Source organism: Sturnira hondurensis, unplaced genomic scaffold (genome assembly GCF_014824575.4).
Source record: "Sturnira hondurensis isolate 20B ecotype Veracruz unplaced genomic scaffold, ASM1482457v3 Scaffold0022566, whole genome shotgun sequence".
Classification (NCBI taxonomy): domain Eukaryota; kingdom Metazoa; phylum Chordata; class Mammalia; order Chiroptera; family Phyllostomidae; genus Sturnira; species Sturnira hondurensis.
In genome coordinates, this window is record NW_028095197.1 from 16,086,665 (window position 1) to 16,375,022 (window position 288,358).

Consider the following 288,358-nt stretch of genomic DNA (forward strand, 5'->3'; position numbering starts at 1 on the left):
CTGTTGCAGTGTAGTAGACAGAGCACCAGACATGAACTGGAAAGTCTCAAGTCTAAATCCCAACTCTGTCATAAGGTGACACTGGAAAAAGTATTCTGTCCTTGTTATGCCCCATTTCTCCTCTGTGAAATGCCTGCATTGGAGATGTTTAGATACTCAAATAGTGCATGTGAAAATAACTAGATACCTTTGCAGGTAATCAAAAAATGATTATTGTTGTGATCCAGTCTACTGCCTTCCAACTTCTCCATCCATTTGATGTTGAGAGAAAAATTGTCTGCTATACATCTGAAGAGATGGTAGTCCTGGAGAGACCTTCTGAATAGATTGGACAGTTGGTGGCTGAAGAGGTTAACCAAGAAAGAGATTTGAGTGGGAAGGGTACAGTGGAAGATAGTGTCAGATAGGTTTACAGTGAAAGATAGTATCAGAAAAGATCTCATTGGCAATCCAGACCTCCTAGAAACAATTTTCTAGCTAAGCATGATTCTCACTCATAGAACCAGGGCTGTGCTGTGTCCACGTGACCAAAGCAAACACTATGGACAAAACACAGAATGTTAAAGATTGACTCTAGAATAAAGACCTTGGCTCTTGCCTGTTTCCATTTCCCATGCTCTGTTTCCAAACTCAACAACTGAGTCCTGAGCTCCCTTTAGATAAGGGGGATGGAGCCCATAGAGAAACTATATTTGAAGGAAAGCAGTGATTACCTCTCCTATCTTTCACAGTCAAATAAATATTTACTAAGTAAGGACACACAGCATACATTAAAATTAATGCTTCACACAGCTTTGGAAATGTCTGTCATATCTGTCAATGTTTCAATAGCTCCACGACTGTGAATGGCTCTGCTGTCTCTCAGTGAGAGCTGCCATTTTCCTGACGGTGCTCAGCAGGAGATCCGGGCTGATTACACACTCTGAGTCGGAGGAGGGGCAGCTGAGCAGAGGAAAGCCCAAGGGAGGGAGAAAGAGCTTATAAAGTTTCTGTTCCGTGAGGTCTGAGGCCTTCCTGCACTATTTTGGGAGAGTAATTTAATGGTGATTGCAAATAAAGAAACGGAGTTGCACCTAATCGGGGACATCCGTGTTTATAGACTATCAACAAAAGAATGCTGGAGAAAACTGACAATCATCTTTTCTTGGTTAAATAGCCTATGCAGAGCTACGTCTTTTGTATGTCAAGCTGTCACTAGCCCAAGGGTTTAAGAAGGGACAGTTTGCACTTAAAAGATATTGATGCACATGTTTTCCAAAGTGTCATTCACCTAACGCCTGTGCAGTGCGGAAATATTTGGACTTGAGTGATTTTATTTTAGTGCTTTCCCCTCCACGAGGAATGGTGTCAACTCCTGACACTAATCTGGCTGCTGAAATGATGGCTTCCAGTTTCATTAATGCTATATTTATGGTCCCTTTAAAATGCCAGTGATCTACTCTTCTTGGAAAATATATACAACCATTAGAAAATCCCATTTTTCACTCATTGCTCTTTCCACTGGCACCTTGGTTCTGACTGTGGCTACAGTCACCAGAAGGTGAAAGGAAATTTGACCAGCTATTTTGGGACAGTGGGAAAAACAGGTCTGGAGAGCTTTAGAAATGGAGAAAGCAAGAGGTGAAATGGGAAATAGCAAGCAGAGAGGTATGTGTTACTCAGTTGACTATATTTTCCCAAGTATTCAGAAATGAATTAGTGGCATTCCTGAATGTGCTGGAATGCCTTGCTTCATTCCAGCTGTGTTTTCTCTGTGACTCATGCATTAGGGTCCCATCTTTTCAGCTCCAACACGTGAATGGTCCAATTTTACATCAGGGCTGGCTTCCGTGTTTGTTTGTTTTTTTTCAACCAAACAAATATATTTCCTGATAAATATATTTATCAGTGAGTATGCTTCCCCATAAAAGGTATGGGATTGGAAAATCATTACAGGAGCTCTATCTCTAATACTTGCTGAAGTTACCTGGTGTTTGAAACATTTTTATTATTTCAGCATAAATCAAAAAGGAAACTTCCATGTACAATTCCAACATTCTGAATCAACATAGCTTTTAGTTTGGGTTTCCCAGAAGCAAAACTCTTGCGAAAGAAATTTCTTGAGGAAATGTTCTCAGGAGATTGGTAAGGGTGTACCCTGCCGATTGGTAAGGGTGGAGAAATCAGGACAGCCAAGGGAAAGAAGCTAAGCATGGTGTCAGCCCAGGTGAAGTTCTAACCTCAGTCTGAACCTGTGGGAGCTCTGGAGGATAAATAATCCTGCAGAGTGTGTTCCACTTTGAGGCATGGGAGCTGGAATTTCATACTCTTGAACCAGTAAACAACTCGCTCCAGAATGCCCCTGAGGAATGTAAACTACCAAGCACTTTTTGTTCTTGGATGGTCTGGGCAAAGAGTGCCCAGTGGCCCAAAGGTAGCTCTCTCAAGAAGGTTGATGGTTTGAACTGTTAAGAGGAAAATATCCAGGAGCCAAGGGATGGTATCTGAAAAGATCTGTGTGGAACACCAACAGTACCCACAATGATCATATGATTATTTATTCACTAAGTAATCATTTCATGCCTACTATGTGCCAGGTACTGGGCCAAGTGCTAGACTTATAAAAATGAACCAGAAATGAATGCCTGGAAAAGTTCAACAACTAGAGCAAGAGACAGATATACGAAGAAGTCACAAAATACAATGTGTTTGGTCCTTACAAGGATAAAAGTGCTATGGAATCACAATGAGTAAGTGCACAATAGCTAGGAGTAGATGTCCCGCAAAACTTCAGAAATGACATAATCTTAAACATCAGACACTTTGGAACAAAAACTTAAAATCATTGTGAAAGGATGAAGTTCTACATACTAAGCTCAGCTTAGCTGAGCTCTCTTCACACCCTCAATGATTGTTATTGCTTTTTTCTGAGACCTTCATTGACTATTCACCCAAAGAACTTTTACCAACAGCCTGGTATGTTCCAGGAACAACAATGGACACAAGGGAGATAAAGAAAAAGCACATCTCCAACCCCAAGAGGAACTCACATTCGGAGCTCATCATTTCCCCTTGTGAAATTCAGATTTTTCCATTTGGAAAATAAAGGTTTATAAATTCTTGACACCTGCCTGTATCCAAGAATAATACATTAAAAATATAAGCTCAATGGAAGTGCTTCAAATAATTAAGATCTCAGAAGCCCTCAGGGGGGAAAATCAAGCAATTTTTCTTTTCTCATCTTTGTGGAAGATGTTGGCACAGTTCACCATAGGACAGACTCAGATCTTAGAATGAATGACTATCAGCCCCAATGAAATATCTAAAATTTCTTAATACAGGGCAAAAAAAAAAGTAAATGAAACTTAAGCTCCTTAAGTAGTGATAGTCACTACCGCAGGCAGTGAAGCAAAACCACAAATAAGAGTCAGAATGAAGGATGGTAGCACCCAGGGCCCAGTTGGAGACATGACTGTCAATAGAAAATGAAGGAGAGCAAACAAAATGAAGAAAAAGTAAGTTCTAAGTGATTCTTACTTCATGCTGTCTGCCCCAGTCCACCACCTGTGATGCCTTCCCCTGGCCCATCCAACTCTTTCCCTAAGTTCCCCAGAAATACCCTACACTCTTCTCTTAACTCTAATAGGTCTTGTGTCTACAGCATTCACTGAGCTCTTTGCAAATTATCTGGTCTCATTTCTTAACTGCCTCTTCTGTGCCCAACAAATGTGTAAACTCCTTGAAGGTTAAAATTTCTTATTCTTATATCCAGGCTCTTCAAGCTGTATGCAATGTCACTGGAAGAAGTCAAATCTCATGCTTGCTAACAGAGGGACGGGCAGAGTGCCCTCGAATTCTGAAGGACAAAACAAAATGTGGGTTTGGGAAGAGATGAGATATTGGCAACAATGCAAATGAGTCATCAGACTTAGCAAGAGTAGCGTGGAAATGAAACAAAGAACAAGCTGAGGTCAGGATCTTACTCCAGGGAAAAAGTTGACAACCTTAGTCAAAGGGCTGACAAAAAGCAAAGGACAAGAATCAATTTGAAGAACAAGTCACAATCAAAGCTGTCAGAGGCTGAAAGGCAAGAAGGTAGGGAAATAAAATATGAAAGTTAGATCTGAGCCACATTGTGCCAATAACTCTCTGCTGAGATCAGCCTTTAAAATTTTTTTTGACATACACAAAGCTGTACCTAACTAACATATACAACTTGATGTGTTTGTAGGTAAGTTTGTTTAGATAAAACCATTACCACAATTTATGGCATAAACTGATTCTTCACCTCCACTGTCTCTTTCTGCCCTATTATTATTATTGTTGCTGCTGCTGTTGTTGTTGTTAGAACACCTAACATAAAATCTACACTATGAGCAACTTTTCACGTGTATAACACAGTATTGTTAATAATACGCTGTACAATAGATCTCTAGGACTAACTCATTTTATATAAGCAAATTTTGTACCCTTTGACTAACACCTCCTTGTTTCCTCCCAAGCCCCTGGCAATCATATTTCACTCTGTTTCTATAAGTTTGAATTTCATATTTATCCCATAATTGGTATCATGTAGTATTTATTATTCTGTGTCTGCTTTATTTTACTTAGTATGATATCTTACAGTTTCATCCATTTTATTGTAAATGACAGGATTTCCTTCTTCTCTAAGGCTGCACAATGTTCCATTGTGTGTGTGAGTGTGTGTCACATTTTCTTTGTTCATTCATCCATTGATGGACATTTAAGATGTTTCCATGTCTTGGACATTGTGAATAATGCTATAATGAAGACGGAAATGCTGATATCTTTTTGGGATCCTAATTTCAATTCTTCTGAACATATACTCAAAGGTGGGATTGCTGGTTCATATGATAGCTACATTTATAGTTTTTAGAAATTCCATACTGTTTCCTATATTGCCTGCACAAATTTAGATCCACTCCAACAATGTACAAGGGTACCCCTTTCTCCACATTCTTGCCAACACTTGTCACATTTGGGGGGTTTTTGTTATAAAAGTTGTCCAATAGGTATAAAGAAAGTGATCAGCCCCTTTCGATGACAAAGTCTTCACTCAGTAATCACTGTTGAATTGCATTGATGGCCCCCTCGAAGAATGGGGAATGACATGTCTTCATAGCTTATGTAAAATTCCATTTTTGAGAATAACAATTTTAAAGAATTCTCTGTTCTTTAACTTAATCTGCTGAAAAGATTACAGAAACTATGAAATGGCTGTGCCCAAGGAAAAGAACATATGCTCCAAGTATGTGAACAATTTAAGACATTTCTTTGTTTCAAGTGAGTATCTTTGACATTTTTACAGGAATAAGTATAAAAATTTGGTAGAAATTAGCTGAAAGGGGGAAAGCACTTGAAATCATATAAAAATTGAATACCTAGGTCAGCACTGTCTCTAGGACTCTTTGTGATGTTGGAAATCTTCTATGTCTGCACTACCCAATCAACATGGTGGCCACCAGCCACAGGCAATCAGTAAATGCTTGAAATGTGGCCGATGCAACTGATGAGTCACTGAACCGTTTTTATTTTCTTTAATTCTAATTAATTTTAATTAAAATAAACACATTTAGCTAATGGCTTTCACGTAGGACAAGGCTAAACTAAGTTACCATCTTAGAAAAATGAAGAGAAAAAAATCATGAGGTGGAAGGAAGAGAAAAGAATAATGACTAAGACTGAGAAACTAATGAGAATGGGTAACAAAATTGGTCAGTAGAAGGAAAGAGTGAATAAGACCATCTGGGAGATCTGTTTTTATTTAGGAGATGTGTCGCTAGGAGATATATCAGCCTAAGACCAGAGTTAAAATAGCTTACATAGGAAAGGTTAGATTGGCAAGAGGCCTCGTCAGGAAATATCGACCAGTTTTGACAATTTGGAAGAATGTTGAGCTAAGAACTTCTATGTTCAACTTCCAAGCTCCCAAATAAAGCCACATGCAGGATCTGTTGTTAGTTTTTGATTAAGCCAAAGAATATCCCTAAAAGTCACTTTATTTGATGCTGAGTTCCAAGAAATGGTAGTTATCATTCTTTGAAAGATAATTCTGACTGGTTGAGTCTTAAACCCCAGAACACTGTAGGAAATGACACTCATCCTTGAGTGCATTTCATCAATTTACCAAATATGTAGGTGCTTGCAGCACTTTGTCCATCATCCCACAGAAAAACAGGTGGCTTCACTTTTCATCGGTGAAATGGGGGGCTCTTCATGCAGATGCACATACCAAACAAACCAGTCCACCTTGTTCCTCTTTAACCAGGCACTTTCTGAACATTGAGACTCTACTGAAGTCACTAGAAATTTCAAGGGTAAGAAGTTCCTGCAGAGGAGAACAGAAGAAACATGCTCTCTTTTGCTTTAAACACAGAAAATTCCTCCCAAATCAAGCCATTTGCTTTGCTTGTTCTGCACCTTCCTGTTGAGTAGCCTATGCCCATCTGAGTATCATGTTTATAGGTTATTAAAAAACCTACCCATCAGAGGAAAAATGAATAGTATCTTCATCGAGCTAAACTGTTTAGGAAGCTTTCTAACCCCTATCTCTTTGGTCACCAGAAGAAACAATGGAGACCCACAAAACAGGGTAGTTTTGCACAAGATTACCCAGTGGTGAATAGGTGAAAGAGGGTAATCCAGATTTTCTTCAGCCAAGTCCAGTATGAAAGCACCTAACCTAGGGCCTAACTCTCGGTCCTGGGAATTACTTCCTTCCTTCTTCAAAACCACAGAGATAACAAAATCCATACTCCTTGAGCCAAAAGAGATATCCCATACCACAATACCTAAAAATCACTGGCAGGTAAGCAAAGAGGCATCGACACATTAAGATACTGTTAGGTCCCACTGTATGTGAAACACAACCTGGCAAATCTTGACCAGAAGTGAGAGGAAGGATTCAGGCCCAAAAAAATATATACTTTTTTAGCAAAAGAAAGAAGAAAGGCACAACAAATTTAAGTTGGACATTTTAAGTCTGAATTAGTGGCTGATTGATAAAAAGAGCTACCCTCTACTTACCATGTTTCAAACAATGTGCTAGGCTGTGGTTGACTTGCCAGCATGAGTTCATCCTGAGAGAGTTGGTCTGTGCCAGTCATACTGATTTCATCTTTGTGAAATCATTGCTTTGGGAATAAGCCACTCATCCTGTGGTCTTCAGGTAAAATGTGGTCTCACCCTTAACAAGGGAAACAGGAACGTTTGACCTCTATTTTCCCTCTGAGAGTAGTGAACCCTGATGATGGTAGTGTTAAAAGACAGAAAGAACATCACTGAATCATTGATTCTCACAACCCTGGAGACTATTGACTTTGAACTTTTTGCAATGTGATAGAACCAATTATTTTATTGTCAGGATGTCTGTTACTTGGAGGCAAAATTACCCCAATTGGTACATTTTATTAACCTCATTTAAAGATACACACACAAAAATGATGCTTGGGGACATTAAGCACCCAAACTACACAGAGAGTAAGTAGCAAAGCTATGATTTGAGCACAGATTCATCTGATTTCAATGCCCAAGATCTTGAGCACATAATGGACTAGACCATTTTGTTCAATTTCCAAAAACTTTTGGCCACTGACAATCACTTTATCAAAAATCTTTTTACCTTACATTAGAAAAATGCCAAAGTTGATGGTTACCAAAAAGAAATTACTTGACCAATTACCTTTTTGATCTACCAGCATTAGTGCTTATATATTACCCTTTGCCACTCAAGTACAGAGGCACACCCTCAAGGGACTCAAATATTGAATACAATAGTTCTCGATTAATTTTGTGTTTGTGATACACTTTTTTAATACTAGAAATTTGGGTGTGGTTTTGAATAAATTAAGTTTCCTCCATCAGTCACAAAGCACTGTCTTACTGTTGGATTAGAACTGTAAACTGGCTTGACATAAGTTTCTGATCTTTATTCATTTCTAGTCTGCTGTTGACAAATCTTACCTTTCCTTGCAGCAAATAACACCTTGCTTTATACCACACTGCACAACTTGCTCACCTCATCGTACCTTCTGACAGAAGTCACTGTAATAACTGTGTGTACTCAGTTGTAGCAAAAACAAAACTTACAGTTGAATCAAATGTTGGTAGTACACCAGGGAAATTTCATGATATATCTGTCAATCTTGACACAAAAGTCAAGAAACACAGCTCGGTTAAAGAGACAGATTTGTAAACAACTAATTACAATATAGTCTAAGAGAATTCTAGAAAGGAAGATCAGCAGAGAATGAAACAATTAATTCTTCATAAGGGCTTACCACAGAAGGCTTTTCAGAGGTGGGGATTTTTGAGCTGGACCTTGAAAGATGAGTAGAGTTATGTCTATATGAGAAGGCCAGTTGGGAGGAATGTGGGGGAGAGGATGCCAGGAGGAGGGAATAACATGGATAAAGTCATGGTGACTTAACGTTTCCTTTTGTAGTCACAGAAGAGAGGACTAACCAGAGAAGTTGGGCATTGCTGGTAGTAGGAGAGTTTCAGACAGTCCATCCCAAACAATAAGAAAAAGAGAGCTTTATAAGGATATCTGTGAACTTTAAGATAGAAATAATAATTATTATTCCTAAACATATAAAACACCCTACACTCTAAAAGAAATATTACATGTATAACCTAAGTTGGCATTTACAACTATTATTACATTTACACTATGCTGATGAGAAAACCAAATTTCAGAAAGGCTGATGACATGCACAAGAACTATTTAGCTTAACCTGAACAACAGTGTATAAGACATGGTGGGTGGAGTGACCCTCAGTCAACCAGCTGGAGGGAAGGACGCACCAAAGAATGACCCAACAACAATCAAAACCCAATTACATCCAGAGACTCAACATAGAATGGCATAAAAAGGCATCTCAAGACCATCAAGTTCAGGAGATCAAAGAGACTGCACCATTGAATCTCATAGGTCTCTTACCATAGAAGTTCACACCAAAACTTCAGTGAGTCCAAACAGATCGAATTAAAAAGCAGAGGTAAATAAGAAAAGTCTCACAAACAATGGGAAAACAAAGAAATGACCTCCAAATGAAAGGAAAGGGGGAATCCTCAGAAAGAACGCTAAATGAAATAGAGGCAAGTCAACTATTGATAATGAGTTCAAAGCAATGGTTATAAGGAAGCTCAATGAGCTCAGTGAGAATTACCAAAAACTACAGGGAAGCTACAAAGAACTTACTGCAAATTACACCAGCATGAAAAAAGACATAGAAACTATCAACAAAAGCTAAGAGGAAATGAAGAATACAATTTCTGAATTGAAGAACACAGTAGAAGGAATAAATATCAGGCTAGATGAAGAGAGAATCCAATCAGTGAACTGGAGGACAAGCTAAGAAAAAACACCCAGAAAGAGCAAGAAAAGGAAAAGAGACTCAGAAAAAAATAAAGAGGGGCTAAGGGAAATGCAGGACAACATGAAACAGAATAATATCCATTTAATAAGAATACCAGGAGGAAAAGAAGAGGGGCAAGGATGGAAAACCTGTTTGAAAAAGTAATGATGGAAAACTTCTCTAATTCGATGAGAGAAGAAGCCACACAAGTCCAGGAAGCAGAGAGGGACCCAATCAAAAGGAACCCAAAGAGGCCCACTCCAAGACACATCACAATTAAAATAGCAAAATTCAAAGACAGAGAATCTTAAAGACAGCATGGGAAAAACAAGAAATAACATACAAGGGAGCTCTAATAAGACTAGTAGCTGACTTTTCAATGGGAATGCTCCAAACGAGAAGGAAATGACAAGAAATGTCCCAAGTAATGAAAACCAGAGGCCTGCAACTAAGACTACTTTATTCAGCAAGGCGCTCAATTAAAATGGAAGGCAAAATCAGGAGTTTCCCAGACAAAAGAAGGCTGAAAAAATACACCTCCAATAAACCAGCACTGCAAGAGATGCTAAAGAGTCTGCTTTAAGAAAAAGAAGAAAAAAAGTGAGAGAGAGAGAAACACGGGTATGAAGGGAGAAAAATGGCAATGAATAAGTACATGTCAATAATAACCTGAAATGTAAATTAATTAAATGCTACAATTAAAAGACAAAAGGTACCTGGATAAGAAAACATGACACACACATATGCTGCCTATAAGAGACCCGCTGCTGAACAAAAGACCTATACAGACTGAAAGTAAAGAGCTGGAAACAAATATTCCAAGCAAATGGACAGGGAAAAAAAGCCGTTGTAACAATACTTGTATCAAACAAAATAAACTTCAAAACAAAGGCCATAAAAAGAGACACAGAAGGACACTACATAATACTCAAAGGAGGAATCCATCAAGAAGACATAAACATTATAAACATATATGCACTCAACATAGGAGCACCCAAATACATAAGGAAAATCTTGGAAAACTTCAAGAAAGATATAGATAGCAACACACTTATACTAGGGGACTTTAATACCCCACTGTCAAAAATGGGTAGATCTTCCAAACAAAATATTAACAAGGATATTGTAGCATTGAACATTGCCCTAGATCAAATAACTTAACTGATATACACAGAAACTTTCATTCCAAAGAAGCAAAAATACACATTCTTTTCAAACAAACATGGAACATTTTCAAAGATACACCACATGATAGGGCACAAAACAAGTCTTAACAAATTCAAGAAAATAGAAATCATTATCAAGCATTTTCTTGGACAACAACGGCCTGAAACTAGAGACCAACTCAAAGGAACAAAACTCAAAAACACTCAAATTCATAGAGATTGAATAGCATGCTATTAAACAATGGATGAGTTAAGAATGAGATCAAGAAAGAAATCAAAAAGTTTCTGGAAATAAATGAAAATGAACTCACAACAGTCCAAAACTTATGGGACACAGTGAAGGCAGTCCTGAGAGGGAAGTTCATAGCAATACGGGCCTATCTAAAAAAGCTAGAAACATTTCAAACAAATAACCTAACCCTACGCCTACAAGAACTCGAGGAACAGCAACAAACAAAACCCAGAGTGAGTAGATGGAAGGAAATAACCAAGATCAAAGCAGAATTAAATGATGTAGAGGCTAAAAGAACAATTCTAAGGATCAATAAGTCCATGAGCTGGTTCTTTGAAAAAATAAACAAAATTGACAAGTTTCTAAGCAGACCCATCAAGAAAAAATAAGAGGACCCAAATAAACAAAATCATAAATGAAGAGGAGAGATTACAACTGATGCCACAGAAATACAAAGGATTGTAGAAAATTACTACAAACAACTATATGCCAAAAAATTTGAAGACCTGGGTGAAATGGGCAAATTTCTAGAAACCTATAATCTTCCAAAATTGAATGAAGAAGAATCAGAAAGCCTGAACAGACTGATAACAGCTGGCAAAATCAAAGCAGTAATCAAAAACTCCAGCCAGACAAAAGCCCCAGACCAGACAGTTTTACAGGAGAGTTTTACAAAACATTTGAGGAAGAGCTAACCCCTCTCCTTCACAGACTATTCCCAAAAATCCAAGAATAAGGAAGATTCCCAGACTCTTTTTATAAAGCCATCATTATCTTAATCCCAAAACAACATAAAGACACAACAAAGAAAGAAAACTAGAAGCCAATTATCACTCATAAATATAGACACTAAAATACTCAACAAAATACTGGCAAATTACACCTAGCAATACATTAAAAAGACCATACAGCATAATCAACTGGGATTCATCCCAGGAATACAAGGATGGTACAATATTCTTGAATCAATAAATGTAATACATCGCATAAACAAAAGAAAAGACAAAAAATCACATGATCATATCAATAAGTATGGAAAAAGTATTTGATAAGGTACAGCACCCACTTATGATATAAACACTAAGCAAAATGAAAGTAGAGGAAGCATACCTAAGCATAATAAAGACCATATAGGAGCAACCTACAGTCAACATCATACTCAGCAGACAAAAACTAAAAGCTTTCCCACTAAGATCAGGAACAATACAAGAAGTTTGCTTTTAACACTTCTATTCAACACAGTATTGGAAGTCCTAGCCACAGTGCATACAAGAAAAAGAATAAAAGGCATCCAAACTGGAAAGGAAGGAGCAAAACTGTCACTATTTACAGATGACATGATAGTGTACATACAAAATCCTAGAGACTCATACATAAAAACTCTAGAGACTCCATCAAAAAACTACTCTTCCATTTAAGTGAATTTGGCAAAATGGCAGGATTCAGAGTCAATATTCAGAAATCAAAAGGAATTTTTGTACACCAACAATGAAATAGCAGAAACAGAAATCAGGGAGGAAAATCCCTTCTGATGTAGCAACAAGAAAAATAAAGTACCTAGGAATAAACCTAACCAAGGAGGTAAAAACCTGCACCCAGAAAACTACACAACCACAGAAAGAAATTAAGGAAGACACAAATAAGTGGAAGTATATACGTGTTCATGGATTGGAAGAGTTAACATCATCAAAATGTCCATACTATCCAAAGCAATTGATAGATTCAACACAATCTCTACTAAAATACCAATGACATATTTCACAGATACAGAGCAAACACTCCAAAAATTTATATGAAACCATAAATGGCCACAAATAGCTGCAGCGATTTTGAGAAAGAACGAAGTAGGAGAGATCACAATACCTGATATCAAACTACATTACAAGGTCACTCTAATCGAAACAGTATGGTACTGGCATAAGAACAGATATATAGATCAATGGAATAGAATGGAGAGCCCAGAAATAAACACATCTCTATGGTCTATTAATATTTGACAAAGGGGGCAGAAGCATTAAATAGCCTCTTCAACAAATGGCATTGGGAAATCTGGGAAGCTACACGCAGAAAAAAAAGTGAAATTTGACCACCAAATTACACAATATATAAAAATAAACTCAAGACGGATAAAAGACTTAAACACAAGTTGCAACACCATAAAAGTCCTAGAGGAGAACATAGGCAGGAAAATCTCAGATACTCCACATAGCAATATTTTCACTGATATGTCCCCTAGAACAAGGGACATGAAGGAAAGGAAAGAATGAACAAATGGGACTACATCAAAATAAAAGACTTTTGCATGGCTAAAGAAAACATCAGCAAAATGAAAAGAGAACCAACTGTATAGGAAAATTTATTGCAAATGATACCTTGGACAAGGGTTTGATCTCCAAAATACATAAAGAACACACATGACTCCACTCCAGGAAGACAAACAACCCAGTTAAAAAATGAGCAAAGAACCTGGACACTTCTCCAAGGAGGACATAGAGAGGGCTCAGAGACATATGAAAAGATGCTCAGCATCACTAGCCATCAGAGAGATGCAAATCAAAACCACAAAGAGATACCACTTCATACCAGTCACAATGGCCATCATAAACAAATCAACAAAAAACATGTGCTGGTGAGGTTGTGGAGAAAAGGGAACCTTAGTGCACTGTTGATGGGAATGCAGACTGGTGCAGCCACTGTAGAAAATAGTATGGAACTTACTCAAAAAACTAAAAATGGAACTGCCTATTGACCTGGCAATTCCACTGCTGGGAGTACACCATAATAACCCTGAAACACCAATTCAAAAGAACCTATGCACCCTAGTGTTCATAGCAGCACAATTTAAAATAGCCAAGTGCTAGAAGCAATCTAAGTACCCATCAGTAAATGAGTGGATCAAAAAACTATGGTACATTTACACGATGGAATACTACGCAACAGAAAGGAAGAAGGAGCTCCTATCATTTGCAACAGCATGGATGGAACTGGAGAGCATTATGCTAAGTGAAACAAACCAGGTGGTAAAAGACAAATACCATATGATCTCACCTATAAGTGAAACCTAATCAACAAAACAAACAAGCAAGCAAAATATAAGCAAAGACCTTGAAATAAAGAACAAACTGACAGCAATCAGATGGGAGGTGGAAGGAGATAACAGAGAGAAAAGGGAGAGAGGTTGTCAAGGAACATGTATAAAGGACACATGAAGAAAGACAAAGAGGGGTAAGAGCAGGATGGAAGGTAAGGATGGCTGGGGTGGGCTAGTGGTGGTGGTAAAATGGAGACAGCTGTGCTTGAACAACAATAAAAAATAAGAAGTAAAGAAATACTTAGCTTAAACTTTAGATAAAATGCCCTTTCTATCAGAGATCTAGCATCTCCTCTTGGGAATCTCATAAACTAAAGGTCACAGGGAAATTAATGTGCATATTTACATTGATGTCAATGAGCACAGGACAATTACTGACTAAATCAAGGAATTGGGAAAGATAGCACATTTTTTTCTTTCTGGCTTATTTCTCCAAAACAAGATTCTTCTAATCTAAAAACAAAAATAAGAAATATTGTGAGCGAATTTAAGATGTAAATGATGTTATTCCTCTAAATTTCAAAATAGTTCATTGTTTCATTGTTAAAAGTATTGCTTTCTTGACTATAAAGTGACTTATACTCATTTTATAAAATTTGAGGGTGAAAAAGCTCACTTTAATACAGTCATCTGAATATTCTGATGCATTTTTCTATGCATCTATATGAAAGTATATATGTATGTATGGATGGATGGATGGATGGGTGGATGGATGGATGGATGTACTTTATGGGCCACCAATTTCTTTCTCAGATTATTCCACCACAGAGGTAGAAGAAAAACAAGGAAACTATTTGAATTATCTGAAACATTTCATTCTAAAGCAGCCAACTCTTACTATTAGAGCAAATAGGGTATAGCAAGGAGACTTTAATCCAGTTCAACTGAAGATATCTGACCACTGAGAGTATATCTAAGTTACTGGTCCTTCTCAAATCTGGGAATCCTAACTAGACTTATCAGAGGGAATGGTAAGAAAGCCATTTTAATACATGGTCTGATAGGAAATCCAAACTTTGTGGTCCCATTAAGCCTGGACTTATTTCATGAAGCTAAGACCCAAAGGCATAACTACCACTTGCTGGTCCCCATGATATAAATCTGAATGTTATGTCTACATTGCCAAAAGTATGACATAATGTATTAAGATACAAGTGTGAACAATGAAATATGGGACCATGAAGATGATTGTCAGCACAAAGATGGTGGTCAGTAGGGAATTCAGAAATCAGGAGGACATTCTTAGGGTCAAAAAAATTCTAAGAATGGGACCACGCAAGATGTTTTACTGAAAAGCACATGGTCACCACTTGAAATAAACAAGTTAATTCATGAATCATCTTACCTATCCCAATTAAAAATAGCACACCCGCCATCCCAACTGGATGGAAATAACTGCTACCTTGCTGTGTTTGTGCTATCATTAAGCTTCATCTAATTTCCACAGTTACTGAAGCTTCTGGCCTCAAGATGTGGTTCCCACTCATACTGAGTAGAGGGTAGAATCCCTATACTTCACAGCTAAAATTCCCAGGCGCCACAGGTTGTAAGACAAAACTATTTTCATGAAAGTTGTCTGCATTGAGAATGTTCTTCATCTTCTGTACATGTCAGCTCTGGAAACCTCTGAGGTTCTCCATTCATTCCTGCATGATATTTTCAATCATTTAAAAAATATACAGAAATACATTGATCACTTACATGCCAAGCTGTGTGTGAAGTGCTGGGAGGAACTACTAATTTTTTTTTTTAAGTTTATTCTTTCTGTTCTCAACAAGCTTACAGCCTGTCAAAATAAACATGACTGAAACAAAGATACAATTAAATACTGCATGGTAAGGGCATTCTGCTTTACTAGAGGAGGATAAGACCTGTGGGCTATAGGCAGAGTAGTCCAGAGTTGTCCAGTGGAGCTTAGTCAAAACCTAAGCTCAAATCCTGGAAGCTAGCTTTCTAGTTGAGTGACACTGGGTAACCTCTTTGAGTTTTTTAACCAGATGGCATTGTCCTCTTCCTGCCATAAAAGTCTATAACACTCCATGACTCATCTTCAGGTACAATGAATGTGGAATAAAATTTGTGTAAGTAGAGGTGAACAAAAGGGCATTCAAGATATGAACAATGTTAATCAGGAAAGTAATGAATTGTGTATGGCCAGGAAGCCCCTAAGGCAGTGACAGTAATGCCTTCTGGATTGAGATGTAACAAAAATAAACTATTGTTGAGTCCAAAGCTCCCATTTGCTCTCTTCTCCCAACCCAGGGCTCTGCCTTACTTAATACTATCAGATCCAGCTACCAGATTCCTTACCCAGCCACATCTAGACAGTCATCCAGTTGTCTAAAAAGCAGAGTTCAGAAGGACTCTGGTCAGAGAACTTTAACTTTGCCAGGAATCATTCTGTTATTTATAGTAGAAACCCATTCAAGCTCATTTAAGCAGAGAAAAGTTTAATAGGAAGATCCTATTAGATCCAATTATAGAGTATAACAACCAGGCTTCCCATGATCTGGAAGGTCACCAGACACCCACTCATTCCATCTTCCTATCTGAGCCACGTGGGTTCTTTCTCTGTGATGCATCTACATCATTCGCTTCTTCCCAAGTATCAGCTTGGTCATTTTTGCCCCATCCATAATGTGGCCATTGAATGAGTTCTGTCTGTAATTCTTCATGAGTACAGCCTCTCAGTGTCCAACCCTCCTACAGCTTTTGTGGCTCATTTCAAATTCTAGGGAGAGCATCCAATTGACTACTGCCCGCTGATAGATTTATAAGTTCTTTAAAGTTCCTCAAATTATTAGAGGCCAAAAGAACTTGTGGTTCTTTCAGATTTTGGCTCCTCCAGGACTTTGAGTGAAATAGATTAAGCTAGAAGGAGAATTTAGCAATGGCCTTCTAGCATGGCTTAGAACTCTTGTGAGTCAGAAAACATAGTGTGAATTAACCTAACAATGTATCTATTGTATACAGCATAATTCCAGAATAAAAAAGTGTTTCAAGTTCCAAATTGCCGCACACTTTGAGAACCAAATCTATTTTTGAGTCAGGAGTTATCTCCAATACAATGTTGGTGAACCGAACATGACGTGCAATAAAGGCATTGGTCAGATTTTGTCTCAACTCAATTCCACAAGAACATTCCTCCATACCACACAATTTCTAACACTCTCTAACTGTGCCTTCATGCAGAGAGCAAAGGCCAATCACTTAGAACAGAATTTACTTTTATAATGGTAGATGAGTGCCTGAGAAAAAGGTAAAATGGCCAGGCTTCCTTCATGACATTAGGGAGAACTTCCAAAGAAGGAAACAAACTGAATATCAGTCACATGCCAGAAACATTAATAAGAGCTAGACATGCATTTTCTTATTTGATTCTCTTAAATCCTTAGGAGAGGCTATTATTAACCTCACTGTCCAGACAAAGGAACGGATGAGACAGACACAATGAGGACAACTAACTTGTACAAAGTTACAAGAGTTGTGAGCTAATACTCAAAACAGGGTCCATCTGACTCCAAAGCACAGGCTCACAGGTTTCCCTCACTCACTGTAATCAGCATAGTGGTTGTGGACGTGGGCTCTGATACCAGATTACTGGATTCCTACTGAGCCCCATCTTACAAAAGGGGGCCAGTGAGACTGTGTCTCAGGAAAATGAAAGTTATTTAGAACCTATCCCCGAAAGAGGTTAGAAGGATTAAGTGAGTTTAAATACGGGAAGATCTTAGAAGAATTTCTGATATGTCTCAAACTCCTCACCACTCACTTTGGCACATCCAATTGGAATTCCTGGGGTTGAAGAGTACCAATGACTTGAATACGTTCTCAAGGTCCAGATATCTTCAGTGAATTGAATCAAGGTCCCTTGCATAGCCTGTTTGCTCCAAGAATGAGATCTGGAGCAACCCTATTTTGTGGCTCATTCAGCGTGCAAAGTTTTACAATAACTCAGATGATCTGCTTGTCTTTTCTTCAGCCTCCGTTGATGAACAGTCTGAGAAACAAGTCAGTGGGCAATGAGATACACACATACATACATACATACATACAAGCAAAAAACACATCAAAGCTGTTGTTACTACCCCCACACTGTTTTGAGGCTATGATCCATGAGCAGATGATTAATGCTATGAATGGGGATGGGGGAGAGGGAGGGGGGAGACCTCATTTACCTAGATCTGATTATAAGCACACCATAGTATTTGCAAGCTAGAAAAATGTATCTAAATGTTGAGGAAACGTAAGGAAACCCTAGAGAACATACTGACCCAAGGAAACAAGCTGAAAGCCCATCAGCACAGATATTTTAGAACGTGGCGTGGGCGGACCAAATACTGAAGAAGTAGAAGAAGGAATAAAATATGCCATGAGAGTAATCTTCATTGCTGGCTCTAGAGGGATAGACTGAGTAACCTAATAGGTGTTTTCCATCTTTGAATTCTATGACTAGAATAGCAATGAAGGTTTTAGCTCAGAATTGGAATGCCACAGACAACTTAGGAGGTCTGCCGAAATAAGCTTTTATATTACCTAGCCCAACTATGTCTGACTTAAACGGGTGCTGACTGATTTCTATTTTCCTAAGTGCTCACCCACCATAACAACATTTCCCCACACTATGTGCAATCATCGTGCACACATGCACGCAATTATGGCTCGAGCTACACGAGCATTTGTGTATAGATAGATTTTGAAAGGTAATGTTCATCCCTGATGCATTGGTTCTCTGATTTACATTCAATACGTGGAGAATGAAAGCATATTTCTCGTAGAAGGGAAAGAAAAAAAGACAGTAGCTGATGTACTTTGGAATTTATGAGTCAAATATTAATTCTCTGAATATTTCAGTAAATGAGTATTATACTTGTAACTTACAGTGTTTATCAAAAATGATAGTGTGTTGGGAGAAAGAAGCAGTGGGGAGAGAAAGCTACAACTTCCTTCAGACTTCATTACCAACATCAATTGGCCTGAGAAAATAAAAATACGATTATATTTTAAAGGTAAAAATATGCTCAGACAGATCACATTAATTTCCTTCTGGTGGTATGAGTTTGAATTACAATGCAAAAATACTGAAACTAAATAACCATGAATGCTTTTCAAAGATTATGAAGAACAGAAGATTTCTCCAGATATTCTAGAAATGATGCCAGTAAAGTAATAGTTAAATAATATATGGGTCAAATTCCATGATCTTAAATTCAATGAAAGTATATTTTTGTTGTTACTTTCTTATGATATTACATGAGCAGACGAACATAATGTCAAATAAACAGACCTGATTATGAAAATGAAGAGATTATTACCTAAGGCTTTTTTTATCTTTTGCAAACAGGTATGTGTTGAATTGGAGTCTCACTCACACAAACAAATTTATCTTTCTGGATGTGAATCTGATGCGGCAGAAACCCTTTCAAATTTCTGTGCCACATGTTCTTTCCATTACCAACCACTTTCAAGGATATGTTCTAACTGCATGTAAAAGTTATTTCCATTGAATGAGGCATTAAATTCTCTATGAATCTCAAAATGTAGTAAATTATTATAAAATAATAACTCAAACTGTTCTGTTTAAACACCTCATTGCAGAATAAGTGGGTGCATGGAAAATCACCTGAACAACTATGTTAACATTTAATTCCCCCAGACTGGAACCCTTCATTTACAGATGCTTCTTGCATATTCAGCCTTTTCACATTTTCCCCCCATGTAGTCCAGTGACATTAAAAATAACTTTATTGCTTAGAGTCCCTCACCCTGGATTTCCCCCAAAGTGCCTGAATGTTTGAAAAAAAGTCCAAGGTTGCTTATGACGTGCAGGCTATCATTGCACACTTTATTACCAGATAGCATAGTCTTCTGTAGGCACCAGCTGGATGCTGAGTTTAGAGTTTGTGCAAGCTTCATTCATTCATCCGTTCTTTTTTCAACTAATTGTTATTCACCATGCCAGACATAGATCTGACTGTTTCATGTGGCTAAAGACAGAATAACAGTCAAATAAGGAGGCGAGAAGAAATCTTACATTCTTGAAGCAAGGCTCTGATTATACAGTACTTCCTTTGTTAACAATAATTGCTTGTTACCTTATGACATTATCCTTTAATTAGAAATGCCAATACAGGAAAATGTTAACTAGTTCTCACACCTATTATCAAATGTAAGAATATGTCAAAATTATAAGCAGTTTGTAGAAATGCACACTCATAATAATAATGATAATAGTAATATAATAATAACAGTAACATCTACCACTTATTAGTGTGCAGCGTATGTTTGACACCATGACAAACACCACATTTAACCACCAGCCTATCAATTCTCAGAGCAGAAACCATGTACATCTTCATGGCTACATCTCCAGTGTCAGGCAAATTGTAAATGTTCAAAAACTATTTATACCTTTGTCAAATAAACAAGTAGATGGATAAACAAATCTATTGTCTCATTCGATACCTAAGAGATAGATATTATTACCTGTCTTTACAGGTGAGTAAACTAAGGTGCCAAAAGGTGAAGTAGTCACGGCAAAACCAGGTTTGAAACTCGGTTCTGATGGACTCCAAAGTCTGTGGTCATAACTACTCTGCAGCAATGTCTCCTGGGACCGTGGGTCCCAAGTCTCACTGCCCCATGAAGTTAAGCATATTTCTGATTAAAAGAAGCATATGATTTTCTTTTGGTTGATGAATAGTTTTGGTCACCTGCGATGTTTCTTATTTTTCATGCCATCCCCCTACGAACCCTAATTCAGACTTTACTTGGAACACCTATAAATTCACTTTCAGAAGAAATGTGTCTGAAAACAAAGTCTTTTCTGCCGCTCCCCCCAAACTCAGTGCTTGCCTCACTAAAGGAAGAGAGTCACAGGGATGCACAGACGGTGTCATTGACCCAAACCACTCCTCCCTGCACTGAAGCCTGGGGCAGTGAAAGCAACACCCACTCGGGTAAAGTGAACCTGGGCCTATGTCCTCACTCCGCTACTTTACCTGTTGTGTGACTTCCATAGTTTACTGTGAGCCTCAGTTCTTCAAATGTAAATGAGAACAATTGGAAGACATAACAGTTTGATTTCTGCCAAGTTCCTAGAACAGGGTGGCACATGAGAAGCTCAATGAATATCAGGCTAGAAGGATGTAAACAGCCACATCACCCAGAAGCAGAGAGAAAACATCCGTGTGTGGTGGTTACACCACTGTTGGAGAACAATGCCAAAGAGACAGGCAAGAGGGTCAACCTGGGGGGCTCTGGAAGGGGGCCTGCTGCTGGCCCGGGTTTACGGGGGAGTCAAAGGTATGCCCTTGTCCAGGAAAGGTGCTGAGAGGGATGGCCTCTCAGGAGAAAGTGTGGAAAGGGAGAATTGCCTCCCGACACTAGGCCTGGGTTTTACATGTTTGAAAGGTCCAATGTCATTTCAAGTAGGGAAGCCTCTGGAGCAGCAGCTACTATGGGGTCTCAAGCCTGGGACTAGGTGACCTCTGAGGTTCGATCCAGCAATTGCATGTTACAATTCTAACTTCTACCAACATGCTAAAGTAATTTAAGTGATCTCAGATGGTCTGTAAGAGCAACACTGCAGTGTTGAGGGAAAGAGGGGGAGAAAGAGAAACTTCACACCGCCCAGAGTGGAAAACCTCTAAATGCTGGTGAAATTATTTTATGTGGAACTAGGAAGCGTAGCTAAGCTGACTGCAGAGAAGGGGCGGCTCTCTCCCTCTTCCCAGCACCCCAAGAAGAATTCAGTCTGTGCTCATTGAATCTTTCTAAACATACATGAGTGCAGCCTCAGATAGAATATGTTAAAAGCATTTAGGAAAAATAAGCTATCACATTTCAAATTGGAAAGAGAAGGCTCTGCTCTCTAGCTTGGCAAAAAAACATCAACAATATACTAAATATCTGATCTGTGCCTTTTACTGGAGAGAGATACAAAAACAAATATGAAAAGATTTCTACCCCCAGATATCAGGTAATTAAGTGGAGAAGAGAACACTCAACATGGCACAGTAAACTGGTCACTAAATAGAGGTACAAATAATGTGCTGTGGAAAAACCAAGACTCAAACTAAAAAACTAAAGGAACGGTCTATGGAGAAAGTGTGTTTTAGGTTGATCTTTGAAGAATAAGCAGAATTTATAATAAAGCGGAATAACACAGAAAAAACAACCTCCCTAATTTAAAATAAAAAGAACATTGCCTAAGGACAAGCAATTCCTCCAAAATGCAATATAAATGACCAATAAACATGAAAAAAGGATTAATATTACTAATATTCAAAAATGAAAATAAAATAATGCAAAGTTCTTTATTTTTTATCCATCAAAGTCGCAAACATTTTGTAAATGCTAGTCTTCAATATTGACACAAATAGGGACATTTTATATAGCTTTGATGAAAGATCTCACAAAATATATCAAGACCCTTAAAAATGTTAATACAATTTTATTCAATAAATCTAAATCTAATATTCTGGTCTAAGGGGAAAATATCAGAAAGACTCATAAAGATTTATATCAAGTCATTATTTATAAAAATAAAGTATGAGAAACTATTTAAATGTTTAACAATATCTATATAATAAAATATGAGGCATTTGTTACATGTAATTTGGAATATTTAATTATATTAGAAACTTTTCATTATATGTTAAGTAAAAAAGGATTCTAAATCATATATTTTGTATATGTGAATATGTGCTTTGAAGTAAATACTAGAAAATATATAGAAAAATATAATACTATTTCTGGATTATGGATTTATGTGATTTTATTTTACACTTCAGAATTAGAATATTATAGTAACTTCTGTAATATTCTAATCTTTTTAATCAGAAAAATAATGTTGTTTCAAAACAATGTTTTAATGAATTGCATTTAAATAAATGACAAGTGAAAATGACATTTTAGACCAAAGAACAATATGAGTAAAGACAAAAAGACAAATGTGAAAGGCATTTTGGAAAAGGTAGAGCAGACCAATACGAAGGAATGTAGCACCGAAGAGTTGAAATCAGATTACTAAAGACATTGAATGTCACGCGCATGAATTAGTCCTATAAACAGCAGCAGAGGCCCTTAACAAGGTGATTGTGCGATCACACTGGTTTGTAGGAAAAACACTGAAATGACACTTTGGGGGATGGAGGGTGGATCAAAGAGAGAAAACTAGAATCAGAGAGACTGTTGTCTCCACAACCACACCACAACCTAGCAGTGGCTTCCAAACTTTTTAGACCGTGCTGCACAGTAAGAAAATACGTTTTACACTGCAACCCAACACACACACACACACACACACACACACACACACACACACTTACCCCTGCATATAACTGAAACAAAGGTTTCATGAGAAAGTCACACCCTTACTTTAGGAAATCCATTCTTACACTTTCCATTCTGTTGTGTCCTATTCCTTTCTACACTATAACATCATATTTTATTTTTTCAATGCTGGTCACAACCCACAAAAATGATTCCATGACTCATAATGTGACAACACTGCTCTGGAGAAAATCCAGGCCTCCCTCTCTTCACCCCCACTGCTGAGAGGCAGGCTGAGCTCCAGGAGTGGGTTAAGCCCAAGAACGTGGAGCCGGACCATGATACTAGGAATTGGAACTTTCTGGAGAAGAAGAAATATCTGGGAGGGGGCGTGCAGGAGATCTTGCTCCTTTGGCCTCCCTTTCTTCTTGGAATATTTCTCCATCCTGTAAATCACCCCTCATATAGCCTGTGAGAGAAATACCTCGGGCCTTGTTCTCATCCTCTGCCAACCTACCCCACCCACAGAAAGCCCACAGAAAACAAAGGTTAGCCCAGAAGGAAGGAGCCTGAAGCAGATGAGCAGCTACCCCAGACATAAGCAATCCTTTCAGCAGGCATGTCGTCCAAACTAATTCCTAATATAGGCATTTGGAACAAAAGCCCAAGCCAACAGAAAAATATGGTAAATTGGCAGGCTGCTCTTGGTATAACTTTCCTTTGGATGCAAATTTGTAGGCAGTGACTGTGGGTAGAACTTGTACTTCCATCTATCCTGATAGAAAAGGATTCAGCAGTCCTAATAAGAGATGAGTCAGTGGATGGCAAGTGGGAAATATTTTAATAAACAGATCTCTGATGGAATCAGCTGGATTTGAAGCCTCATTGGGTTGGGTAAGGGGAGAAATGACAGAAAGAGAAGGGGAGAAGGTGGAAGACAACAGCTCCAAGATTTTCAGTTTGGGAGACTGGGATTGAAACTCAGTGTATTGTGAAATCATTAACAAGGACAGAAATGCAGAAAGAGGAACAGGTTGTAGGGAGAAAATAATGAGCTGTATCTGGGTAGAGAGGTTCATATCAGAGAAAATTCAAAGCAAAGGGACAAAGGTATTATACTCTTCTCAAAGTGTTCCTTTTTCTTATGGAAGAAGGCAGAATAAAAAGGGTGGATGAACCAAATTATAAATCTATTGATTACACATTTCTGGGTTTAGAGTGAGCTAAGGTATATTTCACATGGCAAGTGCAAACTGCAACACCTATACATGTGCCCACGTTCTCTTGTGGGCCTTTTCATTCATCTTCTCATAACAAACCTCACGACAACTGGGAGATACAGGAGTCATTACTTCCAGGTTGCAGACCAAGCCTAGACAAAAAGATTTTAAGCAGCTTGCCTGAAATCACATTTTAGTTCTGGTACTTCTTACCACTGCCTGGTCTACCCTGCGGCCCCCTCTTATGAAACAGTGAGCCTATACATTTGATCCTACAAGAGCGGAAAGTGCCAGCTGAAGAGGCTCAAGTGGAAGAATCATCTCTAAAAGGAATGTGGAATATTCCAGAAGCCAGGAGTAAAAGACATGACTTACTCAGCTTAGAAGATAGAATAAAATTATTGAACATAAAAATCAAGGCCATTAGAAAACATTTCCATAATTTGAGGTGAGTTATGTTATGAAATACAACCCCAATGAAATCAATCTTACGCGCCTTTGCAACCACTCAGAAAAATCACTTCAGGAAAGGATAGTTAGAGAATTAAAATGTTCTCTGCTTTGACTACTCTGTTATATTCCCTAAGCCAGAAAAAAAAAGGGTTTCAACCATTTTTAAAATGTGTTCATTTTAAATCAGATACAGTTAATCATATGTGTTCATTTTAAATCATATACAGTTTCAGTAAGGTTAGTACATATAAATTATGTTTTTACTAAGGATTATTTTAATCCTTTTGACATAGAACAATTAAGTCACCTTTTCCCTAGTAGATCAGTGCAGCAGAGAAAGAACTTCGGACTTAGAGAGGCCAGAATTTTAATTCTGGTTCTACCACCTTCCGGTTTGCTGATTGCAACTGAACAAGTTGGAGGAGAATTCATCTGCCCCTCAGTTGCATCATCTGGTAAATAAAAATAGCAATAACCACCTCCCATAATGAATGTAAGTATTAAAAAGAAGAAAAAATAACATTATCTGCCAGCTTTGGGAAGATGATGTAAATTTTTAGGTTACTAGGGAAAAAATATTTCTTAAAGTTTCAATCTTTTAATAAAACACAATACATATACTTGCAAAATATAGGTTTGGTTCTAACACTCATATTTTGGCTAACCCTGGAAAAGACACCTCGTCGTCTTTGGCTTGGATTTTGCAAAACACCTCTGACCTTTCCAGAAACATAATGAATACCTGCTTTTCAAAGATCGGACCTGGTTAGAAGTTCTTTATATCGGAAGTCTGCTTGGCTCTTGTCTTCAGACAAACATATAATCACACTTATTATCATGCCTACAAAACCCAACCATTACAGGCAGGTAAGAGGTGAGCCTTTTGGTCTAGGTTTTCAGAAAGAAAACGTGGCCGTCTTTCTAGGGAAGCCCACAAGGTATTTAGGTATTTCCACAGATGGGAAATTCTTCCTTAAAAATAAGCAGAATGTCTGTTTCCAGTGTATTCCTATGCTCTCATCTTAGCAGAGTTGTAGTACAATTGGTTGCCACCCTCTGAATAATACCTCTTTAAATACTGAAGGATTTATTATAGCTTCCTCTCACTCTTCTCTTCTCCAGGACAAATCACCCTAGTGCCTTTCACCTCCACAGAGCATGCTGGAATACCCTCATTCTATTAAAGTGCTTGGCACCCCATGAACCTTAATAAAATACACTAGACAAACTGGCTAATGGGTTGACTTTTGCCATAGATCTTATTTCCCAAACTTCTAAACCTGCCTGGAGCTTTCCTGTCCAAGTTCAAATATAGTATAACACATCACAAGTGCTGAGAAGCAGGAAGTCCATCACCAAATCTGGCACGACAGTCCTGAGTGGAAAATACCACTTGTTTCCTTGACAATCTATCCTTGGTAACTGGACAGAATGTGGAGCAAAGGGTTAATGCTGCTGTGGACGAGCCTCTACACCCTACCAGTTCTCGTAGTGACTGGAAACAGGTTACATTCCTGGTGCCCTTCAACAGGAAGTTGGAGAAAAAGTCTAAAGGTCTAGTGGCCTTATAATTAAGGGCTTCTTCTGCTCCTCAAGTTTATAATCAGGAGTTGTCCTGCAGGAAGAAAAGGAAAGGACAGCACATAGGAAAGTCACTTTTGCATTGAGAATTGGCCAGCATAGAGGATGGAAGGCAGAAGACCTTTCCAACTTGTTGGAAGCCAAAAGAGTACCTTTTAGTGTTTGTTTTGATTATATTTGCCTGTAACCCAGCAACTGGGCCCAGATGCCAGGAGCCCAAAGAGAACACCGCTGATGACTGGCGTATGGAAAGAAAAAGAATTCCTTTTATTTTCTTACTTTTATGGTTCTTCTCAAGGTGAGTGAAAAAGGCTGGTCAGGACCTTTTTGAAAGTGTTTCTAACCCTCACTCATTTTTCTAACAACAGTCAGGATGATTTATAATACCACGTGTTCTCATTGGTGGTTTCCTCTTTTTTATTTTTGAAGACAAGACACAAGTGGGAAATGTGAATCTTCAGCCAGAGTTCAGCTGATCTTTTAAAGCAACCGAATGAATTTTCCAGTCACTATCCATCTCTCCCCCCTCACCTCTTGAGGATTTGCCCCCTGGATCACCAAGTTCTCCTCCTTGCAAGGACAGTCATTCATAAGCTCAGTGTCACTTTACACTTCTGAACTTCAAGTCCATGTTGCTCATTATTTTCAGTTGTTTTTGCTTAATACATTCTCCTTCTTTGTACTGAAACACAAGAATGGTGTCTTTAGTGTATGAAGTTCATTAGATCTGTAAAATAATAACAAAATAATCTCAGAAAGAACTCTATTACTTTGATAGATGTACAGGAAAAGGAAGTTATACAACTAAGTCAACCAGGTAAATTTTCTTTCTTCAAGCAGACTCCTGACTCTCTTAGTGTCTGTTTTCTCCTCTTACTAACTGTGGAAATAGGGAAGAGATAGAGAAAGAGAGAGATGGTGGTGGTAGTGGTGGTTTTATTCTAATTGAACCCTCAACACTTATACATTTGGAGGTCATTGTCAACACGACCCTTAGCCTCTTCTTTTCTGGATGAATTACACCAAGCTCGTGATTCTCCTTCCCCCTGCCTTGCCATTGATTTTATCTGGTATATTAGAAAATAACTTTGAATTGAACTATTTTGTAATCTTAGTTAATTCAAAGATTAGAATGTTTCACAATGTGCTGATTTACATAAAAAATTGCAAGTAAATTTAATTTGGCTGACAAATATGGTAACTGGGGTTTTCTGATTATCACACATTCTGTATTTATTAACATTAAGAAAAATTTGAAATACATCTAATAATAAAAATGTGTGCTACAAAACTTAACCACTCTGATGATTGAGATGGCATGTTAGAATCCTGCATTGCTTCAATTCCATTTTTCAAGAATCTGTTATGGAACTTCATACTGGTAGTTTGAAATCAGCCATAATAAGAATATTTATACAACAGAAAGCAGTAAATTCTACAAGAAACGCAGTTGTTAAGCATTTACCAGCACAGCACTGGCTTCTAGATTATTATTGCAAATACGATCTTCAATTACTTATAAACTCTAATTCTAGAATAAGTACTGCAAAAGTAAATAACCAAAGCCTGCAAGTTGCATGCATGTCTGAAGTTGCAAAAATGCAACCTGATTTTAATAATCTTTAGTAATTATTTTCTTTTTTTTTTAGAATGTTTTTTAAGATTTTTATTTCTTTATCTTTAGAGGGGAAGGGAAGGAGAGAGGGAGAGAAATATCAGTGTATGGTTGCCTCTTGTGCGTCCTGTGCTGGGAACTGGCCTGCAACCCAGGCATGTGCCCTGACTGGGAATCGAACCATGATCCTTTGGTTCGCAGGCCCGCACTCAGTCCACCGAGCTACACCAGCCAGGGTTTTAGTAATTATTTTCTAAATTTTTAGAACGAAATTTTTTCCATTAAGCTAAAAGTGAGCAAATCAGTAATACAGCCAAATTGATAGGATGTTTTAAATCCCATTAAACAGGCTAAATGAGCTTTAGTATGTAAAGAATCCTTAAAAATTGATAAATAAAAGAGATGTGCTTCAAAAGAAAATTTGGCAAAAAAAAATACAAACAGTTACTATTTTTTTAAAAATACCTATCATTATAGAAAAATTAAAATTGAAATAATAACAAGAATCTACAATATTGACAAAACTTGATTTCTTAATAAAAACATTCACTGTTGATGCAAGTATGGAGAAACAAATATTCCTACACAGCAAGGGAGGATGCAAGATTGTTTTACTTCCCTTTCCTCTTTTTCTCTTGATTTTCTAAAAGTACAATATGGGTGAATAGAAATGCTTAAGAAGAAGGGTCTGTTCACGATTGAAAGGGGAATTCTGAGGCCCTTTTGTTACTAAATTCAAAACCTACTGGGAATACAACGTACCTGGGGAAAGTTGGAATGCTCACAGAAAAAAAGGTAGGTAGAAGATAATGGGGGAAAACCCCACTGTGTTGTCCTGAATGGCTGTTAGAGGCATATGCAAACTTACAAAATCAATTTAACAGAAACATTCTAATAGATACCACGCCAAGGAAAGAACTGTGTGTTGACAGGCAGCTTTTGGAGATTAATAATGATAATGAAAAACAAATCTTTTGTCTGATCAAACAAGTTACAGCACAGATTTTATACTTTCACAGTCAACTAGGATCATTTAGTATTTGTGTAAAAGGGAGATTAGAGATCTTGTCAACCAGCCTCTTCTGATGTACAGCTGATTTATAACATCGTTCACCATATTTCGTTTGTTGGGTGTTTGATGTATGCCCAAAACAGGTGCTAGGGAGACAGCAGGGAACCCTCCCAAATCCTTGATCTCAAAGAACTCAGATTCTATTTGGGAAAGAAGGATAATATGCAAATAAAGAAATGCGTAATATATCAGATGGCGCTAAGCGATAAACAGTATATGTATGTGTGCCTTCACATGTACATGTGTGTATTTGTGTGTGATATGCATAGAGGAGAGTGGTGAGGGAAACCATCACAATAAGGCAACATTAGAGTAGAGATCTTGCTGAAGAGAGTGCGACCCTGAAGAAGATTCTAGGAACAGGAAAGGGCAAATGCAAAGAGTCAAAAAAAAAAAGGAAGCCAGGGTGGCTGAAGTGGCCTGAGCAAAAAGAAGGAGAGTAGTAAGACAAAGGAAAATAGGACGACAAAATGACAGACCAAAAGGAAGTGGAGACTAAGCCTATCAGGTCTAAAATAATCCAATATACTTTGGATTTTATTCTGTGTGAGATTGGAATACCATAACAGTCAGTCACTTGATCTGATTGCTTTAAAAAGGCCTCTCAGAATAAACATTAAAGGGTCAACAGTAAAGGCCGAGAGGTCAGTCAGAAGACTATTGAAATCATCCAGGCAAGAGACGATGGTGATTTGAACCAAATTAGCAGTAGGAGATAAGGACTGGCTTCCACGGGATATGTTTTAAAGTGGAAGGGTAGGATTTGATGATGGATTGAATACTGGATTTGAGACAGTGATGACTTAAAAAAGACCCAGGGGTTTTGGGGAAAAACGGAACTGCCGTTTGCTAGCAGAGAAAACTGGGGAAAGTGGAAATTAAGGGTTCAGCTCTGGATGTGGTAAGTTTAGTGCCTATTAGATATCCAAACAGAGGTATTGAGTATGTACTTGGACATAGGGTTCTGAAGGGCAGGCGAGAGAACCAGGCTGAAGATGTAGATTCTGGGGCCTGTATATGGTGCTTAAACATGTGACTAGATGAAATCCCGTTGGGAGTGGGTTTGGATAGCCAAGGGAGGGCGTCTGGGGACTGAGTTTTGATCTCTCCAACAAGCAGAGGTAGAAACATAAGGAGGGTCCAGCAAAGGAGACTGAAAGTATATGGCTTGTGAGATTGGAGACAAATCAAGAAAGCAGGCTCAGAGGTCAAGTGAAGAGCCTGTTCAAGGAGAAAGCAATCTACTAAGACCAAGACCAAAGTCTAATGAAAACTGGGATTTGACTAGATGACATAAATAAGATTTCCTGCTTCTAACTTCCACGCTTTTCCCATAACACTGTCTTCCCTCTCCTCCCTCATGACCTTGCCTGAGCTGCAGGTAAGACTCCTCTTCTCACTCTGGGGAGCTGGTGATGTATAATTGAGGTCACAGCAGTTTCCACAGAAATGGCGAAGGAGGACATTATGGTTTGTTTTCCCAAAAGTAGACCCTGAGACAAAGAATCAAAAGAGGCCACTAGACTAGAAGGTGTATTAATGACCATGTTACTGCAATGGGCAAGCGGAAAACACTACCCATTAGTAAACACGAATCGGATACTAATTTAGCTAGGTGAAGTCATCCCTGATCAGACAATGATAGCAAAGGAGGATTGACAAATGGACCTATTCCACACTGGAAGAGGTGATTTGCAATACAACTCAAAATTCCATCTTTTGCCTGAATCCTTCAAAGAGATCTCAAAACCAGTGTAGGCTTTGAGGATTGAGAATTTTGTGAAGCTAGGAGAGTTAGCTAATAATATGGAAAACAGTATCAACACTAAAAACTAGTTTGGCAGTCTGAACTGATAGACTCAAAATTTTTTTAAAGAAAATATTGTATTTAACAGGTATAGTAATGAAGTGTTGATTTAAGAATTAAAAATACTATTTCACAAGTTCAAAGTGAAGAATAAAACCAAGACCTGGATAGACCAAAATTTGTTAAAAGAAAAAAAAAGTTGTGGGATTGGGTTGGGGGGTGGGTGCTGAATGGTATTAAGTTGACTTAATATAAGTAGGTAACATTGTTGCTATCAACAGCTAGAACCATGATTGCAAATATTATTTGAAGTTGAATTCAAATGAAAGTCAGTTAAACTTCCTCTGTACTACCATAGCATTACACTGTTTTGATTCAAAACCCTGTAAGAACAGTATCAGGCACACATCTGGAGAAAGAACATTGAGCTGGAGAGGCTCTGGAAATCTAGAGAGTTAATGTGAAAAAACAATCAAAAATTCAATCAGAAGTAGAGTGTTTTTTATTTGGAAGGGGTGGGGGATGTGCTTATTTTCAGACCTTTGGAGGGTTCTCCAGTAGAAGAGGTAGAAGAAAGCAGACATTCTGTAATCCTCCAAACATCCAAACAGAAAAGGCAAGATTATAAAAAAGTAAGATTATGAACTGTCTGAGGGTAGAAACCATGTCTGAATCATTTTTATATTCCTGGCAAGTCCAAGTACAATGGAGGTATTATTCGATACTCCGGAAGGTGTAGAATTGATGCTATAAGAAGACAGATTCCAGCACTGTATAGAGAAAAACTATTAATGAAGCAAAAACAATAGCCTTTCAATATATTGAGTTTCTTATCATTGGAAATGTCCCAGCTGTGCAAAGAATAGGCTATATTAATGTGGTGACAGGAGACTTAACTTTGGGTAGGTAACACACAAATGCAATGTATTAAAGAACTGTACACTTGAAACCTATATAATTTTATTAAACAATGCTATCCCCAATAAATTTAATAAAAAATTTTTTTGAAGACTAGGGCATAGTGGATTAGATTGAGAACTTGGACTCTGGGATGAGGCTGACCTGGATTCAAACTAAGTTTTGGAATTAGCTGTGTGACCTCAGGCAAATTACTTAACCTCTCTGGATCTCAGTTACTGTCTGTATATTATGGATGATGGCAATGAGCTTTTAGTTTTGTTGTAGTGTTTAAGTTGAGACGATGCTTGTGAAGAGTAAGAACAGCGTCCAGGACAATAGTAAATGTTCAATAATTCATCATTATTTTTCTGGGAGGAACTATTTTACATTCTTCCAAGAATGTCATGGAAGAGGTTCTTGCATTGGATGGAAAATTAAATAAATAATCTCTTGGTCTTTTTCAATTTCAAGATTCTCTGATTCTGTGATTTCTCAGCACTATTCCTTTCTATATCCTTAGAAGTATGTAAATGTCTCTAGAATTGTATTTTTCTTACAAAACTGAGAGCATGAATTAAAGCAACCCTTGAGTTTTTCAAAAGAAAAGACTGGCTTTTGTCCAACTTTACACCTCCAAGTGCGTAGCACACTGGCTGATATAAGCAAATAATACTCTATTCACTAATTAATAAATGATCAAATGATAAAATATTTAATTTCAAAATGTAGGCCATATCTATCACTTTTCTTTTTTAGTTTTCTTTTTTAATTACAGTTTAGATTCAGTATTATTTTGTTTTGGTTTCAGGCATATATACACAGATTGAAGCTCAATATAGTGGTTAGACAATCATACTTAGAAAGTGTTCCCCGATAGCTATTACAGTGTTATCTTCTATATTCCCTGTGCTGCCTATCTACCATCTTCCAATAAGAATCTCAAGTATAAATGCTGGACCAAGTTTCCTTGATCAAATCATACTTCCTTTAAGCCCAAATAAGAAAAGCAAATCATAAAGTTTGTAATTTACTTATCTCTCACCTCAGCCACTTAAAAATCCAACATTTATTTATTAAGCACCTACTATGGGCCAGGAATTTTACAGACAAATTCTTATCTGATCTGTTAACGCATCTATGAGGTAAGCATGCTTTTCCTATTTTGTAGATAAAGGAATTGAGTCTCTGAGACTCAAAAATATTCAAATCACACAGTTAGGCGTAATATATATTAGGTGATACCTACAGGATTTGAGCTTCAATCTGTTTAATCCAGTTACTAAGCTGTCCTTTTTTCATAATTTATAATGGCAAAACCCAGATAATACATGTTTATTTTGAGAAAATTGAAGAGTTAGAAACACACAGACTAAAATATTAAAGCCCCTTATAGCCGTTTTCTCCCCCACCCTCTGCATCAACATCCTCGAGTCTAAGTCATGTGTAAAATCATCTTTTTAGATACTGTTCTATGTATTTATATATTTATATGACGCAATACATAAATATAACATGTACAATGTAAACATATAATGTAATATAAAATACACTTTAAAATACATGTCTTTTTTATTTAATGACATATCTTCACAAACTTGCCATGTCAATACCAATAGATCTATGTTAACTCTAATGACAACATAAACATTTGTAAGAGTATAAATTTATATGCCGTGATTTATCGTGTAATTCCACCGTTGTTGGGCATTTAAGTAGCTTAAGATTTTCCCCTGTTAGAAACGATGCTCAGATCAACATCACTGTGCATACATGCAAATGATTCTACAGGATGTATGCTCAGAAGTATAATTTTGGGATTAGAAACCTGTGACTATTTCAACTTTTGATAGATATCACTCCGCCAAACCACGGTACAGACTTATATGTCCACAAACTCAGTACTTTACATCTACATCAACACTGGAGTATCAATTTAAAAAAAATATTTGACAATCTGATGAATAAAATTATTTTATCATTATTGTCATTTTTATTTCCACGATTGTTAGAGGTATGAGGTCTTTTTAATATATTTTTCCCATTTTGTATGCATTCCATGAATTGCTTGGTGATATCCTGTATCCATTTAAAAAAATACGGATTGCCCGTTTCTTATTGAGTCATTGGAATGCTTTGCAAATAATATTTAGCCTTTGTTATATGTGTTGCAAATATCTTCTCCAGGTCTTTCATTTATCTTTTATCTTTTTTTTTTACCTATAGAATTTATTATTTTTTTCCAAAGATTTTATTTATTTATCCTTAGAGGGGGAAGGAAGGAGAGAGGGAGAGAAATATCAATGTATGGTTGCCTCTCATGAGTCCCCTGCTGGGAACTGGCCTGCAACCCAGGCATGTACCCTGACTGGGTATTGAACCTCGATCCTGTGGTTCGCAGGCCCGCACTCAATCCACTGAGCTACACCAGCCAGGGCAGAATTTATTATGTTGATTAGCTGACCAATCTATGTCACTTTAGAAAATCTTTTCACACCAAAGATAATAAAAATAGTCCCCCGTGACTACCTTATGTTAGAGTTTTATCTTTCCATATATGTAATTTTAATCCATTTAGAATTGATTTTTGTACCTGTGTGAAAAAGGAATATAACTATTTCTTCCCCAGAGGAAAGATTTTTTTAAAAATTAAATTAAATAGAAAATAATCAATTCTTCTCAACTGATTTGAAATCTGTATATGTTATGTACTGAGCCTCACGTGTACATGGCTACTTTCGGACTCTGTATTCTTCACTATACTCCATTCTGTCTTCTGTTATTCATATTCTACTTTTGTGCCAACACCACACTTCTTGTCACTGTACCTGGATAATGAATGTTGTGATCTGTGATGAGGAGCTAGGTTTCATACCAGTCTTATTTTTGTAAATTATAATGTCCTCTTATGGATAAACTTTAGAGTCAGCTATCAAGAAAAAAAAGAAAAGGCCATTTTGATGAGACTGCTGTGAATTTATGGGTTATTCTTATAGAGAGAATCAACATTTTACAGTGTGGAGGCTTTTCACAGAATAATTTGATGTGTCTCTCCATTTTTTCACCTTACAGAGTATTTCAGTGAAATTTCTAAATATCATCATATAGGTTATGCACATTTCATTGTTTATTTATTCTTAATGGATTTTAAAAATACCAATGAATGATTGGGGTCTTCTGTTCCCATCGTAGTTTCTAATTGGTACTGTGACATTCACTGTGAGTCATCTGCCACATAACCTTGTGACCACTTCTCCCTTCCTAATAGAATCCTACTTTTTTTAGGGGACAGCCATGTGCCCACTCCCAGAAGACGGATCCTGGTTGGTCCAAGCCATTCATGGGGATCCAGATGACTTTTCCTTGTGCTACAGGCTCACCTTCCTTGGCTGCCTTGCCACCTAGGCTGGCCACATTACCTAATAATGTCACAATTTGCGATAAGGGAAATCGTGATAAATTTTACTCCTTGAAGTAAAGTGCCTTTGCTCCTGTCCCCAAGCTCTTTTCCAGCTTTCAGTGTTGATGAGCAGGCCTGAAGCCTGGTTGGGAGAGCTGTCATGGGGCCCTGAGGCCACAGATGTGAAGACAAACGGCCAACAAATGGAGATAATAGGACGAAAAGGTAAAAAGTACCTAGGTCCTCAAAGACGTCTTTGAGCCACTGAACATACAAACGATCTACCTTCCCCCAGATTCCCTTCTCAGCAAACAAGGCTTAGACCTTGATCAAGTCAGCGTTCTCTAGCTGAGGGGGAATGCTGCCAAACCTCTGTGGATATTACAGGCATGTGGGGAAATTATTGACTTCTGTATGTTTCTCTTGTCCTCAGTTCCCTCATTGAACTCTGAGCTCTACTAACTTGTGAGGATTGTTTGAGAAAATCTAATTTGCATTCACAAATAATGACAGTTTGGCCTGAATTTTTTAAATATTAATTCTATCTCTTGAATTATCTAAAAGGCTGAGACTGCAGTGAAATATTGAATTGTATCAATGGATTTCAGATATTTATCTTTAAATGACTGGCCTTAAAGGGCAGCTTCTAACAATTTAGTAGTAAGATTTCGCTATAATTTTCTGGTAGATATCTCGTTAATGATCCTTCTGGTTGTGAATTACCGAAGCTTGAATTTTGCTTTATTCTGTTTTGTTTTAATCAGAAATGGATAGCAAATTGCATAGCTACTCATTTGCTAACTATCAAGATGATCACTTGGAAATTCTGCATTCAGTTAAAGTAACGAGCTACCTGAATAGATTTCCTGGTTTTGAATATCCTTGCTTTTATGAGATAACTTATTTATTTACAGTGAAACATTTTTTCAGACACTGTTAAATTTTATATGAAATATCTTAGATGGAAGTTTTGCATATATATTTATAATAAATGTTGATATAAAGTTTTATTTATGCATTTGTTTTTTTGTTGGATTGTGGGATGACTAGACAGAAAGAATAACTATAAAATATTTAAGTAGCATAAAACTTTTACTTTTATGTCTAAAACCTTAGTTTAAGTCTTTCCATAAACACTTATTGCTTTATAATAAGTTCAAAAATGAATACATACATACATTTTATAAAGAGGAATTATTGGTTTCTATTAGTCATACCAGAATTTACCTAATTCTTCTGGTGTGAAAGCTTAGGGATTTAGCTGTCTTTTCTCTTTTCCTACAGTAATTGGTTTATTTTTGTTTTCTTCTTCCTCTTGAGTCAATTTTTGTTATTACATAGATTTATGGAAAATTATCTTTTTCACCGAAGAATTTAAATTTTATTAGTATAATATTTTCATAGCTTTTTAGTCCCCTATGTCTATCATTATGCCCCTTTTTTATCTTACTGCTATCTGTAGGGTGGGGCAAAAGGAGTCTACAGTTGTATGTGAAACAGAGTTTATTCTGGTAATGTTATTTATTAGTTATTGTATTCTTTTCCCTGTGAATGGCTATACACATACTTTTGCCCCACCCCTGTATTTGTGTTTTCTTTTTTAAATCAAACTTAGCTGATTTTTTCTGTTGATAGCTAAATTAATAACATTTACATATTAATTTTCATAGAATTCTGTTTTTAACAATCAATACTTTCTACTTAAAAAAACCTTTTAACTCCTTCGGTTGAAAGTGTTTGTGTATTTTAAATAATTTCTGTTTTCTAACTCAGACATTTAAGGATATTAACCTGACTGCAACTGGATCACATCACACGAGTTTTGATACATAGTATTCTCGCTGTTGCTTATAATATTTCAATGCTTTGTAATTTCAGCTTTGTTTTCTTTTCAACCAAAGGTCATTATAAATGGTTTTTTAAAGTTTTTTAGCACATAATTGTGTGTGTGTGTGTTTCTGTCCTTTAGCAGTTAATTTATAGTTTTACCACACTGATCTGTATTCTGCTTTCAGTATTTATTTAGAGTTCATAGCACTTTTATTATTGTAGGTGAATGGCCAATTTTTACAAATGTTCAATGGGTATTAGAAAGAATATTAGGCACACAGTTCTGTACATACCTCTATATTCAAGTTTAATGAATGTTATTAAATTTTTCTGTATCCTTTTGTATTTGAGGACCATCTAATTTGTTGGGTTTTTTGTTGTTTGTGGTTTTTTGCTGAGGCATGTCAAAAATCTACAATTATCATGACAGTTTTATGAGCTTCTTATAGATAAAACAGATCCCACTTCACATATTCAAAAATTACACTATTAAGTACAAAAATGATTAATTATTTCTTTCATCAAGTAAATTGGTTTTTACTTTAGTGTTTTTCACCTTGAAGTTTATTTTGTCTATTATTACTATATTTCTCTGCTTTCTTTTCAACAATACTTACCTGAAATCTGGTTACTTCCTTTTATTTCCAAAATCTTCTGGTTGTTTACTTTTAAAAAAGATTTTATTTATCCATTTTTGAAGAGAAGGGAAGGGAGAGAGAAAGAGAGAGAGAGAAATATTGATATGAGAGAGAAACAGTGATCGTTTGCCTCTCACATACATGTAGGCACACATACATGCCCTGACTGGGAACCAAACCCACAACCCAGTCTCGTATCCCGATGGGGAATCAAACCAACGACTCTTTGCTTTGTGGAATGGTGCCCAACCAACTGAGCCACACTGGTGAAAGCTGCTCATTTACTTTTATTTATGACCTATTTAAAAAGCTGTTGGCATTTTCTGTTTCTTAGACTCTGGTGTTGTTTAACATCTCATTCTAGAAACCGACAGATTCTAGTACCCTCAGACAAAGAAAGAATATTGAGAATTGTACAACCAATTTCATAAACTTGATTAAAGTTTATGGCTATTTATTTGGTTCAACTGTATGAGTTTCTATATCTCAGTAGATTAATAATTTCATCTATTAACATTTATTCTGAAAATTGACATGCACATATTAACCAGTTTTACTTCTGATATCTTATTCTTATTTTTAATACTGTTTTCTATGACCACACTCTCTTGTGTGTGTATATCATTTTTCTTTCCTTTTCTTTTACTGCATTAATTGAATTTTCTTGTTCCTGTTTTCCTTTATGAATTCTGAAGTCACTGCTCAATTTATCACCTTAACTGTTTTCTTGGCAAATGAAACAAAGTTGAATAGTGAACAGAAGTGTGAAATATTAAATTCAGAATCCTGAATCTAACTATATTAAGGAAAAAGCTGATGCAAAGATTTGAATGGATTTGTAACCCACTAATATGTCTATAATTTTCTAAAATAACAAAGCCACCATTTGGAAACATGTGCTAAACAATAAACTGTGTACTTGAGGGAATATCAACTCAGTTAATTTACATGAAATACATACTTATTTTATACACATGAAAATTTTGATAAAATATTTAATACAATCTAAACAATATTGCTATATTTTTTAGTTTAAAGGAATAAATTTGATAATGAAAGAGTAAATAAGAACCAAGATTAAAATCAACACCCATGCTTACTAAAGTAGACAGATAAATGGAAGCAAATGGATAATTTAGAAACTTATCTTACTACATATAAAATTGTAGTGTGTAGTAAAGGTGGCATTTCAATTAAGTGGTTTTAATTAAGTAGTTAAGAAGGATGCTTTAAAAAAAACAACGCTATAACAATTAGTTAATGATTTGGAAAACAATTACATTTAATTTCTACCTCATGTCACATATTAAAATAAATTCTACTCAAATGGTAGAGTTATATGCAAAAGCAAAAATCTTCCAATTAATTTTAAAAGCATTTCAATCAATAGTTGTCCTATTAGGGGTTTTGAAGACCTTTCTGATATTTCTACCAATGGCAGAGAGAAAGTGTAAAGAAAGTGATTGATAAGTGTAAAGAAAAACTTTTAACTTCTGTATATCAAAAAGGATTATTATTAAAGTTAAAAGCAAATAAACAACTAAGAAAATATTTTAATCTATATTATAAGGGATCAATATCCTTAATCTCTAAAGTGACATCATAAAATCAATGTAGGCACACATACAATCATACCAACAGAAAAGAAAGCAACAAAGGCCATAAGCTACCAAAGCACAAAGGGAGGAATACAGAGAATAATAGTAGCTCTCTGTGTGTTTTGGGACTAGGTATTATTTTTCTCTTTTAAGCTTTTATGTATTTGATAATTTGCTACAATACATATTATTTTTGTAATCAGGGAATATAGGGAAAAATAAATAAATATACATACATTGTATAAAGAGAGATGAACAAAACATATTACTGTTTTATATCAGGAGTTTAACACTTGACAATAAAGAAAATTGATACTTTTTGGAATCAGAAGTCCTGAGTTCAAGTCCCATGTTGAATGATCTTGGGCAAGTCACTAATCTACTTTAAGCCTTGTTTTCTTCAAACATAAAATTAGAAAATGCAATCTTCCCATCATAAATTGTTGTGAAGACTGGATTTTTAAAATGAATGTGGGAAGAACTTTATAAGATAATTACAGATGTCAGGGATCCCCATTGCTGATCCAGAGTGTTAGTGCTTTTCCCAGCCTCCAGACAAAATCTGTGCATCTTCTCTTACACACACGGTATTACTTTGCCTGATGAGGACTTCTCTTCCTAAGTTATTTTTTGGGGTGGCAGCTGGAGATGTCTTGGACTTTGCAATCTCCTCAGTGAATCTGCTAGACCTTGGCTATAGGCTATAGTTAAATAAAACTGTAATAATAACCACTATTGCCTTTCCTTTTCTATGTTATGTGTTTTAGCATTCAGTTCCAATATCCCTGGAGTTAAGTTGATTACCAAGTTGATACTATAATTTCATGTTCATGACATTTAAAAAGTCCCTACTAATTTCAAATTCAGAGCTCCATCATAAGTCAAATGAGAGCACTGGCCAATCTCTGTTTTCAATAAGAATAATTATGAATGCTCCATGAAATACAGGGAACACAAAAGGACAAGAACAATCAACTTTGCATATGATCCCTGATATGCAGAATATGCTGTGTGTCTCCATGTATATCCGTATATGAAATAAGAGCAGAGTTATAATTTTCCAGGTGAAAAGCCTTATGCTCTCTTTGTCCTTGTGTGTGTGTGTGTGTGTGTGTGTGTGATCTAAGCTTATAAAAAAAAACATTTGAAATTGAAAAATAGGAAAACAAGGTGGAGGAACACCCTGAACATTCCCTAGGAAGATGCTGATATATGGAGAACACAATGAGCTCCTCAGCTAATCCTCTGAGGTTCAAAAAAAGATGAAACAAACTGACAGTCATCAACACAATTTGGAGAAAAACATAAAATTACTTACTGGTTGACTAAGCGGTTCATTACTGTTGGTTGTGTAAAGTACAGGATCTCATTTCCGGGAAACCTTAGGAAGGAAGGGAGAGAGCAAGAGAAAGAGGTAGAAAGAAAAGAAGATAACTGAGTTTTTGGTTCAATACCAGTTCAAGGAACACTCTTTTGCTAAAAAAAAGAAAAGAAAAGAAAAGAAAAAAGTAAATTGGATGCAGTGGGCATTGCTATACAGAGGGGTTGATGGAATAGGCTCTGAATCTTCAATAACTTCCTGGGCAAATCACTTTTCCTTGAGACCATTTCCTCATCTGGAATACATCAGTGGTTTTCAGACTGAGCTTCCACAGAACACTACTGCTCCTGAAGCTAGATAACTGAACAATGGTGGTCTCTATGCAATTCACAAAAAAATGAAGCAAAGTAAAATGTTCCCCTTTTACTATAGTTCGGTTATTTATACTTATTATAACAAATCCTGCACCAGATAGATTTTTGTGAGCATATATCATTGTTTCTTCAATTTAAGATATCAACAAACCAACATTTTCCTGACTTTCAGGTTTTCTCCTCCACTTTTATTTTTTTTAAATATTTTATTTATTTATTTATCTTTAGAGGGGAAGGAGAGAGGGAGAGAAACATCAGTGTATGGTTGCCTCTCGTGCATCCTCTGCTGGGAGTTGGCCTGCAGGGAACTGGCCTGCAACCCAGGCATATGCCCTGACTGGGAATTGAACCGCGATCCTCTGGTTCACAGGCCTGTGCTCAATCCACTGAGCTATGCCAGCCAGGGCTCTCCTCCACTTTTAAAAGACCTTTGGCCCAGCTGTCACATGTCTGGTAGCTGAGCTCTAGCACTGGGCCAAGAGGACCGACAAGCAGCAAATAAATAATAGTAAGAGAATTTAGATACAGTCAATCATGCCCAGAGATCTCATTTTTGAAATTATTGTTGCTGATTTTTAAAAAATGTTTAAATAGTAATAGATAGTGTTCTGTCATGGGTACATATTTTAGTTTTGATTTTCTGACCTAGATATCTGTCTTGACTCCAGATTTAGAGCTTGCCCTTCATCTATGCCTCCTCACAGTTAACCTTACAGTTACAGACTCTCGTGTTCTCTATATGCATTTTTTAAAGCCTCATAACAATCCTGGAAGTATTTAATTATTCTTTCATAAATTTAGAAACTGATGCACGAAGCCCACTGAGCCACTAATAAGAGGGAGCTGCAAACTAGTAAGTAAATGTTGATTGCTATATTTGGTTTTGTCTGTATGCTACACATTAAATCAATAAATACTCAGCATTTCCTCCTTGGAATGGGCAGATTTCCAAAATAAACATCAAAAAGATACTAAAGATTTCTTGCAAAGATGGAGGCATAAGTAAATGCACTTTGCCTCTTCACACAACTGAAAGAAGGACAACAACTAATTTTTTAAAAAATCAGAACTGCCAGAAAATCAAACTGTGTGGAACTCTGACAACCAAGGAGTTAAAGAAGAAACATTCATTCAGACTAGTAGGAGGAGTGGAGATGAGCAGCAGGGGAGGACCGGATGTGCAGCAAGGCAGGGGATCTAGGACCAGGTGGGCTAGGCCGTGGCTAGCAGACCAGGATGGGCAAGGCAGTGGCTGGACAAGGCAGTGGATGGAACAGGTGGCCCCGCTTTTGCACACAGATAAACCAGGGGAACAACTGGGGAGCAAAACAGACCATGCAACCCAGGGTTCCAGCACAGGAAAAGAAAGCCTCAAAACCTCTGGCTATAAAAAAACCTGTGGGGGTTGCAGCGGCTGGAGAAACTCCTGGCCTCACAGGAGAGTTCACTGGAGAGATCCACAGAGTCCTAGATTATACACAACCCACTCACCCAGGTATCAGCACCAGAAGAGCCCAATTTGCTTGTGGGTAGCAGAGGAAGTGACTGAAAGCCAGGGGAGAGCAGAGTAAACAGCACTGTTCCCTCTTGGACCCCTCCCCTACCTACACAATAAAACAGTGATGTAGGTTGCCCCACCCTGGCAAATACCTAAGGCTCTGCCCCTCACAACTTAACAGGTGCACCAAGACAAAGAAATATGGCCCAACTGGAAAGACAGATCAAAACTCCAAAAACAGATGAAGAGATAACCATCCTATCAGATGCAGAGTTTAAAACAGTGGTAATCCGGATGCTCACAGAAATGGTTGCAAAATAGAGGAAAAAGGGAAGGTTATGCAAAGTGAAATAAAGAAAAATATACATGAAACCAACAGTGAAGGCAAGGAAACTGGGACTCAAATCAATTATTTGAAGCAGAAGGAAGAAATAAGCATTCAACCAGAGCAGAATAAAGAAACGAAAATTCAAAAAAAAAATGAGGAGAGGCTTAGGAAACTCCAAGACAACTTTAAACATTCCAACATTCAAATTAGGGACGTGCCATAAGGAGAAGAAGAGCAAGAAATTGAAAAACCTATTTGAAAAAGTAATAAAGGAGAGCTTTTTTAATCTGGCAAAGGAAATAAACTTCCAGGAAGTCCAAGAAGCTTAGAGAGTCCCAAAGAAGTTGGACCCAAGGAAGCACACACCAAGGCACATCATAATTACATTAACCAAGACTAAAGATGAAGAGAGAATTTTAAAAGCAGCAAAAGAAAAGGAGACAATTACCTACAAAGGAGTTCCCATAAGACTATCAGCTGATTTCTCAAAAGAAACCTTGCAGGTAAGAAGGGGCTGGAAAGAAGTATTCCAAGTCATGAAAGGCAAGGACCTACATCCAAGATTACTCTATCCAGCAAAGCTATCGTTTAGAATGGAAGGGCAAATAAAGTGCTTCCCAGATAAGATCAAGTTAAGGGAGTTCGTCATCACCAAGCCCTTATTATATGAAAGGTTAAAGGGACTTATCTGAGAAAAAGAAGACGATCAAATCTATGAAGAGTAAAATGACAAACCAACAACTCAACAACTACCAACAACTGAACCTAAAACAAAAACAAACTAAGCAAACAGCTAAAACAGGAACAGAATCACAGAAATAGAGTTCACATGTAGGGTTATCAGTGGGGAGGTGAAGTGGGGAGGATGGGGGAAAATCTACAGGGTATAAAAAGCATAAATGGTAGGTAAAACATAGACAGAGGGAGATTAAGAATAGTATACAAAATGGAGAAGCCAAAAAAAATGATCTGTATGACCTATGGACATGAACTAAGCAGAGGAAATGCTGGTAGGAGGGCCGGTGCAGGGTGCAAGGGAATAAAGGGGAGGAAAAAATGGAACAACTGTAATAGCATAATCAATAAGATACCGTTTAAAAATAGATACTCAATGATAAACTTGTTGTGCTTTCTAAACACTTAAAAAACATGTAACCAATGAATAACTTTTGTGAAGCACTGTTCTTAGCAACTTGCTGGGAGACCAAACCCTAACCTAGGAGACAGGAGGGAGCATGTGTAGATTCCAGGTTACGGTGAAAGGGGAACTAACATGAAGTCTCCATGGAGTCAGTCACGGGCTGAATATTAGTGAACGCAAAGCCAAGTCAACTTGGTGCTGGCAGTTATTACTCAAAATCTCTACTGGGTGAACTGAACTCTGAGTAAAGGCTTGTTTTGGAAATCAGATGAATATATGCAAGGAACAAGGTGTATGTGCCTTAAAATAATATTTAATACGTTTGTTTTATAAACTGGGCAAACATTTGGTTTGGTCAGGCTTTATGATATAAAAGAAACTTTGTGCTGGCAAAATATATTTGCAAAATTTAAGATTTTCTAATGGCCAAAGAGATATATTTGTTGTAGAAATGTTTTAAAATTTGAGAAGCACAGTGGAAACAATGTAGAAATGCAGTGAAAGAAATATTACATACCTATAATTAAATCGCCTAGGAAAAATTAAATCACCTGGAAAAAACTATTAACACTTTGATTATGCTTCTCTAATCAATTTTTCAATGGCTAGATAAAATCACACATATTTAAAAATATGAGATAATGCTATATATACAGTTTTAAAATTTCTTTCCCTTAAGTCATGAGAGTGACTTAATAGTAATATCGTTTAACATTTCCTTTAGAATTTGATAGCTATATAGCTTTCTATTAGATTGATGAACATAAGTTCTTTAATCACTTGTTGTTGGGCATTGATGAAGCTCCTTATACATTAATTTTTGATGACAGTCATGAATATTTCCTTCATAGAATTTCTAAAAGCTTATTTCCTGGATTAAAGGAGTATATCTTACTACATCTAGAATAATGAAACTTTTCATATTCCTCCCAACAGAGAACTAGATGTCCTGTTTTTCCCATATCTTCATCAACTGGGAATCATATCCTCTCAACAACTGGAAAATATAAGCGTATATATGTATATACACACATTCTCTCTCTCTCTCTCTCTATATATATATATATGTATATATATATATACACATATATATATACAATACTATATTATTAGCAGTATTAATAAGGTCTTTGTAACATTTATAACTACCAAACGCAAAAATGGAGGGTCTACCATTTAACTTTAAATGCCTTTAAATAATTACACAGATAACTGACAATTTAGTTCAAACAAAGCAGCAGACTTCATAGTGTGTGTATGTATGTGTATGTATGTATATATGGTATATACAGGATGGGGCAAAAGTAGGTTTACAGTTACTCATATGTAAAATATGTAATAGTTAATAAATAATACAAAAATAAACTTTTATATACTCTCAACTATAAACCTATTTTTGCCCCACACTGTATAAAATTATATATTGTATAGATTACATATAAATTCCACATTTTCTAAATTTTTTCTAAGTCAAAGTATTCTTCTTTCAAGACAATTTTTCTATGTATTATAAAAAATAACCAGTGATTATAATTTTGCATCTAGGTCTTTTACCTAGCATGAGGCCATTTTTCTACTTTATTATAAAATCTCATAAACAATTTTAAACTGCCTGATGTGTCATCGTGGGGAGATATTACTGTTTACTTAACCATTCCTCTTATCTTAATCACATTATTTTCAATTATCTGTATCATTTTTTGTGTGTGTGAATCTTTTCTTCATTTGTTTCCTTAGGGTAGATTCTAAGAGAAACAATTAAGGGGACAAAAAGTGAGAACATTTTAAGACTTTATATACATATTATTAAATTGTGCTAAAAAGACTGTATTAATTTTTAATTTCTATTAAAACATATGAGAGGATTTAATTTGGGGTTATAAAAGCCATCACTGGAACACATTATCTATCTATCTAACCTTCAACTGAGAACTTATTGGTTTTAGGGAGAGAGAGAAACAGTGATTGGTTGCCTCTCCTACGCACCTCAACCAGGATGGAACCCTTGGGACCAAACCTACAATCCAGGCATGTAACCTGACGAGGAATCGAACCAGTGGCCTTTGGGTTTACAGATGATGATTCAATGAACCGAGCCACATCAGCCAGGACATTTCTTATTTAAAAAAATTATAAAAGTGATTTGTGTTTGTACACACAATAATTTAGGAACACTTTTTTTGCCCTTCATCTCTCACTCCTTACTGTCAGTTTGGGATGTCTACTAGACATTTTTTAATCCAAAATATTTTTATTATTTTAATTTTAACAAAAATATATTTATTTTGATGTATATTAGAAATGTATATGTGAATAGCCCATCAGACCTTTGACTTTATGAGTATTATTGCTTCTAATGAAGCTAAAAAGCTTTTAAATTGATTTAAAAATAATATATGTAAGTGGGCTCTGTGGCACAATAGAAAGCACATTGGACTTCTAGTAATAAAAATAATATGTATTAAGTAAATAAAAGTACAAATGGTATGGAAATATGTAAACCAAAAAATATGAAAGGGAATATGAGAATGACAACTTTAGGAAATGGCCGTGGAGGCATAGCTTCCAGGGCTGACTGCCTCCACCCCTTCTGTGTTCTTGACCAAGTCACATCCCCTCTCTGGGCTCCATTTGAGTACAAGCACTAGGCATCTGGAAATACCAGTCTTTCTATTGCAAGGGATGCCTCAACAATGGGTGATCTTTCAGTTGCCATTGTTTTCTTCTGAATTTTTGGTTAATCTAATAATCATAGTTGACTCGAGCTTACTTTCTTTCCTAAAAAACAAGCAAACAAAATAACTTCTCCAATATGAATTAATGTAAATTATTAGTTAAGGAAAGACATTTGCTTTAAGATGAAGTCCCAAAATTTTATCTTAAAATACTACCTCTCCATAACTCCATAGGAGAAACAAATTTTCAAATCGATCAGTCTCCTTGTGGCCAAGCTCCTGTATTGCTTTTGACTAAGTCAGAAATCTAAAGTTCTATAACCAAGTGACGCGATTTTAAAGCTAGTGGCTCATCTTTGTATTCCTAGTATTCCTGGTATTCAGTGAGTAGGGCACACTGTCTGTGCTAGACAAATATTCAGTGGTTGGATGATATTCCACATGAATGAATGTTTCATACCACAGTAACTAGTTTAATAGAACTGTAAATTTAACTCCTACCTATGGGAGACATTTTAAACTTTTTTAGAACATTGCTATTGAAAGATCTTCTTCAGTATCCAAAGGTATATATATATGAAGATTCATACAGAGTAAGTTTAGTATGTTATTGCAATTTCTCTTCCTGTGAGAGCTGTTCAGAACTGTGACTCGTCCACCTTTGTCTTCTTTTAGTCACTTCTCCCTAAGCATGGACACTAGTCCATCAGTTACATGTGTGTGAATACAGGTTTATGAGAACATAACGGATCAGGTTTTTTCCATAAGAGGTCAGAATTTTTTTCCATAAGGGATCAGATTTTTTTCTCCATAAAGGATCAGAAAGAAGGTGTGCTAGTGACTTTCTTTCTATTTGGAGGGCTCATATTATCCAACTTGGAATTTTCAGAAAAAACATTTAAAGGCTGAGTAATTTCTATCAAGAGTAAAGGAGCTCAAAATTTTTAGAAAACAGAATAACAAACACTTAAATTATAAAAGTACTGTTTACAATTGAGAAGTTTTATATATGCAGGAAAAGAACAGGTTCGAGAGGTGTGTCCTAACACGGTTTAAGGATGAAATAACCAAGAATTCTGAAAAAGCCATATTCTCTACTCATCTTTGTTTTGCTAAAACCATCAGCTTGAATAGTTTCCCAGCTGGAATTTAGAAAGTGGGGTTATAAACTGGATTTTCCCTTCTTCTTCTTTCTTCTTCTTCTTTTTTTCTTCTTCTCCTTCTCCTTCTTCTTTTGGTATAGTTTTCAGGAAGCAGGGGGACTTTTCCTTTTTTATATGACAGAAAGTAAAATATGAAACAATGACATTGGAACACCAATACGCTCTTGTTTCAGCTGAAATTCTACCTTTTTTATTGTAGCCTCTGGACCAACTCTTCCTTCTTCCCATAATTCCTTCCTGCAGGTGATAGAAGCTCCCTTCCCCCACCCCCAAGCACTTTTAAGCAATGTGGATGCCTTCCTTTCCTAAACCTCTAAAAATTAAAATGATTTAGAGACCATCCCTGTCCTTGCTGGAGTTGGGCGAGTAAGCGGATCATATTTGCATGGGTCACTCTGATTATAGGACTACACTCCTTCTTGAACCAAAATGGCAAGATTTATTATTCGATTAATGCTCATAAAGTCACTCTTTTGATGAGCCATAATTTCCCTTTATGAGGAATCTGTATGCCAGTCACCCATGATAAGGGAGAAGAGAGTCCAGACTTCCAACAGATTCATTTTTCCTGGAACATTAATAAAGTCTTGAAATCCCATATGACTCCAGGGGATAATGGCATAGGGTACAGTAACAAAAGGCAAATTGTCACGGGGTCAACTTGTCCCCATGAGACTTCCCTCACGTTGTTGGCTGTGTACAAAACCTAAGCTTTTCTGTTTTAATTTAAAAATGTAGAAATTAGCCCTCCTGGTGGAGAAGACAACCCACCAACTAGGCTCATGTTATCTTTGTGAATATTCTTAAGGAATGAAATAGCAGGAGGTGTGAACTTTCTCCTGTTTATCTTAATGGTCTGCTAATGGCAAAGCATAATTACAGTTACTTAAGTGCCAAGTTTATCAAGATTTTCACTAAGACCCTCGGCCACAGCGCTTTCCTTGACTATCCCAGCTTTTAGTTATCCAATTGCTTTGCTATCATCGGAAAGAAAACTACCCCCCAATAAAAACAAGCAAAAACAAACAAAAAGCCCACTCCCCAACCTTCTTTCATTTGTTTCAATTATTTTAGTTGGACAGTTAAGACACTTGTGACTCAAAAAAAAAAAAAAGTCGAAAAATACATGTATGGGATCAGTAATTGAGATTTTAGCCTTCCCACATTAAAAAAAAATCAGGGCTATGCGGGAGCTTTGCAGTAGTTTGCTTCATGGCTTTGGGAAATGAATTTGCTTCTGAACCAGAAAGTGGTCTTTCTGAAGCCCATCCTGTATTGGGGATGGACACTTAGCCCTCGTACCTCCCTCCCGACACACACGGGAGGAGCCCGAAAGCCACCTCTCTCTCCACCGGTCTTCGGATCTCCTCACCGCCTTTGTCCCTTCTAGACTCGGAGGCTTGGAAAGGAGGTTTGGTTTCGAAGGATTGGAGCGTTTGAAGGGCGGGGCCATCTCCAAGTCCATCTCCCCTTTTTGTCCTCTCCTCCTGGGACAGGAGGGAGGAGCCAGGTCCCCCCGCGGCCGGTTCGGGAGTTCTCTATCTCGGTCGCTCGAGGTGAGTGTGAAAGGGCGACAGCCCGTTTAATTGTAGCGCAGGCTAATTTCTGGAGTTCACCGCAATCGGTCCGCCAACCGCTTCCCGGGTCTTTGCCAAGAGGGTTTATGAGGTCTGAGGCATGTTGGGGCGCGCTCACGTTTTCGCGAAAGGCTCCTCCCCAGGGCTCATTCCCCGACTGCGGGAAGCCCTACCGTGCCCCGAGAGCCTCGGGTTTCCTCTGACCTCGTCGCTCCTTCCTCCTCCCCACGGCCCGGTTCCCCACGCCCCTGCCCCCGGGGAAGGGCGGCCCCTATCTTAGGATTTCCGACCCGAGCCAACCCAGAAGGTACCTCCACGTCGATGAAGATTTTATCACAGCCTCCAAAACCCGGCAGTAATAGGAGCTTTCAACCTGAAATACGATTGTTATTTTCCCGGTGCAGAGCTTGACATAAGAAGTCAGCTTTTTATTAAAGACAAAGAGGTAAATTATCAGCCGGGGCACTGAAAGGGGCGGCGGAGACCTGGCGCGTTTCCTCTCTTTGCCACGAGGAATTTATGGGGGAGCGGCGGCCAGCGCTCAGACACCCTTGGGGTCCCGTGGGGGAGGAGCTCGGGGCAGAAGGACTTCCCCAAGTCCCTCCAGGCACCTGGGAGAGTCCTTGCAGTTCTGCACAAAGCCAGGATCGTGTCAGTTCTGAACACTGAACAGCCAGAGCGTCCTCCACTCTCCTTTCTTTCTCTTCTCTTTCTTTCGACTCCCGTGTCCCTCTCGCCTCTGCGCTTTCTTCTCCTTGTTCTCCTCTCCCTACTTTTTCTCTCCCCTTTCCTGGCCTTTCCTCTCCCCCATCCTTTCTTCTCCACCGCACGCGTAGAGTGTCATTTATTTATTTATTTACCACCCCCGCCATCAACACCCTTTTAGGGCTCCCAAGCTTTTCAGTGTGAGTGGGAGGAGAAAAGGGCAGGAAGTGTTGACTCGGAGGGGGGTGACATCGTGCCTCTGGGTGAGAGATTCTACCCCAGAATAAACGACTGGGGAATATCTTGGGAAAAGAGGATTCAGATCTGTTTGTGAAACCCCGCTATGCGATGGAAACCAACTCGGCGCGCGTCTCCTTCCCCTTTACTGTATGGGTTTACGGGTCTATCTTCCCGGATTGTTGTTTGGAAGGGGAAGGGAGTATTAAAGAGGGCAATCTTGCTTTGGATCCTCAACACCGCGCCTTCTCCACCGGATGCGCGCTCCCCGATGCAAAGGAATCCAGCAACATCCCCCAATTCAGACGCGGACAAAAGAAACTTTAATTAAGGTCTCCAAAATACGCGCTGCGCGTTTCTCTCTCCGGAGGCTGTTGATGTTCAGCTCGAGGATGCGAGAAATAGAAATGGTACCACCAGCCCATGCCCTTGAACTTCAATTGCTCCTGACTGGCTGTATTGATTTTTATACTATAGGCAACCCCTGACTCCCCCCCTCCCCGCCCCGCCCCAATCAAATTAAAGCCTTAGGAAATGTTCGAACTGGTGTGAGTGGAGGCATCCCCACACCTTGGCAAAACGGACAGGTAAGAACGATTTGGGGGAAATTACACTAAATAAAAATTCAAGGTGTGAAAGCTTCATCTTGGCTCTCTTGTCTTCAACACCATGACACCTTATCATTAGGAGCGTTGATTGTTACTTTCCGAACCTTTAGATGATCGGCCAGAACGTGCAAACAACGCCGGGCTGGAGGGTGCAAAGTTATTTAAGTAGGCTTTTTTTTTTTCCTTTTGGTGCGCCGTCAAAACATTTCGCAAGTTAGGAAAAGAAAGTGGTGGTTCCGAGGCTCGGAATGATGGGTGGTTCTCTCCCTCCCCACACCTCTTTCCATATCAGAAAAGAAAGAAAATGCACAATGAGCCTTTATTTCGGGGGAGAAAACTTCAAAATACGTGCCAGTAAAGGACAATTTGAGCTTTTCACTGGAGATACTCACACCGCAAGCTGGAAAGGGATTAAAAAGCCCCACGTGGTTGATCTGGATTTAGACTTGCAACCTCTAGTTCCCCATATCTGTTCTCTGCTGCAAAGATTGGCCTCTAGATGGATGAGTGTGAGGGACGGGCTGGGGCTCGGCGCCTGGGGCAGAGCTGATGGTGGGAGCGCTATGCGCTGCGGGTCAGGGTCCTCACTGGGGGCTTCCTCTGCCGGCCAGGGCGGCCGGGCGCCTCCGGGACGCGAGCGCGCACGTCTCTGCCCGGCCGCTGCGCTCCACGCACCGCCTTCTCCGCAGGTCTTTATTCATCTCATCTCCCTCTACCCCTTCTCCTCCTCCTTTGCCTCCTTCTCCTCCTCTTCCTCCTCCTCCTCTACTGCCGCCACCTCCTCCTCTTGCATCTCACTGGCCTGGCTCTGTGTTGCTCTGAGTGACAAAGACAATGTCCCAGCCTTAACTTCGCAACCACCTTGCCTGCTTCTGGGGTTCAGTGGGGAGGGGGGACAGCAACCGCAGCCTCAGCATCTCCTCCAGCTTCTGCTCTTCTCCAGCTCTTGGATAATTCTTCCCTTCTATCCCCCCAGCCCTTTCCTCGTTTCTTTCTTTCTTTTTTCTTCCTTTCTCTTGCACGTTGTTGTTGTTATTAGAAAGGCTTCGCGCACCCCCTGGTGCTCCGGCGTTTTGTGTGGCAGGAGAAGATTGTCTTCCTTCTCTCTTTCTGTCTTGCTTTCTCTCTCCCTCTGGTTTCTCATTATTCAGAGAGAGACACAGAGGGAGGGAGAGAGAGAGCGCGCGCAAGGGAGAGGGAGGAGAGGAGAGAGAAGAGGAGAGAGAGGGGAGAGAGTGAGAGGGAGGGAGGGAGAGAGAGGGAGAGGGAGAGAGAGACGGATATCTCAGGTCATCTGCAGCTGCAGCGAGTCTGAGGAGCCGAGGAAGGCAGGGAAGATGGCGATCCTCCATTGCTGAGACCCGGCAGAAGCACATGAGACTCCCAAACAACTTCCACAACAATAACCCGAGCAGGAAGAGGAGAAAGAGAAAGAGGATAAGGAGGCGGTGGGGCTGGAGCACCCGAAACACCTCCCGGCGCCGGGACGCTTCTTCCGTAAGTTACTGCAATTAACAGTCACCTCGGGGTGGTCCGAGTGCCCCGAGCAGGAGAGCGCGGGGTGGTGGACGCACAAACGCGCTCATTCATTCGGCCGAGGAGGGTTGGTGGAGCCGGAGGAGAGGAAGTCCCCTGCCTGGACTGGCTGTTGGAAGAGAAGAAGCCAGCGAGCAGAGGAGGAGGAGGGGGAGGAGGGAGAGCGGGAGGGGGAGGAGGAAGAGGAGGAGGAGAAGCGAGGGAGGAAGAGGAGGAGGAAGAGGTGGAGAAGGTGGTGGTGGTAGCAGGGGCAGTGAGGTGGCTGTGCTTTTTCTGCTGGCTGCTCCTTCGGCTGGGGGGAGTGGAGCGCTGTGGCTTAATTAATTTCGTGTAGTTCTATGGAGAGAAGAGAAAATGAAAGATGAGTGAGAAGAGAGCTAGAGGCTTAGGACCAATGCTTCAAGCTTGGGGACAGGAGTAGGGACAGAGAGGGGGGCGGAGGGCGGGAGGCGAGGAGACCTTAGCAGAGAGCCAGAGGGAGCGAGCGAGGGGCCGAGGAGGGAGCGCTCTGAGCCGCCCCGACCTGAGCCGGTTGACCTCTTTCTTTCTCTGTCCCTCTCCTTCCTTTCCCCCTCTCTGTCTGCCTGTCCCCAGCCCGATGGCAAAGCCGTGCGGATTGGCACCCCCCTCTTCCTCAGGTATTTGGCTCTCTCCCTCTCTCTCTGTCTCCGAAGTTGGGATGCGGGGTCGGGATGTGTCGGGGGTGGCGGCTGCTGCTGCTGCTGCTGCTGCTGCTGCTGGTGGTGCTGCTGGTGAGGACAGAGGCGAGGAGCGGGGGGCGCGGGCCGGGTGGGGGGAGCGCAGGTCCAGGAGCAGCTGAGGAGCTGTCTCCAGGCTGGGGGTTCAGAAGCGTCTGGTGGAAGAGGACAACGGTTTCTGGAGAGGAGAAGCCATTACACACGCTTGGCTCTCTTCTGAGGAAGGGAGGAAAGAAGGCAAGGGTCCTAGGGGTCGTCTCCTGGTGCAGTTCCCAGGGGTCTGCCCTCCTTCCAGGCACAAGGAGAAGCCGCAGCCGCCCCCCATTGGAGCAGCCCCTCTCTTTCCCTTTCTTTATCTCCCTGTCCTCCATTTGCAAGCTGTCTGCTTTGGTTCCAGTCCAGACTCCAAAACACAAAGCTCCTTCTCACGTTCATTCTCCAGGCTTTTCACCATTCCTGAAGGAACCCTCGTTTTCTTTTCATTGTAGCTTCTAACCTACAGAGAGGGAGGGAGGCTGCCTGGAGTTCCTTTTATATTCCTCCCCTACCAAAAAAAAAAAAGTTTCATTTTTAAGCACGCGCCTGGGATGGGAAAAGACCAACCAGTTGGGGCTTCCTCCCAGGGTTCTGGGGGGCTGTGTCTGAGTGTCTGTGTTGGCTGTTTGGTTTGCTTTGGTTTTGTTTCTGGAGGTGGCTTGCAGGTTTTGGAGGAAGTGACTAGTTTGGTTGGGAGCTGGGAACTGAGTCAGGTAAGCCTGTGTCATGTTGTAACTCCACCAGAAAATGGAGGAGAGCGGGTTTCCAGGAGACAAAGCTGAGATGAGAAGTGTTTATAAAATTATGGATGTCTCCATTTTGAAGCTCTGTTGGTGATGGCTGGAGGAGGAGGCTTGCCTGCCTACTCCTTCTGCCTTTCCTGGGGGAAATCTTGTGGTTCCTCACTGTCTATTCATTATGCAAAGAAATGAGGGGCTTTTAAGGGCTGCTCAGATTTTTCTCCCACCAAAGGAGTGCTTTCACAAGTTATTGAGATGTTTGTTTCCATTTTAAAGTAAACTTTTGGGGGTTTTTTTCCCCCTTGTGAGTGGACCTGAAGGGTTTTGACCTCCTTCAGGAAAAGGCAAGGCAAAACCTTAAACAATTTCCACTGAGGTCTTCACACAACTTTAAGCTGCTCCAGGTCTCCTGAAAGTCACGAGGAAATGCTATTTCCTCCTTGTGAAGCTGGTGGTGGTCCTAAGCTGAGATTCTGGAGTCCTGGGGCTTGGTTATCATCATGTTTTGATGCATTGCAAGACTTTATTGTCTGGTTTGGGTTGATCTCTGGGAAAGAAAACAAAAACCAACCACAAACCCTCCAAGATCTCAGAGGAACTCTGACCGACACCAGTTTCTCCAGGGTCTCCATTTCTCTTCAGGTTGTTCCATTTGTGTATTTGGCCTTCTTTTAGTTCCTTTGTTTTCCCCTTCCTTTTCCATTCTGCTATTTTTTTCCTGTGCTCTAAAGTACTGCAAGTCTTCACAAATATCAAATATCTTCTTGAGAATGTCACTATGGAAACACATTTTTAAGAAATCTTATGCCAGTTGAGAAAAACCTACGTCCAGGTATCTTCACCTTTTTAATTGGGAGGAATTTATTAGTCTTACAGGAAGACATTTTGTGAGGGTGACTGGAAGAAAGAACCCAATCCTAGCTCAGTCCACACAACATTGATTGGAATTCTTCACAGATTAGTTCTAGAGAATGTATGTAATCAATCCAAGAACTGAATCCTGAAATGCTTGAGGATTTTATAAAAGCCAATCATGAAGATGTTGCTTTTCCATTAGGTAAGGTAGCCATCTTGAGGATGAGGGAAGATGTTGGAAGAATTTTAGATGGACTGTTGAAGATAGGTGAGGAGGGCTCCATGGTGGGATGAAAACTTGAAGGACATTCAGAACCAATTAATATATTGTAAGAAGGCTGATTAGACCTTGTTTTCAACTAAGGAGAAACACAGAGAGGTACCAGCTTCAACAGAAACAAGGAACACATTGGTGAGCGACTTGTACCAGCTTTTTTCTTGCTTTGCTTTCTCATTATGTGTCAGATTTTTGTGTGTGTCAGATTTTTCGTAAACTTCCTTATGTCTACAGTATTTTTGTGCATATTGAAGTGGTTTTAGATTCCAGATGCAATTATATTCTGTTGAGTAGCTGGTAGCAGTGTCATTCAGCAAATGCACAATGCTGTCTATGACAACATCACATTTTTCAAACCAAACTGTTGTGTCATTAATTGAGGGTTATTGTTCTTCTGAGGGGTGTGAAAGGAGAGGGGGAGACACATGGTTCTTTAGCTGGTAATTGTCCCTGGTCAATGAAATAAAACCCTGTTTTTGCAGATGAAGATGTATGGTTTTCAAGATTTTCACTTGATGTGTGTGCTCATTTAAAAATACTTCTCTTCAGATCTCTGCTTCTTTATTCAAAACCTAGGCCTTTCCAAGAGCACTTTAAAATCTGACTTGGAATCATACCGTTTATTATTAATTTTTGAATGTTATCTTTTGATGCCCGTTACTCCTAAGTGGAATGTCCTCAATGTTTTATTTAAATTGGCTAATGCATGGGAGGATGCTACATGTTCAAACTCAGAAGTTCAAATGCAAGGGGATGAGGAGTTATTTGGGAAAGTAATTACCAGAAAATTTTGCATCTAATTAGCAGATGTGTTTATGTAAATTTAAATATGTTGTACACTGATCTTGAAGCAAACTTCCATAATGTCTTTTTTGTTGTTGATACCAGGATGAAGGCTACTGACTGACTTCATTGTGGGGTGGAGGGTGGGAACCTGATAAACCAATTGTCAGTCCAGCAGTTTGACTCACCACATTGTTTGCCTGTGCAACCAAATGTTTCCGTGTCTTTATAGACAAATTTCAAAGAGGTGAGCTTTCCGGAGGGAAAGAAGTAAGTGTCTAAGAGGCATTTCAGAGTTTAAGAATATGTTCTAACTTGTTACCTAACAGACCCGTCCCATCTCTTGTCCCCTTATCAATATGGGAAGTACCGTAACACCAAAGACATGGTTTCTTGTGTTTTTCTAGACATATGTATTTGAAATAGGGCGAATCTCTTGGATAAGCCATTATGATAGAAATAAAAAGTGTCAAATTGAACATTCTCATGTGATGTCAAAGCTCAGAGATCCTTTTTGTTTTTGAGGCATCAAGTTGATGAGGCTTGTCAGGCGATTTTTTGCCATTGCTCTAATATATCACCAAGAAAAATCACTCTGGAGAAACGTATGTGAGCTATGACATACACTTTCATTAAAACAAAGATTCTTGTTGGAACTTTGTGGTTCATAATATCTCTCATGTTAGATTTATGTCCATCTAATTCATTGGTCACATTCCCTGAGGACTTGTTTTTCCCTCTTTGGAGTTAGAGACAACTTTTAGATGCAAAGTAAATAAACTTTTTATATGTAAATATATAAAATCTTCCTAATGAGTCTCCCAGAAGACAATAGGGTTTGAAAAGAAATCCAGCTCTACTAATGACTTATGAGTACTTGTAGTCAGTTTTCCTGAAAGAAAAGAATGGTACAGTTGCCTTGGGAAAGAGTTGCGTCTTCTGTGTGATAAAGTTTGATAGGGTCTAGTCTATCTTGAACTCATTCCTGGTGTTGAGGGTTGTTTTGGTTAAGGTAACCTTGTTTATCTTCTTTGTGGTGTGCGCCTTTATCAGACCTGTAGTTCACTGTCTCATGGAACAGCATTGCTAGAGCTGCATTGAATGTTTCAAGTCAATGACTGAAGAACAGAGGTGCTGTCTCACAAAGCCACACTCACAGATTAGGAAATATATAAATAAGGAACTCAGATGGCAAAGGATCTGACAGGAGTGTCTAACTGGATGATTCGTACAGAGGAAGTAAGGAAATTCAAAAGAGGTGGGGGGGCGGGTGGGAAATATTTCCAGAGTCTATGGCTAAAAATCTAGAGGGGGTTGGTGGATGGGGAGATAAGCATCTGTCAGTGTGTGTGTGTGTGTGTGTGTGTGTGTGTGTGTAAGCAGGTATCTTTGGTGAGGGTCACGTGCTTATGAAGCTGGTGGCTTTCAGAGAAACATTAGCTGGTGACCTATTAATTGATTATGAGAAAATGGAGAGGAGAGGAGATAGTGCTCGAAGAAAATTCCTCTTCTTGTGTGATATGCCAAGACATCTGGCAGATGTTATGTTGGGCCCTAAGGAATGGACAGTTTAATTTTAGCCCAAGCAAGGAAATGGGAAGTTCTAAGCTCTTTTAATAGCACCAGTCACAACTCTTAGTTTGGGGAAGGTTGCTTTAAAAAAAAGTAAGAAAAGAAAAGAGGCATTTATTATAATATGAAAGAACTCTGGGGAGCACCAAGATGAAGCTGAGATTTTGGGGGTGATGGATAAAGATCTTATTTCCGAAGCAGAAATTAACATTAAAAAGTCATTAAAAGTGGACAGAGAGGTACACTGTAAAGGGTGGGTATTCAGTATTTAGTTTTTACCAGTCAGAACTTCTAACTGAGAAGCTGGTTGTTTTGTGCCTTAAAGAGATCATCGACTTCAAATCTCCCCTTCCTCCTGCATTTTGCTGAAGAGGAAACTGGCACCAAGACTTGAAGTGACTTGCCCAAGATCAGAAAGTGCAGCTGTAACAAAGCAAGGCCCAGAACCCAGGTCAGCTGACTCCCAGCCCAATACCCTTTCTGTTGCCCCAGTGCATGTGATTTGTGAAATATCAGCTCAAGACACTCTGATCATACGTTAGTGGGACAGTTGAATTAGTGTTAGTTGAGTTTAACACATCGGGCAACCCTGGGCTGAGCATGGTTTCATTTAGAGAAGTGACACTCCAGAGACCAATTTTGTTCATGTCGCTTGCAGTCAGGTTTTAGCTATTGAGTTTGTAGCTATGCTTTTCACTGTCTCCCTCGCCTCTGTAGTTCTGTCACCCAGGGCTTGGGAGTCCTTTTCAAATGCCCTTCTTTGGAAGTTTGTCTAGGTCAACTGCAACTTCTAAAAGTGCCCACAATTGGATTCTGAGGATCTGTTTTGCAACATGGTACAGACCTAAATTGGCTTCTTTCAGAGATGCCATTTTGTAATACTGATGAATGTTCAAGAGAGTGGAATCCAGTCAAAACCAATTCCTGCTGATTTTCCAGTGTTCTGAACTCATCTGAAAATGTGCCTTCCATGTATCTTCTAGGAGCCCCATTCTTTCTTGCAGACCAATGGCTAGCTGTTTCCCATTCCCCATGATACAGGAAGTCACCCTTAAAATGACATTTTAACAACATAAGCAATAGTTAACTATGAGGGAGAAATGGGTCAGGACTTTAAGAAGGGTAAAATGGGTTTCCATTTCTGAATTTTCTTGGACAAGTGAAAGTAATTTTGTAAAGAAGAGTGATGTGTGGAAGTTTCCACATTTTCTAAGCTTCTTCCACATTAAAGCATAAATTCCTCAACCAGGAGGCATTCTGGAGAAGATAGTGCTGGATGTGGACTTCTGGCAGAAACACAGTTTAACGCTATAAACAGTTGAACCTCAGTGTGGCACTCCTCCAAATGAGTTGACTGTCGAAAATAAAATGTTCCAGAAGAACTGGGAGAACAGGAAAGAAGTTAAAACAGCATGGTTTTCATGCCAGTACTGAAGGGGGGAAAAAGTATGTGGGGGGGGTGGTCATTGGAGAGAAGATAATCCTAAATGGAACTGTCTCCTGGATTTATAAGGCCCTGGAGGAGAAGTTTCCAAGTGAGGGAAAATGGACTTTTATGAATTTAGATCGCATGTGCAGTTGACTGGGAGGCTCTCGTGAATCTTTTGTCCCCTTGAACTCAGTGTCTTGAGAACTGCACACACTGATAAATGGAAAGTCAATTGGAAGTGCTTTGAATTTATACTTTCTGTTTGGGAATACTGTCATAAAATGTATCTACTTTCTAAGGACTCCTGTCCTCAGCAGTTGAAGAATACATGAGATTTTTTACCCTTTGGATGTGTGACTGCAGCACAAAGTTGGTTTTTTCAGGGTTTGGAAAGACGAGGGGTAGGTAGATTGGGTGTGTTGCCAGAGGGTACCAGCTTGGTCCCCTGCAAATGCATTGTCTTTTAATTCTGGTGAGCAGATTACTTGGTGTCTTCAAAGCATTCTTGCCTAATTCCTAGCTAGAGACATTTTTTTCTTGAGTTATTCTTGGATGGAAGGTTTCTTTTTGTGCCAGGTCATGGGTATTTAGGTATTGATTTTCTTGCTTTCATGTGTTTGCTTGTTCAGTCCATCACATGTTGCTTCTGGATATTAATAAAATACTTGTGCTGTGCCTGTGCACATCTTAACCCTCAACTTCATTCAAAGAGCAGAGCCTGCTCTTGGGGGAGAAAGGAAGGTTGGTAGATACTTGTTTGTTCAAAAAATAAATTCTGGAGATGAAGATTGCTTAATTCAGAAAGTTATTTTGCTAGGCTTTCGAGTAGACTTTTAACAAAGACCATGTAAGGAAAGATTCTATTAGGAAAATTCTATTAGGAATCAATGGATCCTGATTTAAATGTTTTAGGATCACTTAGTAGGAAATTAAGCATTTGACCAAGATGAGTAAGCAGGGACTTACCTTTGAATTCAAATTGGTTCGCGCACAAAAGAAGCTGGGAAGCCCAGGCGAGACAACTGTGTCAGAAGTAATTAAGCCCAGGATTTGTGGAGAGGCTTAGCTGCCACAGAGCCCAGCTGGGGAAGGCCAAACTCAGCCCCTAAGCCCTCGCCTGGCCAGTTGAACCAGAACATAAGCTAAGGCCTTCAAATTTTGGAATTATTTTTTTACCTGTTCAGATTTAAGAGAGTCAAGTCATTATTCAGTTTTGCTCTTGTCAGCCAAGTGCTTCTCTTGTGCTGGGAAATGCCAGAGGCAGGGGTTGGAGGTGGGGGGTGGGGGGAGCAGGGCGGTAGAGGTGGGGCTGAAGCCGATTCCCTCTGAGGGAACATTCTCCCTTTAGCACTACAAATGTACCTATAACATTGTACTTATTACTCAGAAAATAATTGGGCAGTGGCACAATATGGGATACTTGAAAGATGTTTGCTGCACAAAGGCCCCAGTACTCACCTGCAGACTAAGAAATGGGCTTATAAACCATCTCATTTCTATTGCTAATGAAAAGCTTTGGAAGGCACCTGTGAATTAGAGCTCCAGCTGCTATCATGGTAGGGGAAGTTAGGCCTTGAAAGGATACACGGATTAGCCCGTCAGAAAAGCAAACAGTAGCATCAGCACAAGTAGAAAATAGACAGGGTTGTTAAGCTAACAGAAAAGTAGGCTAAAGCATTTCCGTAATTACGTGGGGGAAATTTGCTGGGAAAGAGAGACTGCTTGGATGGGAGAAGGAGAAAGAAGAGAGGCAGGGGAATGATTGACGAGCTAAAACAGAAGAGGTCTGTCCACTGGGAAGAGCCTCCAGGAAGAAGAAGAGGCATTGCTTTTAAGAAAACAATAAAGCCAGTGGAAAAAGACCTTGTAATTTGGTACCTATTGCATGTGAAATATGAAGACCAGTGCTCAGACCCACATTCTCTGGTCAGTTCTTATGGTGAAAAATAGAATTGGGTTTGGAAGACAATTTATGTGGTAGGGGTTACAAATAACGGCCTTGCTGATAAAGGACAGATGGAAACTTGCAGGGACTGGGTAAGTAGGCCTAGGTGGAGATTTTCCTGGAAAATGAGCAGAGTAGAGACCAGAGGACTGCAGTCGATAGCTGCATTATTAATGGGCAGAAAATGTGATAGTCCTCTCTGAAGTCATCCATAGAGCTGCTCCACCTACGCGCTCTGGGTGCCAGAAGAAGGGAAGAACCAAGGCTTATTACCAGGTGTCCAGCTCGGAATTAAGCCATTTGCCTCAGCCAGGCGTCACAGGCTGGTCTGTCCATCCAGCCCTGGCATTTTAGTATCCAAAGTAAGGCCACTGTGGTCCAGAATGTTTAGCTATTCTAATCCCTAATTACATCATCCCTCTGTGTTGTGACCAGTTAGCTAGCAATTGAACATCAATCACTCCACCCCGATTGGACCTGATCTGGGGGGGGGGGACTTTGTGTGGGGTAAGCATTTTTGAACACTGAATTAAAGACACAGAGACGATCTATAGAAACCAGCTATAGATTGTGTAAATATTTCAATACCAATTACTGATCCCCCAGCAACTTTTCTTCAGTGGTTTCCATCTTAAGTGATCTTCTCAGAAGACTTGTTGATGACTATTTAGTAATGATCATTGGGAAGAGGATCTGTATGGAAAAGAGCATTTTCATTTGAACGTCACAGCTCAGCTGCAAGAGCCTCTCTCCTTTCTGCTGTCAGTTGAATATTGTCTGTTTTAATATTGGGTAAGAATACCATCTGTAAGGAGAATGAATATTGCTTCATCACAAAATTCTCCCAACTCCTCTTCAGAGTGGGAGTACCACGTAGACCTTCGACAAAATGCTGTTTCCCTCCTGGAGTGACTCATGGGTCATGTGAATACTAGGTAATGTTTGTTTAACATTTAATATGAATCAAGGACTGTTCATATGGTGGAGAAAAACTGAGGTTTGGGGAGGTAATTTACCCAAGGTCATGGAGCAATGACACGGGGAAGCCACGATTCACGGGAAGGGAGAATGAGAGGGTTACCTCCTGCCTCTCGGCTGGTAGGAACTGGCCTTGGTTATTACTTAGTATGCTAATAGCTTATGTTCTTGATGGTTTATCATCCAGTTACTTATGCCAGGAATATATCCTGGTGTTCTGGGAGGAAATCTGAGCATAATGGAAAATTAATAGTAATATATTAGTTAATATGAGAGATACAACTTACTGTAATAGCTTGACAAACTGTGTTTAACTGAAGAGTACCCTCTTTGTGTTCTTCTAAGTCACAGAGGATATGGTGGGGGGTGAGGGGAGGCAAGAGACCATGTAGGAGGAAATTAAGAGAATAAATGTTTTCAATTGTACTGTGTCAAGCTCAGTAGGGCAAAATACAGTAGTTATACACATTGGTATTTAAAACAAGCGCCTGTCTGTTACGGCAGAAGGATATGCAATATGACTTTTGTTTTTAAGTAGAGAAGTGTCTTACTTTTTGCCTTCTTAGGGCCCCGTTTCAAACTCTCAGTACCCTGTACCGGCTGTGGTGACCGTAAGCACGAGAAGGCTTTTCAAAAGCCACACAGACATACTTGAAAATTAGTTCCACTGTCTAATGGTCATTGGGGGAATATAGTGCAGATACTCTTCAAAGGCTGGGTTCTAGTGTCCCCCACGCTCTTCAGTGATCACCATGTGCTCTATTTAGATCATGGAGACATGATGAATGCTTTCGTTCTATTTGCCTCTCCCTGAAATATCACAGTACAGTCAGGAAGCTGCTGTTCATGGATGACCACAAATGCCCTTAATAGAGTAACAAGCTGTTCTAAGGGAGATGGAACGGGTCCAAATATCCCTGCGATATTCAGGACAGTAGCTTTTCTGTAAGGCAGGGAATTGGGCATTAATTACTGACTAGACTTCTAACCTGGAAGCAACTAGTGGTGGTTTTATAAAGTCTTAATTTTGTTATGGAGCTGTTCAGGTGATCTGTCCCCAGACAGCCTCATACCCCAGTCACTGCAGGAGGAGAAGCATGTGTCCCATGTGTAAAGTGCACATGGGACCACCCTTGTGGTCCCAGAATCACTCATTTATATCTGTCATTCATATTAGCTATCAAATCTATCAAAGCCATTGTTTTCTTTGGTATGGGGAAAAGGATCGGGGAAAAATAATTCCATAGTTGGAGAGAGTAAAATTGAACTACATGGAAGCATGCAGTTCTCCAGATGGGATTTCTAATACAAGAGCAATGGGAACTCCACTCAGTCTGAGGTGACATTATCTGAGACCCTAGTCAGCGGTGCTTAGCCATCTAAGATACTCTCCCTCTGACCAGCCCATCTCAAAAAGCAGTCCTTGGAAGAGAAATCTACCCGAGCTACCCTCAGGGGCTTTGCAAAAAGTGAAGGCAAATTGGGTGTTGTATCTTTGTGTGCCTGCAGTGATATTCAATTGGGAATAAGACATTGAATTTGAGAATACACTCAATTCCAGAGGTGGAGCAGGAAGGGAAAACTCAGAGCATGTCTGAGAGGTAAATGTATAAAGTTTATGTTCATAGGTCCGGTGGAGGAATCCTCTATTCCACTGAAAAGAAAGGAAAATCACCCTTTCAAAGAGATCCATTGTGATGTAGAAAAGCACAGGTATAGATCACGGAAAGAAAGCAGTGTTAAGAAAGCAGAATTGTATCAGAAGCTTGTGTGGAAGTTCTCTTCATTCTTCTCCCATGACTTTGCCTCTAATTAGAAATTCCGAGCTGTGGCGAAGTGCAGTGGTGTTGAAGAACAGATGTCAGCTGGCCCTGAAATTCCTCCCTACCCCCTTGGTGGACTCCACTGTGAGCACCTCACCCATTTGTTTTCTGACCAGTGGCTGTAGCTTGTTAATATGAATGAATATCACCCATAGGTCCTGAAATTAGCAAGTGTTAAATGTTATGTGATTATTAAGGGGAAAACAAGATAATCTAGTCAGGGGGTTTAATTAGGTTGTGATTGCCCAGTTGCTGCTTCCTGGTAATTATATTCATAACCCTGTTTCTAGACGTCAACTACAATTACCAAAATTGACCCCAGCACAGGTATGTGTTAGTGATCTTGTCTGAAGCAGCTTCTGAACTGTGGTGAATTGCCAAGGTTCCCAGTGTGTCCCTACTGTCCCTTGCTGTCCCCTTTCTCTTCTTGACACCTCCATTATCTTTACCCCACTTTAGAGTAATGGAGGGTGGCTGTATGATTTGTCTATGATCATACACATATTAACATAGCTTGTTCTCTGCAGGAAAAGTTCTTCCGAGAGTCAAATATGACTGAAAAAAATATTAATAAGCCAGCAAATGGGAATCTTCAACCATAAAAATCCAAAATTGGCTAGATTGTGTTTTTCCCTCAGCACATGAAATCTGCTCAGTAGATTTAATGTGATTCATTTGAATAGATCTTTTACTTTATAAGGCATAGTCTTAAACCGAAAAAGAGAGTCATCTGTGTTTAAGATACTGCCTTATCACATGATCACCAAGGTCTGAGGAACTCAGAGCAAGAGCTTTTCACGCTATATTATCCCCGTCTCCTCGAATTCATGCCATTTGCCACCAGTGTATTCTCGCACAAAAAGAACATGTCATTGCTGGGGGTGCTCGTTACTGTTGATCTCCCCCAAACAGCTAATGATTTCTAGGAAATACAAACAACAACCTGTATCAGAAGAGGGCCTGTTAATGTGACACAGTGACTCACTGGGCCAGATTGGCACTTGGCAGACTTCCCTTCCTGACAAGCACGTTATATGGGGAAAATAATGGGCTTAAAATTTGCATACCATGGCTAAACCTAAATGCAGTTGAACTGTCTGAAGAACAACTAGGAACTTGGCTACTGTGTATATGGGGGCATATGTGTGTCAATATATAGATAATATGTATGTAAATATGTTAATATATGTTTATATATTTTTTCATCCATGGTTGGGAATCCTAAGCCGAGGATTGGCTTAAGTTAATGCAGATTTTCAACTGTGAAGGAAGCCGCTCCCCTACCCCCACCTTTCAAGGGTCAACTGGATACTTATATTCTCTCTGGGAGACGAGCTTTGTTTTTTGTTGTTGTTGTTGTTGAAACATCGGGGCTGCGAAGGTCTTGGTGTTTCTGGGTGAACAGGCAGGTCTGGGTGCAGAGGTCTTCATTCAGAATGTAGTGTTTAGTGGGTGGAGCACAGTCTTTGGCACTACACAAGCACGGGGTCAAGTTTGGCTCTTTCCCTTCCTGGCTGTGGGACCTTGAATAAGTCACTTCTCTGCTCCCATGATTTTTTTACCCAATAAAATAGGGTTTCGAATCACCTAAAATATACAGGTACTCTCGCATAACGGCTACTTGAAAAATGATCGTTTCTTCCTCACGGTCAGAGAAAGAAACTGAGGTCAAGATCTTTTCCCAAGGCTTTGTCCTATGTGAGTGATTTCATCCTTGGTCTTAAACTCGGTGTTTTGAATCCTGCCCGATTAATATTGTTCTGGGTCTGCCTTCACTGGTGAGCGGTGCTCATGGCTGTTGCCCATTCACAGGTAGGCCCATTCCAGATTGCCCACCTGAGTGTAGATCCCCCAGCACTCCACGTCTGGTGTGTGTGTGTGTGTGTATGTGTAGGGATTTGTGAACAACCTGAGGGTGATGCCATGCCCTCTCCGACAAGTACATTTACATGGTAACAAAGCCTATACCAACCTTGCAGAATGATTCCCTGGTGTCTTCTTGTGTGTGTGTGTGTGGGGGGGGGGGGGCAATGGGACAGTTTTTTAATCAATGTGAATTTCTATATGAGCTTTTTGTTAGATGTTATTACTGTTCTTATTGTCTGACATTCTGGCAAAAACGACTTGTCTAAGAAAATTGTACTTAACTGCAATGAAAATACTGGCCATGCTGTCTTATAAAAAGGTTGGGTGCCTCTTTGTGGCTTCCCTCATTTAGATAGCTTTGAGCCCGTTTGAGGACTGCCCTGTGGCTTTGCTTAGCATTGCTTTGGTTTTTCTCTGTGCAAATATTTATTTTAATAGTGCATGTCCACTTGGTCTTACTAATGCACTGTAATATCAGATGCTTTGAGATCTCACGGGTAAGTAAGGAGGCTAATTTTAGAGCGCCTTCAGGGTAGATGATATTTCAAAATATGGAGTGGTGTTGATAGGGCCTAACAGGATTTACAAATCTGGTCTTCCCCAAGTCAGAAGACCACTGGTGGCCTCCCTGGTGGTGATAATGTTAGCGGCAAAGAGAAGGGGCAGACAAGTGATTCTTTTGTAAAACAGTGTAGTGATTTTTTTTTCACCTTTTAAAGCAGATTACCCAAGAAGAGTTATGCACTTGCGGATTTTTACATTTTGAAAATTTCCAGAGACAAAGGTGTCGGTGGGATTTTCTTTTTAATTGTAAGAAACTTTATAGTCGCCACTTTAAAACTGTGTCTAGAGGTATTTGAGGGGGAGAGACAAAGAGACCATGTATTTATTTACTGGAGTTTAGATCTTTAGGATGATTTCAAACGAGAGACTTTGGGTCTCAAAGGGTGGACCCCAGAACTAAAGGAGTGGCGGAGTAACTTTGGGTGTGGTATGGTTATAATAATATAGAGTGCCCTCAGCTGGCAAAGAAATGCAGGGAGATATCATAGGAATTGAAAGTAAGACTTCCTAGACTGTCTGGAAAGCTCTGGAAGTGGGAAGGGGTGTTTGTTTTCCAATTTCCTTGAGATGTATTTGGAGACTTAGAGATGTATTTGGGAGTGTCACCTTCACAAGTATTCGGTTCCTTACAAATGGTAGGATCCTTACTTGTGACTACAAAGTAGTAGAAAAAGCGATTGGCTTAATTTGAGTCTAGATCCTGATTTGCGCGTAGCCTCTACTTTATCTTTGAAATGGCGTTCTGTCTGGTGAAGGCGAAGGGGCACCACGGATGTAAGGCACCCAGCACGCTGCCACCTCTGCACTTCATTTGTTGGGATCAATTAGTGGTCATCCAGGCCTCTGGTGCAGATGGCTTGCTCCTTGCCATTCGTCTGCTGCCTGGCTTTGCACGCCTAGTTAGCAGGTGTGGGATGGGAATAGAGTGGCAAAGAACATGTCATAGAGGATTGTTGTACTTAAGAAACATGTGCCCCCCTTATAAATTCATGCAAACAATTATTGAGCCCCTTTTGAGTACCTAGCAGGCTTGCAGTGTGCCTAGGCGGTCGAAGCCAGGGGCTGTGGGATCTCCCCGTCAGTTGTGTTAGGCTCTTTGTTTTGTTAATTGCAGTGATTATGATGGAGATGGTGTCTTTAGCAACATTTAAATAGCTTAGGGCCAGGAGATGGTGAACTGGCTTAAGGCAGTGGGAAATGGATCCCTCTTTAGAGGCTAGCATTTCTGTGCCTTTGTTTTTATATAGCTGCAATATAATTTGCTAACCGTGTAGTCCATGCCGCTGGGGTACGTAATCTGGCAGATCATTCATTTAAATATTTACTCTGAAATATCTTGTTCTCTGTTGGTGTGAAGTAGTAGAGTTTCCAGTTATTTTTAGGTCATTTTCATCCTAGCAACCCTGTTGGACATGAACCAGACACACTGCTGTAAACTGTCCCCACATTTTCATAGAGTTTAATAAAATAAAGTTTAATGGTTTGGTCCCAAGAGGCAGACCAACCATCTGGTTAGCAGAAGGTTAGGTCGAGTATTGCTTGGCTGCTGAGAGGGCCACAGACCAGCCCCAACACACTGGTAATATGTCCAGTTGCTGAGTGCATTAAGGGTTGAAATGGTGCTCCCAGGTCTGCCGAGCCAGCAGTTCTGTTACCACCGCTGTGACGCAGGAGATAATTCAGCTGGGCAAGCAGCAGCATGGGGGTGGATCTCCAGGACAGGATGTGTAATGTCAACATGAAGGATTGGAGCTGGCAGAAGGAAGGGAAGCACTCGCTTCATGCCAGTGCAGGAAGCCTAGAGAGATGCTTCCTGCCCGCCTTGCATCTTGTCCTCTTCTGGAGCTTCCATGATATTTGTTAAATGATTACCTTGTGCACGGTCCATGGCAAAACTTCAGCTGGTTTTTCTGCTTCTTTTGGAACCTGTTTGCATAAACGGAATGAACCACACTCCGCACAACAATGGAGGGTGGGCAAAGGCAGGAGTTAGCTGCACAGACCAAGAGGAGGAGAAAGGACTTCGTGAGGCAGGCGCATCTTTGTGCTTGAGATGGAATCCCATTGTACACCCGTTTGTGCTCAGATTTGAGACCAGCCGTCTGTTCAAAAGCTGCAGTCATCCCAGAACATTGTGCTGCCACTGTAAGTCAGAAGAAGGCTGCAGAGTGGTTCCAGTGATTCTGCGGAAGCTTAGCAATTACATAATTGCTGTGTAACTGGAGAGAGCCACCAGGATTGTCTAGTTCTCCAGCAAAGAAAGCTTCTCCAATTTAAGGGGGAGATTGTTTTCCCTTGTGAAACCTGAAAACTGATGAGCAAGTATATCAAGCCACCAGGCTGGAACTGGGTCCTCTCTTTGGCATGAGAGGGGAGGAAATTCACAAGTACACTTGGCTGGACATTCCGTGGACTTCACAGCTGTGTTAAAGGGATTGCAAAAGAGCAAGTCACTGACTCTTGGAAAAGTGGATTCTTGTATCTGTTGAACATGGTATCTGACTTGCTTCTAATATCTGAGACTGGGTTCTGTATGCATTCAAGGTGTGGAGTATTCCAGACCTTTCCCAGGAATGGGACCATCGGGGTGGCACTTGATCACCAAGAGCCCTCTCAGTTTCTGCTGCCTGCTTGGGAAGCATTTCACAGCCTCTCTTGAATGAATACTCTCAGATTCTGATCAGCAGAGACACGGTGAGACCTGGCGAGCATCAGATGTTCCTAAAAGCTGAATTCCTCTCAGCGTCAACTGGACAGTTTGTGAAGACCTCACAGCATAGGAATGAATTCCTTCTTTCATCTGCTTTACCGCTTGTTTTCCATAGTTGAGAAAAATCTGAGGTGGAGTTGGTTAAACGTAGGCGCGAGGTTTGCATAAAACCGGTGAGGACTCCAAGCTCCATTTCATCAGATATGAAACACTCTTCTAAAATTAGCCACATCTCCTAACCCAAGTGTGGCCTTTATGTTTGTTTATGTTAAGTAGCTCCATATTGCAGCAATCCTGCCTTTCTGAGGTTGGTCTGCTTTAGCTGCGAAGTAGAAAGAGTGATTGTCAGGGTACATTTTTGTTCATGGCCCAAGTTGGGCCTTTCATAACCATGATATTCATCTCTATTTCTCTATTTAAATGTGTTTGTAGTCAGATCTTCAGGAAAAGGGAAAATAAAGTATTTTGGCTCCTTTGTGGATTTCAAATGAATGGCCAGCCAGAAATGTGAGGACTTTAACTTCCAAGATGGATTGGGTTTACAGATTGCTAGACCTTTTTTACCTTTAGGCTCTGCTTTACTTCCATCTGATCTCCTGGGTTTTAACATGGAGATTGACAGATGCAAATGGTCTCTTTAAGAAGTTTGATTCCTGTGAAACAATGGTGGTGGGTTTTCAAGGAGCCAGGCTGTCTCCCTACGGAGCTTTTATTTTGTAGCAACCTGGAGGGGTATAGGATCACCCATGGTGACCCTTGCCTGCGTCATTCCAGGCAGGCCTTGGCATGCTCCTGTAGATGAGTAAGAAGAAGGGCAATTGGCAGGAGGACCCGCTGAGTTCATCTTGCTTTGTATCTTAGGAACTGGCCTGACCTTGTTCCATCATCAGTGTTTGGGCACTTTGAGAAACACAGGACCACCTCTGCAGGGGCCTGGAGATTGTGTTGGGAGCATCGTGCTCTTCTGCTGGGAAGGAACACTTGACTCTGGAAGAGACCACATATGAGGGAACTCTTTGCTATCAGTGCTGGGAGGCCCATGAAGACCTTGGCAGTGAGGGACATGGTATGTAGGGGAAAGAACATTGACCTCAGAGCTGGAGAGTTGCTGTGTGACTTTGAATGAATAATCTCCAATCCTCACTTTGCTTGTCCGGGAGGAAAAAATCGACTTTGTAAGCTTCTTATGGGGAGTAAATGAATGTAAATTTTTGGTATAGAACCTGACGTAATGTGCTCACATAAAAATACTAATTCCCTTCTCTCCCATCCTTAAGTTTTTATAAAACACTTAATATAGACAGGGCACTGTTAAACAGTGACTCTCTGATTACAAGTCAGAACACACTGGAGTCCACGTGTGAAAACCCTGTGTAGAGGCTTGAAACTTGTACTGGCGGGATTGGTAAACATTTAACTTCTCATCTTTAGGGGCTGAGCAATATCTTTTATTGAGTGGTGACTTTTAAAGGCCTGTTTGCTCCTCTATGAAACATGACTCCAAAATCCAGTAAAAGGGAAGAAAAGTGCCTTAACCTCTGTTTGCTCTGTCTTGGACATTTTGTAATAGATTATTTATTAAATTCCTTAGATGATGTTTTGGGGTTTTGTTTTGTTGTGTTGTGTTTTGACTATGGTTCTACGACTAAGTCCTTTAAAAGAAAACTGTGACAGTTCCCAAAAATAGTGTGGATGGGAGATGTTTGGGTGCCCAGAATCCCAAAGGCCGTGCAGTGTTAATGACTCTTACAGACCTCTTTCACTTGACCCCTAGTCCAGGGTGTCATTCCTTATATTGGTGCTCGATGAAGCCTTGTTGACTATTTTCAGGGAAAAAGGCCTTAGTTAAAATTTAGCCAAATCAGCTCCAAAGGCCAACCCCTGGTTTGTCTTTGATTAATTACTGAAAGGGACTAGACTAGAAGCTACAGAAAGGCAGGCCCAGGGTTCCCCTCGTTCACCTGTATCTTCACCTGTATCGTCAGTACGTCGCACAGTGCCTGGGGCAGCTGTACGTAGTTAATCAGCATGTGTTGAGTTGGTAACCATATCCAGCTCTTTCTAAAAGGTCCTATTGCCCTGGCTGGTGTGGCTCAGTGGACTGGGTGCTGGCCTGCAAGCCAAAAGGTTGCTGGTTCAATTCCTAGTCAGGGCACATGGCCGGGTTGCAGGCCAGGTCCCCAGTAGGGAGCCCTTGAGAAGCAACCACACACTGCCTTTCTCCCTGCCTTCCTCTCTCTCTAAAAATAAATAAATAAAATTTTTAAAAAAAGCTCATATTGCTCCTAAATATCTTCCCTAGATACATGTGGATTTCTGAAGTCAAACATCTCTTACTGTCTTCTAAACAATGATTGCTATTCCAAATACCACTAGACATTCAGCATTCAACTTCAGTAAGTGGAGGTTTGGCACTGACATCTTAATTTAAAAAGGAGAGTTAAGATAAGTTCTTCATTAAGGGAAATTGCTCAACTCTACAATCCATATGAAATATTTTGGAAGTAAGAATGTCAGATCTGTAATCTAGGTTAAAGAAGCCAAGGAGAGTGTTATTGTTGGTAGTTTACTAGTAGGATCTTGAATGACTCTTCAGGGCATTGTAAAGTTAGATTTTGTAGAACTGAGTCTGAAACTTGGGAGAGGAAAAATTCAAACTCAGGAATACTCGGCAATGCAAGGCCAGTGGCTCTGGAGGAAACTCATTTGTAGTTTTATGTGGGAAGACAGATCCTTTTCCAATACTCTGTTTGGCCTATTAAGTCTAAATGGATTGTGGCATGTATTTTATGGGGTAAATTGGTGTCATGGAAGCCTCAGGGAATATAGGGGGAAAACATTAGAAGGGGAAAAAAAGGATGAGTGTATAGTGTTTCCTATCAATTTAACAGAATGGAAAGAATGAAGCAGTGGAAATGGGACCATAGTCAGATTTTTTGAAGATAGTCAAGCAGGTTCAGAAACCTTTGACTTGAGTTCCTGAATGTTTCAGTGGAATGATTTAGACCATTGAAAGTCTAGTATGTGCAGAAGCCTTCTAGGTATAAGGTGACCTTGCAGAATTAAAGAAGCCCGTAGTTCCTGCTAGTGCCAGCTTCACTGAAGGACATACTCTGAAGAGCCAGCTCAATAAGCAAGCTTTTGAAGGGTGTGCACTACAGAGCAGTTTCCTGTTATTTGGTTAATGGTTGACCTAGTTCTATTGCCATATGCTTCCTGGAACGCATTCTAATGTAAAAGTATGTGTTAAAGCAAGACTAGGATACTAGCAGGAAAGTCGAAAGCTTTCTGAAGCTGAGACCATATTAATGTAGGCCTGGTGAGGGCAGAATAGTATGTGGACAGAAAGTGAAAAGACTTTTCTCTTCATGGTCCTGTTTGCTAATTCTGATTTGAATCCTCACATTTCGTCCCAGCACATTCCAAAGAGTTGCATTTCTCCACAGTACCTTTGCACATGAGGCCCACATCGTTAGTTTGTGTCTTGTGCATGCGAGGCCAAGTTTGAGGTGCAAGTGCCCTGAGTAAAAGTATTAGTGCAAGGAATGATTAGATTAAATTTGACTAATGACAGGTGATTTTGGTTTTTTGTATTATTAATTTTGTATTGCCGACAAGAGATTAGTAAACCTCTTGGTCTGAAGTTTGGATGGAGTCCAGAGTTGAAGACTGAGACTTCTTTGACTTATTTGTCATTTTACCTGGAATTGGCAGCCTTGGCTTGTTCATTTGGATGGCTGGGGGAGCCCACACAATCATGGGGGCTGCTGAGCAAACTTCGCACCAGACACACAGTGTTTGTTTTAAGAGCTTCAGAATGTGAAGAATCTGTGGGTCTAGTCTGCTAATTACTGGATATTTGGGTGTAGTGGAGGAAGCTGTTCTGTTCTCTTCATCACTTATAAAGAAAATGTTGAAGGAACCGCAACCGTGTGTGGGATCGGGTGGGCAGTTGCTTTTAAATTTTTTTTATTTAAAAAAAAAAATCATTGTAATTGTGGTATGGAACAGTGATTTCTAAACCAGGCTGATCTTCAGAATCATTCTGAGGACTTGAAAATGGACAGATTATTAAACACAGATTTTTAGGTTCTCCCACAGGAGAAGGATTCAGTAGGTCTAGGGTGAGACCCTCGAAGACAGATTTAGGAACCACAGTTCTTGGGAATCCAGTATCGTTAGGCAGGCAAGGGAGGAAGCAGCCCCTGTGCTCTGATGTCTCCTCACATACAGGAAGCAGGAAAAGGAAGAGAGATGCTGTCAGAACTGGGGATTTGTAGCTGCTAATAATTTGAACTGTGGAGTAGGCTTTCGTCTTCTCTACCCCAGGAAGTCAGTACCTCCAGGGCACCTTAAGGGTACTGTATACCAAGTGATTTAGGTTTGGGAAATGTCATCTTAGTGGCAGGTACTTACTATGCTCTACCGTCCCCACCATCCCCCACTGCTCCATCACCCCCCTCCCACCGAGGAGACAGTGTTAGCAGAATACCTGTCATTCATCAATTAAATTGGATGCAGTTTTTCATATTAATACCTTTGACAGAAACAAAGGCAAGTTATAGTATGTTGATTTCTATATACAGAATAATTGCTACTGATCCATCCAACCAGCTCCTGGGTGGTTTTCTTTTCTTTTCTTTTTTTTCCTATTAACAATAAGGAGATGCATTTGTTGAGCAGGGAACTTTCTCCACATGGCTCTCTGCCTGGCCTGGTTTGAAGCTGTTGTGTCTGATATTGGGCCACAGCGAGCTGACCCATTTGTGAATCAGACTGACCTTGGGTACAGAATCACCCTGATCTGGGGTCTAGTAGTGTTCTTGATAAGTAGTTTATTATCTTCAGTGTGTGATTAGTGGATGAGTGAATGGCTGAACCAGCTAAGTAAACATTGCCTCAAAAGATACAAGTAACTTGGAATGAAGATGCTGCTTCAAAACAATGTGTGTGGTCAACATAACCTTTTTAGGATGCTTTCTGCGTTAACCACAACAACAAAAAAGAAAACAATAGGATTTCAAAACTTGACATATCAGACACTTTGGCTTCCTAAAAAAAATGCAGGGAAGTTATCTCTCTTCTTTACGCATTGTCTGTCCCTCAGACGACTGTCACCACCAGCTCCACACACACACAAATCCTGCATACCCTAAAGGGAGCGGCTGCAGAACTAACATTGTTAAGGACATTCGACATTCTTTCTCTGTTCTTCCTTTGAACTTTAAAGGTGTCAGGGGGTCAGAAGAAAGTAGACGAGAAGAAACGATTAAGTAGAAAGCAGAAAGTTGGGCAAATTTCTCCAATTGCAGGAATTTGTTAGGGACAGAAAAGAGTGGTCATGGCCTAAGAACTCATGGTCATGTCCTTGGCATGCTTGGAAGCTCCAAGAATGGAAGACAATCTCTTCAAGTTATTTTGAGGAGTTGGACATGACCTACTAGACTTCTAATGCTTACCCAAGTTAAGAGGTTGAAGTGCCTCCAAGGCTTTAAGTAGCAGCTGAACATGTGATCTTGTTTTAACCCCGAGATGTTCCTGAGAAGTGACTCAGATCACTGTGGCAAACGATCCAGGCCCGTTCCAGTCCTGTTCCAGCTGCTCCAGCAGCAATAGCATTAGGTCACCTTTTAGGCATACGGTACAGAGTGCACGCTAGCATCAAGACTTGAGAACGACAACTTGGCTATCCTGCACATGGGGCTGGTGTTGAGGACGGCTGGGTGTTTTGGACCCATCTGATTCATAAGTGTCTCCAGCTCCTACCTCCACCCCTACCCCCCTACTCTCACAAAAACCACTTGAAAAGAAGGGGAGGATGCCAGAGAGAGTCATGAGTTCTCATGATGATGACTTGCTCTTTGGATGTTTCCTCATCTAGGTAGACAGAGGCTTTTGTTTCCCCCAGGAACAGGTAACGTATGCTCAAGGTAGCGAAAAAGATGTGTATGTTAAACAAAGTAACAGACTTGAATAGTTTAGTTTGTGTTTTACTAAATCATTATCAAGAGGTCCCTCACATCCAAGAAGCTGGTTTGCTGGCCTCAGCGTGAAAGGAGGAGGTAACTGCATGATGAGTCATTGAATATGACTGATTTGGTACAAAAGAGAAATAGGAGTGGGGTTTGAGATTGTTACCTCCCCAGACCACCCTTTAAGCTTTCTCTGCCTTTTCATGACCCCAGTATGTTTATCTAAATCCAAAATTATGTTAAAGCTTGAAATGCCTTTCTGTTTAGTTGAGTGAATGTGCTACTACCTTGTTTCAAAAGTTGATAATGACTGAAGGGTATCCAGCTCTCAGAATTCACACCACTGCATGTTGGCAATAATATTGGATCCCAGTTTTATACGTAAAATGTCAGGGTGCTGCCTGGAGGATTCACACGTTGTCAGCAAGCGCATTCTAAAGCCTGATGCATGGGTACCCAGCAGTGGCAACTACCAAGAACTGAAGGAGAAAGAGTCCCAAGGGAGGGAATGTTAAGTCATTAGCTATCGTCAAAGAAATGAAATCCCAGGCCAGAAGGGACCCATGAAATTGTCCTGCCCAACCTCTTCATTTTGCAGCCCCGGAGAGGCGAATGTGGTACGTCCAAAGTCCACAATGTAAGAAGTTAGTTAGGGAGGCCTGAAAAGGAATTTCAGTTTCCTGTCTTGGCCACGTCTGCTTATTCCACTACTATAGTGTTGGCAAATAGCTTCTACTTCTTGTGCCAATTTTGATTGATTGGTGGAGACTGCCTGGAGCTCCACTTTGAGGACTCTGTGCCTTGTCTGGGCTTGTTGGAAAGGAGTGTGGAGATCAAGCAGAGACGGCTGCAGTAGGCGGGAGAGGGTGAGTGATCGGCGGTGGCACTTCCCCATAGTTGCCGACCCTTACAATTACGAGTTTTAACATCACAGCCTTACTCCCCACCAGAACACTTTCTCACTTGGTGGTCCTGAAGACTTCCTATTTGCCTGTGTTTTAAACCAAAGAAGAGGAGATTTAGTCAGCAGGAAACTCCTTCAGAACAGCCGTCCGAGGGACTTAACCAAGGTAACTAAGTTGTGAAGCAGCCATTTCAACCAATTGGGTTTTCACCATGATTTTTTTTAAATCAGCTAGCCTGAAGGGCTCTCTTTCTGCATGGTTCATAGAGTCTAACCCTGATATCGGTTAAGTGGGTCACTCAGCTCCCTGTGTTATTGTCACCTTCTTACCTGTTCCACACGTTGTCCATAGTTTGCCTTTTGTCGCCCATATGCTTTGTGGGACCTCATGACCATCTACCTACTAAATCCCTTCCTTTTGCAGATGGTATGGAAAGGTCCTAAATTTGCCCAGGGTCACAAGCTGAAGTTGTAGAAGAGAGCCATGCTAGCTAGGCCTCTAGTACCCTGACCATCACTGCTCCAAGATACTTCCTTAAAGGTTTTCTACCTGTTACGACACATGTGACTTTGAAACTAGAAGGAACCATAGAGGTTGTTTAATCTTATTTTTTGGCCGGAGAAACTGAATCCAAGAACATCTAAAGGACTTGCCCAAGGAAACTATGTTGTTAAGTAGCACAAAAGTTTCGAGATCTTGAGGAACAAAACCAAAGCCACAGTGTCTTTTTTTTTCCCCTGCACTTTTTAAAAAAATTATATTGAACAAAATCAACATGGAGCATGAGTGCCATGTAAACTATTAGGATCTATAAATGCTGTGTAGTTAGAATGATGAAACTGATTAAAGGGGACTCTTTGGAATATTCTTACATAGTTTATATAATAAATTTAGGAGAAAATTTTTGGTTGTTAATTTTCTTGGAATATGACTCTCACAAGGTTTTAGGTATAATTTTGGAACTCCTTCTGGTTCCAGAAAGTAGCTGTTGTGAGGACCTTTGTGGGGTACAAATGCGCCTGGCAATCTGAAGAGTGCTGTGAATTTGTGATTGTCTAGCAAGGTGCTAGGCACGGGAGAGCTCTTGTGTAAACGCCACTTCTATCTGCAGGACATGGGGCACCTACCGCCAGAGCGAGCGCTGCCCTGGATCCAACCTAAAGACAAAGTATGTATGACGATACTTTGCTTGAATAGGGTCAGTGTCTGGCAGGGAGGGAGCTGTGTTGCACAGGGAGAGCAATCTGTTCACGTCACATTGAAGGTGAACGCCGTCAACATAGAAAGGCCCTGTCCTTCCCACTGCAGGTGCATTCGCTTGCCCCCTTTGGCTGGTCTGGAAAACAGTGTAGTCCCTCCTGTTTTTTAGCATTTCTTCAGCGGCAGACAGCTCTTCTTGAGCAATGCCACTGCCATCTGGTCCCAGTAGCCACTCCACAGCTACTCCTGCCCCATATTAGCCAGTGTGGAGAGAAAGTTGTCTAGATTTCTAAGAGATCTTGGAGTTCAAGAGTGTCCACTTGGGGACCTCTAGCCAGTCGGTGAGGCAGTCCACCTAGGAGCTTTTGCCCTCTGCTACACCAGTTCCTTTTTAAGTGCCTTCACGTACAGAATAGAATCATCAATAAAAATAGTTCCCATGCTCTTGGAAACTCAATCTAACCTTGAGCCTTTGTTTTGGAAGATAATGGTGTAATCGCTACATAAAACTGGGGACAAACCACTCTTAATTTCTTTTCCTCCCAGTCAGTTGTTTCAGCAAAATGATCTCCTTTCACTTTAACAAAAAGATCCTCTTTCTCGCTTAAAATATTCCGGATGTGCTTTAACTTGCCTTGGGGTCATAGCACATGTCTTCCAGGACTGATGAGTCTTGTCAGTTGCCCCAGGGTGAGAACTTTAATAAGCAAATTGCACACACCTGGTTTTGCAAAATATTGGCCTAATGGGGTACCTAGGTGGAAGTGAGTACTTCCACTCCCCCGTGAACACACCCTTCCTCCCCACCCCTCTTAAAAGGGAGGCATCAGAAATTGCTGCCTCTCCATTTATCTTGTAAAACTTTCCTGTCTTTTAGCTCCCCTGTTGTGATCCTTAACGAGCTCAGGTTGTTGCTGTCGCTGCTGCTGTCTTTTGGATTTGAAAGTAATGCCAGCAATGGGATGTGGTATATGTAGGGGGGAGTGTGGTTAAAAGGGAACAGGGCTGGCGAACTCTTTGTCAGACTGTGCGTCCCCTGCCCTTCTCTTTGATTTGCTGCTGCCGCTGGTGTGGCACAGCCTTGCCCCGCTCAGACTCTTCTTGGTAACATGGAAAAAGCCAACCTGTTTCCCTGCTTTGAATTCTGGACACCGGGCTTACTTGTCTTTCACCGTTTTTCCTTCATTTGACTATTCATTCAAACGTTTATTGAGCATTTGACTACTTGGTAGGCTTTGTGCTAAACAGTTGGCGAAGACAAATGAAAGACTCAGACCCTGCCTTCTAGAAGCTTATAATGCAGTGTTTACATCTCCGTCAAGTCAGCAGGTATAACTTGTTGCCACACTTCAAGTGGTGCATTGTAATGCATTTTATTTGGCTTCTGTGCTCTCTCTAATTGGCAGATACCAGCTCCCCTGAATGGAGTTGTTTGGATGTCTTTCTTGTCATCCATCCTTTCAGACCTGTTAGGGTACCCAGGTGATCAGGATGTGGGATTACTCCTCACAAAGCTGCAAGTAGCATTGACGCATATGTATCTATCTCCAGAGCAACTAATGGTCATGACTGCATCTCTGCCTGCTCAGTGCTCTAGACTGGATGCCACATTGATCTCATTCCAGCTGCCATCCTTTCAAAATACCTATGGGATTCTTAGATTAGGTTTTTTTCAAAAGCACTGTTCAACCTTTGAGACATTAGTAATCATGCTCCTAAAAGTTTATAAAATCTGGTGATACATTTAGCTCTTTAGGGATAACCACTGTGTACTGTAGGGCTTTCTTGGCTTTGAATAGGTTGTGGATGTCTTTACTTTTCACGTCTGTTGCCAGCCTGTGTTCCCCCATTATTTGCATGTATGTGCTTCAGAAATTGCAATTATCAATCCAGCAACACCTAAAGTACCTCTTCCAGGAACACTGCTTATCTTCTAGTCGCTTGGTTCAGAAGTTCCCCACACATTTTTAGGGAGATTCTCTCATCCATTTCTAGAGCCCCTTTTTAGGCATATATAAAAAAAAGCTAGCGCACTACATAGCACATGAAGCCACTCAACCAAGGATCATAACTACCTTATGCAATTCTTTCTCAGTGTCCGTAACCATGGCTATACATTTGCTTTATTATGCAGTTAGGCCAAATACCATTCGTGATGAGAAATATTTGAGACTTGTCCCCACTCACCAGTGTGGGAGAGTGTCTCCAGCTAGCCAAATATGTCTAGGTCAGAGGGCATGCCCTTTGATACGGAATTCCAGAGGTCATTCCCTATCCTTATCCTCTGTTCCAAAGCTTATGTCGCTTGCATCATGCTGTGACATGAAACAGTATTGCATCATAGGGAGTGCATAATGGAGCGTTTTGTCCAATTATCATGAGATTACCAAATATTTGCTTGGAAACTTGCCAGCAATCATGAACAAAGAGATGCCCCAAGCCACTTTCTCACCTGTATTCTTGAAGAGTAAATAGCAGTCTTCATATCTGATACCCGTCTGGCTGAGCAAAGGATTAGGCAAGCTTTTAAAAAAAAAAATATGGCTAGTAGAGGAAATCAAGATTTTGAGCTAATTTGATAAGAATTCATAAAAAAATAAGTCAAAGGGGGAACAGAGACTACACCAGCTGCAAAAAGGAGATGATCAATTTCTAGGAAATGGGAGACTGATATTTTTACAGTAATGAAGAAAAGGTCTTCCTGGAACGAAAATACTGAAAAAATAACAAAAAAAAGCAAAAAGAAAAACCCACCCCAACGAAAACCCCAAAACACCATTATACATTTCCCTATCACACAAGTGAAACCTGGGCTTTTTGTTACTGGGAGTTCTGACATTTCTTGAATCTCTGACTTTGTTGATTTTTAAACTCTAACATTTAATTCCGAGGTAATCTTTATTCATTTCTGTGTTTTCACCCTTTCCGAGTTATCTGTGTCCTCTCAAAATTTAAAAACAAGTGACTTTTTCTTCCCATCTTTGTTGGCGGAGACACACAATGGGCAGCCTTTCCCCTTCTCCCTGGAAAGAATGGAAACATAGTAAGCAGCCAGTGGAGCACCATACGGATTGAAATTCCTTGCTTCTGCTTTTGAAGTCAAGATGGTCACGGGAGAGAAAAATAGTTTCGGTTCCAAGCCTAAGAAAAAGGACATTCCTTTTAGTCTTGGCACTCTTGTTTTCATGGTTTTGATTTCTCTCAGAACCATCTTCAGTCCCATTAATAAATCACATCTGAAAATGAAATCACTTTTATAAGTTCTTTTCCTCTCCACACCCTTGATTATAGAGAAAGTGACGTCCTCTTAGATTTAATCAGAAGTAGTGTAGGATATATTTTCCTGGCATGTTTTGCTCTGGATGAGTTCCCATTGTTGATCAAGCACATTTCAGAGACTTTTCCAGAGGCCTGAGAGATCCATCCATGCATCTTCTTCTGTTGCAAAAGGGGCGGGTCGGGGGAGTTTAGTTTTTCATCTTGCCTTGGAGAAGGAGACCTCAGAGGGATCATTTTTCTTTCAGGAAGATTGGGGTTTGTAGGTTCGAGTCCACATTATACGAATTCCCTGATGATAAAGAAGTTACATGATCAACCATCGTTCTTCAAAACGCTCCTCTATTGAATGAGGAAGAGATTCCATTTGAGGCTGTTTGATTAAGACATGAAGATGAGGTGTGAAATTGGTAGTGGGCCAAGGTCATTGGTAGAACTAATGGGACCATTTGAAAATTATTAGCAGCTGGTTTAATGGAGTTGTATAACTGCAGCTGTGTGAGAAAGGCCAAGCAACGAGGTATTTGGAATGTCCACTTTGAGGTCGTTTCCTATTGTTCTAGACTAATCCTGGCACCCATTTAATAAGTGTGCAATTTATTATTTATAATAAATTATTTATAGAGCTACCTAATCTTTTATACAAAAGATTAGGTAGCTCTATACCTGAACATGTAATACAGGCTTTATTTGCTTTAGGGTTTTTGGCTGTCTTTTTTATTATTTTAATTTTTAAAAAAATTCTGGAATCAAGAAGCTTTTCATACAACCGCATATCCCTGTGCCCCACCCAATAACATCACAACTTCAGATTCTTACAATGATTGAGAATTTCAGTGGCTTACCTAAGGAGTTCTTTTGCTCTTCACTGAGATTTTTTACTAAAAGTTTTAAACATGTCAAAGAATTTATGAGGTTTAACTCGCTCAATTTTGAGGCAGTGGAGAAAAAGACAACCGGAAGAGATGCCATACTTTCTAAAACACCTTTTTTCTCAAAACGTTAAGCTGGTTTCTGGTTTTGCACAACCTAATAAAGGAATGATTTGCTTAGATCTTTGCATTCATATCTGGAGGCACACACAGACACATATGCATGTACGTATGCATTTAAAAATAATATTTGGTCTGCAAAGAAATATGCCTTTTTCTTCCATGTGTCATGTGTACCTTGCTAACCCAGAGACTTGAAATGAAAGAGACATGCACAGAGCCTTTCACTGGTTAATGAACTCCACGGCCATGAGTCATGCTGGCCCCCGTCTCCTCTCCTTTGCTTCATTCTATTCTTACTCTCCAAGTCAGAGGTCTGGACCTCTACTCCAGGTCTGACTTTGGAACTGGAAAAGAAGGTAGGAGATGTCGTAGGTCATAAAAAGTGAGAGTTCCCTTCTGTATTGCAGAACAAATGCCCAAAATATACTACTAACACACAAAAGTGTGGAAGTCAGGTTTAGATAACTAATTCCTGCCTTGCATTGATGTTCAAAGCTCTATAAATTAGACCAAGTACTCTCAGTATTCATTAGATGAATTTGTTCTCCACAACAACTTCATGAAGCAGATTTGCTCTCTGCAAAACCCACAGAGGTCAAATGACTTCCCCAAAGTCACAGCTGGTTAAGAGCCAGGAGAAAAATTCCAAAGCTTGTCTTCTGATCAGGCCTTTCCAGTACTCCAAGGATGACTCACCCATGAATGACAAATGCTTTGTAGCCTTTTAGGAAGTTGGGGATATTCAGGAAACATCCTCTAACCTTGTGAGGATGTATCATCATTGAAGGAAATCACCATTCTCTTCATAGAACAGTCCTCCTCAGAGCAAGTGGCCCAGGTGGCTTGAGTTGCTGGTTGGGTTTTGGTGATGATTAAGGGTAGAGATTTGGGAAGATAACACAGTGATTAAGGACTAGGGAAGATAAATAGTAAACCGTCCTGTCCGCAGTTTCCCATTGCCTTTACTTCACTCAGATGATAAACATCCCAACCCCTCTCCAAACTAATGTGTTCAGAGCAAAGGGCTCTGATGGACACGGGAAGGGGGAGATGCTAATGCTTCTCAGGAGAAGGCAAGTAAGTACTTTATTTTCTAAGGCCAGATTCTTCACTGTGTTGTCTAATTTAATCTTCACTGTGTTATTGTACAATGGATATAATTTTATTGTTTTTTCCTATTTAGCATATGAAAAAAACAGGCTCAGACAGGTTAAGTACTTTGCATGTGGTCACGTCGGTGTCGGTGTCAATGAGGTGATGTGAATGCAGGCCAGCTTGGTGCTTTCCTTTTTCATTGTGCAACACTGCCTGCAGACTTCTCTGAGGTTGTGGAGAAGCACAGCAGTGGCATTTCTGGGGCACTCGAGAAGTCCGTGAAAATAAGGGCTAAGAATCATGGCGACAGACTGTGTGCCCAAATAATTTATCTGTATCACTTTATTTAATCCTTACTATAATCCTGTGAAGTAGTAACCACTTTTTTTTTAAAACCACTTTTTACAGGTGAGAAAATAGAGGCACAGGGAGGCTGTACAATTTACCAAGCTCAGACAATTCATTGATAACTGTATTCAAACTCGGGCAAGTGGGCTTCCAGCCTGTGTTAACTACCCTGCTGTGCTGCTAGGCAGGCTAACTGTCAAGTTCAAAAAAGCCCTTGTTGGTCAAAGGTGTTTTTCAGACAGATCAACTCTGGGCTTGGTGCCCTGTGATAGCGACCAGCTTGACAGTGTAGGGTAGATACAGTGTGCTTTGAGGAAGGTCTTCATATCTCTGTTATTACACAGATAAGATACCACGATATTATTTGAAGAATCCCTAAAACTTAGTGTGACAGACTTGTTTTTGAGTGGGAGGGATCCCTGAGTGGTTAGTCTTTATCTTAGGGAAAAATTAAGATATTGCTGGGCTGTAAGCCAGGGAACAGGTGTGATCAGTTTAGCATTTTGCATCTCTCCAGATGTTCAGCTGCAGTGGGTGACCACCTCAAGGTGAGTGAGTCCCAATGAAAAGCTCTGTGGAATGAGTACTCTGTTCAAAGGGATCCTTGCAGGTTTTCTTTGTCTACACTGCCCAGGACAGTGTTCCTGAGACATATGTGTCCATTCAGCATTTGAAATATGCCTGGTCAGAATAGAGATGTTGCTGTAAGTCTAACATAGACACTGAATTTTGAGACTTAGTAGGGGAAAAATAAGATTATAAAATAGCTCATTAATATGTGTTTATATTGATTATGTGTTGAAATAATATTTTGGATATATTGATATCAGGCTAAAGTGGACTATTACTGAAATCAATTACACCTGATTCTGGCTGTTAGAAAATTTAAAATTGCACACATAGCTTACATTATATTTCTTCCCGACATTGCTGTTCCAGGTAATTTCCTTGATATCTAGTACAATAGAAAATACAAAAGAATGCCATTATCATAGGTTGATGCACTCTCCCCGGAGAGCCATCTGGTTAAAGTATTCCAACCCAAGGACTATTGCTTCTTAAAGTTCTTGGGTGATATTCTACACTTTCATTGGCACTTATCTTCTAAAAATGCAGTTGAAACTATAATTTTTAAAAAATATATATCACTGAAGATCTAACTGTTCTTGACATATGTTTAAAAAAAACATGAACAAACTTGAGCTCCGAACACATCTCATTAGTGACTGTTGATGGGTGAGAAGCTGGTGACCTGGTTATTAGGTGGAGCTCGCAGACAGAATTAGCCGGTGTTGCTTCTCCCTTCTCAAGACTGTTTAGTTTTGACCTTCTCCTCTTCATCCCCAGTGCATCTTCCTGGCCCCATCTTACTTTGTCTCATCCCTGGACCATCTCAGCAGCTGCCTTAGCAGCTTGTGTCTCACCACTAACCCACACCCCTCCCCAGCCCCCATGAGTTCTTCCTAGTGGTGCCAAAATAATCTTGAAAGGACACAGCTTTCATTATATCACATTCCTCTGATTAAGGATGATAAGATTTCCCAATGGAGGCAGGAAAGGATCTGACATTTGAGACTCCATGGATGTTATCTTACTTAATCCAGGGTGAGGTGGATATTTTTAGTCCCATTATTATACAGGTGAGAAAGCAGTTTTGCATCTTGCCTGAGGTCAGGTGGGAGGTGATAAAGCTGCATTCTAACTGCTAGGCGAGATCCTATTATCTTTCTTTGTTCAAACCTCCACTAGTTCTACTGACCCAAGCTGGCTACCCAGCTTCAAGAACATTCATTATTAAACCCAGGGACCCACCATGTCCTTTGCTTTCCCAGCTGTCCTAATTATCTTTGTACTTGGAAACTGTACCATAACAATCCATACTTCATTATACAGTACTTAGAATTCTTCATTGTCTAATTTTTTTCTCAGTCTTGTCCCAGCTATATTTTAACTTTCAGGAGAAAGAGCATGCCTTCTGCCTGCCTTTTTGTTTTCTTTCATGTCCAGAACTATACCAGCCACCTAGTAGGCACTCACATGTTCAGTAAAGGGATGGTGTTGTATCATGGTAGCTGATCAATAAATATGCATTTTGGACTCAACTGAAAATGATTTTTCTTTTAAATGAAGGCAGAGAGCACCAGGTCAATGTTTCCTTCCTCACCAGTCTAGATGTGTCATGAAGTGGACCTTGGCAAAGACAGGGCGCTCCTAAGCCAGACTTGACCTCATTGAGTCTCAGATTTCCTACCTTATCTCAGTTGCGGGATGAGGTGGTCATGCTTGCCTCCCATCTATCTCCAGGGGGCCATGGATTATATTGCTTCTAATATTTCCTGGAGAGACATGTAGGATATTTTTACGTGTTTGAGGGTGTAAGGTAAAGTGGATAGTCCCTTAAGGTCACAGCTTTGTCCTCTATAGGGCTTCACAGAATAAAATTGATTCTTGGATGAGATGGTCAGTCAGTGGGACCCACCGAGTGATTAAAGCTTGTGTTCAAATACATGTTTCTGGTAAGCCTGGCTTTCTCTAAATAGTATGGGACACACCTGCTCCTGTCTGAAGTTTACAGAGCTGGCAAACCATTGACAGTTGGTCCATTTGCTAACAGGCAGTTCTTGTTCTGTGGTCAGTCTTGGCTGTGCCTCTTCTGTTCACGTGGCCACAGTATTGTGTGGACACCTATTAAGTATTTAAACGCCAAAGTGATCACACACCCACACATGTTCCTAAAATTCAGGCTGACTTTTCGGACCTGGGGACTTTTTTTAAAGGGGAGACTGTTTACTTCTCTAAAAACACTTCAACTTTAAAAATAATTTCCAACTTGTAAAACTAACATACTAATAAAAAAAATACAAACATTATAGAGGTTGGAATTCAGAGAAAGTGAAAGTCCTTTTTAACTCCACTCCCAGAGAAAATGTCACTCTTAAGGGTTTGGGGATATGTCTTCTGATTGTTTTCCTATACCTAACATAATATTACCTAACATAATAGTACTAACATAATATTATTACCATCATTATGTCCATAGCAACAGACTACGCATTCTGTTTTACAACTTATCTTTCCACCATCTGTAAATGTTAGGAATTCTTCTCTTACGAATTCCCTAAAGACAAGCACAGGTTTTGCAATGCAGGCCTAGGGCTGAGTGTCTGGGGTTCTTACCTTTGGTGAGCAGAGCTTTGCCGGTGCTGTGCTGACCTTTGGCCATCGGTGACCTCATTCTGCTTTTAGCATGTGGGTCTTTAAAGACTTGTTTTTTTTTTTTTTTTTTTTGAGTAATTCCATTTGGAGACCAGTTAGTTCTTTTCAGTCCTGACATTTCTCATCTCCTAAATAGACCAGCCTTCTAGAATGCGGTTACTGCTTTATGAGTGAAAGCAGTATTTTGTAAGGACAGTCTTCTTTGTCTGAAATTTCATCGCCAGAGGCAGGAACAGTGTAAGGAGCATAATAATGTGCACAAGGATATGAGAAAGGGAGGATGAAGGGAGAAACATATCATTAAATTCAAAAATCCCAAATCAGCTGGGAAGCCTTGAGACAGGGACAGTGTTGAAATTAGGGAAGGAGATGATGACTTGTGCTTGAGAATACAAGTGGGAAAGAGGCCAGCAGAAGGGGCCTGCTGCTCTCTACCTTAGAATAGCCTCCAGCCACCAGCCAGGCCCTAACTCTTGGCCATATGGACTGAGGCTAAAGCCTGTCTCTAATTCTGATCTTCAGCTCCTCCACCAAAACCCCCCATCCCCCCACCCCCACCCCACCCCGTTTCTCACACAAACACATACAGCCCATTAGTTTGGCCTGATTCCTATTTCTTGGGTGCAAAAACACACTTAAAAAAAAAAAAAACAGATACATGTTACAATGAAAGCTTATGCTTCGTGTGCATGGGTTTTCTTCTCTTGAAAATCTCTGTTAAAGTATGCAGGTATAAGTATGTTTCCAAGTGGTGGGAAAACAGTGCACGGGTTCCAGACACTGGCCAGTGCTGGGCTTGAGCATTCCACAGTCCCTGTTTTCAATGACCTCACAGGTCAGCCTGGGGAGACAGGCAATTAGGCAGCCCATGCTGTGCGAAAAATGCTTGGGAGATTCAGGGCCACCTGAGAAGGGCCTCAACCCAGCCCTGGGGTGCCAGGCAGAGTTTTCTAGGCAAAGTGGTTTTCCACCAGGGATGATTACCCCTGCTCCACTCAGCACCCCCTAGTGTCTCACTAAAGTGAGACCAGTGGACACACTTTGGTTGTTCCCCCTGAGGTCATTGGGAGTGGAAGAGAGAGATCCTACCGGAATCTAGTCTGGTACAGGCCGGGATGCTGCTGTCTTCCAGGACAGCTTCCGCCTCAACAATGAATCTGTACCCAAACCAAATGTCAGTGTTGCTAATGTTGAGGAACCCCGGTCTGAATTGAGACTGAAATTTGGATGCAAATTGGTGGTATTGGGGGCAGGGGCAGGTCTACAGGGAGAGTGTGGGCTATGGTGAGGAGTGGTATGGAAGATAGTAAAAGAACTCTTTCATTGGTCAGGGTTCTCCTGGCCATGGTGAACTTGTAGCAGAATAGTAGTTACAAGAGCCAAATATAGAGGATTGAGGAGAAGTGAGGAGCATGAAAGCAGTTTGTCTGTAGAAAGGAGGATTAATTATAAAAATGGCAATTATAATTGGCTTCCTATATGCCAGAAACTGCCAAGTGCTTTATGTTCACTATCCAGATTATTCCATACAACTGCTCTGTGAAATAAGGATCCTTTTGTATGGGTGAGGAAATAGAGGTTTGGGGAATTTAGTTTGTCAAGGATTCCTGTAGCTCACAAACCATGGAGTTGGGATCAACCCTAAGTGGCTTTAACTATGTACTTCTGTTGTTTTTTCAGTTTCCCAGGGTAGAAGATAGGCCAGAGGTACCTGGCACCTGGGGTGAGTGGGTGTGCTTATTTGTGTGGGAACGGGGGAGGGTTCCTTCTATATGAGTGAGAGTTTATGACAGGAAGGACTTAGCTGGTAGTCAGAGAAAACTGAAAATGCAGATCAGGTGGGCTCAGAAATAAGGATGGAGCGTGTCGGATCAGGAAGAGGCCAATCTGAGGAATCAGGTAATGGGGACTGGAAGCATGTCTTCCATTGTAAAAAAAAAGGGGGGGAAAGGATGGGTATCCAGGGAGATGAGGAAGGGAAAGGCAGACAGAAGATGGAAACCTCTTCTTTTCAGTGAGACACGGAGTGGAAGACAGGCAAACACAGACAGCTGGGGAGAACTGAAGCTCTGAACTTGGAGGAACAGCAGTTTGAAGGGAGGCCAAGAGAGAAGTTGGTTGGGAAGGAACATGGATTTAGGCAGATAGAAGGCTGGGAATTTTCTAGACGATTTCTAGACAGTCATCTGTTACATTTAGGTTTGCAAATATTATCGTGAGTTATACATAGTCATTTTACAATTATAACTTAATTTCCTATACATTTGTCAATTTTTCTACCTCTTAACCTTAATTTTTTTTATATTTGTGTTTTTTCCTTACCACACCCCCTTTTCCTTATTAGGCAAAACGATTTAATTTTATATAATCTTTTTTAAAACGAGCGGTTATTCGGTTAGTTTTATTGCTGTTTGATTTTTCGACTCCTGATTTTAATCTTTTTCTTAATTAAATTTTTCCACTTTTCCTTTTTCTTCTTACTTGAATAAGATGTTTAATTCCTTTAGTATTATTTCTTGATTTGTAAGAAGTAAGATTTCTTGGTTTATATTTTTTATAAAGCTATGAAATTTCCTGTAAGTACCACTTTTAGCAAGTTTCACATTTTATATACACAATATTTTAAAAGTCACATTCTACTGTTGAGGTGATTTTTTGTTGGTTATCACAGAAATTGAGAGAATGTCAAGTTTTTTTCCAGGTGTTTCAAATGTTCTGTTTCCTTTCCCCCCAAGTTTTGTTGACTTGTAAGTAGCAATGATGAACTGGTTTTTTTCTATTATCAATTTATTATCTCTTAATTCTAGCATTATACACTCTTGTAAACCTCCGTGGGCATTTGAAAAACTTTATAAATGTCTCACAGTTGCTTGAAATGAAAATGTGTTTTCTATTTCTATGGTATGGAATTTGAAATGTATCTTTTAAGTCAATTCTGTTAATTCTGTCCTTAGTTGCCTTTCTCCAGTTAATCTATTAAGTGTTTATGGCTGTTTCTTCTTGTATCTTGCCATTCTTTAACTTTATCTGTTTTGTGTTGGGGGGCCATAATATGATAAATCTTCATTGTGGGTTGTATACTTTTACATTATTAAATATTCATCTTTAAACTTCTAAAATTATAATTTATTTTCCTTTACATCTCTGGATATTTTCTGATGGTTATCCTTAATTTTTTGGTGAAAGTTCAAGATAAACTTATAGGCGTTTTTGTCTTGAATTTAACCATGAATAATATTTATCATAATCCCTACTTACCTTTTCTTGATACATCTTTGATCATACCATTACTTTCAAACTTTTTGTGTTGTTTTGTATAATTGAGTCTCTTGTAGACAAATGCAATTAGAGTTTGTTTTTGAATCTACTCTGGGGACATTTTCCACAGGAGTTGTTGTCTGATTCTAATTCACATTTCTTGATATATGTACTTGATTCTAATTAATTTTTTCCTCTTGTATATTTCTGTGCAATTTCCTTTGTCCTCTGTCTTTTACTAAATGATCTGTTTTCTTTGATTAAACAAATTAAAAGTTATCTAGTCTTGTTTGTTTTTATTACTAATTAAATTTTATTTTTTTATTTTTTTAAATATGTTTTATTGATTATGCCATTACAGTTGTCCCATTTCCCCCCTTCATTCTCCTCCACCCTGCATACCCCGTCCCCCCATTCCCCATCTTTAGTTCATATTCATGTGTCACAAGTTCTTTACCTTCTACATTTCCCATACTATTCTTGCCCTTCTCCCTGTCTATTTTCTACCTACCATCTATGCTACTTATTCTCTACACCTTCTCCTCCTCCCACTCCCCTGTTGCTAACCCTCCATGTGATCTCCCATTTCTATGGTTCTGCTCCTGATCTAGCTGTCCGCTTAGTTTGCCTTTGTTTTAGCTGTGGTTGTTAATAACTGTGTGTTTGCTGTCCTTTCACTGTTAATATTTTTCATCTTCTTTTTCTTATATAAGTTCCTTTAACATTTCATATAATAAGGGCTTGGTGATGATGAACTCCTTGAACTTAACCTTATCTGAGAAGCACTTTCTCTGCCCTTCTATTCTAAATGAAAGCTTTGCTGGATAGAGCAATCTTGGATGTAGGTCCTTGCCTTTCATGACTTGGAATACTTCTTTCCAGTCCCTTCTTGCCTGTAAGGTCTCTTTTGAAAAATCCGCTGACAGTCAGATGGGAACTCCTTTGTAGGTGACTGTCCCCTTATCTCTTGCTGCTTCTAGAATTCTCTCCTTCATTTTAATTTTGGCTAATGTAATTATAATGTGCCTTGGTGTGTTCCTCCTTGGGTCTACTTTCTTTGGGACTTTCTGAGCTTCCTGGACTTCCTTGAAGTGTATTTCCTTTGCCAGATTGGGGAAGTTCTCCTTTACTATTTGTTCAAATAAGTTTTCTATTTGTTGGTCTTCCTCTTTCCCTACTGGTACCCCTATAATCTGGATGTTGGAATGTTTAAAGATGTCCTGGAGGCTCCTAAACCTCCCCTCATTTTGTTTTTAATTTTTGTTTCTTCATTCTTTTCTGTTTGGCCATTTTTCCTTCCTTCTGGTCCACTCCATTGATTTGAGTCCCAGTTTTCTTCCCATAACTATTGGTTCTCTGTGCATTTTGCTTCATTTCACCTAGTGTAGCCTTCATTGTTTTCATGTAGTTTGTGACTAAAATCAACCAGTTCTGTGAGCATCCTGATCACCAGTGTTTTGAACTGTGCCTCTGATAGGTTGGCTATCTTTTGGTCGCTTAGAATTATTGGCTTTGGGGCTTTGAGCTGTCTTCTTCTTGAGCCATAATATTTTGGTCTGTTCGCACCTGTTAAGTATGAGGGGTGGGGCCTTAGGTGTTCACCAGGGCGGGGCAACCCAGGTCGCTGGGTTGTGACGCTCTATGTGGGGGCGGGGTCAGAGAGGGCCAATGGCGTTTTTTCTGCTCTCTGATTTGTGTCCCCTCTGCCGCTTCCCACAAGCAAACTGGGCCCTTCTGGTGCTAGTTCCTGGGTGGGTGGGCTTGTGTACGTTCTAGGACCCTGTGGGTCCCTCTAACGGACTCTCTGTGAGCCTGGGAGCCTCTCCCAGCACCTTGACTCCCAGAAGTTTTTCCAATTGGTGCTTTTAGGCTTTATGTCTCGGCACTGGGGCCCTGGGTTGTGAAGTCTGTCTCACTGCTCACTCGTTTGCCTGGTTTATCTGCGCGTGAATGTGTGACCTCGGTCAGCCAGCTGCCTTGCGCCCTCACTGGGTCCGCCTGTTGCCACCCCACGCCTGGAATCTGCCAACTGCTGCCTGCGCACCTGGGTCCGGCCGCTTTTTCCTGCACGACCCCTCTCTGCCTGCCGCTGACTCCGCCCCTCTTACCGGTCTGGATGAATGGTTCGTTGTTGTCGGGCTTCGGTACAGTTCATTTTTTTTCTCTGTTTTGGTTGTGTTCTGGTTTCGAAATCTTTGTTGTTCATAAATTTGGTTGTGCGAGGAGGTACAGTGTTTCCACCCTACGCCTTCATCTTGGCTCCTCTAAATTTTAAACTTTATGTACTCTATACCTTTCCTTGGGGATTTTTATTTTTTACTTCAGAAAGAAGTAACGTCAAGTATTTATTTAAAGTTGAGAATATTTTCCCACTTACATATATATATTTTTGCCCTAATAGCTCCTTACTCTCACTTCTTTATTTCTGTTACTATTCTTGAGGATTTTTTCCAATTCGGTATCATTTTAGTGTTATTATTATATGAGATACTTTGTTATTATATTTATTACATTTAAAGAATTATAACTTTGTTTTGCAATTATAAATTATTCGATCTTCATTCTCCAGGTAAGTGGGTTCAGTTCTCACATTATCTGCCCGCAGCTAAATTTCCTGTTCTTGAGATCTTGATTGATTTTGAATCTTCTCTTGTTTGGATGATGATAATACATCACTGAGTAGATTGTGAAGAAGAGTTAATAATTTGCTGTATTCCCTGACTATGCTGAATGGAAAATGCCTAATTACTACTTTTATACATGATTGGGAACTTAGCCGCGAAGTGAATACACATCTCTGGCTCCGTCTTTCACAGGCTGCCTGACCTTTTCCTGCATAATTGCCTAATTTTTAAATATCTTGATTTTATAGAATTGAAAGTTCATTTTTAACATTTTCTTACTTTAGTAAGATGTCTCCATTTTAGTGATTCTCTGTAACTTTTTGCTGGAACATCAGCTGTTCCTCTATTTCTATCAACAGATTTGAGCTTTTTTTTTTTCTCCCTGTTCTTTGTTTTGCTATCTACTTCTGGAATACCTTTTATCTCTATGTTGGATCTCTGTTTTCAAACCTCCTTACCTGTCATCTTCGCTACTTGCTTTCATCTACTTGTCCTTTTCCTCTGCATTTTGTCAGTGTTTTGAAGACTTTTTTTCTACATCATCAACTTTGTTTTTGGTTTGTGGATTTTACCTCTTATTACTTTAATATATTTATTGGTTCTGCAATATTATTTTTGTCCTCAGTTTCTTTCTTCACATGCCAGTTGCCCTTTCATCTCATTCTGATGTCTTATCTTATCTTTGATCTCTTCTAGTACCTCTTTTAATTGTTGTGTATAATTTTTTTTCTGTGCCTTCTTCTATCAAAATAAATAATTCATGGATCTTTCCTGTGCCCTGCTTCTTTCAGTCACCCTTTTCCCCCCTCTTAGTTTACTTTTTTCTAACTTACTTATCTTTATCAGAAATTTCTCTTGACCCCTAAACAATGAGAGAAATATCTCTTTAAATTCCCTCTTTTAAGTCCTGCTTAATTCTGCTTTCAGAGCCTGAGTGTGCGTCTTGATGGTCTGTCTTTCTTCTGTACCCCCTTCAGTAGTCTACAAAGTCATGATTAGTTTCCTGGGTGGGTTACAGTTGGTGAATTTTATCTCTGAACTCTGATTTTAGTCTTGGTTTCGATATGAGGGGCCCATTGGTCTGTTGGTTTGGTAGCCAAACTTTTTTTTCTGTTTTTTGTTTTCTTCCAGCCAAGACTTTGTTTGCATTTTGAGATGATTTGCCACCATTTTTTCCCCCAGAAGACTCTTACTAAGTTTAAAGGTTTTTTTAGGGATTTCCAAGCACATCTATCTCTGTTTTCAGGTGTTAATTCTCACTGTGGATTTAACTCTGCTCTGTAGCTTTACTGTGATAGTAAAATAACCACTCCAACTTTGGAGGTGTTTTCTAATAGGAATTTGTTTATCATGAGAGCCTCCTGCCACAGGAGAGTCTAGGGTCCTCAGGACTTTCACAAACTCATACCATTTTCTGGGTAGAATGTCCTAGTTCTTTCCTGCCACATCCCACTTCAGAAATATCAAGGACACCGTATCATCAACTGTTGTGAACTTTTGAAGGGAGATGAATATCAGTAGCACCATCTCATTGTGCACAGTTCCACTCACAACTCTCTTTTGGAAGTGTGCTCCTCCTAGCTTCTGGGGCTGGATTCCGCAACTTCATATTTTCCCATGAATGGCTAAAGAGTGACATATTTGTAAACATCAGTCCTTCTTGTAGACTCTTGAAACACTTCATAGCTAGCATCATATTCCATCAACAGCGTGCTCGCCAGTAGGGTACCCAGTGTGATGGAGCCTTGGGGGACTTACCATTCTCGCTGGTGGTTTTAGGGACCATTCCTTATAGGAAGAAAGTCTTGAGCTTGATCTTAAAATTTGACTGGCCACCAGAATCATCCTGAGGTTTGTTAAAATACAGATTGCTAGGCCCTACCCCCCAGAGTTTTTGATTCATTAAGTCTAGAATGGAAGGTGAGAATTTACATTTGTAATGAGTTCTTGGGTGATGCTGATGCTGCTTGGTCTAAGGGACCCCTATTTGAGAGATCTGTTGTTTTAAAGGATGGGAATTCCTTGAACCTTCCAAATGTAGGTAAAAGTTTTCTTTCTACAGGGAGGAAAAAACATGACCAAACATGCAGATCTCGGCACATTTCTTGATTTCTAAGCCATCCTCTTCATTACCATAAGGGGCTCTTTTAGAAGAGCCCCTTATGGAGAGAATTTCTGATATATTTTGTTTTTCTATAGCCAACAAATGGATAGCGATATCTACTAGGAATATAGATCAACAAAGGGTAAATAAATATATAAATAAATACATGTATTTGTAAATGTGGTGAAATACCCCAACTTGTGGTTGGTTTGAGAACACAGTATGTAATTCGAAGGGAAATGCAGTATCAACAATATTCTGGAATTACTGGTCCGAGCCACTCACTAGCTGTGCCATGAGAAGGCTGGCTTCCTTGCCAGGCGTTTGAGGGACTGACTGCTCTTCTCCTTTCTGTTCTAAATGAACTGACCCGGATATTTCCAGATACCCCCTAAGGCCCATTCAGCCAGCCCCTTCAGTGACTTTGTTGGCAGTGCACACTTTCCATAAGAAACAAGGCGATGTTCCTCATGGGGTAGATTTGGCAGGCATAAAGCTACTATATAACCTTGTTCTGATTCCGTGAGGTTGGATTCTGAAGAAAGATAATTCAGTGTTATAGCTCTTGTTCTTCAGTGTATACCTTTGTCAGCAACTTTCAGTCTTCCAAATGTCTTTCCAAAGTATGAGCACACTGCTTGCATGCCTAAGGAGATCTTTGAACAGTCAAATGGCAGACGATGGATTCTGTACTTGTTCAGTTACTCTCCTGAGTGTAGAATTCAGAGCAGAGGAGACACTGGGGGTTATTCTGGAATCTGCCTCCCCAGGGAAGAAAGACTAGTGTCAAATGAGAATATATGGGCATGGATTTTAAGTGGGGGTAGTTATTAATGAACGAAACAACTGATCTCTATTCTCAAATTATGGAATTCAAAAGAGTTTTTTTCTTTTTTGCTTCAGAGAGTTTGTGTTCCAGAAGCCTTGGGCAGGTTATTTTTTCCTGAGACCTGTTTTGTTATCTGAAAAATGAGCAGGCTGGATCAGGTTGGACTACATGGTCTTTAATATCTTCTCAGTAATGGACATTGGGAGCCTAGAGATAATTAACTTTTAGAATGAATTCTATTCAATTTAAGGACACACAAGTCATATATTGTTTCAGTACTTTTCAAGGAAGCAAAGGAGAGAAACTCTGCTACTGCCTAATTTTGTTATATTTCCTTCCACTAAAAATGTTCAAAGAATGTGGAGATGTAAGGGGGAATTGCTCCTCAGGCTTTCCAGATCCTTGCAAATGAGAGTTAAAAGGTTTCTGTAGAGGGAAGACAATCAAATAGTCTCAAGTGTGGCCATAGGTGATTGGTCCAAGTATCATATCAGTTCAAGGTAGCTTAGCAGAGTTATAAATATGTGAGTGGGATGACGCAGCCAGAGCACCTTCCCCATGGATGGTGACAAGGAACAGGAAGATGTCCACTTACTCAAATATCAAGGACAGCTGAGTAGTCAGGTCATCACTGTGATGTGGCTTTGTGAGCTTCATTAAGTGCGATCGATGCGGGAAGTGTCACGAAGCCCTAAGTTTCCCTTTGTTTTTCTGGTCATGGAGGTTTTCTGGAACTATTCAAGTTCCTTAGCATTTAGTTTGAATTGGGCCATTGGTTGATTTTCTCCTGTAAAGCAGGCAGGCATGCACTCATTCATACCACAGATCTCCTCAGGGCCCAACCCATGGTGGCCCCTGGGGACACAAGAACCAAAAGCAATTTTGAGTAGCCTGGGGCCCCATCAATTTGAGAGAAGATAATTTTCCATGTTGAACAAGAGAGAATGTGCATCATGTTTTTTATAGAAATTGTAGTTGAAAGCCACATGCCAAGTATAGAACTTGACCATTTTTAATGGCCTTGACCCTGCCCCCACGAAGCCCACAGGATCATTAACAGTGTAATGGCCTTATCTCTAGAAAAATTTTCTTGAAAAGTGTTCAGTGAAATACCCAAATCAGAAAAATAAAACTAAAAGCTCGTGATATTTTATGACATGAAGGCTGCTAAGATACAGTAATTCAGAGACATAGAATGCTAAAATCATTGCATTAAGGAGAGAACTTGCTGATGATCTAATCCAGAGATTCCTCAGCCAAGATCCCATGAAAGGCTTATAAGGGCAAGTGGGTTATATGCAGAGACTGAAAACATTTGTATCTAGAGACTGCTTGTGACAAGGTTTCCAACCTCTGCACTATTGATATTTTGGACCAGGTCACTCTTCGTTGTTGGGGCTGTCTTGTGCATTGTAGAATATTTAGCAGACTTCCTGGCCTCCACCCACTAGATGCCAGGAGCACCCCACTGTAGTTGTAAGAACCAAAAATGTCTCCAGATACTTCCAGATATCTCTGGTGTGGGGTGGGGAATGGGGACAAAGAGGGTGCCACATTGCTACTGGTTGGGTCAAAGAATCTAATTCTCATGATAAATCTTTTTATGTTTGACTAGATTCCTATAATTCAGAAACTCTAATTCATTCATTTCCTCATTCATTCAACATATTTGCTAAAGTCCCCATTGGTGTGAAGTGTCCCTAGTGCTAAAGATACCAATGGACCTGCTCTCTGAGTGCTTATGTTCTGGGGGAGGAAGACAGACCACAAAGAGGTATCATGTCACCAGTGAAGGAAGTAAAGCAGCCTAAGGTGATAAAAAGTGAGTGTGATCAGATGTGGATTGGGGATTGGATTCCACGGGGTGGGGAGGATGGTCTAATATTATAATAGATAGAGCTGTCAAGAAAAACCCCTTGGAGAGAACCTTTGAGCCCAGACTAGAATGATGAAGAGTTAGCTTTGTAAAACTGGGCATTTGCCTCTGAACAATAACAAAAAGGAAGGGAGTGAATTAAGTCAGAAAAAAAAAATCTTTCAAAATTTGAGAGGGAAATCTTGTAAAACACGTCCTTTGTACAAAAAGGTTGAACATCATAACCTAATCTCCTCATTTAGCAAAAGGATTCACGTAAAGGCTTCAAAAGACTCTCTCAAGGTAAAGATGGCACGTAGTGTCACCACACCTGCTGGGGACAAATTCTTTACCGTGTTAGGGAGGCATCACTGTACCCTTGTCAGGCCAGTTGTGAATAAACTGAAAGCCCTAAGTTTGTTGGGCCAAAGGGAGATTTATCGTTCAGGATTCATGGAGTGTGGGCTTGACCAGCCCCTCGAGCACCTCAGTGAGTTTCTACAGGGTGATCGATTCTGCTGTTGTGTTGACAGACAAATGGCTTAACTTCCTGCTTAGAACTTTGGGTGGTGCCATGAATTTTTCAGGAGTGAACTTCACTGAAAGTAGATTGGGGATTGTGAAGGGGAAAGAAATTCCTTAGCTATCTTAAAAAAAACACCTTAATTCTTGGGTATCTGCCCACCTCATATATAAGTACATACTATGCTTTATGTATTGTAACATTCTGTTAATTTGGAATGGGGGTGGGAAAAGGAATGGATCTGAATGGCCTGTTGGTTAGTTTAATTAGGAGGAGGGGTGACCTAATGGCTTCTGCTGTAGGTGGAGGTCGAGAGTGTTGGGGGGGTGGAGGGTGAGTTATGGTTTCCTTATAGAAAGGGTTGAAAGCAGTCATGATTTTACACAATCTCAGCCATTCCAATCTGCTTAGGGCTTTATCCTAAGCAGGGTGGTTGAATCAGGAGCCGTGGTTTGGAGAAGGGCGGACAGACAGACCAACCGAGGTGCCAGGCTTCTGTAATCAGTTTTGTCAGATACAAAAAGTCAGACTGGAGTGGTCATTGCGTTGCTTGGATCAAGGCCTTGTGTGCCACTGATTTAGGCAAATGTAGGACAATTCCTGTGTAAGAGAAGTGACTTGTCTGAATTTTCTGAGCAAACCAAGAGCATACAAGGTGATAAGCAATTCTCAGAGGAATTAGATTGGGATATTTATGAGCTTTTCCCCAAATAAAAGAAGCTGTAGCAAAACTTTCTCATGCTGTCTATATGCCAGCCACACATCATTTTGGTTTTTTGCTTCTGAATGATAATTGAGAGCACGGTATGTTGTTTAAAATGGTTTCTGGCCCTGACTGGTGTGGTTCAGTGGCTTGGGCATTATCATTCCACAAACCGAAAAGTTGTCCATTCGATTCCTGGTCAGGGCACATGCCTGGGTTGTAGGCCAGGTCCCTGGTTGGGGGTGTGCAAGAGGCAACCAGTCAGTGTTTCTCACATTAATGTGTCTTTTTCTTTTCTTCCTTTCCTCCCCCTCCCTCTAAAAATAAACAAAAACCTTTAAAAAAATGGTTTCTGGATTCATTCACTGAAGGTTGTAGAATTTAAACCTTGTGTGATTAGCCAGAACTTCTGTGCCATGAACAGTTATGGCCATGAAGACACACCCAAGACTTGAGGTCAAGCCCACAGAGGAGGGACCAGGTGCATGGTTTGGTCTCTCATGATGTGGAAAATGACTTTTACCACAGCTTCTGCTTAGTCTGCGTCTTAATCAGTTCTGTAATGAAGGCCCAGCAGCATATCTGCAACTTCCCTTTAATTTTACAATTTTTATAATGAGAGTTCTTGTAGTGTGAAAAGTGTCTGTAGAAACCCAGCCAGCATTCTGAAGAGTCTGTAAAGGAACACGTTGATTTTCTGTCTCTGCCATTTGGGTGAGGTTTGGGCTGTGGAGGGGAGAAGTCAGCTCTCTCTTGTTCTAAAGGCTAGGGCAAGAATGGTTTCCAAGTTCCCAAGGCACTTCCTGGTGGGACCATGACATTTCAGAGAATCCGGTCAACAGCAAGAATGGTTTTTCCATTGTTTGAATGAACCAGATGAGCTGGGATCTCATTTGTCATGGTTGTCTTTTGAGAATTTTAGTGTAAGGAGGCATTTTGTTTTGTTTCTCAAGGAGAATATTGTCAGGACACTTCTCAGAATTAGTTATCTAGTGAACTGAAGGTTCCCGTTGCAGACAATAAAGTCTGAAGCTACTGAGATACCACCCTGCTTCCTCCCTTTCTTTTCTAGTCCCTTTTCTCCTCTTTTATCTCCTTGTTCAAATCACACGCTTCCTTTTCTAAGGACAGGGGAGCTGGCAGACTGCCTATTGGCTTGTTGGCCTCAATTAGCCTTATATCATTGCAAAGGAATGCATGAATTCTCCAGAAGGTATGTACTGTCTCTTTCTGTATTAGACATTCACTACCTGCTTACATAACAGGTCACTCAGCCCGAACTGCTTCTTATTTACATATCTGACATTTTTATAGTCACTTACTTGAATTACGTCTCTAGATGCTCATCTCATTTGAATGATGATCCCAAAGCTATCTTTTGAACTATTACTCCAACATGCTCTGTAATACTTGAAAACTTTATGCAGGAGTACAAAGCTAAAACAGATAACCTGAAGACTAGCTTTCTTGGCTAGGAGGTGACTGGGTTTTTAATCTGCAGATTGCCTCCTTCAGACTTTGCCCTTATGTACAAGGTTCCACAGATGGACCAGGCCGACCATGTAGAACAGAGACCACATGCATTGGCGGGATTCGGGATCTCATGGTATTTCTCTGTTACTGCTTAAATTCGGTCTCATATTGGGGGTTATATATGTGGTTGCAAATTCTTTTTCTTCTGAAAATTTGGTTTTGAAGAACAGCTGTGTCTCCCTTCTGAATTCCTTAATTATTTATCCTCTCTGATATGTTAAACCTTTCATTAGTGTGGTGAATTGCCAAGAGTACGCAAAACTGCTTAGATCATGTAGCAAACAGTATCAACATTTGATAGGACACTTGCAGACACCACATGGTGAGCCAGGGTCTGTAGTGGTACCAAATGCTGTGGGATTGAGGGAGGTAGCTTGTTTCGGGTGTTCTTTGTTGGTTTATTTTGCCGATAGATGTGTTAATTTGGAGTTCACATGCTCACATCTGAGTTCAAGTAAAATCGACATAAAAATATATATGGGAGAGAAACTATATTTGCGTTTTAAATTATTAGGATTCCCACTTTTAACTGTAATGAGAGTAAATGATAAGTAGTGATATGTTAGAATACCCTTTGTTGCCAAACGTAGCAACCCAACATTCACAAGTGGATTAATTAATTAGTGATTTGTCTTCCCAATTTTTCATCCTGAGCATGAAAATTCCTCCCAAACCATGGTCCTGGGGCTTGCAAATAGAAACATGAACCTCCCCACTCACCTCACAGCTCTTTGACTTCATCATATCAACAGTTTCTGATTTGCGTATATATTTGTAGAAAGATCTTTAAGCTCCTGATTTCTCTGGTTTTCTAGCTGAACTATTCCAAAGTTTATGCATTCCACCACCTGTCCTTGCATAGTTGGTGTTCCTACTCATAGGAAAGGGAAATAAGAAAGGCACCAACAACAGAAGCTAACTAAAGCCTCTTATCAGAATTGTGATTCAGGAGAACTGGGGAGTTCTGTGTCTTATAAATGAAACTAGGTTTCTGGAGTGGACAGAGGAAAAGCATGATGATGGTGTTTCTGGTTCTGTTTCTCAGAGGCTTTGAAGGTTATAATTAGTTGCTGCTGAGTCCCCGTGGCTGGGGTGCTCTCAGCTTTATTTCTGGTCTGCAATCATGCAGTCAGAGAACAGGTTAGAACCAGGCAAGGCCTGCATGTTGATTTGGAGTCTTCCTGGAGTCAGTTGGGATTTTGACCTGAAGACCACATTTCTGCTCCTGGGCCATGCAAACAAAGAGCTGTGCCAGCCAAACTGGCCTAGGCAAGTGTGGGTCAGAACAGAATGCTGTGCAATATCAAGGGTGCCGCTCCCCCATTTCCAGTTACTTCTGGGCAGTGAGCTGAAAGGACTCACTGTGGGCCTGTGGGTTGTCTCCTTTCCCCTTCATAGGAGGAAAACGGGAACGTAATAGATCTCAGGAATTCTGAGCACAGAAAGTGTGTGGGCAGGTGGTATATATTCAAATTTGTGTCCTTCAGGTGGAGAAATAGCGGCCTGTGTCCCTAACCTTCCTCTCCTCATTCTCAGGTGTACATTCCAAACCTTTAACAAAATACTTGGAGTTTCTTTAAAAAGGACATCAAGAGTATGTCAAATAAGAAAAATTGGATTTGGGGTTCCCATCAAAATCCCACATTTTGAAATCCCAGAACTGTAAATGTAAATTGAACACCTCAACAACAGATAATAAGTAGAACTGAAGAGTAATGAGTAATTAGAATGGTCTAGGGGTTTCAGATTAAGAGGACTAATGACAGTAGGCGTGAAGTTATTTGAGAATGAATCCATATTCGCTCAGCTGGTGTCATCATGGGTGGTATATGGACTCTAGTCACCGGATGGAAATAATTGTATTGGGGATAGGAGATGGGGGGATGGGGGGGTGCGTGGTGCTTGTTTTATATGTAGATTCACCTGGTGACCTTTTGAACTAGCATTTCTTTTTAGTTTAGAAGCTTCTTCTGCTTTTGATTTTGCTGATTTGGTCAGTGAGAAAGAAAAAATATTGCTAATCTCATTATCACAGTACTTTTAAATGACGTAAGCACACATGAGATCAAGGCTTTTGATTTTAAATCATCATTTTGTAGCAGTTCAGTCTAGTTTAAGCTTTTAGGGTTGCTGCTCTTTCTGGGTTGAGGGAGCAGTCAATTATGCAGAGCTTATTTCTCCTCTTTTTCCTCGTTGTTGTTGGTTTCTCAAGAGGATTACCATCTGCTGCAAACATGTACTCGGGTTGATGGCTGGGCCGTCCTCAAGCCCAGTTTTCATCATCTCTCCCCTCCCCTACTCCCTTCTTCTCCTCCTCCTCTCACTTCTTGGACACGAGTACATCCTCAGTCTCATAAACACATCAAGTTTCTGTTTCTTTGATTGTTTAGGCCCTGCTGGCAATTTCTGTTTTCTTCTGTCAGCGTCTTCAGGAGATATGTGTGCACAAAGGCAAAATGGCTTTCAAAGGAGGCGATATCCTCATTTCTGTACTTGGTGCTGACATCAAATTGAAGGCCACTCAGCTGTACCTGGTGCTGGTTCTCTCAGCAGCCTGGAGATTAACCTCTTCTAAGGCTCTGAGCTATTTTTGAGGTCCAGGCTGTAACAACATGAAAGCTAGAACCCATTAGGAAATCACTTTCATCATCTTTTTCCAAATCAGTGGCTTTTTTTCCCCTCATCTCATAACCCTCTAATCTCCTTTGTAGCAGAACAAGGAGACTGTAGGTTTGTGTTTGCATCCAGTGAATTTAGAATCCTTAGCAGCTTCCGAAGACACCAAGGTATTCGAAGACTGCCTAGAGAGATGAATTTCACCTCTGGGTGGATGACTTAATGCTGAAGGTGCCCTGCTTTTCTTGTGCAGGGCTGTCATTTGTGTTGATGTTGTGCAAACCAGGCTCAAACTTTCCAAGAGACACACAGCAGAAGGGCTTTTGTTGCATTATTTCTAAAGGCTTGAAGTTTCGAAGGGAAGAGATTTTGTTTTCCTCTGGGCTACACAATGGAGCTTTCAGAGAACCTCTTTTAAAAGGAATAGCTACAGCCTTTGTGTTGAAGGGTGTGTCTGTTGGCAGGGTCTGCTGATGCAGACAGACTGGCTGGTGATTAACAAAGGTCATTAGACTTTGGAATCTGGCAAGCAGAGTCGGATGGTATGTCTTCTGTGTGTGGAAGGACGACTCCCAAGAAGCCAAGGCATTCTGGAGGTTCCCCCACCCCACCCCCAAATCCTGCTGTCCTCCAGGGTCTGGTCCAGGGTCATTTGGTAATAACCAGTGCTCTGCTGGGCTGCACAGGCAAGCCTATCAATCATGGCATAATAGAACCTTCGGAGATCTTGGTGCATGACATTTGAGGAAGAGAAAGGTGCAGCTTTTCGGAAAGAAATGAGAACAGTTCATTCTTTGTTGGGAGGAGAAGAGTCTAGGAGGAGCCCAGCCTGCTCATTGAGTGTTCTTTGCTGATTGTCAGCCTAGCTGAGTCCCAGCGAAGCCATGTTGTGCTCGGAGAAGCTGAGCTAAAATGGCTGCTCCCAAAGCTCAGAGGACGAGGGCAGCTTAGTGGAGTCTTAGGGCTCCAGTGACGCAGGAGCTCCTATCTCTTGGAAGTGTGATAAACACATTCAGCAGAGCTGTGGCTTGTTTGGCTGAGATGAAAGGACTAAGCTTGGGGGATGGGGCGTGCACACTGGATGATCTGCTTTTTTTTTTTTTTTTTTTTTCCTGTGAAGTGTTCTAAATGCAGGAGTCGTCTGCACCATGGAAAAATTTGTTTTCAGGTCTAATGGACTGTGCGGAAAGAAGTGGGGTGGGGCCTCAGTGACTGCTGTAATTTGATCCAGAGCTGATAGCAACCTCTTCCACACAATTTGGGTTGGTGCTTAGACATAAAAGCTTGTGTATCTAGAATATTGAGACTTAGTTAGCTGAAAAGACTCTGGTACACAGTTCAATGTTTATTGAAAAAGGATAAGTTGCTGGAAGAAAGAAGAGGTGAATATCTGCGTCTCACTCGGCAAGCTTCGTCTGTCCAGAGCTGGACTTGCCAGAAGTTATTTTAGTAGGCTATCAGCAGGAACATTCTTTCATGGAAAATCCTCCTGCCATGGCTTCTTTTACTACATGGATGTATTACTGGACTTTGTTCTTCTGCAGGAATAATTTATCTTTTCCCATGAATGTAGAGAAAGTTGCTGCACAGTATAAGTATGGAAAGATGTGTTAGTTCTTGGATAGCTGGTTCTAGGTTGTAATGACTCAGGAGAGTTTGCAGTGAATGAGTTCAGTGAAGTAACTCACTCGCTATGGTAACATGTGGGTATCTCAACTAAGAATATATATTACGATAGAAAGGACTGTACCTTCCACAGTTTTAACTTCTTAATGGACTCTCCATTGAATAGTGTGGAACTATCTTTATATATCTAGCCCATAGTAAATAGCAGAATGAAGTTAGCTGGGCACATTTTTCTTTATTCTGCATCATCAAGTTCACAGTTTTTTGTTTTGGTCCAAATGTGCACTTCACATCTGTAAGGGAGAGAAATAGGCAAAGCCCCCCTTCAAGACATCAAGTTTCTGTTGCCTTCGTGTACATTGAAGTGTGAAGATGCAACTTTAAACAGGAAACTGGATTATCATCTTAAAGTTAATTGTTTGAGAACCTCATGAGAAATAGTTTATGACCTAATTAGATTGGAGAAGCTGTTAGGTTATAATTGGTGGGTAGTAAAAAGCAAATAAACATTTAGCTCATGAAAAAATAAGCCAACTAAAGTGCTTGGGGAAGAGGGGAAAGAGGTATACCCCAGTATTAGTTAAGATAGTAAATTAAAATAATAAAATTATTTTAAAAATTTTTTAAATTATTAAGATTAAAATAGTAAAAGTACAATGAAAATCCTCTCTTCTATTTGAGATTCAATACTGATTCACAATTTAGTGATAAAACATCAGTCAAGTAAAGATTGAAATTTTTTCTTCTGGTTGGACATCCTCTGTACTTCTGAGAGGATTCTAATTCAAAAATGGAAAATGGGTCCAAGTCAGAAAGAACCAAAGTCAGAATTAACTTACCAACAAATCTGAATTCGGTCAAGAACTTCAGAAACTACTGAAACTTTGGAAGTTTCCTTGACAAATGGCATTTGAGGATATATTTATATCAAGCCAATAAAAATTTATCTGTTTAGTTTCTCCCCCCCCCCCCTCTTTGAAGTTACAAAGTCAAGGGCAACGTCTCCATTATGTCTGATTGCCCTCCTTTGGCCAGTGTTCCAGGTGGTGCAGTTTAGTAAGGGAAATCTGGCAATGTTAGAATATTTTCCATCAGTGCCTTCCAGCCCCATCCACTTGGGGTGTGGGTGTACTGCATTCCTTAAAATGTTTTGTTCTGACTTCCACCACAGGTCCCTAATGTGAGAGGGTAGACCCGGATCATGGAGGTGCTTCAGTGTGATGGCTGTGACTTCAGAGCTCCATCTTATGAAGATCTCAAGGCACACATTCAGGATGTCCACACGGCATTTCTGCAGCCAACTGATGTTGCCGAAGACAATGCTAATGAGGCACGATCTGGGTCCATGAATGCCAGTAATCAGACTGAGGTGGAGTTTTCTTCTATAAAAGATGAATTTGCAATTGCAGAGGATTTATCAGGTAAAGCTGGACTCAACTCAGCATATCTGATACATTTCATCACTCTCGTGTATTTTGAGCTGGTGGCCGTGGTTCTTGATATATGTGGCTCCTGTTTGGGCATCATGTTCCTCTTCCTTAGTATCCTAGGTCATTGTTCTTTTGTCTTCCTTACTACGCTTAGTTTCCTTTCCATTTGGAAAGCAAGGTAGTATCTCTAAACATTCTAGAATAGATACTGCAGTTGGTGAAATGTGTGCTTCTGTAGCTATATGACACATTAATGGAGATGATGGGAATTGTACCTACAGTTGAACACCCTCATCTTATGTCTATGAGAAGCAACATGTGTATGTTTATTAATGCTTTGTAAATGTTCTCAGGGCCTTATCTTGAGCTGTTAGGCCTTTTGAGTGTGATGCTTATTAATGAAGAATAATTGAAAAGAAAAAATGATTTGCATGATTGAATTTTTAAATTCTCTTTTGCTTTGCTTTTCTTGTCCCACTTACTTTATGCTTTCTCTTTAGGTCAAAATGCAACTGCATTGGGGTCTGGAAGTTATTATGGCCACAGCCCAGGATATTATGGTCAGCATGTTGCCCCTAATCCCAAACCAACAAACAAGTTTTTTCAATGCAAGTTCTGTGTACGCTACTTCAGGTCAAAAAACCTCCTCATCGAACACACTAGGAAGGTCCACGGGGCTCAAGCTGAAGGGAGTGCGGCAGGACCCCCTGTTCCAGGATCCTTAAATTATAATATCATGATGCATGAGGGATTTGGGAAAGTCTTCTCTTGTCAGTTTTGCACATACAAGTCACCTAGGAGGGCGAGAATAATGAAGCATCAGAAGATGTATCACAAAAATAATTTGAAGGAGATCGCTGCTCCTCCTCCTGTCCCTGCTCCCATGCCAGACCCTGTGGTCCCACCCTTGTCCCTGCAGGACCCCTGCAAGGAACTGCCTGCAGAGGTTGTGGAGCGCAGCATCTTAGAATCTATGGTCAAGCCTTTGACCAAGTCTCGAGGCAACTTTTGCTGTGAGTGGTGCACCTACCAGACCCCTCGCCGAGAACGCTGGTGTGACCACATGATGAAGAAGCACCGCAGTATGGTCAAGATCCTTTCCAGTCTCAGACAGCAGCAGGAAGGAACGAATCTACCTGATGTGCAGAATAAGAACGCCCCCAGCCCCACTTCCAACTCTAGCTATCTGTCCATGAATGCTGCAACCCGGGAGGTACCCAATGCGAACATCTCCAACTTTAGGGGCTCCATCAGCAACTCCATCATGAGACCCAATTCTTCAGCTTCCAAGTTTTCATCCATGTCTTACTCTCAGATGAAGCCGAAGTCACCTCACAATTCTGGCCTTGTTAACTTAGCAGAGAGATCCCGTTATGGAATGGCTGACATGACCAATTCTTCTGCCGACCTAGAAACTAACAGTATGCTGAATGACTCTAGCTCTGATGAAGAGCTAAATGAAATAGACAGTGAGAACGGTTTCAATGCTATAGATCACCAGACATCAGGCATGTCTGCTGAGCAGTTGATGGGCTCAGATGGCAACAAATTATTGGAGACCAAAGGGATTCCCTTTAGAAGATTTATGAACAGGTTCCAGTGCCCCTTTTGTCCTTTCCTCACCATGCATCGACGTAGTATCTCCCGTCACATAGAAAACATTCACTTATCTGGAAAGACAGCTGTCTACAAATGTGACGAATGTCCGTTTACTTGTAAGAGCTCATTAAAACTGGGGGCTCACAAACAGTGTCACACGGGTACAGCATCTGATTGGGATGCAATGAATTCCCAGAGTGAAAGCATTTCTTCCCCACTGAATGAAGGTGTAGTGTCTTATGAGAGTTCAAGCATCAATGGGAGGAAGTCAGGAGTCATGCTGGATCCCTTGCAGCAGCAACAGCCACCGCCACCACCACCCCCACTACCACCACCTCCGTCACAGCCTCAGCCACCGCAGCTACAGCCACCACATCAGTTGCCACCCCAGCCCCAACCCCCACCGACGCAGCAGCCACAGCCCTCCATGCAAGCCCCACCTCTGCACCCTTACAAATGCACCATGTGTAATTACTCCACCACCACTCTGAAAGGGCTAAGAGTCCATCAGCAGCACAAACACTCGTTCTGCGACAACTTGCCAAAATTTGAGGGGCAGCCCTCCAGCCTACCATTGGAAAGTGAGACAGACAGCCACCTCTCTTCCAGCAACACTGTGAAGAAAAGTCAGACCTCAATTCTTGGGTTGTCCTCCAAGAACAATTTTGTAGCTAAGGCCTCTAGGAAGCTCGCTAATGACTTTCCTCTTGATTTATCACCTGTAAAGAAGAGGACTAGGATTGATGAGATTGCAAGCAACCTGCAGAGCAAAATTAACCAAACCAAACAGCAGGAAGATGTGGTGATTAATGTTGAGGATGATGAGGAGGAAGAGGAAGACAATGAAGTGGAGATAGAGGTCGAGTTGGACCGAGAAGAAGAGCCCATAGAGCCAGTCATGGAGGTGCCCAATCCCTTTGCAGCCCAACAAATTTGGGCAAGAGAAGCCAGTGAGCCCCAGAAGGAGCCCAACTTCAGAAATGTTACCCATGATTACAATACCACCAATGGGGCTGAGATTGAGCTCACTCTTTCTGAAGATGAAGAGGATTATTATGGCTCCTCGACAAACTTGAAAGATCACCAAGTTCCCAACACTGCTCTGCTGAACACACAGACTCCTATCTATGGAACTGAGCACAATAGTGAAAATACAGACTTTAGTGACTCTGGGAGGCTTTATTATTGCAAACACTGTGACTTTAACAACAAATCTGCCCGGAGCGTCAGTACCCACTATCAGCGAATGCACCCGTACATTAAATTCAGCTTTAGGTACATCTTGGACCCCAACGATCACAGTGCGGTGTACAGGTGCCTGGAATGCTACATTGATTACACCAACTTCGAAGACCTTCAGCAGCATTATGGTGAACACCACCCAGAAGCCATGAATGTCCTCAACTTTGACCATTCGGACCTGATCTACCGTTGTCGGTTTTGTTCCTACACGAGCCCGAATGTTAGAAGCCTGATGCCACACTACCAAAGAATGCATCCCACGGTGAAGATTAACAACGCGATGATATTTTCCAGCTATGTTGTGGAGCAGCAGGAAGGGCTGAACACGGAATCCCAGACGCTGAGGGAGATTCTGAATTCGGCACCCAAGAACATGGTGACGTCCACTCCCGTGTCTCATAGTGGCGGTATGCCAGCAATGTTTAATAAAAACACTCCTTCAAAGACCTTTACTCCAGAATGTGAAAATCAGAAGGACCCCTCTGTTAACACCGTGGTTGTTTACGACTGTGATGTTTGCTCATTCGCGAGCCCCAACATGCATTCTGTCTTGGTTCATTATCAGAAGAAACACCCTGAAGAAAAGGCTTCCTACTTTAGGATCCAGAAAACCATGCGAATGGTGTCTGTGGACAGGGGCTCTGCCCTTTCTCAATTATCATTTGAGGTGGGTGCTCCAATGTCTCCCAAAATGTCCAACATGGGTTCCCCACCCCCCCCACCACCCCCACCACCAGACCTCAGTACTGAGCTTTACTACTGCAAACACTGTTCCTACAGCAATCGGTCAGTTGTGGGAGTGCTTGTCCACTACCAGAAAAGACACCCAGAAATAAAGGTTACTGCCAAATATATCAGACAGGCTCCTCCCACAGCTGCAGTGACGAGAGGGGCTGAGGGGCCTCAAGGCTCCCCTCGGCCACCCGCCCCCATGCAACAGCTGAACCGAAGCAGCTCCGAAAGAGATGTCCCCCCTGTGGAGAATGAGATGTTCTTTTGCCAGCACTGTGATTATGGGAACCGGACGGTCAAAGGCGTACTTATTCATTATCAGAAGAAACACCGAGACTTCAAGGCCAATGCCGATGTGATCCGGCAGCACACAGCCACCATCCGAAGCCTCTGCGACCGTAACCAGAAGCCTGCCAGTTGCATGCTTGTCGCCCCCTCTACTATGGAGCGGGACAAAACTAAACTGCGAGCGCTCAAGTGTAGGCAGTGCTCGTATACCTCCCCCTACTTCTATGCACTGAGGAAGCATACCAAGAAAGACCACCCTGCCCTGAAGGCCACGGTCACATCCATCATGAGGTGGGCATTTCTAGATGGCTTGATAGAAGCTGGCTACCACTGTGAGTGGTGCATCTATTCCCACACAGAGCCCAGTGGCTTGCTCCTGCATTACCAAAGGAGACACCCAGAGCATTATGTGGACTATACGTACATGGCTACCAAACTCTGGGCTGGGCCAGACCCATCCCCTCCCTCTCTCATGATGCCAGCGGAAGCCAAAACCTACAGATGTCGAGACTGTGTTTTTGAAGCCATCTCCATCTGGGACATCACCAATCACTACCAAGCGTTCCACCCCTGGGCCATGAATGGTGATGAGTCCGTGCTGCTGGATATCATCAAGGAGAAAGATATTGAGAACCCCATCCCTTCATCTGAAGACTTGGTGGGCCCCGTGAATTGTGAAAACAGTATGCCCACCCCACTTCCCGAACAGGAAGCTGAATGTCCCGAGGATGTGAGGCTTTCCCCAGAGAAAAGCATCCAGCTGTCTTCGGCCAACCCCGCCATCTCCTCCACCCCATACCAGTGCACAGTGTGCCAGTCCGAGTATAACAACCTGCATGGCCTTCTTACCCATTATGGGAAGAAGCACCCCGGCATGAAAGTGAAGGCTGCTGACTTTGCCCAGGACATCGACATCAACCCGGGCGCTGTCTACAAGTGCAGGCACTGCCCATACATCAACACCCGCATCCATGGCGTCCTGACCCACTACCAGAAGCGACACCCGTCCATCAAGGTGACCGCTGAGGACTTTGTGCATGACGTGGAGCAATCTGCCGACATCGCCCAGAATGATGTGGAAGAGACGAGCAGGATCTTCAAGCAAGGGTACGGCGCCTACCGCTGCAAACTGTGTCCGTACACTCACGGCACTTTGGAGAAGCTTAAAATCCACTATGAGAAGTACCACAATCAGCCTGAATTTGATGTCTTTTCCCAGTCGCCCCCGAAGCTGCCAGTCTCCCTTGAGCCCGAGATAACCACTGAAGTGAGTCCCTCCCAAGTCTCCATCACTGAGGAGGAGGTGGGAGAGGAGGCCGTGTCCACTTCTCACTTCTCTACCTCGCACTTGGTCTCCCACACTGTGTTCCGGTGCCAGCTCTGCAAGTACTTCTGCTCCACGAGGAAGGGTATCGCCAGGCACTACCGCATCAAGCACAACAACGTCCGAGCCCAGCCCGAGGGCAAGAACAACCTCTTCAAGTGTGCCCTGTGTGCCTACACCAACCCCATCCGCAAAGGACTGGCAGCCCACTACCAGAAGCGCCACGATATTGATGCATATTACACCCACTGCCTGGCAGCCTCCAGGACCATCAGCGACAAGCCCAACAAGGTCATCATCCCGTCCCCACCCAAGGATGACTCCCCGCAGCTCAGCGAGGAACTCCGGCGGGCAGTGGAAAAGAAAAAGTGCTCCCTGTGCTCTTTCCAGTCCTTTAGCAAGAAGGGCATCGTGTCCCATTACATGAAGCGCCACCCGGGGGTGTTCCCCAAGAAGCAGCATGCCAGCAAGCTGGGGGGCTACTTCACCGCTGTCTACGCTGATGAGCACGAGAAGCCAATGCTGCTGGAAGAAGAGGAGAGAGGCAGCTTTGAGAAAACCGAGGTGGAAGGAGGTGAAGCTCAGGAGATTGAGTGGCTCCCGTTCCGCTGCATCAAATGCTTCAAGCTCTCCTTCAGCACAGCCGAGCTGCTGTGCATGCATTATACTGACCACCACAGCCGGGACCTGAAGAGGGACTTTGTCATCCTGAGCAATGGCCCCCGCTTGCAGAACTCCGCCTACCAGTGTAAGCATTGTGATAGCAAACTGCAAAGCACAGCGGAGCTGACCTCACACTTGAACATTCACAATGAGGAATTCCAGAAGCGTGCCAAACGTCAGGAGAGGAGGAAACAGCTTTTGAGCAAGCAGAAATATGCAGATGGTGCTTTTGCAGATTTCAAACAAGAGAGGGTAAGGATATGTTTTGATTTCCCTTCCCCCAGGAGGCCTCTCAGCACTGGTGCCCACACGCACTTCTTCGTTGCCAGCCAACCTGCTACAGGCTTCCTAGTGACTTAGCTTGCCAGAGAGCTCAATAAGTCAGTTAAACATTTCGAGCTTGATTATCCCCGTTCTGTGCTTACTCTTCTCCACGGTCCTGTGCCCCTCCCTCTCACTCCTCCCGAGGCTCCCCAGGGGAGGGTTGGGGGTGATTTCTCTGTATTTTGTTCTGCCAAGTAGATTTATCCGAGGCCCAGGTCCATGACGAAGCTCGCTCTCTTTCCTAAGGCAGTTGTGGGCTGTCTCTTGGTCTCATTAGTGCTCCTCAGCCATGTCTCGGTCTGCAATGTTGCTACGTGAACCTAACATCTCAAGGAGTAGAATTTTGTGTGTGTGTCAAGAAGCTCACTAATGGCGTAGCTATGCAACGTTCACCTGCGTGTAGTTGAAATTGATTTGCAAACCAGATAACTTGGTGGCAGTGACGATGAGGCTTCTGCACAGAAATCTTCTCACAAGTCGTAACGTACTCGGGTTCCAGAGACTCTGCACAGTAGGCAGTGTGCCACAACTCTGACGCATTCGTTATGTAAAAATCCTCACGTATATCTCCCTTGGTTTTTAACCTGCTAACCTGCTTTAAAATAAAATCTGCTAGTAAGCTACAAGAATAAATGCCGGCCATTGAGGGAGGGCTCGGAGTACTGATGGCTACCACTGTATTTTACCAGCCTTTTGGTCACTTAGAAGAGGTGCCAAAGATCAAGGAGAGGAAGGTGGTGGGCTACAAGTGTAAATTCTGTGTAGAAGTGCACCCAACGCTCCGAGCCATCTGCAATCACCTCCGAAAGCACGTCCAGTACGGCAGTGTCCCAGCCGTGTCCTCTGTGAAGGTGAGAACTGGGAAGGTCTGGATGAGCGTTCTTGTGTGTGAGCCATCCGAGCTACTCATTAACCCTGTTGCTCCAAGCGGCTCAGGAAAGGGCGTCCCAGAGTGTGCGCATTCCTGAGTTATCCTTGGATTGGTCTGGCTTGTTCTGATTTCTTTGCAGGTTGGAGCTCCCTCATCTCTCGTGTTTCGACCTGGTTGTGTTTCCATCTGGTTCCCTTCCACGTGGATAGTTTGGTGGATGCAGAAGATCCGGGCCTCTTGGTACAGGAGGCGTTAGGTCCCCCTTCTCTTCTGCGTCTAGTGCCATTAGGTGTTTGCTCTTCCAAGTGGCCCGAGCTCTTGAGCGGAATCAAGTGGGTTCTGTTCCCATCATCTTCAGCTCCTCCCACTGCCTGACTTCTTACTGTTCTTTCTCATCGGGCTGGAGATATAGAGAGCCCAGGAGAACCTGCCTTTTACCTCTTATCCTGAGTCCTCTGAGGAGCGGAAGAGGCATTAAATCTAAAACTAAAAGCCTTAAGTCACAGTTGGCCCTGAGAGCCTGTCGACCTGATTTGTCTTGCATCCTTCCTCCCTGTATGTTACTGACAAACAGGCCACCTGTTTTGAACTTCATAATCCTAATAGCAGCCACTGTTTCGATAACCTCGACACCATCCCTGCCTTCCAGGATACGGCTAAGCGCTTGTCATTTCTGAGCAGAGGAGTTAGCTCAGGGTCCTGCTCTTTCTTTCTGGCTACGTGAATATGTTTTTGGCATCGGCCCTGCTTGATTTTTGTCCTGTGTTGCCAGTGTGGCATGGAGGTAAAGCTTCTGCCTTGCTCCTTTGAAGACTGAAGCTTCCTGGCTGTCGGCAGAGCAGTGGCACCCCGGGGCAGCACTGGTCAGCTTCTTCCCTGCCGTGGCGGTGTGGCCCAGCCTTGGACTCACTCAAGGGGAGACAGAATGATTCTTCCTATAACCCAATAATCCATGGAACCACCCTGAAACCTGAGTGGCTGAAAACCAGGCTGTTTCTTAGTATTTTGAATTGATTACACAGCAACCCTTTACGCAAAGGGTGAAGTCATGTCACCGTCTGCAGGGTGGGGCTGAGTGGGGGCGGGGGCGCCGAGAACGGGATCTTTCATTTTTCCTTTATTTCTCAAGGGGGAGCAAGCTACTTGGGGTGTTTCCCTTCCTCTTTCCCTGTCCCTCGTTTTCTCTGAGCCAAAACCCTAACCCTGATTTATGTCAGTTTAGGTGGGATTGCAGTTGGAATTTTCTTTTTCTAAAGATGGGAAATAAAGGAATGAATCGTCTTCAAAGTAGGAGAACCCCTCTCTCACCCTGTGTGTGGATGTGTTGGCCTGCGTGACGAATGGCTGTCCGGTTTGCCCTCCCTCTAGAGGGAGCTGGAGAGGCAGGGAAGGAAGCTCTGTCAGGAACTGCTGATGAGTGTGGGAGAATGAAGGGAGAGGAGAAACGCTGGGGCAAATGGCAGTGGATATTTATTTTGTTGGTGGGGCATGTGTGTGTGTGTGGTTCTCTTAGCAGGAGGCTGAAGACCCTTCTTCCCACTTGTTCCTGGATGGATTGGAAGCAGCTAAAGATGCCAGTGGCGCCTTGGTGGACCGGGTGGATGGTGAACACTGCTTGCTTGATGGAATGTTGGAGGATGAAACCCGGCCGGGGGGATACCATTGTAGTCAATGTGACCGAGTCCTGATGTCCATGCAGGGGCTGCGTTCTCATGAGAGGAGCCACCTGGCCCTGGCCATGTTTACCCGCGAGGACAAGTACAGCTGCCAGTATTGCTCCTTTGTTTCTGCTTTCAGGCACAAGTAAGTGCTCTCGAGTGGTCACAGGTGGTGTCTGGGAGGAGGTGTCATAGCGGAAGGCAGCTAAATAAGAGCAGGAGAGGCTTGGAGGACTCACTCAAGGGGAGATAGAATGATTCTTTCTATAACCCAGTAATCCAAGGAACCACCCTGAAACCAACAAGCACTGCTCATGGTTCTCGCTTGCTATTTATTTGGTTGTTACCTTGAACCTCGGTTACCTCATCTGTCAAGTGGGGCTAAGAACAGGTGATTGCTTGGTTGATACGAGATTTGACTTCATGCTGGCATTTTTCAAAAATGACAGTTTGGGAGGTATTTGCTTTGATTTACACAAAGAAAGACCAAAGAGTCATTAAGTTTATTGGTAGATCTGTCAGACGTTCATCCAAAACCTAATCATCATTTGAAGAGTAAGTTCCATTTGGGAAATTGAGTGGCTAGGAGGTAAAATTAGGACTATTAACCCATGTGACCAAAGAATCATTGTTTGATATTTTAAAAAAGACCTTGAAGGGTAGATAAGTTGATGGATGCCAAGGAGGAGTTCAGGGTGGTTGAGAAGAGAGAGCTTCCTGCTGTTCATCACAGCTTGGAAACTATAAATTTGGGGTTTTGTGTAAGGCTTTTCGGGGTAAGGAGAAGAGGAATGGTTCTGAGAAGGAACAACCTTTTGCTGCCTTTCTCTGTCAAATGTGTAAGAGAGATAAATGTTTGATAATGTGCTCCATGGTCTTCGATGAAGGTGACTAATTAATTGTAAGACTGACATGCTGCTTATTTTTGTGATAATTGAAAATAAATGATGGGCTGTTTGCCTCTCTAAAAAGACAAAGTGCTAGTTAGTGGATATGGAAAGGCAAAAGGAGGCACTGCTTCTGCAGAGGTTGGGGTGGGTACAAACTAACATTATTCAGAGCCTAATATCCGATCTTTGTTGTCAGATCTGAGTGCTGGTATAAAACTTATGCAGTTCTCATCAATGCAATGAGTATTTTTTTTTAACAGAATCCATCGCATTTTCTGACACACAGTAGACCCTCAATACATCATTATGAATAAATGAATATGCCCTTGTGCTAGGTGCTGTGCTGGAGGCTTCGGGGGAAAGTAAAGATGAATAGGACATGGTCAGTGTTCTAAGGAAATTTAGAGTCTACTTGGGTGATAAATAAAGCCAGCGCACAAATTACTTAGGATATGAAGGTGCATGCCTTTAAAAATATAGGTTAATAAAATGCTATGAAGGGTCAAAGAGGGGAAATTTTACATCACTTGGGAAGAATCAAGAAGGTTTCATAGAGCAGGGAGCATTTGAGTTAAGTCTTAAAGTAGGAAGATCAGGCTTGAATCATTTGGAACAGGCATGTGCCGTGGGGGGAAAGACGAGAGTACAACCCTGGGGAAGGGAGTGTAAGGCCCACAGGAGCTCAGCTGGTGTTCCGGTTTGGCCAATCTGTACGTTATACATAAAGGGACGCTGAAGAGAAAGTCTGGGTGCTTGAGCAGAGACCATGTTTGGAGTCTTTGAATGTGGAATTAGTACTTTATAATTTACATTACTGGTAAAAGAAGACTCAGAAGAGTCAAGTCATCATAAGTGCTAACTATTTATTGAGCCTCACTATGTACTAGGAACTTTGATATAGAATCTCCAACAGCCCTCTGAGGTGTGGTCCTAATATTATCTCTATTTTATATAAGAATACTTGAGGCTTTTAGCATAAAGAGCTTATAGATATAACTTCCCCAGGGCCACACTGCTTATAAGCCATAGCTAGGATTTGATCCCAGGCTCATGCTCTTGAGTTGACAAAAAAAAAAAAAAAAAAAAAGATGGGGGATACCAATTAGGAGGCCACAATAGTAGCTGATCTGAGAACTGAGGGTAGAACTTTGGGAGGGAACTGGGGTCTGCCTGATTTGGAAAAATTGACTTAGTATAAGGGACGAGTGACAAGGTGGAGTACACATGGCAGAGTTCAGTCTGGTTGGCTGAAAGAATGCTAGTGCCCTTTATAGAAACAAGGAAGTGAAAGGGAGAGTTTGTTTTGGAGAAAAAGAAAAACTGATGGGTCTGGTCAGGGCGGGTGGAGTTTAAGGCAGCTAAGGGCATCCAGAGGAAGATGTCCGGAGGCAATCGAAAGTGCTGCCGTGGAACTCAGGAGCACAGAGCGTGTTTAGATGGTGAACAGTACCGTTCCCAGATGAGTCATTCAGAATGGAATCTAGTTCTCTGGGGCAGTGATACACTCATCCCACACCTTGTTGTGTATATTTATTACTTTTTTAAACTAGTAATTGTGAAATACTAGGAATGCATTCTAATTAAATGACATCCTTATAAGTTGCCCCTGGAAGATTAATGTGCAGCAAACATCATGGTATCACATGCCTTCCTGTAAACACACCTGCATATTTACGAAGACTTTGGAGACAGCTTGTTGCAAGTAATTCAGCCGCTTTGAAACCTCCCTTCCCTACGCAAGTGCTATCTCTTCCTTCCCTTAGCTTCCCCTCCTTTTCGAGTACATACAACTCTTGGTCTTTTACTTATTTATGATCATTGGGAAGTAACAAAATGACTTTGAACAGCTTAGAAATGGGAGTTCTAGAAAAGGGCAATGAAAAAATGTTGTATACAATTTTTAACCCTGTTGGTTTTTTTTTTTCTTCCTTTTTTCTTCCTTCTACATCAAGTTTGGATCGCCATATGCAAACCCACCATGGACACCATAAACCATTCCGGTGCAAACTCTGCTCCTTCAAGTCCTCCTATAACAGCCGGCTGAAAACACATATACTCAAAGCTCATGCTGGTGAGTTGGTATTCGTGACACACGTTTTCGGGGTTTGAAATCCATCCAGTGGTCTTCATTAAAAGTCTTTTGTCCAACAAATGAGAATAAGTCATTCTTGAGATGGTTGCGTGTCTAGTTTTGTTTTAACCTACTAAAGAAAAGTTGAGAAATCACCCAAAGCCAAAATAATACTACAGGCACGTCACCCATGTCATAGTTGATTCAGGTTACTAACAGCCTTTGTTAAGAAAAACTGCTAAATTTCCTGGCCTATGTAATGGAAATATTTGAATTGTTACATCCACTAAAGACAGTCCCCAACTAAAATAACGTTATAATCTTGAGGAAGTTCAAAGGAACAGAGAATTCAAGGCGCATAGTAAGATTTCTCATGTGATGCCTTAGATACTTTGCAGACACAAAATAAGAAATGACTTTGATCACTTCTCATCTTTTGTCTGGAATTGGAACCCATCCACATCAGTGTATACCAGCTGGCATTGTTGTGAGACGCTGCATTCAGCGTCAGTGAATTTACTTTTGAAGACTTTTTTCAACACGTTTGCCCATTTCATGATGGGTGATTTGTGAGCACACCTGCCCACACAGCACTGAGTGTTCAGCGGTTTTTGACAATAAATAGCTTGACCCCTGTGCCCCGTCCTCCCTGTTCACCCAGTCTTACCACAAGTGACTTTTTTTTTTGTTTCCCTGATGAATAAAAAGTCCTCAAAGGGGAACGGTTTGCCAATGTGGAAGAGTTGAAACAAAAAATGGCAGAAACATTAAAAGACATCAAAATCAACAAGTTCAAAAACTTCTGAACTAGGGAGAAAACGTCTCCATAGGTTCATTGCATCAAATGGAGAGTATTTTGATGCTGACTAAAGTTGAAATATGTAAGAATAAATACAAAATTGTTTATAAATAAATTCCAGTTGTTTTGAGTCCCCCTCATATTTAATCCTGATGACAATCCTAACAGGTAGGTGTTGTTGTCACCCTCAGTTTCAGATGAGGATACAGAGACTCGGAATGATGTGAACTGCTCAAAGCCATATAGGTCATTCACTAAGAATTTGACTCCAGGACAAACACATCCTTGTCACTGGCAAGATGCGGCCTCCCTCTCTTTTCTGCTCTTCTCTACTTTGCATATGATAGAGGATGCCTACAGGTAGATAATCAGAACTCAAACAAGAGAGAAAGGCTTCATGATGTAGGAGAGGCAGTGGGGGGGAATGGGGGCTTTTCCATGATTTTCTCAGTCATTTTCAGAACCCGCAGCTCAACAGCGGCCAGCGGCCTGCCCAGAGGTTTGGACAACCTCAGAGGAACTGACATCAAACAGAAAGGGATTTGGGGAAGTGAGGCCTCAGAGTACCTGGCTGTACTGTCAGATTCTCTTACGAGTCAAATCTCCCTGAGTTTCCTCGGCTAAAGTATTTAGATCCTAGTTTGAAAATTTGCAAGCAGCTACAATTCTTCTCATTTATTAGCTTCTCTTGTGTGGTTATAAAAACCACTCAGAACCTCAGGCCTTCCCTCACTTTTGCCATCTCTCCAACCCCTGTGGAAATATGATCTTGTGTCCACTATCTTCTGAGTGTTGGGTCCTGTTGAACTGGCTTAATGGAGTAAAACTACTGAAGTCTTCCAGATGCCCTAGGCTCCACTGGGCTTAGGGAGTGGGGCAGGGAGATTAGCCAAATGGGCTTTTCTCTGTGAATATTTTTATACCTCCAGGAAAATTCCAGTAGAGTTCATAGAGTAAGAGGCTTTAGGGGTTGGGCCATTCTTTTCTAACTGTCTATTGTAAATTATTCAGCTGAGACACCATCCTGGTGTTTTTTCCCATAGGCCCCAGCCTTGTCAAAAGCATTTTGCACAGTTGGAGTTGGGTAAAGGATTTGGCCTGTGGGAAGGGCTTTGAAAGAATGCCAGAGGCTGCGCACTGGCTCCAGGGCACTGAGCTAACTTGTATGTTCTTGGAGCTGCCCAAGCAGACTGGCCTTCTGTGCTCATTGGCTGGAGAGAAGGCAGCACCCAGAGAGAGAGAGAGAAATATAATTCAGCTCTCTCTGGCCTTGGGACCTTGGTGTCCAGGAATGGCCCTTAGCCACTGACAGTGGCTTGGCTTAGAGAAAGCCAGTGCATTTTCCAAAGGACTCTTGACTCATAGTATTTCTTGTAGATGGATTTGTTTAAAAGCCTTTTTTCAAAGGGTAAAAAATTGTATAGATGAACCAAATAACCTGGATTTGAATTCTCTTTCAAGTTGGGCTACTTATAACCACTAAATTCGTATAGCCAGGCTCGGATTTAAAAAATTGAAGAACGGAATCAGAAGAGTGGTGTTATTATATATTCTGCGGTGGGACAAAAGTAGGTTTACAGTCATGGGTACGTGAAACATTTTAATCTTGTGTTAATGTTATTGTAGTATCTTCCAAATGAACAACTGTAAACCTACTTTTGCCCCACCCTGTATTTGTAATACATAAGTATATGATATGTAAACATGTATACACAACTAATATTTATAATATTAGTAAATCCCATTGCTCATGGCCCAGCATTATCCTGTAACTCCTAGGTAATGGTTGGGGTGACTACCAACAAGTGTCTTGTTTGGATCCTCTGACTTTGAATTTCTGTTCTGCCTTGGGCTGTGGCATGTGGGAAAGCTCAAGGTTAGTTTCAAGACTTTCTTGGAGACACAGCACTCCGGGTCATCAGTGGTGGGAAGGAGGCTTTAGGCAGAACTTGGGGTGTGAAACCATGTAGTGGCAGGGAGGTAACATGCTCACCTGGCCAAGGAGGGCAGAGGTTCATCTTCCAATTCCTGCCTCACTTACTAAACCCTAGACCATCAGACTGTTGGTACCATCAGCTCTGCCCTCAGCCAGTGTCATTATCCCATAGAATTTTCCTAACTGCCTTTCTTCTGCTTTTATACCTCTGCTTCCATCTCCTTTCTCTCCTCTGTTTTTTTTTTAAATTTATTTTAAAGATTTGTTTATTTATTTTTAGAAAGAGGGGAAGGGAGGGAGAAAGAGAGAAACATCAATGGGTTGCCTCTTACATGCCCCCAACTGGGGACTTGGCGTATAACCCAGACGTGTGCCCTGACCAGGAACCGAACCGATGACCTTTGAGTTTGCAGGCCAGTGCTCAGTCCACTGAGCCAGGGCCAGGGCTCTCCTGGTTTTTTAAATTTCCCCTTAAAAGTAAATGTTAAAAATACTTGTTGGTTAGAGAGAGTTTAAAAATGGAAGAAATATAGTCTATCATCCATAATCTTATTATCTGAAGACCACTGTTGTTACCATTTGATGGTCTTTCCTTTCAACCGTTTCCTCTGTGATTATTTTTAACAATTGTGATTATAATTTAATCTAAAATATATTATGCCTTCCTATGTATTTCTCTGAGTGTTTTATTTTTCTGAGTTTATTATAAACTCTTTAAGAAAATGATAATTCATCAAGAAGATAGGCCCACATTTACTTAATCATTTCCCTATGGCTTGAAATTTAGGTGGTTTTGTTTCTTTTTCAAGCATAAATAAATGCTTATTTCCAAATAAAGCTTTCTGTGTATCAAAGGATGTTTCCTTAATATAAACTCTCAGAAGTGGAATCACTGCATTGCAGACGTGACCAACCTAAGCCGATTATTATAAAAAGCAAAATGCCTTTTCAAGTTGGTTGTACCAGGGCAACACAACAACATAAGTAGGCTCATGTCATGCCCTTGATTCTTAAAATGTAATTAATTGAAAAACTGACTTAGGGCAAAGGTGAATCATACTGTAATTTAATCTAGTCATAGTGATTTGTGTTGTATTTCAGGGGTATAAAAATAATTAAAAGAAGAAAAATGTTTATTTTAACTGAAATATCCTGTTTATTGAAAAAAGTGCAGCCCCAGCTGATGTAGCTCAGTGGATGGAGCATTGGCCTGTGAACCCAAGGGTTGCCGGTTCAATCGCCAGTCAGGGAACATGCTGGGTTGAGGGACAGGTCCCCATTGGGGGGTGAGGGGGTGTATAAGAGGCAACCGTACATTGATGTTTCTCTCCCTTCCCCTCTCTCTAGATATAAATAAATAAAATCTTTTTAAAAGAAAGAAGTGGAGATACACACACACACACACATATACATACCTGTCTTTCTTAATTAAAAAATGACTTTTTTTTACACATTTCTGTATTATTGACTACATAGGGAAATGGGCTTTTATGCTCAGGTTTGTGAGCTGGCCCAAACCACCCCCTTCCCTCCTCTCCCTTCCCCCTCCTCTCCCCTCCCCCTCCTCTCCCCCAAATCACTATAGGATGCATGGAACTGAGGTGTACAGTTAGCAAGGAAGTAAAGAAGGAGACCAGCACAGTAGACTTGCACTGAGTGACTTTGTGCTAGGAAGCCACCGATAGACCCTTGGGAAAAGAATTGAGTGTGTTATTTTCTGTCACTGGTATAAAGGCAATCTGGAATGAAAACTGAGTTGGTTGTTTCTAGTACAGAGAGGGGGCAAGAGAGATGGGGAGCCTTTTTGATGGAGGTATCACAGACATTTTGTTTCGCTCCCTGCGGGGGACAGCCCACAGGCTCCTCCAGTAAGTAGAGCGTGGAATGAAAAGGAACCAGGTCACCTGATTATGGAGCTCCTCAAAGAGTGTCAGTCCCAGAGGAGTGCTGTGGCTGTGGGGACAGGCAGGCGGTTGGTCTATGAGGGTTCTCAGGTCCCAAAGCTTGAGAAGCTCTTCTGTAGAGTGAATTAACCATGTTGTTTTCTTTTCCACCCCCTTCTGCCCTCCTTTCCTCTTGTTCCGTTTGTCCCTTGCCCCCATCTTCCAGGTGAACATGCCTACAAGTGTTCTTGGTGCTCATTTTCCACCATGACAATCAGCCAGTTAAAGGAACACTCCCTCAAGGTCCACGGAAAAGCCCTGACCCTCCCCAGGCCACGAATTGTCAGTCTTCTGTCCTCACACTCCCACCACGCCTCCCAAAAAGCTACCCCGGCCGAAGAAGTGGAAGACTCCAATGGTAAAATGGGTTGCCCAGCCAAAATGAACCACTCGGGTTGAGGCGGGTTGGGATTAGTTGCCAACCATTCTTTCTGGAGGAAAATCTTAGGCAAAAACATGGTGGTTCAAGTGAAGGAAGAAACATGGAAAGGTTGAAGCAGTATAGAAATCGGAGTTGGATGGTGTCGCGAACTCTAAGGGCAAAGTGTTTGGTGCCAAGGTGTGTGAGCAGCGTTGCTTGTGGGAAGTGCACAATGTGTGGGGTGGGATAATGCTGGATTCTTCCACTGCAAGCAAGAAGGAGGATGGCATAGCAGACGTTTCTTTGTTTACGTATTTGCATTCTGTCTTGTTCTTAAAAATGTGTATGTGCTTCGAAGTGTTTGGGGTGTGAGATATGTAAATGAATAGCAGAATTCAGAGTAGGAATGGAAAAGGTGAATGGGTGGGGCAAATATGTCCTATTGGGTCACAAGATAATTTAGGGGTATTGCATTGGTTTTTTTAGTACCTGAAGGATGTTGAGAAAGGATCATTTGGGGAGGGGGTTGAACTGCCCAGCTTTAGGGTCTCAGAATAAATACAGGAAGCCATCGAGGGGGTCTCCTCGTTGGCAGTATAACAGAAGATGGGGCAGGGAGAGAGAGAGAATGAGTTCATTACAGGTGTGGCCTAGTGAGCGAGTGGATCGTTCATTGTTTTGATCACATCAAGAAACAGAAGTGTTTTGATTACACCAGTCTATTTCCCAGGTCAGGGAACAGGCTGTCTCCCAATGTCTGCTAGTACGGTCTTGAGGGGAGCTTAGTGGACTAGAAAAAAAATTTGTGGGCTCTTGGAACATGGGTGTGGCTTCAAATCTTCTCTCAATGCCAGTTTTATATTCCTGGGCAATCTTAGCTTCTTGTACTCGCATATAAAATTGGATAAAGATAACTCTTTACCTTGAGAGATTAATGAGAAAACATACACTGATGAGAATTAGGTGAATGGCCTAATACAACATCTGACACATGGTAGGTATTTAACAAGTGGTCATTTCGTTTCTGTGATTCTCATCCTTTGATTGAAATTCTGGCCTTGAGGACCTTTTATCAGGATCATGAGTTTTGGGTTATTTTTAATATAAGAGTTTTAAAATGTTGACTCTTTAGGTAACCTGAAAATCTGACAGGCTAACATGTCAACATGGTCTAATTATCAGATTATCAAAGGAGTAAAGGAGTGATCTTTTTTTTAAATTTAATTATTTTTCAAGTACAGTTTTCTGTCTCTTACTCCCATCCCATCCCACCCCCTGAGGAGTGATCTTTATTCATGAGGGCCACAAGAAGACAACTGTAGGAAGGGAAGGAAAGGTAAGTCCTGAAAGTAACAGCTGCCTTTATTCAGGGGCAGAACTTGGTGGCCTTTCCTCTGCAAATCATTAAACACTAGCCTTACACTCCGTAGCTTCTTACTGATATTCCTGTCTAAAAGGACTTCTGTTTAACAAAGAGGGTCTGTTGTTATGACTACAGCTTGTGATGAAGTGAGCGCACTATCTCCTGAACTGTTGTGTATTAGTTTAAAATGTGGGAGGAAGCCTACGTCGTTGTTTTCCAGGACTTTACAGTCTCAAAGCTAGGAGTGGGGGAGAGTACATGTGAAAGAGTACAGAAGATGTCCCGTTTGCACCTTGAGATTGTGTGCATTGGAAAAGATTATGTTGCAGCAAAGGGCAAATTATAATTTGATGTGAATTTTCAGATCTTTACTACCAACCATGATTTTTAATGAATTGCTTTCATCTGAAATGCAAGCTACACCTGTGGAGCCATTGGGGTGAAATTGATCCATCCAAACACCATTTCCAGCAAAGACTTTACCTGGGACATTTCTCTTAGTGTTATACCTTCATTTTCCTTTGTCCTTCTGTCTAGAAAAGTGGGTCTCAGTCACAGAATAAGGGAAGCCCACAGGCCAGTCATTGCATGGATCGTCTTCCTGAGCAAAGGCTAAGAAGAGTTAAGTTCAGTCAACTTCCTGAGTCTATACTCTGTACCAAGAGCTATATTGTAACAGAAAACTCAGAAGAGAGTCCTAGTGCTATTCTGTTCCTCCCACAGCTTACAGTCAAATGTTTAGAAGATAGTATCAGTGCCTCCATCTGACCTAATCACAGCCCTAAGCCTGAGACTTGGCCTTTTGGGGGCTGATTTCAGATTCTTGGAAGCCAGACGAGGCTAGGATCCTGGGGGTGGTGGTCACAGAATCATGAAGATATGATACTGAATAACTCTCTGCATAACACAGATAGTCTGTCTTTATTCAGCCACAGGAAAGAACCTGCAATATATAGAAGTGATATTTTTTCTTCTAAAGCAAGAACATAGTGACCGTGAAAGCCCTGGATGGCAACTATGTAGGGAGGCCTGTGCTGTTTTTAACACATACAAATAACTAATATCAATGGCTTAAAGTGATTCATTTAATTTGATGGAAGAAAAACACTTAATTAGAGGGTAGGGTAAGCAGAAAGAAGGCATCAAATAGCTTATTCATTCAGTAAGTATTTTCTTGAGTCCTTACGATAGGTCTTCCACGGTTTTGGATGCAAAAGAGTGATGGCAGAGGTCAAAAACGAGAAGACTATGTACTAGGGAGCTAAGTGGTGGATTCCTATAAACGACTAAGTCTGGGGGTGGAGGTGAAAAAAAACAGCTGTGGGGCTAGACAGTAGCCTGTAAATCACGCCTAGAATGGTGTTTGAAGCACGCCTGTGAAACCCAATTGCACATTTTAATAGAGAGAAGCTGTGGGGCTATTGGCTCTCAGTTAAGGTTTCCCACACTGCAGATGCCAGGACACTGTGAACACAAGAACCAAAAATGTGTTGCAGGCCTGGGCGGGAGGGGAGTAGAGATCCATAAAACCAGGGAAATCACCAGTGTGTCCTTGGCTTTCTGATTCCCCAGTGAGGGATGTGAATAAAATGAGTTGACATGCTCACTGCTATTTACAGTTGTCAAATGCTTGCAGTCTTGAGAGCCAGCCAGCCAGTCTTTGGAAGAAGGAAACAGCCTTGAAAAAAGAAGGTTCTCCCAAAGCTGCTCTCCCTACCAACCCAGGGGGAGCCTGCAAAGGCAGGAAGCTGAGAAAGGTGGAGGGGAGGTTTTGCCCCAGCTGCCTGGCCACACACCTGTTCTGTCCATAAACTGGGCTCTTGGGCTCTGGGCTGTCAGTCTTGACAGGTTTCACCGGCCCGTGAATCTTCTATGTATTCTTCTTGATTGGTTGTTGGAAAGAAAAGCCACAGCTGTGTGGTACTGGTTCTGTGCATAGGATAATGGGAGATGACACGTAATGCCTGGCTATTCTAAACAGTGCATTAAGGGGAAATCATACGGTTGTCAGCAAAAGGAAGTGCTCGGCTCTGTTTGTGTTTACTGGGTTCCTTCTGCCACATAAAATACAGGACTGGGTTTTATCAGGCTTTTTCCACGTCTGTGCTGTCAGCACAGAAAAATACACATACACACATGTCTATAAAATAACAAAGAAAACTGGAACGGCGTGGTTTACTTAGGAGATTTGTTTAGGTCTGAGAAGCGACACAGTACATGGGCAGCGGGTAAATAATTTAATATTCAGCTTGTATCATTTATAAGAAGTCAGGCCAGTGGTGACATTCCATTTTTTTTACTCCCTCGAATTTCCCCCCAAAGAACAAATTGTGTTATTTCTTCTACCCAGTTATACTGTATGGAATTGTCTGCTTTAGGAAATAGCTACTGTGATATGGTTAAAACAAAAATGAGACACTAAGACCAGGTGCAAAATAAATAAGGGGAAGGAGGGCAACATAGTTATTTCATTCATGCCTTGGTTAGCAGCCCAGGGAACACACAAGAATTATTGGTTGTAATGTTCTCACCTTTATAACATCAGTCTCGCTATTGTCCACCCAGCGGAGAAGTCGTTACTCTTCGGAATTAATAGAAAAATGTTGTAAGGAGCTTTGTGGGGGGTGTGTGTGTGTGTGTGTGTGTGTGTGTGTGTGTGTGTGAAAGATACTCTATTACTACTTCTCAGTTGGCTTTTCTGTTCTAAACTCTAGCATACTATTTGCCACACACACTGTTTTTACCAAGACACCTCTCATCAAAGAACCATGGTGCTTCTTATCATCACACTAAAGTCCACGTCCTCTTGGTTGCACGGAAGTTTACCATTTGTCACACTGCCCCCGTTCCAGAGCGGCCCCAATAACAGATACTGATGTTTGTGGCCGTCTCTGTGCTTGAGACTGCCAGCCTCAGCTTCTTCATTTCTACTCCTGTGCCTTTCACAGGGCTCTGCTGGGGCTGTGGGGAGAATTCCCTCCCTTTCTGCTTCTTCCTACAAGTCTCTGACTTTGACTTACCCTGAAGAACAACTTTTACTGCCCACTCTGATTACTTTTTTTATCAGGATCTCGGTGCTTTTTTTCTATTTGTGGATATACTCTTGTGTCTGTCCCCTGATTTTCAAATGGGGACAGTTAGGTAGGGACTTGTGAAATACTGACTTCTTTTCACTGATCGGTGATTTCTTGGAGATATCATAATTTCTAATACAGTTAATTTTAGTGAGCCTCCTAACACTTCTAAATCCCACAGAACCAAATTGCACAAGAGTACATTTATTTCACTTCCATTTAAGAAGCAAGTTCAAAGATAACCAATCCAGAGATGAAACCTTAGGGACTGTTCTAACAGAAATTTTTTGACACATTATTTGGCCAAGAGGGGAAGATCTTTTCTTGACAAAGGACATTTGAGACATTGTCATTGTTTCCTGTGCAACGAAGCCTCCCGTGAAGGTTGAGACAGGGTATGCGCCACCTCTCAGAAGGAGACAGAAAGCACAGTGGGGCTGCAGAGTGGGCATCACCAGTGCGGTCACCTGCTGGCAGAGCGAAGGCACACGTCATTGACCGTGGAGTGGGCTCTCTTGTCCTCAGTCTTTGTCAAAAAAACATTCCAAGTCGGGTTGGAGCTAAATCCACATTCAGAGAACCTCTAGTGTGAAACCAAACAAGAAAACTGGTAGATGAATAAAATTTTTTATTCTACTTGAAAATTTTACTCACTGGGATTTTACTATAATATATTGGTTTGAAGAGACCCGTTTATGAGACTTGGACTGGTCAATTTCTACAAACCACAAATCAAGGTTGAGGAAACCTTTTTCTGTACAAGGCCAGATAGAAAATGTTTTCAGCTCTGAGGGCCACACAGTCTGTGTTGCCACAGCTCAGCTGTAATTGTGATGTGAAAGCTGCCGCAAGCAACACGCAGACAAATGGGCTTGGCAGTGCTCCAATAAAACTTTATGTACAAAAGCAAAGTGGGGGTGGGGGGCAGGTTCAGCCCATGGGCAGGATGTCAGTGGCTTTTGCCATAGAAGACTAGAGGGGAAAAATTACAGTCATATCCATGAAATTAGTCCAGCCTTTAATAAATGTCACTATAGACCTTTATATTTAACATGTGGACTATTTCTAGGTGTCACTTAAAATGTAACTTGACCAAAATGTAGTCTTTATTTTACATGTGTAGGGGCTTAAAGCTTTAAAAATCGTTAGCATGTGAATTAAATTTAAGCTTAAGAGAAAGTGTTCTCTAAGAATTATGTTGCATCTAGTGCCAAACTATCCACTCATTTGACCTTGACTATGAGCAATACTTGACACTTAAAAATTAAGATTTGAGATGCCGCTTTTCAAAGAGAAGTTTCTCAGATTTCTAAATAGGTCAGACATAAAATCCAACCTTTAAGAGGATCCAATTAGTTGCTAGGACGTCGACCTCCCACACAGGTTCCAGTTGCAATCAGGTTTCTCTTGGGGTGAAAGAAAGAAGAGGTGGTTTCTTTAAAAATGACGAGAATGAAATGGAGACTCTCGGGTGAATAGTTGTGAAGTACAAAGATTTACATCATTTATAGTCCATGAGATACAAGGTATAATTTTAACGACTTGACCGTAATGTTTTATAGGTTCAGCTGGTCTCAAAATTATCTGATCAGAGAATACTCGCCTTTCCTTTTCGATATCAAAATTTCTACATTAAAATGTGATCTGGAGTTCATTTTAATGCTTATAATGAAGGATGGCATTTCTACTATAAAGAGTTACAGGTTTGTGACCCCAGTGGTATGAAATGGTGCAGGTGATTCTGAATCCTCTATCAGATACCCAGAAGTCTTCAGAGGTTAAATTATTAGAACTTGGCTTCAGTGGCAAATAGGAAACCTCCAAAATTATCACCACCCTGAAGCTGAATATCATATTATGTGTCCTTCCAAGAAACCCACCTGCCTGAGATTTCTGGGACTTTTTGAATTAGCCACAGATTCATGTGCCAAGGATTAAAAGACGTGTCAAGTGTAAGCTTTGCACGTCCTGGGAATTTAGTCAACTAACCATCTCCCTCTTCCCGTGCCAAGGAAAACATTTGTTCCTCAGGAATATAAGCATATATTACCCAACTCATTCAGAGCTAGTTCCTAGCAGCACCAAGTTTACTTCGTAATTCCGTGTCTGACTTTCACCTCTGGGGGGGGGGGGGGTATCTTCCGTCCTCCGGAACCTCATGGAAAGTAGGTAGAAGGGACAAATCTATTCTTCAGCAGAAAATGTATTTAGTTGTTAGTCAAATCATCTACAATTACTAATCTTGGTTCTCTTTTGGGAGGGAAAAAAGGCATTTTCTCTTGTCTTTTTTCTCGTTCTTCCTCTCAAATTGTCTTGCCCTGGAACTGGAGCTGGATATTTTAGCCCAATTATGTTTGATACAAAATTTCTTAAACTCTCTTGAGACTTCTTATGTCTCCCAAGTTGTCTCCTCGCGTTTCAGTACTGTTCTGCATTAGAGGGTTGGCACAAGCAGCAAGAAGAGGACAGGATTTAGGAGGGCTAGCGTGAGCGAGCTGTAATTCAGAGGTACAGGTTCTGGGGCAGCACTCCTTGCTGTAGGAGAGGCCACGTCCTGGGTGAGAGGGCTCTGTGAAAAAGAATTTTTTAAAGTGCTGAGATGAGAATAAGATGCCAGAAATAACCTTTTAGAAATAACCTTTTAGAAATAACTATTATTTGTTTTTTAAATAGATTACATGAAATTTGATGGTATGGCCTGGGAAAGCATGTTCAAATGATGTACATATTTTCTTGTGAACTCATTCATAATTCTAAATAATATCCAATGGGGAAAGTCTCACTGGTGGTGGTTGAAGAAAAGTAGCAACTTAAAAGAATGGCCAGGGTGACGTGAGGAGTTCAGGTAGGAGGCTCTGCTTGCTTTTTGCTAGATTCAGTCCCTTGCTGTTTGTGCCCAGAAACAGAGATGTTCCTGCCACAGGGACTTTTCTATTTTGCAGGCGGTTTCCAAGTCATCAAGCTGAACCCACAGGACGTGTCTGGCTGAGAGTGCAGGGTGTAGCTCAGGTTTTATTTACTAATACGCTGCTCTTCGAGAAGTCATCCTAGGGCTAGGTTCTTCAGCTTCCTCGGGGACACAAAATGTTCTTAGATGACTTGACAAGCCATGCTCCTTACGTCATCTTTCCTTTGCATGCCCTGTGAGCCTTCCAGAGCGGCAGCGATTGCCGCATCGAGCAACGCAGGATCTTCGAAACCGTTAGTCTGGCCTTTGAATGTTTGTTTCGCATTGCTAGTTACCTTTTCCCCTTTGACCAGTGTCGAAAATTCATCCATTCTGATTTATTATAAAGACGAATTTGTCATATGAAGTAGTATGTCTAATCGAGCTACAATTTATTTGTTTCTTGGTTCATCTCATAGAGAAGGAAACTGAGACCCTGAGGAATGAAACCATAAGTCCAGAAGTCATGAAATGTGTACGTGGTGGAGCTGGTCTAGCTCCAAAGCCCATGTTCAGTTAACCTTTGTGGCGTCTTGTTGAAGACTCTTGGCAGAAACACACATCCAGAAATGTCCAGGGTGTCGAGAGTACCACCTCCTCTTTTATGTGTGGGCATCCTGGAATTTTCCATAGGAAACTAGGGCTACGTTTTTATTGTGGATTGATATTTAGAGCTGAAGTTAGCAGAGCTACAGATGGTATTAGGTTGAAAGAGCAGAGTCAAAGGAAATGAGAAATTGTATGTTTGGATTTTGATAGCTGTAGCCTTAGAAAAGAGAAGACATCGATGAGTCCTAGGGGGCTTCTTGGGGGAGGTGGAGCTCAGGCAGGGCCTTGGTGGGTAAGATTTTCACAGGGGCAGAAGGAAATCCATTCCAGGTGCACGGAGTATTAGAAGTGAGCAGGCTTGCAGAAGCAGGGATCTTGGGACAATAAGGAGACCGATCTGGCTGGAGTGGTGGGTGTGTAGGGAAGTTAGTGGAGGACAGTTGGAGGTGAGGAGACTCACCTCCAGGGTGAGGAGACTCCAGGGTACTTAGTACAGGGAAGAGGTCTTTAGATTCGTTAAGAGGCAGGCTGAATAAGGAAGACCACAGCAAGGTCCCTCTCCCCTTTGGAAGGTGGAAGGTACTTTTGAACAATAGGTACATCAAGTTAGGATCTGTAGGTCTTCGAGAATGAATGTGTGTTAAATATAGCCATGAGTGGTGGTTAGCCCTTTTAAGGTGCCTGCATAGACTTTCCTTCGGATTAGAAGAGTAATGCCTATTCACGATTAAAGACCAGCTTTATGGCAGTACGTAACAAATTGTAAGGGTTCCCCAGAATGCCGGCCTCTTCTGAGAAGCCAAAATAGTCTCTATCAACAGATTTCTCTAGAGTCACCTAGTTTTTTATGCATATACAAACAGGTTCTATTTTGTAATTTTAATTATTTCTGAAAACTGGGACCATAGTATACACATTTTTTTCATGTTTTTGCTCTCACTTGGGCGGTTTTCTCACTGTTTGACTCAGTGTGTTTTAAAACATGAAGGCCCACATCTCAAAAAAAAACAAAAACAAAAAACCAACAGTTCCCTTTCAAATAATAAATACTGGGTCCTTAAAGGCTTCAAGTATTTTTGTGTATGTGATCCATGTGCTTAAGGTGAAAATTCACTAATTTATTTCATTTTAAGGCTCATTCATCGTCTTAAAAATTACTTGAGTGTCTTTTGCTACTGCTTCAGACTTAATGCATTTGAAATATTGGCAAATGGTCCATAAGTTAAATGAGAAAATCAAGATTACAGACTGTCTAGACTGTTCAGAGTAATGAACTGAAAATGAGATTTTGCAAGGGGATAAATATGAAGTAGGTTGGGTGGCTTCTGACCCTTGCATTCACTTCCTTCACTAGATTTGCCAAATAGTCTTATAATGGGCAGTTATCATATCTGTCTGCCCAGCTAAACTGTGTGCTCTCTGAGGTCAAGGGCTGTTCCAGAGCCCTGGCACTTGGCAGGCCATTCAATAAATATTTCCTGATTTGAAAGAGGGTGGCAAAATAAACCACACCCAAGGAGAACCGACAAAACAAGAGTTTATGTGTGAAAAAGCCTGGGAATTTCAGTGACTGGGAGCTGAGATGTGTCACACGACATCTAGGAAAAGCAGTGAAACTGGGCTGTGCGGATACCATGATGTCCTGTCCATCACTCTTGCGTTATTGCCTTAATCACAGGTCCCTCCTCCAGTTAACTTTGACCTTCTCCTCCCCTACCCCCCATTCACAACACCATATCCCTTTCAACTTTCTGCAACCAGAGTGACTGATAATCCCTTTCTGTCAAGCAGCAAAGACAAGGGAACTTGTTCCTTCCTCTCTGCCACCTTGTGAGGATATTTCTGCTTTCTTCTTTGAGCAGTTCCTTTTCCAGTACTCGCTCTCTGCTTACTTCCTTCTCCTCACCTTCTGGAATGTTTCTTTCCCTTTCTCAGTGAACTCAGCGCCAGGCTCGCAGCCAGCCTTTTTACTCCAACCATGACCATCGTGCTCTGGAATTCCAATGCTAGACTCGGTGATAATGACCCAGCAGGTACAGTTGACCCTTGAACAATACAGTTTGGACTACGCAGGTCTATTTACACATGGATTTTTTTTCATTAAATTTAAAGTATTTAAAAATTTTGCCCATGGGTAAGTTTTTAATTAGGAATATGAGAGGGAAAGATGAAGAAATCCTCATCCACTTTGCATGCAAGCAGGAATAAAGCCACCAACGTATCTGTTTAAAAAAAAATAATTAAGATAACTAACTCAAAGGCAGACAGTAAAGTGTAATCAGAATTCCCATCTAACTCATTAAAATTGGTAAATTCTGCACATTATGTTAGCAATAAAGTAAGATCATTTTTGCTAATACATCCACAGTACACTGTTGCATCTTGGTTCTGTTACCTACATAATGGAAGACTGGGAAAAAATAACTCTTTAAAAAATAAAGTTTGATGTTTAAATAAAAGATAGATTTATTTTTTCTTCTTTAAGTTATTTTTTTCCCAATGGCTTCATTATTATGTACCTCTACCCTTATAACTTTTTGTCCTAAAAACATTTACAGTACTTTTCACTGTATTTCTCTCCATTCTGATTTTCTGGGTTATTATCTAAATCCCAGCCTGCTGAGGGAAGAATGTGGAGTGCATAGATGATCACCTGTTGCTAGAGCAGGAAAGAGTTTGAGAACTATAGGGTGGAGAGAGGGTGATCCTGTGTAAGTCTAATGAAAGGTTAAGGTTTGTTATATTGGTTGATTTACTTATTATTTATTTATTTGTTATTTCCAAAATTGAGTGATAGCCAAAACAATATATAAGAAGTTTTAAAACTGTAATATACTGGGCAGAGTGGAGGTTGTTTTTGTACTAATTGTCGTTGCCCTAATGAAAGGAGGTGACTCTGGGTGAGCTGGCCATCTAAAGCCATAGGCAGTGATGTGGGAGCCCAGTCCAGCCCCACTGCCCCAAGCTCCTTGTGCCCCTGGGCTCCTTATATTGGAGGGGAATGCGGGTGATTGACAGCAACAGGGCTGCACTAGTGGATGGCATGACAAGTCCTTTTGAGTTCTGTCTCAGGGATCCTGGTGGCGGTGGTTTCCCTGCGCCCTCCCACTCAGCGGAAGCATCCAAGTGCTCCATGGAACCACATCCTCAACTCATAACCTTTTTCCCCCAGTGGAATTCTGGAGTCGCTGCAGTCCTAGTGTTGAGCACAATTTCCTGTGTATTGTTGGGTTCATTTTGAGCAAATGCCAGGAGGAACCATTTCACCTACGTGGAGCTAGTGAAAATCAGGGGCAAGTGATTTCTTTCAAAACCAGTTCTCTGCGTAGATCATCTTTCCTTAATAGATCATCTTTCCCAACCTAGTCGGCACAGAGGTTGTTGGACCCCTGAGTCTGAGGTTTGGCTTAAGGGTGGCTGCAGGCCCAGATCCAGGAGATACCACCCACATTGCAGGCCGTGAACCAACCGTCCAGCCTGTGCAGCCCTAGGCGGAGGCGAGTGTGCGAAGAGAGAACATGTAGCTTCTCGACCCTTGATTTCTAATGTATAAAATAATGACGACTACTTTATGGAGTTATTTCCACAATCAAATGAAATGACATATAAAATGCTTTCATTTTCTAAATTACTGTAGAAATATTAGATGTCACTAAAGTAGTATAGAAGTGAATTTCTTGTTTGTGATAATGTCATCAACCACGGGTTGATGAGGATTTTTTAAAAGATTTTATTTATTTTTAGAGAGAGGGAAAGGGAGGAGGAAAGAGGAAGAGAAATATCAACATGAGAGAGAAACGGATGTTTCTACATCCGCCTCTTCTCATGCCGCCTCTTCTACACAACCCAGCTGGGGACTGAACCCATAGCCTAGGCATGTGCCCTGACTGGGACTTGAACTGGCATCCTTCCACTTTGCCCAATGAGGCCCAACCAACTGAGCCACACTGGTCAAGGCAATGAGGATTTTTTTTTTTTATGAAAAGGAAGAAAATTTCAATCTTGACTTAGAAGCTGAATGAAATCTTTACATCATGAGCTGTTTCTTGTGAGTCTAAAATAATTCGGTATTTGGAAAGTGATACCTAATCTGGAACCCTGTTGATTTAAATTTTTTGATCTTTGGCGCTAATTTGAAACAACCCACATAAGAAACTTTTTAGCACTCGATGTCCTAATGGGTGTAAGTCATTGACTAGTCCCTGTGTGAAATGTCATTAGTGTTGTTATTATTGGCATTGATCAATAATGCATTTTAAATTAACTATCAATTATTGCTTCTGACTGAATTACAAACATTGTCTCATTTCATTTAATAGAACAATCCCTTGAAGCCAGTGAACAACTTGTATAAAACTCAGTGCTGGCAAAATAACCTAATGATTATTTTACAATCTAGAAGTCACTTTTCAACTTCAAAAGTCACTTAATTATTTCCCAGTCTCAGAATCAGGGTGCTCATTCACACTCTCTCTCTCTCTCTCTCTCTTTCTCGAACAATCCACTTTAGCACAGCATTCTGAGAAATCTTGTAAATGAAATGCAATAATGTAAAGCATTTCTCTATTTCCCCCTTGGAACTATGTTGTGATTTAAAAGATTACATTTCTGACCAAATACTGAGCTTTATTTTTTAAAAAGATTTTATTCATTTATCTTTAGAGGGGAAGGGAAGGAGAGGGGGAGAGAAACATCAATGTACGGTTGCCTCTCATGTGTCACCTGCTGGGAACTGGCCTGTAACCCAGGCATGTGCCCTGACTGGGAGTCGAACCATGATCCTTTGGTTTGCAGGCCCGCGCTCAGTCCACTAAGCTATACCAGCCAGGGCAATACTGAGCTTTAGATCAGAGCTAATGATTGACCACGTGTATTATAAGACATCATATGATAACAATAAATAAAACCATTGGAAATAGCAACAATTCAAAATACACTATAGAGATTCACATCTTTATAAAGCATAGGGTCATTTTGTTTACTTCGTTAGAAGTTAGAAAAATTGTTTAAAGATGACTGGAAATGACCCAGCTAAATACATTTAAAATGTTTTGAGTGATTCTTTTTACTCCCCATATAATGTTGTCTGAAGTAAGCCAAAGCATTCAAAGCTGTTCTCCTGAATTTATAGCTGTGTCAAGCTTGGCAAAGGTTTTCAGTTGGTGAATTTGCTCCTGCTGCAGCTGCTGGTAGTGATAGTGGTGGTAATGACCAGCTTTTCCTTCCCCTCACTGAAAACTAAGGGCTAACCAGTTTCTTCCCTGCCACTCTCTCCTGCCTCCCCTATTTATACAAAACCTCTGTCTTTGAGCTGCTTTAGGGGATTGCGAGCTCCTGGTCTGTTGTTGTGACCTCCTTTGGCATTGAAATGCCTCATAAACAACTATGGGGCCATTCATAGAGATTCTTTTAAGAGGAGCTTCAAAACACCGTCTTTGGAAATTGCCAGGACCCCTGCAGCCTGCTCTCTATTCCTGTCTGATTGCTCTAGTCAGCCCTCCTAAGGAAGCGCATGAAGTGGTTTTGAATTGGTGGGCCAGAGCCTTCTTAGGGTGGTGGGGAATGATTGAAGGAAGAAGACAGAGAGGGCAGAGTTTTCTATGACTTGTTCCTTTCCCATAGGTCCATAACCATAATTTCAGTGCCTTGATGTTCACACATGTAAGTGAAACATTCCACCTCTCCCATCCCAGTGAACACATGTCCCGTGAATACATGGAAAGTACATAGCATTGATCTAATGACTATTTAGTTATTGGATTAACCCACTTCTTAACTCTGTTAAAAAGCAAAATTCAACGGAGTAAATCTTAAAAGATCTTGCTGGCTTTATTCGGTGATGGATGAATTAGGCAGCGTCCAATCTAGCAGACAGAAAGAGCTCCAAGGAGCCGTACGGAATGGAAGACTTATTTACGGGCAGAAGGGAGCAGGAATGAGGAGGTTGTATTAGGCAAAAAAGGGGGTTGATCATCGCAAAGTTATTTCCTTTAGGGGTCTTTCAGGCAGATTACCTAAGTAGTGCTGATGAGGGCCTTCCTGATTGGATGGTGTAAGATTCCATTTCTGGGAGCGCTGAAAGCTGTGTGTAATGAAATTAAGTCTCAGTTTGGTGATGTGGGGCTTAGCATTAGGGGCTCCATTTTCAGCTGGTTGTCTTGTTTTTAACAGCTCTGTTAGGAACAAATTGTAAAAAACAAAAATAAAAACTTTGAAATGGACCTATATTTATATGTCTATATTTGGGGGTGTCTCGACTAGCTCCTCCATCGAGATTGTTCTGTTTGAGCTATTTGTCAACCCTTTAAGTTGTGTGAAGCTGATACCAGTGCAAATTATTCTTTCCATATCATAGACTTGTTGTGTCTGTTAGAGTGCAATGGATTGTTGCCTGTGGATAGGTTAAGTTTTTTGTGCCTGTTCATAAATTCATTTAAGCCTCCCTTTACCTCATATAAATATGCTGCTTTTAACTCTCTTGTGACCAGTTCTGACATCTTATTGACTCCCTCATTAATTAATGTGTTAAATAAAAATCTTTGATGATTTTTAAAAATCCCATGAGACAGGAAGTTCCATAGCTAGCTCCCTCCTAATTCAGAGGTGGGGAAATGATGAGTGGACATTTTGTTCCACCCAAAACGGAGGAGGCTGAACATTGGTTCGTGCCGAAAGTTTTCTGAATTCAGGTCCTGTCCAAAACATTCATGCTTAGAAACATCTCTAGGTTCAAGTAACGCATAACGTTTATGTCTACTTTTGATTTATAGGGTTAATAAATTTTAAAACTCTTACTGGTCCAGTAATGGTGTTGTGGCTGTGTTGCCAATAACCCTTCTTGCCTCAGTAGCCTAGCTGGTCATGGCACATGGGGTTATGTGGCTGGGTCAGGGTTTGAATCTTGCAAAAGAGCAGGGTTTACATACCAAGAACACTTGACGTGGACCAAGGGTCTCAGTGGACGTTTTAGATGAGACCAAGTATTTGGCAAGGAGCATGATGAAAATGGGCTTAAGAAAGGTCACAATTACCACCTGGCCAAGTTGGGGGTTAAAGGGCACATCACCTGGCTCCAGAGCTCTGTGTACTATGTCACCCTGTTTCCTTAATCCTTTTTCCCTTGGGAAGTCTAAACGAGGGAGCTATGTGAGCCCAGGGAAGTGCTCTGCGTTTTAAATACTAGAACCATTCTTAGATAGGTTTGTTCCTGAAACTGCAGTCTTAGCTTCCAAATCTCCTGAAAGGGACCAGTATCCCAGCTTATATTTCCTTCCCATTCATATTTTCTTAAATTGCCGGAATCTGTGTTCTACCTTCAGCATGGTAGTGAAACCACTCCAGTGAAGTGGCGTCCCATTGGCCAACTCCGTGGTGTTTTCTCTGGGGAGGAGTCATTCCCTGCTCGTTTGCACTTGGTGCTGCCTCCTTTTTCTCCCCCTCCTTTGGAATCCCTTGCCTTGTGGCTCCGGCCTCCACCACTTTCATAAAAGGGCTTTGACGGGGGTTGACAGCAACTTTGGTCCTATCTGATCCTTTTTTTTCTTTCTTTTTTTCCTTTTTTTGTCTGTGGCATTTAAAACTGCTGACCTCCCTCCCGGGGCAATTCTCCTCCCTTGGTTTTGGGCCTGCTGTGTTTCGGGCTTTCCTCTGGCCTGTGGCAGGACGTTCCCTTTACCTCGTTCTCAAGCGCTCTTCCTCCAGCTACCCTCACACAGACTGTGGCCAGCATCTGCCTCCTCTGCTCTCCTCCTTCACGTTCACACGGAATCAACTCACTCTTCCAATGATATCACCATCTCCACCTCCGGCTTCAGCCTCTCAGCTTACACTCTAGACCCTTTTTTTTTCCATCTGCCCCGCGCTTTCTCGAGCCCGAGGTCGCACTCAGCCTTTTCCTTGGCCCTGTGTTCCATCAGCCAGTCACTTGCCTACGCAGCCTTGTTTTCCCGTCTCCTCACTTCCTCTCATATTTGCCCTACTCCTCCCCATCTCTTACCTGAGCCATTACCATATGCACCCCACCTGCAAGTGCCTCCCCTTAGTGCCTATGCAAGGTTAAGAGTCATACCATTCTCCTAATCAAGAATCTCTGACGGGTCTACATGCTTATTTTTAAAAATCCCCACTCAACAATCCCATGCTCATCCTCCAGCTTCCCCTCCTTTCCTCTGTTTCCACATGTCCAGACCCTGCTTGCCTTCAGAGCCATGTGCAGATTCCTTCTCCTCCATGCTGTTTCTCCTAATGTCCCCGGATGCGAGTCAGCTCTCCCCGTGAAATCCCACAGTGCTGTGCCCTCCCTCTTTTGGGGACACGTGGTCCATGCTGCCAACTCCATATTATTACCAGAAAGAAAGCTCATTAGGTTTAGGGTTTTCGTCCTGCTCATCTTTCTATTCTAAACACCTGGCACAGGGCCACTTCCTTCCCAGAGTAGATGCCCTATAAATGTAAAATGAAAGTTCGTTGTGTCCTGTAAATAGTCATTACAGCAGTTTAAAGCTGTAAATCAAGCTTGGAATTTTTTTTCTGACTACAGAGCCCCACTCACTGCCTTCTGGCCACTGTGCTAACAGTAGATAGAGATGCCTATGGGCATGTGCTCTTTTCTTTGAGGGCTCATTTCAGGGTGCACTGCAGTCCTCTCCCCTGACAACTTGAGAGTTCTTGAAATACGAGATCTGGTGATCTTTGTGTGTCAGCCCCATAACACACAGTAGATAAAACATTGGTGATGATTAACCAAATCACTTATTAAAAAGCTAATGAATTCAGAAGGACACTGAACCGGTTTACAAAGTAAAATTTTGGCCATTGAGTTGAGTTTAAGTGAACCCAAGAAATATGTGTTAAGTATCCTTGGGTTGGCACATGGGTGTAAAAGCTAAGAAGTAAAATACAGATCTAGACACATTTTGGATGTTGCTGTATTTGGAAAACATCCCTCAGGGTCTTGGCTTGACACTGACATGTTTTTGGTGTTCACCAGCATGTAGATATGCCACTTGGTTTCCTGTGCTTCCTTATAATTTCTTTTTGCACATGAATGATTAGTAGGGAGCAGACAGGGTAGCCTACGGAGTTTCAGTCTTTCCTTCTCCTAGGTAGGGCTGTATTCTCTTCCAGATGTAAGAGGAGTGTGTTCAATAGAAACAGTAGGAACTGAATTTGAAATGGATGTTTCCAACCTGCTAGTAAAATCTAAAGAAGAAAATATATTACATTGGTGTTTTCTACTTAACAAAACAAAGTATGGAATCCTAGGCTGCTGATATTCCATCACCAGTGGGGAACGTGCTGCCGGTTGGTTTTTCTCACAGTGGAAGTTCATTTATACCAAGCTGCCTTCCCCATCTGAGACAGAGTTGGTCCAGGTTAAGGGCACATTTTGGAGACAAAGAAAAAGTAAAGATGTAAGATTTCTGTCTCACCTGGTTTCTGTTTAAGACCCTCCAGTGGCTGTCTACTTTGCCCTCAGAAAAAATTCCAAGCTTGGCACGGGAAGCTGATATTTGGGCCCCTGTTTCTCTCTGGGATCATTCCTCACCCTTCTTCCCTCCCACGTACCCTGTTGCAGCCATGCTGAGCCCTGTCTTGCAGAGTCCTGCTGTCTCACACCGCAGACCTTGCTGGTCCTTCTTCCTGGATCACCGTTCTCCACTTACCTTCACCCTCCTCATTACTCCATTCGCTTGACTCATTTCTCTTTATCCTGAAAAACTGAAGCTTGTCTCCTCCAGAAGGCTTCCTGGCCCTTCCTGCCCGGTTGACGGGCCTCCCTTTTGCTCCTACAAATCTTCGAGTTCTCTTTGGGATGATGGCACCGCTCATACTCTGTTGTAACTCTTTGTCTTTCCATCACCCCCAAGACCATCAGTCTTGAAGGTAGAGGGCATCATTTAAATTTTGGGTCCCCAGAGGATGTCAGATTACCTTGCATGCCATAGGCAGTTCCATGAGTTATTTGAGTGAATTAATCTAGTCTTACATGTTGGTGTTTATGGTGCCACACATTGGCCACGACACTCAAGGCTGAGTTACAGTGGCAGGTCTAAGGCAGAGACCCTCAGGTTTCTCATACTGAGAGCATTGGGAAAACACTTCATGCTAAGCCAAGCTGAAATGCCCTCATCAGTCGTGAGCTAAAAACCACACAGGCTGAGAAGTTTGAGGCAAGATCCCTCATAGATCATCAGGAGAACCAGACAATCAGCTAAGATGTGTCAAATCAGGTGGCAAGGAGTGCTGTCAGGAGAAGGAACAAGGGGAAGGGGAGGAAAGGACTGGAGGGTGCTTTGGGAAAGGATTGTTGATGATAGAGGTGATTTACAGACCTACCAGTTGGATGCCCAAGGACCTTGCTCCAAAGCTGGAAGTGATCTTGAAAAAAAATGTCAAAGGATGTAGACAACAGAATGGTTGCCAAGAAGGCCTATAAAGTTTGGGAATTAAATTTGCTCTGACCAGCCTTCTTGTAGCAGGTTGACTGGTGACCATTCTGTGTGCATGGTTATCCAACAAGATGGGGTGAATCATTGAATTGGTGGCGTTACTCAGGTGGAGCCACGCCTGTGAGCTAAATCCAGGTCCCGCACTCAGTCCCCTCCCATTTGTAGCCATCTCCACTTACAGAATAGGCTGGCCAGTTGTAGCAGTGCAGTCGGCTTTGCCCAGAATCAATCCATCAAAAGCTGGCTGCCGAGCACCTACTGCATGCCTGGAGCTGGGAGGAGTGTGCGTTACATCTGTTCAGAGCCCATGCCTCTTAATCCTGCTGTCCAGCTAAACAGACCAAATTCTTTCATTGAAACACTAGAGGCAAGTTTTAATTCAGTGCGAAATTATATGATGTAGGCTTTAACGGTGGTGGAACAGAGACCCCTAAAGCGTTGTCCTAGGTGCCGGGCACTGTACATCACACTCTGGTCTCCCCTACTTGCCACGGCACCTGTGAAGTTGCCGGCAGTATCATCTCTATTGTACAAATGATGAACCAGAAAGGCTGAGAGGCTCCACATGGTTAGGAGGAGGCTCGGGTTTGTGCTCCGGGTAGCTGAGAAACTGCTTATTCCCTAGTCCTCAGTTGTCCCACCTGTGTAGTAGGAAGTCACGTTTCCAATTTCATAAGGTCACGGTGGAGATCAGTGACTGACCTTATAAAAAACATCTTCTGACAATTGCTAGACATACACCCGCTAAGACGGCAAAAGGTGGACCTGGGTCTCACTTCCAGATCCCTCTGGCTTTGTGAGGGTGTACACCCTGCTCCTGAGCCTAGCATCATCCAGCGGCATTTCCATAGGTGAGTTTGGAGTAAGAGCTGTCCCAAAGGAAGAACCTAGTGCTTTAGTGGTGATTAAAAATATAGCTTAGTGCAGAGCCAGGATTTTCTTACATTGCATGGGAATAGGTGAAAAGAAAAGAAAAAAGGATCTGAAACCCACTGGGTTTGTTGGTTCACAGACTCCCGCTGCTGAGGGATAATTTTAAAATAACTCTTCTTTGAAGTGTGGCTGTTCATTCCTGTTTCAGATTGACCGTTACCTTTCGTACCTAATTTCCATGCCATCACTTGGAGCTTCCCATGTATCTAAATATATGTGCTTACATTCAGATGTGTCCTTTCCTCTTGATTATCTGATCTTTTAAGAAATTTCTGCGATGGTTCCCTATCTGGGCCCGCACTGCACCATTCGTCGCCAGCCATACATTGTGATCAACTCCTTGAAGTCTGTAGGCATCTCTCCTCCAGGTGGGTCTTGAGGAGGAGGCACTGTGCCCTTGTCCGTGGCCTCTGAGCTCCAAATATCCCCTGAAGTTGCTAGCAAGCTCTCTGTGGTTGAGGCCAAGTCACTGATATAAAGGAGCTTTTGTACTCAACAATTGTTGCTGGATTTTCAGTGCAGTAAAGATATCTATATATCTAAACGAACAGCAGGGAACCTTACTTCCTCATCACGCAATTCAAAAGAGTCACAGGTGAATTATGCATTTGGTATTGTAAGAGCCTCTCAATTAACAATGGCAGATGCCACGCAGAGCTTCCTCCGAGAAACGTTAGAAAAAGGCTCCTTCACCGCACATTCGCTTCCCTACAAATATCTCCAGCCTGTTTCAAGGATTTTTAAGAACACACTTTGAGATCCAAATACTGTTTAGTGCAAAAGGAATACCTACCATGTTTGCTAATGACTATGGCAGAAAAAGAACATGTTTTCAAAACTGGGGCATGCAGGCGCCCCAGGTTATGTTCCTATTTCTCCACTCACTGGCTGGGTGACATGAAGCTATCTCTGCTGTTCTGAGCCACCACAGGTCTTTATGCAGAATGGATAGTCTGCACCATACGGGGTGCATTCCTGGTGGGGAAAAATTGGTAAAACGTTTTATGCAGTGAGAATATCGGAAAGAAATCCATGAGGACCTTCTCGTGGATTGCAGAGGGCTGTATATCCATGGCCTTAGGAGTTGACTACAGGAAGTCGTGGTGCATTTAAACTAAATACACGACACCTGTTATACCTGTGCATCTCACAAGCATCTGTGCCTACTAGTGGGTCCAAAAAAGGACAGAGAGAGAGTTGCACATAGCAATATCAAAAGTAGCTCGCAGATACCTGACATCATCTGTTTCAGAGTGTGTACTTATTGCTAATTCAGGGTCAAAAACAGAAATTATGCTTTTGGCTTCTTTGGATAGCCGTAGATTAGTGATTTTGTTTCATTCAGATGCTCAAATGTTCCAAACCCAGAATTGCTTCAGTAGAAGTAGATCAGTGTTTCAGTGGGAAGGACTTACTAACCTCAGTATCCAAATAGAGAGGGCCATTTGGTTAGTTGGGTTTGCCCCGGCTGGTGGGGGCTCAGTGGACTGAGTGCCAGCCTGTGAACTGAAAGGTTGCAGGTTTGATTCCCAGTCAGGGTACATGCCTGGGTGGCTGGCCAGCTGCGGGTGTGTGAGAGGCAACCTATCAATGTTTCTCACACACATCTATGTTTTTCTTCTTCTCTGTCTCCCTGCCTTCCCCTCTCTTTAAAAATAAATACATTTTCTTCAAAATGGGTTTTTCAGAGCACTTTTTTTCAGCTTGAACTTCCTGGATTTGTGTAACATGTTCATTGAGCACATGTCTCAAACTAGGTGCTGAGCCTAGTTCTAGAGAATATTAACTTCTTAAAATGTTACAGATGGGTGGATGGATGGCTGGATAGATGGATATCCTGCTTGCAAAGAGATCCTTGTCTGGGGGAGGTAAAATAAATGAACCCCGGTGCAGTGTGATGAGAACTAATGGAAGAGCTCAGAGAGGGGATTGAATGCATGTATCTAGAAAGATCAAGGAAGATCTTCACAGAGGTGGTAAATTTGAACAGTGTTCCGTTTTAAGAGATGGTCAGTGTTTGCCAGGCTGAAAAGCAGGAGAAGCCATTGCACCGTGCAAAGGTACAGTGAAAAGATGCATCTAGAGTGAACCTTAAGCACTTTTCCACGGGGCTGGCAGTCAGCACAGCCAGGGGGAAGTCGGGGTGTGGAGATGAGCACGGGTCTGGGAAGGTGGAGAGCTGGAGCACCAGGCCAGGCCTCAGTTTGGACATTTTCCTGGAAAAGAGTGCATGGGTACCACAATCATAATTACTTTCAGGGAAAAAGAAGGAGTGTTAGAGGAAAACAAACTTGAAAAGAGAAAGCCAGTGAGGAACATTGTGCGTGTTCTCCATTGTGCATGGAGAACATCATCTTGAGTAGATGTTCTCCACTCAAGCAACCCCGAGGGCCAGGTCAAAGGAGCAGGAGTGGAACCCTGTGTGGGTGAGAGTGAGTGCTCTTCAGGAGTCAGAACCCACAGGGCCGCCTTTTCACTCACCAACTGTGTAGAACAGGGGAAATGAGTCAAGGATTTGTTCTGATTTCATTGCCTGGTGGATGGTGATGTTATTGGGTGGGAAAAATACAGACACAAATGGGCTTGTCCCCAAATCCAGGACCTAATGAATTTTGTCCAGGAATCCTGTTTGTCTTAGGTCAGACTTGCCTGGATTCCCGCAACACACAGAGAGAGTGAGAACAGGAAGTTTCACAAAACAGGCCTTAGAGAGACCCTTTCAGTGAACTTCAAACATGGTGGGACACTAATCAAAAAGAGAAACTTGCGCTTTTTTTTTTTTTTTTTTTGCTGTGTTATTGTCAGTTTTGAAGACTAGTTTTTTTTTTGTTTGGTTTTGTTTCTTTTTCATCTATTCCCTGATCATATTTCAAGGTTTTGTTTTTACTCATCAGAATGACAGGAAGTTTTCAGTGTGTGTTTCCTTCAAGTTTGGCCCCAGCCTTATTTTCAGGACTAGGCGTTTGTTTTCCCACTTGCTTCCATGACAACCGAGCCCAGAATTCCTATATATAGTCATCCAGCGTCCATTGTCCCCCTGGCCATTGTATCATAATCTTGTGCATCCAGGCCAGAGAACTCCACTGATGATAGAAGACAAGGAGGTGCCGGAGTCCTCGGCCTGGACAATTTCAAGGCATAATCAAAAGAAGAAAATAAAATAAGTTGGCTGCCTTGAGAGATTATGTTCCCTTTAGATGCTATCCAGAAGAACTTGAAATGGCTTTTGTTCCACAGCTTCACTTCTGATACAAATTTCCTTTTGGAATGTCCCGTAGAAAGAGAACATTCTGAGGCTCTTTGAAGGGAATATTTGGAAAACTGCATTGGTGATTTGTAGTTGGTTTTCTTCTGCATGCCAAATTCTGCTCTATGTTAATAGTAGGTAGTAGCCCTGGCCAGTGTGGCTCAGTTGTTTGAGTGTCATTGTGCAGACCAAATGGTCACGGGTTTGATTCCCAGTCAGGGCACACACCTGGATTGCAGGTCAGGTCCCCAGCTAGGGATGCACAAGAGGCAACCACACACATCGATACTTTTCTCCCTCTCTTTCTCTCTCCCTTCCCCTTTCTCTAAAAATAAAAATAAATGAAATCTCTTTTAAAATATTTAAAGTATATTACAAAGTAAACAAGAAGTATCTTAAGAAGGAAAGAGTGTTCAATCAAGTTTCAAGGGAATTCAGGTAAAACCCTAAGAAACTTTTTTGGGGGGGGGAATTTTGGGGGTGGGGTGTTTAAAGACTTTTTATTTATTTATCTTTAGAGGGGAAGGGAAGGAGAGAGGGAGAGAAATATCCATGTATGGTTGCCTCTCATGCGTCTCCTGCTGGGAACTGGCCTGCAACCCAGGCATGTGCCCTGACTGGAAATCGAACCGAGATCCTTTGGTTCACAGGCCAGTGCTCAATCCACTGAACCACACCAGCCAGGGCCCTTAAGAAACCTTTTTAAATAAGTAGACTTATCTATCAAGTAAACTACTTGAGTCTGTGAATCTTGACAACTCTATGCTACTTATTGTTTTCATAACGTAAAAAAGGTAGATAGACAGACAGACAGGACTGGAGGTAAGAAAGTTGTCCACAAATTCAGTCCAGTAACCATAACCCTTCAATACCTTTATGAAAGGACCACGTGTCTCTGCATCTGTGTAAGCACATAAGGTACTGTTTTTGTCCATCTGAAGCGTGAGCTCTATAGGAGCAAGGGCCCTTGGCGCAGTGAGTGTCACTGATACGGTCGGAGTGCTTCAAAGTGCCTGGCATGCAGAAGGCTTGCAATAAATATTTTCTGAATTATTATAGAATGGGAGACAAACATACAGATAGTTACAGTAGAAACTCTTATTTGAAAAAACCCAGAGTTTCTCAGTTATAGTTGAAAGTTTCTTAATGCAGGGAATCCTTTGGTAAATGCCTTTAAGTATTTTGTTTTCACTGAAAAGGGGAATACATTTATGCACCCGTATTGCGATGTAGCGTTGAACCCTGTGTATTGGAGTCTGGGCCCTCGGATTGGTTTGCCCCAGTTATTCTCTTGCATAAACCAGTCACCTACATTGAATCATATGCTACTTCCAGTTTCAATTAGTCTTCTTGTTCTTCCTTTTTTTTTTTAAGTAGAATTATGGTTTACACGTTTGTGGAACGGTCTGAGAGCAGAGTCCTTTTAGACGTTCATGTTCTCCTCAGTCTCTTAGAGTTGGTCTTGCCAAAACATCATTTGACAGTAATTTCTTTTTTTAGCAACTTAACTTTTCAAAGCATTCAACGTAGCTTTCGTAGAAGTGACACTTTTTATACCAACAGTTCATCACTGTAGATAATATTAATTAAGTTGAAGAAGCTCAGTAGCAAATATAACTGGTACAGAGAAGTGTGGGAGCTAGTAAAAACTGATTCTTGATTGCATCAACTCAACTGCTGGAAGCAAAACCCGGGGATGGAGGGGCTGCTGCAGAGTGGGCTGCGATGCCAGCCCAGACACTGTCGCCATGGTCTTCTCTGGTCAGGGTGACTCAGGGTTGAAGGCATTGCCTTGGCCGTGGTGGTAGAGATTGCTTAAGAGACCAAGTCACTGTAATGCAAGGTCCAGTGAGGTCCAGGTGAGAGTCAAGAGGTGTGTGTGTTGGCCGTGCTCAGAGAATAGAGTTCATCTGCACTGTTGCAGAAAATCTTCACAGAACAGGTGACATTTCAGCTGACTTTTGAAGGGTGGGTAGGAACTTGTCAGACAAAAGAAGAGGAAGTGCACCAGGTAGCCCCTGTCGAAGACTTCACCCCACTGGTGACATGTAGAATGTACGAGGAACTGGGAACTAGCTGGACTGTGAGGCCTAGGTATCCTTCAATACCTTTATGAAAGGACCATGTGTCTCTGCATCTGTGTAAGCATGTAAGGTACTGTTTTTGTGCTTACACAGAAACATGGACTAGGACCAGGATATGCAGGAGCTGTATGTACTGTAACCCTTGGGGAATGATCATATCATAATCATCTATGTGATGTGTATTATGTCTACAATGTGCATGATGACAAAGCTAGAATAGATCTCAGAGGAAGGAAGACCAGAGAGAAGGCTGTTAGAGTTGGCCATCTGGGATCTGAGGACCTGAATGAACAATGGGAAGGGAGGCCAGGGGGCTGGAGAGGAAATGATTGAGGAATAGATCCTGACATATGTCTCTAGGACAAGGTACCTGGCTACATGTGCTGCTACAGGAAATGTGTAACAGTGGGAAGGAAGATTCTCGCAGTTTAAGCCTCAATGAAGTGATGAGCCATTCACTGACATTCAGAATGCAAAAGGTGTCAGTTTTCAGCACGTGGAGTGTAAGGAGTCCATCAAACGTCAAGCTCAAAAGAGTTCCAGCATCCCATGCAGACTCACATCATCTCACAGCTCGCTGGGTTTCCCAGGGCCGCAGGGTCCTCAGTCTTGTCACTGTAGATACCTGGGTCACTGTCACATAGGTGGAAATGCTTAGGCTATTTCTGGCCTTGGCCTAAATTAATTAGCAGTTGTGTGATAGAAGCTTCATGACATCCCAAAATTCTCCTGGCGAGTAACTAAAGTGTGTCTTTAGCTGTTCTCTTATCATCATTACTGTGCCATTCTCAGATTTTCTATATGTTTTCGACTAGAAAGAGTGGACTGTATTTCCGGCATATTTGGGTCCTACTCCTACCTCCCGTACTTTGGCTGGTTGCGGTATTTGCGGTTAAATTACCCACAGGTAATATTCTATATCTGGTTCCGTATACCACCAAACTTGAGTTGTCAAATCACCTGTTTTTCTGAAGAAAATTACAATCTGTGCACTAGTTTGAACTTTCTGTGCTATTTTAGAACTTGAAGGTTAAAAATTCTCCCTTCTGCAACCTATTGTACCTTCGGATGTACATATTTTGTCATTGTGATGAGAACATAGTTCTTTCAATGTCGATTTACCGGAGGTGTGGTGAATGGAACCATTGAGTATCTCTGTGTCTAACGTTGCTTTCATTAACACCCTGACTGATGCTGGTTAATTTATTAATGGACACTCAAGATTCTCTTGATGTCCTCCCTCTCTCCCCCTGGTGCCTACACTCACCAAGTGCTGATTTCTCTTTCTCCCCCACTAGCTCTTCATAAATGTGTCTATTAAGACTTTTTTACATTGTATCCATTGTAAACAAATTCATTGTGATACAATGGTAACACATCTGTCTGAGACAGGGAGTGGCTTGAAGTTGGGGACCAAGTCCAAGTGTCCCAAAACAGGGGCTCCCGTTGATGCTCAGTCAATATTTGCAGAGCACAGGGGTGTAATTTAAATCGTTTGCCGCCCGACCACCTCTGAAATGCACTTGCCTAAAACCCTTTGTCTTTTATTTCTCTCCTGGTACTTGATTCACACTGACCTGAGAGCCTCTCTCCCAAGTCTGCACCAAAAGCTCAAATATAATTAAATGGGGTTGCTGGCGGCACCGAGGCACTTTTACTTTTTCACTCACAGCCTCGATGCGGCTGCAGAAAATTGAGAATTGATCCTCCTGTGCGGCTTCCTTTTCGGACCTCTCAGTGCATGAGGGGGCCGTCCTCTGCAGCGCCCACAATTTACTGCCCGATTGATTCTGACTCGTCCTTGTGTCTTCCTTAATCTTGCAATAGTTAAACTCTCCTGTTACTGTTCATTTGTTCTCTCTCTGCCTCTTTTATTCCTTCAGCCAATGGAGTCAATCCGCTAGACATGGAGTAGGCCCGTGTTTTCGTGACAGCGGACGACTCTGCTCTCTCCCCTGGTAGATCCAAGTTCCTAGAAGGCACCCCTCTCATCTTCTTTGACTTTGAACTTGTAGCGCCAGCACATGGCCTTGGCACCAAGAGGGTGTTGGCTAAATGTTTGTAGAATTAGAATATTTGAGAAAGCTTCACTCTGTCAGACTTACAAGTTCCCTTGTTTGTCATTTGCCTTTGTGAAATCAAATTTCCTATGATTGTTTTTGTGCTGACTAATTTCTGGAGAAAGAAAAAAAAAACCCTTCAAACTGATATTTACCTGGGTTTGGCTAGGATCCTGGGGAGCCGGAGTTAGAGCAAGAAGTTCCCCGCTTCTCCGGGGACACAACGAAGTGAGAGGGACAGGAGGCCTGGTCTGGAACTCAGTCCTTCCCCTGGTTTGAAACCCTGGGCTGTCTGAGAGCCACCCGGAAACATCCCCTCTCCCATTTGCATTGTGTACCCTTCTTTTCCTGGTCAAACTCCACCTCAGGAATTTCAGAACATTATTTTTCCAGGGCCATTTATGAAGCCTCTCCCTGCAGCACGCCATTGGGCAGGTGGAGTTCCAGTTCCGGGCACTTCCTGTGCCTACCTGTGCAGTTTGCTCGTAGAAATGTCTCCTGTGTGGTCTCCCATCCCCCCTGCCCCCCAACTTTTTAAAATATAGAGCATTTTGAAACTGAGTATTTTTCTTTCCCATCAATCTTACTTTAGTTTTCCCCCTGTGCTGTGAAATGCTTTTTTAGTGTTTTGTGTTCAGTTTCACATTATTTTTTCAATATTCGGTTATCATTTCTATCTATTCAGCTTTGTCGGCCTTTCTATACCTTCTCTCTCTCTCTGTTCTCTCTGCTGAGTGTTTGTTGCTGGTGAAACACTCAGATGTTCTTCCTCATTCTTCTGCTTTGCATCACAGGACCCCAGAGGTCACCACTGGGTGCAGATGCCTCGCAGACAGGACTTCAGAGTCAGGCAGATCTTTGTTCAGATTCCACCTCAGCCTCTTAGGAGCTGGGTGACGAATCACTCAGCCTAGGCGACCGCAGGGGTGAAGCTGGGGAGGGAACCTGCGTTGCTCACTCACCACCATTGTGAGAATTAATTCCTGGCTGCTCAGTAAATCCCAAACCCACCCCTGCAGCTGCTGTGACCATCCACGCTAGAATTCCCGTTCAATCCTGATTTTACAAAATATTCTAAGTTTCGCATTGTAGACAATTGTGGGACTAGATAGCTACCTATAACTGAATTAAACTTATTTTAAAACTGCAATTAAGTTATAACTTAATTCCTACCACTTTGCACATGAATGAAGTCACAAGTCAGAGAAAGTCTCTTCTGAGACCGCATGTCTCGGGGTTGGGCTGGCAGGGCCTGGACCGACGGCGGGCTGTCGGCTCCTTTGTGGATATGACCTGCTACACAGGAGATAAAGATGTAACTTGCATGACCCAGAGCTGGGGACAGAGCTTCCCACTGGATTCACACGCCTGTGCTTCCGCTGCTGTGTTTTCTCCTGACCTCAAATCTGGCCCAAGCACAGACTGTTTTCCCTGTCCTTTCTTTTAGCCCAAAATGAAGGGAAATTTTCTTAATGACTTTTGGCTCAGGTAATATGCCCTTCACAACTAACGGTCTGCTTGTCTTCTAACCTGAGCACAGAATGATCCTATTCCTGCTCTTCTGCCCACGCTTGGTGAACAAACTAGAATTTTTTGTACCGTAGTAAGTGGGCTCTTTAAAGACCAGTGGAGTCATACGTGCTCATGTCTTTGTCACTTCAGTGCTAAAGTTGTGTGTCATTCACAGACTCCAAGTGGGAGGGAAAGAGAGTGTGGCACCAGAGAGGCAAATAAAGTCCTAAGAGGACTCCGAAACCTGTAGCCCGGGCGTTAGTGCAGATGGGTCATGAATGGCTGGGATTTGCTTATTTTTGTAAGTAAACCTGTTTGATTGAAGCAGGGAGTGAACATTTATAATGTGGACACGCATGCCTTTCCAGTTGCGTTGCCATTTCAGAACAGCGAGGAGGCGCCCTTCTCTCTGAGTGCTTTGCCCACCACTTTGTGCAGTTTTATTTCTTAGGTTTCGCATAACATACACATACTTGAGTTAAAATGTAGAACTCCCTCTTTTCTCTTTTAGGATGAATGGAATAATATGCTGTCAACCCTCGAGACAAGAAAAGTGTCTTTCGGGTTAGGTTGAAGGAGGTGCCCTCTCTTGGAGGGATCTACTGGGTAGATTTATGGATAAGGGACAGCTCACAGGCAGCGGGACCTGGCTTTGGCCTCACTGGTCACAGAATTTCTCTCCTGAAGAGCTAAGAGGAGGCCAGGACGTGCCCGAGAGAGGGCACAGGGGCTTGTGAGGGATGCCGGCGCTACGGTGCCCAGCCCGCAGCTCAGGCCTGTGTTAACAAGAGAGGCGGGGTGTGTTTGGGGTTTCACTGTGCCTGTGTTTTAAGCAGAAACTAGTCTTTAGGGCTTAAATAGAAAATATCTCGGAACAATCCGTGAAATGGTAAACAAACCTGCAATCGAAAGAAAGAATGAGAAGTTGACAATGGTGTTATTGTGATCCTGAGTGGGTTCATCAGCGAGGTTGAGGACTAAAGAAAAGGGAGATAAAAGAATCGGGGAGAATGAATTCAGTCGCGTCCTTCCTTTCTTCCTTTGTCTTCACTTTACACCTGGTAATGAACCCTGGGAGGCTCGGAGATGTTGTTCAACTTTCCTTTTGTTTTACTTGTGTATGTGTGGCAGGCTTGTTTACAATTTCCAAAGGGTTTTCTCTGTCCCGAGCAATACAAATGGGAGATGGGGGGGGGGGGGCGGCAGTGGACAGGACAAGAGGGGGAAGAAGTTAGTTTAGGATTTTGAAGGCAGGAGGTGCCCTCCCATAAGGGAGGCAGCTCTGATTGTGTTTTCCTTTTTGAAGAGGCCATCAGAATGATGGTACTAGTTTCATCAAACACGGGTTTTAACAGAATTCCTCCGTTGCCCTGCCTGGGGGGAGCGTGCTTTGGAAAATTAAGTGTCCATCAAGTCGGGAGGAGGCTGGTACAGTTTCTGTCCCCTTTCCCCTCTGCTTCTTGAAAGGCTTAAGAAAAGAGCCCTTTGTTTTCTTTTCAAGGAAAGTCGCACTGAAATTCATCTGTGTGGTGTTCATGGGCTTCACCATGTCCTTCAGAGGCAGCTGTAGGTCGTACAGGACCGGGTTGTTGAATTCCTAACCTCGGCATTTAAGGCAGCGTGTTAGGAAAAGGTTCAAATCCTATCCTTTACCTTCTCTCTTAGAAAAATGGATTCATTTACTTCTTTTCTAGTTTAAAGGAGAAACTCAGGTTTTTTCTCTCATTTAGGCCTGATCTCCCCACCCCATGCCACTGAAGCTTCTCGGGGGTGAGATTTGTGCCTGTCATTTCCGACATTTTCCTCCGGATGGCAAACTTTAAAATACCTTTCAGGGAAAGTTGTTTGGAATTTCATTTTAATGGGATTTATGAATAAATCTCCATCTTAATGCTGACTAAGCTTTAAACGTCCATTCCCGGAGAACACTATTGGATTTTTATATTTTAAATTTTAAATCGCTTGACTGTGAGGGCATAAAACATTTTTATATGTGTGAGTGCCGTGTGCTTGAGCATTTCTGTTAAAGGCTTTTTTTTCCTGGTGGGCTTGAATAATTCTGGGCTGCAAAGGGGGAGATACTGCATCTTCCGCTTGCCTTTCTCGGGTTGAGTCCTGTGCATATTATGTGGGTTTATTTATCTCACCTACAAGGACTGGTGTTCTGTGGCAGCCTGTTGCCATGCTGCAGTTTCCGTTTAAAAAAAAAGTGTACTTTCTTCCTTCACTTTGAAACCTTTAACCTCAGAATTATATTTTTAAATGGTATGAACCCTCCACATCAGATTTTAAAAAGTCACCCTTCCCCCTACCTGCCCTTCCCCAGGTAAGTGTTGTAGAACGTAAGTGAAGAGGAGACAAGCTCATAGCCATCCCCCTAAAAAAAAAAAAGTGCTCAAAACAACGTCAGGGGTTTCAAGCATCAACCCTCCACTGTGTTCTGTGTGTCCGGTGTCGTTTCCCCCCGTCTGTCTACAGACTCGTCCTACTCGGAGCCTCCAGACGTTCAGCAGCAGCTGAACCACTATCAGTCTGCGGCTCTGGCGAGGAACAACAGCCGAGTTAGCCCGGTGCCTCTGTCCGGAGCTGCCGGGGGTGCTGAGCAGAAAACCGAAGCTGTTCTTCATTGCGAATTCTGTGAATTCTCCTCTGGCTACATCCAGAGCATCAGGCGCCATTACAGGGACAAGCATGGTGGGAAGAAGCTCTTCAAGTGCAAAGACTGCTCTTTTTACACAGGCTTTAAGTAAGTGGCACGGAAAACGGCCTCGGAAAAAGAGGTGGCTGCCCCTGCTCCTCCCCTCACCACGCTCTTCCTACACTCTCCTCCCTGGAGCTCACGGGAGCCCCCCCACCCCACCCCTGGGATGATGATGCAGGGGTGGGTCCATTCTTTACCAAAATAGGCTAGTCCCAGAAGACTGCTTTGGGGTTTGTGGAAGGGGTAAAGAGCTCTATCACAATAAATGGATTTAAAATTCAAAGCAAAGGACAACCAAGCAGGGTGAGACCATGGTGAGGGATTTCCCCAGCCCAGGGCGTGACACAATGAGCGTTTTCCCTTCAGAGCACTGTCACCATCTCCCTTCCCCTTTACTTGTCTTTGGAAAATATACGTTCTTCAAAGTCGAAATCGAGGGAGAACATTCAACAATACTGACTTCCCCACTACCCTTGTAGAGTCTTATTCCTTAAGATCATGTTATCTAAAAAATCCAGAGAATCAAGACTCCAGCACTGTGGAATGTAAACAGGAACAACCATAGAGCGATAGTTCCAATCTAGGAAAAGATAATCTGAGTCACCTTTGCTCCTCTGTGTGACAGCACCGGTGAACCAAAGAATGGATGGCTTCGTATCACTTTGTCTAAATCCAGTGATTTAATCTCGTCCTGTGAGATGCCATTTAGGTTAGTGGTTTGAGTATAGGACGTGGGGCCTGACTGCCTGAGTTTGAATCCCAGCTTTGCTCCTTATTGGCTGTGTGACTTTGGACAAGTCACTGAGCCTCTCTGTGTCTCTGCTTCCTTATCTATAAAATAAAGATAATAATAATACCTACCTCACAGAGCTCTTGTAAGGAATAAATGAACCAATATAACTAAGTGCTTAGAATAGTGCCTGGCACAAAATAAACACTAGTAAACATTACATCATGGATAAAAAGCTAAAAAACAATAACATTATATGCTGTGTTACAGATATAAAGCTACTATTACTTGCTTTTATTGCAATTAAGACCTGAGCCTTCCGCCACTGCAGTGCTGTCATGCAGACACCACGCAGAGAGGCTGGCAAAAGTAGGCTTCACACCCCAAGGAAAACATGAATTAGAAGAATAACCAGTGTCTTTTCCAGCAACATCATAGTTGCTTGGGTTTGATGGAAAATGTGTTGTCTCCCTGACTCTGAACTTGGTTCAGTTGTTTTGCAGATAAATATGTATGTGGCCTTAGAAATGAGAGAAGGCTACAAGAGCCCCGATAACGAGGGCGAGCTGACAAGCGTGTGTGTTTCCTCCGAGAGAAGCCCTTGGGTTAATAAGAAGATCTCGCCCATTCAGCTCTTGGTTTCATCCATTTTTATGAGACATTTAAGGCTTTGTAAACAGTGAAGTTTGGGGAAGAATGAAGGGGGAGGCAACAGTACTCTTCCAGCTTCAAGCCCTACAGTAGCTGACTTAGTCTACCTGACTGTCAGCGGCGTGACTTCCTACCCGACACCTGCGAAAGGCCACAATGCAGTTGGTGAAGCAGCCCGCTTCAGAGCTGTCCCTCTCCTCCCAGGCTTGATGAGACTATATCCTCCTGGGGATTTTGTCATATTTTTAACAGGCGGTTTTTCACTTTCAAGAATAAAGCGTTCGGTAGACTCATAGAAACAAACAGTGGGGCAGGGGACTGGGTGAACAGGTGAAGGGGAATATAGTCAACAAGACTGTGTTCCATCTGCATGCTGACAGGTGATTATTGGAATTAGTGGGGTGATCACACTGTAAGGTATAGAAATGTTGAATCACTATATTGTACACCTAAAACTAATAACTAATGTTATATCAACTGTGCTTTAAAAAAAAAAAGGATAGTCTTTCAGGGAATCCATTTCTTTTTATACCAAGTCCTGAACCCAGCCAAGTGTCCAAATTTCCAAAAATGAGTGACCGCTGCATGACAGTGTTGGTTTCTGGGTGAGGGACTGAGGAACTGGCAGTCGGCAAACACAATCACCAGGTGTTTTGGCCCCTCGGGCCAGGGCGTCTCACGGGGAAGCTCTGCAGGAAGGTTGCCGGCGGGGGAAGGGAGTGAGTGAGTGAAATTATCCTTTTTATACTCATTACTCGTCCCCCCACCTCTCTTCCAGATCTGCTTTTACTATGCACGTGGAAGCCGGGCATTCAGCCGTCCCGGAGGAGGGCCCCAAAGACCTTCGCTGTCCGCTCTGCCTCTATCACACCAAATACAAACGCAACATGATCGACCACATCGTGCTGCACCGAGGTACCTTCCTCAGTTGGCTTCTTTGGGGAGCAGGGGGGCAGGCGGCACAGGTGCCCTTGCAGGGATTCATTCTCAAGGTGGTAGTGGCACCATGGCCCTGGTCCATTGTTCCTCCCCTTTTCTCCGGGCAAGAAATCACAGGGATACCCACCAGGACAGTCAACAGGATTAAAAACAGACCTTCCTGCCCAGAGAATTCCCTCCCCCTGGAGGGAGGCAAAGGCAATGGATCCTGCGGTGAGCACTTCTGCAGGTCTCCCCAGAGTACGGATTTGTATATTGAGTCCTTGGCTCTCATACCCTTGCTTGGAAGGAGTGAGTGAGAAAGAGAATGGGTGGCTGAAGGCTCATTCTAACATGCAAAGAATTGTATCCGGGGGTATCAGACTCATTTTCACCAGGGGCCACATCAGCCTTGCGGTTGCCTTCAAAGGGCTGAATGTAATTTTAGGACCGTATACACGCAGCTACTCCTTAACCAGGGGCAAGGAGCTCAGTGCTGCCGCAAGGGGATAAAACAAGGTGGAGGGCTGGGTTCAACCCTCGGGCCTTGTGTTTGCCACCTGGGCCTTAACAGAGTGAGACTTTTGGATGAGGATGTGAGCATATTTAACATGTGGGAGAGATTCTAAATAAGCAGTTCTTTGGAGGAAAACCAAAATGATGATTTCCAAAGCAGTATGTGGAATTTCCCTTGAAATAGAGAGAGAGAAAATTCTTAAGAATCAGAGTGGCCTGATAAATATTAGAAAACCCATAAGCTTTGGATTTAAATTCTCGCCTTGAAGCCTCCTGTGTTGAACTTCTCTCTCATCTGCAAAAAGAGATGATGGTTACGCCTGTGAGATGGCATGTAAAGTGTCTAGTGTGTCCCCTAAGGGACGTGTCGCTGGGTCCCTTAATATGTTGGTCTGTAAATGTTGGTTCCTATTTATAAACAGGGATCCTTCTTTTAAGTTCTTTTTGGTTTTTCTTTGAGTTTGCTCTGAGCCAATTAAAACGCTGTTAAACACCATGCCTCTTCTGCATTGGAAGGAAAAACAGGTTTATATGAAAACAACTTTGTCATGAAAAGATGCACGCCAGAGGTGGATGAGAAAGGGATGGCGAGAACACACTCTGCCAGTCTGTTTTGCTGTTTCCATCTTCCCATCTGCCCTTCGTTCCTCCCCTCCCACCCTTTTACACTTCCTGCTCCTTCCCATCTTTCTTCCTTTGTCTCTATCTTTGGAAAGCTTCTCAGTCTTGGCCACTCTCACCTCAAAGGCATCATGGTTGTCTTCCGCTCTCTTGCGGAGGTATCTCCCACTCTGAAATGCTAGATGTTTTGGGGTGCTTTGAAAGTTTCCACTATTTCCCCAGAGCCACTGCCATTGGCCCATGCTTTTTGTGACATGTCACCCGCCCCTGCAGCAGACCCGTGAAGGGCTCACCATCAGCACTCTCAGATTCCCCTCTGGTGAGACGTACAAGTGTGGCTGGCAAGGATGTCGTCCACCCACGAGCTGGGAGAAGCAGCATAGGGACAGTTAGGCAGCAATTTTTGGCCTGAGTGGTCCTACCTGCTGTTCTGTCTTAGTCACCTGCCTTCTGGTCACTGTGTGTCACAGTGACTCTGTGCCCCCCTCAAAGCTTGTGGGGGAGCCATGAGTAGCGTTGCTGCCATGCAGATGAAAATGATGAAACCTCGCTTCTGTGGTTGATTCCCTCTTTTCTCAGATCACTGCCAGGCAGGGTCAGAGTGATGCCCAGTGAGGTCTATGACTTTCCTTCCCTGAGCTGGACATTCAAGGAAGGGGGAGGCAAAAAGAGAGATGAAGCGCATCCTGCCTAGCTGGGTGGCTCAGTTTGTTGGAGCATTGTACTGTGCACCAAAAGGTTGCAGGTTCAATTCCCAGTCAGGGCCCATACCTAGGTTGTAGGTTTGATCCCTGGCTGGGGTGTGTATGGAAGGCAACTGATCAATGTTTGTCTTTCATATCAATGTCTGTCTGTCTGTCTGTCTCTCTCTTTCAAGTCAATAAAAACATCCGCATATCAAGATGAAAGAGAGAGAGATAAAATGTTAATGGCCACGTACTGACACTTGGAACGTGACACTTGACAAAGTGCTTCTTACACACCCAGTGTCACTTCACCTTCCAACAACACATGAAGGATAATACTATTACCTGTAGTCTTATTTGGCATATGGCGAAGTTGAGGCTGAGAAAGAGGACCTGTTCTATAATTTTGTGTAGTTATTTGTGGTCGTTTCACAAAGACATTAATGCAGAACTATAAGATTAAAAGCCAATGAGGAAATTGGGGCAAATGCAAAATAAGGAGAAACCAGTAGAAAGTTCACCTGAAGGTATGACTGAATTCACCAAGGGTTTGGACACTTAGGGTACCAGGAGGCACAGGGCACTTGGTAGCAGTGGGCTGCATATTTCACCCTGAGATCCCTGCTTACAGTGGGAGAGAAGAAAACAGAATCAATTGGATTTACACTGGGTCAGACTTTTGAAATTTTGTTCAGGAAATTTTCAGGAATCCTTGACACTGAAACCTGAAAGGGATTCTCCTAAAAGGGACCGTGTGTGACATAGTGCATGGCGTCCCCACTGTAAGTGCAGTGGTAAATCCCCAGGGCCCACGAGAGCCAAGAAAGCCCAGCCCAAGGCCCCCGCCCGGTGAGCAGGGGAGCTGGGAGCCAACCCCAGGCCTCTGATCCCCGGCCCCATCCATCATATTGCCTGCCACTGTTTATTTGTACAGATACCTTATATCAAAAGAGGCATCTGCGTATATAAATATTGGCCTTATTGGGGTGAGAAAGTGCACAATCTGGAATGAACATGAGAATTTGAAGGCTGGTAGCGATAGTGACAATGTTAACATCAGTAACTAGAGTTGCTGTTACCAAGTGCTTATGGAGCAGGTGCTGTGCTGAGTGCTTTCCAAATGTTGTTGTACGGAATTCTGCAGAGCACTGTGTGGTGGGTGTTACCACTAGCCCTGAAAACAAGGGGAAAACCAAGTTCAGAAAGACTGAGCATCTTACCTGGGGCCAAATGACTGCTAATTGACAGGATCTGAACCAGGCTTGTCTGACACACAACCCTTGCCTTTAACCACCAGACATCACTGTGTTGCCCTCAGGAAGGTGGTTGGTGTCACTCTGCTCAGCCTCCTAGTGGCTGTGGCTATTGGGCCTCGGGATGGGGTTCACTGTGGAGCTGGAGGTCAGACACAAAGGCCACTGGACCACAGATGGCAGGGTGCTTCAGGACTGCTGCGTCTGCCACCTGTGTCCTGGCCTGGCTTTGGTGTCCATCCCAACTCAAAATGGCAACTCAGTGGGAAGCTGGTCTGGACAATTCAAGAGCCAGGGCTGAGTGTCTGTCGTGCAGTTTCTAGTCGGGGCCGATCTCAGAGTAAGCACATGTGGCTCCCTCTGCACCTGTGCCCTCCTCGTTCTGCAGACAAATAAACATCTTCGGTCCCTAGGGCCTGTAGAAAGGCATCTTTGCGAGTCCTTAGTTAATTAAAATACTTGAGGTGAAAGGCAAGAAAAACAACTGAACTGGTCCTGAGACTGAACGACCGCTTGCCAAAATAGAGTTTCCTTGGCTTTTTATCCAAACAAACGGATGTATTTAAACAGGGAGGAAAGAAAAAGAGAATCTATTTCACTCACGGGAAATCTGAATGAAAAACACTCATGGATTTATGTTGGCTGTGGCAGGGGAGAATGTACCGTTGGTTCATGTATCCAGAAAGCCTTCATTATTTGCGTGTCACATGCCATGCTGTGCTGAGTTCTTTGGGTGAGATGGGGTTAGGACCGGCCTTCCTCGAGGAGGGGAATGGTGCATAAATGTGTATCAGAGAGTGAGTGACAAGTACCTTAGAGGCAGATACACTTCTGCTTGGAGCGAGAAAGCTGGCGGGGCCATGGCATTTCAACAAACAGAGAAGACAAAGTGAGGTACGTTCATTTCCTCGGTGGCTTACAGCAACAAAAATGTATTTTCTCGCCCGTCTGGACCCTGGATGTCTGAAATCAAGGTTTCAGCAGGGCTGTGCGCTCCCTGAAGGCTCTAGAGCAGAATCCTCCCTTGGACTCCCTTCCTAGCTTCCGGTGGCTTCTGGCATTCCCGTCCTCGTAGCTGCGCCATTCCAGTCCCTGCTTCTGTCTGCACCAGCCTTCTTCCCTGTGTGGGTCTCTCTGCACTCTCCTCTTCCCAGAAGGACACCGGTCATTCACTCCTCCAAAGAGGACATGCAGATGGCCAATAGACGTGAAAAGATGTTGGATGCTACTGATTGTCTGAGAGATGCAAATTAAAACCACATTGAGATAACACTTCATGCCTGGCAGAATGGCTACCATCAGTGAATCGATAAACAAGTATTGGCGAAGTGGAGAAAAGGGAACTCTTGTACACTATTAGTGGGAATGCAGATTGGTGCAGCCCCTGTGAAAAACAGTATAGAGTTTCCTCAAAATTTTTTTTTTGAATTACCATATGACCTAGCAATTCCATTTAGGGAAATATATTCCAAGAAACCCAAAACACTAATTTGAAAAACTATATAGCATGGGGCAAAAGTAGGTTTACAATTGTGAGTATTTAGAACAGAGTTTATTCTTATATTATTTATTAATTATTGTAATATTTTCCATACAAACAACTGTAAACCTATTTTTGTCCCACCCTGTATGAGCACAGATTGGCACAAAGGATTGGTAAACCCATCTCTTTGAGGAACTACGAACTTGGGTCAGATCAACATTTCATGAGGTTAGCCATGAAGGAAAAATCAACCACTGAGGCTTTTGTCTCAAGGAGAAAGTTGGTGGAAAGACTTGATGGGTTTTCACTCATGTAGCAAATATTTGTTGAATACTCGCTGCATGCTAGCATTGTTCTAAGCTCTGGAATATAGCCATGAAGAGTCAGGTAAGGTTTGTGCACTGAAGTAGCTTGAACTTTAGTGGGAAAGAGCAATGATGAACAGAGGAATAGTTTCATGAGTACATTTCCATTGAATTTATTGCCACTGGGAATAGGATGCCTTAGGCATAGCTTTGTCTGTATGTTCCATGGGCACCTACAGTGAACCTGAAAAATTGGGCACAGATTGAATTCTCGAGTGAAACAGGTTTGCCAAATATTTACATTATTATTACAGAGCTGTGTAATTTACTGATACTGGCCTCCAGTTGGAGTATGAAAGTAAAGTTTCTGTTTCCCAACCTGTAACCCCAATATTTAGACAAACACCGAGTTTAACTGAAACTTGCAGGAGGGTGTCTTTTGGACTAGAACTAATCTCCCCTAATTTATCCAGTCAGTATCGTTTTTCTTGGTGAAAAAATCTACAGTGAAATGGACAATGTGTCATTTTATTCAGTGGAATTACACATTCTCTTCCACCCCCATCAAATACATTTGCCTGTTCCGATCAGAGGTACAGTTCCCAGCTCTGGCTTGAGGGTGGTAACCTGGCTGACGCAAAAACCGAATAACTTATTGGGAGCCATTGTGCTTATGTTTATGTGTCTCATTATGGCTATGTTTGTGGATTTTTTTTTAAAGAAATTGTTGGTACATTCTTGATGGCTTTCTAGTACTCACCCATGGCACTTGGCTGGTTGAGAGGGACTAACAGTGGGTCTTTGGTTTGGCCCAAAGAGAGACTGGGTGCTTTAACGTGATCATTTGCCTACAAAGTTTGTCAGAGTGAATGACTTCCAAATCTCTCCCGGCCTCATTTGGATTTGGCACATTGTAGAAGGAAACTCATGCCTGTTGTGGTCTGCCTCTCAGAAAGAATTTTTACTTGATGATGCTGGACTTCACACAGATGTGGTTTTTGCTGTTTTGAGCAGAAGTGACGGACCCCACATTAGTTGCAAATCTGTCGATTTTTCCATGGAGCACCACAGGAGCTGGACAGTATACACTTCTCAGGCCCATCACCCCTTAGTACCCACGTGCTTCAGTGTGGCATTTCTCTGAGGTCCACCCTCTTGGGTTTAGGTCCAGCTACAGCACCAAGCATCTTTTGAGTAGGAGATGCGAGACACAATCTATCTTGTAGTCAAACTGCTGAAGTCATAATATTTTTGCAGCCAGTGCTGGAAGCTGAGTCACAATGAGTGTGATTCAGGCTCTGATTTCTTACCCAAGGTAATTTTGAGAGGTGTGAAGTCAAGAAAGCCCCGCAGTTGTCGCTGCCCCCACAGAAAAAAAAGCCCTGAGCGCTGAGCTTCTGTAGCCAAGACGGGGCTCCGTCCGTGCCTGGAAACGTTCCAGTCTCTAACTTTATGTCCTTCACTTGCCTCAATAATGAATAACCTCATTCAGAAAATGCTGTCGGTCATTCGCCTGCCTTTCAAAGTCTGTCTTGTTTTTTTTATCTTGGTCATGTTAGCTATGTTTTCAGAAAGAAAAAGCTCACATTTTTCTAAAGCAAATGTTAGTAAAAAATCCATGTAACTTGGGGTGTTGTTAATATCTTAGTTTGGAAATGGGAAGTCTTACATTTCAGAGACAGTAAGTAGGGAAATGACCTTCTCTCAAATCCAGAAGATGTTCGAAAGAAATTCGGATAGAGTTGGTTGCCTTAGACATCTATAGCTTTTGCCTTTTTAAACAATTAGGAATGAAAGGTTTATATACCCACTGCATGCAGATCGGTTGTCCCCCTGTTCTTTTCAGGGGTGAAGGAGGAAGGCACTGGCCAAAGTCGGGAGAACTCTGCTCCCAGGTCACAAATTTGTACTGAACTAGAAGAGGGCCTTTGAGGAAATAGCTGAAGACATCACTTCTTAGTTTCCACATTAATAAACTGAAGATAATACAACTGACTTTTCAGGGTGTTCAGAGAATAAAAAGTAGTTGTGAGTGTTGAGCACTTAACTGTGTTGAAACATAGTGAGCACTTAGTAAATTAGAGTGGTCATTCACGTTAATTATCATTGTTTAAACTCCAAGGCATTATTCTGAGTGTTCGGGACTGCGTAAAAGTCACTCAGACACACATAGTGAAATAAGAAACGGCGAAGAAAACTAACCAAATGGTAGAGGAATTGAAAAGGAGACCTACCGAAAACAAACAAAGAGGTGCAGTCTCAAGGAAGGTGCCAGAAAAGTCCACGTCACTACTTCCCGTGACCCCAACTGGGAAAGCAATACCCTCAGTGTGCTGGTCGCCCTGGTTCAGCCTGTACCCCTGTCTCTTGCTGTGGACACCAGCTGGATCATGCTTGGCACTGTACTTGGAGTGGCGGTTCCCAACCAGGGCCGTCGACCTTGCCTCCATGGGGAGCATTTGTCTGGAGGCATTTTCGGCTGTCACAACTGGGGGAGTAGCACAACTAGGTGCTGCTGGTATCTGGTTAGTCAAGGCCCAGGACACTAGTAAACATACTACGTGCACAGAGCATGCAAACAAACATGCACAGAGCAGCCCCCTACAGCAACAATTATGTGGCCCCAAAATGTCAGTAGCACTACTCTTGAGAAACCCTGGGTTATAGGAGCAAAATGTAGAATGGGCTTTCTTAAGGCTCCCTGGCTTATGCCAAAGCATTTTCTCCTTTGTTTACACCAAACCATGGAGCTGAATGGTTAGAAGACTGTTAAACATTTGCTATTCTAAGAAAATGTGTGGATTACATTATAATCATGTGTTTCTTAGCTGCCTGCTCTACTTCGGCTGAAAAATATTTATATTTCTAAATAAGCGACTGACTCTTTGTATAGGGAAAATAACATATGCATTAGAGCTTCAGGGAGTACATTGCAGACACCACCTTCCACACTCCCTCTGCCCAGCTTGTTTGCTGGCCAATTAATCACAGCACTCAAGGATTCCCAAGGCAGTGACTGCCCTGCTGTGAGATTGTGATGGTTGAGGCTCCGGCATGGTGTTGGGTGGGGAAAATTCCCCAGGCGCCCGGCGCAGGCCACCAACAAAGGGAGGGCTCACCTAGTGAGTCCCGCCAGCACTCAAGATACTGATGCTCAGGAAACATTGCTGCTCAGTGACTCTGAGAATAAATCACGCTTTCTTGACTTAATAATGCATTGCTTTTTCTAAATAATATAAGTATATGTTGTGTGCGTCCATTTGTAAACTTACAGAGAGTCTTCTGAGTCCAGACACAGCGTGAAAACATTCGCTATATTTGATCCTTGCATAAATAGCACAGATTTTAATTTTATCCCAGTTATGGGTATCTGGCGCGTGCGCCAGTACTCTGGGCAGACTGGTGTGAAATTTAATTTGAGCAGTTAAACACAAGGGTGAGAGAGTGCAATATAAACAAGCACACACGCATTCCCAGCCCTCCAGCATTTGGTATGTTAATGGGAAAAGCACCCAAATTCTCTTTCTTTTATTTTTTTCCCCTTGTGGCAATCAGATGAGGGACAGAAAGACACAAATCCCCCATATCTCCCACACCACCCCCATCGCCCTTGACTTTTCCTGCAGCCTTTTTATTTGTGAGCTCTTCACAGTGGAAGTTGGAGTTTTAGTGAATGTGCGCGTTCTTTGCTTTCAGAGATGGTATTAGACTAGAGATTCCTTTGGTTTCAGGTAAAGGAAAACTATCTCCTTGAGTCCATCTTGGAAGGGAAACAATTGGAAGTGATGGGACCTCATGGGTGTGCAGTTTGACAGACAGGGTTACAGATCTCTGCGTGGCCAATGTCAATGTCTATGAATTTTGGAAAGTTGCTTTACTAACTTGTGAAAGAAAATGGAAATAACTCAAGCCTCATTATTGCTAGGAAGGCTCACAGGGGTTGTACAAAGGTGTTTGGGGTATGTCAGTTTCCTGCCCACTTGAAGACATCGATACGTTCACCAAAATAACACTGACTAGAAGGTGGGACTCGGTTGCCGTTGACAATCATAAATATTGGTGAAAATGGCCACTACTTCCTGTTCTTTGCCCCTGCTTTAATCACCTCCATTCCGAAATCAACAAGAACCTTCAAGCCTAGGCTCTCCCTGCCCCCTCCCCCCATTTATAGATCACCCTGGGTATTAAGTACAAAAAGAGCTTTTGGTCTTGAAAAAACCTACTTTTTATCAAGAAATATGTTATTTTAAAGGGTAAGGGGGAGGGTATTATCCATGCATGCAGTTCACGGACCCAAACTCATAAGAAATAGCAACATGGAATGGGTGAGTTTCTTATAGTCCAAAGAAACAACGTCTGCTTGCCGTCAGTAAAAACTCCCATCTTTCCGTTCACTTTGTCTCCACAGAAGAGCGAGTTGTCCCCATTGAAGTGTGCCGTTCCAAACTGTCAAAATACTTGCAGGGAGTAGTTTTCCGCTGTGATAAGTGTACCTTCACCTGCTCCAGTGACGAGAGCCTCCAGCAACACATAGAAAAGCACAATGAACTGAAACCTTACAAATGCCAGCTCTGCTACTATGAGACCAAGCACACGGAGGAACTGGACAGCCACCTTCGGGATGAGCATAAGGTACTTCCCTGGGACTTCCTGCCGCCCACCCTCAGCACACCTGTGGAAAGGGCCTGAGCCAGGTGGGAGAGCTAAATCTAGTCATGTGCAAGATAGATATGAACTAAAATAATGTTTAAAATGAGGTTCGGTGTTTTTCTATTATAAAAGAAGTGTAAGGTCATTTTAGAGAATTGGAATGTATAAATAGGGGTGAGAAATATCGCCTGTAATGCTGCCACCCAAATCCAACTGCTTAACATGCTTAGTTTCTTTTATGCCCACCTTCCTTTGATTTACATAATCATGACGATACTATATATGACATAGTGTATACTCCCCTTTTTTACATAATATTTTAGCAAGGGCATTTTTCCATATTGTTAAATTATATTTTATTGACTATGCTATTACAGTTGTCCTGATTTTTGTCTCTTTGTCCTCCTCTACCCAGTGACCCCCTACTCCCTCAAGCAATCCCCACACCGTTGTTCATGTCCATGAGCCATGTGTATAAGGTCTTTGGCTACTCCATTTCCCATACTGTACTTTACATCCCCATGGCTATTCTGAAACTACCTATTTATATTTCTTAATCCCCTCACCTCTTCACCCATTCTCCCCTTCCCCCCTCCCATCTGACACCCTTCTGGTAACTAACTACTTTTCTCCTGCTTTTAAGAGTCTCTTTTTATCTTTAAACTTTGGCATTTTAATTATGATGTGTCTTGGAGTGGGCTTATTTGCATCCATCTTGGGTTTGGGACCCTCTGCACTTCCTGAACTTGCATGTCTATTTCCTTCACCAAATGAGGAAAGTTTTCTTGCACTGTTTCTTCAGATAGACTTCCAATTTCTTGCTCTTTCTCTTTTTCTGGCTCCCTTTGAGGCAAACGTTGGACCTCTTGAAGTATCCCAGAGGCCACTTATGCCATCCTCATTTTTTTATTCTTTTTTCTTCTTGTTCTAATTTGTTATTTTTTAATTCCTTATGTTCCAGATCATTGGTTTGATTCTCGGTTTCATCCACTCTACTGTTGTTTCCCTGTAAATTGTTTTTTATTTCAATTAGTGTACTCTTTTTTCCGACTGGGTCTTTTTTATGCTGCTGAGGCTCTCACTAAATTCCTCGAGCATCCTTATAAACAGTGTTTTGAACTCTGCATTTGATAGATTGCTTATCTACATTTCATTTAGCTCTTTTTCTGGAGTTTTGTTTTGTTCTTTTCATTTGGGCCATGTTTCCTTATCTCCTCATTCTTTGTCTTCTTTTCCCTGTGTTTGTTCCTATGTATTAGGTAGAGCTGCTTTGACTCTGTGTCTTGGTGGTGTGGCCTAATGTAGTAGATGTGTTGTAGGGTCCAGTGGCCCAGCTTCCCCTATCACCTAAGCTGGGTACTCCAGGTGAGCCCTTGTGGGCTGAGTACACCCTCCTCTTCTAGTTGAGAACTAAAAGCAACAGCAACATCATTGCTGTTGGCAGATCAATGAGAGGGATTTACCCAAGCCAGTCAGCTACAAGGATTGGCTGTGACCACTGGCCACCAACCTCCACCCTCTATGTAGTATCATCTGTGCAGGGTCAAGGTCATGGTGGTCCAATGTGGTCTGTAGCTGTCTTCTGGGTGCATTGGCTCTGGGATTTCCCCGGTAGTGCAGGCCAAAGTCAGCTCCCACCTGTATTTCACCTGGGGCACCCTGCCTGAGGTGTAAAGCAGTCTGAAATGGTTGCTACGTGTGCTAGGCTTGGAGATTCTCAAGTGAAGCCAAGCTGTGACTCTAATCTGGCTGCCACCAGGGCTCACTGAAGCCAGCTGTTATTTGTTTGATATGATTTAGGAGCCAATGGAATGCTTTTCCATTCTTATGGGAAAGCAGCTTGAGGGGGCCCATAAATTGGGTGAGATAGAGCCTCTCCAGATCTCCAAGGTGAATCATGAGTATTACCCAGGTTGATGGAGCCTCAGATATGTCACCAGACTACCAGCTCTGTGGCCAGGAGGGCTCAGTAAAGAGAAGATGTCCCCTATTTGTCCCAATGCTAGGCACTTCAGTCTCTCTCCCTATATACCACTGATGCCCTTCAAGCTGTCGCCCCAGCGCTGGAACTCAGAGAGAGCAAGTCTGAGTAGGTGAATCTTTGTGTGGTTTCCCCAAGTGGAATTGCTTAGAGCTCCAGCAGCCTCCTCCATGAACTCAATCTCCACTGGTTTTTGCAGCCAGAAGTTGTGGGAACCTAGTTTCCTGGCACTGGAACCCTGGGCTAGGGGATCTGGTGTGGGTCTGGGACTCCTCACCCCCAAGATATTTCTCCCTAATTTTTATCCATGTGGGTGTGGGACCAGCCCATTCTGTTTCCACATCCCTCCTACCAATCTGGGTGGGTATGGTTCTTTCAATTCTATAGTTGTCAGACTTCCATTAAACTTGATTTCTGGCATTCCTGAGAGATGGTTGTTCTATATTTCAGTTGTAATTTTGATATGGTTGTGCGAAGAGGCAATCTGTGTTTGCCTACGTTGCCATCTTGACCAGAAGCTTTCCATATTATTTTAAACATATTGTAACCAAACAAAGTGGAGGTTTAGCTGGTTGTCCTAACAAAAGCCAAAGTCATGAGGCAGATCCTGGTGCAAAAGGAAAAAGGTTTTTATTCAGGTGTTGCGCAACTTGAGAGAATGGTGGACTTTCGTCTCCCCTTTGTGCCATGGAAGAGGTCCAACTGTCCTCATCAAGGCCAAGATGAAAGCCAGTGTCCAGGGTTCTTGTCCATTTTGAAGTATCATCCTTTGGAGCCCGCAGGCAGCTGCTAAGATGTCTTAGTCCCCACCTAGGTAGCTTAGCTTGTTCCCAGCTGCTGTCCATTCAAGCTCCCTCTTGGAGCCTACGTGCGGAGCCCGCATGGCCTGGGCCATGCCCTGCCAGAGTTGAATGGTTGCATACTCCTGGGAGCAAGAGCGCACAAACACGCTGGTGAGTGCATCGGTAGGTGGGCAAGAAGGACAGAGAGACTTCCTCCTGGAAACCACGGGCCACAGAGTCAACAGGAGAGTGCACCGTGCAAGTGCAGGTCACACACAAGCAAGTGAGACCCTCTTTGTTCCCCTGGGATTATGTTAGCTTGGGTGTGGGATGGACCAGGTGCTTTCTCAAAATGACCGATTAAGTTCCCAAACTTTCATGCACTTCACATGGGTCCACCTCTCAACCAATCCCTTCTTTCCCCAAGCTAGACTGACAGGCCTCTTTGGTCCAGAACCTCTGTCTACCATTTTGACTTCAGTGGCACATGTTCTTGCCCTCCCCTGGTCCCAACCCCATTCTGATAAGGTGGGTCTCTATCCAATTATCTTGCTAGCTTTTTGCACACTCTGTGTAAGAACCTCCCCCTGCACCATCTTGGCCACGCAGGGAGACTCCCCAGCACTCTGACGTTATCACAAAGGTTGACCAACTTCTTCTGTAAAGGGCCATATAGTAAACATTTTAGACTTTGTGGGCCAGATAGTCTTAGTGGCAATGGCAACAACTCAACTCTGCTCTTGTAGCAAGAAAGCCACCATAGACAAGACATAAATGAATGGGCTTGATTGTATTCTAATAAAACTTTATTTACAAGCCAGTGACAGGCTGTGGACCCATAGTTGCTGGCTCCTGTTCTGCTGGATGGCCATGCCATTATGTCTGTTAATTGGTGTAGGATGTTTCTAATATTTTGCTACAAAGATATTCCAAAGCATCGCTCTTAATGTGTAAACACTAGATGGACTGTAAAATATGTGTTTTACATGGGGAGTGAGATTGATGAAGAACAGATTTATAGATAAAGTAAGCTAAAAGGTTTGTGAAAAAATCTTTCAAAGGAGCTACTGATCAGAGGATAAAATAATGCAGGACAGCGTCCTCATTTCTCAAAGGGCTTATTTTTGTCACATCAGGAATTCAGATGATTGTTTCTGGTTTTGTGCATTGCAGAGTGCAGGGGGCGCTTCGATTGATGTTTGTTTTGTGAAAATAACCAATTGAAACGCTTTCTAACTAACCAAGAAATCCACACCATCTAGTGAGATTTCACTTAAGAGACAATTAGCAACACCTTTGATATTGCTTCCTTTTTCCTTGCTCTGTGTCCTCACAGTGGAAATAACAGGCCAGACCCTCTTTTCTGTCCTTACAAAACCAAGTTATAAAGGTTGTAGTTTAAATCATCTGCACCCAAGGGTTAGACTTTTTCTGGCAGGATGTTGAGAGGAGGCTAAACTTCATCACCCATCCACAGTTTAATGATTTTATGGTAACTTGTCTGCTTTGGAACACATTCAATTTGTAATGTGTCTGCCTAAATATGAAAGCAGAGAAGAAAAGCCTGAATTACTTAATTTAAAAACCTTAATATCCTTTCTTAGTCAAACTTCTTGGTCATTTCTGCTCCTGAACTCAAAGGAAAATCGCTCATTTATTTCAAACCAAGCTCTCAAATTTATGTGCATGTATCTTTATTTTCTGTAACCACCTCAGATCTTTTCATTACCGTGTTCAGACCTTCAGACTGGTATTTTGGGGACAGAGCAAACCAGGAAGATAAATTCTTCCCCAGTTGTTGTAGGGTAGCTGAGGAGTCACTGGGGGAATCTGGAGAATCTTAGGAGCCACACAGATGTGGAACCGGAGGCTTTCTGAGCAGGTGTGTAAGGTTGGGCTTGGGGGCGGGATCCAGGGAACCGGGCCCAGTTTAGAGCTCTTGGAGTCAATCAGACCTGGCTCTGAATCTTGTCCCCTCTACTGACTGTACAACTTCAGCAAGGTAAATGTCTGTGTCTGTTTTGTGGTTTCTAAGTGGGAATCATTATAGCTTTCTTGGAAGTTTTGTAAGATTAAATCAAGTCCCAGAATATCCCACATTGTGAGATCCACTGTGTTCTTCACTCCATGTGTGAATTGGTTTGTGCTCAAGTGCAACAACTATCGTACCTATCATGAAGGCAGTTGTGTTCCTGAGGACCTCAAATATGTGATAAAACCACTAATTAATTACACCCTGTTTTTCAAATATGTCTTCAATGTTTTATTTCCACTCTGCCAAGTTAGGTTCTGTAATTTTATTCTTTCTCGTGGTTGACCAGTTTATTAAATCCCATGAGTACCTAATTGAGGCTACAGAATTGCCACTTTCACATGGCTAATGGTTTTCGTCTTTCAATTGTTGTTAAGTTTCCGAGACACGTGCTTAATACTGATAACAGCGCTATCTTTTCCCCCATTTCTGTTTCTTCTTTTCAAAGTGAGAAGTGCAAAACGCAGTTCAAATTTTTGGCATAATTTCCCAAACACTGTTATATAAACAAAGATAACAGTGCTGCTTAAACTGAATTTTTGACCGATAGTAACATTATGCATTACTAAAAATGGCCATTCATTGGAGTGAAGGATATACAAAAATCTGATTTCAGCATCATGAATGGGTGTAGGAGTCTGAGTGTGCAATGTACCGAAGAGAAATTTGCCAATAATTCAAATGCAAAAGTCAAGGACCATAAGACAAGAACAATAAATTAAAGGCATAAGAATGCAAAGGAAGGAAGGAAGAGAAAAGAAAGGAAAGGAAAAGAAAGAAAATGTATTTTATTCACAGACAAGTACGATCTTTGTAGGTAGAAAATCCTAAGTAATCTGCTAAAAAAAGAAAAAGCTACTAGAATGTTAGAATTTAGCAAAGTTGCAGGATATAAGATAAATATACAAAAATTAATTATATTTCTATATACTGATAATGGAAAATCTGAAAATGGGTTTTAAATAAGTCAATTTCATTATGAAAAAGAATAAAATAAATAATAATAACATAAGAACTGTGAAAGCTGTACACTGGAAACTACAAAATATTGTTGGAGAAATAAAAGAACCATGTTAGTGCAACATATACCATATTTGTGGATTAGACTCAATATTGGTATTTCTTCACAAATCGATGTACATATTCAGTGTACTTAGAAATGTGAGCAAACCTTTGTCAAAATGTGAGTAGGCCTTTGGTAGAAATTGACAAACTGATACTGAAATGTATATGGAAATGCAAAGGGGTTAGAATAGCCTCAACAGTGTGGAAAAGAACAAAATTGGAAGACTCGCTCTTTCTGATTTTAAAACTCACTATAAAGCCGCAGTAATCAAGGGCACTGTGGTTTTGGCATAAGGATAGATGCCTGGGTCAGTGGTGCAGAAGTAAAAGCCCAGAAAGAAACCCTCAGACACGTGGTCAGTCGATGTGCATCTTGGGTGCTGAGGCCACATGGAAAGGGTGGTTTTTCGGCAGGTGGTGCCGGAACAATCGGACGTCAGTGATCATTGGCACTTACATCACCCCCAACACAACCATTAAATCAAAGTGGATCGTAAAACTCAATGTATTAGCTAAAAGTATAAAACTTATGGAAAAAGAGCAGAAGATTTCCCTTGGGTTAGGGAACATTTTCTTAGATAAAATGTAAGAGCTATGGACAGTAAAAGAAAAAAATCAATAAATTAGATGTCATCAAAATTAAATTTTTGCTCTTAAGAAGGCGACACCATCAAGAAAATGAAAAAGCAAGTAACAAACGGGAAGCAAATGTTTGCAAAGTAATTAACTAGCAAAGGACTTTAAAATATACAAAGAACCTTTACAACTATAATATGAAACGATTTGATTAAAATGACAGGCTTTGCATAGACACTTTACTCATGCCTGTACCAATGGCAAAGATAATCTCACACAGAGCTGGTTGAGATATAAGGTGGCATATCCACTTTGGATTATTTTGGTCATTTGTTTAAAAGTTAAATGTACACTTACCATCTGATCCAGCAAGTCTACTCCCACACAAAGTTGACTGAAACAAAATGTGCTATTGTATATCCTTACAGTGGAGTTATACTGATTACCAATACAAAGAAATGGAGCTACTGATGTGTCTAACAACCTGGGTAGATCTTTAACACATCATGTTATGTGGGCAGAAGCCAGTCACAAAAGACTACAGATTGTATGGTTCCACTTACAAGAAATTCCTAGAAACGGTACAACTGTGGAGATGAAGCAGATTGAAGACTGGCTGGGGCTGGAGGCCTGGGAGCAGGGATTGATTGCAGAGGGTATGAGGGACAGAGTGGTAGAAGGGTTCTTAAACGAGATGGTGTTGAAGGTTGCACAAATGCATAAACTTACTAAAACTCATTGAACTGTTTGCTTGAAATAGATGAATTTTTGAAACATAAAAATAGATGAATGTCATAGTAAGGAGGGTATACCTCAATGCCAAAAAAATGCAAGTTTACCACGACCTAACATATAATAGGTTCTCAATAAATGTTAATTTCCTACAATCTTATAAAGTCGACCTTGGGAACAGATAGATCTACAAGATCCAGATTAACGTGTAAACTGCCAAAAACAAAATGTGCAGTAGACTCAGCAATTGGTTCTGAGCTAAGATTTACTTCTTTTTTCCCCAGACTCTATGCTGAGTGCATTGCTCATTACATTCTTCCACAAAGAGCTTTAGGTGATCTTGTGTGATGGAAAGAATCTGTAGAAGAAACTAAAAGACACTGAAGGATGTATTTTCAGTCAAAGGAATTTATTAAACAGAGCTGGACATTGAAAACTGGACTTCACGATTCTGCCTGCAAAGCTTATAAACCTCAGGAATGTCTCTAGAGATGTCAAGACTGTATCATTCATGAGACTAAATACTGGTGACAGCAAGAAGGGTCCTTGATGTCCAATGTAGCATTCCTTTTAAGAACCCAGTTCTCAAGTGTGCCGGATTTACGCTGCCATGTTTATCCTAAGAAGCCAAGGTGAAGTAGAAAGGGGATGACAAGCAGCCCTCTCATTTCTTAGATGATATAGGATCATGTCTTCCTAGACCTTCATCTTTGTGCTGGTAGACAATGAAGCACTTGTAATGTTTTGGAATCTAAAGTAAACGATGCAGGCTCTTTAAAAAACTGTTTTCAGCCTTCAACTTCTTGTCATTTTTTAACCTCACTTGATTTTCTGAAAGACTATTATTTCAATCCCTCCATTCTCCTTCCTTTTACCCCCCTCCCCACACACACACACATGCAATGTGATCATACATCCATAGTGCCATTTATTAGCAATGCTGGTGAAAGGTAAGACATTTCTAAGAACCTTGAAGTCATGAAAAAAAAAATCCTTGCACTCATATTTTTTTAAAAAACACATTTTTAAAAGAAAGTTTAAGTATATTCAATACCTTGTTAGTGTTCTTTATGGTTCTGAAGTCTCTTTGCTAGTTTAAGGAACATAAAAATATATTATCTCTAACTTAGTTTCCTCGTAAAAGTGTCATGTTCGGTATATTAAATTTAGAAGGATAGTCTATTCAGGCAATGCACATTCACTAATTTAATTTACTCTGAAATGGTTTTAATTTTTTTATACAAATGGAACCTCAGGCGACTGAACTCTAAGGAACTTGTATCTCTTTTCACCAGTTTGGGGAAAGCAGCAGAACATTAAGCTCAGGAAAAATCACCAACATTTTAGTTATTCCAATAAAATTGTTCAGCTTTCTGGACTAGTGAAATCCACAGTGGCGCAAAAAAAAAAAAAAAATCACATAGAGCATTTGTTTCCAGCGAAGGAAATGAGAAGAAACAAAAGAACCTTCTCCCGTGCCAGATTCCAAACACACATTTGGCCACATTTTTTCGGGATTACTAGCAGCTTTAGCTTTATCAGCTTCAAGGATTTCTGCAAGCTGAAGCTCTCTCTAGTAGATTATGTCATTTCAGCTCTGTTTTCCCTCATGTTAGTCTTGCTTCTTGATTTGGCAACCTTAGACCCATTTCTTCCTGTATTTTGGAAGACAGAAATCAGAAGTAGATGAGCAAGAGGGGTGACTATTTTTTCAGAGACCTGCCTGGCAGAACATGAGATGATGTTTCTCAAGTAGACATTTGAAGATGCTCTGTGCTTATAACCTTTGACACTATCCACTAAAATCTTCAGTCAATACTAATTGCTCCTCCTTCTAGACTTCCATAAGACTTCCCTTCTTCCTCTCTAAAGACACTTAGCTCATGCTGCCTGAACTTGCACTTCACCCTTAACAAGTCCCTGTCTTGCCATTGGAGATACCATTCTTCAGATGGAAACCATGTTCTCTACCCTCTCTTTTCTTCCAAAATCTAACCTAGTCTCCAGTAGTTCTTCGTTGAATCAATCAATAAATGAAATCACTTTTCAAGGAGGAAATTTTAAGTATCCTGTTTGTTCAAATAAGTGAAATGTGGCAGCATCATCAGCATCTTTGCCTCTGGATCTCCTGTCCAGGAGACTGGCACCGGCTCAGCTGGCCAACTACAGAATTCTCTGACTTGCTCGCTGATGCCTTTCACTTGGCTTTCTTGAGCATTTGTGATTGGAGTTATGCTGAGATTCTCAAAATGAGTTCATGTCTTTTTTGCTAAAATAGATCAGGCAGAAAAACAAGTTTTCTGATTCTGACCCAGGGGTTGCAAAAAGAAGTAGCTGCCTTCCTTGACTTCTGTGTTCCATACCCTTCTGGGTACTTTACCATCTTTAATTCTTACTGTTCTTAGAAAATTTTTCCTTCTGAAGAGAAATTCCCCGAAGATTCTACTTCTCTAACTGATTCAATTTGCAACAGAACTTTCTTGTCTCAGTAATTTTTTCTTCTTTCTTTATTCGGCCAACACTATGGGTCATGTTTACCATTTGTATTACAAATAGTAATACAAATGGTAAATTTGTATTACCACTTTGCAAATTTGCATTATAACGGGGAAATGCGAGCTATATCACCTGAAGGTTTGAATGCTAACCCTGGCTTTAGTGTGTGCTTGGTGTTCTATCTTCCTCATCTACAAATATGGATGATAGCACACATCTTGCAGAATGTTTATAAGAGTTAAAAAATACAGAGAAAAATTAGGTGATTAATTTTTAGTGCATAATAGGCATTTGGTAGGAAGTGCATCAAAATCCTTTAGAAAATGTCCAATTTTATTCTCTTCTTGGCAAGTAAATTTATATCATGGGATGCAAATCTTGAGGCAATATTATGAATTTTTTTGTATTTTATAATCTACCATAAATTTTTATGTGATTTATTGTGTGTCAACTACACAACTGTCCTTAGACTCTTTGCTGGACATATAAAGCTAAATAAGAAATGGTTGCTACTCTGGAAGAGTTTATAAGAAAATAGTCAAGACAAGCTTAAACAAAGATTAAGTGCTTGTTAAGTGCTTGATAACAGTGTCTATAAAGTAGGAGGGCACAATAGAACAGCATAAATATGGTGTCCCAGATCTTCTTCCGTAAACTTGAACACACCTGGCTGAATGTCCTTTCTAGAAGCTTTTACGAGAGTTCTGCTTGAAATGCCCTCATATGAGAAATGAAGATTTTGACCTGTACCTGTAAACATCTTCGTGTAAGAAACTGTAGACACTTTCTTACTGAAACTCTCTTCCACTGCATTCTTCCCCTTGTTCCTATTCTGACTTTCAAGACCTGCGAGGTAAACCAACAGGTATTATAAATCAGGGTTCGGCAAACTCTGATCCATGGACCAGATCCAGTCCCCCACCTGCTTTTGTATGGCTGCCAACTCAGGATGGTTTTGACATTTTTTAAATGGCTGGAAAAAACCAAAAGAGGAGTATTTCACCACGTGTGAAATTATATGAAATTTGAACTTCAGTATTTATGAATATAGTTTTATCAGAACACAGCCCGACTCATCCATTTCTGTGTTGTCTGTAGCTGCTTTTGAGCTATTGCAGCAGCTGAGTGTCATGACAGAGACTGTAAGGTCCACAAAGTCTGACATACGTGCTTACCTGGCCCCCTCCTGAGAAACCTGGCCGTTTGTGTGTAGGTCCTTTAAAATCTTCGCTGCACCACACAGTCTCCATTTGTGACTAAGACAGGCATTTCTGATGTAAGAGGCAGTTTTTCCATATTCCCTGGTGTCACTTTTTCAAGGTGAACTTTAACTCTGAAGTCTGTCTTCTTCGATGGCAGTTGATCTCACCTTCCTACTGGACAGACGTCATTAGGACTCTGGATTAGTGGCCTTCACAGGGGACTTTGGGCTTTGGGACATTCACAGATAACTTTCACAGAATATAAGGATCTGCATATACTTTTATAGTCTGAGTAATTATGTATTTGGACAATGCACCTTTACAACTACATGTGGCTACTTTTGCCTCCAAAGGGCTTCAAGAAGCCAGGCTCTAAATCTTAAACTCTTAACACTTATTATTTTTCTCCCTCTGTTGTGACCTTTTGGCAAACAAGGTAATGAATTACTTCTCATCTCCAGAGGAAAAGGTGAATTTCTCTCAATGTGTCCTCTGTACCATTCAAAAGTTTGGCACCCACCAATCTCTAGGTCCAGAAAGTGACTCGTATGATCATTCCAAAAGCCAGCTTAGAAATATACTGGAATTTCAATAAAGCCCATACTCTTTGACTTTGACCCTGTAATTTCACATTGCAAATTTAGCCTATAAAATTAAAGCTAAACATGAAAGAAGGAGGGAGTATATGCAATGAGGTGCATTACTGCATTTGTAATAGTGAAACAGCCAAAGGTAAAGTCATATGGGGATAGTAAACCACAACGTATGCCCTGATGCAGAGAATATTTGTGCCACGCCAGGCATAAAAACGGGATCCACTTGCATGTGTTTTAATGTAATTACAGCAATATAAATAATCTATGCATAGAAAACAGGCATACAGAAATACAATGACTTGTTAATCGTTATTATGTATAAGTAGTTGGGTTCCAAATGCTTTTTTTCTATTTTCCAAATGCAAGTTGGTAGGGAAGAAAGATGTATTGAATTAAATTGAAGCCAGGAGGTGAGAACAGCGCCCACGCTGATCTAGAAGCTGATCTGGACGTTGTGGTGGCCAGTGGGGATCCAGGTGGGGGTCGGATGCAGGGTGTCCTGTGGAGTTTGCAGGCCAGAAACAATTACTGAGGAGGACGAATTCCGGAAGGGGAGTGTAGGGTACTGTGGAAGCCCAGGGCAAGGGCAGCACGTTGAGAGAAGGGCCCGTTGCGACACTGGAGCGAGGCTAGAAGACACAAGTCCCGGCATGGAGGAGGCAGGCGTGAGGGACTTTGGGACAGAGAGAAAGGCGTGTGCCCAGCGAGAGAGGCACAAAGTTAAGAACATGCCAGATTCCAGGAAGCTCAGTAAGTTCGGGGTGGGGGGGGGTGAGAGCCCAGGGGTAGTCACTCTGCAGGAGGTGGGCCAGAACGTGATGATCGCTGGCCACACAAATCTCAGCAAGAAACGAGGACTTGATCCTCAGGACAAGCAGAGCCGGGCACAAACAGATCGACATTTTTAAACATCACTGACAAGGCATTGGAGAAGAGGTGCAAGAGGAGCAGCAATGGGTGGTGGGCAGCCGGCAGGGAGCGGGGAAGGAGCGGGCAATAATCCAGGTAATGCAGTGAGGAGTCTTTGGTGTTAAGATTAATATTGGATTGCTGATCTGGAGATTTAGAGCAGAGTAAGAGCCCAATGTTTATGATACTCCTTTCCAAAAGCCAAATTTGGATAAGGCCATGTTCCCAGAAAGGGGAAAGAAACAACCTTTTGGGGAACTAGTGGGTCTCAGGTGCTGGGCTGACCCTCCTTTTAAACATGAGGACATTTATGTTGAATAACGTACCCGGACTCTGAGTAATGGCAAACCCCAAAGCTGGATTTAGGTCTGTCTGACTTCAAAACTCTTGCTCCTTATGCTACCCCCTTTTATGTAATGTTATAAACATGAATAAGTAAAAATTCATATAGGTTTGCATGAGTGAGGCACCATGGGTAAATCCCGAGTTAGGAAGAAGGCGCTTACAGGCACGTGTGTTTTGGAGACTCTTGCTGTGAACTCTTGGAGGGGAGGAAGGAGGGAGAAGGATTTTGATCCCAACTTCTTCCTCCTCCTTCTCACTTTCATCTGTTGGTTTTCACAACTTTTTGTAATGAGTAAAAGAAGAGCTTGCTGTCCCTGAGTGTTCAGCACCAGGGTTGGTGCAGACATCTCTTGCACCCTCGTGTTGCATCGTTTCCAAAGTAACTGCTTGCCTGGACTTCATCATTATAGCTAGAGCAATGCATTGTTTCTCTGGTCTGAAGGGAGCTTTTTATCCTGAGTGCACTTCCTTTTAAGTCTACCTTTTCTTAATTGATGTGGTTGGGACAATACTAAGCCTGTTTGGAGGACTGTCTGTTGGCCCTGATACTCTAAGTCTCGCTCCCATTCGTCACAGTGGATGGTGATGTGTCCCCATCTGCCAGGCATGTGGAGGCGGTGGTGCTCGGCAGATCTTTGTGCCAGGCTGGTCCCGGAGAATATTTTGGAATTGTCTGATGAATGTTCCCTCTCCTCGCCTGAGCCCTTGTTACACTCTCTCTCTCTACCGTAGCAGCTGTGGAAATCGGCCCTGGAATCGAATTAACGATGTCCGTCTTCCCTCCTCAACTGTCCTGTGAACCTCTGGAGACCAGAACTGGGTCTCACCCATCTTTGTGGGTCCCTCCCCTGACTCCCCCTCCAACAGGGAGAACACAACGCCTGCCAGAGGAGTGGCCTGTCGCCGTGTATTGGCTCGAGTCAGTTTGTTGACTTGAGTCCTGCACTAACTTGTCATTCCTGTGTGCATGCCACCTAAGAGGTCTGAAACTGGATTTCTGAAGGAGATAAATCTCGTGCTACCATTGATAGGGGAACCCCAAACAGAACATCTTTACAGTTTTCTTAATGTGGAGTTTTATTTCTTTCAGACGGTATTTTGAAGAAACTTTGGATTTCCATATTATTCTAACCACATTTTACATAATCCCAAATCAGCCCTAGTTAACACTTTCAAAGGGTTTTTAGGGTTTATTCACAGACTTTTCCTAAGATAATTCCAGCCTTGATAAACAAGCTGGGGTCAGCTTCAAAAACATTGGTAACAGTCACAGTAACAACATTGTCTGCCATTTGGACTGCAGTTAGGAGTCGAGGGGTCATCGTCCGGCCTTGGCTGGGACAGCCCGTGGCCCTCCAGATTGACAGGATCACGGTGGAAAAGGTTGTGACTCTCACTGCTGGTTTTCAGGATACAAAGAGACTCTTCATCTCCAGATGTACCATCATTTGCTCTGTATACTGTGTGCCCACGGTTTTGTGCGCATTCTACACGGGATTATCATACCCATTATTATAATGTGATCCTTATTTTTTCCCCCTCAAAAATTGGGGGAGAAAGCACGCATTATACACAGCAAAATACAGCATGTGAAACTGGGGGGGTTACAAAAATTGCTTCTTTGGATTCAACTCAAAAAAACTGTTTTCTAGTCACCTCCTCTGCTCCCCAAGCTTCATGGTACTTTTGATCTCTGGCAGAGTGTCACCCATGTGTCTCAGTAAGTTTGGTAAGGAAGGTCCAATGTTGACAGTCCTGTTGAAAATCGTGGGATGTGAGAGCATCCGCCTCCGAAGCCAAGTCAAGGTGGAGGAACGGACCTCTTAGACGCTGGTGGTGTTCACTCCTGGTTCCAAAAACAGTCACAGGAAAATGACCTAGGAACGCTCTCCCCCCCAAGGGCGAGCCCCGTCCAGTCTGTGGTTCATCCCTCCATCGTTGTTTGGGCCTTTTTCAGGTGAGCCGTAACTTCGAGCTGGTTGGACGGGTTAACTTGGATCAGCTGGAGCAGATGAAGGAAAAGCTGGAGAGCTCCAGCAGCGACGACGAGGACAAGGAAGAAGACGTGAATAGCAAGGCTGATGACAGAGGTTAGTCTCCCCCCTGCCCTCCGAGTCCCAGATGGCTGCCAGCACGTCCATGGGGATACAGAGGGAGGCGGGGGCTGTTGTGGGAACAACAGAAGGGACGATCCTTCTTAGTTAAGTGGCAGAACAGAATGACTTCAGAAACGTGTCAGGGGTCGTGTCTTGTAAACTCTCACCAGCTATAGAAACTCCAAGGAAAACGGGTATTTTTCTCCCTCGCTATAGTTCATGTTTATTAAAAATATGTAGCAGTGATTTGTTTTTAATTAGGAAAACTGGTGTCTTGGGAATCTTTAGAATAAGGACTGGTGGATGGCAAGGCAGAGATGACACTGCAGAGCTCTCAAGGAATATAAATGCTTATTTAATGTTGCTGCTGCTGAGCTGCACACCACGGCGGGCGTGGGGCCGGCTGCAGAGGACTTGGACCCTGAGCCCTCTCTCTAACTCCCCAGCATGGCTCTCGCCTTAACCTCCTCTTGCTGTCCTGGCCTTGTAAAGAGGGAAACGGAAACCAGTAGCGATCATTTAGTCATGCATTTGCAGGGGACACAGGAAGGTTTTGTGGAATGTTTGTATGTTTGTACAATTTTTCCCATTTCCTCTTAGTCTGTAATTATTTTCAAAAAGATGTCTTTCAAAGGCGTGTGTAGTTACAGACACACATTTATGTGACCTAGAGTTGGTTCTCTGGATTGTTCAACGTAGACTACTGTGGAAATCCCAGGACGGCGCATGTAAGCATAGAGGTTGAAATATATTGCTTTAGTTACTGCAAACTCATCAAAAGCACCCAGATATGAGAAATTAGCATTTTAGGTGCCATCCCAGGGATGAGAAGGATGGTGTTAGTGGCCACTGTTGAGCCTCATCACGTGCCCAGTGTTGGAAATTTCTAGATGACCCGTTTTTCTCTGACCTTATGTGATGGAGAGGGGTCTGCAGTAGGCCTGCCTGGATGTGGCTCTTGGTTCCGCCTGTAGCTATAGAACTTTGGGTAAGTTATTTTAACTCCCTGTGCATCCACCATCCATAATAATGCCGCCTACCTCCTAGGGTTATGTGATGCTTCGATGAATTAACACACAAGACACAAACCAGTTCCTCAAACACATACCTACCTAATAAATGATAACCTTGTGATACGGGTGGTATTATTGTCATTTTACAAATGGGGAGAGTAAAGGCCTAGAACATTGAAGAGCTCGTTCAAAAGTTAAAAACAAACAAACAAAAAACCCACTACAGGTTGAACTTAGTCTTTTGGTTCCAAAAGCAAGATCCCCTTTACACTAACACACCATTCCCACAACTGCTTTGGACAGTGGAGTATTCACAGGGGGGAACTTGGCCCAGGATTCTGTCAGTTCTGTGGCCCTTTGGGTCTCACTCTAAGGTGTTCTTTTGCAAAATATCTTTGTTTTTCCTCTTTGGTGAGTCCGCAAACCTAAGAAAGAGTATTTGGGAGCTCTTTCCTTCCGAGGTTCTTCCTCTTCTCTTTCCTGACCTGCTCCCACACCCCACACCCCCATGAGGCCATAGCAGGAGACCACAGATTAGCAAAGTGGGGTCCACGTTGGCCCTTGAACCCCCAGCTAAGATGACAGTGGGACTGCCAGGTGTGCCAGCATGCCCTTAGTCAACCTGGAAAATGAGCGGGCTGGGGAAACATCCCACCACGTAGGCCAGTTGCCCCTGTGGAGGTACAGTATTTATTAGATGCCACATTCCTCCATTTCTTATCAGAGAATGGCCGTGATCTGAGAAGCATGGTTTGTCCGTTTCTTTTTCTTTGTTTAACATCCCACAAGTGTGTTCTTGGTGATGAATGCTTGAGCGTCTGTGCACTGTTGCCAGGGTTCTCTGGAAAGGGGTCCTTTCGACAGAGGCTCCTGGTCCTTCCTGCTGCCCTGCCATTCCTCTCCCGGAAGTAAATCCCTCCTGGCTGCGTCCTGTGACTTTGGAGTCTGTGAGGATGAGCACATAGGATTTTAGAGGTTATGCGCACCGCAGAGGCAGGAACCCCTTTTAGTCCTTCCTTGCGACTCCTCCAAAATAAGAACACAGAAAATTAGAAGAAAAAACGATGGCAGTTAGAAGTGTGGGGCACCTTGTAAATTTCCTTCTGGCTCGGCGTGGCCACTGCCTTCACACAAGCACTGGGGCTTCAGACCAGCTTGGTCTGCTTGCCTCTCCCTGGAAGGGAGGCTCACATTCATGAGCCTTAATCACAAGGGAAAAAGAAACTCTTGGGGTGGAAAAGCATGCAGTTCTCTCTCACCAGGTGGGGGATTTACATGAGTAACTTCTAGTAATGTTAATGGAAATCATAAGCCTAAACCATCCTATCCCCTCCCGGTGTTTGAAAGAACGGCCCCCTTTGTCTCATCTCCTTTGAATCAATTTTCCACCATCTAGGTAGATTCTTGCCAACAAGAAGAAAGGACACACGGCAGCCTCGGGGTGTTTTTGCCAGCCGGTCTGTCTTCTAGGAGTAAAGAGTGGGAGGGGGCTAGAGCACAGCTCTCAGGACTGATGGAGAGCTATTTGCCGTGTGACAGGTAATGATTGGTCTCCTCCTCTGAGGCCGAAACAGCAGGAGCCACTGGAAAGAACAGATGAGTGGTTTCTTGTCTCCGAAGGGGAAAGGCGCGCACGTGCCAGGAGCATACCCCTCCTTGGCAGGGTAGACTTGCGGCGGGCACTCTCCGTCCAGGGCGCTCGCGTCCTTGCGGTTACCCCATTCCTGGCGTCTTTCTCCAACTCCAGGACCAGAGAGAGGACTGGACGGCCACACTGCGGGTGCTGCCTGGAAAGCTGGGGGTGTGGGGAAGACTTGAAAGAGAAGAAACCAGGCATGAAGAGATCAAAATTAACCCAAGCAGACTCCTCCCCACCCCCTCTCATTATGCAGTTGGGAGGAGTCAGGAAGGCATTCTGTTGATTTCTTGCCCAAGATAATCCCTGCTAAGAAATTAATGCGCAGAGCAGATGGTGCCGTCTCATTTCCAATGAAAAGAATCAAGGAAGATAGTCTGTGCAATTATTTTTAATGGCTGGTGTGGTGATCTTCTTAATTTGTGAGAAAATGTTCTATCTTTTGTTAAAACTGGCCCCATTCACATAGCTTTTTGTGCTAGAGACTAAGGCAGCACGGAGATACCTATCCTGTTAACGTCATCCCGAGGAATTTATCAGCTGGGGTATTTCAGCCAGGAGACAGCTTCCTGTATTGTCTCGCAGGCACGGAGTGACCAAACACATGGAGATGGTCAGCCTTGCCCTGACCACTGCCCTGGCCCTGCAGTGTGGCTGCAGAGCTGTCCAGGTCCTGCGGTTTATAGCCCACAGGAAAATTTGGCCCCCTGTGTTACAATGAAAGACATATGGGCTTGGGACTCAGGGTCACACAAAAACCATGTAAGCTCTCGCCTTGGAGTTTGCCAGGAGGAGTGGCCTGTATACAATTAGCCACCCAACCCACGTTTATCAGACCTCTAACATGTGCCCATGGAGGGGACAAAAATGACGGCAGTCAATGTTTGATGTTTACAATTGAGGAGTAAATGCCGGGCAGCTGGCCAGGATCCCTTGTTAGCCGAGGACATGCTTTCTTTCACACGCTGGCCTCCCGTTGTCCTGGATTCACGATCTCGCTGGGTTCTTTGCTTGCCGCGCTCACCCAGTGCTTTGGAGGCACCCTGGGAGGTGCTGATTATGATGTTCATGACAGACCACCACCATTTGTGAGTCAGGCAGGCGTTCTCACCTGGAAGGGGTCCTGGGTGACCTGGTCCAGTGCTTTCGGGAGCCTATGTTCTTGTTAGTGATCAGAGATAAACTTGGGTCAAATAGAAAAACAAATAGGTGCTAAACTGTGAGGCACCAACAGACCAAACAGAAGGGAAAGATTCCATAGGGATGAAAATGCTGAGATGCCATTGGAACGACCCAGATTATTTGTGATAGAAGCGGCTGGAGAGGGGACACTTGGGACCTGGGAACCAGGAACAATTCTGGAGAGCCATTCCAGAAAGGGCCTGAAGCAGAAAGCCGGGTAGGAGAAAGAATAAGTACTCTGGAAATTGCTTTTACAAGGGAAGGAAGGAGAGGCGGTTTCCTCATACATGTAGGCTTATGCCTTCTGTTTCTTCCCTCAGCACACAGGTAACACTTGTTCTGCTTTCTCCTTACAGATCTGATGAGCTTTTCTGCCCATGGGGCTGCTATCAACACTCAGAAGCGTTTTCCGTGTGAATTTTGCGGACGGGCATTTTCACAGGGCTCTGAGTGGGAAAGGCACGTGCTGAGACACGGCATGTAAGTTGAGCCATCTCAAGAATGCCTTTGCCCAGAGTGTGGGGTGGTAGGGAGACCAGGTTCTTTTTTTTTTCTTTCTTTTTCATTTTCTTTTTCTTTTTTTTTCTTTTTCCTTTTTGGTTCCCCTGATGACACCCAGACCCCTCTGTGTCTCATTTCTGGGCATGGGAGGAGAGACAGGCGTCAAAAACTAGGTTTCTCCTTTTTTGTTGGTTTTTAAAATGGTCATCCAGACACAAGTCAAATGAAAAAATCTTTTTTTGATACGAATGACAAATCCCACTCAAGCCCTCGCGTAGAAGTTTCGCGCTTTCTTCAGCCAGTGTCCCTTCAGCTTTCATTAGCGTGACATTCTCTGATAGAGCGTGGACCGGGGTCAAAAGATCTGGCTTCTGCTCCTGCCTCTGATGACTCATTCCCTGAGTGGCCTTGAACATTCCCACGCACCTCTTGGTGCCTTCAGTGCTCTGCCTCGGGGACAGAGCCAGCTTCTGCCTGCCTCCCAGGTAGGTGGGAGCATACCTGTAAAACACTTGTAAGATCCTTAAACATAAAATTGTCCTCTGCATAAGACACTCTTAGTCCACCGGACACAGATCCTATGAGTTGGTCCTTTTAACAGATGATACCCCTGAAACCTGAAGCATGTAACCTTCAGGGAATATATCTTAGCTTTCCAAGGCCTGGGTTCTGTCTTCAGGTTTTTGCTTTTTGTTTATTTCTGTGGTTTGTTTCTGGACCTGTCCATTAAATCTTTAATACCCAGGTTGCTCTATGAGTCTTAATAAACATAGCCAGTCCCCTAGCTTCCAGGTTCCTAATGAGTTTCAGCTTAAGACAGTCCTTGCTATTACCACTCATGATTTCACACTGTTCCCAGTAGAGGAGGGAACGTAAAACAGTTATGTTCATTGGAAACAAAACACGATGTAATCAAAACCTAGTATAATAATGGATATTTCTGTAGGTTTAAATACCAGAAATACTTGACCAAAGCATAACCTATAGCAAGGATAAATCAGTCACAACTTAGTTATACATCTGTGGCATTTGTTCCAAGGAAACAAGGCCTTTTTAGGACCAGGGAAATAAGGATTTGAGTCTTTTTTTGTTGTTTTAGGAAAAAAATATATGCTCATCTGTCTCTCCCATCCATGTTTTTCCAGGGCGTTGAATGATACCAAGCAGGTGAGCAGAGAAGAAATCCACCTAAAAGAGAGTGTGCAGGACAGTATTAAGATGCCCTCTATAGAGGAAAAGGAAGATGATGAGGCGATTGGGATAGACTTTTCCCTAAAGAGTGAGACAGTAGCCATCTGTGTAGTAGCTGCTGACAAATCTCTCCTGGAGAATGCAGAGGCCAAAAACGAATAAGCATTTGGTGAAATTCTTAATCACACCTTACTTGAACCATGATGAAAAGTGGGCGGGCCAGCTTGGGCTGAAGTGGGGGACAGAAACGAGAAGACAGAACAAAGCTGCTTTTTAGGACTGAACAATCTATTTTCAAAGCACTGGTACCTGTGTGAGTGAGTATGTAAATTAAAGTTATTTAAATGGTTGGAATATGTGGCTCCTTTTCCATCACTACATCTTTTCTTCCGGATCTTCATCATGGAAGTTTGGTTTGTTGCAGAACATGGAAGCGCCTCCCATGCGCACGGTGTGCTCTGTGGTGGTCTTGGACAGTACGTGGAAACGGAAGCTCCGTGACAGTCGAAGACTTCTTAGGGGAACAACTTTTTGACGTACTACTTTGAGTGCGTTTTTCTAGTTTTAATACCTTAAGCTTTTTCAAGACCTAACTGCAGCCGCTTTGGGAAAAAACAAAAAACAAAAAAACAAAAACAGAAAACAAAAAAAACTGCTTTGCATAAAACAGTCACCTGTTTCCTAGTACCTCAAACTTAACCAAGGGAATTCTCTGCATTTGTCAGTACTACCTGTCGTCGTTGTGGTTAAATGTAGAGAGAACTGCTGGGCAAGATGGTGAATGGAGAAAAAAAAGAGTTTTAACGAGAGGAACACAAATTGTGCTTAAAATCCCCATGTGGGTTTTATTTCTTAAAATACTGTGATTTTTTTAATTATTTTAGTAAAAAACAAAACAAAAAAAAGAAACAGACTTTAATTATTAGATAACTGTTTGTGAATTGTCATCCTTTATTCCAGGTAAGCTGTTTATTAGTGTTCAACTATAATTTTAGGATTTGCTAGATTCATATGAGCTAATTTTAAGGTGACTGTGGAATTTTGTTTGCCACATGTTCATTTTCTATCAGTTTGAGTGTTACAAACACAGCACAATTCAGTTTTTCATATAAATTGTTTTAGGTGTGCGTGTTGTTGTTTTAATTTGTGGACAAGGGAGATTTAGTTTTTTGTGTGAATAGGAACGTTTTTATTTTAAACATGGAAATAACAAAGAAGTTAACTTTCTTTCTTTTTTTTTTTTTTTAATTTAACTAAAGAACCAAACTTTTCGGCACAGCTATGCAGCTTGTGGGCCAGACGAGGAAGTCCTCTTCACCCTTTTGTTGCTTGTCAAAAACACATTCTCCGTCTCACACCAATCATTTCTGTTAGGAGGGGCTGGCTTTTGTGTGTGACTAAAAATCTGTGTTTTGTTTTTGTTTGCATTGTGTTTTGGTGGATAAGGGGATCCCATCCCTTTGGTGAGAGTGGACAAGAAATACTCACATCCTACAAGGAGCCTGGAGAACTGCTTTTTTTCTGTTTGTTTAACTCTAGCTGCCAGCTGCTCTGTTTCCCCACCTTCGCTTTTTCAGGAGGGAGCAGCTTAGACGAAATCTAAGTCTACGTTTATAATACGTTCTGATTGTGAACAGAGAATTTTCGTTCCAAAAAGTAGAAAAGAACTTTCCTTGAAGCCTAGGTTTTAGAAGCCTGTGTGCTTGTGTGCTTGGATGTGTGTGTTCTCGTGTGGGCATGTGTGTGTGTGAGAGAGAGAGAGAGTCCTTTGGTTTTCATGTTTTGTTTTGTTTTGTTTTTTTAACTTGGAAGGGTTGGGGGAGGGGGAGGGAAGAAAGGGAAGGGGAGTCGCTGAGATGACAGTGTCCCACATAGCTTCAAATAAAATCCATGGAAAGATACTGCATTTGTGGAATAAGTGCTTACTTGAAAAGCATGTTCTTCTTTTATTTTCTTGCTGTTAAGAATTTTTATTTGTAGGACATTTATTTTAATTTAATTTTCTTTTTAGGGATGAGGGCCATCACGTGGAAACCAGAAAATGGGGAAAGTGTGAACTATCTAAACAGATTCATTTTGTGTCCATGTTTGTTTTTTAATTGGCCTCATTTCAAATGTATTAAACAGTTCCATACCTGGATTGGGTGTTTATTATGATTACCAAAAAAAACAAACAAAAAAAAGGAAAGAAAGAAAAAAGAAAATAATTGTGACATGCTTTTATCACTACTTTATTTTTCAAATAACATGTAAATATTGTAATCCATTGGATTTTGTTTTGCTAACCTGTTAATAAAATTATGGGACCATTATCCTTTTAACAAGGCTAGAATGTCATTTTTTTTTCTTTTTTCAAACATATACCTGATATTTTGTGGCCGCACATTTTGGATGCATTATTATAATTCTGTTGACTGTAATGACATAGAATTTACAACTTTTTTGTTTGTTTAATTTATACAGAGGACATTTTTTTTTTTCAGAGCTTGAGAGAAGAAAATAAATAGCAAAGTGATAACCTATTGACTCCAATAATCAGTGTCTCCCAATACTTGGTGAAAGCCAGGGAGCTTCTGAGTTCTTGAAGCCAAGGGTTTAAAAACAACAAAAAAACACACAAGTAGGTTATTCAAGTTGTTTGCAACATACATTTTGTAATAAAATGTGAGAAATTAATAAAGAATTTTTTTCACATGTGTCTGTGCATCTGTTGTAGATCATTTATAGGTATAACTACGTAAATGTAGAAATAGTGCGCCATTACCTCTCAATGCATAGATATGAAAGATTGCAAGCCACTGAATCTACGCAAGTATGAAAGATAAAGTTAAGTTGAGGTAGGAGCTGGGATTTTAAAATGTTCATGTTTGTGCATCAGGGATTTATCACCAACTGGGGGAATTTTATGGAGGGAATGTTTTCCATCCAAAATGCGAATCAAAGTGGTGTATGGAGGTTCAGAAGGAGGAAATGCCAGTGATTAATGACATCTGGGGACCCTGAATCCATGAGCACGGTTGTTTTAAACTAACTGCAAGTTACAACCACTGCCTCAAACTACCTTACTGTGCATCCTGCACCAGTAATTATCATCGTTGAGCTGCCCTCTTATAAAGCAAAGGAAAAATGAATAGTCATGAAACCTAGAATAAGAGTAAATCAATAGCAACACCACCGATTGTTAAAGTCAGAGCTGATTTACACTGTCTGCCTTCAGTGCTAGGAGACAGATTCATGGATCACTTGTACTGAGCTCATTCTAAAAATCTGGTACTCACCATCCCTCATCTTTATCCCCTTCACAAAGGAAAGTTTTACTTACAAGAAGATGTAAAACAGAAAACAAAGTTAGATAAATCAGGGGTCAAAGGAAAGGGAGGGCTGAGTAGCAAAGTGATAAGAACAGGGATTGGCAAAATGCATTCCAGGAGGCCATACCTAAGGTAGGTGTTTGCCTCTGAATGGTTAGCAAGGCCAACGTGATCAAAATTACAATCTTAGTAACTTTCATTATCGAGTGCTCAAGAGATACACCACCTTTTCTGGAACTTCAGGTTGAGAAGTTTCTTCTGTATGTCTTTCTGAAGAAGAGAAAGTGACATAATGGGCCAGTCTGTTGTAAAACATAGCTATTCTCTCATGACCACCATCAAATATTTCATAAGCAATGTTTTATTGAACTCATGTCTAACCCATACTCCCTCTGTCTGATGGAGAGAAAGTGGAGTTTACTGATGTGTTAGTCACGGAAGGGCTATAGAAAAGTACCACCTTAGCACAGTAGAGGTTTAATTCTTATACATTTCTACTTACCACCAGTCCCCTGTCTTTTAAAATTTTTATTTTATTGATTATGCTATTACAGTTGTCCTGATTTTTCTCCCTTTGCCCACCTCCATCCACCAACCCACCACTTCCTCCCACCATTGTTCACGTCCATGGGTTATGAGTATAAGTTCTTTGGCTATTCCATTTCCTATACTGTACTTTACATCCCCATGGCTATTCTGTAACTACCTTTTTGTACTTCTTAACCCCCTCACCACTTCACCCATTCCCCCACACCCCTCTCCCATCTGGCAACCATCAAAGCACTCTCTGTATCCATGATTCTGTCTCTATTCTTGTTTGCTTAGTTTGTTTTTTAGATTCAATTGTTGATTGTATTTTTGACATTTTATTGTTCATAGTTTTCATCTTTTGGTTAAATAAGTCCCTTTGACATTTCATATAATTATAGTTTGGTGATGATGAACTCCTTTAGTGTTTTCTTGTCTGGGAAGCTTTTTATCTGCCCTTTGATTCTAAATGATAGCTTCACTGAGTAGAGCAATCTGGCTGTAGGTCTCTCTGCTCTTCATGACTTTGAGTGTGTCTTCCCAGTCTAGTTTGAAAAGTTTCTTTTGACAATTCGGCTTTTTGGATTCTTTTTTTCTTCTTATTCTGATCGGTTGTGTTTTGCTTCCTTATGTTGCAAATCATTGATTTGATTCTCAGCTTCATTCACTGTACTGTTGTTTCCCTGTAAATTGTTCATTATTTCAATCAGTGTACCCTTCGCTTCTGACTGGGTCTTTTTTACGCTGCTGAGGTCCTCACTAAGTTCCTTGAGCATCCTTACGACAGTGTTTTGAACTCTGCATCTAACAGATTGCTAATCTCCATTGCATGTAGCTTTTTTCTGAACTTTGATCTGTTACTTCATTTGGGCCATGTTTTCTTGTCTCATTTGGGCCGCTTCCCTGTCTTTGTTCCTGTGTATTAGGTAGAGCTGCTTTGACTCTGTGTCTTGGTGGTGTGGCCTAATGTAGTAGATGTGTTGTAGGGTCCAGTGGCCAAGCCTCCCCTGTCACCCAAGCTGGGTACTTGAGGTGTGCCCTTCTTGTGAGCTGAGTGCACCCTCCTCTTTTAGGTAAGCCTTGGTTCCTTTTGGCAGATCAATGGGAAAGATTTATCCAGGCCAGTCAGCTGCAGAGATTGGCTGTGACCACTGACCAGCAACCTCCACCCTCCATGGAGGATAAGCTGTGCAGAGGCAGGGTAGGCATGCTCTGATGTGGTCTGTAGCTGTCCACTGGGTTGGCTGACCCTGGGGTTTCTTGGTTGGTGTGAACCAAGGTCAGTCCTCACCTGTATTTTGCTCAAGGCAACTCTGCCTGAGCTATAAAGCAATCTGAGGTGGCTGTTACTTATACTGGGCTTGGAGATTCCCAGATAAAGGTGAGCTGTGAATCCAGGCTGGCTGCTGCTAGTGCCAGGCCTGGGGCTCACTGAGGCCAGCTGTTGCTTGTTTGAGAGGATTTAGGAAGTTGTGTAACTGGAGCCAAGGCCAGCCATTCATACGGAAAAGCAGCTTGGGTGGGCCCATAATTAGGTGGGGTGGAGTCTCTGGGGATCTCCAAGGTGAATCAAACCATGTTAGCCAGGTTGATGGAGCCTCAGATATGGTACCTGCCTATTGGCTCTGAGGCTCTGTTGGGGGAGGGTTTAGAAAAGGGACAATGGTCTCTGCTCCCTTTGATGCCAGACACTCCAAGTATGCCACTGGTGCCTTTCAAGCTGCTATCCTGGTGTTGGAGCTCAGAGGAAGTGAGTCTGTGTGTGGATTCTTTAACAGGAACTGCTTGGGGCTCTAGAAGTTTCTTCCACTGATTTAATCCCTGCTGGTATTTGCAGCCAGAAGTTGTGGGGACTTATTTTCCTGGCAGTGGAACCCTAGGCTGGAGGGCCTGGTGTCCCATTGGGACTCTTTGCTCCTAAGACATCCCTCCCAAATTTTTATCCACCATGTGTGTGTGAGGGACCAGCCTGTTCTACATCTGCACCCTCCTACCAGTCTGGATGGATGTGGGGTTTTTTTTTAATTCCGTAGTTGTCAGACTTCCATTCCACTTGATTTCTGTCAGTTCTAAGCAATGGTCGTTCTATATTTTAGTTGTAATTTTGATGTGGTTGTGCAAGGAGACAAGCCATGTCTGCCTACCCTGCCATCTTGACCAGAAGTCTGTCCTCTCTCTTTATAAACACTTATTGAAGACTTGGCCCTGGCTGACTAGCTCAGTTGGTTAGAGTATCATCCGGACGTGCCAAGGTTGTGGGTTTGATCCCTGGTCAGGGTACATACAAGAATCAACCCATGAATGCATAAATAAGTAGGACAAATTGATGTTTCCTTGCTCACTCTCTCACTCCCCCCCTCTCTAAAATCAGTAAATAAAAAAATTTTTTAAAGACTCTTTTTCCCCATCCCCCACTTCTACTCAGACTTGAAGGAGCTGAGACACATTGCTGTCAGATGCAGCTAGCCTTTTTAAATTCAAATATATTCCTGTTGATACCAAGTGTTAGTGATCTGTTTTGGCATCAATGTTACATTTTCTTTCTGAGCTTGAGATTGCTTTTTTAAATATCTAAGTAAAAAAATGCAGTTTGGTAGATGAAAAATGTCTGAAACTCTAGGCGCGCTCTCTCTCTCTCTCTCTCTCACTCACTCATACTGTCTGTGTGCCAGAGAACTGACCACCACTGCTCCCTCAAGAGGACACTTTGGCCACCCTTCTCTCTTGCCCAGAGGTAACTAGGAAATGGACGGGGAGGGCCACTGGGCCTAAAGACTGGACATCAGTTGTGACTAGCTGCAGAGTTGGGGAGCAGAAGCCAGGATTGGCCGTGATGTTGGTAGAGATGCGTGGCTGTGACACGTCGGGTAAGATGATGGTGTCAAGATGTAGAGACATGCAGGAAAGGTTGGGGATGGTAGCTTGAGAGGCAGGATGGAGGGAAGGACTGTTTTAGAACACGAGTGGTTTGCATAAATTTGTTACCATGGAGGAAAGGAGCCAGTGCAGTCACTGGGTAACTGACAAGCACCCTTATAATGGGACCCAGGGCACCATGGAGCATGGGCTGTGCAGATGAGGAGGGTCCCTCCCCCCTCCACCCACCTGCTTCCCTCAGAGGGGAATGGGAAAAGGAACTGCTCTCTGAGCTGTCTGCTCTCCCCATGCCTGGGGTGATTGGAGTTGATGGACCTGGCCTCTGAGGGGGATGCATCAGCAGAGGGTAAGGTTTGAGCTGCTGCTTAGGATCCTGTGGGCGAGAACTGAGTGGAGGAGACAGGAAAGATGAACAGAACTGAAAACAATTAGTATTTGGGTCTCCGTATGACAAATAGTTATTCAAAGGGTTATGGGCAATAGTCTTTTGCTAGGACTTCCCTCGCAACACTCCCCCCTCCCTTAAACACAAACACACACTCCAACACCACCTTACAAAGAAAAAAAAATGCAAAGAGAGAGAGAAAGTCAGCTCTTGGAATCAGAAGGGACACTTCCTTTCTCCGCCTACTTAATTATCTGGCTTTCTGAATTAGGGGTGGAAAGCAAACTTGCCTTGTTTCTATTCACAATTCCTCTCTTGAGTTTGCTCCCATTAATGAAGCAGCTCGGTTTGGTTTAGCTAACTGCATGCATGATTTCCAGAAACCACATCACAATGCGGGAGGAATGCAGCCTCCAGCTATGCTACAGCAGCTTAACCACATTGTTTAAAGAGAGGAGCAGGGGCAGCCCAGTGCCTCTGAAATCCATTTAAGATGTGTGAAAACATGAGATTGCAATTCTGACCTTTCCCTGAAGCTGAAAGAACCTACTCCAGGGGGCTGTTTGGAAGGCTGCAGCTACAGGCCTGGGCCCATCCTCCACTCCCCAGCACTCTGGCACTCGGTGGCCCATCAGGTGGGACGTTTTGACTCTCGTACCTTCTGTCCTAGATGGGGCACCAGCCTGAAGGCTGCTGGGCATTTTGGAAGGGGAGGGAGAGATTGCTTAAGGAATGGACACAGAGACCAAAAAAAGGGAGGAGAGGACATCAAAGGGCAAATAGAGGAAAATTTTATGGAAATCATATGGGTCTGGGTCTAAGGTCACCCACTGCCTTTTCAAGAATTGGGTCAGGGAAGAGACTCTATCCCAATCAGCTTTCTGATGCCAACCCAGATGCCAAAATATTTGAGGCATTGTGGGGTGGGAGGAAGGTCACAGAACTTGGAATTCGAATAGCATGACTGAATTTTCATTGCATTTTGTGAGTGCAGATGGTGCAGATACAGCACAGCTCATGAAGAGTATAGTCTGCAGCCAGGGTGCCTCAGTGCGAATCCCAGCTCCTCCATTTACGGTGCGACCTTGGGCAACTTACATGACCTCCTTACATCTCAGTTTCCCTACCTGTATAACTGAGGGTAAAAGGCCCTAGTCATTCAAGTATGAGGGTTAGACAAATATATAGAGCACTTAGCATAGTGCCCTTCCCATTATGTGTGCCCAGCTGATCTAGTCCATCATCATCCTCTCATTGGACAATGAGCAGTTAACTCTTTAAGGGCTTGGAACCTTTGTTTCCCCCTCTGTGGAGAAGGGACTATGGGGTTTCTCTCTCTTAAGGTGGCTTCAGAGAAAAATAGATTAGAGAGAATGTGACATGTTTGGCCCATGGTAGGCACTTGCTATGTGGCCACTGAATCTTATACCTACCGATTTTTCTCCTGCTGGGCCCTGCAAAAATGTAAAGGGCTTGGTTCCTTCAGACAAAATGTGTAGTGACAGAAGATATTTAGCTCACTGTGTGGGCTCTGGGCTCAAAGAGAGCTCGATTTGCACATCTGGTCTTATTCATTTTAAAACCTTGGACAGGCTATTGATTCTCCGCCTCGGTTTCTTCATAAAGTGGAAAATAATAGTATCTACTGTGAAAATGCAAGGAGATAAGGCAGCAAGTGCGATAGGGAGGGAAAGTCATGCATCTGGAGGACAGGGGCTTCCCACGATATCTTACACCGGTGAGCACACATGGCCCACTGGAGGGTGCTCAATAAATATTTGTTGCCTAAGAGGTGAGGCAGGAACACGCCAGTGTCAATTTCTGAAAGGAGGCGTGGCCCAAGGTTGGGTCATGCTGCTGCTCATATCTTCAAAGACGTCAGGATCAGATGAGTCTTCATTTTTTTAGTATAATTATTTTCAAGTCTTCTATCAACAGAAACAAGAGTATTGCTCTGCAAAAAGCTTCTCCTCAGATATCCAGGAGGCACTTTTTAAGTCCCAGCCAATTACCCTGGATCCCACCCCCTCCTACTTGCAACTGCCAGGAAAGAGGCTTCCCCACGCACGTGAGAGATGACCACGTGTTAGTGCAAGCAGCATAAGTAGATGTCTTGTTTCCATTCGTTATTCTATTAATTGAAGTCTGACCAAAACTGAAATATAGTCACTGCCTTGGACACTTGCTTTTGGTTGGCGAAGATGCTGGAAGATCCTAGTGGGCTTCTACATCCCACTTTGAGAACCCTTTAAACCAAGTTTCTAAGTCATTAAAGCATCAAACAAACTACAACAATGATTTAAAGAATTAGAAAAAGAAAAACCCTGCAACAATGATGACAACAATGATGATGCCAGTTAATTGGCCATAGACTATGCAGAGGCGCTGGTTTAAACACTTTGCATAGTTTAGTGCCTCAGGCTGCATGCGTTATTGTTCGCATCTAGACAAGAAGCAAAAGAAACTTCTCCCCCAAGAATAGTCTGCACAACACTCCTTGTAATCGGATTGGGTCCGTTTAGCTTGGCCCATACAGACAGCCCTGGACCTCTGCCAGGTGCTCACCGTCATCTGATTGTCGTGAGCTAATCATGATTTCCACCTGGAATAGGCATAGGATGGGGAAAACCTGGGTTCAATTAGAAGGGAGGAAATGGAGGCTCTATGTTGGCTATACAACCGGCAGTAGCCCTGATGTAGGCGCTGAATAATTACTCGGTGAGTGATGTAATAAAGATGAGTGTGTGGCTTGGCTCTCCTAGGAGTTGGCCCAGTAGGGAAAGGTACCGGTAAAGCAGGAGGGCTGGGGATCCTGCAGTGAGTGGCTCTCCTGGCACTGGAAGGTCCTCAGCTTCCGGAACTTCTCACATATCCAGGCGCAAGTGGGTCCTTTCCACTCTGAAGCGTCTCCTCCTCAGCAGGCCTCTTGCTCAGAAAGAATGATGGTAAACTTGTCCAGCCACACGCAAGCATTTCAAGAGTTTTTGCGGGCAGTGAGGCAGTTTCTGTGTCTCCCTGTCTCAGACCGCGCTTCCTTGGCCCTAGAGAGGGGCTACTCTTGTCTGCCTTATGACCCAGTCTCTTCAGCACTCATTCATCTTCAAGAACCAGAGTCTCTCCTTGGAGGCGGCTGAAGAATGGCAGCCCCTCTTCCCAAGCTTGTGTGTCCTCTAATGAACCCAGCTCCCTTCTCAGGGAGGTGGTGAGGGCAGCTGGTAACACGAACCTTAAGGATCTGATGCGTCTGCCTTACATCAGCTCTACTATGGATTCTCGGGAGTACCATGGGAAAATCACACACCTTTCTGAGTCTTCTTTATCTGTGAAACACGGTGTTCATGAATAAAGCACTGCGTTTCCTACCTGGAAGAATGGGCTTTGGAAAACTGCCAGAGTAGGAGAATTTGGAGTCAGGGAAATTAAGACCTTCTAGAGAATTGGGATAGAGAAGGCAACGTCAGTAGTAAACCTATGAAATGTCTCATGAATATATATTTTCAGTTTTTCCTAAAATAGAGTAATAAAAAAGGACACAAAATGTCAAGGCCATTTAACACATATTAACACACTTATAATAAGAGCTAGCCAATGAATTTCTATTTACCATCCCTGGCTTGTAAGATCTCTCTCCCCTTAAGTTTAAGGGAAAATGCTAAAAGTCCAGACTGTTTGAAAGAGATTAAGAGGAGTTTGGGGGTTGGTTTGTTTATTCCCAGGTCCAGGTCTCTATCCACAGTGTCATTGTCTCTCTGTTGGTTGCTCGGGCATCGGGTATTGTTTTAGCCTGTTCCCCCAAGACCCAGGCTCAAGGCACCACAAAGAACAAATCCTGTGCACCATCTGTCCACACTAGGCCCGCTCCTCCGCTGGGGCGCCCAGTCCCAGAAACACTACCACTTACGCAGTCAGTCAGCCAAGGAGAAACCTGGGCGCTGGCCCTAACTCGGTCCTCACCCCTGCCCCACACCTTCAACAGGTCTCCAGGGCCAGTCCTCCATAGCACCCCATGAATTCATCTGCCTCTGTCCATACTCACTCGGATGCTGTAGCTTAGCCTTCATTATTTATTAAGACCCTTACCGCCGCTTCCTGTCCGGTTTCCTCCAGTCCACCTGAACCACATGAAGCAGCCAGGACGGAGGCAAAGCTGTTTGGGTTGCTCTTGCTTCAGACCTCTCAGACTCTCAGGCTTCAAACCTCCTCTCCCATAGAGCATACCCTGTATCTGCCCAATTGATTCTTCACACTCTGACCCCCCTGTGCTTTTCCCCATTGTGTTCCAATTGCTTGGAACATCTCCCTGCACTCCTCACCTGGCTAGCCCCTCTTTGTCCTTAACTACTCAGCTCAGACTTAATCACTCTGTGCCTTAGTTTTTTTCACCTTGTAAAATGAGCATAATAATGGTACTTACCTCCCAGGCTGTTGGAAGGAATAAACAAGTTAATCCACATAAAGCTTGAAGAACTGTGCCTGGCAGTTTGATCAATGTTAGCTATTATTATCCTTTCCAGGGAGCTTTGGCCCCGAACCATGCTCCCCATATTGCCCCAAAGTTCCCTCACCAGGATCCTTAACAAAATGAACAAACTCAAGTGGAATTGCTAGACTTTGCGTTCCTTAACAGCCTACAAAGGGTCCTCTTTGCCCCTGTCTCTGCTCAGAGTAGGGCCAGGAGCACTGAAGGGGCAGTGGGTGTTAGTTGAATGAATAAATGTTCATGTCAAGATGCCCTTTTCCCACTGCCTGAAAGTCATTCCAAATGGCCTACAGCAACTCTCTCTCCCTAGGACTTCCGACGACATATCCTGAGATGTCTGGATTTCCACCCCGGCTCTCACTAACCAGAGGCAACCCCATCCACTCGCCCAGTTAGTGGCAGGACAGGCAGAGTGACTCTTTGCTTCACTTTAAAGAGGAAAAAAAGGAAGAAGAGGAGGAGGAACATGACTTAGTCATCACTGCCAACCTTGGCAAATAAACATTGCTATTACGTACTCCAGAACTCGAGGAGCAACACATAATTAGGCACAGGTTCAATCAGCAGTGAGAGGCAGGTTGGGTGAGGGCTCTGCGTGTGAGTGGCTCATTTGCACTGCAGAAGAGGCTGGGAGGTTGATTTGCATGCAAATGCTGTCTCTGAGATTCCCAGTTAAATAAACACATTAATATTTTTAAGACCCAACCTGGGGGAAATGCTTTTCCTGAGAGAAGGAGCAGGGAAGATGTGTAGATGTGTTTCTGAGTGGCAGCAGCAGATTTGTTATGATCTGACTTGTTTTGTGATTATAGAAGAAATATATGTTTTCATTGTGCATACCTTGGAAAACAGAGAAAACAATGAAGAAGAAAATAAAAGTCTGCAATAACCTTGTCATACACTTGGTCCTGTCACCTACTGGATTCTCCCTTCCTATATTCAGTAACTCACTCTGTAAATGACCTCATCCAGTTCTGTGACTTTAAATGCTGTCTTTATGTTCATGATTCCCAAATTAATATCTCCAGTCCCCTCTTCTCCGCCAAGCTCCAGACTAGATGTCAAAAGACAGAGCCCTGTGGATACTTAATAGCATCAGAAACTCAACTGGGCTGCAACTCTTGCTTTCCACCCTTTCCCCACAAAATTGTTTTTCTCCTTTGATCTTCACCTTCTTATTAAATGTCACCACAACACCCAGTTGCTTGAGCCAAAAACTAGAAGTCATATCCTAACCTACACACATATTTTTGTTTCTAGGAAATCCTAACTACCTTAGAAGACATCCCAACTTCCTACATGTCTTCCATCTCTACTGACATCACCCATGTCCAAAAGGCCAATATTTGCTTCATGGAATTTTGTAAGACCAGTTCCCCAGCCCAGGTCCCTGCTTTCTGTATTTTGGGGTGGTTTTTGTTTTTGGTACAGGAGTCAGAATGATATCTGGTTGTTTTCTTAAGATTGATACCTAAAAGCAGGGTTGCAAAAACACAAATAATTTCAGGTCTTGATTATATATATATATATATTTATACATGCACGTACAGTTTCCAAAATCAGACCCTATTGTTGACTACACCCGCAGTGTCTGAATGTGTGAGTTTTGAGACAACCGCCTGACATGTACCACGGTACTTGGCCAAGGGTACGCTTGGATCTCTGCATTGGTTTACCTTTCTACCTCTGCCACTGAATGAACCAACAATTACTTTTTTTTTAAAGATTTTATTTATTTATCTTTAGAGGGGAAGGGAAGGAGAGAAGGAGAGAAATATCCATGTATGGTTTCCCCTCACGTGTCCCCTGCTGGGAACGGGCCTGCAACCCAGGCATGTGCCCTGACTGGGAATCGAACCGTGATCGTGTGGTTCGCAGGCCCACGCTCAATGCAGAGCTACACCAGCCAGGGCTATTTACTTATTTTTTATTGTTGTTCAAGTACAGTTGTCTCCATTTTTTTGCTACTACTTTCCCCAACCTCAGCCACCCCCACCTCCCACCCTCAATCCTTCCCCCCTTTGGCTTTGTCCATGGGACCTTTATATATATTCCTTGATGAATTCTTTCCTTCTTTCCCTCATTACCCTCCTCACCCCTCCCCTGTAATTACTTATTTTTTAATAATTTATTTTTATTGTATTTTTCCATTACCATTTATCCCTCTTACACCTTCTCTACTCCCGCCCATCCCCCTTCATCCTGCCATCAAAGGTGACTTTTAAAATATTTTTTCTCATAGTTGAACTTTGTATTTTTCTAGAACCACCATGTTGTCTGGTGGCAGAAAGTTTAATCTATTTGATTCTGAATACACTCAACCACTTAGGGTTTGGTTTGGGTTTTTTTTTCTGTCTCCTCAAGTTTAAACTCAATCAGTGTGGATTTTCTCTATTCTGTCCTGCTCATGACCTGGGATTTATTAAACTCCCAGAGGTAGTGGGGTGGGGAAGGGCTTTCTAGGATTTGGTTTACAGCTGTCATCTGGCCTTGCTGAAATCTGCTAAAATCTTTGTTTTTTGTGGTCTTTTGGTAATCCCACTTTTATTGGGTGAGATGGACTCCACCTACCATCAATTCCAGGTGTCCATTGGTCCAGGTGATCAATGTCTGACCCCCCTATTAACTATTGCTATACCCTTTGGGGGCCACAGGAAGGTCCCAGACACTCCTCCACAACAGTGTGGGGCCATCAAGTCAGAAAGGTCAGTCCTGGGCTCACTATGGAATTTCTTTGCTACTTCTACTCCACCACGCTGCTTCCTTTGGGCTGCACCTGGGAAATTCTGTCTAGGTCCTTTCTGCAAACTTTCCAAACCTATGCAAGTGCTCTTCCATCTCCTGGCCGGGATTCACCGCACCCAGGGAGGAGAGGATTAGTGAGTGTGGTGCACGTGCAGCCATACTGCTACCCGTGTCCTTCACAAAAGGCCTTGCTGCCCTGTTGCATGGCATGACTGCAGTCAGCAGGTGGTCGTCAGCAGGTGGTCTCCAGCAGTGAGCTCCTCCCAGAGGCAGGAAGCCACCTTGCCCTTGCAGAGTAGAGTATTTATCCAATGACTGCGTAAGGTGGATGTCAAGGTCCAGCCGTTCTACCTGACACAGAATGACTGGAGTGAGTAATATTTGCTCCATAGTTTCCTGTGGGCCAAGACTTTGCTAGGCTTCCATTCCAGTTCAACTGTTTCCACCCAATTCTGCTTTCTTTTCTTCCTGTCTTAAGTGTTAATTCTTCATCAGCGTTTTGCACCCTGAACTTCACCTCGCACTTTACTTGCAGAGCACCCAACCCACAACGGTTGTGAAGTGAACCATGTTTCAGGGTCCCTTCTGCAGAACACTCACTGCACCTCTCTTGCTTCTCCTTGGACCCTGTCCCTCAAGCCCCTTAGCTCTGCCCTGGAGTCTACAGACTCAAGAGCACTAGCATTGACTTTTAAACTATACTATTTTTAAATTTTATCTGTTTCTTTCTATTTGATATATTTTAAATATATCATCATGCCATCTTCCCAAATCTATTGTAAATAGCACAGCACCTGGCTTCTGGCACAAGAAAGGCCATGCTTTTCAAACTCACAAACCTTTTCTATCAACCTGGGTTGCATTTTTTTTTTCCGCCAGTACTTTGAAGAGGCTCTTTTGAAACTCAAGATTGAGAACTGGTGTCTTTGTTCTTTTTTGTTTGGCTGTGGCCTGCCTTCCTTGAGGCAATGAGCTTGGATTTCCCTACCTGGGGCCTGAAAGATAGAAGACTCCCATGGTCTATTATAAATGTGGAGGTATGTGTGTTGGGGGGACATGGAAATGCTTAGGTTAATGCAAAAATCTCCTTCTGCCAGAAAGAACACCCCGGAAAACATTCAGAGCTCAAGTCTGTACTGGTTCTGCACCCCAGACATGAACGGCTAAGCCGTAGGAAGGGTGTGAGCTCTTTAAAAATCATCATTCTCAGTGCTTACAGAGAAAAGATGCTTTACTAAGAAACTGGAAATAAATTTTCTCCTGAAAAAGTTATGCAAATTCATCTGAAAGAGACAGAGTAGCACTGAGAAGAGTAGGGTTCTATTACATCTCAATCAATAGACACATAGAGTGTCCAGAAGATGGAGTTAGAACTGTTGTAATATCCAAGGGAAAGAGTCCCAGAAGCACATGTGGACAGCTCTATTAGAAAGTCTCCCCTATTGTATCAGTTGACAGCTGCCAAACATCTGTAGTATTATGTGACAGCAGTGGCCCTCAGTGAACCACACTGTGCTCTGTCCCTGTCTTTGAATCTGGGCTGGTCCTGTGACATGTTTTATCCAATAGACCACAGAGGAAGAAGTGCCTGTGACAGTCCTGGGCATGGGCCTTAAGAAGACACCTGTCAGCTTCAACTTTTGTGCTTCCAGGAGCCCCAAATACTGTGTTAGGAGTCTAGCAACAGTTCTGAAAAGACCTTATGAACAAGCCATGTGGAAAGAGAGGAGACCCAGCCACCACTGAATCCCAACTGAGCCCAGCCCCCACCAGCCCGCCAACAAAAACAGCCACGTGAGTGATCTCCAATCAGACCAGTAGAGCTGCCTGGCTGAGTCCAGCCCATTTTGAAGAATTAGATGAATCAATATAATGTTTTCTGTTGTTAAGTCACTAAGTTTGGTGGTGGTTTGTGGCACAACTTTAGTTCATTAAAAGGAGGCTGTCACTTACCTATTTTACGTCTCTAGGGCAGGCCCTCCAAATTATGAAATGAATTCATCAAACATCTTATTTAATGCCAGTAAACGTTCAATGTACCTTACTCCCTCTATGCTAATTCTAGGCTCACCCAGCAACCTTCCAACCCTTCCCAGTTCCCCAGCCCCTGCCCTGCCAGGTATTTCTGACTAAGGGAAAGAAGGGCTAGTAGCAGACTGTTGGGAGCTCTCTTCCTGGCTTGCAGGGCCTCCATTCCCACCATGTCCCTAATGGCCTTTCCTCAGTGCATGCAGGCCGAGAGGGAGGCCAAGGATGCAGGTTCTGGTGGGTCAGTGCCCTACCCCATGACCTCCTTTCATTGCAGCCACTTCCTTATGTGCCCTGCCTCTAAATACACTCACACTGGGCGGCGGGGCAGGGGGCGGGTAAGGCATCAACATGAATTGAGGGGGAGACATATTTAATTCATAACAACAGCTAAAGATTTAGACCAGCTAGGTAGTAGAGGGGGAGGGAGTCCAGGAAGTTCCTGTTTAGTGCCCATTATTTTCTGTGACCTTGGGTGCAAGACCACCTATTGATGATGAGTTGAGTCTGGAGAAGGATGAGGCAGAAGAAAGGAAGATGGTTTGGGAACAGAGCAAGAAAAGGGGGAGGTGGTGAAGTGTTGGCAGGAATGCTTGAGAGCCCTATCTGCAGGTGGATGAATAGATCTGAAATGAAGCTACTCCAGAGCAGGGTTAAGCACTTTAATTTGGGAGCCATCAATAGCTCAGGAGCAGGAGCCAAGAAAAGAGAGCAATGAATTTATCCCAGGTAAGAAGGAGTATGTGTGTGTCAGGGAGGGGAAGAGATAAGGGGGTTCAATGTACCGGAAATAAAGTCCATGGATCCAGGCTAGGTTGGTAAAAAAGCAAAAAGGAGATGGGATTTAATGGGAGTGAAAATTTAGACGGGATCAGAAATATTGGGATCAAAGTAAAGAGAGGGCTTAGGAGTCCCTTAAAAACAGCCTATCACTTCACAAGGATTTGTGGGAAGGTTAATGGCTGCATTTCTGTCTAACCCTGACAAAGCCAGTGTGGTGGCTGCTTGATCGACCCCCTTGCATGGTTTGTGCCTTTCTCTCCAGGGGTGGGCTGCTCAGCCCGCATGCTCACCTGTTGCCTCATTCTTGTTATGAAGCCATAGAGCTGATGGGAGATTTGTATGAAACTCTATTTATAAAGAGAGGCTCCTTAAGGAAGAACAACTCTCGAGGATTTCACCAAGTCTGAGAGACACATTTCTTTATCAGAGGGAGGTGACAAGCTGAGGTATTTGTGATGTAAGAACTGCAGGTCGGTGGTGGAGAATTCTTAGACTGTCCCCAACCGTGCCCATAACCCAGGCATAGTTTTGAGGCCACCAGCTCACCTTGAAAACTCTCAGCCTTTCCAGGGCTGTAATGTGGGTAGAAGGAGATCATGGATACGAAGTAGTGCAAGGGTTCATCACAATTACTGTTGAAGTGCCCAACCAGCACAGGTTTCTCTCAGGCCGATCTTTTTAAGGGTGATCTGGGATATCACTGCTTTAAATGAGGTTCCTTGGGTTCCCACTCAGAGCCACAGAGGAAAGCTGAAAGATGCTCGCGTGCATGAAGGAGCAAAAGCTCGGTGCCCATGTCAGAAGCAGCTCTGGGTCTAAAGCAGCAGTGCCCAAGCAGAAGGCTTTGTTGAAACATCGGTGGCTACAGTGCAACCCCAGAATTTCTGATTCATTCGTTCCGAGTGGGGCCCGATACTTCCACGTCTCTCACGTTTCTGGGTGCTGCAGCAGCTGCTGCCAAGGAGACCACCCTTTGGGAGTCGCTGACTTAAAAGGGCTACGGACCCGACCAGCACTGCTCCTCACAGAGCGCGTTTCACCGCAGGAGTCAGCTGTACTTCCTGTCGGCAGAGGAAGACATTTTGCATTTCCCAGATCAGTAAGGACCCTTGTTCCTTCTTCCCCAATCGGTGGCCAGAAGTGGAAGTCACTGGCCCTTAGTGATTAAGCCCCCGAGCGGGCTTGACCAGTTGCCCAGCAAAGAGGGTTTAATCCCATCCCTAAATGAATGGACTTGATCAGAAATGGAGTGAGCTGTTTCTGAAATGACTGTGATGAGGGAGCTGTGGTCATGCTAGCCGGTACAGAGGCAGTTAGGGGTGGTTTTGTTGTCCAGGCTGGGTTCAAAGGGGCTTTGGGAGGTGAGAAACAGAGCCAATCAGAATGAATATTTTTAAAGCAGGAAAGTCAGCGCTACTGACAGGTAAGGGTAAGGGGAATATAAAGTGTTCCCACCTGGCTTCCAAACTGCCTTCTCATACTTTGTAATGACAGAATCTGTGAAGTTGAGTCCAACTTCCACTAAAGAAACTAAAAACACCAGGCACTCGCCACTCCCAGCCTTGCCTGCATTTAGGGGACCTGATGGAGACTGCACATCAGTGCAGTGGCTCCAGACTCCACCAGACATTAAGGATCTGAGGATCAACCAAAGGGTGAGGCAAGTCCACTGAGTTTCTAGAATCACCTGGGGCAGCTGTCCACGAGACATCACAGGCACGTTGGTGGTTCCAGGTGTGCAAGCTACGGGAGCTAAGGCTGAGGAAAGGCCACGTGGGTGCCTTTGCCAGGCCAGTGCCAAGCCTGGGTGGGTGGTGGTAGTTCCGCCTCCAGCCTGGTGCCAGACCGGTTTTTTTCGTTGTTGTTGTTATTTTATAAAGTTTTGCTTCCAGCTAAGAACACTGGTCATTTCAGAATAAGTTCAAAATAAACTCTGGAATCAAGAAACCTAGATTGGAGCTCCACTGTTCCATTTTTTGTGCCATTTTAAGCAATTCTCTTAGCCTACATGAGCCTTAATTCCTTAACCTGTAAAAAAGAAAGGAGAGTAATTTCTATATAAAGGTAGTGGGGGAATAAAATGACATAACTATACGAAAAGGCTTTGAAATCCATATCAGCCTATAAAACTGTGCGTTTCTATTTTTATATAAATGTGGGCTAACACACCTGACTTCTCTGTAACACAGGCTTTATTTTGGCCCTTGCTCAAAAATCACTGAGCCTTTCCCTCTCTCTGCTCATCAGTACCCCAGAATGTATCTACTTTAAGCACTGGCACAGTGAATTTCAATTAGTCGTTTACTAATCTATCTTTCCCCCTGGACTATGACTTCTTCAAGGGCAGAGTCTGGTTGATCTTTTATTTTCCTTCCGATGGTACATAGTAAGTTCACAGTAATTATCAAATGCATGAAACAATGTAGGGAAAAAAAATTCGCTGAAGCCTCCGTGAGTGTATCAGGAAGTCTCCAGCTCCGATGCAACGCTCCCTGTCTTCCTTTGCAACCCTTTTTGACCTGTGGCGAGATGCCCCAGCGAACAAGGCAGCAATCAGATGGAATATGCTCCCGGCGAGGCTCCTGGTTGTCCTACAGGTGCAAGTGATGGACACAGTGGAGGAAACGCATCTTAATTGGTAGCGTGAAAAACATCTCCCAGGTGCTAGGTTGGGTTGTAAGTGCCATCTGTCCTGCCACAGAGGATTAAAGGGAAGAATACCTTTCTCTGGGTTCTGGGGACAGTGTCGGCATCAAGATGAGCTGTTGATATTAACTTGTCTGTGCTGCACATGGATAATTGCAGGCAAGGGAATCTGTCTAGGGTTTCCGTTCTAAGTCAAATGGACGATGCAGGGGCAGGTCTCCAGTTCCCAGGTGTTTGGTTGCATTTGTTGAAGGTAATTCTGAGGAGAATGAGAATTAAACCTTTTTTAATTTCTTTCTTTTTGGGGGGGGGGCATCCTGGAAGGTTTTATGTCCATATATTCCACACGATTTGATGTTTGATCTCCCAGCGGTAGAAGAAATGAAATTCACTTCTTTATTCTGGCCCTATCTTGTTTTAAACGTCCTCTTTCATTTGTTTATTCATTCCACAATTACTGAGTTTTCAGGGAGGGGGCAAACCCTGGGTTTTGGGGTCCTAGGGACACTAAGGAAGAGATGACATTGTTTCTGAACTCAGGAAATCCACAATCTTTAATGGGAGGTGGGGGCGGGGACCATGGAAACAAAGCACAACATAGGGTAGTAAAAAATACAGTCGAGGCGTGTACAAAGAATTCTAGGGAAATGGGGGTTGGGGGTGAGGGAGTCTTTCGTCCAGGGATCACAATCGCTGGGGTCGTATTTTCTGTCCCTCCTCCTGTAGTCTGTGAACTGTGTCTTCCCCCTCAGCAAGGGCCAGCAGTTCTCTCCGGTCTAAGCTGGTTTTGCTTTGGACGTGAGGCACATCCAACTCGATGAGTCCTGACTCAAACAGGAGCCCCTCAAAGTCATTCAGGGAGAGCCACGTTTCGGCTTCTTACCCAAAGGCGGGCTGGGTGCTCCAGACAGAGAATGGCGCGTGCAACGCTGAAAGGACGGGCCTGCCTTGGAAATGCCGAGATGTTGCACACAATCATCTTTTTATCACAGAGTCCAGGCGGTTGTAAACACGCACAAGTTTGAGACCCTCTGCTTTGAAGACTACCCAGCTTTGTCAGGTGGGTACTAGACTTACCGGGGTATCACTTGTAAGGTATATAAATGTCTCATCACTCTGTCATGTGCCTGAAACTAATATAATATTGTGTGTCAACTGTCAATGAAAAATAAATTAAAAATGTTAAAATGCCCAACTAGTCATATTTCAAGAGTCTTTCAACTTTGTTCCTTCATCAAGGCAGATATTCCAGAACCTTCATACTTACTACGCGTCACACTGACCCTATTAAATTCTAACCCTATATCTTTGGCTTTCACAGTGTCTATAAGCTTCTTGAAAGAAGGGCTAAACAATTGATGTCTCTAAAGATTCTTTCTAAATTAAGGGACTTCCTTTCCTGAGACAGTGCTGGTGCCTGTGGTTGGGATGTTGTTCTTCCCAGACCCCAACAAATGAGGTCAGTGAATAATGATGCCGTATACACAAGTATGAATGCTTGCATTTTATTTTTTTATTTAAAGGCTTTGTTTATCTTTAGAGGGAAAGGGAAGGAGAGAGGGAGAGAAATATCACTGTATGGTTGCCTCTCATGTGTCCCTTGATGGGACCTGGCCTGCAACCCAGGCATGTGCCCTGACTGGGAATCAAACCTCGATCCTTTGGTTCACAGGCCCGCGCTCTATCCACTGAGCTATACCAGCCAGGGTGGATTTTATTTTTGAGGGTGGCATTATATAAATTCATCATGATCACGATTAATACCCTTTTGCTTAAGCCGTGCAGCAACTTCATGCCTTAAAAGTAAATCAAACTCAATGAAGAATAGCAGCCCCATTTCAGTAATAGTAATAAAAATAAGAACATTCATTTATTATGTCATTGCTCCGTGTCCAGCTCAATGCTGGATGCTTACATGCTTGATCTAGTTTGGATTCCAAACACCCACGTGGTAAGTATGGTCATCACCATCTTAGAGGAGCAGAAACGGAGGCTCCAGAGAGTTTAAATAATTTGCCTGTAGCAAGTGGACGCCAGGGTAGGAAGCCAGCTGTTTCCTATGCGCCACACTTACATCTCTGCCTCTCCAATTTCCTCATTCTCCTGCTCCCAGATCCACTTCTGGTCGGTGTTCATTTCTGAGGGAGTGGAGTGAGTTTCTGATCCTTTCCCCTTCCACACCGGGAGCTCTGGCAAAGAGGTCGGGGGAGAGAGGGAATGCCTATTAGGAAGGTGGTCAGCAGCAGCTGCCCCTCCGAGTCACGTGGGACAAGGTGGGAGAAACTGGAAGCATTTACTCCAGAACGGAGACTAATGAAGAGGGCATGCTCACTCTCCTCAAGCATCCAAAGTCTCTCCTATGAGTGGCTTTGGAAAGTAAATCTGGGCCGACGGTGCAGACTGGAGTAAGAATCTCCTGACACCACACTGAAGCGAATGGGCTGAATGGGGGAAGCATGCAACGTTTAGACAGAGACAGGAGGTGGTGGCCCTGGGAAGCAGAGGTGCCCTGCTCTCAGACCAGCCTGTGTGACCAGCTCTGTGACAGCTGAGCTTTGAGACACAGAACAGATGATTTGAACATTGAGTGTCTCCTTCCTCTTTAAAAAGTAAGCCTGGCCCTGGCCTGTTGGCTCAGTTGGTTGGAGTGTCGTGGTTGGAGTGTCATCCTGTGCACCAAAAGTTTGTGGGTTCGATTCCCAGTCAGGGCAAGTACAGGAGGCAACCAATCAGTGTTTCGTCCTCACATCAATGTTTCACTCAAATCAATAAACATATCCTCAGGTAAGGATTTAAAAAAAATTAAGCCTAGTAATACCTATTTTGCAGGCTTATAAGAATTAGAGGTAATCCATGTTCAGAACCACTGTAGAGCAGTGGAAAAAATAATACTATAATCACAGTCCTAGCATGGGCGTCTCCCTCTGCTCAGCTGTTGTGCACTCAAGGACCAAATGCAAAATGTATCACCTGGAGATGTACCACCAGAGTGAAAGGCCTTTATGAGCCACAACTTCCCCAAATGCAAACAATTTTCTTGGTGATTCCAGGACAACACTCTTGAGAGCAGCACTGATCAGTGGGTAGCAGGAGTCTTTTTACAGGAACTTTTCCTTCCTGTCTGTTGTAGGAGGTAGCAGAGGTCCCATATTATCTCCAATAAGGGACAAAGTTCCTCTTTAATGTAACCATGGCCAGTCTGTTATCTACCCTCGATCTCTGTAAAATTCTCACCGCTGAGTTTACAGTTGATTGATTGTTCATTCCACATACTATAATTGCTTCATTAGAGGCTTCAGATGGTTCATTGTGTTGGCAACTTCCTGTAAAACTGTCTGCACAATCAGGGCCAGACACATGCCACTTGAGTCATCAGGAACTGAAGTATTTGTTTGTTTGTTTGTTTGTGTGTTGTGTGTTTGTTTTCACAAGGCAGCATATCACACGGGCTTTCATCCCGAGGCTGGGTGAGAGTCTTCCAGACGGGCCAGCACACGGACAAGCAGACCTGCCCCTCCCCTTCAGTGATCTCGGTATTGCAGGGCACCAGTCATTTATCAACAACTCCCTGATTTCCTGCTCCAGCCCCTTCTCTCTCATGAACTTCAAATGAGATAGGCAAATGCTTCAAGATAGCCCCCACTGTCACTTGGGTTACCCAACAGGCATCTCCAAGTCAACCTCTGCAACAGTGAGTGCATCATCCTCACAGCATCCTCACTCCTCTGAAAGCTGTCTCCTCTCCTGGTCCCCATATCAGCAAACATCACCACCACCCACTTAGCAGCACAGTCTCTGCTCATTGTCCACCATGAGTCCTTCCTCTCTGCCATGCTCTGCATCCAAGCACCAAACCTCACAAGCCCTCCTTCAGCGCCTTGTTTCTGATTGGGGCTGCGCCCTCATTTGCAAGTGCACTTCCCTGACCTAAGCGACCACCATTTCTTCCATGGACAAATGCAGCAGCTCCCTCCAGGCCACAAGAGCAGAGCCGTTTTCTAAACCTCAAGTCTGACGACATTATTGCTGTGTGTGAAGCCCTTCGAACACTGTCTAGTGTCCTCAGGGGAAAAAATTCTTAGCTGACCATGTTACACCGGATTATACTTTTTTCTTAGCACTTTGTAATCTTTTCCTTAAGAAAAAACAAATCCTTATTTCTCAGAACCCTTTCTACCACTTGATGCCAGGGGCCACATCTTTCTTACCACTGCCTAACTCCGTGATTACTAGGCTGCCAGCCACAGGGGAGGGGCTGAGGCACTGTCCACAGAAGCCATAAGAGAACAGCTAGGAGGTACTCCTGTGGGCCGGCTTCTCATGCCCTACTGCAAGATGACATCAGGCATGGAGAGAGGAACCACTTCGAAAATCAAACGAGGAAAATGTAACAAATCTGCCTCCCCCAAGAACAGGATACAAGGTTGCACGAATGGTCTCCAGACTCAGCTCCACCAAACCCTCCCATCTCCATCACCCAGTGGCAGGAACGTTTTCTGCTCCCCCAACTCCCTGCACCTGTTCACACCACTGTTCTGTGTGTGTGTGTTGCTCTCTACCAAAAAGGCCTTTTTCCTCCTTCACCACTCAGAAATTCTATTCACCCTCAAAACATCAGCTCCCTGACCACTGCTGTGGCTCCCCCAAGTAAAGGCAGTTGCCCCTCCCTCATCGTAGTCAGCCTGGACTGCCGTGGATAACACCACGTGTTCTCTGTCATAACTGTCTGGCTTCACCATTTATGCAAAAGTAGTCACAGATTACGCTTACATAAGTGGATGTGGTTGTGTGGTCCATTAAAACTTTTTTTATGGACCCCAGGACGCAAATTTCATATATGTTTCATGTGTCACAAGATATACTCTAAAAAAAATTTCCCCATTTAAAAACATAAAAACAATTCTTAGCTCACTGATCCCCGGCCTAAACGACTACAAGGAAATTTGATAATAATTATTTTTTTTTGCTCTGGCTGGCGTAGCTCAGTGGATTGAGCACAGGCCTGCGAACCACACGATCACGGTTTGCTTCCCAGTCAGGGCACATGCCTGGGTTGCAGGCCAGTTTCCAGTGTGGGACACATGAGAGGCAACCATACATTGATATTCCTCTCCCTCTCTCCTTCCCTTCCTCTCTAAAGATAAATAAATATAATCTTAAAAAAATAATTATTATTATTTTTTAAACAAGTCTCTCTTCTCAAATTCCTCCAGACTCTCTCAAACAGGGGGTCCATAGCATTTAGCTTATTCTCCAACACCCCCTTCGCATTGCCCACATCAGGGTCTTTTCGCTTGTTATTCCCTCTGCCTGGAATGTGTGTCCCCATACAGCTGCTTCCTCACCTCCCTAAGCCCCTGGCTGAAACTGGGACAACTCCTCTGTCACTCTGGACCCCCCTTATTCCGCTGAATCACTCCCCTTAGCACACATGACCGTCTAACCAAGCACATTTTCCCCCATTCATCTTGTTTGTCATCTTACCCCCGTTAGAATGTCAGCTACACGCAGGCAGGGACTTCTGCTTTGTTCACTGCTGTAAACCTAGAACCCCGAAGGGTATGTAGCACATAGTTAGAGCCAAACAAATATTTAGCCCACCCAGTCATTCTTCAAACACCCAGCACAGAGTAAACTCTCAAAAATAAAAAGCATGGGTGAATGGAGAGGTGAGCTGTGTATCGAGTCCCTCCCCAGATCTTACAGTCGGGGGTTTGTAGAAAATCTCCCCCACTTTCCGTGGACTTGACACAGGGCAGAACAGGTCCTTGTCTTTTCTCCCTGGCATCCCCGCTAAGCACGGATCTGTGCTGAGATTTCTTTGAGGTGTGAACTCCTGACCCTGCTCCCTCCGGAGGGCCCAGCCTGAGGCTCTCAGGGAGAAGGCAGGATGTGACCGGCACAGGCACCAGCCTCAGACTGGAGCGGCAGATGGAGCTGGGGATAGCTCAGTGAGGAAGGCACGCAATCCTGGCAGAAAAGGGAGAAGGTGTGTGCCAGGGCTCCTGAGCCGGCTGGCAGAGGAGGACGGGCTTCTTGTTAAGTTAATTGAGGCAATTTTTGCTGCCACCTTTTGGATAGTAACAAAATTCTCCTCCCAGCCACCGATCCTACCTCCACTGCCTGCCACACTGCATTGTAAAGCGACGGTGCTCTAAATTTAGCTCCATTTATTTAGCTTTTCCTTAAAATTTTGTCACTTGAAAAATAATTATAGGATTTCTCTGACAACTATAGTCCATGGAGTGCACCAAATTATAGGTATAATTTGGAGATCCAACTGAGATCACCAAATAAAATTGACAGCAGCGGCCTAATTCCAGAATAATCCATATGGCAGTGTTCCTTAAGCCCCTCTCCTTAATCTGCATACTGAGCCAAAAGGTCAAAGGGACCGAAAGAAACTAGAGAAACTGATCTCTAAATCAAGGTGCAAACCCCAGGGGAGTCCAGCCTCCTTCTGCTGGGGAGAGCTGGGAAGACCACCAGCCCTCGAAAGGTCAGACGTGTTCTCCCTGAACACAGAGTGTTAGCCTGGGCCTCCCTGTGTCCTTCTTCCCAGCTAAGAGCCTGACATACATAGGTGACCTCTAGGACTGGAAAGTTTTTTTCTCTTCTTAAAAAAAAAAAAATTCTCACCCTGACTGGTATAGCTCAGTGGGTTGAGTGTCACCTTGCAAACCGAAAGGTCACCAGTTCGATTCCTGGTCAGGGCACATGCCTGGGTTGCAGACTAGGTCCCTGGTTGGGGGGCAGGAGTCAACTGAACAATGTCCAATCTCAGATATCAGTGTTTCTCTCACTACCTTTCTCCCTCCCTACCCCTCACTCTAAAAAATAAATAAGCGAGATATTTTTTTAAATAGATTATTGAGTTTTCTGTGATTATAAACTGCAGAAACCAAAGTTAGCTTTCCAAGGGAAAAAAATGATGCCTGGGAGGGAAAGAATGGGTTCCTCTGGGAAGTGATGGCCCCACTCAGCAGGGCCCTGGTGGACATAAAAGCCACCGAGAGATGAATAATTCTGTTTCTGATTCATCCCACAACAGGGCTGTGCTCCCGCCGAGCGCCCGCTTTGGTACAGTCCCTGGGGACACACAAGCAAATCAGAGGGAGAAGGCAGATCTATTCAACCTAAAACCTCTGTAGATACTACAGAAGAAGGGCCCAGGGAACTAGTGAGAGGTGGTGCCGCCCTGCTGGTGACCAGTGATGTCTGTGGGCTTCCTCCTCTTTAAATCAGACTCCTTTCTTCACAGATGGTTCACCACAGCATTTCAGGTAAGAGTAAAGGCTCTCGGGCCAGCTATACTTCCCTGGGGTTCTCCATGGAATCGAGGGTCCGGGGCTGTAGCTAAGCCTTCCTGCACAAACCCTGGCACATCCGGTGGCCTAGAGCACCTCCAGCATGAAGGCAGCCAGTCGGTCCAGCTGAGAGCACTCTTCAGGATTTCAATTCCAACCTGTGTGCTTGTCAGAGTTGCTGGCTCAAGCCCAGAGCAGTTAAGTGACTTGTCTCAGGCCACAGAGCAAGGCGGTGGCCACGTGGTGAAAAGGATCCAGCTCTCTGCATATTGGTCTAGGACAACCATTTTTAAATCAACTCCTGGGCCAAGGGAAGGAGCGCTGGCTCTGGGGCCAGCTGCTCTTAGATTTGAATCTAGACCCTGCCACACAGGCTTGGGCCCATCTCTCAAAGCCGCCGTGCCCTCTCTAAAGTGGAGCTGATCAGCCTGCCGGGCCCCCTGCATGGTGTGGTTATACAAATCAAATGATCCAGCCTCAGGGAAAGGCTTTGTAAACTGTAAAGGACCGATGGAATACTGCTTTTTGTCTATCTTCTCCCTCGTGGCTCAGATCCCACACGGGCCAACCTTCTGACTTCATCTCTAAGGAGAACATCACAGTATGGCACAGGAACGGTCTCCAGAGCCACAGCAGGTAGAAAAAAGGCCCCTGCACCCTCCCACTGCCCACCCCTCTCTCTGTCCCCTCCATCTCTCTCAGACTGTGCCTGGGTGCAATGAGCTGAAAATCTCTCTGTCCACTTTTTCCAGTGACTCTGAGGCCCAGGCTGGAAAGCCAGGGGCAGCTCCTGAGCATTTGACCAGTTCTTTCCGGTCCATGTGAATATCTCAGCTCTCAGCCTTTCCCAAAGTTTAGGACATGCAGAGGACCCTGTCCCCGGGCTATCTGGCTTCCACAAAACCAGAAGCTACCCTGGATTCTGGAAAGGGTAACAGCCAGCCCAGCCACCGGGGAGGGCCCCAGACAGGGATGGCTGCAGATAGCCTTCCTAACCAGTGACCAGCCCTAGCCACGTAATTGCATTCACTGAGCACCTACTGCGTTTCAGGGACTGCCCCATGCACAATAAGATTGGTCCCCCAGTACCTGCTGAGTGAGAAACAATTACTCCTGTTTTACAAACAAGAAAACCAGAGTCCAGAAAGGTTGTGAAATTTGCCCAAGATATTAATAACAGCAACCACGAGTACTTTTAATAAGCCAAACATCTCGTGTGCATCCACTCCCCTGGACCTCACCAGAATCTCCTGCCTTGCAGGTGAGAAGGCTGGATGCGAGCAGTGACTACCTAGCAGTCCCACAGATAGCGGGTGGCAGACCTAGCAGCAAGCCCAGAGCCCAGTTGCAGCCACCCACCCACCCAGGCTGCCGGGCCGCCTCTGATTCAGGATCCTGGTGCTAATCCCGGTGTCATGCCAGGGGGCGTTCTCGCTGCAGCATCACCCAGGGGGCTTTTTCAAACTAAGCTGTCAGCCTCCACCCCCACCGATTCCGCCTCAGCCGATCTGGGACGGCCTGCGTGGTGTTTATACCACACCTGGGCACTTCCCATTGCTGCCCGCCTGATGTCAGGGTCTCTAACGGCAAGGCCTTGCTGGTCTCTTTCACCCTCAGCTTTGGTCTTCACCACAGTTGCTGCTGGCCTTGCCTCCATCACTGTAAATTCAGGGGCCACTCCTAGGCTCACCTTGACTGACCTCTCAGTGGTGACCAGCATCGGTAACCACTTCTCCTTCGAGAAACTCTCCACAACATCCCTTTTCTCATGTGTTTCCTGCCACCACTCTGGCCTCTCCTTCTTGACTTTGGATGGACTTCTATCCCTTGGATCTTGCGGGTCTCAGAGCTCTCTGTTCAATCACGTGCTTTTGCCGTTTTCCTCACCCCAGATGACCTCACACACCCCATGGTCTCAGTCACTTTGTGTGGCTGATGCACATCACCTGCCCAGAGCTCCCCGGGAGCCCCAAGTGACAGATGCCTCTTGATTATGTCCATAGGCACCTCAAACATGGAGGTGTGTCCTTAGTGGAACGCAACCTCTTCACCTCCTCCCCTGGCACCTCATCTCTGCGAAGGATCATTCTTGGTCACTAAAGGCAGAAAACTGCTGGGGTGGGGGACGGGATATACCCCTAACTGCTTCTCTGTTCTGTTATTGCTAATAGGTACGGACTCCGGCTTCTAAACCTCTCAGAGGCACCCAGGTCTCCATCTCCATGGCTACTGTCCCAGGTTTTCCTCCCTCAGTGCCTGGCCGCGTTATTCTTGTGTCTTCCTGGCCGGGCTTTCATCCACCCAACCTCCTCTCCACCCAGTAGCCAATCAATCCGGCCATGCTACTTCCTCACTGAAAACTACTAGGCATTTCCCTATTACCTTCCAGCATAAAATCCAACCCTTTTATCTCCTGCCCAAAGCGCTTCCTGAGGAGCCAGAGTTTCCCTCCCAGGCACGTCTCCTGCAGCTCGTCACCCCGCAGCCCTACTGAGGCTCAGACATTTAGGCCTGCACATGGTTCTGGGGAAAGTGTGTGCGTTTTGATATCTTTGCACGTGCTCCTCCTTCTGGCAGGAGGACTATCTTGTTCTCCTAGTTCATCCTTCAAGTCTCCCTGGGGAGGTACCTCTTCCAGAAGCCTTCTCTCACCACTGGCTTTGGGTAGGTGTCCTTCCCTGAGCTTCCATGGCACCCCATGCTTCCCTCCTTCCAAGCCCTTACCACCAACCCTGAACTATCGCAGCCTGGTCTGCCTTTCCCACTGGTCCACAAGGAACATCCAGTCTCCTTCACCCCTCTCCAGGGCCTAGGGAGGTACCTGCGGCATTTAATAAGTAGCTGTGGGCTGATAATGATTAAAATAACAGCATGCACCAAACATTTATTGAGGACTTAGATAGCCAGGTACTGTGCTAAACTCATGCACTGTATCGTTTAATCCATACGACCACTCCAGAAGGTAGCTTATTCTTGCTCCCATTTTACAGATGAGGAGACTGAGGCATGGGGATGTTAAGTAACTTGTCCGAGGTCACACGTTTAGTCAGTGACAAAGTGTAGACCAGAACCCACCACCCAGTCAAATGAATGAGGAAATGGCGACTTTAGGAGGCAGAGGGCCTAGAGCTTCTGCTCAGAATTTAGACAGAGCCACATTCAGGTAGTAGTGTAAATATTAACTGTGTGATCCTGAGAAAAAGTCACTGGGAAATGAACTCTGAGTTCATCCCAGGAAAGAGGAGACCATTCGCTCTGAGAAGTAAGCAGCCACCGCACAACTCTGAGGGCCTGAAGTCACCACATTCCTAAGAAAAACAAGGAAAGGCTGACCTCATTAGTCTCCCCATCCCCAGCCTGGCCCTCTGTCCTGGTCACGCTGCCCACTGAGCAGCTCCCAGCACCCTGCTGCTTCCCTGGAAGGGCTGTAGCCCCAGAAGCACCAACCCCACCGCTCCTTCCAATTACCCCCAATTCCAAGCTATGCCAGGAACACTCAAGGGCAGAAAATGGCTTGAAATCTGCGTGCGGGAGAGGTTGGGGAGGCTGAGGAGAGCAATTTTTGTTTCACCCCATTCCTTTGTATAATATTGTATCCTTCTGACAAGTCCGCATAATACAGCTTAACTTCCCCAATTGCTGCCTTAAGAGAAAACAGTGAAGACCTATCTTTAATGTCAAATGAACAATGGGCATCCTTCCAGAGGAGGAAAATGACTTGCTTTGAAAGAGCTGGAGGAGAAAAGTGCAAAATGTTCCAGCTTAACGTGAGGGGGGAAGGAAGTCGGCAGCTGTGTGTTGGCACATTGGCTCCCCGGCTGCAAGACAAGGGCGGCCTCTGCCAGCCTCGTCTGCCTGCCGGCCCACAGGCTGAGGAGGAAGCCTCTCTCAGCATGGGTGGGAGCAGACAGCCTCCCTCAGCCCAGGTATGTCTCCAGGTATGGATATGTGATTGTAGAACTTTCTCTTCCGAGACAACGGATGCCTGGAAGCATCTGTGGGACCCTCTGGGAACTTCAGCATCTGGTTCTCCTTCATCTTCCTACCCATTGCCACTCTCCATGAGGCATCGAGTGGGCCTTTTTGCTGACCAGCCTCTGCATAAAGCCTTGGCAGATTAAACGCTATTTAAACTCATTAGGCTTTTCCCATGCTATGAGGAGCATCTTGGGCTTCCGTCCCAGATTCAGGCTCCATACCTGCTGCCTCATTTTGGATGCCTCAACCACATTGAGCTTCTTGCAATTTCCTGACTGTGCAATTTCACGTGGCCCTGCCCTATGCCATTATACACGCTGTTCTCTTTGTCTGAAATGCCCCTGGAAAGACTCCTCATCCTGCAAGGCTCAGCTCAAATATTTCCTCCTCCTGCAGTCCCATCTGACCCCCCCCAGTAAGTTTATCACCCTCCTCCTTTGGGGCCCAGGCTCCCTCTATTATAGCAGATATCACCCTATGTGAAATGAATCCGTTTACATGACTTACAACTTCTCCCTTATTAGGTGATGACTTTTTTTAAGAACAGGGGCTTTGTCTTATTCATATATATATATATGTACATATACAGATATGTATGTATGAATTCACACACATATTCCCATACCTGCCCTAGACCTGGCTTAGGACCGGCCACATAGTACACACCCAATAAATATTTATTAGGTTTGAGGGTCTAAAACTGAGGTTCTTAATCTTAGCTGCAAATCAGATCACAGGAAAGAGCAATGAACTCATCCTTTAGAAGTCAAAGAAGGTCTGCTAGAAGAGAGGAGATTTGAGCTAGTTCCTAAGGCTGAGCAGGAGATCACGAAGTTGAGGGCATAGGGGGGTGCATTCTGCAGAGGAAACAGTTTGTTCAAAGCTTGGAAAGAGCAAAGAAAATAGGTGCATTTGGAGATCAGCAAGTATCTCCGGAAGCCTGGTATATTGGTATTGTGATAGGAGTGGAAAGATAGGAAATGTCAACATTTGGGGAAAGAATAAGGATTCTGGGATTTCTTTGTCCCATGGGAATAAAGGGCAGCTGGGAATTCCCGCCCAATAACCACAAATCATTGGGATCCCAGGTAAGTGGGTGTCAGAACAGCCATTATCTCTCCTACCCACACATTACGATGGTGCCTTTCAAATAAACAGAGAAATGGACAGTCCATTTACAGTTCCTTCCAAACAACCCGCAATGAATCACAATATTCATTATTCAGAATCGGTTTCAGATAAAGCAGGCACGGCGAGTTGGCAGAAGGGTGTGGCGAGGGGAAAGGCTGAGGGTTTTAATGAGATGATATCTATGAAGCACTTTGATCTCCTTGAGGCCGTGAGCTCCTGCTCAGGGACTGAGGCCTGGGGAGATAATGGTTCCAAGCAGAGGTGCCAGACTGAGGGAGAGCTTCGCAGCATGGAAGGGAGAGCCTTGCTCCTAAATAACTGCCTCGGCCACTCTGCAGATAGAACCGTCTATGACAGTAACTGCAATGAAATGCCAGTTAGTCAGTTAGGGGACTTAGCTCCAATCACTCAGGCCTACATGGCCTCTTTCACCCGGTGCGAACCCACCCTTTTCCGTGGTGAGCCACGTAGCAGCCCCACATCTGAGACTGCCCGGCTCCAGAGCCTTGCTCACTGGTGGATCCCAAACCTTTCTCTCTGACTTGTCTTTGGCCCCCTTCCCAGCCTTACTCAGAGTGCCAGCTGTGAAGGAGGAAAAGGGGACCAGGAACCAAAATTCTAAATTCCCAACCAGCTGCATATTGATGCCACAGGTCCCTCACGGGGCGTGTACCTGGAAAGCACATACACGCTCCATCCACCAGCAGGGACATGGGGAAGGGCTGGGCAGCATTGCATGAGGTAAGGTCATGTTCCCCCCCCTCACCCTGCTCAGTGCCTCCTTCCTCTGGGTCGTTCCCTCATTCCTTCCTGGCATTACACGTGGGCACGGGAGAAGCTCCGGTCTCACGAATGAAGCACTCTGCAGAGAAGCCCAAGAGTGTGAAACAGTAGAGGGAAGGATCCACCAAGAAGAGAGCAACATTCATCCTCTTTATTCCCCTCACCCAAAGCTTGCCCGCTTTCGCTGTGACCCAGTTTTATGTCCCTGATGACTGTTTCAATGTGATCCATTTTAGAATTCCTTCTCCTTACCTATTTGCATTAGTTAGGATGAAACTAACTGTGAGAACAAACGAACTCCAAAATTTCAGAGGCTTCATTTTGTAGAAAGCTTATTTTTATTCAGGGACAATGTATGTGTTTTTCTTCAGCCAGGGAGCGGGGAGAGAGGGTGCTATGGACATAATGTTTGTATCCCCAGCCCCCCATTCATCTGTGGAAGCTCTAACCCCCAGGGTGATGGTTTTAGGGGGTGGGTCTTTGGGAGATAATTAGGTCGTAAGTGTGGAGCCCTCAGGAAAGGGATTTGTGCCTTTGTAGAAGAGGCACAAGAGAGATGACATCTCTCCCCCACACGTGAGCACACAGCATCTCTGTAAACTGGGAAGTGAGCCCTCACTAGGAGCCAAATCCACTGGCACCTTGATCTTGGATTTTGGAAATATAAGAAATACATTTCTGTTGATTAAGCCACCTGGTTTGTGACATTTTTGTTATAGCAACTTAGACTAAGACAGAGGGGCTTGTGTTTCATTCAGGAATTCAATGTGACAGGCTCTGCCACCTCATCAGGTGACTTTCAAGGTCATCTTGGGAATCAACATCCACTTTGTAAAGGGGGAAGAGCATGAAGGATGAGGTGTGAGAGGTTGTTGTGGGCCAAGCCTCGGAGGGGCACACCTCACCCCACTCACAGTCCCTGGACTAGAATGCAGTTCCGTGGCCCCACCTGAGTGTGAGGGAAGCCAGAAATGTAGTCTCGCTATAGCAGCAGGAGCAAGAGTCAATAGGTCTAATAAACCCCTAGCCAGTTGTCATGATTTGGGTCTGCAAGCTCCAATTTATGAGACATTGTGTCAGAATTTGGCTTTAGGAGCACAGAGTTGGACCTTGACTGGTATGGCTCAGTGGGTTGGGCATCGTCCTGCAAACTGAGAAGTTACCTGTTTGATTCCCAGTCAGGACACATGCCTAGGTTGCGGGCCAGATCCCCCATTGGGGGTGTGCAAGATGCAATGGATCAATGTTCCTCTCACACAACGATGTTTCTCTCTCCCTCTTTCTCCCTCCCTTCCCCTCTCTCTAAAAATATTAAATAAATAAAAGACTTTAAAAATATTTTATTTATTTATGTTTAGAGAGAGGGGAAAGGAGGGAGAAAGAGGGAGAGAAATATCAATGTGTGGTTGCTTCTCATGTGCCCCCTACGGGGGACCTGGTCCACAACCCAGGCATGTGCCCCGACCATGAATCAGACTGACTACACTTTGGTTCGCTGGCCAGCACTCAATCCATGGAACCACACCAGCCAAGGCTAAGTAAATAAAATATTTGTTATAGAGTACAGAGTTGAGATTTTAGAAGAAGAGAACATTTTGGGTCTGTGTTAAATCAATGGAAAATCGCTGAAGGTGAGGAAGATGAGACGTCATCTGTAGTTCTGGAAGTGCCACTTGCAGGAACCTTAGGAGGTGGTGACCTAGACACAGGGCTGAGGTCTTGGAGACCCAGAACAATGGGGAAGCACCACCTGCTGATGGTTCTGGCTGGAAAGGCCGCTGAGAAGATGGTCACACAGACAGTGGTACAAGCTTAGGGATAAATAAGGCAATGAGTTGAAGAGCTCATCTTTGCATATCCTAAGTCTTTGAGCAAGATGGTGGACACGTGGGAGGAAAGGAGGTGTGTGACTGAGGTAGGGAATCCTGTGCGATGGAAAGGAAGTGGCACAGAGGTTAGGGAGCAGTATCACTGAGGTTTGGAAAAGAACAGGGGGGGTGCTTTGGGAGAGGAGGAGACTAGGAGAGAGAGNGGCCGCTGAGAAGATGGTCACACAGACAGTGGTACAAGCTTAGGGATAAATAAGGCAATGAGTTGAAGAGCTCATCTTTGCATATCCTAAGTCTTTGAGCAAGATGGTGGACACGTGGGAGGAAAGGAGGTGTGTGACTGAGGTAGGGAATCCTGTGTGATGGAAAGGAAGTGGCACAGAGGTTAGGGAGCAGTATCACTGTGGTTTGGAAAAGAACAGGGGGGGTGCTTTGGGAGAGGAGGAGACTAGGAGAGAGAGGATGCTCTGGATTGGTAAGTGGGAGAGGAGAAAGATCCAAACCCCACTGCTGGACCTGGGGTGGAAGGTGTGAGACAGCAAGCACCCTTGTCTTCAGGGGGTCATGCGGGATGCAGGGGGCCAGGTACAGCAGGTGTCAGGGCAGGGGAAGCGGTGGCAGGCACACATCAGGAAACCCTGGGGGACAAGCAGAAGTCCTGTAGGGTCTGGTGCAGAGGCGGTCCAAGGGGAGAATGGCTGGTACTCGAGCCAGGCCTGACTGAGAGGGACACGGAGGAGATGGGAAAGGGCAGCCGACCTGGCAGACCATGAGCTGCGGGGGACAGCGAGCCCCGTTTTATGATGGGTGCGTTTCACTGTATGCAAGTTATATTCCAATTCATTTTTTAAAACAATACAAACCCATGAGAGCAATTATTTAAATGATGTAAGTTACATAGAAAAGTATCCACCATTTCGCTTTCATGAGGAGACTTGTGTTTTATATATACTTTTTTAAAGGCATAAGCTATGAAGTTGAAAGCACTCTTAAAAGTGCTTTCAATGGATCAATGGCTAATGCGTGAGCAAGAATGATTAAGAAAGACTCACAAGTCAAACACAAAACAAAACAACCCAGCCCTGGCTGGTGTGGCTCAGTGGATTGAGCGCGGGCCTGTGAAGCAAAGGGGTCACGGGTTCGATTCCCAGTCAGGGCACATGCCTGGGTTGTGGGCCAGGTCCCCAGTGGGGGACACATGGGAGGCAACCACACATTGATGTTTCTCTCCCACTTTCTCCTTCCCTTCCCCTCTCTTTAAAAATAAATAAATAAATATTTTTTAAAAACCCCATATTATTCTGCTGCTTTTTTACTCACTTAAGTTAGGCTTATCTGACCTGGCAAATGTCTCAGCTCAGGTTGGCAATGCCCGACAGAAAGTGGAGAGCTAGTTTTGTCGGGAAAAGAAGGATGGATTCTATTTGAAATGTTAAACTTTCATTCTGGGAGCTGTAACAGCACTGTCAAATAATCACGATGATTACTTTTATAAATCGATTTCACTTTCAAACAAGTTAGGGCATTTCCGACTTACTTTCCATGAGACCTCAATTCTCCCAGGCCTGACGGGCCACCTCCAGGCGGGTCTCCCCCTGGAAGAGCACGGTGCTGCGTCGTTACAATGGTAGCTCCCACAGAGAGAAATGCCGATCCTGTGGCTGAGCTGCTGGGTAGCAGAGGAGGGAGGGAGTGAAGCTCATTGTTCCCGGCAGATCTGAACACTTCTTTCTCACAGGCACTTTTAGTCAGTGTTTGTCTAGCACCCAGGCTCATGTGGCTCAGCGGATGGAGTGCTGGCCTGTGAACCAAAGGGTCACTTGTTCTATTCCCAGTGATGGCACATGCTGGATTGAGAGGGTCAGGTCTCTGATTGGGGCCATGTGAGAGGCAACTGGTTGATGTATCTCTAACCCATCAGTATTTCTCTCCATCTCTTTCTCCCTCCCTTCCCATCTCTCTAAAAATAAGTAAATAAAAATTTTATTATAACAATAAAATATTTATCTAGTATTCAAAGAATGACTACTAATTATTTATCTCTTTTGCCTTTTTGTTGTATTTCTCTGCCTCTTTGTGGTAGACTGAACTTGGGCAAAAGAATGAAGTCCTAGCCTCCTCATTCCAGACCTTAAGATGTCAGAAGTAAAGCTTGACCCACTTGTCAGTCTCAGACGGCGGATGTAAGACCTATGACAAAATAAGGCCTATTCTTTTGGGTGTGGATTTAGACAGCATTAAACTTCATAAAATATGATTAATTATTCTGGAGGGTTTTATTTTTTGCCATGGTACCATTTGGGGGGGGGTTACTACACCAATCCTTCTCTAACATACTACTGTATTTTGCCATGTATAATGTGCAGTTTTTGCCCAAATTTTCGAGAGTAAAATAACGATGCACATTATACATGGATAATACTGATTCCATATCTATATAAATAGCTTTAATTCTTTTACTTATGCTTATGCATTAAAAGCATAATTCTAGAAAGCAATGACAATATCTGTATGCAAAATAATACCCTGGAATACGACAATAGGTTTGTTTCTAAATATAAATAAAGAAATAAATAATTAAATTAAAAGAGTAAAATGAAAGATTTCTTTCCTGAAAGTTTGAGTAAAAAATGTGGGTACACATTATACATGGCAAAATACAGTATCTTCCCTGACTTGGGATGTTATAATAGTTTCCTGGGAGAAGAAACTTTGCCATTTGAAGTACAGTGGGATATATAGCAGATGTCAGCTTCAGAGTAAAAGCTCCTATCTCGCATTTCCATAGATACTGAGTAAGAGCATGGAGGAGCTGGGGGCCACTGAAATATCTGGTCCAAGTTCCTAGAGGGCACAAAGCCAAAGGTCTCCTGAAACACGCAGATAAGGTGGTTTGTGCGCAGGTGTTTTCTTGGAAGTGAAAAAAAACAGGCCAGGGCAGAGTTGAAGGGGAAGCTGACCTGGGATGCAGTTCCAAAGGACCCCAGGGGAGTTCTGAAGCTGAGGTGTTCACCTCTTCAGAGGTGTTCAAAACTGAGATGACAGGGTTGGGCCTTCGTATCCCACATTGACCAGTGACTGGGTAGAGGCTGTCCCCAGGAGGACCTGCCTCAGGACAGGCAGCTCCCTTCAGCTAAGGACAATCCAGTAGACAGTAGCCAACACTCCCATCAGTTGGGGAGTAAGTGCCTTAGTTCTGAAGGGGGATCCAAATGGCACATCACAGCACCCCCTATGGGACTACCATTTAAGTGTACAAAGTCCACCATTGAAGCCTTTTTGGGACTCTAAGATGTGACTCTTTTCATCATTTGTGTTTGGATTTATCATTTATGTGGCCCTTCCACATCTACTGTCTGGATTCATAAAAGATAACAAAATGCTAGATGGAAAGGGAATATAATCTAATCCAATCTCATTTTGTAAATGGAGAAACTGAGGCTGGGAGCATAGAAATAACTTAATCGAGGCCATGGAGTCATCACAGAGCTAGGACTGGGACCCTGGTCTTGTGACTTCCAAACTCCCAAGTTCCTTCTATTCTCCATGCATGCCGTTTCCATTTGAGTCTCACAGTGACCCTGGAGAATAGGCAGGAAAAAGTATTTTGTAGATACATATTTTGAAAGATGAAGTGACAGCAAAGCACAAAGCTAGAAAGTGAAAAGATTCCAACCCAAGTCTGTCTGAGGACAAAATTGCGCTCTGTCAACCACATCACACTGGGCTTCTCCCAAGGAGTCCCACCTCTATTCGGTTCAGTTCAGCAATCACTTATGGAACATCTGGACGCTACGCTAGGCCCCAATGATACAACAATCAATTCAACGCTACATCAACTTTCAATGAGCTCATCCCACTTAAGTGGAAAAAATGGAAAAATACAGATCAGTTCAGTGTTACCCAGTAGATGTTCTAAGAACACTAAACAATGCCAGTGGGGTCCAGAGGAGGACTGCAGCTCCACCTGACAGCTTCTTGGAGGAGGCAGTGCCTAAAGGGGTTCATATTTGAACAAGCGGCCCTATGCCTCATTCTCCCCACACCCCCCACCTGATCTCCCCTAGCTCCTGTGGTGGCTCCAGCGTCCACCCAGGGACTGCAGCCGGACACCTACAAGAGGGGGCAAGAGCAAGTTTTTCCTTCCCCTTCACCCTGCCCACAACAACTCATCTGTGATTGAGGATTCATCAAGCTTTCTCACCCCACCCCATCCCACCCCCATCTTTGCCTTCGTTTATATGTCATGACTTGTTAACTAGACAAATAAAACTACCTCCTACCTGGTTCTTTGTGCCCAGTTTTGCCCCACCCTTTCCTTTCTGCCTGTACTTACCAACTTTATACAGGGCAAACACGACTCTACTTTCCCTGTTACATTTCCTCTCTGGCCCCACACAGCCTTCTCTGTATATGAAGGCCCTAACACTTTTATGGCTTCAGATACTGCTTATTTGCCTGGAAAGCCCTTCGTTGAATCCTTTTTTTTTTAATCTTGCAAACTCCTGCTCTTTCTCCAAAACTCAGCTTGGACACCCACCTCTTCCAGGAAGCCTTCCCTGACGTTCTAGTCTGATGTAGATATCCCCATTGTACACTGTTTAATCCAACTAAACCCTTACCACACAATACTAGACTGATTGGTATAGGTGCATATTCTTCTCACTAAGCTGTGAGCTCCTGGAATGTTTGGATGGAGGGGCTCATTTGCTTTGTATTCTAAGCATTAGCACATAGAAGCTATTTAGTAATTGTGGAAGCAAGGCATTTCAGGTAGCAGGAATAGTTTGCACAAAGGCTTGATGCAGTGAAACAATGGTGCATTGGGGGACACTGTATGGCAAAACCTATCATAATAATGTAAAGCAGGGGACAGTACACTTTTCCTGTAAAGGGCCAGATGGTAAATATCTTAGGCTTTGTATCCCAAGAGGCAACACTGAAGATATTGTGTTGGTACTTGTCTAATATGTAACTATTCACAGATACAAAAGCCATTCTTAGGTAGGGGTCTGCTCTGTGAGAGCCAGATTTCACCCCCAGGCTGTCATTTGCCAACCCATGCCACACAGGATGAGTCGATGATGTCCACAGTGAGAGAATAGGTAGGAGAGGTAAGCAGCCACCTGATCGTGGAGAGCTAAAATGGCAGGAGGAAGGTCTCGGACTTGATTCCATAATCAGTGGTGAGACATCGGAGGGCTTCAGGCGTGGGAGTCCTGACCGGATCTGTGGTTTACAAAAGACTCCATAGGCTGCAGTGGAGAAGGGACTCTGTCCCTCTGGGTAAGCAACCCGGCACCCACCCCGTCACCACCCACCACTTCCAACATGCAAGCCTCTCAGACAGACCCTGACACCATCACTTCTTCCAAGTAAGGAATGCTTGGACAAGACAGCCCCCAAGACCAGTCCTTTATAGCCCCCTGCACGCACTAGGAGCGTTGGGTTTGGGAGAACACTCCTAGGGGGCAATTTTCCTCATCCCTTCCAAGGACAATGAATCAGGTCATTTAGAACCAATGGGACAGGACCTGTAAAGAGCATTCCCTGTGGATCTACAGACCCATTTCTGCCTGGGTTTCCTCATGACAATGGTTATTTATCTGACCTTGACTTTCACATCAGTCCAACTTCCAAACTTAGTTCCAAAACAGGTCTTAAATCACTCAGAAGCCAAGCCAAGCCAGGCGAAAAGAGGAAGTAACCTTGGCCAGTTCTGTGTTCCAGAACACCCTATGGACAGCAAAACAAAGACAGGGTCAAATCTAATGAAAACACTCCCAAACAATGAAAGCAAGATGTTGACATCTTCAGAGACTGGTTCAAATTAAGACTGTAATGACCATGGATAAGACAGGCAACTGAGTCAGAAGGCTTTTCAGGCAGTAGGTCTTAGTAGCCAAACCAGGTGATGACAACTACTGGGCAGTGCAGGCTGGCACATGAGTTAAATGGGCATCTGCTTTGGGATGCCTGTTTTGACTCAGTGAGGCCACTTCCAGAATGGTTAACTTAATACAGGACGGTAAAGAGGACACACCCACTTTTACTGCCTATATTAACTTTCTTCTACACACTTCTCTCCATGAAAGTAACCTTTAACCAGGTGGTAAGCATGCTTGCTATTGTCCTTCTGGTTTTATTTCCTTCGAAAGGAAATGAATTTAGTGCTGGTGTGAGATCCAATCTGTTAGCTTTGGGCTACCCTGAGACCAAATGGGTCATTCAAATACCGAGTCTTCAGTGCATCAACTCTGCACCCCCTAACCGCCTCTCCTCTGCCCCCACCATCCCTCTGTACTCTATTCTGGTGAAATGGCTTCCTTAGGGTTCTGAAAAAAAAAATCCTCTGCAGATGAGGTCATCAAGGAAGGACAAGTGTCACACTTGAACATAGTTACCTCAAGAGCTTTTGGTTTTATAAGTTCTATTTGGAATTGAGCTAAATGGATCAAATAACTTGAGACTGGCCAACTTCACAAGTTTTAAAATTAATTTGGAAAAGCTATCACAAGAAGTACCTACAATTCCCCCACAATAACCTGCCTGATATTCTGATGGCCAAATATTTTAGATGAAGTATCACGAAGAGTTGTGCTAGATCCCTAACGATCTTATAGTCCAGACCCTCATATTTTAACATCTATTAACAAACTTTTGAATGGGTATCATGGGGTGGGGAATGTGATCGACAATTTGAATAAAATGAATCTGTGTAAAATACTGAGACTACAGCACATTAACCCACCAAACTCTTGGCTACTTTGGTGACTTGCAGAGAATTTATTTTCGGCTACAGCCAAGAACTCTGCTCATCTTTAAGAAAAGGATCTTGGTTAACAGGCCACGTTTAGCTGGGGAGTCTTTCTCAGAACTACAGGGCTCTGGAAGAGAGAGGTATTATAGGAGGTTCGTAAAGACTTATTTCTGGACTGCTAAACTACTTAGTGACCTATTTTGAGGTTATCTGGTTAAGACTAGGGTACTATCTCAGAGGAAGAGGAAGCTCCGGGAGTAACAATAGCCCAGACATCTCCCCACCGCCACTCTCAAACCTTTTGATAATGGGTGAAGGGAGGCCTGTGCTAGGGATCAAAGTCCTGCCTTCACAAGCTTCTAGTAAGTCCTTATTTTAAGCAGAGAGGTCAGCTTTGAGGGCTGAGACTTACATTAGGGCAAAGATAAAGAAGACAGCCCACAACACTCACTATCAAAGGCCTATGTGTACAAAGGACCAGGGACCCGACTCACAAATCAGAATTTCTGGCCTTAAAATAAGCAATTATTGGCAAGTTTGGGGAATATGTATAAAGGGTCAGTGGACATGGTGATTCCAAGTGGGGACCTGCGTTGATTTACATGTCGAAGGGAGAATGGACAACATCTTGCTAACACACCCACTGGCCAATAGAAGACAGGAGACAGCACCTAGGAAATACCTGGATGGCAAGTGCTTCACCTATCATCCAAAATCACCCAGATTATAGGACAGAGGTTGTTTCTAGTATGTGGGTTCTCCACCAGAATTCACCAAAGGAGAAATTCTGAAACTAATTTACTATGAAAAGGCCCTAAACTAGTCAGGGTGCAGAAGTCTATTTAAACTCCCACGTGGAGATTGTGCAGGAATCTTTCTCATTCCCTAGATGCAGCAGGCGTCAAATAACTCAGATTCCTCTTGCAGAGTGGTTCTTGGCTTCTGCGTGGCGGACTCAAGTGTGTTGGGCTCTGTGGGGGCGGTTCTCCTAACCAGATCTGAATAATCGCTATTTCACAGAATTACCATGACTTTCCCTGGGCCACTCATTTCCTGTACTTTGGATACTTACAGGGTCCTGAGTAGTCTCTCTCGCCTCAGTAAGGAAGTTAGTTCTCAGTGGTCAGCCCTTTTATACTTCCTGCATCATCCCAAGCTCTGAGCAGCACTGGGTCCCCTTCAGGCATCTCTTGGTGTCTTAATTTAGGATTGTAACGTGAATGAGGATCATAACACAGAGCTCTGCTGGATGAAGGCAATGACCACAGTCCCACAGACTGACTGGGGCTAAATGGCCCATTGTCTGAGTGCAGTCAACACTTAGCTTTGCAACTTTGCATTCCTACTGAATAACTGCCACGGACATCCAGCTGCTGTCTCCAGACCTTGCAAGACCAACATCTAGTTACTGTCTGAGGGTACCTCCTAGCTACACCACCTCACAAGCATCCACTTCAAAGGGTACTGCATAAGCGTGTGGAGTAGGAAAGAAGCTGAACTTTGGAGCTGGACGGGCTCACTGCAGTGACCCTGAGCTTGGGGTATAGGGAAGGGACACACCCCAGGCACATTATTAACAAGACAAGGTAGGTGGAGACCAGGGAAGTTCTGCTGATTTACAATAACGGCAAGCTTTTGTCAAGTGTTTATGCAGTAGGCATGGTCCAAGCACTTTGCACATATAATGAAGTCATTTAAGCCTCCTGACAATCAGACTGCTTTCATTCCTATTTTATATGAGAAAAGTGAGGCACAGAGGAATGACGGAATTTGAGCCAGGTAGTGAGGGGTTGACTAGGGAGTCAAACCCAGGCTGATGACACCCACACCCCAGCTCTGGCCACCAAGCCACATAGCCCCTGGTCAGGGCTACATTTCCCCTTCTACCCTGAATGCTCCCAAGTCCTCTAGAGCTTCAGTAGTCCCACTTTAGGGACAAAAAGATGAGTTTCAGAGAGTTTAAGCCATTTTTCCAAAAATCACAGTTAGTAATCAAGCCGGGATTTCAACCTCTGCCTCCAAGGTCCATACTCTCCCCATTATACTGCTCAATAGGTTCATTTTCCAGAAGTTTTGAAACCTATAAGTATGAGAAAGAGAAAGAAGGCAGATAGGAGAGCAATTCAGAAGGGAGGAAAAAAGAATGGATATTTAGGAAACAACTAAATGAGTAAAATATTTAATTTTTACATTTGTTATGGATCTAAAGTTACATCACGTGGGGTTTGGAACTTAACAATGTTACTTGGTTTGCAAATAAAGTGTTCACATATTGTTCATTTAATGACATGTGAGCCTAGAAGAGGATTGAAACACACCAGGTCAACTAAACACCCAACAAAAAACAGGACCTCAGGGGATTAAAAAAAACCCAAAATATGTTTTTTGCTCATTTTAAATAATGGTCACGGTTTCCTTTCTTTGCTTACTACGGGGCTGTGCCGCAGTCACGCACAATTTGCAGCTGACCGTTTGGGAGCAAGTATTCTGGCTCCACTACGCAGCCTCACTGCCTCACCCGCCAAGGGTGGCACACTCCAGAGAGCGGCTGCCATTCATCAAATGGGCTCGGCTTTTAGTCTCCGCTTTTAGAGCCACCCCACGGGGAAGGGCAATTGTTCCTCGTGGTCCCAAGGGAAGACATCAGTTTGGCTGTGACAGTCCCCGAATGGCAGGCATAATTGTTCCGGGGGAAGTATTATAGGACCAACAAAAAGAAATCTGTGCTGTATTATTTCGTAGGTTCCAACTGGTTGGGTATAAAACAAAACAGAAAAGAAATTACAGACTTGATGCGAAATTAGAGCATTTAACATTTCTATTTCTTTTAGACATTTTCATCTATTCCTCCGTGAGGATAGCTAATGGTTGTCGAAAAAGCTTTTGCCACTTTAATATCACATTTTGAGATGCTGTTTTCTTTAGCTGGCCCTTCCAGCAAAACCTTGTTCATTTTGTTCTTAGGATTTATTGCCAAGGATACAGTTCTTAGACTAATTTAGGAATTATCCAAAGAATTATTAAAGGATTTAAGAGTCTTAATATAGCAGTATTAATTTACGAAAGGATCCTTCAGGAAATTTTTTTGAATGTCTGGGGGGTGAAAAAAAATCTTAGAAAAAATACTGAAGACAGGCTTCAAAATGTTTAATAAGAGATCAAGAACATGATGTAATTGTTATAAGTTTTTTCATATATATGTGTATGTGTGTGTGCGTGTGTGTGTGTGTGTGTGTGTGTGTTACATTTACATGAGGCAGATTCCCTGGATAATGTTGTGCTAATATTTTTTCCCAAACCCATTACCTTTCTCCACCATCATGGAGACAGGCACAATGTATACACTGATCTTCAAGGAAGGATAGCACACGTGTTCACAAATGCCTTTTTTATTTACAGGTCTATTCTGAAAACGAATGAAGTTTTTCTTTGATCTCAAGCTTAATGGTAAGAATGATTTGGGTTTCCAAAGTCATATTTAATATCAGAAAACCAGTCCTTTAAGTACTTCCTTGTGTTAGCCACGGCTGAATGAACCAGATGGTCTTAATTAAAAATCAACCTTGAGCATAGATAAGAAGACAGAACTGCAATCAGTGACTTTGCTGATTCTCCTTCCCCTCGTGCACATTAACTGTATGTTTTCATCCAGAATGTATGAGGTGCATCATCATCTTTATTCACATATCAATCACACCAATAATCAGCAGGAAGTAGAAAGTCTCCTCCATACAGCACTTCTGTAATTTGTGGGGAAATAATGTGAAAACTATGTGTGTAGGAGCAAGGGTCCAAAAGGCACACTCAAATGCAAAACAGGGGTTCCTAACTTGCCTTCTACGGTGGTGGGTCGGTTCACTGGCCAGCCTTTTCTGTCACTGAGCACCAGCAGGTATTTTGGAGACAGCACCAAGGGGCGTGGGAAAGGGAAAGGGACAGAATGGTGACCTTCCCCTGGGTGCACCAGGAGAGAAAAGAGGGACCCCTTGAGGTTGGGCAATAGAAAAGGAGCGGAGGAAGGCAGAGATGTCTGAATTTGGGATCCCAAGCCCAATCTTGTTTCAATGTATGTGAAGATGACTAAGGTTTATCTTCACATAATGGACTTGTAGGTGCTATCTAGCCAATAAAATCTCAATTAGTCTACGGTAATTCTGTATTATAGCTAGACACCAAGGATTCACAACAAAATCCCATGGAATAATGGAGCTTCATACACTTTGTTAACTGTAAGGTAATAGTGTTTTACTATTTTCAGCTTTCCTGGCATTTATGTAGGATGATAAATAATAGGAAGGGGGTGATGGAAGCCACTGGCATGGACTTGCTTCTTTGTTCTAATTCCGTTTTTGAAGGCTCTTATTTTTTTGTTGTTCTGTAAGCTTTCTTTATGGATTCTGAACTTCATGTGTAATTAAATCTTCAAGGAATTAAATGACAATTAGCAAGTTGTCACTCTAGAAAACAGAACTGATTTAACAATACATTTCCAACTGCTCTCCCTGCTCACACACTTTTCCTCTTCCAACTCAAACTAAACACAGCCGCCATGATATTCCTTCCACCCAAAGCCTAGCTCGGATCATATTACTGCCCTATGGAGAAAACTATGAAGTCTTCCCTACACTCGGAAAATCTGACCGGAGGGCTTAGCGTGGCCTTTAGGGCCTCCTGTCATCATAGTATCTACGTGGTCCTCAAACTTCACGAAGCCCCGAAAATGGTTTTTCTCCTCCCTGTTTCCGCTTTCTCTCCTGACCCAGTAGCCCTCTCTGCACCCACCCCCATCTCCCAGAAACTTATTGCAGTGCCCTCCTTTTCTGGAAAGTTTCCTATAGACCTGTAATCATACATGCTCTTAGTGTATTTTCTCTCTCTCAGAGTGATATTGAACCATTCTGCCTTTTAACTGACTTAATTATTTGTATCTTATTACCCTTTCAAAACTACAAGCTTCCTAAAGCATGGAACCAAGCCTCGTGCATTTGTTTCCAAAACCATATGCTCTTTCCCACTGCTCCAAACTGCTTCTTTCCTTTGCAGGAGCAGCTAAACCACCTGATGGTAGTGTGTCTCCTTAACTGGGAGACATTTGATTGGTGCTGTCATTGCTTTTTAACATAAAGGTAGCCCTAAATTCTGACTCCTGTCACCTACTACAGAAGGACTATGCATCACAATGGTAAGACCCCTCCCTTCCTCCGCCCCCCCTTAATGAGGCCAGTGCATGATAAGAATGCTCAGTAAAGATCATCTACATCAGCCCACCCTCCTTAGCCCAACAAATGCTTTTGCAATCCAGGCATCTGTGTTCATTTCCTGAGGCTCCTGTAACAAATAACCACAGACTAGGTGTCTTAAAACAACAGAGCTGGATTTTCTCACAGTCCAGGAGGCCAGAAGCCCAAAATCAAAGTGTCTCCATGCTCTCTCTCCAGGCTGTAGGGGAATCCATCTTTGCCTCTTGCTAGCTACCGGTGAACGCCAGAAAAGCCTAGTGTTCCTTGCTTGTAGCTATGTCACTCCAAACCTTCATCTTCACACCACTTTCTTCTTTTTGACCTGAGATCCATCTCCTGTCTCTGTGTCTCTTCCCTTTGATGACCTCAGTCACGTTTGGTTAAAATCAACCCCAACATGTTGGATTGCATCTGCAAAGACCCTATTTCCAAATAAGGTCACATTCACAATATTGGGGCTTAGAACTCGAACACATACTATTCTGGGGTACACCCACAATGGCACCCAAACCCTTCCTGGACAGCTTATTGTTCACAGAGAGTTACACAATGCCATTGTCCATGGCACTGCAGATGACCTTGAACCACTAACAGAAAGACAAAAGTAAGATCGAAATCCTGGAAGAAGAAACATTGCTTCCATCTTTAAAAATTGAGCTACTATTTGTTAATGATTAATTTGAATTGTAGTAAAATAGATATAACATAAAAATTACAGTCTTAACTACTTTTAAGTGCACTTCAGTGGCATTAACTACATTCATATGGTTATACAACCATCACCACCATCTACTTTCAGAACTTTTTCATCTTGCAACACTGAAACTCTGTACCCATTAACCTTAATTCTCCATCCCCCTACCCTATCATGGCTCCTTTAAATATGGAACTTATCTTGAATGACTGATACTTGAGTTGTGTTGCTCTAATAAGCTTTTGATTTTATTTTATACACACACACATTAATTAGGAGTGAAATGAGGGTGCCAGTGATAAAGTCTTTATTATGCATAGGTATAATAAGCTAGTCATGTGTAATTGAGAAGAATCTTACACTACTTATCCCAGAGTGTGACCCAATTCCCTGATTTGACTGATGAAATTATTGCCTAAGCAAAAATGACTAGGGCCCCGTGGGGATATTCGTGATAAATCCTCGTGCGAAGGTGCTACTGGCTCCATTTAAAGGCGCATTCAAATCAATACTACAAACATTTGTTCATAACTCTTATCCGTGCCAGACACCAAGCACTGGGGCATGGGAAGAAATAATATATCCCCAGCTAGGGAGAGTACAAATCCATAGCACCTATAGAGATTTAATACCAGGAAATACTTGGTATTTTTCTTTTTTCTTAAATACAGCTTTTCTATCCTTAAATATTTTTTCAAATTATGCCACAATCTTCCATTGATCAACTACTTCCTCTTCTTTACTTCTCCATCTAATCAGTCCCCAATCCCTGGTCTTCTGCTTTTAAGTATTTTTCAATGTGTGTGTGTGGGTGGGGGAGGCAGCTTTGCAAGGAAAGACAGGGTGTTTGTGGGCATTAAAGAGACATTAGAAAATGAAGACCTCAAGTTCAGGAGAACTCTGTGTTGATTGGTAATGGCCAGGGACATCTGGTGGGTGTCCGCTCCCCAAGAGACAGCTGGTGCCTTTTCTAGCCCGAGGAGTCACTGTACACTGTTGGGAAAGTATCATGCCCAGAACAGTGTAGTACATCCTTTTCCAGGAAGCTCTGAGATGCATTGAATCATCTTTCTATGCTTATTCTTAAGGTTGATGTTCTGCTTTTCATGGTCACCTTAAACTGTCTCCCTAATTTGTCTCCTATAATCCTTTGGCTTTAATTATTGTGTATGCTCTGATGATTCAAACATTCAAATGATCAACATGGACTTTATTCTTCAACCTTAGTATCACAGGCCTAATTGCCTTCAAACATTTCCACTGGATTATTCCTTGAATAGATCTAAAAGTTGTCTGTCTTCCACTTCCAGATCCTCCCTTCATCCTATGCTGACTCCAGACTCCATGCTCATTCAAGACTCCAAAGCCAGTCTTATCATAGCTGTTTCCTAGTGAGTGAGTAATTTTTGGTCCTTTACTTGACTGTGGTTTTAGCAATGATCTATGGCTAATGAGAAGAGAAAGAGAAAAATGTCTTTATATGGCCCATGGGATTCTATCAGTTGGCCTCCCTATAACTTTTCAATGTTGCAAGAAAAGAGGCCAGCAGGATATGAATACTCTGGAAGAGCTCATTTGGGTGACGTGCTTGTTTCTGGAAAGATCTTAGTGAAACATACTACTGGAGTTACTGGACTTTGGAAGGAAAGTATACCTAATATGGCTCTTTGGTAATTATCAATTCTGTGTAATCTCAGTAAATAATGTTGAGTATTGAGTCAAAAGTATCATATTAACCAACTGACTCTACTGCTCCAACTATAGAAATTTAAAGATCCTCTTGAAGTTCAATGGCAGTGGAGGAGATTTGGAGAAATTATTCCAGAATTATGAAACCATAAATTAGTTTATTCAGGGCTAACAAGTCAAGAGCCCAGAGGCAATGAGATCCAGAGCCCTGGCCTCTGCATCATCAGAAGGGAGGACTAGGACCAGGCCTTCACGCCCTCGTGCATCATTTGAATTTAGTGCATACAGGGGTTCCTTTGGGATAATAAAACTATTTTGGAACAAGACAGACATGCTGGTTGCACAATGTCATGAAAGCACTAAGTGTCAGTGAATTGCCATTGGACTGCTTACTTTAAAATGGTTGCTTTTAGGCCCTGGCCAGGTAGCTCAGCTGGTTAGAGCATTGTACCAATACACCGAGGTCAAGGGTTCCCCAGTCAGGGCACATACAAGAATCAACCAATGAATGCATAAAGAAGTGGAGCAAATAATAGATCTCTCTTTCTTTCTCTCTTTCTTCTGCTGTCTCTTTATCATTTTTTTCTCTCTTTAATAAATGGTTGGTTTTATATTGTACGAATGTCACCTCAATTACAGTTTTAGAAAATCCTATCAGTTAATAGTAGTTGAACTCTCCTCTTCCAACAACTTCCTATTTCTTTTGCAATGAATTTCAAATTCAATACCATGTGATACAAGACTCTTTAAATCTGGATGTGTCTACTTTGCTTAACTATCTTTTAACCCTCATTGGCGCTTTACTGTACACCAATCACACAACCTCTGGTTTCTTTTCTTTTCTTTACATTTTATTTATTTATTTTTTAGAGAGAGGAAGGGAGAGAGAAAGAGGGAGAAAAACATCAGTGTGTGGTTGCCTCTCATGCACCCCCTACTGGGGACCTGGCCCACAACCCAGGCATGTGCCCTGGCTGGGAATGGAACTGGCCACTCTTTGGTTCCCAGTCTGGTGCTCAATCCACTGAGCCACAGCAGCCAAGGCAACCTCTGGTTTCTTAAACATGCTAACTGTGTTTTCCCCTCAGAGCCTTGGCACTTGCTGGTTCCTCTTCCCAGAATGGCCTTCATTGGCTTTGAGCAGGAGNTGCATAAAGAAGTGGAGCAAATAATAGATCTCTCTTTCTTTCTCTCTTTCTTCTGCTGTCTCTTTATCATTTTTTTCTCTCTTTAATAAATGGCTGGTTTTATATTGTACGAATGTCACCTCAATTACAGTTTTAGAAAATCCTATCAGTTAATAGTAGTTGAACTCTCCTCTTCCAACAACTTCCTATTTCTTTTGCAATGAATTTCAAATTCAATACCATGTGATACAAGACTCTTTAAATCTGGATGTGTCTACTTTGCCTAACTATCTTTTAACCCTCATTGGCCCTTTACTGTACACCAATCACACAACTTCTGGTTTCTTTTCTTTTCTTTACATTTTATTTATTTATTTTTTAGAGAGAGGAAGGGAGGGAGAAAGAGGGAGAAAAACATCAGTGTGTGGTTGCCTCTCGTGCACCCCCTACTGGGGACCTGGCCCACAACCCAGGCATGTGCCCTAGACTGGGAATGGAACTGGCCACCCTTTGGTTCCCAGTCTGGTGCTCAATCCACTGAGCCACACCAGCCAAGGCAACCTCTGGTTTCTTCAACATGCTAACTGTGTTTTCCCCTCAGAGCCTTGGCACTTGCTGGTTCCTCTTCCCAGAATGGCCTTCATTGGCTTTGAGCAGGAGCATCATTTTGTTTTATTTAATCATTCAGGTCTCAGTGCAAAGCCACTTCCTCAGAGACATCTTCCCTACTAATTGTATCTAAACTAGTTTCCCCTCGGGCACTATCATACCACCTAAATTGGTATCGATATATGAAATCATTGTTTTATTCATTTTTAAAATTGCTTTAATAACTGTTTCTCTCCACTAGAAAGTAAATTCATGAGAAGAAAAATTATATAGATTTTGTTTATTGCTCCAGCCCGACTACCTGGCACATGAAAGCACTCAAAGATTATTTGCTACATAAAGAAGGGAAAGAAGGAAGGAAGGCAAAAAGGAAGGAAGGAAGGAAGGAAGGAAGGAAGGAAGGAAGGAAGGAAGGAAGGAAGGAAGATTGTTAAGTCATGTCTAGATGGGGTTGGACCAGGATCCTGTGATTGATTAGCAATGTCTGCCATGAGTGTAAAACACTATACAAGTGTCATAAAGGTAGTGGTATGCTGGTAAAAGTTTAGTAACCACTTCTCAGAGTTGGAGCTGAGGGTGGGAAGTGGCATCCTGACTTGTCACATTTAACATTTTATGAGGTGTAAACATTCCCACTATGGCAGACTTCAAGCAATCAATAAATTGTTAACTCATTCAGAGAATTCCTGAAAATATAATAATCAGCTCTCATGAGCTGGTATGAGCCAATTCCAGCAAACCACTGGAATAAATGACACATACTTGCTGTCCCTGAGATAGTTCCATACTTCCCCTTTACAGAGAGGAAACCTAAAATCTGGAGATGACATTAAAAAACTGGATCTGGACTGCACAGCGAATACACGGCAGAGGCCAGCTCCTTCTTTAAAGGCCATTTTCTTTTGCGAACACCTTCAGGTGCTGTCTAAGAGAAGTACCAGGAGGCACACTATGGGTTTGGGCCTTGAAAGGGTTTATTAAGAGCTGTGAGCTGTGGGCAGTGTAGCGAAGGCTTCTGGCAAGGTCCCAAGCAGGTTGACAAATTCCTTGCCTGCCCCAAGTTCCGCTAGCCAGAGGGATTTTCAACATTTGCACTTTGCGTGGGGAATGCTTTGCTGTAATTGTCAGCTTCTCCCCTGCCCCACCTCTGCGAACTCATGTTGCTTCTTCAGGCTCTGTGGACCTCAGCCAAAGGGCTAAGGAGCTTATGGGCTGTTAGTGCAAATTCATATCTCAGGGAGAAAAATTTAGGGAACTTCTTAACCTTTGATTTTTGCTATTCAAAACAGAATTTAATTCAGAATTTAAAAGACCACCCAGGAACACAAACACACACACACGCACACACACACACTATTAGCAGACACTTGGTCTTGTCTAAAATAGCTACTAAGACATTTGGTTCATGATGAAAAGTTCATGAAATTTGGTCCAAAATGTGCATGGTTAGTATGAAGCCCACTATTTTGCAAGATTCGAACCCTGACCCATCTACCTAACCTCACGTGCCATGACCAGTTGGGCTACTGAGGCAAAAAGGATTATTGGCAATACAGCCACAATGCAATTATTGGGCCAATAAAACGTTATAGTACTTTATGTCTTAATCCTGTAAATCAAAAGTAGAAATAAATGTTATGAACTATTTGAACTCAGAGATGTTTGCTAAGCATGGACCATTTGGACCCAACCTTATCCAGGACCATTTGGCGTGGACCAAATATCTCTGCAATTGTTTTCGACATGACCAAATATCAAGTACTTTTGGCAAGACCAATGTCTCATGGACAATTGTTTCTTATCAAACTATGCCTCTTTCCACTACAATGCTGAACACACTCTGTCTGCATCCTGGGATGTTCCTGCAGTAGACTGTTGGCTCTTGGAGAGCAAGAACTTTCCTTCCACATTTGCGACTCTTTCCTCCATCTGAACTCTCAGAACTTTCACACAGAGCCTGGTTGATTGATGTGCCAAACTGAGAAACACCGAACCCTGTGACCAAGCAGAAGGAAACAGGAGGTGGCAGGCCTGGGGCTAGCCCCAGCTAGCTCATCCATTGCTGTAGACACAGACAAACCGTTTCCTCTCTCAGAGCTGCAGTGTTCTCATCTGCAAAGTGAAGAAGTTGGACTTTAGAATCACCAAGGTCTTTCTTGTCTCTGAAAACCTCTGAGCATGGAACAGTTTTCAGATTGCATATTATACTCCCCGAGATGCATGTTCTAATTCTATACAAGTTGGGTTATTAAATATTTAATCAGTCTTAATTGTGGTTTATTTTTGAGACTTACGGTCATTAGCTGAATTTTTTCCCCTAACTTTTCCTAAAAGCAAAATCAGTAAGCTATTTTCACAATGCAGCCCTGTTCACATTTATAGTAACCTCCATGTAATTAAATGTGCATGGTCTTTGAAGCCCCTTAAAATTGTACTTTTAACCCTGCTCCTCTCCACACTGTGTAACACTGAGCAAATTGCTTCACATCTCTGGGCTTTATAAAGACAGATGTTTAACCTTTTATAGAGTTATTGTGAGGAGGAAATGAGAAGACAGGTGAAGTGCTCAGCATCTAGTGGGCACTCCACAAATATTCATTTTTTTTTACTGATTTCCTTTTTTCCTCCATGTCCAATATAAGAAGATATATAAGCAAAAAACATAATACCACTGACATATTTTTAGTAATTACATCTAACACTTTATACAAAGATGATAGAAATTTCCCCCAATATTATTGGCATGGAAGCTTGTTCTAATGACAAACCATGTTCTTCTCCTGGCTGCTGAAATTGATTTGACACTTTCTTAGTGCTTTTTCCACCACGCGAGGCTTGTCTTTAAAATGGAAAGCTTCACAGATTATAAAGAAGAAGAGAGAGGAGGACGCAGAGGGAGGAGGAAGAAAAGGGAGGAGGAGAAAGGGGAGGAAGAGACCAGGGCAGAGATGGCTGTGCGTGGCTGCATCTGCCGAATGGGGTTGATATGTGCGAAAACATACAGAACAGAAAGGATTCTGGATCCTCCAATGCCATTAGTTAAGTGGAATCTGGTCACTTGGGCAAATGGCTTCAAGATCAGCAGCCGGAGACTCCATCCAGAACCAGAGTCTTTTTTCCTTTTGAAGGCTCTTTTGCATGTAACTTTAAAATTATTGCACAATTCACCATTATAAATTATAGAAAAGCAAAATATATTATATTTGCCTGACATACTATATTCGCTTACATGTTATATTTGCTTGTGATTTTTACTATGTATTACATAGCATTACATTTACACACATGGGATTAAACTAGCCATCATGCTTAAAAACTTGCCTTTCCTCACTTAATTACGAATATCAGCTTTCCCAAATCAACAGATATCAACATCATCATCGTTATTTTTGGCTGATTATTATTATGCTGTATGGATGTAGAAATAGTCATTTAACCAGTCCCCATGTTTGGTCATTTTGGTGTTTTCAGTACCGTGCACATCTACAGAACCACTTTGAAAGCAACTAGCCTGACCTGAAAAGACAGACCTTAAATGAGCGGAAACAACACATTACAATTGAAGTAAATTTTGGAACCCCGTTCTTCCAGGCTGATGGTAGGCACTCTCTCCTATTGCAGTGCACATGAGACAAGGGCTAGGAGAATTCATACAGCTGCCAAAAATGTGGCAAAATTTTCCTTTTAATGCTATAGACCAAATCCAGCCCACCACTTGATTTTATATGGCCTAGAAATAAAGAATCAGTTTTACACTTTTAAATGGTTGGAAAAAAAATCAAAAGAAGAACAATATTTTGTAATGCATATAAATTACAAGAAATTCAAATTTCAGTGCCAGTAAATACAAATTCTTCCGCCTCACACAGTTTCCAAAGTGATATCAGAACACAGCCATGCTCCTTTATTTACACACTGCACGGGGCTGTTTGTGTGCTCTGATGTTAGCATTGAGTAGACGTGACAAATACTGCATGGGCCGTAGTGCCCAAAATATAGTCCTTTATATAGAAAGTGTGCCAGTGCCTTCCAGGGGCTATTTCCTATTCAACATTAGAATTCCTTGTGTTTACAATGATATCTACCTAGTCATTCAAATGTTGGACTTTATAATAATTTCTAGTCTTGGAGAAATCATGGGCTTGTAGACCTGTTCTTCACTGATAAACTTCTGTGACTTATTTTTCTTCTCCAAGCCTCAGTTCCCCAATCTACAAAATAGGCAAGTTGAACTAGGTCTCTAAGGCACTTCACTTATTTATTCATTTGACAAATAAAGTCCTTGCCGCCTAAGGCATGCCAGGCCCTATGCAAATGCTGGAGTTCACTGACAGTGTTTGTGGCATGGGGCAACATTCTGTGGTTGTCACTAAAATGTAAATTACTGCTGATAAGAAAAGGAAACGAAAAAGTCTACAGTAAGATGCTCAGTAGGGTCCTCAGCAACAGTGCAGGCAAAGGACGTCTTCCCTGAAATTAAATCACGGAATCCCAAATTTAGTAACTTCTACAGGAGACTTTAAAGAGAAAAAGCTCTGCGTTCTGTCAGCACTTCCTTCTCTCTTCACCTGGCACCCACTCTAATCTACCGGAAGAGTCTTTCTTGAAAAACACATTCATAAGTTGCCACAACTGAGAAGCATCACCTCAACTGATGGGGAGGAGCCCACCTCTTTTTCATCAAAGTTTCAGATTTGTGTGACTTATGAATTCAATAATCACTCATTGAGCTATTGCTGTTGTGCACATCTGTGGCTTGGGGTATGCTGTGTCCAGGGAAATTCCTGATATCACTTCTAAAGCTTCTTTAGCTCATGGTCCAGTTCTCTGTACCCATACCGAGCTCTTCAGTGGACGCCAGCTCAGGTTGACTTTCTCTCTTGGCCCCCACGCTGACTAGACTCTCTAGACTTCTCAGACATTGTAAACCATGGACCCATTGAGGCCATAAATGTATCTTCAAAATCATTAATATAATAATAAGGGGGATAAATAGTAATGGAAAATAAAAGTGAAAATATATAATAATAATAATAAAACAGCTAATATTTATTGGCATCTGTGTCCTAAGATCTCTGTTATGTTATACACATATTGCATTTAATTCTCATAACCCCAAAAGTAAATATTACTTTTTCTGATGAAGAAACCAAAGTTCAAGGACCCTAAGTAATTTATTCAAAATCCCCAAATTAGCTTGAGATAAACAGAACCAGAATCCAAATCTGTCTGACTCTGAAGACCTTGTTCTTAATACTACACTATACTCATTTTATTACCCTCTTTTTTGAATGCATACCTTCCCAACTCCTTTAAATTGCCTCCACTTTCTGCAATTAGATACAATTTAATTCAACTAATATTTAAGTTTGTACTCTAGGTTGCAATCAACAGCCCACCTCTAATTATTTTCAACAATTTTCTGCTAAGCCTTTTATGGTCACGTCTTGATTAAAAATGGCTGGTTTGCAATAGTCACATAAACGTTCTCTTATCTTAATTCTGATCTAGTGTCCCACATCCACTAGACTCTTTGCTCCTTACCAACAGGGGATCTTTGATCTGTATCTTCAGGGCTTAGCCAGTGTACTACACGAGGAAATCACTGTGGCAGTCACACCCTGAGTCCCTGCTAATGACTCCTGGACCTCCCACGGACCTTGCTAGGAACTCAGCCCTAGGCAACCATGTTTACAGCACTGATGTGTGCTCATGCTCATGCTCATGCACGTGTGTGCACTCTCTCTCTCTCCCTCTCTCTCTCTCTCTCACTCCCTCACTCAAACAAGAGATAAGTACTACTCATTGTTCTGAGGGCTGGGAAGTCTGAGTTCGAGGTGTTGGTTGATTCAGTTCCTGGTTTTCAGACAGTTGTCTCACTGCTCTATCCACATGGCGGAGAAAAGTCATCTTCCTCATGTCTTTGTGATCCTCTCTTTCTTCGCACTCGACCCAAGAGTAGCCAATCCATGCCAGCAATTTATGAGACAATCTAGTTGCCCAAAGAACTACCAAAATAGGGACAGACGTACTCATCAGAGTTCAAAATTCAAACCAGGAAATGCAGACAGATACACTCAATTGGCAATGGAAGACAAAGCTTAAAAGTGCCAAAGAAGGAAAATCCTAGTGTTGTGAATATGACAGGCATGAGTAGAACAAATAAATGAGATCAAGGGTGACATGAGAAGCAGGGGAGTAAAGAAGTTGGTAAGGAGGACCAGTTGTTCCTAGTGTAGCTGAGCCAGATAGAGAAGGGACAGCAACGGTCCTTGCAGCCTTGAATTCTCAAGGAGCTTCCAGGCAGTTTTCATGGTTTCTTCATGAACCTCACGTCTCTCTTGTCATGTGTAGATACACATGTGTCATGTGTAGATCTCATTGAACTTACATTTCTAGAACTAGCTTAAGTGAGTTGCAATACCTTGCAACCCCAGGAGCAAAGGCAACCACAGGACACATAAAAAATGATCAGTTGCCTGGCTGACTGAAAGACTGAATGATGAGCCTCCAGTTGTCTGCAGTTCCTTGCATTGGCCTTTGTGGGGATGCGGTTTCTTTTCCTAGCTGAATGCATAATTGGCACTAAAACCCTTGGGCATCAGGCAACCTAAAAAGCCTGTGTGTTAGCTGTGGGCCTTCCAGCACGAACCATCTGCATCCTGCAACAAGATCAGCAAGGGCCTTACCCGCCAGGCTAAGGAGCACAGAGTCCATCCTGTTACCATAGCAGTTGCCAGGAAGAAAATAAAGATTTGCTAGATAATGGAGCCACAATACCAGCAACTTCTATTTTAACAAATACTGTATCAAGGCTTCTTCCCAGGTTTGCCATGTCAAACTTGCTGTCATTTCCTGGTATGACAGAAAAGCAAGGTTAATACTGTTTGAGCATAACATCAATTTCAAAATGAAGATGAATGCCTGTCAGCCACAGATGTCCTCAGAGGGTACACGTCTTTTGCAGCTGGACATTGCTTCATCTCCCTGGTTGTGCTCCTGTTCTTACTAAAGCTAGCAAGTAACCATTTCAAGGTTTTACAGTGTCATCCATCCCTGACTGCCTGTGCTACAAACATATAAAACAGAAGGTGATGCAGCTTTGTGAGGACAGACAGACTCCAGAAGTGAGTTTGCTACCAGAAAACTCTAAGAACAGCTCTACTCTAAGAAGTGGTACCTTCATAGGATCCTCTCAGAGTCTCCAGCAATGATAGCGAATAGAGTTTATCTGTTATGTTGACTCCACTGGAAACAATTTACCATCATTCCCTCAAATGTTTGGGCAGAGAATCGTTAACTTTTGACCATGCTCAGTGGAGCGAGTGCTATTTTCGATGAATAATGTCTGGCAGGCACACAGAAGGGGAAGAGGCAGGGTGCGTGCCATGGGCTGCAGTCACACACAGGTTCCTCCAAATTTATCATTGTTCCGTGCGTCTGTGACTATACAAATCTGAGTCATTTGGAGATGGAGTGTTTGAGTTTGTTATTTTTGTCAATTTTTTCAAGAATGAGAATAAGTGACAGAAAGAGATTATTATTACTTTATTTAGTTAATTTATAGTAACAGCTTGACTTGGTAAAAATAATTGCATCTCTTCTCACCAAGACCTGCCATTTACTGGTTAGGCGAACTTCAAAAAATATGTCTTAATGTCTCACTTTCAACAATGACTCGATCGCACAGATAGAGAATCATAAGAAAATGTTGAACTTGAACTATACTTTAGACAAAATAAAGATAACTTTATGTATTTTTTTTCCATTCAACATCAGTAGAATACACATTCTTCTTAATTGCACATTCTCCAGGAAAGATCATGTGATAGGTTGCAGAACAAGTCCTAGCGAATTCAAGAAGATTGAAATCATAACATTATCTTTTCTAACCACAATGGTACAGAACTAGAGGTTAATGAAATTAAACAACATACTCCTGAACAAACAATGGGTTGAAGAAATCAAAAGGCAAATCAAGAAATATCTTGAAACAAATGAAAGTGGAAACACAGCATACAAAAATCTATGGGATGGTGCAAAAGCAATACTGAGAGGGTAAGTTCATAGCAATAAGCACCTACGTTAAGAAAAGAGAAAGATCTCAACTGAATGGCCTAACTTTATACTCAAGGAGCTATGAAAACAAGGACAAACTAAACCCAAACTTAGGAGAAGGAAGGAATGACAAAGATCAGAGCAGAAATAAATTAAAAAGAAATCAGAAATAAAACCAACAAAAAAAAGATCAGCAAAACTAAGAACTTTTTAAAAAGATAAACAAAATTGATGAGCCTTTAGCTAAACTAAAAGAAAAAAATCCATAAGACTCAAATAAATAAAATCAGAAATGAAAGAGGAGACACTGCAACTGATACCACAGGGACTTTCAGCTGAGATGGGGGTGTAGGTAGATATACTTTGCCTCCATGCACAACTAAAAGAAGGACAACAAATTTAAAAGCAAAAAATAATGAGAACTGCTAGAAAATCAATAATATGGAAGTCCAACAACCAAGGAGTTAAAAAAAAAACAACTTTCATCCAGACTGATAGGAGGGGTGGAGACAGGCAACCAGGGTGGAGAAGACTCATGGCAAGGCATAGGCTGGAGGACCAGGGCAAGCAAGGTGACAGCTGGTGGGCCAAGCAAGGCAGTGGGTGGCAGAGCGAGCAGTCCCACATTTGTGTGCAGATAAACCGGGAGGAACAACTGGGAAGTGAGACAGACCACACAACTTAGGGTCCCAGAGTGGGAAAATAAAGCCTCAAACCTCTGACTGAAAACACCTGTGAGGGTTGAGGCAGCAGGAGAAACTCTCAGCCTCGCAGGAGAGTTTGTAGGAGGGACCCACAGGGTCCTAGAACATACACAAACCCACCCACCTGGGTATCAGCACCAGAAGGGCCCAATTTGCTTGTGGGTAGAGGAGTAAGTGACTGAAAGCCTGCTGAGAGCTGAGCAAGTGGCATTGTTCCTTCTCAGACCCCTTCCCAACATACAGCACCACAATGCAGCTACTTGGGTTGCTCCACCCTGGTGAACAGTTAAGCCTATGCCCCTTTTATATAACGTGCCCACCAAGAAAAAAAAATGGCCCAAATTAAAGAACAGATCAAAACTCCAGAAAAAAATACAACTAAGCAATGAAGAGATAGCCAACCTACCAGATGCAGAGTTCAAAACACTGGTAATCAGGATGCTCACAGAAATAATTGAGTATGGTGGCAAAATAGAGGAAAAAGTGAAGGCTATGAAAAGTGAAATAAAGCAAAATATACAGGGAACCAACAGTGACAGGAAGGAAACTGGGACTCAAATCAATGGTTTGGAGCAAAAGGAAGAAATAAACATTCAACCAGAACAGAATGAAGAAACGAGAATTCAAAACAATGAGGAGAGTCTTGGGAACCTCCAGGAAAACATTAAACTTCCTATCATCCAAATCATACGGGTGCCAGAAGGGGAAGAGGAAGAGCAAGAAACTGTAAACTTATTTGAAACACAATGAAGGAGAACTTCCCTAATCTGACAAGAGAAATAGATGTCCAGGCAGCCCAGGAAGCTCAAAGTGTTCCAAACAAGCTGGACCCAAGGAAGCACACACCAAGACACAATATCATTAATTATCCAAGATTAAAGATATGGGGAGAATCTTAAAAGCAGCAAGAGAAAAGGAGGCAGTTACCTACAAAGGAGTTCCTGTAGGACTCTCAGCTGATTTCTAAAATGAAAACTTATAGGCAAGAATATAAAGGGGCTGGAAAGAAGTATTCAAAGTCATGAAAGGCAAGGACTTACATCCAAGATTACTCTATTCAGCAAAGCTATCACTTAGAATGGAAGGGGAGATAAAGTGCTTTCCAGATGAGGTCAAGTTAAAGTAGTTCATTATCACCAAGCCCTTATTAGATGAAATGTTCAAAGGACTTATCTAAGAAAAAGAAGATAACAAATACAAACAGTAAAATGACAAACTCACAACTATCAACAACTGAACCTTTAAAAAAAAGCAAAAACAAAAGGAACTTGGCAAACTACTAGAACAGGCACAGATTCACAGAAATAGAAGTCACATGGAGAGTTATCAGGGGGGAGGGGAAGCAGGGAGGAAGGAGGAAAAGGTACAAGGAATAAGAAGCATAATTAGTGGGTACAAAATTCACAGGGGGAGGTTAAGAGTAGTAGGGAAATGGAGAAGACAAGGAACTTATATGTATGACCCATGGACACAAACTAAGGTGGGGGGAATGGTGGAGGGAGGGGGATGCAGGGCAGAGGGGAAAAAGGGGAAGAAAAAAATGGGACAATTGTAATAGCATAACCAATAAAATATTTTTTATAAAAGAACTGATACCATAGGAATACAAAGTATCAAAGGAGACTACTATAAACAATTACATACCAACAAACTGGAAACCTGGAAGAAATGAATAAATTCCCAGAAACAATTGAAAGACTGAATCATGAAGTAATAGAAAATTTGAATAGACCAATACCAAGTAAGAAGATTGAATCAATAATAAAAAAAACTCCTGTCCAAAAAAAAAAAAAAAAAAGACCAGGACTTACTGGTTTTCTTGGTGAATTACACCAAACATTTAAAGAATAATTCATCTCATTTGGAGACTGCTGGGAGGAGGAGGGTATAAGAGGACTAAATGGTAGTGGGAAAAAATATGGTAACATTTAAATTAAAAAATAATATTTAATGTTAATTTTTCTCAAACTTTTCCTCAAAATTTAAGAAGAAGGGACATTCCCTCATAAACACTTTACAAGGACTCAATTACCTGGATACCAAAGTCAGACAAGGACACTACAAGGTAAGAAACCTGTAGACCAATATTTCTGATGAATATAGAGGCAAAAATTCTCAACAATATATTAGCAAACCAAATTCAATAGCACATTAAAAGATTTATCCATGATGATCAAGTGAGATTTATGTCTGGGATGCACAAATGGTTCAACATGAGCAAATCAATAAATATGATACCTTATATTAATAGAATAAAAGATTAAAATCACATGATCATCTCAGTAGATGCAGAAAAATCATTTGACAAAATGTAACACCCTTCCATAAAAATCTTCCAACAAATCTGGTATAGAAGGAAAGTACCTCAACATAATAAAGTCTATATATGACTATATGATAAGCCCACAGCTAACATACTCAAAGATGAAAGCTTTAATTCATTTCTTCTAAGATCAGGGACAAGATAAGAAGGCCACTTGTACCACTGCTGTTCAATGCAGCACTGAAAACCCCAGTCAGAGCAATTAGGCAAAAAAAAGAAAGGAAATGAGGGAAGGAAGGGAAGGAAGGGAAGGAAAAAAGGAAGGAAGGAAAAATCATTCACAGGAAAAGTATAATGTATTTGCACATGATATAATTTTATATGTAGAAAATCCTAAAAGATTCCACCAAAAAGTTGTTATAATTAATCAATGAATTCAGTACATTTCCAGGATACAAAATCAGCATACAGAAATCAGTTGTGTCTCTATATATTAACAATGAAATATCTGAAAAGAAATTTTAAAAAAACACAATAGCATCTAAAACAATAAAATACTTAGAAATAAATTTTACAAAGAAGATAAAGGATCTGTACACTGAAAATTGTAAGAATTTGATGAAATAAATTGAAGAAGACACATATAAATAGAAAGATATCCTGTGTTCATGGGTTAGAAGAATAATATTTTTTAAATATCCATATTACCCAAAGCCATCAGTACATTCAGTGCAACCCCTATCAAAATGTCAAAGACATTTTTCACAGAAATAGAAAAATAAATCCTCAAATTTGTATGGAATAACAAAAGGCACCAAATAGTCAGAGCAATCCCCCCAAAAAGAAGAACAAAGCCGGAGGCATCAGACTTCCTGATTTCAAACTATACTATGAAGCTATAGTAATTAAAACAGTATGGTGCTGTCATAAAAACAGACATATAGACCAATGACTAGATTTAAAGGCTCAGGAATAAACCTTCACATACATTACCAACTAATACAGGATGGGACAAAAGGAGGTTTACAGCTGTAGTACCGAAAACAGATTTTATTCTTGCATTATTATTTATTAATTATTGTATTATTCTCCATACAAATAACTTTAAACTCACGTTTGCCCTATCCTGTATTTGACAAGGGAACCAAGAATAATCAATGAGGGGAAAGGATAGTCTCTTCAATAAATGGTGTTGGAAAAACTGGATAATCACATGCAGAAAAAAGAAATTGGACTCCTATATCACAACACTCACAAAAATTAATTTGAAATGATTTAATGATTTCAATGTAAGACCCAAAATTATAAAGCTGTTTGAAGAAAACATAAGGAAAAACTCTTTGACATTGGCTTTGGCATGATGTTTTGGATACAACACCAAAAGCAAAACTCAATAAAACAGAAAAACAATAGTAGATCATCTTCATGGTCTAGGGCAGTAGTTTTCCACTGCTGTGCCCCAAGAATTTTTAAAACTTGCAATAGCTCACTATTTAGTCAGGGGCATTGATCTCTTTTCCCTTTGATTGTCAAATAAAAAACGACAAGAGCCAACACAACAATAGCCATCCAATGTGAATGAACCAAAATTATATCTGTATTTGTCAGATCAGCAATACAATTTTTTTTGATGTGCCACAGAATTTCAGCAATTAGTTTATGTGTGCCATGAGATGAAAGAGGTTGAAAACTCATTGATCCAGGGCTAAGCAAAGTTCTCAGGACACCAGAAGCACACCCATGAGAAGAAAAATAGAGAAGCTGAACTTTATTAAAATTAAAAACTCACTGTGAAAGATCCTGTTAGGATAAAGACAGGCTATGGAGTGTGAGAAAATATTTGCAAACCACATATTTAATAGAAGATTAATATCTAGAAGAATACTCAAAACTCAACTTTAGAAGAACAAGCAATCCTATTAGAAAATCTGCCAAACCCACGAAGAGACTTTTCACTGAAGAGGATACAGTTGAGAAATAAGTACATGAAAAGATGTTTGGCATTTGGGAAATACAAAAAAAAATGACAATGGACTATGACTACACACCTTTAGTCTAGAATAACTAAAATTAAAAACACCAAATTCTGGCAAGGACATGGAGAATTACACATTGCGGCAGGAATGTAGAGTCGTAGAGACACAGTGGATAACTTTGGCAGTTTCTTAAAACAATGAAACCTGCAACTAGCATATGACCCAACGATTATGCTCCTGGGCGTTCATCCCAGAGAAATGAAGACTTACACTGACACAGAAACTGAACTCAAAAGCCAAAAACCAGAAACAACCCAGATGTCCTTCAATGGGTGAATGGTTAAATAAATTGTGGTATATTCCTACCACAGAATATTGCTCAGAATTTTTTTTAAAAGACAAACTTTTGCTACATACTATAGCCTGGATGAATCTCCAGACAATTATGCTAAGCAAAAAAAAAGCCAACTTAAAAGGTTACATATGGTATGATTCCACTTATATGACATTCTTGAAATAACAAAATTATAGAGATGGAGAATAGATTAGTGGTTCCTAGGAGTCAGGGATGATGGAGGAAGGTGTGTTGTGTCTATAAAAGACCCACGTGGTGGCGGAAATATTTCCCATCTTGACTATATTAATGTCAATATCCTACTATAATTTTGCAGATCAGCAGATCACTGGGATGGAAAGATCTGTACCCACTAAGGACCTGTCACCAGATCCTCGCACTGGCTTTACCTTTTATTAAGCCTCTCAAAGAAGGGGCTGGGTGGAAAGCATTATTAAAGACTATGAGATATGTCCTGAAAAAAGACTCTGTTAAACAGAGTAATAAGGTGATCAAGATGGAAGATAGTTGAGAAGGAACAAGGCTCTCAAGAGGTACATCTGAATGCTAAGGAAAAAATAGAGGAAAATAACGGGGACTCTTTGCAGATAATCCCTGCATAGCTGGAAGGTTTAGAGAGCAGCACTTGAATAGTGGGAAGAGGGTGAGTCAAGTTCCATTCCAGTTTCTCTGATGCAAGAAAGAAGTCCTTGGCTTTCCTCATCCACCAGGACCACGGTGGAACCATCCATCAGGAAACCAAGGACTCCTTAGTCAGACACTGATGTTTCCAGGGCAAGGAAAACATTCTGACTTCTTTCTTTTGAAGGCTAGAAGAGTCTTCGGGAACACATCCAAATCAGAGACTACAAGACTGTGAGGAAACTGTGTGTGTATTGTATGTAAGAGGGAACATGCTCGCTCACCTGTCTCAGTAAACAGGTATGTTAGAATTTAAAGGAGGGACTGTGATTCATCTACGCCTAGAAAACTAATAAAGACCAGTGCCACCCAAGAAAATGGCTAACCGTCTGAAAGCACAGAAGCAGAAGCATCTAATAAAAATGGATGGGAAATTGGCTCCAATCTAGGAAACAGGAGGTGACTTTTAAGTAAAGAGAAGTCCGAAATAAGAAGGTGCTTGCCTTATGGACAAGTATTATGGACACTTCGTTGGACCCTACATAAATAACCCATAATGGGGGTATAATTTCAGAAATGGATACCTTTGCTGGCAGCATAATTGAAACAGAGAGGGGGGTACAATCAAGCAGAAGGTGCTCTCTGGGTGTGAAGGGGTCCTTAGGGGTCTTTTGCATTGGACGGGGGCTCAGCTCCCCCTGGGTAGGTGCTGTCCCAGGGCAAAATGTCAGCTTCAGTTTCAGGAGGAAACATCTCTAAACCTGAGCCCCTTACATTGTTTGCGGAACATGGAAGAGCATAAGTTAAAATCAAAACAATTAATAGAAAGGAAGAGAGAGAGAAAGAAAAAATCCTTTCTAAAAGTTGAGAGCCTGATGAAGTAGGGGCTTCCAGAATCTTCCTGGGCCCCAACCAAGAGCAATAGCAAAGCAGCTCATACACTTCCCCACATTGGAGGTGGGCCCCATGGTTTGTGGGGGTGGGCACCTCTACTCAGCAATTACGGGATGTGAAGCTTACAGTGCTGGGGTGAGACCAGAGGTGGGGGGAGGTGCAAGAGAGAAAGACTGAGAGGAATACACTGGAGATAAGGGCAAAAGTTGGGATAACTGGGGAGGAGAAAACCACCACTTTGGAACGTCACGGCAGAGGCCAGTGTGATGTAGTGAGGCTCACTTAGTGGGGACAGAGAAGGACATCCAAAGGAAAAGAGGGACTTGTCACCAAAAGACAGACTCACATCACAGGTCTTCTACATCTTGGATCTACAGCACTGGATCAATCTGAGCCTCAGTTTCCCCCTCTGTCAAAGGGCTTCTAGAAATGCCTGCTTTGGGGGGGGGGGGTTGTAACAATCAAAAGAAAGGAAAAGAGCTTGCACATTATGTAACCAGTTTCTTGCCTTTTTTGGGAAGGGGAACATTTGTGAGACAAATTCAGATTTGAATGAGGAACACACAGTCTCCTTTCTGCTGTGACTGTGAGGATGTTTTTGCCTTTGAACCAACTGCATGTAATTCCAACAAATGCTTCCATTTCCAAGCACTCAGCAGTCTGGTTTCAGAATGCCTGCCATCCACATGGTAATAACAGTGATGTCCTTGGTCTCTGACTGTCAATCTTCCATGAACTCCAGCATAATGTGCACATTGGTGCTTTTCAGGAACTTTCATTCATTCTTTACATTTAATTGATATTAGTGTTAAACTAGAAATATGGAAATCATGAGAAAGAGATATGCTGACTGCGCACTTTAGTATAGTATAGTGAAGTCCACTATTGGTGGACTTCATGTTGGACGCCGAGTTTCCTAGCAGCCAAGGCAAAAAAGGTAAGTTGGACTATTTAACACTAACTGGGGGGGGGGGGGGGGGGAAAANGGGGGGGGATAAGCCATACCAACACTTAAAACAAATTCTAAAACAAATTTATTACAGTGAATACTTCCAAATTTAATACAGTGCATAGCTTCTAAAATAATTCTATAGCAAATGCACAAATGTTTTTTGATGGCTGTTTCTCATAGCTGTCCTCAATGAAGACCAAGGGCAAGATGGTAAAGTACAATTCTAAACCTTTTGATCATTAGGAAGCTAACATCATTACCAGGGAAAATACGATCCAGGACGTTTTCAGTGATGCAGCTGCGTACAAGGACAGAGCTCAGTACATGTTACAAAATTAACGGAGCCTAGTCTCATCATTAGTTGTATCCAGCCCTGGTGCTCATCAGAAACAGCCTAGGGATGGGAATTTGGGGGTGGAGCCTGGAAAGATCACCTTCTCTGAAGCTTCTCCTAGAAATGCTTATGCTATGCGAGGCCACATTTAAGAACCACTGATAAACTATCTTAGCAAAGGGAGTTGAGTAACTAGAGGTCAGATCTTCTGAAAATGCTCACAAGGCATTTACTATTGATAGCTATCCTTTTCAAAAATGTAAACATACCCCTGGTTGCCCCCCCAGATAATTTGAAAGTCCTCCTCCCCTTCACTTGATGAGTCCTGGAACCCCCTCTTTCCATGGTCTTCCCTCACTGTCATATTGGCCCCCTCCGTACTTATCAGCCCCTGAGACCTCATCTACTCATTCGCCACTGTACTCCCCCTACCTAGAACGGCACTTGCTCACCACTTATTACAAACTTTTTGAATTAATGAGTCATTACCCATTTCTGAGATGAGAAAACTGAGGCTCATGGAAATCAAATGAGTTGCCCAAGATCGCACATTTATGAAAGGGCAGAACTGGAATTCAACTACATGCCGCCTCTCTCCAGAAAATTCACTCAACCCTAAAAACCAGGTTTCCTAGCTCTGAGCTCAGCGCCCAAATCTCCCCACCACGGCAATTCTTGGGAGGGAAGGCCTGCGGGAGTTTCCCCTCAGGACAGCTGAACCCCCCAATAAGCTGGGCTCTGAGAAACCACCCTTCTCACCAGGGACTTGGGGAGACGAGGTGCCAGGGCTCCGTCAGCTACTCCCCACTGTCCAGCTCACAAGTGAGGACATTTCGGTAGTCCCCACTGTGCCAGGCAGGGACATAGCCCTCACTAACCCTATTTCTGGGCCCTACATGGTAAGAGTATTTCTGCTTTACCTCCCATTGAGTCACTGGGGAGATGTTGATGTGTACAAATGAAATGCGACTGTATTTGAGGCATGCACAGGACTCTCTCCGGAACATCCAGGGTATGAGAGGCCCTGAGGTCACCAGTACAGAGAGGTGAAGTGGAGCAGTGGGAAAGGGGTCCCCTGGGAGGTGAACTCTGTGCTCCAGAGTCCAGGCTTCACCAGCTGCTGTCCTGGGTCACAGCAGGGGGCAGAGAGAATCCTCATTCTGCCAAACACTGGGAAAGTCATTTCCCTGAGCCTCAGTTTACACATCTGTAAAATAGGGATACTCATCCCCCCGTTGCACAGCCGCCAAATGTCAGTCCTCATTTTATTCAGGTGGTAAAGCTGGGCAGGGAAGAGACAGGGAGAAAAGGCATTGCTGGGGATAAAGTTAAAGGGGAAGAGAAGACGAGGCAGCAGGAACTGGAACGATATTCATGTTGCACTCCCTTGAGTGGCATTGTTGCTTTAAATCTGCTTTCACACCTATTGTCTCCCTGATTCCTCACAGGCTGCCGATATATGCATTACTATTACCGTAATTACCTCTGCTTCATGCTGACAATATCCTCCCAAGAGAAGAGACGGAGAGTCTCAGATACATAGAGTCATGTGGCGGAGTAACTGTGAAAAGCTGATATTTGTAAATAGAAGGCCTGTTTGAATTTGCCTTCTACCACTTCAGTGCACAGACCTGTCAGAGTCTCTGGACATCAGTTCCCTCGTTTATAAAATGGGGATAACAGTTTCTCCCAGAGCCGCGATCCTGTAGGCCGAGCACTGTAAGATGAAAGCCACAGTGCTGCGAGGTAATAATGTTGCAACTTGTCCCATTAGGGGATGCCACTGGCTTCCCATCTCATCTTCTCAGGAAGTAGATTGATTCCTTCGGAAAGAGGTACCTGCTGCCTACCTTTCAGAATTTGGGAGACGTTTCTAGCATAACCTGCCGTAGGCCACTAGTCTTGGAGTGGTGTGATATAATTGTGGCCTTGAAGACATGAATCTGAGATATCAGGAGCTTCTCCGGGGCACACAGAGGACCCAGGGTCTCTATTGGGTCATCGTCCATGGGTCAGCCTGGTTCAGTGTGGGGACGTCACACAAGGCTTAGGCTCACAGTCCAGAAAGTACCCAGAGAAGAACAGCTTTGCCACAACACCAAGGGTGCCCGTGCTGAGGCTGTTAGAGAGAGACCGAGGCTGCCTTTGCGAGCTGATTCTGCTCATTCTCAGGCAGCAGTGGCCAGAACCATTTCTAGTACACCCGTTCATCCCGTCTGCCCCCGAGGCTGGAGGCGCCACCTATGAGCCACACTGCGCGTGCCCTGTGGATGACCCCGGGCCCAGCACGAGGTTGTCCCTAACCTCCTCATGCTGGCAACCACTTTCTGTGCTGTTTAACAGCAGTGAGAGGAGCTGTGGCCTGCCCTGGGGAGTGTCTGCCGTGAGAGCCAGCGCACTGAATTGATTTTCAAGATTAGCTGTCATCCCCAGCTGGGAGGCAGCACACACAGGAACTGAGCAATCTTCCTGGGTTTTCTCCTGCCTCAGAAATCACTTTCCCTGCCAGGTACCTAGTAAAGCTGGATTGGCGAGTCCTAGGAGGGCTTTTCCTGAAGGATAAAGCCCTCCAATGCAGGCGCGTGCGTGAGGAGGCACCGTGGGAACCTCCAGTAAGGAGGGTTCCCCCTGTACCTTCATCTCCTTTGTTGTGTGGTCCTAGGCGAGTTACTTGACCTCTCTGAAACTTCTAATCCTCAGCAAAAAAAAAAAAAAACAAAAACAAAAAACAAAGGCTATTAATTCCTACTGTTTCATGTGCCTGTGAAAATTGGAGATAATGTATAAAGTACCTGGTCCATAAAGGCACTCAATAAAATGAATGGTGGCCATGATTCAATTCCCACCTCTCCAGTAACTGACACCACCCAGCACTGTTGCCAAAAACTGAGTTGAAATTTTCAACAGGAACTGTACAAAATATGAAGGGAAGTCAAAAAGAAAATGAACAAATATATGTTTATTTGAAGTAGAAAAATGTCGAGATTCCATAGTCCAAGTTCCTAATGGTTCCTGATCTTGGTGGTTGAGATAACTTTTTTTCCCACCAAGCTCACCTGCCCATCTCGCTTTGGGGTGGTTCCCAGGCCACTCTGATCTGCAGAATAGGTCCAGAGATATAGCTTACCCTGCTTCTTAGACCAATGATAGAGCTCTTCCTTATTAATTTCACCCCATTCTCCTTGAATCTCCCATGCCCCAGGAATGCCCCCTTTGACCTAAGACCCCTGCTGTCCATGTTACTTGCAGGACTCTGGTCCACTTGTTGAGCTCCAATGAATGGTGTGAACTATTAACCATTCCATCCCAGGATATCACAGGGAGCTCACTGCTGTGAGCACCTGCTCCCCCAACACCTAAATCAGGATCAGATTGGATGCTAGTTAAAGATGCAGAGTCCTGGGCCACACCGCCACCTACCCAAGCAGATTCGCTAAGGGCGAGGCTAGGCATCCGCCCATACAGAAAGGCCCAAACTCATTATTCATTCCCATGAAAGTTTGAGAATCACTCGAGTACAGTAACAGAAAGGACTGTTAAATGTCATAGTCCCCCGTGATTTTGTAGGTCGGGAAGAGGGTATAAAGATCTGAGTGAGGCAATCCACTGTGTAGAAGCACGTACTGTCTGTGTGTGCCCCACATGTCTCAAGAGTCATGATGAGGAGTCTTAGTCCCGTGTTCAGTCAATCTGTACATCATTTAACGTAGTTCAGAGCTGGCCAACTGAAGGTGTGCGCTGAATCCTGAGTTTCTGTCAACCTCCACGTGATGAGCAAGGGGGATAGAAGCATTTTATTTTTGATTGACTGTTGCCAAAATGAATTTAGTTTCACAATATTACAGATTACTTGATATCTGTGAGAAAAGGATTTGTGTGCACACACAGACAAATTTGACTAGCAGAAACAAGGACACACTCTCTTAGACTTCCTGGTGGCCAGGAAGGAAAAAAAAGTAATGTTGAGGGCCTACTATGTGCCTGGCATTTTTATATACTTATCTCATATAATCCTCCCAATTACCTCAGGTAGGTATTATTAGTTCCACCCTCAGATAAAAACTGTGGCACAGGATTTAATAACTTTCTTCATTTCCCTTAGCCATTAAGTGTCATAGTCATCTTCAAACTAAAGTCTAGCAGATTTAAATCAGCACTCTTGCCCTGGTCACATGACACGGTTTGTTGGAGCATTGTTCTGTGTACCAAAAGGTTACCTGTTTAATTTCTGGTCTGGGCACATAGACTTGAGTTTCACATTTGATCTCTGATTGGGTCACCTATGGGAGGTGACCGATTGATGTCTCTCTCTCTCTTTCTCTCCCTTCCTCTCTCTCTAAAACCAATGGAGACATGTCCTTGAGTAAGGATTAAAAACAAACAACAAAAACTGTACCCTTGGTCTTTATCCTTTGCTTCTTTCTCAATTTATACCTGTGTGGCTCTTCATATTTCACAGGAGATACACTCTTCAAAGTATCTCAGGAGATCAGAGTCTACTAGGGAATGTAAAAAAAATAGATAAAAATATATATTAGAAGGGTGATGTGGATTTGGAGAAAGATGCTGTTATATAGAGGTTCTGAGTAGGTAGCATTTGCATCTCAAGGTGGGAATTTGGGATTGGCCTGGAAGGATGGAAAAGAGTGCTTCAGGGGAGAGAAAGGGCATACCAGCCGGCCCAAAGAGCATGAATAATTGCGTGGAGGTGGAAATAGCAAAGAATCTAGATTGACTGGAACAGCAGCTAAGGCCCAGGAAGAAAGAAGGGGCTTATAATACGGCCACTGGGTGTAATTTTATACTTCTTCAGAATCACTTTGCAGCCCTGGAGATGAGGGGTGGGGCACATAGGAACAATACTGGGACCTGTTTAGGTAGAAAAGGCCAAATGCCAATGCATAAGGGTTGGCAGGGAGTGTCCCACTATTGGAGGAGCTGACTCTGGAGCCCCAGTGGGCTATAAAGCTGGGGAAATAGCAGGAGGAAATTGGGATGGACCATGAGAACATGAAGGATTGATGATTTAGACTAGGGCTCCCTAAAGGGAGGTTTAGCAATTTGGATGCCTTCAGCTGAAAGGAACAGAAAACCCCAAATCCAAAAGTAGTTTAAATAACAAGGAAAGGTGTGCGTTTGCCCATGTAACAAAAAGCTCATCACCAAACAAGGGCTGCGAGGGCTCCGACCTCCTTATGTACTGACTTTATCCTCTGGCCCGCAGCACAGTGGCTACGGGAATTACACAGGTTGCCTTCAGTGAGCACAGCATCCGGAGGAAAATGGGGTCTGTCTCTTTCTTGGATCTCTTGTTAAGAGAAAGGAAAGAGCCCCTCGGCAGACTTCCTCTCATGTCTCCACATGCCCAGTTCTCACGATTGACTCATCTGGGATGAAACAGAGGCTGGGGACTCAGCTAAGTGGCCACTGTGACAAGGGGGAAGGAAGGAGCCCACGTGTTCTTTCTAAGACTGTGGGTGTTTCTCAGACATTCCTTCTTTTAATCCTCTCATCCACTCTCCAGGCGCACGCTGTTACCCTCTTTAGGCCACTGCCCAGGGCCCCGCATTTCTTCTGTTCTCCATAGATCCTGCTCTTTTTATCACTCCACTCTACAGACTCGCAGCGGAGCAGAGAGACAGAAGCTGTGCTCAGAGAGGGGGTCTGCAGCCCTAAATATCTTACACGTGGCAACATTTCTTTTGAAGTGTTACGAGCTTCGTTGGTTTCAACGAAGACCTCTAGGACTGAGAACTGTGAGAGTAACAGCTGAACACACCATCAAAAACAGAGACTCTGCAAACATGTAGGCTTCCCTGGGGAATAATCCTGGAAACAGCTAGTGAAATTGAGGAGGGTGCTTCAGATACCAGATGCTGGGGGGTGGGGGGTGGGGGTCCCATGACAAACTACACAAAGCGAACAGTGAGTGAGGGAAGTTGGGTGAGGAGCCAGCCTGCCCAAATAGGGTGGCTCAGACATCATTATTTTTCTTTCACTCCTCCTCTTACATCATACCAACTACGGAAACAGACACCTGCCTGCCATCTGTCCCTGAAGAGCCGCAGCTCCACAAGTCATCCTCTAGAAGGTGGCAGACAGATGGGGCGATGTTTTCTTTCTTACTGGGCATGCATAGGATAAGAAAGTGATGTGCTGGGAGCAACGTACAGAATTTAGTCACTGCGAAGTGAAGAAAAACCCAGAGAAGCCAAGTGACTGGTCCTGGATGGTGGCAGAGCTGGAGTTGAACCAAGTCTCTCGTCCCCGAGACCTAGTGCCCTTTCCACCGGACTGTGCTTCTTTCTAGCAGCTGGTTGACAATCAAAACTGAAAGCAGATGTCTCCTGCCTTCCTTAGAGTCCCAACCCCACTGCACTGGAGGTCCTCGTACGGGTCAACATTCTCCCAGAGTCCCCACTGGACTGGCTACGGGTTGCTCTCAGGGTTGATAACGGCAGTGCATTCTCCATCTTGGCCTCAGCTTTTGCAAAGCAGGCTCTGCACGGGCCATAGTTGGCATTTTACTCTTCAGTTATTTCCTGTGTGGTGCCAACAGTGTGCCCTCACCCTAGGAACTTAATGTAGTTTTTGCTCTTTGGCCATTTGATCCTTTCTGTGTATAAATAACACAATGGCCAAAGGATTAGGAATTATTGGAGTTGAAGATGTGAAGGTAGAAACAACCTGACGTGTCAGCTTCTCTTTATTTAGGGCAAAGGTGATGATAATTCCTAAAGAGCAATGAACTAGAGTTTGGGTGCACAGAGTCAGAATCAAAAGAATGGGGAGATCTGAAGGATCCCCAGTGTTGGATTCAAACACTTAGAAAAATCTAGAAGCTGCCCTGCATCCTACTCCCATCCCAAGCAGCTCGTATCTAGCTTGGCTTTGATTCCTAATGGATCTTGGAGACCCAAGATGGATCTATGTTGTAGGAATTTCCACAACCAGCCTCCAGGCCTAGTGTACCAGAGGCTGATACCTAACCAGCAGGAAAAGGCAAACAGATTTAGTGAAATCTCATCACTCACTTGAGAAGGCTTGCAGAATGCTATTAGGAATATCTGATGATGAGTTCAGCTGAGATGATGGTAGGACATCAACATAGTTAGATTCTCACCTTCCCCTGTAGGACCACTGATCATGTCTAATACTCCTAGAGTCACCCCTTCATTCAGTGCCCTGTGTTAATGGTTAATTATAACCCTGTGTACTCTTCTCTCCATAGTTCATCATGCTGTACGGGTGGACATCCAAGTTGCATTCATCTTTCACTCCCTCACAGCACCTTGGACTAGGGTACTGCAATCCAGGCAGCCAGAGCACAAAATTTGAGGATGCACATACTCAGAGACTCCTAAATTCTAGGCACCCAACTTGCCTCAGTCTATTCCCTACACTGTTACCTTCCCAGATATCTGGCATGCAAGAGATAGGCAGTGAACGTATGTTTGTATAATGTTCATTCCACTACTTGAAATCCTCAAACGTCTCCCCATCATCTGTGGGATAAAGTCCAAACTCCTGAATGCGGCCAACACAGCCCTCCGTGAGCTAGCTCCCATCCCTGCCAGTAGCATCAGAGACCCCTATTCTTTGCCTTATTTTACTTTCCAGCAGTCCTACACTCCTTGAAGTCCCATGGGGTCTAGAACAGATTTGGTACACAGCAAAAGACTGCCAGATGAACAGATGTGTGACCTGAAACACTATGAATACACTGATGCTAAATGAAGGAGGGAACAGAAGAACCTACAGAAGAGGTGTGGTGGTAGCTAAAAGGACAGGCTCTGGGTGTGATCCTCTTTGCAGCAGGAGAGGTGTCCACAGACAACTAATTGTCCCTGAGCCTCAGTTGCCTCCTTTAAAAAGGAAAAGGTAACAGAAAACCAGCATCTATTCCATTGGTTGCTGTGCAGTTTAAAAAAAAAAGAGTCCATGTAAATCCTCAGTGCAGTGGCTGACACATGTAAGTGCTCCATAAGTAGTCGTTAATGTTCTTACAAATTGGGAACAAAGTCTAATCTAAGAGAGATATTTATAAATCTACTGACAGTAGCTGAATTTCAGGGGTGACAGCAAGTTAGAGCCAGCACTTCGATGCAGCTAGTCTTCCGGAGAAGTCCAAGTTCCCTCTTTAACAGGTGCCTGCCAGGACCAGGATAGACACCTTTCTAGAGTACAGATGTGTGCCGGAAGATGCTACCAAAGAACAGATGTACAGAGTCTGGGTTTCCATGTATCAGTAGCAAGGCCCTGCACCAGAAGTTGTTACCCCATTACTTAGTGTCTGAGCCTTGAAGAAAACATGTAAATTATGCAGAAAGGCACCATATTGTTGGAGGCAAATGAGACCTTCATTATCCCTGTGTGAGTAGGGCTTAGCCAACAGAGCAGAGAGAAACAGTAAAGCCATCAAGGTCTGGTGGCACAGATGGGTGCTCAAAAAGGTTCCAGGGACCCTCAAAGCAGGGCCAAACACTGTCGTTATTCAGGCAGTTAACACATGGCTAGGCACGTGGTGTGTCCCTAATGACTCTGCTGCTCTGCAGCACTCTCCAGGGCAGACTGCTCATCTGCCCATAATCCTCATCACCACGCCCGTAACACACACCCCCACAACCAAGCAGTTGGCATTCTCTCAGTCCCCCACTTCTGTTTATGCAAATAACCATTCCCATGTGATTCAAAGACCTTCCTGTCTCAATGAGTCACAATAGCGCGCTGTACCATTGTCTCCCACCCCACCCCTCTTACACATTGACTATATTCAAATTCACTCCCTGTGTTTACCGGAGACCATGGCATCCAGTGCCTGGCATGAGGCAGATACTCAACATTTGCAGAACCCTGGCATGGGTTCATAGCTTTGCTCTTCACCCCCACCCCCTGCTGCCATCTCATATGCCCTCAAGATCTGTTGAAGGATTATTCCAGGATGTCAACTTCCAGAGTCTTGCTTAACCTATTTCCGCAGCCTTCTTTTCCATTCCAGGAACCCAGTTATACCCTCTAACATCTACCTCTAAAAGCTCGACGCCCCCAAACCAGCAATCTGACCTCAATCTTTCATTCCTTTGCTTCTCCCACTCTCCACAAACTCGATCCAAACCATCAACCTTCTCTTTAAGTCCGTCCTCCATCTGTTCCCTCATGACCTGATCATCCCTTACTTCACATAGGAAAGGTCACTGCATATAAGTTCCCTCCAGGACCTTCCCATTCATCTCCAAACCTGAATATATGTTTCATCTATTATTACTTCCTCTCTTGTGATCCGTTAGGAAGGAAAGCTTCTTTTAGAGACAATCTCTCTATTCTTACATTCTATCATTTCCTTCTTGAAATAGTGAACCTTTCGACAAACTGTATCTTCTATCACTCTGCCTCTAAAGTCACTTCCTATTTGTCAAACCCAGTGAACTTTTACTTACCTTAGTTGATGTATGTGAAGCATTTGACAAGGCTGAGCACACCTTTCCTTTTAGAACATCGTGTTTTTCTTCTGAACTAGCACTCACCTTGTGTCTTTCTCTTCCCTCTTCATTTGCCTTTGCTGATGGCTTTCCCTGGACCCTTCACCTTTGCTCATGCTTTAAATTCCAGTGTTCCTGGGGACTTGGTCCTTCTCTTCCCATTTTGTATCCTCTTCTTGGGTCATGTACCCAATCACATGGCGTCTCCCGTATCTGTGCCCACATCCTGCAAATCCCTTTCTCCAGCCAAGACTTCTCCCTTTAGCTTCACACTCATACATACAACTAACTACACATGGAGACCTCACCTAGATGTCGATCAGGACCTCAATACACTCAAGACTCTGTGCAGTGTTATCCCCAGCATATTCACTATGCTCCTGTATTCTTTCTCATTTAGTCGCCCTACCAGCCATCTAGCTGAGGCTCAGGCATGTGACTAACTAGGCAATGATCTGGCCTAGTATTTTTTCTTCTCTTAGCAAGATAGGGTGACAAAGGGCTGGGTCCACCACAGGATTGATTGCAACAGTTAGCTGTAAAGTAGCTGACGTTAGGTGTGCAAGAGCTTTACCTTGAACAAGGAGGTACTTTCAGCTAGGATAGAATGGGGTTGTTACTAAGAAATTGACTAGGAGGGACCTTTGGGGTCTTGAAGATAGAAAGAAATAAAAGTTGAGGACTGATCCCTGGCATTTAGGCAGCAGGAGGCCCAAGTAATTGACCAACACCATGGAAGGCCATTCTTTGAAAAGTTCTATCCAGTTTGGAAAAATACTTTAAGTGACTGTATATTGAGCTCTGGGATGGGGTTAAGAAAGAGCAAATCCTGGTCCTCTTCTTGACACCCTCCTACCAGTCCCTCCCACTTCCCAGACATGACATGTGAAAAGCAGAGAACTTCATATTTGTAAATGAGATCAAAAGCAACCAGAGCCAAGAAGGTCTACGGAAGACTCATACCCCAGTAAGATCACCCTGTCATCTTCACTTCTGGCTCCTTGAAGAGCTGGTTGAGCTGTTCTGCCTTTGTTCTACTGCAGATAGAAGAATAGAGTGCTACTGACATGGCGCTATTATTTCGGTGATAAAGATAGCATTATCATTTTAGTACCCCCCACTCGTCCCAGGTGACTCACTTCTTCAAGTGGTCAATGTTGCAGATAATGTGCCCCGTCAACTCCAAGGCTGGCCAGGCAGAGAACTCGGAGCCTCTGTGTGGTGATTGAACTCTGTAAGTTCTGACTGACGGAAATTTTCTTATGCTCTAAGTGACCCAAACATCAGACAGTGACACACCTTTACCAGAGCACGGGTCGCGGGGACTACTTCTGCTGTGATGGCAGGTAGGACAGTTACATATGCAACAGAGCCCATACCTTTTAGTTTGCTTTAAACAAATAGCCAGCTGAACAGATCATGCAAATGAAATATCCCCAAACACACCTTTGAATAAAATGTGTGGACCTGTCTATGTTATAGCTGGGGAGGTACGACTCTCATTTCACACATGCAAACATATAAGCAATGTCATGTTTTAAAATTTTCTTTTAATCGAGGGTCTTAAAACCAAGTCCCAACTCTTCAGCTATGAAGAAGTCAACCTCAGTCTTCCTGGGGCTCTCTCTCTTAGAGGACAAGGTATTAGTCTTTTATGTGGTGTCATTGAATTTGGCAGCCTCCCTCGCCTGAAATCATTAGTGATCAGTTTACACTGTTAGCCTGAGACACTGAGTGCCCAAATGTCCCTTCAGGCCCATTGATTCTGCTGCCTTGGGGCAACGTAATCCTCTCCAAGCCTGGAAACCACACAGCCATCCTCCTGAGGCCTGCAAGGGTCAGGGCACTGCTGCCCATTCTCCTGGAGCCCATTGCCCCCTCTCTGTCCCCGTGATTTCCATAGATCCCAGTTTTGATCTCTCTTTCAGGGTTTCCCTCGACAACAGGATCTCTCTACCCCCTCCGTCAAACACACCAAGTATAATCTCCTCAGTGGGCTGACTTTTGAAAACGGAAGCCAGAAAGGGAAGTCTCTTGGAGGCCACTCCTGCTTTCTACGCTACCCCTTGAGGCAAGAAACATGCTCCCTCCTGACCTACGTGAAGGGAAAGAAGAGAACACAGCAGAGAAAAATATCAGTTTGCTTCTCCAAAGCTGACTTTATCACGTTGAGTTTTCAGTTATCCACAGGAAAAGTAAGATGAGATCCTTGGGGGCCAGCTCTTGGACAGCATCACAGTGGGCTGTTACGACTCGTGCTGTAAAACTGTAGGTTGGCAATAAAAGTGATGTCCTGGCTTCCATTCCAATGCAAGAGCTGCTTTATAGGAGGATTTTTTTTTCATATATATTATTTCACTGAGCTCCCATAGCTCACCTGTGAGAAAGGCCAGATTATCTCCATATTACTGATGGAAAGGCTGAGGCACCAAGAAATAAAGCCATCCAGCTAGTGTGAGATATAAACATCTGCCTAATGACTCCCGCATTCTCTATTCCTTGCATTCTCTGCCCCCTTATTCCCTTCTGCTCTGTCTCAACAGGGCTGCCCACAGCAAGGCTCAGAGCTCAGGCAGCTTTGTGGTCCCCCTCCCACCACGGGAGGCCAAGTAGCACATCTTCTGTGAGCTCTGTGAATCTTTTAGCTGTGCTGGTACCTCCCGTGGAGCAGCCTTTCACCACCCGCATCCACCTCAGTGTCCCTCCCTCACGATTCCCCTCCTAGATGGCTGTGAGCGCTGTCTCTCTACGTTTCTTCAACATAACCACCCTTCCATCGTGGCCCTTGCATTTTGTGATTAAACATGCTATCTTCTTCAGTCCACTAAGCTCTGGAGTGACATGACCACGTCTCATTCAATGCCACACTCCCCATAAACAAGGCCTGCCACCAAGGAAATACAGAAGTGTTTGCAGGACAGAAAGATAAACAAATAAATGGGTAAGTGAATAAATGTACGGGGAAGGGAAGGGATGAATCCACAAACTAACAGACTGACTTGAAAATGAAAACCCACGGATTATGGCAAGAATCCCAGGTGGCCATTAAAGAGAGTGTTGTTGACGCAGAGACGGGGTGACTGAAAACATGACGGAGAGAACACTCTTTGGGTCCCAGTAACCCCCTGTTTCACCCTGGATTCACTTTATGGGGATGTGGGTACTGGTGTTTTGGGAGCTGGTCATTTCCACAAGGCTCTAACTTTTTCTCCTGCTCGTTAATAAACAGCCACAGTACAACCACACGTTAGCAAAGACTACTTCTGGTGCACTCGCAATGCGCCAGGTGTTCTTCGAGGATCGCATTTAATTCTCAGTACAAAAGGAGACGTGTACTGTTATTTATTCCATTTTGTAGATGAGGAAACTTAGGCTTAGAAAAGGTTAACAGTTTTCTTAAGGTCACTCATCTAATAAATGGCCAAGTCCGAATTTAAACCCATGTCATCTGACTTCAGAGCCATCCCCCCTAATCACTCTCCTGTCAGACTCGGGCAGCACAGTCCCATGGGTAAGTTTCCATTCATTGAGCACTTGCTTGGTGATGCACCAAATACTACGTGGACATTGAATCCACAATAATCTCACAGTCGGGCACCTTTTGATTCCCATTTTATAAACAAGCAGGCTAAGGCTCCTGAGACACCACTAGAAAAATGACAAAACGGAAATCTGAACCTAGGGTGACTTACTCCAAAACCCATGCACTTACCACAATATACTAGATCCCAGAGAAGCACTCATCATTTTCTTTCTTGTTTAACAGATGGTTATGGGGTCGTGGAGAGAGCCCTATGTTTGAAACTGAATTGTGTTCTAGTCTGGGTTCTTCCACTTATGCCTGTTCCTTGGGCAAGTCATTTAACATTTCTGGGCCTCTGTTCCTCCATCCATAACATGGAGCCCGGCATGCCCCTTGTAGAATTATCCCAAGGGTTAAATGAGAAGTCAGCACTGAGGAAGCCTTTTTTTCTGGGAAGTGGAAGGGGTTTGTGGATATGATTGTACTTGTCCTGGGAATGGATAAAATGAGTCTCACAGAGATGAAGTGTCTGATCTGACCATCTCACAGAGAGCCCGTTCATTAGACGAGGAATAAAGCCCAGATGTCCCTCGGCAGAAGTCCATGTGCCTTTTGCTTGGTGGCCAAGAATCATTACTTGCAAGGGTGAGATTCCACCAGCTCCACAGTGTGTCTTCTGTTTCGGCGTGCATCATCATTTCCCCCTCCCACACCACCCAGCTCTTCGGGGGCCCCTTGACATTCAGGGTAAAAGTCTTTTTCCAGTTTTCCTTGGTTCAGCTGTTAAATTAAGTGGTCTTGTTCTGTTAAAGAGTTTCACCTGGAATGAGCCGTTTTGAGAGAAGGCAGCATGAGTCTGGTCAGGCATGTTTGTCAAGGCTTGAGATCCTCTGCTAATGAACCTCATTTGGAGCTGCTTGGGAGTAAGCTATTATCTGTGCTATCTTCACCTGGCCCTTTGTGGACCAAATTCATTCATTCCAATTCTGTGCTTAACTAGGAAGGCTTCACAACTCCTTTCTTCCCTAGTGTCGTTTCTCTTCAATCTCCGGGACCGGGTATGCAGCAATTTTGCTTTCTCCAATTTCATTTTCACTTTCAAAGTGAATGTCATTTGTCAGGCAAACCACATATTCTTTGGATCCCTATCTGTTAAATTATTTCTGAACTTGACTTTTTGGGGGGCTGCATTCCGGCTGACCTAAATTCTTCTCTATCTTCTACAATTTCCCCCTTCTCTTTGAAGGCGGCCCTTTGTGGCTTCATTGCCCAAAGAAGCTGTTTCTGGAAGCACTTAGCTGTTACCCAGTTGGAAAGTTATCATTCCTATCTAAATTAGCTGGTGTGATCTTTTGTCTGAATTCCAGACAGAACTGATCGTTTGTATGAGAGTTCCCCATTGGGTTTCAAGCCCATTGGCAGCACCCTTCTCAGATGATCCTCTTTGGAGCTAAGATTGAAGTCCTCAGTGTTCGGAATGCAAAGATTGTCTCTGTAGCTACTTTCCAAAGGAATGAGCAAATCCTGCAAAGATGATTTCTGGAATCCCACTGGGCCATCTCCTGTCTCAAGGCCACCTCCAAGGAGATGTCCTGCAAGGACTCCTGGTCTTTTCTGCTCTTTTCTGCTCTTTTGTTACCGGTAGTTGAGAGAATGTGTGACGAGGGTGAAAGAGAACAGCTCTAGAGCAGGAAAAAAAAAATAACTTCACACAGCTCACCTTCAGGGGTAGCAGCAAGGAGATCCTTCAATGAACCCATGACAGCTGCCATGTGTCAGAAATGATTTCACCAGGGGACTGGCAACCCCATTCTACCCCAGGTTGGACAGACCCTGGCCAGAGTGTGTCTAAAAAGTACCCCAATTCCAGAGGGCCTGACCACATGTAAATCCCACAGGGAATAACCGAGCTTGTGACGAGACCAAACTGGGTGAAGGACGGTTAAAAGACCTGGAATGTTTAGCCTGGAAAGGAGAGCCCTTTGCAGGGATAAGCAGGATGGAAAATTCTATCTCAGGCTCATGTTTTACAAATTAGAAACCTGAGACAGGGAACACAGACTCACGGAATAACCAGAAGGAACTTTTTAAAGAATAAATGAGATCATTTTGCTTTGCTGCTTCACTTCTGCTAATGACTCTCCCACTGCTGTTAGAACATTGGGCCAACCCCAAACTATGGCCTCCAAGACCCCACATGACGATGCTCATCCCTAGTAAGGACCAGCTATGCTGGTCCAATCAAGAGAACCCTACCCTGCCACCCCCGCCTGCCACAATACCATGGTCTAGACAAAACAGAAGTTTATTTCTTTGCCTTTTTACAAATAATATCACAAGCTGCAGACCAGACCAGGCTTCAACAGGGGCCAATTAGTAGAAACTGTCAGCTGATACTTCAGGAACATACCTGTGAATGACAAAGAGGCCCTTGCCTTCATCCACATGGTAAAGAGTAACAGGAGTAGACTGGACCACAAATTTTGCACATGCTTCTGGAGAGTGTCCATGCAGGGGGGAGGAAGCCCAGGCACAAAGGGCTGGGGTGAGAGGAGTCATACAAACTCCCCAGGAAAATCAAAGCCTAGGAGTGAGAGCAAGAGGGCAAGAGGTTTAGCAGTTTATTTGTATGGAATGCAAGTATCAGGTTTCCTTTTTCTTTTCTCCCTTTCCTTCTTTTTTTTTTTTTCTTTTTTTTGCAGAGGCTGTGTGAGTGTGTAAGTTAGCTGCTTCTGGTATCCAACTGGGAATTTGATTCACTTAACTTGTTCAGAGTCAGTTGCAATAAACCAGGTGGTTTTGCATTGCTCATGCAAATCACTTTCTCCTCACACATGGCTACAGTCCCAGCTGCCAAAATGTTGTCATGTTCTTGTCTCCAGAGCCTTAATAAGAAGAAAAACTACAGTCTGCAGCGTATATGCACTCAACACTCTCCCTGGTTACCACTGAACCTGTGTGGTCACCACTAACCCTGTCAATGTGCCAGTGCGGGTCAAGGACAGTGGTGTATCGCTGCTGGTGGGGCTGATGGGCCTGGGATCTGGCTCCTCGGTCACAGATTCTGCTGACCCACTCAGTGTCCCTTATTAGAGCTAACACAACCTTCGGTATGAAGACTAAAACCCTAAATTTCAGTCCTGGCATTATATTACTGACTGGGCTTGAATTAATAGTGTCCTAATTTTTGTGAGAATTAAGAGAATCAAAGTTAAGATTCCCAACTGTTTTCACTTCGCGGTACAGAAAAAGATTACATTGGTACAGTACACTGGGGAACATATAAAAGGTTGCTTGTGCCAAAGATGACCTCTAGGGGGTTTTGATTCCTAGCCTCTGCCCATCCACCTTGTGGCTAAGGAACCAATGTCTCATGGTAAACTGATTGACTTCCCACCTAAATTAGTGGTCCTCCCAGCAAGAAGATTATACTTCCTCACCCTGTGGACTCATACATGCTCATGTGTCTCATGTTGGCCAATGAGATGCAAGCAGGAGTGATATACCACGTTCAGGCAGAATCTTTAAGAGCCAGTATGCACCCTGCCTTGCTCTTTCCCTCTAGTACAGAGACCAGCAATGTTCCAGATCATCCTGGACCCTGGAGTGAAGACTGTGTGGGGCAGAGCCACTTCCACAAACAAGGAATAAATGTCTTTTATTTTAGGAGATCTGGGGGTTATTTGTTACTGCAGCAAAACCTCTCTCATTCTGACCATGCCATGGCAAACACAATGGGATCCTCCAATTGCAGGGGGAAAAAAAACAGTACTGAAGAGTGCCAGACAAATGTTAGTCACTCACATACACAAGCATCAATGGAGTATAAATAATTTTTTTTTAGTTTCTATCAGCTCTGTCCTCTGAAGGATTCAGCTTTATCCCCAGGCTCTTAAAGATACAGCTGAAAATTCCAGTTATCATAACCATACAGGAAGAAGTCATTTCTTTGTGTCACTTTTATAGAGAATTAAAATCTCCCAGAAACACTGTTGAAGCTTCTGTAGCATATAATTATAGTACTAATAATAAAAGCATGGTCTGTGGAGTCACACAGTCTGAGTCCAAATCTCAACTGGGTGATTTTCGTGTGCTGGGCAGGGAGATTAATCTCGGCTTTGACATCTGTACAATAACAATAGAACCTAATTCAGAGGATCATGGTCAGGAATGAGTAAGTTAGTACACAGAAGGGTTCTGGACCAGTGCCTGGCATATGGTACCTATTTTGTACATGTTAGTAGCGAAAATCTACTTAGCCTCTCATCTTATAGATTTTTTTTAGAAACCTTTTAATATTGTGAGCCCCCCCTTAATATTCCTTATAGTAAATATATATATCTGTGGCCAACCCAGAATTAAACAAGGGAGGGGATCCTGGGAAGTATAGTTCCAGTTTAGTGAGATTAAAACAAAGCAGAGAGGTCACTGGCTAGAAAGGCAGGTCTCACAGACTGTGCTGGCAGGCTGAGGTTTTGTTTTTTTCTTTTTTGCAGGGGAGAGGGTGGGTCATAGTAAGGCCTTAGAAAATATTTGTTTTCTTATTAAGTAGAGGAGGTTTAATCAGCTATGCATTTTAAAAGATCCTTTAGGTCCCAGAGTGGAGAATGATTGGTGGTGGGTGACAGGGGTGGGAAGAACGAACCATTGCAGTGTTCTGTAATTTCTAAGGTGTTGCCCCCAGTCCTTGTGGAACAAGGTAAGATAAGAATGCACAAGCAAACGATCACTAAGCTAATTTTAGTTCTAATTATCTGTGATACAATAAAGAAAATCTATGCACACACCAGATTAAGATACTCTTTTCTCCCCCAAGAGACATTTGGTCCTCTTAATTAGTTTCCCAAAATATTGTGGTGTTATTGATTTAATTCCAAATATTTTTCCCATGACATTGTGTGTCAAGTGATGAGAATAATTCACTTGTATTTTCTCCTCATGTACAATGTAGGAAAAAAGATCTGAAAGGTGCTGAATCTATTTACCTACAGCCAGAGCTCTCTGACTAATAGCCCTAGACTCATGTGTGAATTTCAGTTCTGAAGAACACTTTTGGACATAGCGGAGAAGGGAATGCTCACCTTCCAGAGCAACCCTCTGCACTAAATATCTACATGCTCTCTCCCCTCTCTCTCTCCCAGCCCTCCTTGTGATGGCTGGGGCTTGCATGTCTAGTTCTGCCCAGTGGACTGTAAACAGAAGTGAGACATCCCACCTGTGGGCCAAGACAACTTGGAGCAGGGCTGCAGCCTAGAATGACAGATGACAGAGCAACAGGATAAAGAGGGTTGCCTGACCAGGATGGGATTTTGGGTGAATGAGAAATGGGTTTTAATTATGAAAAATAATTAGGACGTTGCTAGCTCAGACAGTCTAACACAGCCTGACTAATGTATCTGCCAAAGCCTGTGTCAGGCACCTTCATACCTATTTTCCTCCTTGATCCATCCCAGCGAGGCCATGATAAATGCAGGACTTGGACAAGTTATGCAGCGTACTAGTTTGTGAGTGGCACTGGTAGAATCTGAGCCAATCAGCATGGATCCCAAACCTGTGGTTTTTCTATCCCGCCATATACCTTCCCACTAAGGAGTCTAAAGGATCTGGCCATGGATGGAGATTCTCCTTCCCAGAAGCACAGACGAAAGCACTGGGAGGCACACAGAGCTCTAGTTGGACCAAGGTCCTCACCAGGTCTCCAGATCTTCAGGTTCATCCTTTGGCCTCTCTTCCAACTTGTTTTTCCTCTTAATTCTGTAGCCAAAGTAACTCTGGATTAAGAGTGTAGATTTTTGGTGATCTGCCACTCACAAGCTGTGTGACCTTCACCAAGACACTTCACCTCTGCAAGCTTCAATTTCTTTGTTAGCAAAAATGAGGATAAAGTACTTACGTCCTAGGGTGGTAGTTACGAGGATGAAATGAAATGGTGTCGGCAAAGTACTCAGTGTGGGGTCTGGCCCATTGGAAATAGTTGGTGAATAGCAGCTAATGAGTGTAATAGCTCACAGCAGCCATTCATTTTAAGGTGGAAAAGATTATTTTTCCAATACATGCTCTCTCCAGGAGCTAACCACATAAATTACCCCAGACCTGATGGGACCGTAGACCCAACCTTGGAGACAAGGGGGCATTTTGTCAGCTTGCTCCCCTCTCCCATCCCTAAAGTTATGCTTCATTCCCATTACTAGTTGCTATTCTCCTAAAGAGCTCTGGACTTGACATGGAGAAGGCTGTTCTAAAAGAGCGGAACCTGCTTTCGAATAGAAGTTCCATTGCGCATCTCAGGACCCACAGCATCATTTCCTCTCCTGTAAATGGGAATGATCATTTCTGCTTTCCAGGGTGTACAAGAGGATTACAGAAAACCCATGGGGGAAACCCACTGCACAGTTCCTAGCATGTGATAAGCATTTTGTAACTGAGCAGTATGAGTCTCAGCTCCTTAAAAGGGAAGAGGCCAAGGACCCTGTAGCTAGTGGTGCAGGCTCCACTGTGGGAAACTGCCCTGTGGACCATTGTGTATACAACTGTGTATACAGCACATGTGGCCTTTATTTTATACTATTGTTTTCAAATTGTGGTAAGAACACCTAACATGAGATCTACCCTCTTCATAAAATTTAAGTTGTACAACAGAGTAATGGGAACTATAGGCAAAATGTTGCTCAGCAGATGTCTAGAACTTGATCTTCTTGCATAGCTGAAACTTGGTGCTCACTGAGTAGTAACTCCCCATTTCCTCCTCCCCTCAGGCCCCCGACAACCACCAGCTGACCTTCACTTCTACACGTCTGGCTCATCCATACACTTCATGTAAGTGGCATCACGCAGGATTTGGCTTTCTGGGATTGGCTCATTTCCCTCATTTCCCTCCTCAAGCCTCATCGACATTTCATATATGGGAGGATTTCTTTCTCTGTTGATACTGAACAACATGCAGCCTTTTGATAGCGATGAGAGGGCAATTAGCATTTTCTTTTCTCTGATGTATTTAATAATTTTTAACTTAAAACTGTATATAAAATTTACATTAACTAGAAAACACTGAAAATTTAAATAAATCCAAAAAGGGGGAAAATGAAAAATGCCCATAATTTTGACAGCAACGGTACTTAGATACTTTTTCAGACATTTTTGTAGGTGTGCATTTTTTAAGTGGTACAATGTATATTGCTTTATAACTGGCTTAACTATGTTTTCAATGCATCTTTTGACGTCAGTAAGTATCTATAACCAGTTATGACAAAGGCTGTAGTATTACATCATATGGATGTAGCTTAGACTACGGGTGGTTTCCAATTTTTTCCTGTCACAAGCAACACTGTGATCCTCAGAGTTGAAATAAACACAAGGAAGGCATAGCTTTATTAGCTCTGTTGTCTAATTCCTGTTCTCACTCCTGAATCCCTTCCTTGTCCTTATTATAAACAATTAAAATGTTTTCCAGTTAAACCTACCTAATTACATATGAACAGTTCTTAAGTCAAAGGATCATTGCTGAGAATAATTACAAAAGAGTCACGTGTTCATTAAAAATCTAATTCTTATTTCATATCAGAAGCAATACAGTCTACAGACTGAACTTCCCAGAGCAGAATGACCTTTGACAAAAACAGACGTCAAGCAGGGTCTTCTTTGGTAAAGCAGAAATTACATCATTACTTAATCATTCAGACAGGGGGAAATTAGTTCCAAAATAAGGGAATTCTGTTGTGAAAGCATTTTCTCACCTGTAGCAAGCGATGCTGCAAAGTGGACAGGGCATGAGGCAGAGTCGGACAGAGTGAACTTGGCATTGGCACCGACCCCCATCTGCTGTGGGCTCCTCACTTTACTCTTCGGAACCCCGGCTTCTTTACTGTAAAATATGGAACATCTATGGCACAGTCATTATAAAGATTCAAATGATAATCTATCACACCAACTTTTGCCACAAATTAATACAGAGAGCAAATTTCCTTCTTCCCATGCAGAAAGCAACAGAAGGGCACCGGAAGTGAAGTTTCTCCTTCTTACTGTTAAGACATGGAGAAGCTAGAGTCAAGGCCTTCTCCAGCTCCAAAGAAACAGTCTTAGGGCACCTGTGCTATGCCAGGCCAACAGGGTTCTCCTTTGGTAGGGTGACCACCAACTACTTCCACACTGGGACCTTTTTGAGACTCACCTGGGTTACTACAAGCAGTTAGCAGGGACGCCTGGAACAGACTTGACCTCTCCCAGGCACACTGGCAATCCTCTTATTAACTAGGTAATGACCACTCTCTACAAGCAGGAAAATCAGGTCATTTCATTTCAAAGGACTCATCTAAACTGTCTCGGTTTCCCCCGTGTGATTGAGACAAGTGATTCAGTCACAGACGGAAGTCCGCACGAGGTGAGCCTGGCCTGGCCAGCTCGCCCCTTTGACAGCATCTCTGAACTGTCAGTTCAGTTGTCAGTCTTCTCGGAGCCAAGCAAACGTTACTCTCTCCCCCCACAAATCTTGGTGTGCGATTCAGTGAGTCGTGGTATAGCTTTCCATTCATTTGACAGTTTTTATACCTCCATTATCTGGCAAGTCTTCGCTAAAATTACAGGCACTACAGTACAGATGGCTGAGCCATAGTCTGCTTTTGGGAAGATCACAGTTCAGCCAAGGGTTTGAACATGGGAGCTAGTCACAAATATGTGCAATGCGAAACGCCCCAACATAGAGGCACGCAGAAAGCACTGTGAGACGCGGAGAAGAGGGCGGCTAACTCTCCTTAAAGGCTTCACAGAAGTGGTCACGTTTAAAGCACTTCAAATGACATTTTCTAAGCGCCAAGGTGTGGGAAGTGCCTTCTAGGGGAGAGGTTAAGGAAGTCTGGGAGAGTGGAATGTGTGGCTCAAGGAACAGCGTGGCAGGAGCCCGCTGTGGAAGTGGGGGAGGGGTTGGCCTCCCAAGCCTCCCGTCCTCTCCAACCCTCTTCTGCAGCAGTAATCTAAACCGAGCAGTCCTTTCGCTCCTTCCACCCCTCTGTCAAAACCCCCCACAGCTCCACAACCTCTCAGAAAGCTCCGACACATTTTCTTTGAACTTCTCTAATAGCAACGCTACCTACCGTCTTTCTCAATTTCTTAAAAGTGAGTGTGTGTAAACGTGACACGATGAACCCACTAAAGCTCTACCAGATCTTTGCCACGTTTTTGTACCAATGAAAACATTGTGAATAGATGCCATACTCTGACTTTTAAAGCACCTATAAGTAGCTGATGTTTAGAAGAATTTTTCTTTATAGAATTCAAAACTGGTCTATTCCTGTGGGGAACCAAGGAGACCAAGACTCACCCTGTACTGGGTTTACGTCTTTTTTAAAAGAGTTTTTCTGCTAAAATTTCTGTGGGCTATAAAAAATATCAATGTGATTCTAAATAATTCTGACCTCTTTAGAAGGCAACAAATGTTGCATTTGATTCAAAACAATTTCCGTGTTTAAAAAAAAAAAAGCGAGCGAGAAAATGAGCCGTCCAGCCATATGGCAATGGGATGACTCAAAGGCAGCCCCACCTGCGAAGGCCACTCACCAACAGAGGGCGTGCTCTCCTGGAGCGCAGAGCAGGGGCACTCACCTCATTGGATTTGAGGATGGAGGGAAGGGGTGAGAGGGTGTCCCAGAGTTTTGCAAATGGGCTTCTATTAGTCCTCTAGCTTGTAAGTGACAGAAACTCAGTTCAAACTGGGTTCAAGAATAACATGTGAGAGTATAAACACTGGAAGGATATCATTGAAAGAGACCTTTCTGTCTCTTACCTCTGCTTTCCTATTTGTTGGCTTCAGTCTCCAGCAGGCCCCCCCATCACGCTGACAAAGTGACTGCTCACAGCAAAATGCAGGTTGCCTTGGTTCACATCTCTACAGCTCAGCAATCCTAGTGGAAAGAGAGTTCTCTTCATCCAAAGTTCCAATGAAATCCTAGGACTGAGTCTCATTACATCAACGTGGGTTAGTTATATGTCAATACCCAAAAAGCCCTCACCAGCAGGAAGTGAAATAAACTGATTTTACTTACTATTATTGTCCAGGCTGATTCATCCTGCACCTTACAGGAAGGGGTAGAGGACAGGAAGCCAAAATTTCCATCAGGCCTGATGAGCAGAGAGACAAGGAGGGGCGGATCACCTGTTATCAGCCCTGCTAGGGCAGGGTCCATCTGGCTCTTCCCCACATCAGTTTTCTCTCCTTCCTGTATTCTAATGACTGTGCTCAGCCTCCTTAACAGCTGGGTGTATCCATGTGACTGAGTCCTTGCTAATGGAAGGTGAGAAGTGGTAGGTACTGCTTCTAGGCCCATCCAAATCCCCCAGCCCACTTTGCAGCCATGCGCAGAAGATGGTGGGTACATAAAATGGAAAGAGCCTGGACCCTGAATCTTCTCCCATCAGAAGGTAGGTGCCCACTAGACGGGGATGTCCATTGTGAATATTCTATCATGTTTGAAACATCATGCATTTGGGGATCTGTTTGTTACAACAGCTCACGTTATCTTAACTGGTAGAGATTCAAATATGAAGGGGGGGATTTGTAAAATGAGCAGGCAAAAACCAGCTGGTGTCTACTACAACTCATCTTTGTGTTTGGTGCTGGAAATTTCAGACATCCTAATGGATTTAATCAGTCAGTAACCATGGTCTGATGGAAGTGTCAGCCAGCAAGTCAGAAGATGTGAGTTCAAGGTTTGATTCTGCCGCCGATAGCTGTCGGTCCCCAGACATGCTGCTTCTCTCGGACCCTCAGTTTCTTGCTCTGCAAAATGGCTACTCGACGGCCTCACTGTGAGAACCAAATACAGTTATGTGGGCCTTCCTCCTTCCTCTCTTACTCCCTTTCCACTCTCACTCAATTCTAATGCACCACTCAGAAGAGTGTTTATGTTTTCCGAAGCCGGCCACTCCTCATGTGTCTTCTACATCCTCAGTTTTCTTACACCAGTAAAATCCAGTCCAGTCCACCTTACAGAAGGCTGCTTAATGATCCTGCCAAAACACAATAACGGCATTTTGGCAGTGGCTGGTGTAGCTCAGTGGATTGAGCACGAGCCTGCGAACCAGAGGATCGAGGTTCGATTCCCAGTCAGGGCACATGCCTGGGTTGCAGGCCGGTTCCCTGCAGGGGGTGCACGAAAGGCAACCACACATTGATGTTTCTCTCCCTCTCTCCTTCCCCTCTAAAGATAAATAAATAAATAAAATATTTAGAAAAAAACAATAACAGCATTTCTCTGGGCCCAGCAACCTGGTTTTCAGTCCTGAATCCAAGATGCATGAAGCCCTGTTAGCATGTCCGTCACAATCTGGTCTCAACCCACCCTTTGTCATCTCATTATCTCCAGTTCAGGTCAGACAGACCTTCTCTCCATCCCCTGGATGTTCCGGCTGCTTCTGAGACTGTTATCTCTGCTGGGGATCCAGGTGGCAAATGCGAGGGAGGCACCCAGGTGACTGAGCTGCAGATGCAGGTTGGGAAGATCTCTGTGGGAGTTAGAACCCAAAACCCGGAGCTGCGGGATGAGTAGGTAGTGTAGACGGAGAAGAGAAGATGAGTGGAGGGGGCAAAGGGAGGGGGGGAACTGCAGGAAGACCAACGTTTGGGTGGGGCTGTGAGCTACAGGAGGAGCTCCAAGGGGAGGACAAAAAAGGTGCGGGTGTGGAGGAAGACGCAGGAGAGAGAAACAACACAGGGCAGGAGGAGAAAGAAAGGGACAGGAAGGAAGGAAAGGTTGCCAGCAACAAAAGCTGCAGGGAGGTCAGCCTGGCAAGGAGAGAGAAGAAAGAGATCACTGGGTTTGTCCAGGAGAGTCAGAGAGTGTGTTTTCAAGGGAACAGCAGGGGTGGGGACCAGTCTGCTGTGGGTTCAGGGATGAGGAGGAGGTAGGCGCTGACTGTTCGGAGAAGAATGGTTTGCGGTAACCTGAGCCAGTTCCCTCAACAGTAGCCCATTGTGCCTGACACCTGGTGGTGGGGAGTGGCTGTCCGCCTCCCCCCACGGAGATTTCAGCAGCCGCCACCTGTTTCCAATGGCCCAGCCAGGCTGCTGTAGCATGAGCCTTCTCCCACCACCATTAGAAAGGAACTGAACAATAGCTGCTGAAATCCCATCTACTGCAAAGCTTCCTCCTTCGCTCACCTGCTTCCCAAGTATCTTCCATCCCGAGCTCCCGGAGACCACGCCCCACATCTCGCCAACAAAGCCATACCCAGTGGTATCCACCAACAGGATCTACGCTGAGTGCAAGATTTCAGGGAATTACACCATGGTTCTAGAACTGCAGCTGTGGATCTCTGTGAAAGTTTATGAACAGTTTTCCGATGGTGAGAATGTCCATGTGCCGAGAGCTTGTCAAGCGTGTCATCTTCACCTGCCTTTCCCTCACAACCCACATTCAAAGTACCCAAATCCTATCAGCTCTACCTTCTAAATATACCATGAATCCGACCGTTTCTCACCACCTCCACCACTATCACCATGGTGCAAGCTGGTGTCGTTGTTCTTGTGGGAAACTGCAAGAGCTGTGAGCTTGTTCTGGATCCCACAGTCCTGCCTTTCTACCGTCTCTCTTCTCTCAAAGCAGCCAGAATGGCCTTTTCCAAAATGGAGCCAGGTCATGTCATCCTTCCCTCAGAAACCCCTGCTGGCTTCTCATTGTGTGTATAAACCCTGCCCCTGAGTCCCAGCATGCCCCAGGAGGCTGCCCAGGACCTGCCTCCCACTGTCCAGCAGCCTGTGACTGCTCCCAGACTGAACCATGCTGTTCCCACTCCAAGCCTTCTGCTCTCCAAGGGGACTCACTCCCTTATCTGAGTCAAGTCCTTGGTCAAACGGCACCTCCCCAGAGAGTTCTCTGGGATGATTCTACTTCAAAGAGCCCCCCTCCCAGTACCCCAGACCCATCCCCAGCTCATCTCTTTTACTCATTCCAAATCAACTGGTGTCCCCCCTAAAAGCCAGCCTCCTGCTTTATTCCTCACCATGAAACCAAGAGGACTATGGGAAGGGCATGTGCCCTCACAGAAAAGTCCCTCCATATCCTTTCTCCTTTCCCAAGAGAGAGGAGAGAGGGCTCTTTGGTGAGGCCATCTGCTACCTAGGGGAAGCCATTCACAATGAGAAGGTTCCCTGGGGTTCGAGGGTTGCCTGGGGCTTCTCAGAGCTCTGCTCCGCCCTGGAGGGCAGTAGAATGGAAACAGATCCTTCAGAGCCTGAGTGCATAGCCAAGGAAGCAAACCTGTTCTTGGTAACAAAGGAGGCCCCTCGAGGACTTTTAGCCTTTGAACCTTCTCTTCAAAGGCTAAAAGAAAAACAAAAAAGGGAAAGGGGCCAAACGTGCACCCACGAAGACACCCACAGATGGGTGTCTCGGGGGAAAGGGCACTTAGACTAAAAAGGCTGGGAGTGACTGAACAGGCAGAAGCAGAGGCCATGGAGTCGGGAGGTCCTGGCATGACAGAGCTGGACGCGACCTGAAAAGTCCACCTGTCCACCTTCACAGCCAATGCCTGCGGGTCTCCCGCAGCTTCCCTGTCGGGGGCCAGGGCCTTGCTCTTGCACTCCTCACTCACCTGGGGTGCATCACTGCCCGACACCAAGGCCCATCTCTGTGCCTCTCCGTGTTAAAGGGCTCCTCCTCCCAGTATTCTGACACTGGTCTCCCCTTTGCCTCCACCCACTGGTCCTAGGTCCACTCCCTCGAGACCAAGCAGAGCGAGTCCAGTCCTGCTTCCCCGAGACAGCCCTTCCATCCCTGAGAAATGCCCCAGTTCCCCAGCGTCTGTGAAACCTTCATAGTGGGTCTGAAGGGGGCTACAGGAGAGAAGGTTCTCTTAACAAACAGGTCTAGCCTTTCTGGTTAGGAGAGCTATCTGGACAAAGAAAACCAATCCTGCCTGTCTTTTGAATCTGCAGCCAGATGGAAAGGGAACAACAGCCCTGGGAGAGGTGCAGGAAGGACCTGCCTCTTCACATCTTAACGAAGGTGTGAACTTTGAAGCTTTATTATGTACACTTGAAAGCCCACCCCTGGCTAAGGTGCTTTCAGCTGCTCACAGTCACCTGGATAATGAGGCCACAGCCGCGTGGGAAGCCACCGGCGCAGGAGAAGGGGAGGACCAGGGTTATCTGGAGGCAGGAGGCTGGCTGGTCCTGGCAGAAAAGCCACCCTTGGCTGCAGGCTCTGCCCCGTGACCAGACCCTGGTGGCTTTCAGGGACAAGGAACTCTCTGTTCCAGTGGAAGGAGGGCAGTTACCCTATTACGGATAGGAGAGAGGCCTGGAGAGTTCTTTTAAAAAAAAACGAAACAAAACAAAAACAAACAAAAAAACCTTCGTAGGTGAAAAAATAATGACTCACACCTGATGGCACCTTCCACCGTCACGTCATTCTGATTCACACAGAAGACTCTGTGAGGCAGAAGGTACAGTGGCTCACAGAAGTCAGTGCCCCTGCGTGAGGTCACTTAGCCAGTAAATGGCAGGTCAATCAGTTCCAACCCAGCAGGTCTTTTTCCACCCTACAAACAACTCTTCCCTTGAAGCCTTCAAGTCAGGTCTCAAGGGATCCACTGAAATATCAAAGCATGATAAGTACTGAAACAAAAACCATGATGACAAAATAATAGTGTTACAGGCCCAAGGTTTGTGTGCCCAGTGCTTCAAAAGAAAAGCCAATAAATATTTAATAGATCAGAGTTTGGAGCAAGGAAAGGTTTTGCTCAAGAAGACCTAGCTGAGAAGACAGGAGAATTAATTCTCAAATCCATCTTAACAAAGCTCAGAACTCAGGCATCATCTTTTATACCAGGGGAAGGAAGAATGGGTAAGGGGAGAGGTAGGTGGGGACCTAGACAGGTAGGCACAAGGGGAATCCAAGGAAGAGGGGGAAATTTCTAAACCCTTTTGTTCCTGGTAGACCTCTGCTGATCCGCACGCATCTCGGTTCTGGAGTCATTACTTTGTGCATATTTCCCCACATCTTCCCTGACAAAGGGGCTGCTCAAGACTCCAGCATGGTGAATTGGAATGTCTACAGCAGGAGCTGGTAGCCTGAAGACCCTCCCTAGAGAAAGCATTTCATTCTTTTACTACAATCTAACCTTGATCAGGTGCTGCTATGCCCCTGGGACATTTAAGCCCCACCGAAGACACTGACCCACCTCTCTCCTCAGCTACACAGAGTCGGGGAGTAAAACGGAGTACCAGCTGGGCAGCACCAGGCCCAGAAGGACGCCGGTGAGGCAGATGCTGGTAAAGATGAACATAGTGGAGAGACTGCCTTCTAGTTCTGATTTGGCCCATTTCCTTGGGGTTGGGGTCAAAACAAGAAGGATGCTGAAAAGATAAGATCTAGGGATAAGGGATGACAACACAGGAAGAAAAAAAGGACACTGGGAGAAGTAGGCTTCCATTTGCCTTATCGTTTTCGAAGCATTCTGTGCCACCACCTGACCCTTCCCAGGAGGTGCCTGGTGGCTTCATTCTCTCGCCACGTTCCTTGGTCAGGCTCTGCCACCTATCTTGTTTAACCAACTTCTCTACTCTCCGTTCTGGCCCCTCCAATCTACCCTTAACCCTTCGGTCAGAACTATCTACCGCACACATTTGATCATGTCTTACCCATGCTTAAAACTCTTGAAGTATTCACTCCGATTGTCCACAGGGTCAAGTCCAAATTCCCTAACGCAGAAATAAGGCATCACCTGGCCCCTGTTGTCCTTTGCATGCATCTCTTCCTGTTCACCAACTGGACCCTCTGTGCAGTCACCAGCACTTCCTGCCACCCCTCAAACACACTGGCTTCCTCCTCTCCCTTAGCCTCTGTGTGAATTCTCCCCAGGGCATGGGAAACCTCGTCCTTCCATGGCCAGTTCAATGATTACTTCCTCTTAAATGGAATCTGGCATTTGTCTACTTTTGTACCTAATATCCCTGTGTTCTTCAAGATGTGATAGCCTTTAGTGCTATTGTCTAGATGTTTCTGTCCTCCCTGAAGCCCCTTCTGGGTCCGTGTGCTTAGATGGGGCCTTGTAACTAAGTCCAATCCTGGACAATGAGTTCTGTAAAGAAGTGAGAGGGTGCACTTCTAGGCCAGAGAATTTAATCACCAGGGAAAGACCACCGGCTCTCTCTTTCCCTCTGGTCCTGCAATGGCCGATATCTAAGCTAACACCTGCTCCATCAGCCTGAGTAACCTAGAAATTGTCCCGCCATCACCAGCACTCCCCAATCTCCCTGCCAGCTCATGACGTATCTACTGTGTCCTCTGAGATCTGCTGAGGAAGTCTAAACTGAGGTGGTGATCAGAAAGAGCCAAACCACAAGTCCACCAGGACTCTGAGTCTTAAACAAGGCTGATGCTAATGAAGGTCAGTGTCAGGCACTCTGTCCCCTACAGCCACCCTGTCCTCTAGTTATCCCAGTCCCTTTCTGTCTGGATGGGACTCTGTTCTTGGTCTTTGCTCCACTCCTGTGTCTGCTCAATGCGCAGATTTCTTGACTCTGGCCCTCATGTCTGGTCTGTTTGACTGGAGAGTGAATGTTAGCCTTCCCCGTTTTTGACCTTCAGTGCTTCTGTTTTTTTCCATTCCCTGTAATATGAAGAAACATGGACCGCCAAAGATGCCCATGTCCTAATCCCCAGTTCTTAGATGGCAACAGAGATTCCATAGATGTGGTTGAGGGTATGAGCCTTGAAGTGGGAAGATCAGTCTAGGTCATCCGGGTTTGTCCGGTCTGATCACATGAGTGCTTACTAGTGAAGGTTCTTTCCCAGCTGCCTCAGAGACGGGGGGATGTGGCTTGGGAAGCAGGGTCAGAGAGAGGGAGCACTGAGGGCTACGAGGACTGGAGAAGGGACCCAGGAGCCAAGAAATCTATTCTCTGAAAACTGAAAAGGCAAGGAAATAGATGTTCCTCTTAAACCTCCAGAAAGGAATGCAGCCCCGCTGCCACCTCGACTGCAGCCCCACGAGACCTGTGTGGGACTTCTGGCCTCTAGGACTAGAAATAATAAATCTGGGTTGTGTTAAGCCGCAGCGCTTGTGGTGATTTGTCACAGCAGCAGTAGGAAACTAATACACCAACACTCCGGTTAGTCTGCTCTGGGAAGCTTTCCATCTGACAAGGCCAAGGCCTCAGGGACATCCTCCAACTTGCCCAGGAGCTGGAATAGAATGGTGGAACCACCTTGTAAGCCCAAGGCCACCTGGACCAGGAAATTAGGAATCTTGCCAGCAGGGTTATGTAAGCATGATAGCACTGAGATAAGGCGGTAAAATCACAGGCCCGGGAGGCTAGAGCGCCGCCCGCCTGGGTCGTGCTGAATCTGTCTACTTAGGCGGTGTATTTCTGAACCTCTGAAATGAAAAGGTTTCACTTGTTCTTCTAAATGATCTTTTCTGGATTTTATTTCCCACACCCAAATTCTCCTGAGAGACAGAGAGGTGACCAAACACCGTGGCATCCAGGGCGCCTGCCACATCGGCCTCTGCTCTGGTTCTGAGATGCTATGGCACGCGAATTGAAGGCATCAGAGACAGAGGAGCAAACACCAGCACAAAGGCTGGAAGACGGCCGGCCGGAGCGGAGATTTGAATGCTAATTCCGACGTGTCCTACGCACGTAACCTTGAGCTGCTAGTGTGTTTCTGAGCCTATTTTATCATCTGTAAGACTGGGACAATAATGCTCACTTGCAAGGTTGCTGCTGCAAAGATTAGGCAAGATAATGTGTAGAATGTTCCCAATAGAGTCCCTGGCACACAGTAGGCCCACGACCATGATCATCTCACGGGAGTGGAGCCCAAATGAGCACACAATGTGAATTTCATGTTGGTCATGCACTAATCACTAGGGGGTGCCCCCAACCCCCCTTCACTCCATTCCAGAGGAGGAGAAACCAGTATGTTAGACTGAGAACACAGCAGGATGTTATGCTAAGGGATGAAGTCTTTACCAGGAGGAATGGACGAGTTTAACATTTCTATGTCAAGAGCCACTTCCCAGCTGTCACACTGTGAGTGGCTTTTCCCTCTTCCCTTGCGCACGGCTGGCACAGTCAGATGGACCAGGGGCAGTGGTATGCTAGAGCCAAGCCAACTGCTAAATTTTCAGGAATCCTGCAAGCTGGTTGTCAAAAAGCTATTATTTAATACAAATTACATAGACTTACAAGTAAATAAATCAAATAAATGAAAAACAAAAGGAATAAGAACTCAAAAATCATCACTTCCTAATTATTTTATAGCAGTTTACTATTAGTTATGCCCTTGAGGCTGCTTATGTCTATTGTATCCCTGTGGAGGAAATGCTATCTGATGATGTACTACCACACAGCCCCTTCCAACCCAGCACTCAGTGATGTCACATTGGTAACTTGAAATCAGCCATGGCGGAAGTATTTGCACCACAGAATTGGCACACACCAGAAACCAGGACCTAATTTATTGTTTTGTTGATTGTCCAGAGCAGAGGCCACTACACTACAGTTCATGAGCCAAATCCAGCCCCTGCCTGTTTTGTACAGCCTACTGTGAGCTCATAGGCTAGCATCGAGAGCTGCAGAAACCAAGCTGGCAGCCCCCTCTGCCTTGTGTCTCCCTCTGCTACCAGCACCTGCTTCCCTGGCTGGTGGCCACGCGTCACCACGGCCCAGAACCCATGCTGGTTACCACCTACATGCTGGAAACTGCTGTTGGCAACTGCTGAGCACTGAGCAGTAGAATCTCAGTCCAGGAGTTGGAGACTTGGCAAGTCACTCTGCCTGGTCAGCTTCCCAAGTTAAGAAGGCCGGGCTCTCCGGGAGAAGAGAAAGGTGTGCCAGGATCGTGGTGTCACCTGGACAGAATGTAAAACAGACCTTGGCAGTCACCACCAGCTGCTGCTTCTCTTGTGGGCAAAGTCCTTGTGAAAGAGCATGGCTCCTTATTGGGGGATGGCCTCTGGCTGAGAGAAATGTGGGGCTGGCAGTGAAAACAGTTGGTTTCTCACGCCCTGAGAGCAGCTTAGTCTAGCAGACAAACAAACGATTATAATCCAGTTTGCGAGTACCATAGGATTGAGGCATGTAGGTAGCGAGCTGGATCCAAAAGTAGGGCATGAAGGGCTAAGCTGGCAAAAGGAAAAATCTGAAAGGGAGAGTAAACAGAGAGTTCTCCACGGAGTTCTGTTCTACCTTAGTCGGGCCAAGCCCAAAGGTTCAAAGATGAGCACCACCTCCGAAGGAATGTTCTCTTTCTTCTTTGGGGGATAGCACGCTACACTGGAATGTAGCCAGATCCTGGCTTGTCTCATCTCCCAGGATTAATTTTAATGGCCTCCCAGAAAGATTTTCATACTACACTTCTTGGACGAAAATGTGTGAGGGTTCCCAGCAGAGAAGTAGAAACAGATGCTTTCCTTCCATCTGACGGTTTGTTGGCCTGGAGAAAGGCACTGGGCGGGTCCACATTCCTTCTGAATCCGAAAGGCCTAAGGCAAACCCTAGTAGACTCAGGAGGTGAGAATGTATCCTATCACATCTCAGATAAGGGGGTCATTTATTTCAGCTTTGCAAGCCTTTCAGTGTATGCTGCACTTGCCTTGTATGGTCCTGCTTCCATGAGTTGGCTTTGAGGAAGGCACACAGATTCAAAAATTAAATCAACCTGGGTTCAAATTTTGCTTCTGCCACTTATCATGAGACACTGTACAAACCACTTCAGATGCCAGAACCTCTCTTTCTTCTTTTGTATACTGGGGTTCATTACAACTACCTGAAGGAAGTAGCTGTGAAGATGAAATGAAGTATGTGTGAAGCATGATACATTCAGGGTCCCTTCTGAACGGTACCTATGGTGCCTGAGCCAGCAGGCGCACAAGAGCCGGTCAGTAAATATTCGGGAATCGTGCCAGTTAGTGAGTGGTTAACCCACGAATAACCTGAAATCATCCTTGGTGTGAGAACTTACACCACAGAAATTGCAAACGCCACCCGTCAGGACTTTTTTTTCTGGAGATCCGGTTTACCAACACAACAGTTTTTATTATGATCTCCCTTCCACTTCCTTATATCCTGGGAAAAACACTGTGAGGTAGTATTGTTACACCCATTTCATAGATAACAAAATGAGATTTAGGTAAAATGACTTGCCCAAAGTCAACAATAAGTATGCAAAATTTTTGGTCTACAAACCTGCTACAATCTCCTCTCTACCACGGCAACATAAGTCTAAATGTTGATTACATGCAGAATGTGTGGCTTCTGGTACCCCTTTCCAGCCATTTCAGAGAAGTTGTGACCTTTTAGGGTCCCGGCGTCCTCTGGACAACTTGGTTTCATCGTGTCCTCAGAAAGCCACCGCTCTGAGCCAGCTACAGGAAGGTCTGACCCCATCTTCAGGGGTTCGTATCCATTACTTTCAGTGTGGGCTTCGTGCATTTCCACAGACACTTCAGTGTCTATGGAGCATCCTTACACTGAGTGGCTTCGGGGGCTCCAGAAACATTATCTATCTCTGTCCCTCTGGATCCCAACAGAGAGGGCTGGAGACCAGGATGCTTATTCTGCAACTGAGGAAAGTGACTCGGCCAAGGTCGCCTGAGTGGCAGCGGCTGTCTTTTCTCTTCTGCCCAGGCTGCTCCACTCACTGGGAAGAGCAGAGCACAGCTGCAGCCTCTTTCCTGAAGGAAGGGAAAATGTCAAGGGCTATCAAGACTCCAGCTGCAGGGCGCAAACTCATTACCAGCTAGGATTAAGGATGAAAAAAAATTCCCTGTATGATATACGACCATCCAATAACGAGCGTCACCCAGGCTTGAAGCAGCTGACATGGGCCACCATCAAGGTTCTCAACCCAGTCTGGGGTCCAGGGGTGGGGGTGGCTGCGGGTGGCATAGTTTGCGTTCTCTGGCTGTGGGGTGAACCTGAAGTAAATCTGGAAAAATAAATAAATAAATAAATAACATGGAGAGAGGTTCACACTACCAGATTATTCGAGCTGACATTATTACTATCACGCCCAGTGATTAAGAAGAAAGTAAAGGCAGCGTCCCTCTTGTCTAATTTGATTATCAGAAACGCTCTGCGCTGATTACTAACGTCTGTGTAAATGAACTTTAATAATAAAGGGGACGTGCTTCCAGAGAAAGAGGTCAGTAACAGGCTGAGAAGGGGGGGGTTCGGTGTACATAGGTGGGAAGGGGACTCTGGCCCGAGTGGCATATTTGGAGAGATGGCCTGTGTGGAGAGAGGCTCAGGGCAAGAGTAAAAGTGAAGGAGGCCGAGAGATGAAAAAGAAGATGGTGAATCAGATATGAGATTACGGCGTGGCCCTCAGGAGAGGTGATTATAAGTACTGTTGGGGGCAGTGTACAAGAGGCTTCTGTGTATACAGAGAAAAATGTGGCCGAATAAAAGGACCCCAGAGCCAAGCAGGGAAAGATCAGAAGATGGGAAGCTAGTATCTGCTTGAAAACCACTGTGAGCTGCGCGGGAAAGGGGAGGGCGAGCTCCGAGGCAGCTCTGCCTCAGCACGTGAGCAAAGAACCGCAGCAGCCAGGACTGACTGGGCACTGAGCGGCTCACAGCCTGCGCCAAGACTCCCGCGGCGGCGAGGCCATCACCTAAAGATATTTACACGTGCAACCTACAATCAAACAGCCCCAGTAAAAGCACTTAAACTGATGAAGTGGTGCTGAGAGTAGGGGGAAATGCTGGGCTCCAAGTCAGGGCTCTGTTCCTCCTCATCTGTAAAATGGGGACAATAATACAGTTAGCACTTGGGAGTGGAAGGATGGGGGGAAGAGGACAATTTAAAATAAGGGAAATGAACTCCTTCTCTATGGGTTGAAACTGTAAAATCAGCATGTTACAAATCAAATCGGAGAGCGGCAAGGTCACGTTAAAGGGACACCGGCCAGAGTTTGCCTAAAGGAATGAACATCTCCAAAGAACAAAAGGGTGTGACTAAAGGGGGCTTATGGGAAGTGGAAGCATGACAAGGAGGACTGACCAGGGCAGTGCTTCTCCCAGTGATTTCAGATGACATTTTACCAAAAAACCTAGAAAATCATGGTTCCCTGGATAAGACCGCACCTACCGGGTCATCTTAGGATGAGGCTGTTCCATATTCCGACCGTCTAGCTCTATGCCTTGGCTCCAGGCTCACCTGCCCATCTCTAACTTGGCGTATTCTGCTAGGGAACAGCTCTGCTAATGTGGAACTTCCCCTGGGTTTGCCCCCGAAGAATGGGTTGGCCTTCCTTGGAGAGCAAGACCATCGTGTTCACCGAGCTTTTCCCAGGTGAGCAGATAGAGGAGGAACCCTGCTGCCTGAGCAGTGTTCTCTGACACAGCACGAGGTTCTGTCCTGCCAGGAACCTGCCAGGAACCTGCCAGGCTCCAAGGTACGAAGCTGTACCAGGCACTGTCTTTGCCTTTGAAGAACCAGTTGATGGGGAAGCCAGGCGTACCAGGAATAGAACGTGGGAAATGCTGAATACAGGCCTGCAGTTAAATGACTGTGTGCCTCTGCATCCCTCGGCTATAAAGTGTGGTGAGTTTATGCATGTAACACATGCAAAACAGTGCGAGGCACACAGCAAGTGCTCAATAAAGGTTAGCCCTGAGAAATGACTGGGCACAGTAGCATATGTCCCCACTTCACTGTACCCATGGTCCTCTTGACTTAGAAACTTTTATTTCTTAATGTCATGTTTACAGCTTTAGCATTATTCATATTATATGATACCAGGATATAAACACCATTGTAGATGCAAAAGAAAAAACAGCTTGGTTCAAGACTGAAATAATAATTTATAAAATAGGGAACAAAAAGATCTTCTAACACATTCACAGTTTATTTTAATACTTTCCAAATAAATGCCAGGAAGGCAGTGTTTATAAATAGCATTCAAAACAGCCCCCTCCACTTTCTTGGTGAAAGTGCACCAGCTTGTCAATGTCCCCATTGTGTAGGGCCCAGAGCTGGATATAATGCAAAGTTCTATTACCCAAGAAAACTTGCAGCATAGTTGGTCGGACACATGTAATGATTTGTTAACTCAGTCTGCAGACATAATTAGGGTAACTCTGTGCCTGGAAAAGATGGGAGATGATTGTGATCGTACAGGGCCAGGTCTGCCCTTGACGAGCTTATAATCAAATGGATGGCTAGACGTGGAAGTGGCTGAATATGGTCTCAGGCAGAAATACATGAATGCGAAGTAAACCTTCAGCAGCCAGAAGCACTAGTCTCTGAATTCGTTGAGGGCACAGTTCTGTCTGTGTCTCTTCATCTGTAGCAAAAAGATGTCTTCGCAATGGTGACTGGAACTTTGAACTCTGGATTCAGACAACCTGGGTACAAACCCCAACCCAGGCTCTTGCCAATGGCATGAGCTTGGTTGGGTGAGCTGGTTAACTTTTCTAAACCTCAGCTGTCTCATCTTTAAAATAAGGATACTAATAGTAACTGTCCTCATAGAGATATTGCACTGAGATAATATCTCTATTATCTCATAATAGTAACTGTCTAGTTGGATGAAGGTTGAGATAATGAATGTAAACTCGTATCACATACCTGCCACACAATAAGGTAGTATTAATCTTACTCTGTTCACTTCCCCTAACACCTACCATAGAGAGTCCATAGTAGACACCACTAGTAAATGTTTGAAGAATAAAAAATGCAAGGATAAAATAAATAGTAAATGAATAATTAATG

The 288,358-nt window shown here is 43.0% G+C and overlaps 1 protein-coding gene across 8 annotated transcripts; it reads left to right on the plus strand.

The window, feature by feature from the left end:
- Positions 1 to 52,143: 52,143 nt before the first annotated feature.
- ZNF462 (zinc finger protein 462) lies at positions 52,144 to 187,047 on the plus strand. Of its 8 annotated transcripts, XM_037036066.1 has the most exons (15): positions 52,144 to 52,359; positions 52,993 to 53,036; positions 54,930 to 55,139; positions 104,524 to 104,773; positions 105,283 to 110,882; positions 111,644 to 111,805; positions 113,339 to 113,628; positions 116,326 to 116,444; positions 121,289 to 121,480; positions 152,182 to 152,449; positions 154,564 to 154,700; positions 163,976 to 164,199; positions 178,891 to 179,023; positions 183,217 to 183,340; positions 184,507 to 187,047. In XM_037036066.1, the coding sequence occupies exons 4-15, from the start codon at positions 104,554 to 104,556 to the stop codon at positions 184,712 to 184,714; spliced, it is 7,677 nt and encodes a 2,558-aa protein (XP_036891961.1). In that variant the 5' UTR covers positions 52,144 to 52,359; positions 52,993 to 53,036; positions 54,930 to 55,139; positions 104,524 to 104,553; the 3' UTR covers positions 184,715 to 187,047. The 8 variants fall into 8 exon arrangements, 6 of the variants coding, with proteins under 6 accessions (XP_036891961.1, XP_036891960.1, XP_036891963.1 ...); XR_005064995.1 differs by lacking the exons at positions 52,993 to 53,036; positions 54,930 to 55,139 and having other exon boundaries at positions 184,507 to 185,512; positions 186,564 to 187,047; XR_005064996.1 differs by lacking the exons at positions 52,993 to 53,036; positions 54,930 to 55,139 and adding an exon at positions 183,703 to 183,846 and having other exon boundaries at positions 184,507 to 184,589.
- The last annotated feature ends 101,311 nt before the right edge of the window (positions 187,048 to 288,358 follow it).

What these genes read in the sequence shown, in the direction of transcription:
- ZNF462 (XM_037036066.1), top strand. Translation starts at nt 104,554, where the DNA reads ATGGAGGTGCTTCAGTGTGATGGCTGTGACTTCAGAGCTCCATCTTAT. An exon ending in AGAAGTGGAAGACTCCAATG is followed by an intron (nt 121,481 to 152,181) that starts GTAAAATGGGTT and finishes GTCTGTCTACAG; the next exon opens with ACTCGTCCTACTCGGAGCCT. An exon ending in CACGTGCTGAGACACGGCAT is followed by an intron (nt 183,341 to 184,506) that starts GTAAGTTGAGCC and finishes ATGTTTTTCCAG; the next exon opens with GGCGTTGAATGATACCAAGC.